The sequence below is a fragment of the Capricornis sumatraensis genome, chromosome 2 (genome assembly GCF_032405125.1).
Source record: "Capricornis sumatraensis isolate serow.1 chromosome 2, serow.2, whole genome shotgun sequence".
Lineage (NCBI taxonomy): Eukaryota > Metazoa > Chordata > Mammalia > Artiodactyla > Bovidae > Capricornis > Capricornis sumatraensis.
Window position 1 is genome coordinate 109,456,956 of NC_091070.1, and position 272,692 is coordinate 109,729,647.

A 272,692-nucleotide genomic window follows, 5' to 3' on the forward strand; every position below is an offset into this window, starting at 1 on the left:
GGCTACTCTATTTCTTCTAAGGGATTCCTGCCCACAGTAGTAGATAAAATGGTCATCTGAGTTGAATTCACCCATTCCAGTCCATCTTAGTTCAGTGATTCCTAGAATGTCAACATTCACTCTTGCCATCTCCTGTTTGACCACTTCCAATTTGCCTTGATTCATGGACCTAACATTCCAGGGTCCTATGCAATATTGCTCTTTACAGCATCGGACCTTGCTTCTATCACCAGTCACATCCACAATTGGATGTGAGTCAAGTGGGCCTTAGAAAGCATCACTATGAACAAAGCTAGTGGAGGTGATGGAATTCCAGTTGAGCTATTTCAAATCCTGAAAGATGATACTGTGAAGGTGCTACACTCAATATGCCAGCAAATTTGGGAAGCTAGACTGGAAGAGGTCAGTTTTCATTCCAATCTCAAAGAAAGGCAATGCCAAAGAATGCTCGAACTACCACACAATTACACTCATCTCACAAGCTAGTAAAGTAATGCTCCAAATTCTCCAAGCCAGCCTTCAGCAATACATGAACCGTGAACTTCCATATGTTCAAGCTGGTTTTAGAAAAGGCAGAGGAACCAGAGATCAAATTGCCAACATCCGCTGGATCATCAAAAAAGCAAGAGAGTTCCAGAAAAACATCTATTTCTGCTTTATTGACTATGCCAAAGCCTTTGACTGTGTGGACCACAATAAACGGTGGAAAATCCTGAGAGAAATGGGAACACCAGACTATCTGACCTGTCTCTTGAGAAACCTGTATGCTGGTCAGGAAGCAACAGTTAGAACTGGACGTGGAACAACAGTCCGGGTCCAAATAGGAAAAGGAATACGCCAAGGCTGTATATTGTCACCCTGCTTATTTAACTTATATGCAGTGTACATCATGAGAAACACTGGGCTGGAAGAAGCACAAGCTGGAATCAAGATTGCAGGGAGAAATATCAATAACCTCAGATATGTAGATGACATCACCCTTAAGGCAGAAAGTGAAGAGGAACTAAAAAGCCTCTTGATGAAAGTGAAAGAGGAGAGTGAAAACGTTGGCTTAAAGCTCAACATTCAGAAAACGAAGATCATGGCATCTGGTCACATCACTTCATGGGAAATAGGTGGGGAAACAATGGAAACAGTGACAGACTTTATTTTTGGGGACTCCAAAATCACTGCAGATGGTAATTGCAGCCATGAAATTAAAAGACGCTTACTCTTTGGAAAGAAAGTTATGACCAACCTAGATAGCATATTGAAAAGCAGAGACATTACTATGCCAACAAAGGTCCGTCTAGTCAAGGCTATGGTTTTTCCAGTGGTCATGTATGGATGTGAGAGTTGGACGATGAAGAAAGCTGAGAGCCGAAGAATTGATGCTTTTGAACTATGGTGTTGGAGAAGACTCTTGAGAGTCCCTTGGACTGCAAGGAGATCCAACCAGTCCATCCTAAAGGAGATCAGTCCTGGGTGTTCATTGGAAGGACTGATGTTGAAGCTGAAACTCCAATACTTTGGCCACCTCATGTGAAGAGTTGACCCGTTGGAAAAGACCCTGATGCTGGGAGGGATTGGGGGCAGGAGGAGAAATGGACAACAGAGGATGAGATGGGTGGATGGCATCACTGACTCAATGGACATGGGTTTGGGTGAACTCCGGGAGTTGGTGATGGACAGGGAGGCCTAGTGTGCTGCAATTCATGGGGTCCCAAAGAGTCAGACACAACTGAGCGATTGAATTAAACTGAAACCAGGGTTCAGGTAGAAGCATCATTTGTCTAGTGACAGCTGTATAAAATAGAGCCAACAGTTATTAAAAATCAACTAATTTGGAGATGAATAGAAAGATTTAACATAGTATTTGCCCTGACATTACCCAGAGAGCAGTTTTATAAGGTACAAAAACACTTTTATTTACATACATAAAGAATAATTGAGAATTTTTTAAATACATACTCTTATAAATGTTTTAAATCTTCAGAATATTCCTAGCTAAACACATTCCTAGCTCTGTGTTTCAACATAAATGAATCCCATAAAACTAATATTTAATGGAAAAAATGCTAGTTGCAAAAGAATACATGCCACCTGATGCCAGTTATGTAAATTTTAAATTCCTGTATATCAATACTCTGCTTAAGAATGAAACAGAAGAAGACTCCAATGTTCCTCTATTTTTCTTCTTCCCAGTAAGGAGTCTTATTTTGGATTTTATATTTATTATTCCTTTGGTTTTTATAAGCTTCACTACTTGTGTGTGTGCATGTGTGCTGAGTCATTTCTGTCATTTCTTTGCAACCTTTATGCAATTATTTGTGACCTTATGGACCGTAGCCTACCCTGCTCCTCTGTCCATGGGATTCTCCAGGCAAGAATTCTGGCGTACCTGGGTTGCCATGCCCTCCTCCAGGGTCATTATTTGTGTGTATATTATCAAATATCTGAAGAGCAATTAAATTAGATAGAAAATAAAGAGGATTCAAGCCTTGGAAGAAGGAACAACAATGTGTAATATCTTCATTCTGAGAGCACTCACCAGTCAGACAGAGTTAGGCATATGAACATGCTGAAAACCAGCCTTAAACCTCATGCATCAAGGTACAGTTTAGAGCTGCCAGACGGGCTGGAAACTGAAGGAATAAATTTCAGAAAGCAGGGAGCATCATCAATGGAAAACAATTTGCAAATGAATCACATTTCATATCTTTGGTTCACCCTAGTACCTGCTACGGAGAAGGCAATGGCAACCCACTCCAGTACTCTTGCCTGGAAAATCCCATGGATGGAGGAGCCTAGAAGGCTGCAGTCCATGGGGTCGCCAAGGGTTGGACACGACTGAGCGACTTCACTTTCACTTTTCACTTTCATGCATTGGAGAAGGAAATGGCAGCCCACTCCAGTGTTCTTGCCTGGAGAATCCCAGGGACGGGGGAGCCTGGTGGGCTGCCATCTATGGGGTCGCACAGAGTTGGACACGACTGAAGCGACTTAGCAGCAGCAGCAGCAGCAGCAGCAGCAGTACCTGCTATGTACTGATTCGAGGGAGGCCAGGGGAAAAATAACAGCTGAAAGTCTAAAAGAATACTGAGCAGAGATTTTAAGAGCTGTCCTACTAGAGGAGGAAAAGACACTGGAAATGACATAAATATTCAAAAATAGGAGACTTGCTAAAGACATTATGATGTAGCCATATAGTATAACAATGAGGTCATTAAACTAATGTTTTAGACTAGTACTTAAATCAATTTAGAAATATTCACGTTTAAGTAAACATTCAAGTAGCTTTAAAAATGTGTGCAGTATGATTCTAACCTTGCAATTAAAAATGCCAAAGAGATAAAACATACAGCAAAATAGTAATAGAGATCTTCTGGATGATGGAAATATGCGTCCCTTTTATTTCTTTGTGAGTGGCTTATTTTCTGCATTTTCTGTAAGGACTCTATATTACCCTTATATTCAGGAAAAATATTATCCTTTGGGGAAAAATGAGCACATACTATCTACCAGGTGCTTACACAAGGCACTACTTCAAAGGACTCTAGCCTTGCAAAGTGTCTAAAAACTGTATTTTAGTTCCTCTCCCTTATAAAGAAACTGCAGCCCAGAAAAGTTAAACGACTTGCAAACACGCCAACCATTTTTAGTGATAAGTAAGCAAACAATAGGCCTTCTGACTGTCAAACCAGTGACTCATTTCTTTGTAAACCAGTTTAGACATAAGATCTTGGTTTATTCTTCATCATCCCTTGTAGAGAAGAGGTTTGTTTCATAAATTGCATTTTTTCCTGTAGTATGGCAGTGCAGAGAGTGTGGGCTTGAGAACGTAGGTCGGCCCCTACTGAAAAGCAATATGAAGGAAGGGAGCAAATGAGAGCTTAGTGAATCGCCGAGGCAGGAGAAAATAAGAAGGAAAAAAGGTGGAAATCTGGAGTACAAGGTTTAAGGCAGAGCCTGAATGCTGGGATGGGATTCAAGTATGCCGCAGGAAAACAACAGGGATGGCCCACTTAGCTGCAGAGCAGGTGGAAACTTGATTGCAGGATTCATGATTCGATGCATTTAACGCAGAACCGGGGGTCAAAATAACCGCAGCAACTACCGCTCTTGACCAGGATCCAAGAAATTTGCATGCAAGAGAAGTACTCTTGGAAAGTGCCTTAAGTTGTTTGCTGCTGCTGCTGCTGCTGCTGCTAAGTCGCTTCAGTCGTGTCCGACTCTTTGTGACCTCATGGACTGCAGCCTGCAAGGCTCCTCCGTCCATGGGATTTTCCAGGCAAGAGTACTGGAGTGGGGTGCCATTGCCTTCTCCGAAAGTTGTTCAGTCTTTGTTTTGGCAGTGGGAGGACAAAATAAAACCAGTCCTTTCGCCTCCCCGTCGGGGAATCGAACCCCGGTCTCCCGCGTGACAGGCGGGGATACTCACCACTATACTAACGAGGAAAATGACAACCACTTACGTAAAATTGTTCGTTAGGAAGATACTTCTAAACTGCCATAGTCATTCCTTGAAAAATGGCTGTCATTTTACTGTATCTAGTCTGTCACGTTGCAATTGAAACATAATAGGAGCTCCACGTGTAATTTAAACTTTCTAATAGCCACCTTAAAAAGTAAGAAACAGGTGATATTTTTAATAATGTGATTTAACCTAAAATTCCGAAATAAGAACTAGATTTTTTTAACATAATTTTCAAGCTGGTAAGCATTTTTACATTTACAGATACCACATTTCAACTCAGACGTTAAATTTTCATTGGAAAAAAAGACTAATATTTAGATTTCATGACATTCACAACTGAAATTCAAGTGGATTCATAACGTACCAAGTCGTTCGTAAAGTACTTTAACGTTCTGCAATAGGTAAATGGAGTATCTGTTTAACTTTTTACATCAATTTACTTCAATTAATTAATGTATTAATTACAATTAACTAGACTTTGACATGCAGTTGCTCAGACACATTCGCCAGTTTCAAGTGCCCAACAGCTTGTAGCTATCGTACCAGCCTCGAAGGTATAAAACCATGGCCCCTTTCTGAAGCTCAGTTTCAGACAGGACATCCGGAAGATCCCAAAGATTTCTCAAGAGCTGAAAGTTTGAAATGGAAGGCAGGAGGGAAGGTAAGAGAGAAAAGAAACGCTTCAGATTCGAATCCCTCCAAAATGTAGCTGGGCAGAGAATGAGGTCGAGGGAGAAAGTGAGGTATGGCTGCAGTTCTAGTTTCAGTTCTGAGTTTCGCTCAGGCTTTAAACTGCAAAAAACGTCGCACGCTCTGCTTCTCTCTTCATTTAGTTAGCGTGAAAGAAGGAAAAGAAAACCACCTGCGTTGGCCGGGAATCGAACCCGGGTCAACTGCTTGGAAGGCAGCTATGCTCACCACTATACCACCAACGCTTGCTTAGTAAGCTCCTCGAATTACATGTATAAGAGGAATAGAGGCTATGACTCCGCAAATGTTTTTCAGTACTGTTTTGTGTCTGAAACCCCAAAATACACAGAGCCTTTTCTAGGCAAGGATGGACCCCGTCCTTACTCTTCTTAGTCGGTCCCGCCAACGAAGGACGAGGGCCTGAAACCCAGAGATCTCCAGGGGCCCGGAGCTGGAAGGACGGAACAGCGGGAAGCCAGGAGGGAAAGCCAATGCCTCGCTCGGCAGAGCATTTTCTTACCCATGCCCCCGCCTTCTGTCATCCGAACTCCCTGCTCCGCCCCTTGGCGCCGCCCCAGGACTAGATCCACAGGGTGTTGCATTCGGTAAGGGCGATTTGAAGCGAAGGGAGCAAGGGCGAGCAGCCAACAAACGAGTCCGCTCTGGTGTGGCTATGTCTCCCAAGAGAAGGAGCGAGAGGAACGTTCGAAGGGGCACTGGAGAAATGGATCTTTGCAGTTTAGGATGGTGATGACGTAGGAAATAAGAGTCAGAAACAGTTTTATTTTCCCTATTTTGCGAAGAAGTCCAGGGAGGAATTGTAGCTTTATTTAAAATGAGAAACTAACATCATGCTACAGCACTTTTTGACAGTCTTAGAAGGAAATAAGAAAGCAGGTCTTCCGTGTGTCAGGATGGCCGAGCGGTCTAAGGCGCTGCGTTCAGGTCGCAGTCTCCCCTGGAGGCGTGGGTTCGAATCCCACTTCTGACAACATTAAACTGTTTTTTTCGGGCTTTTCTTATTTATTTCCAATCAACAAGTAGGATTGAATTCGTGGAGAAACGACTATTGATTAATCAACCCTTTATTTTTTAATCAAAGCTTTTTTTAATCAACACTTGTTAATGCTCCCTATCTACATATGAAGTGTGCTTCGCTTTGAATATAAAACTGAATCTATTTAGATCTATGTATGTGTTGTGTGTTAGTCGCTCAGTCGTGTCTGCCTCTTTGTGATCCCATAGACTGTAGTCCACCAGGCTCCTGTGTCCATGAAATTTTCCAGGCGAGAATACTGGAATGGGTTGCCAATTCCTTCTCCAATTTAGATCTATCCCTAGTTACAATTTTTTTTTTCTTTCCTTTAGACTCCAGTTCCTCAGTGCTTATTCACCTCATGGAGAAAAGCCCTCAGTCCAGATCTTAATTTGCAATTAACCCGAGTCTTTTTGTGCTCAAGACTGTAGCGTCAAGCTTTGGTGAGACTGATTCCCCACCATCTTGCCAAACTGCTCCCACCACCAGTTTTTATTCAGTAGGCTTGCTGTACCACCAAAAAAACAGGGAAAGAAATCAACATACTAAACCCAGGGAAAAGTAATAGAGAGGGAAAATAAACTCATGGCGTTATTTCAAGAACTTTTTCTTCAAGACCTAAAAAAGCCACTTTCTCATTTGAGAGGAACTGGTTATAGAAAAATGTTGTCCTTTGCAGAAGAGAGAACTGTCCATCCGAAGAGGCTGAATGTGTGAGGTTCATAAGCATGAAGATGGAAGGATCTTTAGGTTGGTTAGTGAAAGTTCACATTCTTTGTTATTTACTAGACTATAACCTTGCGAAATGTATTTGACTTTTCTTAGCCTTAGTTTGCTTGTTGTAAAATGGAGACAGAATTGTTGTGAGGATTGAGTGAGATGACCTAGGAGCTTATTAGAAACAAAAATCTCAAGCTGTACCTCTGATTTACTGAATCCACATTTTATAAGATTCTCAAATGATTCTCACCCATATTAAAGTTTGAAAGCACTGGTCTATCTGATTTAGATCTTTAACGTGGAATATCCTTTCCCTTTCGAACTTTTACTCTGTCTCATTTGAGCACTTACAGTATACCAGTGGCTGCTCAAAACAGAGGGTAAAAAGTTAAATTAGATACTGTATCTAAACTAAAGAAAATAAGAGTGTATCCATAAGAGAGACACGGAAAAAATAACAAAGCTGAACCTTAACCAAATGATCAAGATTAAGATCACCAGAGTTTAGTCACATTGGTATCACATACCTCCTGATATAATGCAATAAGATGGGCACTTCACCCTGTGATATACTGCCCCCAAACCCCCACTCTAATCATGAGAAGTCTGACAAACCCAAATTGGGGGACAATCTGCTTCCCTGGTAGCTCAGCTGGTAAAGAATCCACCTGCAACCCAGGAGACCTGGGTTGGATCTCTGGGTTGGGAAGATCCGCTGGAGAAGGGAAAAGCTACCCACTCCAGTATTCTGGCCTGGAGAATTTCACGGACTGTATAGTCCATGGGGTTGCAAAGAGCCGGACACGACTGAGCAACTTTCACTTTCCTTCTGCCAAATACCTAACCAGTACTCATCAAAATGTGAAAAAATTTTTTGACACTGCTTTATTTATTTCTTTGTTTATTCATTCATTCATTTTTGGCCATACTGAGACTGCACTGCTGCATGGGGGCTTTCTGTAGTTGCAGAGAGTGGCAGACTATTCTCTAGTTGGGCTTCTCACTGCAGAGCAGAGGATCTATGTGCTCCAGCTTCAACAGCTGCAGCACAGGGACTCATTAGTTGTTTGTGGCTCAAGGGCCCTAGAGCGTGCAGGCGTCAGTAATTGTGGCATGTGGGCTCAGTAGTTGCGGAGCTTGGGCTTAATTGCTCCAAGGCTCCATGTAAGACCTTTACATTTAGAGAAGGTGGATGAAGGATATACAGCGACTTTCTATAGTATCTTTACAACTCTCTGTCCATCTAAAACTATTGCAAAATAAAAAGGTCTTAACCACCACAACAACAAAAAAACAGTGGTTACCTGTTAGGAATAGTAGCAGTTGGGAGTGGGGCAAGGAACTGCTATTATTCTTGTTCTGCCCTCACCACCACCACGAGGCTTGTGGGATCTTAACTCCCCCTACCACGGACAGAAACCCAGCCAAGGCAGTGGAAGTATAGAGTCCTAACCACTGGACCACCAGGGAGTTCCCAAAACTGCTGATTTTTCACTGGAAGGGTTGTAGGAAGTTTTGACTTTTTAATAATGGAATGTATTTTGTTTCAATATTTTGGGAAACAAATTAATATTTTAATCACAATAGTTGTGATTACAGGACTCAAACTAAGACTATATATACACAATACAAAGACACTTAAATACCATGCTGTCCTCCAACCCAGGGATCAAACTGCATCTCCTGCACTGCAGGGGGATTCTTTAACTCTGAGCCACCAGGGAAGCACATTAACAGGAAACAATCCCCAAAGTATCTAAAGCATCAGCAATAGTCATTCAGAAGTAGATGAAGTGGTTCCGTTCAGTTCAGTCGCTCAGTCGTGTCCGGCTCTTTGCGACCCCATGAATCTCAGCACGCCAGGCCTCCCTGTCTATCACTAGCTCCCAGAGTTCACCCAAACTCATGTCCATCGAGTAGGTGATGCCATCCAGCTGTCTCATCCTCTGTCGTCCCCTTCTCCTCCTGCCCCCAATCCCTCCCAGCATCAGGGGCTTTTCCAATGAGTCAACTCTTTGCATGGCCAAAGTATTGGAGTTTCAGCTTTAGCATCACTCCTTTCAATGAACACCCAGGACTGATCTCCTTTAGGATGGACTGGTTGCATCTCCTTGCAGTCCACGGGACTCTCAAGAGTCTTCTCCAACACCATAGTTCAAAAGCATCAATTCTTTGGCATTCAGCTTTCTTCACACTCCAACTCTCACATCCATACATGACCACAGGAAAAACCACAGCCTTGACTAGACAGACCTTTGTTGGCAAAGTAATGTCTCTGCTTTTGAATATGCTATCTAGGTTGGTCATAACTTTCCTTCCAAGGAGTAAGCATCTTTTAATTTCATGGCTGCAATCACCATCTGCAGTGATTTTGGGGCCCAAAAAAATAAAGTCTGACACTGTTTCCACTGTTTCCCCATCTATTTCCCATGAAGTGATGGGACTGGATGCCATGATCTTCGTTTTCTGAATGTTGAGCTTTAAGTCAACTTTTTCACTCTCCTCCTTCACTTTCATCAAGAGGCTTTTTAGTTCCTCTTCACTTTCTGCCTTAAGGGTGGTGTCATCTGGATATCTGAGGTTATTGATATTTCTCCCGGCAATCTTGATTCCAGCTTGTGCTTCTTCCAGCACAGCATTTCTCATGATGTACTCTGCATATAAGTTAAATAAGCAAGGTGACAATATACAGCCTTGACGTACTCCTTTTCCTATTTGGAACCAGTCTGTTGTTTCATGTCCAGTTCTAACTGTTGCTTCCTGACCTGCATACAGGTTTCTCAAGAGGCAGGTCAGGTGGTCTGGTATTCTCATCTCTTTCAGAATTTTCCATAGTTTACTGTGATCCACACAGTCGAAGGCTTTGGCATAGTCAATAAAGCAGAAATAGATGTTTTTCTGGAACTCTCTTGCTTTTTCCATGATCCAGCAGATGTTGGCAGTTTAATCTCTGGTTCCTCTGCCTTTTCTAAAACCAGCTTGAACGTCTGGAAATTCACAGTTCACATATTGCTGAAGGCTGGCTTGGAGAATTTTGAGCATTACTTTACTAGCGTGTGAGATGAGTGCAATTGTGCGGTAGTTTGAGCACTCTTTGGGATTGCCTTTCTTTGGCAATGAAGTGGTTAGTTTTGTTTAAATCTCTCTGTAGAAAAATAGATACCATCCAAATGAGATCGGAAGTGTTTTCACAACTAAGCATGATGAAATTCTCCTTCTTATAACCTGTGTCTGCTTAGAGAGAGAGATTGTTGAAATGTGAGGAAACTCCAAACCTTGTAGCTGCCATCATTCTGCTTGAGAAGTTACAAACAGGTTGCGGTGGTCAATGTTGGAAGCTGGAAAGACATTCAGGGAAGGGGGAGTATAATACAGAATATGTGTGTGATATCATCTCTTTTTTGCAAGTTCTTTCAGTGTGAAGCCAAGTCACAAAAGACTTGGGCCAGGTGCAGGAAAAAGCAGTTAAAAATGAGAGCTGACAACCAGACTACAAGTGGGTGGTTACTGCAGTCTCCTCTCAACCTGCAGGAGATAACCCTCAGCTAAATATAATGTAGCATTCTGCTAACCAATGCCACTTTCATTTCTGAGATAAAAAAGAGTCTTTGGGCTGATTGGGAACTAACTTACACAAACTTACCCTTCTCTTATGTCATTTAACTGGTAGTAAAGTTGAGCCTGTGGATATTCCCCAGGTTCAGTCACTTGCTATAAAAAGCACATACTCACTTAATGAATAATGCAAAGATACAATAAAATATACTTTTTCTCTCAGGGCTCAGCATCCAACTGTGTTCTAAAGGAATAATATGTACAATTTCACAACATCTGAGGAAAAATCTTTTTTCTTTTTTTTAATGGTCTGTTTGTGAGGTAAGAGTGCACAGAATGCAGAAGTAGGCAGGACATAGTTCTTAATTCCAACTCTCCCCACTACCCACGTTCCCTGACTTAATAGATATGGATACTGAGTAAATTGTTTAACCTCTTTTAACCTCTGGATCCTCACTTTCAAAAGAGATAATACACTGTTATGCTGCTGTGATGATTAAATTCGATTGTACACAGTCAACAATCAATTAGTAATGATTAGTAATAGTGAATATTTGTTGCTCAATACTAGATGCCTAGCCTAACATTCTTCTTCACTTCTCACATACTTAATTGTACCCTCATAGCAAATCTGAGATACTATTTGATCATCATCCCCATTAAATAGAAGGGAAACTGAAGCTCAGAGTTTTCCTTGCAGAGCAGATAAAGTAACACCCGTCCGGTTCCAGCACAGCCGTTTTACTACACAGTTGCCACTGTCGTCATCATCGCTGTCATCCTGGGGCCCATCAGCACAAAGCACGTGGGACCATGCAATTTCTTTCACACAGATGAGATCAATAATAACTTTAATTACACCACTAGACTTACTCTCTTAATCTAACAAATACTATTCCCCAGAATCCAGGACTTGGGGTCTGTTCGCTAAAAGAACAATAAGGTCACATTATGAGAGGCAAATAATTAGCATATAAACTTTTTGTCCGTGTTATCAGGACACACAGACTGGCAAACTAAACTAAGCTTCCAATACAGAATTTTTACCTTAGGGTCCTGCCAAAATTGTTTCTCTTCATTCTCTGCTTTTCCAACTCCACCTCCCTCCCTCTTTCAACACAATATCACAATTCTCTCTCCTCACACTTCTATACGATTTCAGTGTGCCTTCCTCAAACTCTTCCTCTTGCTTTTCCCTTATAGAAATTATGCACATAGCCTCATGAATTTTCTTCCCATCCCTCCTTCAAAACCCACCCCAACATTTCTGCTTCTGAAAGCCCTGCCCCTTCGTCTACTTAATTGGATAGAAAGAAAACTAAGAAATTCTAAGTTTATTTAGCTGTATTATTTCATATAACAAATCCATGCATGCAAGTAACAAAATACATTAAATGTAGGTAAAAGCAATATTTAAGTGCCATACAAATGTTCATAATGATTACTTCTGCTTGTCTGATGTAGGAGAAGATTTTTTATAAGTCAAATGACAAATACCTCAGTAATAAAATATACTGACAAAAAAAAAAGTCTCTGTTGAGGGTAAGATTCTCCTCCACTCCCACCCCTGAAGGTAGGCAGGATCACAGTAGAAAGTCTAGAAAGTCCACAAACCCAGCCCTTACAGTCTTAGCTGACCCGTCCAGAGGGGCCATTTAATCGACCTCCTCAATGACAGGGCCAGTACTAGGGGCTCCATGTCGGGCTTGAGCTCCACAACTGTTGCCCACAGGGACACCAGGCCCCCCATAGAGCCTGGAGAAGATGGGGCAACAGATCTGCTCCAGCTCCCTCTTTTGATGCTCATATTCCTCTTTCTCTGCTAACTGGTTGTGCTCCAGCCAAGCAAGGACTTCCTGACACTTGTCTTGTACTTTGCACCTGTCCTCTTCAGGAATCTTATCTCTAAGCCTCTCCTCTTGCAAGGAGCTCTTCACATGGAAGACATAGGCCTCCAGAGAGTTTTTGGCAGCCACCCTGTCTCTCTGGGCCTCATCCTCAGCCTTGTACTGCTCAGCCTCACGAACCATCCTCTCCACCTCCTCCTTGCTCAGCCGGCCCTTGTCATTGGTGATGGTGATCTTGTTAGCTTTGCCTGTGCTCCTGTCAGTGGCTGTCACACTCAGGATGCCATTGGCGTCAATGTCGAAGGTCACCTCGATCTGGGGGACTCCACGTGGGGCAGGAGGGATGCCACTGAGCTCAAAGCGCCCTAGCAGGTTGTTGTCCCTGGTCATGGCCCTCTCACCCTCATACACCTGAATCAGGACCCCAGGCTGGTTGTCTGAATAGGTGGTGAAAGTCTGGGTCTGCTTGGTTGGGATAGTGGCATTCCTCTGGATCAGTGTAGTCATCACCCCACCAGCTGTCTCCAGCCCCAGGGACAGGGGAGCCACATCCAGCAGCAAGAGATCTTGCACCTTCTCACACGTGTCCCCCATCAACACTGCTGCCTGCACGGCAGCCCCATAAGCCACAGCTTCATCCGGGTTGATGCTTTTGTTCAGCTCCCTGCCATTGAAAAAGTCCTGCAGGAGCTTCTGTACCTTGGGGATTCGGGTAGAGCCACCCACCAGGACAACGTCATGGATCTGGGCCTTGCCCAGCTTGGCATCCCTCAAGGCCTTCTCCACCGGCTCCAGGGTACTGCGGAAGAGGTCCGAGCACAGTTCTTCAAAGCGGGCTCGAGTGATAGAAGTGTAGAAGTCCACACCCTCAAACAGGGAATCGATCTCCAGAGTGGCCTGGGTACTGGACGACAGGGTGCGCTTGGCGCGCTCACAGGCTGTGCGGAGCCTGCGCAGGGCCCGCTTGTTCCTGCTCAAATCCTTCCCGTGCTTCCGCCGGAACTCCTCCATGAAGTGGTTCACCAGCCGGTTGTCAAAGTCCTCTCCACCCAGGTGAGTGTCTCCAGCCGTGGCCTTCACCTCAAAGACACCAGCGTCGATGGTGAGGACCGACACGTCGAAGGTGCCCCCACCCAGGTCGAAAATGAGCACGTTGCGCTCTCCCGCGCCCAGCCGGTCCAGGCCGTAGGCGATGGCAGCTGCCGTGGGCTCGTTGATGATCCTCAGGACGTTGAGCCCCGCAATGGCACCCGCGTCCTTAGTGGCCTGACGCTGCGAGTCGTTGAAGTAGGCGGGCACCGTGATTACAGCGTGCTTCACGGGCTGGCCCAGGTAAGCCTCCGCCGTCTCCTTCATCTTGCTCAGCACCATGGACGAGATCTCCTCGGGGTAGAACGCCTTGTCCTCCCCGCGGTAGGACACGCGCACCTTGGGCTTGCCGCCCTCGCTCACCACCTGGAAGGGCCAGTGCTTCATGTCCGACTGCACAGTGGGGTCTGCGAACCTGCGCCCGATCAGTCGCTTGACGTCGAACACGGTGTTGTGCGGATTCAGGGCCGCCTGGCTCTTGGCCGCGTCGCCCACCAGCCGTTCGGTGTCTGAGAAGGCCACGTAGCTGGGGGTGGTGCGGTTGCCCTGGTCGTTGGCAAGGATCTCCACCCGGCCGTGCTGGAACACGCCCACGCACGAGTACGTGGTGCCCAGGTCGATGCCTATGGCCAGCTCCCTCGCGGCGGACATGGTTGTGGTATCTCCCAATCCCGGCGACGAGTGCGATACAGAGTCGGATGCACGAACCTGCGGGAGTTGGTGCTGCTCAGCCGTGGAGGTGCGCTCCGCGGCGCCACTCTCCTGCCTGCTCAGCTCGGATCTGCTCGGCTCCGGCTCCACGAGCTTTTTATCCAGTTGCGGGAGACCCGCCTCCTCCCCCTGCCGCCGCCGCCGCGAAACTTCCAGTGCCTTCGCGGCGAGCCCAGAGCCACCCAGCCCGCCCGCTCCGGCTGACTCAGCCCAGGAGGCGCTGCGCTGACTCTGGGAGAAGGTTCGAGCGGATCCGGCCGTGCAGGGAGCGGCGGCCCCACCAGCGTCTGACTCAGAGTTTCAGAGAAAGTTCCAGCTTCTCCCGGCTTGTTCTAAGGGCGAGCGGTTGGGGCAGAAGAGTGGTAAGGTGAAAACTTGTTCTCCCTCTGGTTGGTTGAAGAGGGCGGTTTTGAGTCCAGCGGCTCGAGAAAAACCGAAAGCATTAGAGCCATGGCTTCAAGGACAGAGGTTTAAAGTTTTATTTTAGTCTTGAAACATGAAGGCAGTGTTTTCAAAATTGTGACTAAAAGGTCAGATTTCTGTTATGGGGTGGGACTTAGGGTCGAGATGATGATAAGGGAGAGTGTTGCGAATGTGCTTCAAGGCAGTAGCATTGGTGGTTCAGTGGTAGAATTCTCGCCTGCCACGCGGGAGGCCCGGGTTCGATTCCCGGCCAATGCAATCTCCGTTTTTCTTTCACGGTACCCTCATTTTAACTTTTGTTGTTGTTGTTGTTGTTGTTTTCTTTAATTCAACTTCTAAAGTGGATCTTCATAAAAAAAAAAATTCTATTTGAGTGTACTTGTTTTAAAATGTTTCTGTTGCTGTACGGCAAAGTGAATCACTTATACATGTACATATATCCATTCTTTTTTTTAGATTCTTTTTCCATAAAGGTTGTTATAGAGTAACTATACATCCTCAAAAAGAAGGAACCTATTTTATAACCCAAGAGGGAGAGAAGCTGTCAGGTTTAAATTCATTCTCTCTCAGTGTTTAGCTGGCCAGGCCTGTGTGTCAAAGTCAGGATATTTTAGGCAAGGCCCCGCAAAAAAGGGTCCTCCAAGGGTGTTTCCAAGCTTCTAAAACAAGCTGTAGAACAAAATATACAGTACAGTCCAATTACGGTATGTACAGATCTGTGACACCAACTACTTGTACATCCTTGAACAAATCATTTCAACCATCTGGTTCATTGCTCTCTCAGTTTTAAAATGAGGAGATTGAACTTCATCTTTTCTAAGACGTTCTAGCTGTAGAAGTCTCTGATTTCATCCAGGAGCAAAAGAGGATTCCTGTTTCCCCTAAACTATGTACTTACTCTATACCTGAAAAAATCAAGCTTGTGTTGATAAGAAAAAGAGGAGTGATCTGCTATGTCTATCATACGGTGCCATATATACTTTATTCATTTTAACCCTTAACAACAGTACAGTAAGGAACCTTAGTGTGCTAGATATTAATGATGCTTAAAAACATGTATGAGTCGCCTCTTTTCAGCCTCAAAAAAGGATTGCAATTTCATGCCTCTTCAGGTCAGGTTGTACAACTTGTTTTGCTTAATGAAATTCAAGTATGCGTGATATGTTACTTTTGGACAGAGACAGAGTGCATTTAATTACTGTCCTAATTGTTACTGTTCTCTTTGCCTTCCTTGGCAATGAGTGGTAGTTGGTGTTAAAATGAAAGTATAGTATAAACCTGAGCCATCCCAAGAGAGGTAGCTTCCTTAGGAAGTCTTCCACATATATAGCAGAAAATGAGTGAGAAAGAAACCTTTGATGATTTATGCCACTAAGATTGTATTTTTACAGCATATGAGCTTAATATACTGGCTAGAGCTAGTCAAACAGTGTTATCCCCATTTTTTTTTCCAATGTGACTAGCCGCAGAAACATAACTCACCTACGGTTCTACCTTTGATTTCGTCCCTACTCCAACTTAGACCTTCTTTTTTTTTTTTTTTTTCAGTTACTATAGTGAAAGCAATATTATCTATTTAAAGGGAAAGTGCCAGCCAAATAGTGTGCTCTGAAGACATCAGATTCCATAAGCATTTATTAAACATCTACTACGTTCCAAAGACATTATGCTTCCATGTATGTTGTTACACTTTAACCTCACATGGTATCCCTGGGGAGGGAGATAAAGATATTACTATTTCACAGAAGAAGAATCTAATTCATAGAGTAGTTAAATGAATTCTTCAAGACAAAGCACCTCGCAAATGGTAGAAATGAAACACAGATCCAAGTTGTTTGACTCTCTTTGTAGTATGCTTTTCACGGCTACTGTACAGGCTTAGAGAGTCAATTCAATCAGAGGGAAGTAGATCCAACTAATACACTACTTTACAAGATGTGACGGGTGAAAGTAAAACATTAGTTTAGACAGATAACATTCAAAGCTGAAATGCATGTACTAGTGGGATATTTTGGGTAGTATCTAACAGGGTGTTCAGTAGTACTGAATTGGACTTCTGCTTCTGGTAAGATGGAGTAGATGTACTTTTTTAAAAAGTGTCTGATTTTGAATGCTGAAGAACTTACTCATTCCATAAGTATGTATTGAGGGCCTTATCATGTGCCAGACACTGACCTTGACTCTTAAGTATATAGTAGTGAACAAAACAGACAAAGGCCCAGATCTCCTGGAGCATGTTTTAATGAGAGAGGGAGTAGTCAGTTGGTGATATATACATGGGGGCGGGGGGGAATACAGCAATAAACAACTGAACAACTGAACATATTCAGTTGGAGATGAGAACAATGGGGAAAAATAAAGCAGGAGAGCAGGATTAGGAGATGGTGGAGAAGTGAGGTTAGGTTGAATGACCAAGGAGACCTCACTGATGAGGTGATATTTGAGTAAAGACCATGAAGAAGCATGATGTGGATATCTATAAGAACATTTCAGGAACAGTAAATAACATAAACCTGTAGCAGAAATATAATTGAAGTGTCCAAGGAAGCAAAACAGAGCAGTAAATGAGGTCAGAGAGGCATTGAGGAGCAAGATCATGTAGTACCTTGTAGAACATGGCAAAGGCTTTAGCTATTACTCTAAATGCAAGGGGGAAGCTATTACATAGCTTCCAGAAAAGAAGTGACAGATACAACACACACTGGCTGTTGTGAGAATAGACTGTTGGGTGACATGGTTGAGTGCAGGAAGACCAGCCAGGAGGCTGTTGCAATAATCCAAGTAAGAGAGGATGGTGGCTTGGATCAAGATGCTGCCATGTCTACCCACCTCCTGGGGCTGCGCCATCCCTCCAGGCAGCCCCGGCCCCCACGAGCCCATCTGCAGCCTGTGAGAAGTGGGAAGATTGTTGGATTTACTTTGCAAGAAGCACCAGGATTTACTGAGGTTTCATGTATTTGAGGAGCCTCTGGTGAGGAGCTGGGAGAACACATTTGCTGTGAGTCCATGAAGAGCTGGATGGGCTGGGACTGTGCCTTAGCCTTTGGGAGATCAGTGAAGGTAGGGCCTGTTACCTTCTACTTGATCTGGAGATCACAGGTTTTTTCTTTCCCTGGAGCCTCCTTAGCCCAGGTTGTTGTCAAGGTGAGGCCAGGGAAGAGGAAAGTTATGGACTGAAGAGTTGCTGCCACTACTGCTGTTACATCATGGAATGAAGAGTCATTTGTTCTGAGGGTCTTGGCTCCATCTGACTTTGTAATTCTTCCAGTCTCCCATGGAGCTTTGAAGGTCTCTCTGCACTGAAAAATACAGGCCTGTATCCACTGCCAAAAGGAGCCCCATCACCAGGCAGAAAGTGATTTGATACCAAGGTGGAAAGATGAGTGGAACTGCTGGACCTAATCAGAGAGGCAGAGGAATGGGAAAAATGACAGTTGTTAAGACAGAAATTTGGAACAAACAGTCATGTCCCTAGTGAGGCGTCTTTGCAAAGCAACCCAAGCCAAGGCCAGGAGCAGACAGCTACCCCAGGAAGTCTTCAGTGGATTGCTTCATCTCTCTGCCTTCCCAAATAAAGTGCTGGATCGGCATTTCCCAAAGGATGACCTCAAACACATCTGTTCTGCAGGACATTAAGAGAAGTTATAGAAGAAGAAGGATTCTGTGGTTACCTGAGTTTAGCAAATGCCTTACCAGACATAATTTAAAAGTTTTCTTTGAGACAGGGCTTCTTGAAGCCTTTGGTATGCATTATGAATATAAAAGGAGATGAAAAGAATACGTAGTGTGTTCTGCATTAATTTGACCACAGAACCCTTCATTCTGAAAGGGCTCTCAAAGAGTTATGTGATTGGGGAACAGCTTTTGGGGAACATTGAACTTGGGAATACACAGATGACATCAACACGTTTTCACTCACCACCTCCTCTGAACCCAGGGCTAGGTACTCGCTAATGAACATCAGGCTGGCATAAATAGTCTGTGATACCGTCTGAAAGGACATAATATGGATTCCACAATGTACGGTTTCTCAAGAACAGGCAGAAGTCTTGTTCTTTGTGTGTAGAGAGAGGTTCTCCTGCCAACATGGATGCAGCAAGCTAAGAGTCGATCCTAGGCTGAGAGGCTCAGTAGGGAAACGCAGTAAGCGTTAGATGCCAGGAGAGACAAGTGATAGAGTGGTTTGAATGAGATGCAAAAGAGGGAGAGTGGCAATGTCTGGGAGTTGGATACGGAGGATGAAAAAATAGATTTTGTCCCCTGAGAGTTAAAACACCAAATGAATGACACCCATTTCTATAATCCCTGAGAAATGACCTGGAACAAAGCTTCACATTCACAGAACCATCAGGCCAAAGTAGGACTTTCAGGGTTCCTGTTTATGTTAAGCAGGCGCTCCCAGGAAAACAAACATTCTGGAGTCCAGAAAAGATTAGTAATCCCCTCACTACCCATCTTTCCAAGGTGTACCTCTCCTTGAACAACCTTCATTCCCATCTTGGACAGTGATGTTCACGGGCTGTGACGAGTGTGGCGTCTTCCCGAGAAATGCTGTGCAGTGGTACTGGCCGCTGTGACTGAGGTTGGCGCGTGGGATAGAGAAGTTGGAGCACAGATAGGAAAATGTCTTGGATTTCCCATCCTGGTAGAACGTGATCTTACTCAGAGGGTGGTTTCTCCAGCTGTGGCACCTCAGCATGATGGGCTCCCCTTCCTGGAACACAAGGCTGGGGGTCTGGAGCAGCAGCCAGTCTGAAAGACACAAAGGGACCGCAGGACCCAGAAGGTCTTGACTCAGATCTGAAACCCAGACCATCCCTCCGGGGGCCAGTATGTGTAGGGGAGTTTAAATGAGGAATCACACCCCCCTGGTCTCTAACTCTGGCTCCTTCATGCATGCACCCTGTGATCCGGGGTAAATAATGAATTCTTCTGGGGCTCAGTTTCCTCGTATGTGGAACTAGTCACAATAGCACCATTAGCTGTACTATCTACAGTAGTTGTTGGCGCACAATAGGTGTTCAGATATGCTTGTCTTCTCGTCCCGTCCTGGGAGACACAGCTGCAGCCCTGTCTGGCCCAAGAGGCCTCTGCAGAAGGATACAGGGGACCTGGAGTGAAATCCCTTCCCTAAGGGAAGGAGGGAGATGAGGGAGAAGCCAGTCTGAGAGAGAAGACAGCATGTGAGGGGGACACAGCAGAGACCTGTGTCCTTGGGGAAAGTCATGGGCATCCAACAAATATTGGTTTACTTGGTGCATATTAGTAAATGTGGAATTCAGCGGGGACTTTGTCTCAAGGCAGCAGTGACATGAGTGGGCCATTAGCCGGCTGTGTATTTTTCCCCCAAATTTCATTTTTTTACTGAGGAAAAATATTTAATTTCTTTGTTGTGTAGGGAATAGAGGCTTAGGTAGCTACTTCTAATCCTGATCTCAGCCCACACCGACCTTTTTCCTGAAGTTATAGGACAGAGGAGAGTCGAAATTGGAAAAAAAAAAGGGCAGGAAACAACAGATACCTCGGAAGGGAGCAGGGAGATAAGAAAAAATGACCACAGTCACATGTGTGCTGGTCAACCACACTTAGATCCTTCAGCAAATCATAACGCCAACCAAATTGTATTTATGGAAGCCACCTCAGTAAGAAGCCCATGCACCTCAACTAGACACTAGCCCACACACAGTAACGAAGACACAGAGCAGCCGTAGACGAATAAATAAAAATGTAAAAGACACGCGTTTCACCTCAGTTACACAGAGAGAGGGCAGGGATTAGGGAGATGCAGATTCTCACCAGAACCTCGTGGGGGAGGCAGTGGTATCTCCACTAGCAGGAGAGGAAACTGAGGCTCAAAGGTGAATGAAATCATCATGCCCAGATGGCTAGTAATTCCCTGTGCATTTGACTCTGCCACAAAAATGGGAAGATTTCTATGAATTAGAGATTTTCTGCTGCTGCTCTCACACCCAGATGCCTGTTGGTGGCCTGGTCACCTTCTTGCTCAGTCGGCATGAAGACAAAGGAGCCCAGCATATTCTGAGAAATCTCTTAGGAACTTCCACCTCGCCACTCATACTAAGCCGAGGAGGTGGGTTGAAAAGGGAAATGAGTGGACCAAAACCACTTCAAACAACTCACAGCCGTGCTCTCCAGTAAGTCGGCAACTGCCCTTTCCTAAAAACCTCTGCCGTGGAAGCAGATTTCATCTCTCCTTGTTCTCCCAGACTCTCCAGAGCCTTCCTCCACTGACCAGAAATCACATCCAGATGCACGGGGTCGCTGAGGCTGGACTGCTCCCTCTGGCACCTGTAGGATCCACTGTCAATGCTTTTGGCCCTAAAGCTGTAGCTGGGCTGGTTCTGGGTGTGGATGGAGCTCCCGTTATGGAACCACGTGGTGAGGTTGCCTGCATAGAAGCTGGTCCCCTGGCACATCAGCGTCACGTGATCCTCCCTGAGCACATTGATCCACGCAGGCTGGATGCTCACCACAGCTTTTGGGAGATCTGCTGAGGGGCAGAGACAGGAGGCAGCATGAGGAAAAGGGACCCCAAGGGCCTGGAAGTGAAGTTGCTCAGTCGTGTCCGACTCCTTACGACCGCATGGGCAGTAGCCTGCATCAGACTCCTTCGTCCATGGGATTTTCTAGGCAAGAGGACTGGAGTGGGTTGCCATTTCCTTCTCCAGGGAATCTTCCCGACCCAGGGATCGAACCCAGGTCTCCCGCATTGTAGACAGACGCTTTACCATCTGAGCCACCAGGGAAGTCCCCAAGGGCCTAAGCAGACCCCCAAATCTCAGATGATGGAAGACTGTGGCCATGCTGCGGAGATCAGGAGAAGAACCCAACCCAGAACAGTTCTGCACCTGAAGGCGATGCCGGTGGCAGTTCTGCAGCCACACAGGGGCCCCCAGGAGCCCAGACTCTCTCAGGGAGGAGAGGATGGGGGTAGGGAAATGGGAGGGGGGCAAGCAAACAGTCCAGAAACACAAGTATACCTCACCCGAGGAGCTCTACCCAGTTCCTCCTCTCTGTCTCTATTTCTCTTTCTCTCTCGAACTCACACTCAGACACACACACACACACACACACTACACATACATCCTTTGGGGAATCACTTCCCCCACCTCCATAACCTGAGGCACTTGGACACTAGTGGATAAACTGTCTTCCCAGCTGGATGAAGACAAGGGGGCCACCTGGTGGAGGTGCCAGGCTGGGAGTCAGAGGTCACATTTCTCTTCTGACCCGTTTCATTCTTTGTCCTTTAGAAGAGACCTGTCCTGACACCAAAGCACAGAGGAGTCTCTATGGCCTCAGGAGAATAAGAAAGAGTGAGAAAGGCCAGAAGGCCAGTCTAGGAGCCCTGGATTCAGTGACCCAGGAGAGCCCCACCCCCTACCAGTCCTGGGTGGCGGAGAGGTTAGTGGTGCTGAGAAAGCAGTGCCCAGCAGTGTTCACCCCACCCAGCTGCAGCCAGTAATACGGCCTCCTCTTCCTGTCCAAGGGAACAGGCCCTGAAGCCTTCAGATACATGAAAAATGGACAGTTTATCAACCCATGGGGATAACCTAAGCATGTCATGTGATTCTGCATAGCCTGAGCTCGTGGTTTAGTTTGGAAAGAGGAAGCAATTGAGACAAAGGACAGTTATTTTCTGTGACAGAATCTGTGAGGTCTCATCATAACAGAAGCAGGAGGGCTGAGGCATCTGTGTCCCTTGGCTGCCCACCCCTGGCTTCAGTGGAAGGGAAGCAGGAAGGAGAAGGGGGTGCAGGGCTTCTTGTGGGCACAACTCCTCTTTCCTGGCTCTACCTCAGTCCTGGGTGCCTCCAGAGTTCCTCCAGACAGGGTGCAGGGAGCAGAGAGAGAGGGTGGCTGGGGGACAGAGGAGATGTGGTGAAGTACTTACCAGGTTTCCCAGGAACAGGAGCTGTAAGAGAGAAAGCAAAGGTCAGCCTGGTGTTTGGATATGATGATTCATCATTACAGATAATCACACTGTGAAAGGTTGTTGCTGAGCCGTGAAAAATGCCAGGACTCTTGGCCTCTGGAGAAGAGGAATTCAATCTAGGCCAGTGATGAGGCATGATTGCTCAAAGCTTTTGTGTAATAAAGTTTTATTAAAGTATAAAAGAGATAGAGAAGGCCACTCCTTAGACTGGTCTTCTGACATAGACATCAGAAGGGGGCAGAAAGAGTGCTGCCTTGCTAGTTTTTAACAAGAAGTTATATTCCTACCAACAGGCTGCTAATTAGAGGAAGGAAATGTCTCAAAACTCAGAGAGTGGTACCAGGCCCCTTATCACAACATACATTTTGAGGTAGCATTGGCACAAGGTGAGTCATCCCAGGCCATCAAATGATTTACATGAATCTTGAGGAAAGGGAGATTTCCAAACAAATACATAGTCTCATTAACATAGTTTAAGAGAACATTTCCATTGGTAAAACATACTGGTCTGTTGAGCTCTTATGGGTTCGGAGTATTAGGCAAAACCGACTTAAAGACAGAATCTAAGGTAAATACATAGTTCATTAACATAGCTTAAGAAAAACATGTCCATAAGAAAAACACATTGGTTAGCTCAAGGTTTGAGAAAAGTTAAGTTTAGGTGGAACCAGGTGTTGTCCTGGCCACACAGCTTTTTAAGGGAAACCTCCTTTTAATTTTGTATAGAGAAGGGGAATAAAATCTGACACTTGTAGTTTCCTCCTGCTGTTTAAGAGAGAAATTTAGAAAATGTCTGATACTTGCAGCCAATCCTCCATTTGGGGGCCCCTCGCCTTCCTGCCTGGAGAATCCCAGGGACGGCAGAGCCTGGTGGGCTGCCGTCTATGGGTTGGCACAGAGTCGGACACGACTGATGCGACTTAGCAGCAGCAGCAGCAGCAGCAGCAGCAGCAGCAGCCTTCCTGCCTGTTACCCTCTCACTTGCAAATCCCCTTACCTTTCTCGTGAGTCTCTTGTGGTCCTTTAACGTCATGTCTGCGTTTCGTTCACCTGTGTTGTTCATGCCTTAACTTGTTCAGCTGCGTTAACAAAATTACCACACAGGGGCCAGACTGATATCTTCATAAATTTACTGTCACCATATTCAGAAAGACACTAAACTGCAGTTCTGACACTTGAGTACATTTGCTCTGATTCTCTTGGTAGTGATACTGATCTTTTCCTCTCTTCATGCCTGCAGTGCAAGGAGGCATTCCTGGTGTCTCTGGTCCCACAGCTGATGCTGTTGGAGTTGCCGGGCTAACATATTCTCTGATCTCCATTCCTGAATAACCCAGACTCTCGTGCACTTTTCTCCAGGGGACTCTCCTTTCACAGAAAGAGAAAAGGCCCTGCTGCCTAAAGTGGCAGGCACAGAGGATGGCCTCTGCTCCCCAAGGCAGTTTTATCGCTCCCTCACACCTCTTATTGCTTAAGACAGCATTGGCCCTCTGGCCTAAGATTAGTCCCAGTGAAACATACATTTCTAAGGAAGGTGAACACCTTGGCCATCATCAGTCCTTCAAGTCTAGGTCACTGGACATTCCTCAAGGCTGGCTCAGCTGTGGGAGATGGCAGATTACCAGGGCCCTTGGTGCCCAGTGTCATTGGGCAAAATGTTTAAAAAGCCCTACTTCTGCCAATTTCATAATTTCCCAAGGCCAGCAAGGTCGTCAGAATGTGATTTTCATCAGCCTGCCTTCACCCTCCTGACTTTCCTGATGTGCTTCCCACTGAAGCCCTCATCCTTGCCTCTGGCGGTAGAGAGGTTAGTGGTGCAGAGAAAGCAGTGCCCAGCAGTGTTCACCCCACCCAGCTGCAACCAGTGATACCACCTCCTATTTCTGCAACAACCCAGGTGGCAGCAGCTGACTTGGAGAATCCCACCTGCCCATGGTCCTGCTCCACTGTCCCTGCCAGGCCCCCGACTCACCCAGGAAGAGCAGAGCTGTCCACAGTAGCATGTGGCTCCAAGGATGCCAGGGCATGCAGTGAGCTCGGTTCCTCCAGGCAGCAGGGAAGGCTAGGAATGAGGGGTTCCCCATCACCTCCTGGAGTGAGCAGGTTGCTCTGACAGCCTGGCACGGCAGGCACTGGCTTCTCTCAAGGCTTGATAATCCACCCAGAGGGCAAATTCTGCAGTCCAAAAGAGGAAGTGAAAAGAAGTGTTGCTCTATCACTGGCTCCTCCCCTTCCACCCTCTTTCATCTAGAGAGTTCCCTCCCAGAAGATTCAGGGCTTCCCAGAATGAATCTGGCTCCATCCCACTCCAAATTCACAGAAAATGTAGGAACTGGGAAACAAATTCTCCTCGTCCTCCGGGGCCACAGCTGGGCTCAGCCCCAGGGAGGAAGAGGGGAATGGTCACCCCTACTCAGCTCAGAACTCCCTGTCTGTCTCTTTGGAAAAGGCGATGGAGGAGAATGTGCCAGGGAACTCCCCATCTTCTAGATCCATGTAGAGGTGCGGACACTGGCGTCAGACTCCTCCTGAGACTGAGCAGAGGGGCTTGAGGCCACCTTTCCCCATCATTCGATTGCCTTTATTATCATAATCCAGACTCCATTTTGGATTGTGGAACCAGGACAGAGAAGTGTGTCAGGGTGGCAATAGAATGATCATGCTCATCTTTTATCACCCTTTGTTTTTCTTTCTTTTTTTTTTTTTGTTTTTTTTGTTTTGTTTTGTTTTGTTTTTGTTTCTTGTGCTCATCCCTCCAACAAATATCTTCTGAGCAGCAACTAGTGCCCTGGTTCTTTATCTTTCTCACCCTCATTCCCATCACTGTTCCCATCATTAGGGCATGGTGAAAGAGCAGGGCTTTGGAGCTGTATTAGTCTAATTTTGAATGACAGGTAGCTTCTCAGAACTACAGATTCCTCATCTGTATAAATGAAGATTAATATGTCTATCCTTCAAGCAGGATTTCTCAGCCTCAGTACTATTGACATTTGGGGCCAAATTATTCTCAATGTTAGGACCTGTCCCACACATTATAGGGTGTTTAGTAGAGTCGGACCGAACTGAGTGACTTCCCTTTCACTTTTCACTTTCATGCATCGGAGAAGGAAATGGCAACCCACTCCAGTGTTCTTGCCTGGAGAATCCCAGGAACGGGGGAGCCTGGTGGGCTGCCGTCTATGGGGTCACACAGAGTCGGACACGACTGAAGTGACTTAGCAGCACCAGCAGCAACATCCCTGACCTCTACCCACTAGATGCCAAGTGGCATCCCCTAATTGTGAAAATAGAAATGTCTCTAGACATTGACAAGTCTGCTTTTGGGGGCAACGTTGCCCCTGGCTGAGAACCACTGCACTCAAGGTTTGTGAAAATTAAAAGATAATTTGTATGCTAGCACCATCCTTGGGTGCATTGTGGGTATCCAGTCAGCACTAGTTCCCCTTTTTTGCTTTCTGTCATCATCCTTGTCACCGTTTGCTCACCCTCAACATCCCCAGAACAGAAGATGCTCTGGGATCTCTCTCGGGGCCCTCTGCTGGGGCCTCTCTTCTGAATGCTTTCTCAGGAAACAAGCTGTAATATTCAAGAACATGATATTGTAAAACCTGTTTTTACGCTCTGTGGTCTTCAGAAACCTCAACCACCCCTTGGCCCCATTGGCTGACGCTTTACTACTGGCCCCATTCCACCCCACCTCCCACTCCCAATCTACCTCCAGCCTTTATCTGATTCTGAGGTGAAAAACTTTCCTTAACCAGTCACAAGGCTCCAGTGAGCTGACATCAACACTTTAAAAGCTAAACATGTATACTATCATGTAAGAATCGAATCACCAGTCTATGTCCGATGCAGGATACAGCATGCTTGGGGCTGGTGCACGGGGATGACCCAGAGGGATATTATGGGGAGGGAAGAGGGAGGGGGGTTCATGTTTGGGATCGCATGTACACCCGTGGTGGATTCATGTCAATGTATGGCAAAACCAATACAGTATTATAAAGTAAAATAAAGTAAAAATAAAATGTTAAAAAAAGCTAATTTAGGAACAACTTGGTGGTCCAGTGCATAAGAATCCGCCTGCTAATGGAGTAAACACAGGCTGGATTCCTGGTTCGGGAAGATTCCACATTCTGTAGAGCAAAGCCTGTGCACCACAACTACTGAAGCTCACGTGCCCTCGTGCCCATGCTTTGCAACTGGAGAAGGCACTGCAGCGAGAAGCCCACGCACTGCCATTAGAGAGTAGCCCCCGCTCTCAGTAACCAGAGAAAGCCCAGGCACAGCAAGGAAGACCCAGAGCAGTCAGAAAAAAACAAGGAAAGAAACTAAAAATAGAGTTATCCTATGATCCTGCAGTCCCATCCCTAGGCTTATATATATCCAGAGAAAACCATAATTCCAAAAGATATATGCACCCCAGCGTTGATTGCAGCACTATTGACAGTAGCCAGAACATGAAAAGAAACTAAATGTCTATTATCAGAGGAATGGATAAAGAAATGGTACATATATACATTCGAGTATTATTCAGCCATGAAAAGGGATGAAATAATGCCATTTGTAGCAACATGGATGGTCCTAGAAATTGTCATATTGAGTGAAGTAAGTCAGACAAGGACACATATCATATGATATCACTTATATGCAGAATCTAAAAAAGAAATGATCTTATTTACAAAACAGAAACAGACTCACAGACTAGAGAACTTATAGTTATGGGGTTAGTGGGGAAAGGGTGGATGGGAGGGATAGCTGTGGAGTTTGCAGATTGATGTGTACTCACGGCTATTTTTGGAATGAATGGCCAACAGGGACCTGCTGTGTAGCACAATGAATTCGGCTCAATATTTTGTGGCAGCCTACACGGGAGGGAAGTTTGAGAAAGAATGGATGCATGTATGTGTGTGGCTGGATCACTTTGCTGTATACCTGCGGCTAGCACAGCATTGTTAATCATCTATAGTCCAGTATAAAATAAAAAGTTTAAAAAAGACATAACCCTTGAGAATACGACAAAATGGTTAGAACCAACTAGGTCCAGGATGGTGGAAGTTTCGACTTCCAGTAGACATTGAGCTGCATTATACACTCATTGTAATACATTAGCATATGCTTAATGACACACCGTCAAGTACCAAGAGAGTTCTGAGGCCAACCATAAAAGGTCAAAAGGTCATCAGTGGCCCAATTCTTAGAAATCTCTGCTCCTTCCCTGAAATAGATGGAACAATCCTCCCACTCAGTAGCTTAGACAATGACCCAGCCCTTGAAAACTAACCACCAACCATATATGGGGGCCTTTAGCCTTCTGAGATAGCCCACACTCTGTCTCTGAAGTGTGTTTCTCCCAAGGCTGCTCTCTCATTTTGACATGGACTGCATTGGGAGAAATTGGAATGTATTGTTAGTCTCTCAATCATGTTCAACTCTTTGTGACCCCATAGACTATAGCCCGCCAGGACTCCTTTGTCCATGGAATTCTGCAGATAGGGATACTGGAGTGGATTGCCATTTTCTTCTCCAGGGGATCTTCCTGACCTAGGGATCAAACCTGGGTCTCCCACATTGCAGGCAGATTCCTTACGATCTGAGCCACCAGGGAAAGTGGTGGTACGTGGTCTCGATTAAAAGACCATGGGTTCAGGTCCCAGTCTTGAGTTGCACAGTTTCACTACTACTTGCTTCTCTCCTCCTTTACCAGTACTCAGTAAACCAGTTTGTTGCAGGGAAGGACACCCCTTCCAGGGTCCAAGAGTGGGCTCTTGACTAACACTTGAAAATGAATTGTCCAAGGATACACGCATTTTGACAAAGCAAGAGACTTTATTGGGAAGGGGCGCCTGGCTGGGCAGAGAGCAGCAGGGTAAGGGAACCCAGTGGCACACACATGGCTCAACCAAGATGAATTCCAGCAAGGAGGATTCTGGGAGGTTGGTAAGACATATGGACTGGTGTCTCCTCTTTCCTTTTGACCTTTCCAGAATTCTTCTGGTTGGTGGTAGCTTGTTAATTTTCTCTTCCTTACCAGGACTTCCTGTTGTTAAGAGAATTCATGCAAGTTGGCTACTTTTGGGCCCAGCCAGGGCAGGCAGTGTTGGTCAGTGTTTCTCCTATCAAATCCTGTATCTGAATTGCCCTTTCATTCTGAAAAGATCGTAAGACTGTAAACAAAAGTCTGCCAAGTTTGACCTTATTTGACACCCCTTATCTACTCTTAAAGGAAGGTTGCCAAATGGGCCCTTTATATGGTTGATGAGATGCTGATAAACTGCTATTATTTATTCCCCTAAACAGCCAAGGCAAACTAAAATGAAAATTAATGGACAACCTTACAAATTCTGATAGATACTGGAGCTACACTCTACTTTAAACCCCTCTTGCTTCAGAGCCTCCAGAAGGGATCCTGAATGAAGTGGCAGAAGACACTGAAGGGTGGGAATTCTTACCGGAGTCAGAATCTTCCAGATCTCTATCCTATAAAGTTGGAAGCAAAGAAGGGTTTACAACCCTTCGTGGATAAATTCCTAAGGCATAGCCTCTTGGTGCCCTGCCAGTCCCCACATGACAATCCTGTTCTTCTAGTTGTGAAGCCAAACGGGGAATAGAACATGGCACAAGGCCTTAGACTAGTAAACGGTGCAGTGGTTCCTATACATCCCCTCGTGGCCAACCCTTATTACATATTAACTGAAACCCCTGAGGACGCTAAATGGTCTATTGCATACCATCTCAAGGATGCCTTCTACATCCCACTTCATTCCTTACCACAATATCTGTTTGCCTTCGAGTGGACTAATTCTGACTCAGGCTGAACACAGTAATATACCTGAACAGTATTGCCTCCAGGGTTTCAGGACAGTCCACACCTGTTTCCCCAGGCCCTGGGAAAGGAACTAAGGGAAATACACCTAGAAGAAAGTGTTATTCTACAGTACATAGATGATTTTTTTTAACAGGTAATCCCTCCATGGAATCCACAGATCAAAATACCATTGAAGTATTAATTAATTTCCTTGGGGCCCCAGGTTACAGAGTCTCTCAGAAAAAGGCACAAATTGCAAAGCAACAAGGTAAGTATCTGGGATATATTATAAACCCTGAATATAGACAGTTATCTCCAGATAAAAAACCAGCTATATTAAGCCTAAGCACTTCAAAGACTAAGGAAACATCTCCATAGCTTTTGGAGCATGGCAGGATTTTGTACAGGTTGGATTCCAGGATTCAGGCTAATGGTTAAGCCCCTGTATGAAGCCACTAAAGGCCCAGATACAGAACCACTGGCCAACTGGAGGCCGCCTTATCAAGTACCAGGCTTTGCTCCTTGACTTCTCAGAGTTAACCCTCAAAACCTGCCATACTCTTAACCCCACTACCTTAATGCCTGTTGAAAGCCCAGAGCTAACACATTCTTGCCTCCAAACCCTTGACAAGGTCTATGCCCACAGGTCTGACCTAACAGACACAGGCCATAGAAAGTCCTAAAGAAGAATGGTTTACTGATGACAGAAGTTTTGTTAGAGATGGTCAGGAGAGCAGGGTATGCTTTTGTGAGGACTCATAGCATCACAGAAGCAAAACCCTTGCCACTTAACACCTTGGCCCAAAAGGCTGAACTGATAGCTCTAACCCAAGCCTTAATCCTAGGGGAAGGAAAGATTATAGATATATACCTAGTCTCAAAATAAACCTTCCTTGTTTTACATGCCCACACAGCCATCTGGAAAGAAAAAAAGACTTCCAAATGTAAGAAATTCCCCTGTAAAGTATGAAGCTGAGATTTTACATCTCATAGAAGTGGTCCAGAAACCAAAACAGGTAGCAGTCATCCACTGCCATGAGCACCAAAAGGGAAATTCTCAAATTTCCCTAGGAAACAAGAGCAGATCAGGAAGCAAAGTAAGCAGCCCTGATCCCCATAAATGAAATGGTTTTAATCTCATCCCTTACCCCTTCTAACGTTGTATCCAGTTACTCAACTTCCAAAGAGAACTGGACACGAGATAGAGGGGGAACTAAGAGAACAGATGGTTGGTGGCACATAGATCAGAAATGGCTCATACTTGTCTCCGAACAATGGAAAACTATTAAAGAAGGGCTACATGATTCTCTCCCTCTGGGGAGAGATGCAATGTCTATCATTGTTTTCTGACTTTTTACAGGGAAAGGGCTCCTGGAGGAAATGAAGAGTTACTCAAGCCTGTGTCCTTTGTGTCACCTATAATCCTGGAGGGAGCGTCAAGCCTCCCCCTTTTGTTAGCCCAGTCTAGTGTCATGGGACTTATCCAAGAGAGGACTGGCAAATAGGTTTCACTCAGATGCCCTCTTTCGAGGCCTTCAACTACTTACTAGTCTCTATAGATAACTTTACTGGATGGATAGAAGTCTTCTCCACTAGAACAGAAAGAGCAATTGAAGTGACTAAGACAATCCTAAAGGAAATTATTCCTAGATTTGATTGCCCCATCACTTTCAGAGTGGCAATGGACCTTTGCAGCAGAGGTGTAACATTCAGGCAGAAGGGCGGGGTCGCCTGAGGCAGGCCGTTATGTATGAATCATCTCTTGTGATCTTTCACAAGAATGATCCCTCAGTCTGCAACAGCTTGAAGTGGGGCTTCCATTCCCAGCCAGAGATCGAGGCCAGGTTGTGGGGGTGAGAGCCAGTAGACCAGTGGTCAGTGACAAGAGCCCTGGCCCTTCAGCTTTGCAGAAAAGAATCCCCACAAAGATGGAAAGTAGTGAAACGAGTAGAGTATTTATTAAGAGGGAAAAAATAAGGACAGTGTATGTGGGTAGATGCACGGGCAGGCTCAGAAGGAGACTCCCTGAGTCTCACTCTTGTTGTAGCCACACGTTCTGGGAAACAAGCTTACTCAGAAGGACAATGCAGATAGTGGAGTGCAGTTTATTACACCGGCGGGCCCAAGGCAGAGTCTCCTCTTAGCCAAGGACCCCGAGCAGCATTTGTGAAAATCTTTTATACCCCATGTGTACGTGTCTGAACCCACCACTCCAGATTCCTTGAGACTTACATAAACCAAGGAAAATACAATCCCAGTAACCCCATGATTCACGTGCTATGTGCTCATGTGCTCAAACAGTCAAACAATTAGCCAACAATCAATAAACCCGAGGTTACACTCCGATAGATACAGAAAAATTATGGCCTGTCTGGAGGAAGGGGTGATTAGTGTATGTTTTCTCTTAGGCGATGAGTAACCTAGATACGATCTCCAATGTTCCCCTGTCTGGAGGGGGTCTTATCCTTCTGTTGTTGTTTTCATAGGAACTAAACACAGAGTTCAGAGTCCATTGGAAAGGTGGCCGAGCATGATCAGCATGAACAGACCTCAGATGGAGTCCAGGTCCTATGAATTCCTTCTTCATCATAGTGGTTTGAATTAATTTTATAGGGCATTTCTTCTGGGTTTCTTTTGGCCAAGCATTTGAAGGCCTGGTTCACAGTCCATATTTGGTATATCTCAGGATCCTCCTATGTGCGTGCATGCATCTTTAAACCTAGATGGGTTTTACTGAAAAAGCATATTGGTAGCCTGGCATTAATTAGTATCACTCCCCTTTGACCTCCCAGGAGCTTTTCTGCACATGTGTGGTTGAGGGGATCTCTTGACCTCTGGAGCGAGAAATATTTTAAACCAAAATGTCTTTGTTCAGGATGTTAAATGTCTATGTCAAATGTCTCGTCCATCTGTGGATGACTACAAGGAGGAAGAAATTAACACATCCTTTCCCAGAGAAGCTCTATACAGTCAGCAAAACCAAGACCAGGTGCTGACTGTGGCTCAGATCATGAACTCCTTATTGCCAAATTCAGACTTAAATTGAAGAAAGTAGGGAAAACCACTAGACCATTCAGGTATGACCTAAATCAAATCCCTTATGATTATATAGTGGAAGTGAGAAATAGATTTAAGGGACTAGATCTGATAGACAGAGTGCCTGATGAACTATGGACAGAGGTTCGTGACATTGTACAGGAGACAGGAATCAAGATCATCCCCACGGAAAAGAAATGCAAAAAAGCAAAATGGCTGTCTGGGGAGGCCTTACAAATAGCTGTGAAAAGAAGAGAAGCAAAAAGCAAAGGAGAAAAGGAAAGATATAAGCAGAGTTTCAAAGAATAGCAAGAAGAGATAAGAAAGCCTTCCACAGCTATCAATGCAAAGAAATAGAGGAAAATAACAGAATGGGAAAGACTAGAGATCTCTTCAAGAAAATTAGAGCTACCAAGGGAATATTTCATGCAAAGATGGGCTCGATAAAGGACAGAAATGATATGGAACTAACAGAAGCAGAAGATAGTAAGAAGAGGTGGCAAGAATACACAGAAGAACTGGACAAAAAAGATCTTCATGACCAAGATAATCACGGTGTGATCACTCACCTAGAGCCAGACATCCTGGAATGTGAGTCAAGTGAGCCTTAGAAAGCATCATTACAAACAAAGCTAGTGGAGGTGATGGAATTCCAGTTGAGCTATTTCAAATCCTGAAAGATGATGCTGTGAAAGTGCTGCACTCAATATGCTAGCAAATTTGGAAAACTCAGCAGTGGCCACAGGACTGGAAAAGGTCAGTTTTCATTCCAATCCCAAAGAAAGGCAATGCCAAAGAATGCTCAAACTACCACACAATTGCACTCATCTCACACGCTAGTAAAGTAATGCTCAAAATTCTCCAAACCAGGCTTCAGCAATACGTGAACCGTGAACTTCCAGATGGTACAGCTGGTTTTAGAAAAGGCAGAGGAACCAAAGATCAAATTGCCAACATCCACTGGATCATCGAAAAAGCAAGGGAGTTCCAGAAAAACATCTATTTCTTCTTTATTGCCTATGCTAAAGCCTTTGACTGGGTGGACCACAATAAACGGTGGAAAATTCTGAAAGGGATATGAATACCAGACCACCTGACCTGCCTCTTGAGAAACCTATATGCAGGTCAGGAAGCAACAGTTAGAACTGGACATGGAACAACAGACTGGTTCCAAATAGGAAAAGGAGTATGTCAAGGCTGTATATTGTCACTCTGCTTAATTAACTTATATGCAGAGTACATCATGAGAAACGCTGGGCTGGAAGAAGCACAAGCTGGAATCAAGATTGCAAGGAGAAATATCAATAACCTCAGATATGCAGATGACACCACCCCTTATGGCAGAAAGTGAAGAGGAACTAAAAAGCCTCTTGATGAAAGTGAAGGAGGAAAGTGAAAAGTTGGCTTAAAGCTCAACATTCAGAAAACAAAGATCATGGCATCTGGTCCCATCACTTCATGGGAAATAGATGGGGAAACAGTGGAAACAGTGTCAGACTTCATTTTGGGGGCTCCAAAATCACTGCAGATGGTGATTGCAGCCATGAAATTAAAAGACGCTTACTGCTTGGAAGGGAAGTTATGACGAACCTAGATAGCATATTCTAAAGCAGAGACATTACTTTGCCAACAAAGGTCCGTCTATGGTTTTTCCAGTAGTTATGTATGGATGTGAGAGTTGGACAGCAAAGAAAGCTGAATGCCAAAGAATTGATGCTTTTGAACTGTGGTGTTGGAGAAGACTCTTGAGAGTACCTTGGACTGCAAGGAGATCCAGCCAGTCCATTCTGAAGGAGATCTGTCCTGGGTGTTCTTTGGAAGAACTGATGCTAAAGCTGAAACTCCAGTACTTTGGCCACCTCATGTGAAGAGTTGACTCATTGGAAAAGCCCCTGATGCTGGGAGGGATTGGGGGCAGGAGGAGAAGGGGAAGACTGAGGATGAGATGGCTGGATGGCATCACTGACTCGATGGACATGAATCTGAGTGAACTCCGGGAGTTGGTGATGGACAAGGAGGCCTGACATGCTGCGATTCATGGGGTTGCAAAGAGTCGGACACAACTGAGCAACTGAACTGACATCCCTGAGGCTGGCTATTCTAGGAGATATTTGCAAGACTGAAAGTGAAAGTGAAGTCAGTCAGTCATGTCCAAGTCTGCAACCCCATGGACTGTAGCCTACCAGGCTCCTCCATCCATGGAATTTTCCAGGCAAGAGTACTGAAGTAGGTTGCCATTTCCTTCTCCAGGGGATCTTCCTGACCCAGGGATCGAACCCAGGTCTCCCGCATAGCAGGCAGATGCTTTACCTTCTGAGCCACCAGGGAAGCCCCTTTGCAAGATTAACTGCCTTTTAACTACTTCCTCACCTCCCCATTTCTCTGGTCTATAAAAGAATCTGGCATCCAGACTGCATAAGGTGGCTATTTTGAGACATTAGTCTGTCATCTTAGTCAGTCAGCTTTCCAAATAAAGTTGCATTTCTTTCCTTAACACTGTCTCTCCGATTTATTGGCCTGTCTGGCGGTGCGCTGACTGAACTTGGACTTGGTAACACTTCATTTTAGAGATTCTGGTGGGTTTAAATAACTAATCGATTGGTCTACATGGTTTTTGTTTTTCTGCATCCCGCTCTTTAAATCCCTGCTCTTATATAGTAAATTCACAAATAAAAAGTGAGGCCCCAAACCCCTAGGCACTCACTCTCAACCCCAATAAATGTGTTAGGGGAAGCACACTGACTGAAACCGCCCACTCTGGCCAGGCACCATAGTAACTATTTGTGTGAGTTATTTTATGACAGGAGGTCCTAGTAAGGAAATGGAACTAATAAGCCACCACCAATCGGAAGAGTTCAGGAAAGGTCAAGAGGAGACACCACATGTCCCACCACCTCCCAGAATCCTTATTACTGGCATCCATCTTGGCTGAGCAAGGCATGCACCACCAGGAAGGACTCTGAGTCAGAATGATTGCCAAAAGACAACCAGGAAACTAATCCCATCACCATAAAACCCGAGACTTTGAGCCACATGGCAGAGCAGTTCTCCTGGGTTCCCTTACCCTGGTGCTCTTCCCAGGTGCCCTTTCCAATAAAGTCTCTTGCTTCGTTAGCTTGTGTGTCTCTTTGGGCAATTCTTTTCTGAGTGTTACACAAGAGCTCACTTTTGGGCCCTAGAAGGAATTTCCTTTCCGTGACAAAAGCAGAACTCCGGGCCTGTATGTGTCTCCCCATGACCTTGTTGTGTGGCCCTGTTGTAGCCACGTGTTCTGGGAAACAAACTCACTCAGAAGGACAATGCAGATAGTGGAGTGCAGTTTATTACACCGGCGGGCCCAAGCAGAGTCTCCTCTTAGCCAAGGACCCCGAGCAGCATTTGTGAAAATCTTTTATACCCCATGTGTACGTGTCTGAACCCACCACTCCAGATTCCTTGAGACTTACATAAACCAAGGAAAATACAATCCCAGTAACCCCATGATTCACGTGCTATGTGCTCATGTGCTCAAACAGTCAAACAATTAGCCAACAATCAATAAACCCGAGGTTACACTCCGATAGATACAGAAAAATTATGGCCTGTCTGGAGGAAGGGGTGATTAGTGTATGTTTTCTCCTAGGCGATGAGTAACCTAGATATGCTCTTCAAGGTTCCCCTGTATGCAGGGGTCTTATCCTTCTGTTGTTGTTTTCATAGGCACTAAACACAGAGTTCAGAGTCCATTGGAAAGGTGGCTGAACATGATCAGCATGAACAGGCCTAAGATGGAGTCCAGGCCCTATGAATTCCTTCTTCAGCCCCAGGTGTGCTGGGTAGTTCCTAGGTCTTGTAAATAGTAAGCGTCTATTTTTTCATTTTGCTGATAGTTATTGCTAAAGGGCATCTTGCAATTATGTTAGGGGAAGCACACTGATTGAAATCGCCCAGTCTGGCCAGGCACCATAGTAACCATTTGCATGAGTTGTTTTATGACAGGAGGTCCTGCTAAGGAGCACGGAACTAATAAGCCTCCACCAACCGGAAGAGTTCGGGAAAGGTCAAAAGAAGACACCACATGTCCCACCACCTCCCAGAATCCTTCTCTCTGGCATCTATCTTGGCTGAAGAAGGCGTGTACCTCCAGGAAGGACTCTGAGTCAGAATGATTGGCTAAGGACACCCAGAAACTAATCCCATGATCATAAAACCCAAGACTGCAAGCCACGTGGCAGAACTGTTCTGGGTTCCCTTACCCTACTGCTCTCCACCCAGGTGCCCTTTCCCAATAAAATCTCTTGCTTTGTCAGCATGTGTGTCTCCTGGGACAGTTCATTTCTGAGTGTTAGACAAGAGCCCAGTTTCGGGCCCTGGATGGGGTCCCCCTTCCTGCAACAATTATAAGAGCTAAAAAAGCTGGTCCAACTACATTAGTTGTTGGTAGCCTGAGACTAGCACAAAACAAGGTTGCACACCATTTATAGTTGAGGTCCTACTGTTGCCAGCTCTCAGGGGAATTAGCTAAGTGTCTTGGTGACTTTTGTGAGTGGCTCTGGATCTTGGGAGAGCTATTATGTTTTGCATCCTGTTTTTTAAGGCATTCTCCCGTAAGCCAAATGACACTATATACCCGGAGAGAAGAAAAACATTCTGAGGAGAAACAGCTATGATCTATGTATAGAACATAACATTCTTTTTTTTTTTTAAGTTGAGCAATTCCATTTATTTTTTTATTTTTTTTCCATTTATTTATTTGTTGTTATTGAAGTATAGTCAATTTAAAGATTTCTTTTCATTTCTGTCTCAGTTGAAGATTTTCTCCTGATTAAAAAAAAAAAGCAAACTGAAGATAATATAGTTGGACAGGTGGGTCAGTCAGCCTTTTGAAGTATTCAGATTGCAATGCATTTCTTTAAGGAATTAAAAACAACTGTTCTTGTAAGAACTGAATGCAGCTTAAGAAACAATTTCCCTTCATCTCAAAAGCTTGTAGGTCTCCTAGAATTCTGGATTTAGAAAATAAAATTCCTCCTTGGAGAACTTGCTTTCTTTCCTTGGTCTTTACGATGTAAATGTACACCCGGTCTTCTCCAGGAACTCTTATCTAGCCCATATCTTTGAAATGCAAATCTCAGTGAGGTAACTTTTATTAGAAAAAAGGAAAAGATACTTGGAAACTAGGTAGGTGAAAAATCTTTAGAGTTATCACAAACATTATTAAAAAGCATTGCCATCTGAGCAGGTAACTTTAACTTATTCCATCCACCAGAAACATAATTTTGATCCAACTGTCTTTTTTTAAAAAGTAAACTAAAACAGTGAGTTTTTATCAACTAAAAGTGAGTTTTGCCTTATCAAAGGGGTTAGGATTTTGATTTCTTCTTTTTGCATTGTTTCAAAGACAATTATAGGCTGGTGTCAGCAATCCAGTAATTGAGTCTGGCAGTTTGGTGGTTCTGGGGCCTCCTTTCTGATATCTAACTACAAGGGAAAGGATGTTGTAAGGGTAAACACCAGACACAGGATGTATTTAGCATAGCGTCAAAGGAAAATAGGTGTGAAGTGTAGCTCTTGCAGAGTTAGGGGGGAGAAAAGCAAACTTATTAGTTATAGACTTTCAGAGCTAGGAGCAGTCAAAGTAAAAAGAAAAAATAAAAAAACTAGGAATATTCCCCCCTGCTCACTCTTTTATCTTCTTTGTTCTCAGGAAAGGAACATTTAAAAACTCACTTTTTTTCCCCCCCTTTTCACTGCAACAGTGGCTACTATCTTGCCTAGCCAGGGCAGGCAGTTTCGGTCAGTGGTTCCCCTAACTAAACAATTCAGGAAATGTATATCAAATACTGTTATCTAAGTACTTCAGAGAGAGGTAAACCAGAGGATATGGAGGAAGGCCTGTCCCAGGAATGCCCCATAGGGTCCTGCTCGGTTATGATAAGGCAAAACTCACTTTTAGTTGATAAAAACTCACTGTTTTAGTTTACTTTTTAAAAAAAGACAGTTGGATCAAAATTATGTTTCTGGTGGATGGAATAAGTTAAAGTTACCTGCTCAGATGACAACGCTTTTTAATAATGTTTGTGATAACTCTAAAGATTTTTCATCTACCTAGTTTCCAAGTATCTTTTCCTTTTTTCTAATAAAAGTTACCTCACTGAGATTTGCATTTCAAAGATATGGGCTAGATAAGAGTTCCTGGAGAAGACCGGGTGTACACTGACATCGTAAAGACCAAGGAAAGAAAGCAAGTTCTCCAAGGAGGAATTTCATTTTCTAAATCCAGAATTCTAGGAGACCTACAAGCTTTTGAGATGAAGGGAAATTGTTTCTTAAGCTGCATTCAGTTCTTACAAGAACAGTTGTTTTTAATTCCTTAAAGAAATGCATTGCAATCTGAATACTTCAAAAGGCTGACTGACCCACCTGTCCAACTATATTATCTTCAGTTTGCTTTTTTTTTTTTAATCAGGAGAAAATCTTCAACTGAGACAGAAATGAAAAGAAATCTTTAAATTGACTATACTTCAATAACAACAAATAAATAAATGGAATTGCTCAACTTAAAAAAAAAAAAGAATCCTATGTTCTATACAAAGATCATAGCTGTTTCTCCTCAGAATGTTTTTCTTCTCTCTGGTTATATAGTGTCATTTGGCTTAGGGGAGAATGCCCTAAAAAACAGGATGCAAAACATAATAGCTCTCCCAAGATCCAGAGCCACTCACAAAAGTCACCAAGACACTTAGCTAATTCCCCTGAGAGCTTCTTCTTTGTTCCTAAATGCAAGCTCCCATCTTATATAAGCCCCTAGATCCCTCACGGAGGGGTGGGCACAGTTCTTGAGGCATGAGTCCACTGTGAAATAAAGGCCCCTTCTATTTCCTCCAAACTCTGTATGTGTATTCTTTATTCAGCTTTAGTGGGCAGAGAAAGCCTAGGTTTTGGTGAGCAACACCACTTTCATAAATAATCTTACAACAGGAAGTCCTGGTAAAGAACTCAGAACTACCAAGCTACCAGCAACTGGAAGAATTTGGGAAAGGTCAAAAGGAGAGAGGATACTCCAGTCTGACCAACCTTCTAAAATCCTTCTCTCTGAAACTGTTGCAGGAAGGGGGACCTGCTCCAGAGCCCCAGGAGTAGGCTTTTGTCTCACACTTGGAAAAGATTTGTCCGAGGAGACACATGCTGACAAAGTGTTAGGTAGTTAGAATAGGGGAAAGGAATCCAGAATGGTGGTGGCTAAAAGAAAAGGAAGAGAAAAGCCCGTGAAAATAGAACAAAGGAAGATCCGAGGACCAGAGTGAGGACCTCAGGTAGAAGGAACAACACTCCTGGCTGACCCAGTTTACATAGGGCAGGCCCAGGGGAAGGAGAAAACATATAAAAAGAGGAGCCAAAGCTCTCTCTCGCTCTCACTCTTCCTGCGCACTGGGGCGTTCTTCTCTTCACATTGAAGAAGGAATTCATAGGGCCTGGACTCCATCTTAGGCCTGTTCATGCTGATCATGCTTGGCCACCTTCCCAATGGACTCTGAACTCTGTGTTTAGACATATATGGTGCCATGACTCAGATTTAACCTGGCTGGAGCAACCTCAGCTCAGCCCCTGCAAGGTGGAAGCCAAGTGGAAGCTGAATGAGAGGAAAACCCAATGCAGAGGAAGTGACAAGAAGCCCAGCGTGCTGAAAACTGGGACAGCAAAAACAAACAGCAGAAAGCTCACGGGGCTCAGTCTCAGATTCCAGAAGACCTCCGGTTAAGGTAGGATGTCCTCACTCCTATGGATGGAAGGACATATGGCTAACAAATTTTAATTCCTTTACAATCTCTCGTTGCTTGTTTCCTTCAACACCCCGCAAATAGGCGCACTGCAGGGGGTGCAGTTGAGGGACTCTGGCACGGGCTACTTAGTAGCTATTGCCCAAGCTGGTGGAGGTTCTTCTGTCCTTAATCTTTGTGCCAAGGATTAGGCCAATGAAGACTGTGAGCACAGGCCAGGTATTTAGCAGATTTTCCAGCAGGTTATGAAGGGGATTACTCGGCACGTTTTTCCCACTGCTTTTTCCTCCTGTCCTTCAGCTCCTCTCTCCCGGGATTTGACCCTGGCCAAAACCCATGGTGCCTGGCTTCAGGACCTAATGAAGCTCAGGCTCTTGATGTCTCATTGCAAAAAAAATTCAGTGAGAGACACAGCGATAGGTAAGATAGGTGGATTTGTTTGGATTCAGAGAGAATCACTCTCCAAGAGTGTGGGCCATCACAGAGGGAAGCAGCCATGGAATATGGTGTGGTTAGTTTTCTAGGGCTGGGTGATTTCATATGCTAATGTGTGGGAGGATCATTCATTCCAACACCTGGGGAACCACCCACTCCTCGGTCTTTTGACAGTGCCTTGGAACTGTCCTGGAGAAGGCAATGGCACCCCACTCCAGTACTCTTGCCTGGAAAATCCCATGGATGGAGGAGCCTGGTAGGCTGCAGTCCATGGGGTCGTTAAGAGTCAGACACGACTGAGTGACTTCACTTTCACTTTTCACTTTCATGCATTGGAGAAGGAAATGGCAACCCACTCCAGTGTTCTTGCCTGGAGAATCCCAGGGACGGGGGAGCCTGATGGGCTGCCATCTATGGGGTCGCACAGAGTCGGACACAACTGAAGCGACTTAGCAGCAGTAGCAGCAGTGGAACTGTCCTGGCACCTCTGGATGCGTCATTTAGCTTGCAGATTGAGGATCAAGGTTTAGTTGAATTTGACTTGTCATCTTGGGCCCATTTGATTTTAATCGGTTTACATTTTGCCCTTGGGTTATGTCATTTTTTCAAAAGCTGAGCCCTGCCCCCTTCCCTCCTGTTTCATGCTTGACGGTAAAAGCGTCTGTCTACAATGCGGGAGACCTGGGTTCTATCCCTGGGTCAGGAAGATTCCCTGGAGAAGGAAATGGCAACCCACTCCAGTACTCTTGCCTGGAAAATCCCATGAACGGCAGAGCTTGGTGCAGGCCACTGTCCATGGGGTCACAAAAAGTCAGGCACGACTGAGCAACTTCACTTTCACTTTCACTTTCACTTTCCTGAGCCGTGCCCGGGCCCACAATGTTGCCTCTACAGTCTTCTGGTGGGACAACCAGAAAATAGCTGGCCTTTGGGAGACAAATGCTGTATAACATCCAATCTCTCTAGATATTCAGGCCTTCATCTTCCATGTTTCCTGCAACATCTGCAACAACAGCATCTCTCAGTGAACCCGCTAGGCTCAGTGACTCAATACCTACTGGAGGTTTATCTGTTGGTGGCATCCCTTCAAGGGTAATTGGGCATCCAGGGATAATATTTGGGCCCAAACCCTTACCACCCTTCTCCTAAAGTTACAAACATACCCCTGGATCAAATCTCCACTCCACTTTTATGGAACATCGGGTCTGTTGCCTCTTATCAATTTGCTCTTAGTTCAGTTCAGTTCAGTTGTTCAGTCATGTCCAACTCTTTGCAGTCCCATGGACTGCAGCACGCCAGGCCTCCCTGACCACCACCAACTCCCAGAGTTTACTCAAACTCATGCCAATTGAGTCGGTGATGCCATCCAACCATCTCATCCTCTGTCGTCCCCTTCTCCTCCTGCCTTCAATCTTTCCCAGTCTCAGGGTCTTTTCCAATGAGTCAGCTCTTCTCATCAGGTGGCCAAAGTATTGAGTTTCACCTTCAGCATCAGTCCTTTCAATGAATATTCAGGACTGATTTCCTTTAGTATGGACTGGTTGGATCTCCTTGCAATCCAAGGGACTCTCAAGAGCCTTCTCCAACCCCACATTTCAAAAGCATCAATTCTTCGGCACTCAGCTTTCTTTATAGTCCAACTCACATCCATCCATGACCACTGGAAACCATAGCCTTGACTAGATGGACCTTTGTTGGTGCTGTCTAGGTTGGTCATAACTTTTCTTCCAAGGAGTAAGTGTCTTAATTTCATGGCTGCTGTCACCATCTGCAGTAGTTTTGGAGGCCCCCCAAAATAAAGTCTGACACTGTTTCCACTGTTTCTCCATCTATTTGCCATGAAGTGATGGGACCAGATGCCATGATCTGTTTTCTGAATGTTGAGCTTTAAGCCAACATTTTCACTCTCCTCTTTCACTTTCATCAATTTGTTCTTAAGCCACTTACCAACTCCTACAACCAGGACCCTGCCTCTTTGTAGGCAACATTACTCTACCCTGTTTATTATTATTAAAATACTCCTAACACCCCTAACAGGACCAGATAACCTGTTGCTTTGTCATTACTTCTGTTATTACCTAAAGTGGGTCTATGACAATGAGATGTTTACCACTGGAAACACCCTAAACTGCTCTTGTGGAGGACTAAGGGAAGAAATCAGTGACTTACATTCCCACAGAGTAATAAGAGGATAAGGCTTATGACTATTTCTCCAGGTTCCCAGTCTCAGGGCACAGAATTAGATTGCTTTACATCATATTTATTCCCATCCATGGAAGACAAACCAGCAATGAGTTAAGATTACAACCCCTTAGAAAAAAGAAAAAAACAAAAAACTAATAGGCCTCCTTCTATTTCCATGGGTGGACTTTCTTAAGGGTGAGTCTTTTTGAAGCTTATCCTACCCAGTACTGTTGCAACCTGAGAGTCAGGCATCCCCGGGTCAGGGTGCAGATCCCCAGGCAGGCTGAGGCGTGACAGCCTCCTGGAGATCAAATCCCCAGGCAGGTCGAGGCACGTCAGCCTCCTGAGAATTGGGTCCCTGGGCAGGTCTAGGTATGCTACCTCCTGGGACCCCTGGACTGGTGGATCCCCAAGCAGGTTGAGGTGTGACAACCTTTCGAGGACCAGATTCCTAGGCAGGTTGAGGCAGGTTGACCTCCTGGACTGAAGGAGGCACCGGACTGGAGCTGGGCACCCCCAAGATCTCCAGTGTGACAACTGGGGTTACCTACCACTCCCAGAGGCAGATCCCCCTCGCTCGCCTTCGGCTGTGGCCACCGCCCCTGCCGCTGCTGGCCCCCAGCTGGCGACCACCACAGCCCACGCCCCTACCCCCAGCCCTACCGCCGCCCGCCCTACCCAAGCCCACCTCCTCACCACCACCGACAGCAGGAGCACCGGCACGAGCCCAGGAGCATCACCGCCACCACCAGGGGCAGCAGCCGCAGGCCCTCAGGAGGGAGGGAGGCGGGGGGTGGATGGGAGGCCTCAGGCGCGTCGAGGTGGAAGCGGCGCGAGGTTGCCACTGCGGCCAAAACCTTTGCCCCGCGGGACGGCGGAGGTGGCCTGAATCGTGCTTGGGCTGGACGGGCAGGGTCCCGGGGGCCTCTGGCGCAGCGCTGAGCAAGCGTAGGCTAATAAAAGGGTGGCAGGGTGTCCGGCGAGGACATGGGCACGTGGCAGGTGGAGAGGAAGAAGAAAGGCTTCCCTGACCGGGAATCGAACCCGGGCCGCGGCGGTGAGAGCGCCGAATCCTAACCACTAGACCACCAGGGAGCGTCGGGGCTCAGCCCTCGCCTGCTCCTGGTGAACCCCGCGCCTCCATGCCACCCGCCCGTGCCACCTTGCTGCCTACACCCGGCCTTTGCAAGTCCAGCCGCCTGCCCCGGCGTGCCGTCTTGCTTTCAGCACCCTCAAAACACTGCGCGCGCCGCCGGCTTCTCGCACACACGCCAAAAGCCGCGGGCCAGCGGGCTGGCTCCCTGCTCCCACCTCTCTGTCCCCCGAACGCCCCTGCCCGGAGGGCGCTGGAACTCAGCAAAAGGTCGGCCCGCTGCGTTGGCCGGGAATCGAACCCGGGTCAACTGCTTGGAAGGCAGCTATGCTCACCACTATACCACCAACGCTCCACAGCCCGGGCGGCCGCCAGACGCCGGCCCCGGGCTCGCCCCAGCATGCTCTCGCCGCCGCCTCCGCATCCCTGCCCCGACGCCCCGTCAGCCGGAGGCTCTGCGCCGCCGCCGGCGCCCCCAGCAGCCACGCGGCGCCCCAAGCGCGCCAGCGCTACGCAGTGGCCGGGATCCACCCGCCCGACCGCCCCAGGGCGGCGCCCCCGCGGCCTTGCGGCCCTCGGGCCCATCGCTCCACGCCGCGGCCCGCCAACGCCTCCGCCCTCGCCCCCGGCGGGCAACGCGGGGCACGCAGCTTCCAGCACCCAGCTGGCCACAGCCCTACTCCACCGGGCGCTGGGCGAGGCCACTTCCCACGACGACAAGGGGACACGGGACCCACCTGCCTGCACGCGTCGGGGCGCCGTGCCGAGCCGCGCGGCGGGGCCGTCGCGAGCCTAGGAGCCCACTCAGGCAGCCACTGTGGGTCGGCGCGTGGGCGGCCGGCCGGCCGCCAGATCCGGCTGTGGTCGGGCAAGGCCGTGGGGTCGCCAAGGAGGCCCTCGCTCCGCCGTGGCGACCGTGCGCCCGCCGACGACAAAGGGCTCAGGCTGGAGCGCTGCACGCGCAGAGGGGGTCGCCGGGAGCTAGGCCGGGCGCCGCCGTTGGCGGCCCTGGCGCCTCGCCCGAAGACGGCGGGAGGGGACGAAGGGCCCTTGGGGGCCTGGCGGCAGGACAGAGAGCGACCGCGGCCACCAAAAAGGGTGTGTTGCCTCCCCGTCGGGGAATCGAACCCCGGTCTCCCGCGTGACAGGCGGGGATACTCACCACTATACTAACGAGGACGGCGGCGACCGTCCTGCCGCCCGGCCGCTCTCGGGCTCTCGGGCTGCCTGCCGACGCCTCCCCTTGCCCAGCACGGGCCCCCGGCCACCACGGGTCCCGGCCCAACCGCGCACCAAACCAACCGCCTCGGTCACAGCGGCAGCCCGCCACCCCGACGGGGACCCGGACCCCCGGGGCACTGGAGCCTCCCCAGCGCGCGCCGCCTCTTGCCTCCAACGCGGGCGTTCCGCCGGGAGAAGGGGGCGCGAGAAGGCAAGCGGGGCTGCGAGGACACGGTGGGCGCGCGCCGGCCGGCGTCGGGCCGGGAGAGGCGCGGGTGGGGAGGGGCCGGCCCGCCGAGGGCCCGGCTGGGTCCGCGGCGCGCGCGGCGGCGGAGCCCGGCGCCTCGGCCGGCCGCCGCGCGCCGGCTCCGTCGGCCCCCACTCCGAACGGCCGCCTGCCTGCCTGCCTGCCTGGCGTGGCGCCCCGCGCGGCCCGCCGAGGGCGCCGGTGCTCGCGCCGCGTCGGGTCGCAGCCAGGCCAGCGGCCACGCGCCCAGCCAGGCCCGCCGTCAGGATGGCCGAGCGGTCTAAGGCGCTGCGTTCAGGTCGCAGTCTCCCCTGGAGGCGTGGGTTCGAATCCCACTCCTGACAGGCCAGCCTTTTGGCCCGCCGGACAAACGCACCCGTCCTCCCCGCGCCACTGCCTTTCTCCACACACGCCCTCCCGCCGCCACCTGCACCCCCACACCAGGAACCTTCAGTCCTTCTCAGCGCATCTTTGCTCGCCAGCTGGCTGCAGCTGCAGCTGCTGCTTTTCCTGCCTCCCTGCCTCCCCCTTGCCCACCCTCGCCCACCCTCCCACTTCCGCTCCCACGGCCCCGCCGCGCCCCGCCCCCGGCCGCGCCGAACCACGCAGCCCCGCGGCGGGTGCAAGCCCTCCTCCCTTCGCCGGCGCTCCGACTTCTGCCCGGGGAACGGCCTACTCGCCCTCGCAGCCTTGCTTCCACGGCCGCCCCCGCCAGCTCTCCCGCCAGGCCGGCACCCCGTCCTCCGCGCCCGCCCCGCCGGCCCGCCTGCGCTCCCCAGCCACAGCGAGGCGGCCGAGCCCCCGCCTTGCCCGCCGGCGGGGTGCCGCGTGCCCTCGACCCTTCTCCGCCTTGCGTTCTTGGCCGGGCCGCACCTGCCTGCCGCCCGCCCGGGACGCGTGCCATCCAGCCTTCCTGCTGGCCAGCGCACACCGGCCTTCCTGGCACGAGTCCGTCCCGGGAAGGGTGCTCCGCTGGGGAGGGAGCGGAAGCCCTGCGTGCCCGTCCAGCCCACCCACCGGCGCCCTGCCCGCGCCCCTGTCCTCGGCGCCACCGGGCACGTTCCCGTGGGAAGCCGCTGCCCCGGCCGGAGCCAAGCCCGCCCTGGCGCGCTCCCTGCCTCTCAGCCGGCAGTCCCCGAGCCAGGAGCCGCTCTGCCAAAGGGCCCCTGCTCACCACCACCACCCTGTCAGAGCCGGACCCCGGGAGCGCAGTCGGCCAGAGCGCAGGAGCCAGGCTCACACGCCTTTGGGTCCTTGGGCCTGAGCGCCGTTCTGGGGTGGGGGTGGGGGTGGGGGTGGGGTGGGGGTGGGGGTGGGGGTGGGGGTGGGGCCGGTGGCGGAGGCGCTCGGAGGCGTTGCCCTCCCGCGCTCGCGCTTCCCGCACAGCCCGAGCCCGGCGTCCCGGCCCGCGCCCGCTCTCGCACGCCCCACCCCGGCCCGGCCGGAAAGCCAGCCCGCCAGGGGGACTTCGGGTCGGGACCCGGCGGTCGCTGAGAGGCACGTCGGCGCGCGGCCGCAGTGACCACGCAGCGCCTGCCCCTGACAGGGATCCCGGCGCCGGCTCCCGGCCCCCGCGCGCGACACCGACAGGGTCGCGGCGGCCGTGGTCGGCGCATTAGGCGCGGGAGGGGCCGCGTGGGCCCGCGTCCCGCCGCTCCGGGCTCCCTCCGAGAGCGCCGCGCCCCGGGGTCCTGCACGTGCCCGGATCCTGGCTTTCAGGTCGCCCGCCCGTCGTCTCCTGCTCCAACGGAGCAGAGAGATGCCCACGGGCGAGCAGTGAGCAGCGGCGGGCGGGTGGCGGCCAGCGCCTCAGGGGCAGCGACGGGCGGCGCTGGCCACCGGTGCATGGGTGGTTCAGTGGTAGAATTCTCGCCTGCCACGCGGGAGGCCCGGGTTCGATTCCCGGCCCATGCAGCCACAGCGTCCCCTTTTGGTCCCACGGTGCGGCCCCAGAGCCGCACTAGGTCTGCGCGCTGAAACGCGCTCGAGGCAGCGCTCCTGCAAACGCTGGCTTGCTACCTGCCGCCCGCTGCCTCTCCCACGCAGACGCCCAGGACCCCTCCCCACCTCACCCACAAAAGGCCCTGCTGCCAAGCCTTCGTGGCCCCAAACCCTGCGGGCTCAGCCGCCCGTGCGTCCAGGCACCTTTCTTGTGTTGGCTCGCGTCCTCACCCGGACCCAGCCGAGGGCTCGGGGATAGCACTGGCAGGAATACCCCACCGCTGGCAGCCGCCCGCACCACACTTTCATCTTCCACAACGTCCGTCTCCAAGCTCCCTGCCTCACTCTCCCCACACTCCGAGAGAAATCAATCACACTACGTTTGCACAGCCAGGAGCAAGGGAGCTGCCACATCTGGCAAGCATACCTCCCTTTGGCCTGGAGGGTCCCTGGACCATGTCTTGCAGGACGAGTTCCAAAGAAGTCCACCAGCTGCCGGCCCTGGCAGAAATAGGTTTCCAACAGCAACGCCCTCACCACCTCAAACACCACCCCTTCCCCCTGAAACCCTCTTGCGCGCCTCACCTCAGCATCAGCCCTGCCCCAAGGGCACCCCCACCTCAGCCTGCAGCCTCACCGTCCCCCTACGCCCCCACATGCACCCATCCCACCCCCAGCTCCCCGCCTCCCCCATCTCCACACACCCCCTCCCCCACGCCCCGTTCCTCCCTGAGCCGTTCCAAATCCCACTCTTGTCAAGGAACCTGCCTTTGCATCTGTCCCACTGGCCTGCCTCCCCCCACCCCCCACTTCAAGCCACGGCCTGCTCCTTCTTCTGCTTCTTCGAACACAGGTAGAACGGATTCACATTCCTGGGTGAGTCTCAGGTGCCCGGCAAAGTGCTTCAGTCCCCTGTTCTTTGCCAGGTGGTCTCCCAGTGTAGGTGAAGGCGAGAGCCGAATACGCTTCTCCTGCTCCAGAGGAAAGCTCTGTTGCTCATGTCCTGCAGGCACAGTCTTTCCTATCTCTTGATCCGCCTCCAACTTCGTCCCTCCCTGCCTTTCCCCTTGGGTAGCCCTATGTACGTTTTCGACGTCTCAAGGTCGCTTTCCCCTTTGCACATAGATTCGTCTGTATTCGTCGTTAGAGTCCACAGAGCTTTCTCCCTGTCCAAGCGACTCACTTCACCGAGCGGACCCTTCTGTGGGTCTGTCTGACCTTGCGGCCCATGGCTATTGCGGCTCCTTCTTGAGGGCTGCGTCATAATCCACGGTACAGATATCCCTCACCTTCTTGTGCCGGCCACGTGCCGACGGGCACTTGGGCGCTTCCCGCGGGTCTCAGCTCCGGCACAGAGGGCTGCGGTGACCCTGGGGGATGCCTGCATCTCTCCCCATTAGGGGTGTTTGTCGTCTTTTCCCGATGCATGCCCAGGGGTGGCTTTCCTGGATCATAATGTAAGCTCTTCTTTTTCCTATTGCTGGACTGATCCTCGACTGACTGACTTCGACGGAGTAGCACTCGTTCTGGAAGTGTAGTTGATCTACACCCTGGTGTCCGTTTCTGCTGTACAGCGTTGGGGTTCAGTCCTGTCTGTGGGGGGGGGCTTATGTTTTCAGCTCGGTTTCCATTACGGGTGATGACAGGATATGGGACCTCATTCCCTGCGCTATCCCGCGTGTCCTTGTTCTTCCTCCCCTTCCTACGCAGTACTGGTCCGGTTGATCCGTTGAGCCCGGCTCCTCATTCATCCCTCCATCCCTGACTGCACCCTTGGGAAGCCCCAAGCGGCTTTCCTGTGTCTGAGAGTCTGTGGCTGGTTGGCCCAGGGATTAATTTGTACAACACTTTAGAGTCCACCCATCCGTGACCTTGTCTGTTTGACTTCCCTCACCAAGGGTAATATTCTGCAGCTCCAGCCGCCGTTGCTGCCAGTGAAACTTTCTGCCTCTTGTGGACGGCTCGGTGACATCCCACTCTCTCCCTTTCTCTGATACTGCATCTTGGTGGCTGAGCCTTTGGGGATGGGCACTAGGGTTTTCTCCACGTCTCGGCTATGGAAAACGGTGCTGCTGTGACCGTGGGGGTTGCGTGTGTCTTTCCGAATGAAGAGTTGCGTCTTTCGTGGATATGAACCCAGGGTGGGGTTGGCATAGCTCGCCTGTTTTCCGCTGACTTCGCTGCCTGCTGAGTTAGTTTTCTTTTGAAAGCTTACTCCGACGTCGCAGTCAGCGTTGTTGCGCGAGTACAGTGGATTCCCAATATTGCGCTGGTTTCCGGTGGACTGCAGAGTGATCCTGTTTCGCGTGTGCGGATCTCGGATGTCATATATGTCTTCAGATTCTTTTCCACTTGAGGTTACTCCAGGGCACTGACGCTTATTCCCTGTGTTGAACTGGATAACCTTGGCGCTTCTGCCTTTACACAGGGTCCTGCGTATCTGTGCGTTGCAGCTCCGCAGTCATCCCTCCACCGCTGCCTTTGCGCTTGCGTTACCCTAAGGTGGGTTTCTGCGTGAGTCGGTTTCTCCTGGCAAATAGCTTCGTTTTGTATTATTTTCCATGCTCCACATGCCTCTGCCCAACGCGGTCTGACTTTCTCCGCCGAGTGTAAGAGTCTCCAGCTGCATCATTGCTTGTGACAAATGGCAATACTTGACGTTTTTCTTATGACTGAGTGATGGCTCCATGCTGCATCCGTGCCACCCCTACTTGGGCCCGCCGTGTGTGGATGGGCGCTGGGGTTTGCTCCGTGTCCGCGCCATGGCAGACGGTGCTGCCGTGTCCGTGGCGGTGTCCGGACCCTCAGACCTCCCCGAGGTTTGCCCTCTGCGGGTGTGTACCCTGGAGGGATGACTGCGCTCGGTCACATGGGAGCTCTCCTTGGCACTCATGAAATCACAGCCACCCTACTCCCAACACCCCCCCATCCCACCCTGAGCCCCCAGCAGTGTCATCGCTCTCCCGCCATCTTCCTCACGCCACACCCCCCTCACCGTCATGGCCTGCCCTCTGCCTTTCCCGCCAGACTCCAGGCTCGGCCCACCTCCCCGCCACCAGCCCCCTGGAGCTCGGGCTATCCCTCACACGTCCTGCCCTGGCCAGTCTTGCCCTGGCATTCACCACTGCGGGCCTCCTTCTGTCTCCACAGACCCAGCCCTACCCCCACGCCCACCCCTACCTACCGCAGATCCGTCCCAGCCTCTCACATGTGCCTGGCACGGCTTCGCCGCCGTGCCCATGCTTCTGTAGAGGCCCTGCTCCAGTGGCCTGTCGATCTTTCGGCCAGGTCCCCGCGAGCCCGACGCCGCCCCTTCCCGCCGCCCATCCACACAGACGCCCCGACTAAGCACCCCGGGGCCTGCCTCCCAGCTCCCAGCTCGCCACCGCCCCCACTGCTCGCGATCGTTCTGCCTGGGTTCCAGATCCACGTGGGGTGCCCATCAGCCATGGCCCCAAGCACCTTTGGCCCATACTCTCCCCTCGCACTCTGACGCCCACGGCCCCGGCAGGGGCCTCAAGGAAACCTGCTTTGGCGATGGCAAGCACACGTCAGGCCACAGGGGCTCCTTGCCCACAGGGGACTCGCCTTTGTGCCATCGCACCCGAGTGTGCCGCCCTCGCCGCACCTTGGTGCCCTTCGTCTGCCGTCCACTTCCCCTCCGAAGGACACAGTCCTTGAACAGACGTGCAACCCTTTGGGATAGGCGAGCCCGAGACGGGGCCAACAGGAGACTGTGGTGGAGGATCGCCCTCGCGGAGAGTTCCTCGGGGAAGACGATGACAGGGTGGGTAGAGGGATGGAGCGGATCCTGGATGGACAGTTTGGAGAGAATGGGAAACTATTCGATGTCATCACTAGGGGAGGGGTGCGCGGAACAGGGCGCTCTGTGTGTGTGTGTGTGTGTGTGTGTGTGTGTGTGTGTGTGTGTGCACCCGGGTGCCCGCCTTTGGTTACGAGTCAGGGAGGGAGGCCTGTGTAAATCTTGCCTCAGTCCGGGAGGATTGAGAGCTGTGGTCAGGCAAGGGAAACAGCATGATGGTCGGGTTGTCCTCCCTGGCAGGCATCACTGCCTCTGAGTGACTGAACTGCTACCGATGCCTCCCGGGCGCCGCGGTCCGCCTCCCAGAGCCCACTCGAGACCAGAACCCTCTTGGAGTCGCCAGCGGCATACGGGAGTCACAGCCAGCCCGGGACCTGGCACGCACTGGCCAAGCCGCCCAGAGAGGTGGCTGGCGTGAGGGACACGGCAAGGCAGGCGGTCCGTGGCCACGGCCCCCACTCCCAGAGGCAGATCCCCCTCGCTCGCCTTCGGCTGTGGCCACCGCCCCTGCCGCTGTTGGCCCCCAGCTGGCGACCACCACAGCCCCCAGCCCTACCCCCAGCCCTCCCGCCGCCCGCCCTTTCTAAGCCCACCTCCTCACCGCCACCGACAGCAGGAGCACCGGCACGAGCCCAGGAGCATCACCGCCACCACCAGGGACAGCAGCCGCAGGCCCTCAGGAGGGAGGGAGGCGGGGGGTGGATGGGAGGCCTCAGGCGCGTCGAGGTGGAAGCGGCGCGAGGTTGCCACGGCGGCCAAAACCTCTGCCCCGCGGGACGGCGGAGGTGGCCTGAATCGTGCTTGGGCTGGACGGGCAGGGTCCCGGGGGCCTCTGGCGCAGCGCTGAGCAAGCGTAGGCTAATAAAAGGGTGGCAGGGTGTCCGGCGAGGACATGGGCACGTGGCAGGCGGAGAGGAAGAAGAAAGGCTTCCCTGACCGGGAATCGAACCCGGGCCGCGGCGGTGAGAGCGCCGAATCCTAACCACTAGACCACCAGGGAGCATCGGGGTTCAGCCCTCGCCTGCTCCTGGTGAACCCTGCGCCTCCATGCCACCCGCCCGTGCCACCTTGCTGCCTACACCCGGCCTTTGCAAGTCCAGCCGCCTGCCCCGGCGTGCCGTCTTGCTTTCAGCACCCTCAAAACACTGCGCGCGCCGCCGGCTTCTCGCACACACGCCAAAAGCCGCGGGCCAGCGGGCTGGCTCCCTGCTCCCACCTCTCTGTCCCCCGAACGCCCCTGCCCGGAGGGCGCTGGAACTCAGCAAAAGGTCGGCCCGCTGCGTTGGCCGGGAATCGAACCCGGGTCAACTGCTTGGAAGGCAGCTATGCTCACCACTATACCACCAACGCTCCACAGCCCGGGCGGCCGCCAGACGCCGGCCCCGGGCTCGCCCCAGCATGCTCTCGCCGCCGCCTCCGCATCCCTGCCCCGACGCCCCGTCAGCCGGAGGCTCTGCGCCGCCGCCGGCGCCCCCAACAGCCACGCGGCGCCCCAAGCGCGCCAGCGCTACGCAGTGGCCGGGATCCACCCGCCCGACCGCCCCAGGGCGGCGCCCCCGCGGCCTTGCGGCCCTCCGGCCCTTCGCTCCCCGCCGCGGCCAGCCAAAGCCTCCGCCCTCGCCCCCGGCGGGCAACGCGGGGCACGCAGCTTCCAGCACCCAGCTGGCCACAGCCCTACTCCACTGGGCGCTGGGCGAGGCCACTTCCCACGACGACAAGGGGACACGGGACCCACCTGCCTGCACGCGTCGGGGCGCCGTGCCGAGCCCCGCGGCGGGGCCGTCGCGAGCCTAGGAGCCCACTCAGGCAGCCACTGTGGGTCGGCGCGTGGGCGGCCGGCCGGCCGCCAGATCCGGCTGTGGTCGGGCAAGGCCGTGGGGTCGCCAAGGAGGCCCTCGCTCCGCCGTGGCGACCGTGCGCCCGCCGACGACAAAGGGCTCAGGCTGGAGCGCTGCACGCGCGGAGGGGGTCGCCGGGAGCTAGGCCGGGCACCGCCGTTGGCGGCCCTGGCGCCTCGCCCGAAGACGGCGGGAGGGGACGAAGGGCCCTTGGGGGCCTGGCGGCAGGACAGAGAGCGACCGCGGCCACCAAAAAGGGTGTGTTGCCTCCCCGTCGGGGAATCGAACCCCGGTCTCCCGCGTGACAGGCGGGGATACTCACCACTATACTAACGAGGACGGCGGCGACCGTCCTGCCGCCCGGCCGCTCTCGGGCTCTCGGGCTGCCTGCCGACGCCTCCCCTTGCCCAGCACGGGCCCCCGGCCACCACGGGTCCCGGCCCAACCGCGCACCAAACCACCTGCCTCGGTCACAGCGTCATCCCTCGACCTTGGCAGGGATTCGTTCCTTGAACTGCAAAGTGACTCCCTCCACGATTCTTTTCAATGTGATTTTCCTGTGTAGGTTAAGGCGAGATACGAATACTTCTCATTTTACAGAGGAAAGCTTTGTTGCTTATCTACGCTATAGTATTTCTTGTCTCGATCTGAGTCCCAGTGCGATCGTAGTCTGCCTTTCCATAGGGTAGCCCTACTGACGTATTCTACGTCTCACAATTCGTATGCGTTGTAGAGGACTGGTGAGGGTGTATGCTGATGTGGTGATTCTCTTGGGCCGGCATGATGCTGCGATGAGGCACAAGGGCGGCTGAGCCCGCTGTTTTTCGTGCCACGGAGGCTTGGCAGCAGGGCCTTTTGTGGGTGAGGTGGGTAGGGGTCCTGATTGACTGCGTGGGAAAGCCAGTGGGCGGCAGGTAGCAGCCTCCGTTTGTAGCAGCGCTGTCTCGAGCGGGTTTCAGCGAGCAAAACTAGCTCGGCTATGGGACTCCACTTCGGGACCAAAAGGAGATGCTGTGGCTGCATGGGCCGGGAATCGAACCCGGGCCTCCCGCGTGGCAGGCGAGAATTCTACCACTGAACCACCCATGCACCGGTGGCCAGCGCCGCCCGTCGCTGCCCCTGAGGCGCTGTCCACCACCCGCCCGCCGCTGCTCACTGCTCGCCCGTGGGCATCTCTCTGCTCCGTTGGAGCAGGAGACGACGGGCGGGCGACCTGAAAGCCAGGATCCGGGCACGTGCAGGACCTCGGAGGGAGCCCGGAGCGGCGGGACGCGGGCCCACGCGGCCCCTCCCGCGCCTTCTGCGCCGACCACGGCCGCCGCGACCCTGTCGGTGTCGCGCGCGGGGGCCGGGAGCCGGCGCCGGGATCCCTGTCAGGGGCAGGCGCTGCGTGGTCGCTGCGGCCGCGCGCCGACTTTCCTCTCAGCGACTCCGGGTCCCGACCCGAAGTCCCCCTGGCGGGCTGGCTTTCCGGCCGGGGCGGGGTAGGGCGTGCGAGAGCGGGCGCGGGCCGGCACGCCGGGCTCGGGCTGTGCGGGAAGCGCGAGCGCGGGAAGGCGACGCCTCCGAGCGCCCCGCCGCCGCCCCCATCCCATCCTTAGAACCGCGCTCAGGCCCAAGGACCCAAAGGCGTGTGAGCCTGGCTCCTGCGCTCTGGCCGACCGCGCTCCCGGGGTCCGGCTCTGACGGGCTGGTGGTGGTGAGCAGGGGCCCTTTGGCAGAGCGGCTCCTGGCTCGGGGACTGCCGGCTGAGAGGCAGGGAGCGCGCCAGGGCGGGCTTGGCTCCGGCCGGGGCAGCGGCTTCCCACGGGAACGTGCCCGGTGGCGCCGAGGACAGGGGCGCGGGCAGGGCGCCGGTGGGTGGGCTGGACGGGCAGGCAGGGCTTCCGCTCCCTCCCCAGCGGAGCACCCTTCCCGGGACGGACTCGTGCCAGGAAGGCCGGTGTGCGCTGGCCAGCAGGAAGGCTGGATGGCACGCGTCCCGGGCGGGCGGCAGGCAGGCAGGTGCGGCCCGGCCAAGAACGCAAGGCGGAGAAGGGTCGAGGGCACGCGGCACCCCGCCGGCGGGCAAGGCGGGGGCTCGGCCGCCTCGCTGTGGCTGGGGAGCGCAGGCGGGCCGGCGGGGCGGGCGCGGAGGACGGGGTGCCGGCCTGGCGGGAGAGCTGGCGGGGGCGGCCGTGGAAGCAAGGCTGCGAGGGCGAGTAGGCCGTTCCCCGTGCAGAAGTCGGAGCGCCGGCGAAGGGAGGAGGGCTTGCCACCCGCCGCGGGGCTGCGTGGTTCGGCGCGGCCGTGGGCGGGGCGCGGCGGGGCCGTGGGAGCGGAAGTGGAAGGGTGGGCGAGTGTGGGCGAGGGTGGGCAAGGGGGAGGCAGGGAGGCAGGAAAAGCAGCAGCTGCAGCTGCAGCCAGCTGGCGAGCAAAGATGCGCTGAGAAGGACTGAAGGTTCCTGGTGTGGGGGTGCCGGTGGCGGCGGGAGGGCGTGTGTGGAGAAAGGCAGTGGCGCGGGGAGGACGGGTGCGTTTGTCCGGCGGGCCAAAAGGCTGGCTTGTCAGGAGTGGGATTCGAACCCACGCCTCCAGGGGAGACTGCGACCTGAACGCAGCGCCTTAGACCGCTCGGCCATCCTGACGGCGGGCCTGGCTGGGCGCGTGGCCGCTGGCCTGGCTGGGACCCGACGCGGCGCGAGCACCGGCGCCCTCGGCGGGCCGCGCGGGGCGCCACGCCAGGCAGGCAGGCAGGCAGGCGGCCGTCCGGAGTGGGGGTCGACGGAGCCGGCGCGCGGCGGCCGGCCGAGGCGCCGGGCTCCGCCGCCGCGCGCGCCGCGGACCCAGCCGGGCCCTCGGCGGGCCGGCCCCTCCCCACCCGCGCCTCTCCCGGCCCGACGCCGGCCGGCGCGCGCCCACCGTGTCCTCGCAGCCCCGCTTGCCTTCTCGCGCCCCCTTCTCCCGGCGGAACGCCCGCGTTGGAGGCAAGAGGCGGCGCGCGCTGGGGAGGCTCCAGTGCCCCGGGGGTCCGGGTCCCCATCGTGGTGGCGGGCTGCCGCTGTGACCGAGGCGGTTGGTTTGGTGCGCGGTTGGGCCGGGACCCGTGGTGGCCGGGGGCCCGTGCTGGGCAAGGGGAGGCGTCGGCAGGCAGCCCGAGAGCCCGAGAGCGGCCGGGCGGCAGGACGGTCGCCGCCGTCCTCGTTAGTATAGTGGTGAGTATCCCCGCCTGTCACGCGGGAGACCGGGGTTCGATTCCCCGACGGGGAGGCAACACACCCTTTTTGGTGGCCGCGGTCGCTCTCTGTCCTGCCGCCAGGCCCCCAAGGGCCCTTCGTCCCCTCCCGCCGTCTTCGGGCGAGGCGCCAGGGCCGCCAACGGCGGTGCCCGGCCTAGCTCCCGGCGACCCCCTCCGCGCGTGCAGCGCTCCAGCCTGAGCCCTTTGTCGTCGGCGGGCGCACGGTCGCCACGGCGGAGCGAGGGCCTCCTTGGCGACCCCACGGCCTTGCCCGACCACAGCCGGATCTGGCGGCCGGCCGGCCGCCCACGCGCCGACCCACAGTGGCTGCCTGAGTGGGCTCCTAGGCTCGCGACGGCCCCGCCGCGCGGCTCGGCACGGCGCCCCGACGCGTGCAGGCAGGTGGGTCCCGTGTCCCCTTGTCGTCGTGGGAAGTGGCCTCGCCCAGCGCCCGGTGGAGTAGGGCTGTGGCCAGCTGGGTGCTGGAAGCTGCGTGCCCCGCGTTGCCCGCCGGGGGCGAGGGCGGAGGCTTTGGCTGGCCGCGGCGGGGAGCGAAGGGCCGGAGGGCCGCAAGGCCGCGGGGGCGCCGCCCTGGGGCGGTCGGGCGGGTGGATCCCGGCCACTGCGTAGCGCTGGCGCGCTTGGGGCGCCGCGTGGCTGTTGGGGGCGCCGGCGGCGGCGCAGAGCCTCCGGCTGACGGGGCGTCGGGGCAGGGATGCGGAGGCGGCGGCGAGAGCATGCTGGGGCGAGCCCGGGGCCGGCGTCTGGCGGCCGCCCGGGCTGTGGAGCGTTGGTGGTATAGTGGTGAGCATAGCTGCCTTCCAAGCAGTTGACCCGGGTTCGATTCCCGGCCAACGCAGCGGGCCGACCTTTTGCTGAGTTCCAGCGCCCTCCGGGCAGGGGCGTTCGGGGGACAGAGAGGTGGGAGCAGGGAGCCAGCCCGCTGGCCCGCGGCTTTTGGCGTGTGTGCGAGAAGCCGGCGGCGCGCGCAGTGTTTTGAGGGTGCTGAAAGCAAGACGGCACGCCGGGGCAGGCGGCTGGACTTGCAAAGGCCGGGTGTAGGCAGCAAGGTGGCACGGGCGGGTGGCATGGAGGCGCGGGGTTCACCAGGAGCAGGCGAGGGCTGAACCCCGACGCTCCCTGGTGGTCTAGTGGTTAGGATTCGGCGCTCTCACCGCCGCGGCCCGGGTTCGATTCCCGGTCAGGGAAGCCTTTCTTCTTCCTCTCCGCCTGCCACGTGCCCATGTCCTCGCCGGACACCCTGCCACCCTTTTATTAGCCTACGCTTGCTCAGCGCTGCGCCAGAGGCCCCCGGGACCCTGCCCGTCCAGCCCAAGCACGATTCAGGCCACCTCCGCCGTCCCGCGGGGCAGAGGTTTTGGCCGCAGTGGCAACCTCGCGCCGCTTCCACCTCGACGCGCCTGAGGCCTCCCATCCACCCCCCGCCTCCCTCCCTCCTGAGGGCCTGCGGCTGCTGCCCCTGGTGGTGGCGGTGATGCTCCTGGGCTCGTGCCGGTGCTCCTGCTGTCGGTGGCGGTGAGGAGGTGGGCTTGGAAAGGGCGGGCGGCGGGAGGGCTGGGGGTAGGGCTGGGGGCTGTGGTGGTCGCCAGCTGGGGGCCAGCAGCGGCAGGGGCGGTGGCCACAGCCGAAGGCGAGCGAGGGGGATCTGCCTCTGGGAGTGGGGGCCGTGGCCACGGACCGCCTGCCTTGCCGTGTCCCTCACGCCAGCCACCTCTCTGGGCGGCTTGGCCAGTGCGTGCCAGGTCCCGGGCTGGCTGTGACTCCCGTATGCCGCTGGCGACTCCAAGAGGGTTCTGGTCTCGAGTGGGCTCTGGGAGGCGGACCGCGGCGCCCGGGAGGCATCGGTAGCAGTTCAGTCACTCAGAGGCAGTGATGCCTGCCAGGGAGGACAACCCGACCATCATGCTGTTTCCCTTGCCTGACCACAGCTCTCAATCCTCCCGGACTGAGGCAAGATTTACACAGGCCTCCCTCCCTGACTCGTAACCAAAGGCGGGCACCCGGGTGCACACACACACACACACACACACACACACACACAGAGCGCCCTGTTCCGCGCACCCCTCCCCTAGTGATGACATCGAATAGTTTCCCATTCTCTCCAAACTGTCTATCCAGCATCCGCTCCATCCCTCTGCCCACCCTGTCATCGTCTTCCCCGAGGAACTCTCCGCGAGGGCGATCCTCCACCACAGTCTCCTGTTGGCCCCGTCTCGGGCTCGCCTATCCCAAAGGGTTGCACGTCTGTTCAAGGACTGTGTCCTTCGGAGGGGAAGTGGACGGCAGACGAAGGGCACCAAGGTGCGGCGAGGGCGGCACACTCGGGTGCGATGGCACAAAGGCGAGTCCCCTGTGGGCAAGGAGCCCCTGTGGCCTGACGTGTGCTTGCCATCGCCAAAGGAGGTATCCTCGAGGCCCCTGCCGGGGCCGTGGGCGTCAGAGTGCGAGGGGAGAGTATGGGCCAAAGGTGCTTGGGGCCATGGCTGGTGGGCGCCCCACGTGGATCAGGAACCCAGGCAGAACGATCGCGAGCAATGGGGGCGGCAGCGAGCTGGGAGCTGGGAGGCAAGCCCCGGGGTGCTTGGTCGGGGCGTCTGAGTGGATGGCCGGCGGGAAGGGGCGGCGTGGGGCTCGCGGGGACCTGGCCGAAAGATCGGCAGGCCACTGGAGCAGGGCCTCTACAGAAGCATGGACGCGGTGGCGACGCCGTGCCAGGCACATGTGAGAGGCTGGGACGGATCTGCAGTAGGTAGGGGTGGGCGTGGGGGTAGGGCTGGGACTGCGGAGCCAGAAGGAGGCCCGCAGTGGTGAATGCCAGGGCAAGGCTGGCCAGCGCAAGACGTGTGAGGGATAGCCCGAGCCCCAGGGGGCTGGTGGCGTGGAGGTGGGGCCGAGCCTGGAGTCTGGCGGGAAAGGCAGAGGGCAGGCCATGACAGTGAGGGGGCTGTGGCGTGAGGAAGATGGCGGGAGAGCGATGACACTGCTGGGGGCTCAGGGTGGGATTGGGGGGGTGTTGGGAGTAGGGTGGCTGTGATTTCATGAGTGCCAAGGAGAGCTCCCATGTGACCGAGCACAGTCATCCCTCCAGGGTACACACCCGCAGAGGGCAAACCTCGGGGAGGTCTGAGGGTCCGGACACCGCCACGGACACGGCAGCACCGTCTGCCATGGCGCGGACACGGAGCAAACCCCAGCGCCCATCCACACACGGCAGGCCCAAGTAGGGGTTGCATGGATGCAGCATGGAACCATCACTCAGTCATAAGAAAAACGTCAAGTATTGCCATTTGTCACAAGCAATGATGCAGCTTACACTCGGCGGAGAATGTCCGACCGCGTTGGACAGAGGCATGTGGAGCATGGAAAATAATACAAAACGAAGCTATTTGCCGGGAGAAACCGACTCACGCAGAAACCCACCTTAGGGTAACGCAAGTGCAAAGGCAGCGGTGGAGGGATGACTGCGGAGCTGCAACGCACAGATACGCAGGACCCTGTGTAAAGGGAGAAGCGCCAAGGTTATCCAGTTCAACACAGGGAATAAGCGTCAGTGCCCTGGAGTAACCTCAAGGGGAAAAGAATCTGAAGACATATATGACATCCGAGATCCGCACACGCGAAACAGGATCACTCCGGGGTCCACCGGAAACCAGCACAGTTTTGGGAATCCACTGTACTTGCGCAACAACGCTGACTACGACGTCGGAGTAAGCTTTCAAAAGAAAACTAACTCAGCAGGCAGCGAAGTCAGCGGGAAACAGGCGAGCTATGCCAACCCCACCCTGGGTACATATCCACGAAAGACGCAACTCTTCATTCGGAAAGACACACGCAACCCCCACGGTCACAGCAGCACCGTTTGCCATAGCCGAGACGTGGAGAAAACGCTAGTGCCCATCCCCAAAGGCTCAGCCACCAAGATGCAGTATCAGAGAAAGGGAGAGAATGGGATGTCACCGAGCCGTCCACAAGAGGCAGAAAGTTTCACTGGCAGCAACGGCGGCTGGAGCTGCAGAATATTACCCTTGGTGAGGGAAGTCAAACAGACAAGGTCACGGATGGGTGGACTCTAAAGTGTTGTACAAATTAATCCCTGGGCCAACCAGCCACAGACTCTCAGACACAGGAAAGCCGCTTGGGGCTTCCCAAGGGCGCAGTCAGGGACGGAGGGATGAATGAGGAGCCGGGCTCAACGGATCAACCGGACCAGTACTGCGTAGGAAGGGGAGGAGGAACAAGGACACGCGGGATAGCGCAGGGAATGAGGTCCCATATCCTGTCATCACCCGTAATGGAAACCGAGCTGAAAACATAAGCCCCCCCCCCACAGACAGGACTGAACCCCAACGCTGTACAGCGGAAACGGACACCAGGGTGTAGATCAACTACACTTCCAGAACGAGTGCTACTCCGTCGAAGTCAGTCAGTCGAGGATCAGTCCAGCAATAGGAAAGAGAAGAGCTTACATTATGATCCAGGAAAGCCACCCCTGGGCACGCATCGGGAAAAGACGACAAACACCCCTAATGGGGAGAGATGCAGGCATCCCCCAGGGTCACCGCAGCCCTCTGTGCCGGAGCCGAGACCCGCGGGAAGCGCCCAAGTGCCCGTCGGCACGTGGCCGGCACAAGAACGTGAGGGATATCTGTACCGTGGATTATGACGCAGCCCTCAAGAAGGAGCCGCCATCGCCATGGGCCTCGAGGTCAGACGGACCCACAGAAGGGTCCGCTCAGTGAAGTGAGTCGCTTGGATAGGGAGAAAGCTCTGTGGACTCTAACGACGAATACAGACGAATCTATGCGCAAAGGGGAAAGCGACCTTGAGACGTCGAAAACGTACATAGGGCTACCCAAGGGGAAAGGCAGGGAGGGACGAAGTTGGAGGCGGATCAAGAGATAGGAAAGACTGTGCCTGCAGGACATGAGCAACAGAGCTTTCCTCTGGAGCAGGAGAAGCGTATTTGGATCTCGCCTTCACCTACACTGGGAGACCACCTGGCAAAGAACAGGGGACTGAAGCACTTTGCCGGGCACCTGAGACTCACCCAGGAATGTGAATCCGTTCTACCTGTGTTCGAAGAAGCAGAAGAAGGAGCAGGCCGTGGCTTGAAGTGGGGGGTGGGGGGAGGCAGGCCAGTGGGACAGATGCAAAGGCAGGTTCCTTGACAAGAGTGGGATTTGGAACGGCTCAGGGAGGAACGGGGCGTGGTGGGGGGGGTGTGTGGAGATGGGGGAGGCGCGGAGCTGGGGGGTGGGATGGGTGCATGTGGGGGCGTAGGGGGACGGTGAGGCTGCAGGCTGAGGTGGGGTGCTCTTGGGGCAGGGCTGATGCTGAGGTGAGGCGCGCAAGAGGGTTTCAGGGGGAAGGGGTGGTGTTTGAGGTGGTGAGGGCATTGCTGTTGGAAACCTATTTCTGCCAGGGCCGGCAGCTGGTGGACTTCTTTGGAACTCGTTCTGCAAGACATGGTCCAGGGGCCCTCCAGGCCAAAGGGAGGTATGCTTGCCAGATGTGGCAGCTCCCTTGCTCCTGGCTGTGCAAACGTAGTGTGATTGATTTCTCTCGGAGTGTGGGGAGAGTGAGGCAGGGAACTGGGAGACGGACGTTGTGGAAGATGAAAGTGTGGTGCGGGCGGCTGCCAGCGGTGGGGTATTCCTGCCAGTGCTATCCCCGAGCCCTCGGTTGAGGACGGGTCCGGTTGAGGACGGGAGCCAACACAAGAAAGGTGCCTGGACGCACGGGCGGCTGAGCCCGCAGGGTCTGGGGCCACGAAGGCTTGGCAGCAGGGCCTTTTGTGGGTGAGGTGGGGAGGGGTCCTGGGCGTCTGCGTGGGAGAGGCAGCGGGCGGCAGGTAACAAGCCAGCGTTTGCAGGAGCGCTGCCTCGAGCGCGTTTCAGCGCGCAGACCTAGTTCGGCTCTGGGGCCGCACCGTGGGACCAAAAGGGGACGCTGTGGCTGCATGGGCCGGGAATCGAACCCGGGCCTCCCGCGTGGCAGGCGAGAATTCTACCACTGAACCACCCATGCACCGGTGGCCAGCGCCGCCCGTCGCTGCCCCTGAGGCGCTGGCCGCCACCCGCCCGCTGCTGCTCACTGCTCGCCCGTGGGCATCTCTCTGCTCCGTTGGAGCAGGAGACGACGGGCGGGCGACCTGAAAGCCAGGATCCGGGCACGTGCAGGACCCCGGGGCGCGGCGCTCTCGGAGGGAGCCCGGAGCGGCGGGACGCGGGCCCACGCGGCCCCTCCCGCGCCTTCTGCGCCGACCACGGCCGCCGCGACCCTGTCGGTGTCGCGCGCGGGGGCCGGGAGCCGGCGCCGGGATCCCTGTCAGGTGCAGGCGCTGCGTGTTCGCTGCGGCCGCGCGCCGACCTTCCTCTCAGCGACCGCCGGGTCCCGACCCGAAGTCCCCCTGGCGGGCTGGCTTTCCGGCCGGGCCGGGGTGGGGCGTGCGATAGCGGGCGCGGGCCGGGACGCCGGGCTCGGGCTGTGCGGGAAGCGCGAGCGCGGGAGGGCGACGCCTCCGAGCGCCTCCGCCACCGGCCCCACCCCCACCCCCACCCCAGAACGGCGCTCAGGCCCAAGGACCCAAAGGCGTGTGAGCCTGGCTCCTGCGATCTGGCCGACCGCGCTCCCGGGGTCCGGCTCTGACGGGCTGGTGGTGGTGAGCAGGGGCCCTTTGGCAGAGCGGCTCCTGGCTCGGGGACTGCCGGCTGAGAGGCAGGGAGCGCGCCAGGGCGGGCTTGGCTCCGGCCGGGGCAGCGGCTTCCCACGGGAACGTGCCCGGTGGCGCCGAGGACAGGGGCGCGGGCAGGGCGCCGGTGGGTGGGCTGGACGGGCAGGCAGGGCTTCCGCTCCCTCCCCAGCGGAGCACCCTTCCCGGGACGGACTCGTGCCAGGAAGGCCGGTGTGCGCTGGCCAGCAGGAAGGCTGGATGGCACGCGTCCCGGGCGGGCGGCAGGCAGGCAGGTGCGGCCCGGCCAAGAACGCAAGGCGGAGAAGGGTCGAGGGCACGCGGCACCCCGCCGGCGGGCAAGGCGGGGGCTCGGCCGCCTCGCTGTGGCTGGGGAGCGCAGGCGGGCCGGCGGGGCGGGCGCGGAGGACGGGGTGCCGGCCTGGCGGGAGAGCTGGCGGGGGCGGCCGTGGAAGCAAGGCTGCGAGGGCGAGTAGGCCGTTCCCCGTGCAGAAGTCGGAGCGCCGGCGAAGGGAGGAGGGCTTGCCACCCGCCGCGGGGCTGCGTGGTTCGGCGCGGCCGTGGGCGGGGCGCGGCGGGGCCGTGGGAGCGGAAGTGGAAGGGTGGGCGAGTGTGGGCGAGGGTGGGCAAGGGGGAGGCAGGGAGGCAGGAAAAGCAGCAGCTGCAGCTGCAGCCAGCTGGCGAGCAAAGATGCGCTGAGAAGGACTGAAGGTTCCTGGTGTGGGGGTGCCGGTGGCGGCGGGAGGGCGTGTGTGGAGAAAGGCAGTGGCGCGGGGAGGACGGGTGCGTTTGTCCGGCGGGCCAAAAGGCTGGCTTGTCAGGAGTGGGATTCGAACCCACGCCTCCAGGGGAGACTGCGACCTGAACGCAGCGCCTTAGACCGCTCGGCCATCCTGACGGCGGGCCTGGCTGGGCGCGTGGCCGCTGGCCTGGCTGGGACCCGACGCGGCGCGAGCACCGGCGCCCTCGGCGGGCCGCGCGGGGCGCCACGCCAGGCAGGCAGGCAGGCAGGCGGCCGTCCGGAGTGGGGGTCGACGGAGCCGGCGCGCGGCGGCCGGCCGAGGCGCCGGGCTCCGCCGCCGCTCGCGCCGCGGACCCAGCCGGGCCCTCGGCGGGCCGGCCCCTCCCCACCCGCGCCTCTCCCGGCCCGACGCCGGCCGGCGCGCGCCCACCGTGTCCTCGCAGCCCCGCTTGCCTTCTCGCGCCCCCTTCTCCCGGCGGAACGCCCGCGTTGGAGGCAAGAGGCGGCGCGCGCTGGGGAGGCTCCAGTGCCCCGGGGGTCCGGGTCCCCATCGTGGTGGCGGGCTGCCGCTGTGACCGAGGCGGTTGGTTTGGTGCGCGGTTGGGCCGGGACCCGTGGTGGCCGGGGGCCCGTGCTGGGCAAGGGGAGGCGTCGGCAGGCAGCCCGAGAGCCCGAGAGCGGCCGGGCGGCAGGACGGTCGCCGCCGTCCTCGTTAGTATAGTGGTGAGTATCCCCGCCTGTCACGCGGGAGACCGGGGTTCGATTCCCCGACGGGGAGGCAACACACCCTTTTTGGTGGCCGCGGTCGCTCTCTGTCCTGCCGCCAGGCCCCCAAGGGCCCTTCGTCCCCTCCCGCCGTCTTCGGGCGAGGCGCCAGGGCCGCCAACGGCGGTGCCCGGCCTAGCTCCCGGCGACCCCCTCCGCGCGTGCAGCGCTCCAGCCTGAGCCCTTTGTCGTCGGCGGGCGCACGGTCGCCACGGCGGAGCGAGGGCCTCCTTGGCGACCCCACGGCCTTGCCCGACCACAGCCGGATCTGGCGGCCGGCCGGCCGCCCACGCGCCGACCCACAGTGGCTGCCTGAGTGGGCTCCTAGGCTCGCGACGGCCCCGCCGCGCGGCTCGGCACGGCGCCCCGACGCGTGCAGGCAGGTGGGTCCCGTGTCCCCTTGTCGTCGTGGGAAGTGGCCTCGCCCAGCGCCCGGTGGAGTAGGGCTGTGGCCAGCTGGGTGCTGGAAGCTGCGTGCCCCGCGTTGCCCGCCGGGGGCGAGGGCGGAGGCTTTGGCTGGCCGCGGCGGGGAGCGAAGGGCCGGAGGGCCGCAAGGCCGCGGGGGCGCCGCCCTGGGGCGGTCGGGCGGGTGGATCCCGGCCACTGCGTAGCGCTGGCGCGCTTGGGGCGCCGCGTGGCTGTTGGGGGCGCCGGCGGCGGCGCAGAGCCTCCGGCTGACGGGGCGTCGGGGCAGGGATGCGGAGGCGGCGGCGAGAGCATGCTGGGGCGAGCCCGGGGCCGGCGTCTGGCGGCCGCCCGGGCTGTGGAGCGTTGGTGGTATAGTGGTGAGCATAGCTGCCTTCCAAGCAGTTGACCCGGGTTCGATTCCCGGCCAACGCAGCGGGCCGACCTTTTGCTGAGTTCCAGCGCCCTCCGGGCAGGGGCGTTCGGGGGACAGAGAGGTGGGAGCAGGGAGCCAGCCCGCTGGCCCGCGGCTTTTGGCGTGTGTGCGAGAAGCCGGCGGCGCGCGCAGTGTTTTGAGGGTGCTGAAAGCAAGACGGCACGCCGGGGCAGGCGGCTGGACTTGCAAAGGCCGGGTGTAGGCAGCAAGGTGGCACGGGCGGGTGGCATGGAGGCGCGGGGTTCACCAGGAGCAGGCGAGGGCTGAACCCCGACGCTCCCTGGTGGTCTAGTGGTTAGGATTCGGCGCTCTCACCGCCGCGGCCCGGGTTCGATTCCCGGTCAGGGAAGCCTTTCTTCTTCCTCTCCGCCTGCCACGTGCCCATGTCCTCGCCGGACACCCTGCCACCCTTTTATTAGCCTACGCTTGCTCAGCGCTGCGCCAGAGGCCCCCGGGACCCTGCCCGTCCAGCCCAAGCACGATTCAGGCCACCTCCGCCGTCCCGCGGGGCAGAGGTTTTGGCCGCAGTGGCAACCTCGCGCCGCTTCCACCTCGACGCGCCTGAGGCCTCCCATCCACCCCCCGCCTCCCTCCCTCCTGAGGGCCTGCGGCTGCTGCCCCTGGTGGTGGCGGTGATGCTCCTGGGCTCGTGCCGGTGCTCCTGCTGTCGGTGGCGGTGAGGAGGTGGGCTTGGAAAGGGCGGGCGGCGGGAGGGCTGGGGGTAGGGCTGGGGGCTGTGGTGGTCGCCAGCTGGGGGCCAGCAGCGGCAGGGGCGGTGGCCACAGCCGAAGGCGAGCGAGGGGGATCTGCCTCTGGGAGTGGGGGCCGTGGCCACGGACCGCCTGCCTTGCCGTGTCCCTCACGCCAGCCACCTCTCTGGGCGGCTTGGCCAGTGCGTGCCAGGTCCCGGGCTGGCTGTGACTCCCGTATGCCGCTGGCGACTCCAAGAGGGTTCTGGTCTCGAGTGGGCTCTGGGAGGCGGACCGCGGCGCCCGGGAGGCATCGGTAGCAGTTCAGTCACTCAGAGGCAGTGATGCCTGCCAGGGAGGACAACCCGACCATCATGCTGTTTCCCTTGCCTGACCACAGCTCTCAATCCTCCCGGACTGAGGCAAGATTTACACAGGCCTCCCTCCCTGACTCGTAACCAAAGGCGGGCACCCGGGTGCACACACACACACACACACACACACACACACAGAGCGCCCTGTTCCGCGCACCCCTCCCCTAGTGATGACATCGAATAGTTTCCCATTCTCTCCAAACTGTCTATCCAGCATCCGCTCCATCCCTCTGCCCACCCTGTCATCGTCTTCCCCGAGGAACTCTCCGCGAGGGCGATCCTCCACCACAGTCTCCTGTTGGCCCCGTCTCGGGCTCGCCTATCCCAAAGGGTTGCACGTCTGTTCAAGGACTGTGTCCTTCGGAGGGGAAGTGGACGGCAGACGAAGGGCACCAAGGTGCGGCGAGGGCGGCACACTCGGGTGCGATGGCACAAAGGCGAGTCCCCTGTGGGCAAGGAGCCCCTGTGGCCTGACGTGTGCTTGCCATCGCCAAAGGAGGTATCCTCGAGGCCCCTGCCGGGGCCGTGGGCGTCAGAGTGCGAGGGGAGAGTATGGGCCAAAGGTGCTTGGGGCCATGGCTGGTGGGCGCCCCACGTGGATCAGGAACCCAGGCAGAACGATCGCGAGCAATGGGGGCGGCAGCGAGCTGGGAGCTGGGAGGCAAGCCCCGGGGTGCTTGGTCGGGGCGTCTGTGTGGATGGCCGGCGGGAAGGGGCGGCGTGGGGCTCGCGGGGACCTGGCCGAAAGATCGGCAGGCCACTGGAGCAGGGCCTCTACAGAAGCATGGACGCGGTGGCGACGCCGTGCCAGGCACATGTGAGAGGCTGGGACGGATCTGCAGTAGGTAGGGGTGGGCGTGGGGGTAGGGCTGGGACTGCGGAGCCAGAAGGAGGCCCGCAGTGGTGAATGCCAGGGCAAGGCTGGCCAGCGCAAGACGTGTGAGGGATAGCCCGAGCCCCAGGGGGCTGGTGGCGTGGAGGTGGGGCCGAGCCTGGAGTCTGGCGGGAAAGGCAGAGGGCAGGCCATGACAGTGAGGGGGCTGTGGCGTGAGGAAGATGGCGGGAGAGCGATGACACTGCTGGGGGCTCAGGGTGGGATTGGGGGGGTGTTGGGAGTAGGGTGGCTGTGATTTCATGAGTGCCAAGGAGAGCTCCCATGTGACCGAGCACAGTCATCCCTCCAGGGTACACACCCGCAGAGGGCAAACCTCGGGGAGGTCTGAGGGTCCGGACACCGCCACGGACACGGCAGCACCGTCTGCCATGGCGCGGACACGGAGCAAACCCCAGCGCCCATCCACACACGGCAGGCCCAAGTAGGGGTTGCATGGATGCAGCATGGAACCATCACTCAGTCATAAGAAAAACGTCAAGTATTGCCATTTGTCACAAGCAATGATGCAGCTTACACTCGGCGGAGAATGTCCGACCGCGTTGGACAGAGGCATGTGGAGCATGGAAAATAATACAAAACGAAGCTATTTGCCGGGAGAAACCGACTCACGCAGAAACCCACCTTAGGGTAACGCAAGTGCAAAGGCAGCGGTGGAGGGATGACTGCGGAGCTGCAACGCACAGATACGCAGGACCCTGTGTAAAGGGAGAAGCGCCAAGGTTATCCAGTTCAACACAGGGAATAAGCGTCAGTGCCCTGGAGTAACCTCAAGGGGAAAAGAATCTGAAGACATATATGACATCCGAGATCCGCACACGCGAAACAGGATCACTCCGGGGTCCACCGGAAACCAGCACAGTTTTGGGAATCCACTGTACTTGCGCAACAACGCTGACTACGACGTCGGAGTAAGCTTTCAAAAGAAAACTAACTCAGCAGGCAGCGAAGTCAGCGGGAAACAGGCGAGCTATGCCAACCCCACCCTGGGTACATATCCACGAAAGACGCAACTCTTCATTCGGAAAGACACACGCAACCCCCACGGTCACAGCAGCACCGTTTGCCATAGCCGAGACGTGGAGAAAACGCTAGTGCCCATCCCCAAAGGCTCAGCCACCAAGATGCAGTATCAGAGAAAGGGAGAGAATGGGATGTCACCGAGCCGTCCACAAGAGGCAGAAAGTTTCACTGGCAGCAACGGCGGCTGGAGCTGCAGAATATTACCCTTGGTGAGGGAAGTCAAACAGACAAGGTCACGGATGGGTGGACTCTAAAGTGTTGTACAAATTAATCCCTGGGCCAACCAGCCACAGACTCTCAGACACAGGAAAGCCGCTTGGGGCTTCCCAAGGGCGCAGTCAGGGACGGAGGGATGAATGAGGAGCCGGGCTCAACGGATCAACCGGACCAGTACTGCGTAGGAAGGGGAGGAGGAACAAGGACACGCGGGATAGCGCAGGGAATGAGGTCCCATATCCTGTCATCACCCGTAATGGAAACCGAGCTGAAAACATAAGCCCCCCCCCCACAGACAGGACTGAACCCCAACGCTGTACAGCGGAAACGGACACCAGGGTGTAGATCAACTACACTTCCAGAACGAGTGCTACTCCGTCGAAGTCAGTCAGTCGAGGATCAGTCCAGCAATAGGAAAGAGAAGAGCTTACATTATGATCCAGGAAAGCCACCCCTGGGCACGCATCGGGAAAAGACGACAAACACCCCTAATGGGGAGAGATGCAGGCATCCCCCAGGGTCACCGCAGCCCTCTGTGCCGGAGCCGAGACCCGCGGGAAGCGCCCAAGTGCCCGTCGGCACGTGGCCGGCACAAGAACGTGAGGGATATCTGTACCGTGGATTATGACGCAGCCCTCAAGAAGGAGCCGCCATCGCCATGGGCCTCGAGGTCAGACGGACCCACAGAAGGGTCCGCTCAGTGAAGTGAGTCGCTTGGATAGGGAGAAAGCTCTGTGGACTCTAACGACGAATACAGACGAATCTATGCGCAAAGGGGAAAGCGACCTTGAGACGTCGAAAACGTACATAGGGCTACCCAAGGGGAAAGGCAGGGAGGGACGAAGTTGGAGGCGGATCAAGAGATAGGAAAGACTGTGCCTGCAGGACATGAGCAACAGAGCTTTCCTCTGGAGCAGGAGAAGCGTATTTGGATCTCGCCTTCACCTACACTGGGAGACCACCTGGCAAAGAACAGGGGACTGAAGCACTTTGCCGGGCACCTGAGACTCACCCAGGAATGTGAATCCGTTCTACCTGTGTTCGAAGAAGCAGAAGAAGGAGCAGGCCGTGGCTTGAAGTGGGGGGTGGGGGGAGGCAGGCCAGTGGGACAGATGCAAAGGCAGGTTCCTTGACAAGAGTGGGATTTGGAACGGCTCAGGGAGGAACGGGGCGTGGTGGGGGGGGTGTGTGGAGATGGGGGAGGCGCGGAGCTGGGGGGTGGGATGGGTGCATGTGGGGGCGTAGGGGGACGGTGAGGCTGCAGGCTGAGGTGGGGTGCTCTTGGGGCAGGGCTGATGCTGAGGTGAGGCGCGCAAGAGGGTTTCAGGGGGAAGGGGTGGTGTTTGAGGTGGTGAGGGCATTGCTGTTGGAAACCTATTTCTGCCAGGGCCGGCAGCTGGTGGACTTCTTTGGAACTCGTTCTGCAAGACATGGTCCAGGGGCCCTCCAGGCCAAAGGGAGGTATGCTTGCCAGATGTGGCAGCTCCCTTGCTCCTGGCTGTGCAAACGTAGTGTGATTGATTTCTCTCGGAGTGTGGGGAGAGTGAGGCAGGGAACTGGGAGACGGACGTTGTGGAAGATGAAAGTGTGGTGCGGGCGGCTGCCAGCGGTGGGGTATTCCTGCCAGTGCTATCCCCGAGCCCTCGGTTGAGGACGGGTCCGGTTGAGGACGGGAGCCAACACAAGAAAGGTGCCTGGACGCACGGGCGGCTGAGCCCGCAGGGTCTGGGGCCACGAAGGCTTGGCAGCAGGGCCTTTTGTGGGTGAGGTGGGGAGGGGTCCTGGGCGTCTGCGTGGGAGAGGCAGCGGGCGGCAGGTAACAAGCCAGCGTTTGCAGGAGCGCTGCCTCGAGCGCGTTTCAGCGCGCAGACCTAGTTCGGCTCTGGGGCCGCACCGTGGGACCAAAAGGGGACGCTGTGGCTGCATGGGCCGGGAATCGAACCCGGGCCTCCCGCGTGGCAGGCGAGAATTCTACCACTGAACCACCCATGCACCGGTGGCCAGCGCCGCCCGTCGCTGCCCCTGAGGCGCTGGCCGCCACCCGCCCGCTGCTGCTCACTGCTCGCCCGTGGGCATCTCTCTGCTCCGTTGGAGCAGGAGACGACGGGCGGGCGACCTGAAAGCCAGGATCCGGGCACGTGCAGGACCCCGGGGCGCGGCGCTCTCGGAGGGAGCCCGGAGCGGCGGGACGCGGGCCCACGCGGCCCCTCCCGCGCCTTCTGCGCCGACCACGGCCGCCGCGACCCTGTCGGTGTCGCGCGCGGGGGCCGGGAGCCGGCGCCGGGATCCCTGTCAGGTGCAGGCGCTGCGTGTTCGCTGCGGCCGCGCGCCGACCTTCCTCTCAGCGACCGCCGGGTCCCGACCCGAAGTCCCCCTGGCGGGCTGGCTTTCCGGCCGGGCCGGGGTGGGGCGTGCGATAGCGGGCGCGGGCCGGGACGCCGGGCTCGGGCTGTGCGGGAAGCGCGAGCGCGGGAGGGCGACGCCTCCGAGCGCCTCCGCCACCGGCCCCACCCCCACCCCCACCCCAGAACGGCGCTCAGGCCCAAGGACCCAAAGGCGTGTGAGCCTGGCTCCTGCGATCTGGCCGACCGCGCTCCCGGGGTCCGGCTCTGACGGGCTGGTGGTGGTGAGCAGGGGCCCTTTGGCAGAGCGGCTCCTGGCTCGGGGACTGCCGGCTGAGAGGCAGGGAGCGCGCCAGGGCGGGCTTGGCTCCGGCCGGGGCAGCGGCTTCCCACGGGAACGTGCCCGGTGGCGCCGAGGACAGGGGCGCGGGCAGGGCGCCGGTGGGTGGGCTGGACGGGCAGGCAGGGCTTCCGCTCCCTCCCCAGCGGAGCACCCTTCCCGGGACGGACTCGTGCCAGGAAGGCCGGTGTGCGCTGGCCAGCAGGAAGGCTGGATGGCACGCGTCCCGGGCGGGCGGCAGGCAGGCAGGTGCGGCCCGGCCAAGAACGCAAGGCGGAGAAGGGTCGAGGGCACGCGGCACCCCGCCGGCGGGCAAGGCGGGGGCTCGGCCGCCTCGCTGTGGCTGGGGAGCGCAGGCGGGCCGGCGGGGCGGGCGCGGAGGACGGGGTGCCGGCCTGGCGGGAGAGCTGGCGGGGGCGGCCGTGGAAGCAAGGCTGCGAGGGCGAGTAGGCCGTTCCTCGTGCAGAAGTCGGAGCGCCGGCGAAGGGAGGAGGGCTTGCCACCCGCCGCGGGGCTGCGTGGTTCGGCGCGGCCGTGGGCGGGGCGCGGCGGGGCCGTGGGAGCGGAAGTGGAAGGGTGGGCGAGTGTGGGCGAGGGTGGGCAAGGGGGAGGCAGGGAGGCAGGAAAAGCAGCAGCTGCAGCTGCAGCCAGCTGGCGAGCAAAGATGCGCTGAGAAGGACTGAAGGTTCCTGGTGTGGGGGTGCCGGTGGCGGCGGGAGGGCGTGTGTGGAGAAAGGCAGTGGCGCGGGGAGGACGGGTGCGTTTGTCCGGCGGGCCAAAAGGCTGGCTTGTCAGGAGTGGGATTCGAACCCACGCCTCCAGGGGAGACTGCGACCTGAACGCAGCGCCTTAGACCGCTCGGCCATCCTGACGGCGGGCCTGGCTGGGCGCGTGGCCGCTGGCCTGGCTGGGACCCGACGCGGCGCGAGCACCGGCGCCCTCGGCGGGCCGCGCGGGGCGCCACGCCAGGCAGGCAGGCAGGCAGGCGGCCGTCCGGAGTGGGGGTCGACGGAGCCGGCGCGCGGCGGCCGGCCGAGGCGCCGGGCTCCGCCGCCGCTCGCGCCGCGGACCCAGCCGGGCCCTCGGCGGGCCGGCCCCTCCCCACCCGCGCCTCTCCCGGCCCGACGCCGGCCGGCGCGCGCCCACCGTGTCCTCGCAGCCCCGCTTGCCTTCTCGCGCCCCCTTCTCCCGGCGGAACGCCCGCGTTGGAGGCAAGAGGCGGCGCGCGCTGGGGAGGCTCCAGTGCCCCGGGGGTCCGGGTCCCCGTCGTGGTGGCGGGCTGCCGCTGTGACCGAGGCGGTTGGTTTGGTGCGCGGTTGGGCCGGGACCCGTGGTGGCCGGGGGCCCGTGCTGGGCAAGGGGAGGCGTCGGCAGGCAGCCCGAGAGCCCGAGAGCGGCCGGGCGGCAGGACGGTCGCCGCCGTCCTCGTTAGTATAGTGGTGAGTATCCCCGCCTGTCACGCGGGAGACCGGGGTTCGATTCCCCGACGGGGAGGCAACACACCCTTTTTGGTGGCCGCGGTCGCTCTCTGTCCTGCCGCCAGGCCCCCAAGGGCCCTTCGTCCCCTCCCGCCGTCTTCGGGCGAGGCGCCAGGGCCGCCAACGGCGGTGCCCGGCCTAGCTCCCGGCGACCCCCTCCGCGCGTGCAGCGCTCCAGCCTGAGCCCTTTGTCGTCGGCGGGCGCACGGTCGCCACGGCGGAGCGAGGGCCTCCTTGGCGACCCCACGGCCTTGCCCGACCACAGCCGGATCTGGCGGCCGGCCGGCCGCCCACGCGCCGACCCACAGTGGCTGCCTGAGTGGGCTCCTAGGCTCGCGACGGCCCCGCCGCGCGGCTCGGCACGGCGCCCCGACGCGTGCAGGCAGGTGGGTCCCGTGTCCCCTTGTCGTCGTGGGAAGTGGCCTCGCCCAGCGCCCGGTGGAGTAGGGCTGTGGCCAGCTGGGTGCTGGAAGCTGCGTGCCCCGCGTTGCCCGCCGGGGGCGAGGGCGGAGGCTTTGGCTGGCCGCGGCGGGGAGCGAAGGGCCGGAGGGCCGCAAGGCCGCGGGGGCGCCGCCCTGGGGCGGTCGGGCGGGTGGATCCCGGCCACTGCGTAGCGCTGGCGCGCTTGGGGCGCCGCGTGGCTGTTGGGGGCGCCGGCGGCGGCGCAGAGCCTCCGGCTGACGGGGCGTCGGGGCAGGGATGCGGAGGCGGCGGCGAGAGCATGCTGGGGCGAGCCCGGGGCCGGCGTCTGGCGGCCGCCCGGGCTGTGGAGCGTTGGTGGTATAGTGGTGAGCATAGCTGCCTTCCAAGCAGTTGACCCGGGTTCGATTCCCGGCCAACGCAGCGGGCCGACCTTTTGCTGAGTTCCAGCGCCCTCCGGGCAGGGGCGTTCGGGGGACAGAGAGGTGGGAGCAGGGAGCCAGCCCGCTGGCCCGCGGCTTTTGGCGTGTGTGCGAGAAGCCGGCGGCGCGCGCAGTGTTTTGAGGGTGCTGAAAGCAAGACGGCACGCCGGGGCAGGCGGCTGGACTTGCAAAGGCCGGGTGTAGGCAGCAAGGTGGCACGGGCGGGTGGCATGGAGGCGCGGGGTTCACCAGGAGCAGGCGAGGGCTGAACCCCGACGCTCCCTGGTGGTCTAGTGGTTAGGATTCGGCGCTCTCACCGCCGCGGCCCGGGTTCGATTCCCGGTCAGGGAAGCCTTTCTTCTTCCTCTCCGCCTGCCACGTGCCCATGTCCTCGCCGGACACCCTGCCACCCTTTTATTAGCCTACGCTTGCTCAGCGCTGCGCCAGAGGCCCCCGGGACCCTGCCCGTCCAGCCCAAGCACGATTCAGGCCACCTCCGCCGTCCCGCGGGGCAGAGGTTTTGGCCGCAGTGGCAACCTCGCGCCGCTTCCACCTCGACGCGCCTGAGGCCTCCCATCCACCCCCCGCCTCCCTCCCTCCTGAGGGCCTGCGGCTGCTGTCCCTGGTGGTGGCGGTGATGCTCCTGGGCTCGTGCCGGTGCTCCTGCTGTCGGTGGCGGTGAGGAGGTGGGCTTGGAAAGGGCGGGCGGCGGGAGGGCTGGGGGTAGGGCTGGGGGCTGTGGTGGTCGCCAGCTGGGGGCCAACAGCGGCAGGGGCGGTGGCCACAGCCGAAGGCGAGCGAGGGGGATCTGCCTCTGGCAGTGGGGGCCGTGGCCACGGACCGCCTGCCTTGCCGTGTCCCTCACGCCAGCCACCTCTCTGGGCGGCTTGGCCAGTGCGTGCCAGGTCCCGGGCTGGCTGTGACTCCCGTATGCCGCTGGCGACTCCAAGAGGGTTCTGGTCTCGAGTGGGCTCTGGGAGGCGGACCGCGGCGCCCGGGAGGCATCGGTAGCAGTTCAGTCACTCAGAGGCAGTGATGCCTGCCAGGGAGGACAACCCGACCATCATGCTGTTTCCCTTGCCTGACCACAGCTCTCAATCCTCCCGGACTGAGGCAAGATTTACACAGGCCTCCCTCCCTGACTCGTAACCAAAGGCGGGCACCCGGGTGCACACACACACACACACACACACACACACACACAGAGCGCCCTGTTCCGCGCACCCCTCCCCTAGTGATGACATCGAATAGTTTCCCATTCTCTCCAAACTGTCTATCCAGCATCCGCTCCATCCCTCTGCCCACCCTGTCATCGTCTTCCCCGAGGAACTCTCCGCGAGGGCGATCCTCCACCACAGTCTCCTGTTGGCCCCGTCTCGGGCTCGCCTATCCCAAAGGGTTGCACGTCTGTTCAAGGACTGTGTCCTTCGGAGGGGAAGTGGACGGCAGACGAAGGGCACCAAGGTGCGGCGAGGGCGGCACACTCGGGTGCGATGGCACAAAGGCGAGTCCCCTGTGGGCAAGGAGCCCCTGTGGCCTGACGTGTGCTTGCCATCGCCAAAGGAGGTATCCTCGAGGCCCCTGCCGGGGCCGTGGGCGTCAGAGTGCGAGGGGAGAGTATGGGCCAAAGGTGCTTGGGGCCATGGCTGGTGGGCGCCCCACGTGGATCAGGAACCCAGGCAGAACGATCGCGAGCAATGGGGGCGGCAGCGAGCTGGGAGCTGGGAGGCAGGCCCCGGGGTGCTTGGTCGGGGCGTCTGTGTGGATGGCCGGCGGGAAGGGGCGGCGTGGGGCTCGCGGGGACCTGGCCGAAAGATCGGCAGGCCACTGGAGCAGGGCCTCTACAGAAGCATGGACGCGGTGGCGACGCCGTGCCAGGCACATGTGAGAGGCTGGGACGGATCTGCAGTAGGTAGGGGTGGGCGTGGGGGTAGGGCTGGGACTGATGGAGCCAGAAGGAGGCCCGCAGTGGTGAATGCCAGGGCAAGGCTGGCCAGCGCAAGACGTGTGAGGGATAGCCCGAGCCCCAGGGGGCTGGTGGCGTGGAGGTGGGGCCGAGCCTGGAGTCTGGCGGGAAAGGCAGAGGGCAGGCCATGACAGTGAGGGGGCTGTGGCGTGAGGAAGATGGCGGGAGAGCGATGACACTGCTGGGGGCTCAGGGTGGGATTGGGGGGGGGTGTTGGGAGTAGGGTGGCTGTGATTTCATGAGTGCCAAGGAGAGCTCCCATGTGACCGAGCACAGTCATCCCTCCAGGGTACACACCCGCAGAGGGCAAACCTCGGGGAGGTCTGAGGGTCCGGACACCGCCACGGACACGGCAGCACCGTCTGCCATGGCGCGGACACGGAGCAAACCCCAGCGCCCATCCACACACGGCAGGCCCAAGTAGGGGTTGCATGGATGCAGCATGGAGCCATCACTCAGTCATAAGAAAAACGTCAAGTATTGCCATTTGTCACAAGCAATGATGCAGCTTACACTCGGCGGAGAATGTCCGACCGCGTTGGACAGAGGCATGTGGAGCATGGAAAATAATACAAAACGAAGCTATTTGCCGGGAGAAACCGACTCACGCAGAAACCCACCTTAGGGTAACGCAAGTGCAAAGGCAGCGGTGGAGGGATGACTGCGGAGCTGCAACGCACAGATACGCAGGACCCTGTGTAAAGGGAGAAGCGCCAAGGTTATCCAGTTCAACACAGGGAATAAGCGTCAGTGCCCTGGAGTAACCTCAAGGGGAAAAGAATCTGAAGACATATATGACATCCGAGATCCGCACACGCGAAACAGGATCACTCCGGGGTCCACCGGAAACCAGCACAGTTTTGGGAATCCACTGTACTTGCGCAACAACGCTGACTACGACGTCGGAGTAAGCTTTCAAAAGAAAACTAACTCAGCAGGCAGCGAAGTCAGCGGGAAACAGGCGAGCTATGCCAACCCCACCCTGGGTACATATCCACGAAAGACGCAACTCTTCATTCGGAAAGACACACGCAACCCCCACGGTCACAGCAGCACCGTTTGCCATAGCCGAGACGTGGAGAAAACGCTAGTGCCCATCCCCAAAGGCTCAGCCACCAAGATGCAGTATCAGAGAAAGGGAGAGAATGGGATGTCACCGAGCCGTCCACAAGAGGCAGAAAGTTTCTCTGGCAGCAACGGCAGCTGGAGCTGCAGAATATTACCCTTGGTGAGGGAAGTCAAACAGACAAGGTCACGGATGGGTGGACTCTAAAGTGTTGTACAAATTAATCCCTGGGCCAACCAGCCACAGACTCTCAGACACAGGAAAGCCGCTTGGGGCTTCCCAAGGGCGCAGTCAGGGACGGAGGGATGAATGAGGAGCCGGGCTCAACGGATCAACCGGACCAGTACTGCGTAGGAAGGGGAGGAGGAACAAGGACACGCGGGATAGCGCAGGGAATGAGGTCCCATATCCTGTCATCACCCGTAATGGAAACCGAGCTGAAAACATAAGCCCCCCCCCACAGACAGGACTGAACCCCAACGCTGTACAGCGGAAACGGACACCAGGGTGTAGATCAACTACACTTCCAGAACGAGTGCTACTCCGTCGAAGTCAGTCAGTCGAGGATCAGTCCAGCAATAGGAAAGAGAAGAGCTTACATTATGATCCAGGAAAGCCACCCCTGGGCACGCATCGGGAAAAGACGACAAACACCCCTAATGGGGAGAGATGCAGGCATCCCCCAGGGTCACCGCAGCCCTCTGTGCCGGAGCCGAGACCCGCGGGAAGCGCCCAAGTGCCCGTCGGCACGTGGCCGGCACAAGAACGTGAGGGATATCTGTACCGTGGATTATGACGCAGCCCTCAAGAAGGAGCCGCCATCGCCATGGGCCTCGAGGTCAGACGGACCCACAGAAGGGTCCGCTCAGTGAAGTGAGTCGCTTGGATAGGGAGAAAGCTCTGTGGACTCTAACGACGAATACAGACGAATCTATGCGCAAAGGGGAAAGCGACCTTGAGACGTCGAAAACGTACATAGGGCTACCCAAGGGGAAAGGCAGGGAGGGACGAAGTTGGAGGCGGATCAAGAGATAGGAAAGACTGTGCCTGCAGGACATGAGCAACAGAGCTTTCCTCTGGAGCAGGAGAAGCGTATTTGGATCTCGCCTTCACCTACACTGGGAGACCACCTGGCAAAGAACAGGGGACTGAAGCACTTTGCCGGGCACCTGAGACTCACCCAGGAATGTGAATCCGTTCTACCTGTGTTCGAAGAAGCAGAAGAAGGAGCAGGCCGTGGCTTGAAGTGGGGGGTGGGGGGAGGCAGGCCAGTGGGACAGATGCAAAGGCAGGTTCCTTGACAAGAGTGGGATTTGGAACGGCTCAGGGAGGAACGGGGCGTGGTGGGGGGGGTGTGTGGAGATGGGGGAGGCGGGGAGCTGGGGGTGGGATGGGTGCATGTGGGGGAGTAGGGGGACGGTGAGGCTGCATGCTGAGGTGGGGGTGCCCTTGGGGTAGGGCTGATGCTGAGGTGAGGCGCGCAAGAGGGTTTCAGGGGGAAGGGGTGGTGTTTGAGGTGGTGAGGGCATTGCTGTTGGAAACCTATTTCTGCCAGGGCCGGCAGCTGGTGGACTTCTTTGGAACTCGTTCTGCAAGACATGGTCCAGGGGCCCTCCAGGCCAAAGGGAGGTATGCTTGCCAGATGTGGCAGCTCCCTTGCTCCTGGCTGTGCAAACGTAGTGTGATTGATTTCTCTCGGAGTGTGGGGAGAGTGAGGCAGGGAACTGGGAGACGGACGTTGTGGAAGATGAAAGTGTGGTGCGGGCGGCTGCCAGCGGTGGGGTATTCCTGCCAGTGCTATCCCCGAGCCCTCGGTTGAGGACGGGTCCGGTTGAGGACGGGAGCCAACACAAGAAAGGTGCCTGGACGCACGGGCGGCTGAGCCCGCAGGGTCTGGGGCCACGAAGGCTTGGCAGCAGGGCCTTTTGTGGGTGAGGTGGGGAGGGGTCCTGGGCGTCTGCGTGGGAGAGGCAGCGGGCGGCAGGTAACAAGCCAGCGTTTGCAGGAGCGCTGCCTCGAGCGCGTTTCAGCGCGCAGACCTAGTTCGGCTCTGGGGCCGCACCGTGGGACCAAAAGGGGACGCTGTGGCTGCATGGGCCGGGAATCGAACCCGGGCCTCCCGCGTGGCAGGCGAGAATTCTACCACTGAACCACCCATGCACCGGTGGCCAGCGCCGCCCGTCGCTGCCCCTGAGGCGCTGGCCGCCACCCGCCCGCTGCTGCTCACTGCTCGCCCGTGGGCATCTCTCTGCTCCGTTGGAGCAGGAGACGACGGGCGGGCGACCTGAAAGCCAGGATCCGGGCACGTGCAGGACCCCGGGGCGCGGCGCTCTCGGAGGGAGCCCGGAGCGGCGGGACGCGGGCCCACGCGGCCCCTCCCGCGCCTTCTGCGCCGACCACGGCCGCCGCGACCCTGTCGGTGTCGCGCGCGGGGGCCGGGAGCCGGCGCCGGGATCCCTGTCAGGTGCAGGCGCTGCGTGTTCGCTGCGGCCGCGCGCCGACCTTCCTCTCAGCGACCGCCGGGTCCCGACCCGAAGTCCCCCTGGCGGGCTGGCTTTCCGGCCGGGCCGGGGTGGGGCGTGCGATAGCGGGCGCGGGCCGGGACGCCGGGCTCGGGCTGTGCGGGAAGCGCGAGCGCGGGAGGGCGACGCCTCCGAGCGCCTCCGCCACCGGCCCCACCCCCACCCCCACCCCAGAACGGCGCTCAGGCCCAAGGACCCAAAGGCGTGTGAGCCTGGCTCCTGCGCTCTGGCCGACCGCGCTTCCGGGGTCCGGCTCTGACGGGCTGGTGGTGGTGAGCAGGGGCCCTTTGGCAGAGCGGCTCCTGGCTCGGGGACTGCCGGCTGAGAGGCAGGGAGCGCGCCAGGGCGGGCTTGGCTCCGGCCGGGGCAGCGGCTTCCCACGGGAACGTGCCCGGTGGCGCCGAGGACAGGGGCGCGGGCAGGGCGCCGGTGGGTGGGCTGGACGGGCAGGCAGGGCTTCCGCTCCCTCCCCAGCGGAGCACCCTTCCCGGGACGGACTCGTGCCAGGAAGGCCGGTGTGCGCTGGCCAGCAGGAAGGCTGGATGGCACGCGTCCCGGGCGGGCGGCAGGCAGGCAGGTGCGGCCCGGCCAAGAACGCAAGGCGGAGAAGGGTCGAGGGCACGCGGCACCCCGCCGGCGGGCAAGGCGGGGGCTCGGCCGCCTCGCTGTGGCTGGGGAGCGCAGGCGGGCCGGCGGGGCGGGCGCGGAGGACGGGGTGCCGGCCTGGCGGGAGAGCTGGCGGGGGCGGCCGTGGAAGCAAGGCTGCGAGGGCGAGGAGGCCGTTCCCCGTGCAGAAGTCGGAGCGCCGGCGAAGGGAGGAGGGCTTGCCACCCGCCGCGGGGCTGCGTGGTTCGGCGCGGCCGTGGGCGGGGCGCGGCGGGGCCGTGGGAGCGGAAGTGGAAGGGTGGGCGAGTGTGGGCGAGGGTGGGCAAGGGGGAGGCAGGGAGGCAGGAAAAGCAGCAGCTGCAGCTGCAGCCAGCTGGCGAGCAAAGATGCGCTGAGAAGGACTGAAGGTTCCTGGTGTGGGGGTGCCGGTGGCGGCGGGAGGGCGTGTGTGGAGAAAGGCAGTGGCGCGGGGAGGACGGGTGCGTTTGTCCGGCGGGCCAAAAGGCTGGCTTGTCAGGAGTGGGATTCGAACCCACGCCTCCAGGGGAGACTGCGACCTGAACGCAGCGCCTTAGACCGCTCGGCCATCCTGACGGCGGGCCTGGCTGGGCGCGTGGCCGCTGGCCTGGCTGGGACCCGACGCGGCGCGAGCACCGGCGCCCTCGGCGGGCCGCGCGGGGCGCCACGCCAGGCAGGCAGGCAGGCAGGCGGCCGTCCGGAGTGGGGGTCGACGGAGCCGGCGCGCGGCGGCCGGCCGAGGCGCCGGGCTCCGCCGCCGCTCGCGCCGCGGACCCAGCCGGGCCCTCGGCGGGCCGGCCCCTCCCCACCCGCGCCTCTCCCGGCCCGACGCCGGCCGGCGCGCGCCCACCGTGTCCTCGCAGCCCCGCTTGCCTTCTCGCGCCCCCTTCTCCCGGCGGAACGCCCGCGTTGGAGGCAAGAGGCGGCGCGCGCTGGGGAGGCTCCAGTGCCCCGGGGGTCCGGGTCCCCGTCGTGGTGGCGGGCTGCCGCTGTGACCGAGGCGGTTGGTTTGGTGCGCGGTTGGGCCGGGACCCGTGGTGGCCGGGGGCCCGTGCTGGGCAAGGGGAGGCGTCGGCAGGCAGCCCGAGAGCCCGAGAGCGGCCGGGCGGCAGGACGGTCGCCGCCGTCCTCGTTAGTATAGTGGTGAGTATCCCCGCCTGTCACGCGGGAGACCGGGGTTCGATTCCCCGACGGGGAGGCAACACACCCTTTTTGGTGGCCGCGGTCGCTCTCTGTCCTGCCGCCAGGCCCCCAAGGGCCCTTCGTCCCCTCCCGCCGTCTTCGGGCGAGGCGCCAGGGCCGCCAACGGCGGTGCCCGGCCTAGCTCCCGGCGACCCCCTCCGCGCGTGCAGCGCTCCAGCCTGAGCCCTTTGTCGTCGGCGGGCGCACGGTCGCCACGGCGGAGCGAGGGCCTCCTTGGCGACCCCACGGCCTTGCCCGACCACAGCCGGATCTGGCGGCCGGCCGGCCGCCCACGCGCCGACCCACAGTGGCTGCCTGAGTGGGCTCCTAGGCTCGCGACGGCCCCGCCGCGCGGCTCGGCACGGCGCCCCGACGCGTGCAGGCAGGTGGGTCCCGTGTCCCCTTGTCGTCGTGGGAAGTGGCCTCGCCCAGCGCCCGGTGGAGTAGGGCTGTGGCCAGCTGGGTGCTGGAAGCTGCGTGCCCCGCGTTGCCCGCCGGGGGCGAGGGCGGAGGCTTTGGCTGGCCGCGGCGGGGAGCGAAGGGCCGGAGGGCCGCAAGGCCGCGGGGGCGCCGCCCTGGGGCGGTCGGGCGGGTGGATCCCGGCCACTGCGTAGCGCTGGCGCGCTTGGGGCGCCGCGTGGCTGTTGGGGGCGCCGGCGGCGGCGCAGAGCCTCCGGCTGACGGGGCGTCGGGGCAGGGATGCGGAGGCGGCGGCGAGAGCATGCTGGGGCGAGCCCGGGGCCGGCGTCTGGCGGCCGCCCAGGCTGTGGAGCGTTGGTGGTATAGTGGTGAGCATAGCTGCCTTCCAAGCAGTTGACCCGGGTTCGATTCCCGGCCAACGCAGCGGGCCGACCTTTTGCTGAGTTCCAGCGCCCTCCGGGCAGGGGCGTTCGGGGGACAGAGAGGTGGGAGCAGGGAGCCAGCCCGCTGGCCCGCGGCTTTTGGCGTGTGTGCGAGAAGCCGGCGGCGCGCGCAGTGTTTTGAGGGTGCTGAAAGCAAGACGGCACGCCGGGGCAGGCGGCTGGACTTGCAAAGGCCGGGTGTAGGCAGCAAGGTGGCACGGGCGGGTGGCATGGAGGCGCGGGGTTCACCAGGAGCAGGCGAGGGCTGAACCCCGACGCTCCCTGGTGGTCTAGTGGTTAGGATTCGGCGCTCTCACCGCCGCGGCCCGGGTTCGATTCCCGGTCAGGGAAGCCTTTCTTCTTCCTCTCCGCCTGCCACGTGCCCATGTCCTCGCCGGACACCCTGCCACCCTTTTATTAGCCTACGCTTGCTCAGCGCTGCGCCAGAGGCCCCCGGGACCCTGCCCGTCCAGCCCAAGCACGATTCAGGCCACCTCCGCCGTCCCGCGGGGCAGAGGTTTTGGCCGCAGTGGCAACCTCGCGCCGCTTCCACCTCGACGCGCCTGAGGCCTCCCATCCACCCCCCGCCTCCCTCCCTCCTGAGGGCCTGCGGCTGCTGTCCCTGGTGGTGGCGGTGATGCTCCTGGGCTCGTGCCGGTGCTCCTGCTGTCGGTGGCGGTGAGGAGGTGGGCTTGGAAAGGGCGGGCGGCGGGAGGGCTGGGGGTAGGGCTGGGGGCTGTGGTGGTCGCCAGCTGGGGGCCAACAGCGGCAGGGGCGGTGGCCACAGCCGAAGGCGAGCGAGGGGGATCTGCCTCTGGCAGTGGGGGCCGTGGCCACGGACCGCCTGCCTTGCCGTGTCCCTCACGCCAGCCACCTCTCTGGGCGGCTTGGCCAGTGCGTGCCAGGTCCCGGGCTGGCTGTGACTCCCGTATGCCGCTGGCGACTCCAAGAGGGTTCTGGTCTCGAGTGGGCTCTGGGAGGCGGACCGCGGCGCCCGGGAGGCATCGGTAGCAGTTCAGTCACTCAGAGGCAGTGATGCCTGCCAGGGAGGACAACCCGACCATCATGCTGTTTCCCTTGCCTGACCACAGCTCTCAATCCTCCCGGACTGAGGCAAGATTTACACAGGCCTCTCTCCCTGACTCGTAACCAAAGGCGGGCACCCGGGTGCACACACACACACAGAGCGCCCTGTTCCGCGCACCCCTCCCCTAGTGATGACATCGAATAGTTTCCCATTCTCTCCAAACTGTCTATCCAGCATCCGCTCCATCCCTCTGCCCACCCTGTCATCGTCTTCCCCGAGGAACTCTCCGCGAGGGCGATCCTCCACCACAGTCTCCTGTTGGCCCCGTCTCGGGCTCGCCTATCCCAAAGGGTTGCACGTCTGTTCAAGGACTGTGTCCTTCGGAGGGGAAGTGGACGGCAGACGAAGGGCACCAAGGTGCGGCGAGGGCGGCACACTCGGGTGCGATGGCACAAAGGCGAGTCCCCTGTGGGCAAGGAGCCCCTGTGGCCTGACGTGTGCTTGCCATCGCCAAAGGAGGTATCCTCGAGGCCCCTGCCGGGGCCGTGGGCGTCAGAGTGCGAGGGGAGAGTATGGGCCAAAGGTGCTTGGGGCCATGGCTGGTGGGCGCCCCACGTGGATCAGGAACCCAGGCAGAACGATCGCGAGCAATGGGGGCGGCAGCGAGCTGGGAGCTGGGAGGCAGGCCCCGGGGTGCTTGGTCGGGGCGTCTGTGTGGATGGCCGGCGGGAAGGGGCGGCGTGGGGCTCGCGGGGACCTGGCCGAAAGATCGGCAGGCCACTGGAGCAGGGCCTCTACAGAAGCATGGACGCGGTGGCGACGCCGTGCCAGGCACATGTGAGAGGCTGGGACGGATCTGCAGTAGGTAGGGGTGGGCGTGGGGGTAGGGCTGGGACTGCGGAGCCAGAAGGAGGCCCGCAGTGGTGAATGCCAGGGCAAGGCTGGCCAGCGCAAGACGTGTGAGGGATAGCCCGAGCCCCAGGGGGCTGGTGGCGTGGAGGTGGGGCCGAGCCTGGAGTCTGGCGGGAAAGGCAGAGGGCAGGCCATGACAGTGAGGGGGCTGTGGCGTGAGGAAGATGGCGGGAGAGCGATGACACTGCTGGGGGCTCAGGGTGGGATTGGGGGGGTGTTGGGAGTAGGGTGGCTGTGATTTCATGAGTGCCAAGGAGAGCTCCCATGTGACCGAGCACAGTCATCCCTCCAGGGTACACACCCGCAGAGGGCAAACCTCGGGGAGGTCTGAGGGTCCGGACACCGCCACGGACACGGCAGCACCGTCTGCCATGGCGCGGACACGGAGCAAACCCCAGCGCCCATCCACACACGGCAGGCCCAAGTAGGGGTTGCATGGATGCAGCATGGAGCCATCACTCAGTCATAAGAAAAACGTCAAGTATTGCCATTTGTCACAAGCAATGATGCAGCTTACACTCGGCGGAGAATGTCCGACCGCGTTGGACAGAGGCATGTGGAGCATGGAAAATAATACAAAACGAAGCTATTTGCCGGGAGAAACCGACTCACGCAGAAACCCACCTTAGGGTAACGCAAGTGCAAAGGCAGCGGTGGAGGGATGACTGCGGAGCTGCAACGCACAGATACGCAGGACCCTGTGTAAAGGGAGAAGCGCCAAGGTTATCCAGTTCAACACAGGGAATAAGCGTCAGTGCCCTGGAGTAACCTCAAGGGGAAAAGAATCTGAAGACATATATGACATCCGAGATCCGCACACGCGAAACAGGATCACTCCGGGGTCCACCGGAAACCAGCACAGTTTTGGGAATCCACTGTACTTGCGCAACAACGCTGACTACGACGTCGGAGTAAGCTTTCAAAAGAAAACTAACTCAGCAGGCAGCGAAGTCAGCGGGAAACAGGCGAGCTATGCCAACCCCACCCTGGGTACATATCCACGAAAGACGCAACTCTTCATTCGGAAAGACACACGCAACCCCCACGGTCACAGCAGCACCGTTTGCCATAGCCGAGACGTGGAGAAAACGCTAGTGCCCATCCCCAAAGGCTCAGCCACCAAGATGCAGTATCAGAGAAAGGGAGAGAATGGGATGTCACCGAGCCGTCCACAAGAGGCAGAAAGTTTCACTGGCAGCAACGGCGGCTGGAGCTGCAGAATATTACCCTTGGTGAGGGAAGTCAAACAGACAAGGTCACGGATGGGTGGACTCTAAAGTGTTGTACAAATTAATCCCTGGGCCAACCAGCCACAGACTCTCAGACACAGGAAAGCCGCTTGGGGCTTCCCAAGGGCGCAGTCAGGGACGGAGGGATGAATGAGGAGCCGGGCTCAACGGATCAACCGGACCAGTACTGCGTAGGAAGGGGAGGAGGAACAAGGACACGCGGGATAGCGCAGGGAATGAGGTCCCATATCCTGTCATCACCCGTAATGGAAACCGAGCTGAAAACATAAGCCCCCCCCCACAGACAGGACTGAACCCCAACGCTGTACAGCGGAAACGGACACCAGGGTGTAGATCAACTACACTTCCAGAACGAGTGCTACTCCGTCGAAGTCAGTCAGTCGAGGATCAGTCCAGCAATAGGAAAGAGAAGAGCTTACATTATGATCCAGGAAAGCCACCCCTGGGCACGCATCGGGAAAAGACGACAAACACCCCTAATGGGGAGAGATGCAGGCATCCCCCAGGGTCACCGCAGCCCTCTGTGCCGGAGCCGAGACCCGCGGGAAGCGCCCAAGTGCCCGTCGGCACGTGGCCGGCACAAGAACGTGAGGGATATCTGTACCGTGGATTATGACGCAGCCCTCAAGAAGGAGCCGCCATCGCCATGGGCCTCGAGGTCAGACGGACCCACAGAAGGGTCCGCTCAGTGAAGTGAGTCGCTTGGATAGGGAGAAAGCTCTGTGGACTCTAACGACGAATACAGACGAATCTATGCGCAAAGGGGAAAGCGACCTTGAGACGTCGAAAACGTACATAGGGCTACCCAAGGGGAAAGGCAGGGAGGGACGAAGTTGGAGGCGGATCAAGAGATAGGAAAGACTGTGCCTGCAGGACATGAGCAACAGAGCTTTCCTCTGGAGCAGGAGAAGCGTATTTGGATCTCGCCTTCACCTACACTGGGAGACCACCTGGCAAAGAACAGGGGACTGAAGCACTTTGCCGGGCACCTGAGACTCACCCAGGAATGTGAATCCGTTCTACCTGTGTTCGAAGAAGCAGAAGAAGGAGCAGGCCGTGGCTTGAAGTGGGGGGTGGGGGGAGGCAGGCCAGTGGGACAGATGCAAAGGCAGGTTCCTTGACAAGAGTGGGATTTGGAACGGCTCAGGGAGGAACGGGGCGTGGTGGGGGGGGTGTGTGGAGATGGGGGAGGCGCGGAGCTGGGGGGTGGGATGGGTGCATGTGGGGGCGTAGGGGGACGGTGAGGCTGCAGGCTGAGGTGGGGTGCTCTTGGGGCAGGGCTGATGCTGAGGTGAGGCGCGCAAGAGGGTTTCAGGGGGAAGGGGTGGTGTTTGAGGTGGTGAGGGCGTTGCTGTTGGAAACCTATTTCTGCCAGGGCCGGCAGCTGGTGGACTTCTTTGGAACTCGTTCTGCAAGACATGGTCCAGGGGCCCTCCAGGCCAAAGGGAGGTATGCTTGCCAGATGTGGCAGCTCCCTTGCTCCTGGCTGTGCAAACGTAGTGTGATTGATTTCTCTCGGAGTGTGGGGAGAGTGAGGCAGGGAACTGGGAGACGGACGTTGTGGAAGATGAAAGTGTGGTGCGGGCGGCTGCCAGCGGTGGGGTATTCCTGCCAGTGCTATCCCCGAGCCCTCGGTTGAGGACGGGTCCGGTTGAGGACGGGAGCCAACACAAGAAAGGTGCCTGGACGCACGGGCGGCTGAGCCCGCAGGGTCTGGGGCCACGAAGGCTTGGCAGCAGGGCCTTTTGTGGGTGAGGTGGGGAGGGGTCCTGGGCGTCTGCGTGGGAGAGGCAGCGGGCGGCAGGTAACAAGCCAGCGTTTGCAGGAGCGCTGCCTCGAGCGCGTTTCAGCGCGCAGACCTAGTTCGGCTCTGGGGCCGCACCGTGGGACCAAAAGGGGACGCTGTGGCTGCATGGGCCGGGAATCGAACCCGGGCCTCCCGCGTGGCAGGCGAGAATTCTACCACTGAACCACCCATGCACCGGTGGCCAGCGCCGCCCGTCGCTGCCCCTGAGGCGCTGGCCGCCACCCGCCCGCTGCTGCTCACTGCTCGCCCGTGGGCATCTCTCTGCTCCGTTGGAGCAGGAGACGACGGGCGGGCGACCTGAAAGCCAGGATCCGGGCACGTGCAGGACCCCGGGGCGCGGCGCTCTCGGAGGGAGCCCGGAGCGGCGGGACGCGGGCCCACGCGGCCCCTCCCGCGCCTTCTGCGCCGACCACGGCCGCCGCGACCCTGTCGGTGTCGCGCGCGGGGGCCGGGAGCCGGCGCCGGGATCCCTGTCAGGTGCAGGCGCTGCGTGTTCGCTGCGGCCGCGCGCCGACCTTCCTCTCAGCGACCGCCGGGTCCCGACCCGAAGTCCCCCTGGCGGGCTGGCTTTCCGGCCGGGCCGGGGTGGGGCGTGCGATAGCGGGCGCGGGCCGGGACGCCGGGCTCGGGCTGTGCGGGAAGCGCGAGCGCGGGAGGGCGACGCCTCCGAGCGCCTCCGCCACCGGCCCCACCCCCACCCCCACCCCAGAACGGCGCTCAGGCCCAAGGACCCAAAGGCGTGTGAGCCTGGCTCCTGCGATCTGGCCGACCGCGCTCCCGGGGTCCGGCTCTGACGGGCTGGTGGTGGTGAGCAGGGGCCCTTTGGCAGAGCGGCTCCTGGCTCGGGGACTGCCGGCTGAGAGGCAGGGAGCGCGCCAGGGCGGGCTTGGCTCCGGCCGGGGCAGCGGCTTCCCACGGGAACGTGCCCGGTGGCGCCGAGGACAGGGGCGCGGGCAGGGCGCCGGTGGATGGGCTGGACGGGCAGGCAGGGCTTCCGCTCCCTCCCCAGCGGAGCACCCTTCCCGGGACGGACTCGTGCCAGGAAGGCCGGTGTGCGCTGGCCAGCAGGAAGGCTGGATGGCACGCGTCCCGGGCGGGCGGCAGGCAGGCAGGTGCGGCCCGGCCAAGAACGCAAGGCGGAGAAGGGTCGAGGGCACGCGGCACCCCGCCGGCGGGCAAGGCGGGGGCTCGGCCGCCTCGCTGTGGCTGGGGAGCGCAGGCGGGCCGGCGGGGCGGGCGCGGAGGACGGGGTGCCGGCCTGGCGGGAGAGCTGGCGGGGGCGGCCGTGGAAGCAAGGCTGCGAGGGCGAGTAGGCCGTTCCCCGTGCAGAAGTCGGAGCGCCGGCGAAGGGAGGAGGGCTTGCCACCCGCCGCGGGGCTGCGTGGTTCGGCGCGGCCGTGGGCGGGGCGCGGCGGGGCCGTGGGAGCGGAAGTGGAAGGGTGGGCGAGTGTGGGCGAGGGTGGGCAAGGGGGAGGCAGGGAGGCAGGAAAAGCAGCAGCTGCAGCTGCAGCCAGCTGGCGAGCAAAGATGCGCTGAGAAGGACTGAAGGTTCCTGGTGTGGGGGTGCCGGTGGCGGCGGGAGGGCGTGCGTGGAGAAAGGCAGTGGCGCGGGGAGGACGGGTGCGTTTGTCCGGCGGGCCAAAAGGCTGGCTTGTCAGGAGTGGGATTCGAACCCACGCCTCCAGGGGAGACTGCGACCTGAACGCAGCGCCTTAGACCGCTCGGCCATCCTGACGGCGGGCCTGGCTGGGCGCGTGGCCGCTGGCCTGGCTGGGACCCGACGCGGCGCGAGCACCGGCGCCCTCGGCGGGCCGCGCGGGGCGCCACGCCAGGCAGGCAGGCAGGCAGGCGGCCGTCCGGAGTGGGGGTCGACGGAGCCGGCGCGCGGCGGCCGGCCGAGGCGCCGGGCTCCGCCGCCGCTCGCGCCGCGGACCCAGCCGGGCCCTCGGCGGGCCGGCCCCTCCCCACCCGCGCCTCTCCCGGCCCGACGCCGGCCGGCGCGCGCCCACCGTGTCCTCGCAGCCCCGCTTGCCTTCTCGCGCCCCCTTCTCCCGGCGGAACGCCCGCGTTGGAGGCAAGAGGCGGCGCGCGCTGGGGAGGCTCCAGTGCCCCGGGGGTCCGGGTCCCCGTCGTGGTGGCGGGCTGCCGCTGTGACCGAGGCGGTTGGTTTGGTGCGCGGTTGGGCCGGGACCCGTGGTGGCCGGGGGCCCGTGCTGGGCAAGGGGAGGCGTCGGCAGGCAGCCCGAGAGCCCGAGAGCGGCCGGGCGGCAGGACGGTCGCCGCCGTCCTCGTTAGTATAGTGGTGAGTATCCCCGCCTGTCACGCGGGAGACCGGGGTTCGATTCCCCGACGGGGAGGCAACACACCCTTTTTGGTGGCCGCGGTCGCTCTCTGTCCTGCCGCCAGGCCCCCAAGGGCCCTTCGTCCCCTCCCGCCGTCTTCGGGCGAGGCGCCAGGGCCGCCAACGGCGGTGCCCGGCCTAGCTCCCGGCGACCCCCTCCGCGCGTGCAGCGCTCCAGCCTGAGCCCTTTGTCGTCGGCGGGCGCACGGTCGCCACGGCGGAGCGAGGGCCTCCTTGGCGACCCCACGGCCTTGCCCGACCACAGCCGGATCTGGCGGCCGGCCGGCCGCCCACGCGCCGACCCACAGTGGCTGCCTGAGTGGGCTCCTAGGCTCGCGACGGCCCCGCCGCGCGGCTCGGCACGGCGCCCCGACGCGTGCAGGCAGGTGGGTCCCGTGTCCCCTTGTCGTCGTGGGAAGTGGCCTCGCCCAGCGCCCGGTGGAGTAGGGCTGTGGCCAGCTGGGTGCTGGAAGCTGCGTGCCCCGCGTTGCCCGCCGGGGGCGAGGGCGGAGGCTTTGGCTGGCCGCGGCGGGGAGCGAAGGGCCGGAGGGCCGCAAGGCCGCGGGGGCGCCGCCCTGGGGCGGTCGGGCGGGTGGATCCCGGCCACTGCGTAGCGCTGGCGCGCTTGGGGCGCCGCGTGGCTGTTGGGGGCGCCGGCGGCGGCGCAGAGCCTCCGGCTGACGGGGCGTCGGGGCAGGGATGCGGAGGCGGCGGCGAGAGCATGCTGGGGCGAGCCCGGGGCCGGCGTCTGGCGGCCGCCCGGGCTGTGGAGCGTTGGTGGTATAGTGGTGAGCATAGCTGCCTTCCAAGCAGTTGACCCGGGTTCGATTCCCGGCCAACGCAGCGGGCCGACCTTTTGCTGAGTTCCAGCGCCCTCCGGGCAGGGGCGTTCGGGGGACAGAGAGGTGGGAGCAGGGAGCCAGCCCGCTGGCCCGCGGCTTTTGGCGTGTGTGCGAGAAGCCGGCGGCGCGCGCAGTGTTTTGAGGGTGCTGAAAGCAAGACGGCACGCCGGGGCAGGCGGCTGGACTTGCAAAGGCCGGGTGTAGGCAGCAAGGTGGCACGGGCGGGTGGCATGGAGGCGCGGGGTTCACCAGGAGCAGGCGAGGGCTGAACCCCGACGCTCCCTGGTGGTCTAGTGGTTAGGATTCGGCGCTCTCACCGCCGCGGCCCGGGTTCGATTCCCGGTCAGGGAAGCCTTTCTTCTTCCTCTCCGCCTGCCACGTGCCCATGTCCTCGCCGGACACCCTGCCACCCTTTTATTAGCCTACGCTTGCTCAGCGCTGCGCCAGAGGCCCCCGGGACCCTGCCCGTCCAGCCCAAGCACGATTCAGGCCACCTCCGCCGTCCCGCGGGGCAGAGGTTTTGGCCGCAGTGGCAACCTCGCGCCGCTTCCACCTCGACGCGCCTGAGGCCTCCCATCCACCCCCCGCCTCCCTCCCTCCTGAGGGCCTGCGGCTGCTGCCCCTGGTGGTGGCGGTGATGCTCCTGGGCTCGTGCCGGTGCTCCTGCTGTCGGTGGCGGTGAGGAGGTGGGCTTGGAAAGGGCGGGCGGCGGGAGGGCTGGGGGTAGGGCTGGGGGCTGTGGTGGTCGCCAGCTGGGGGCCAGCAGCGGCAGGGGCGGTGGCCACAGCCAAAGGCGAGCGAGGGGGATCTGCCTCTGGCAGTGGGGGCCGTGGCCACGGACCGCCTGCCTTGCCGTGTCCCTCACGCCAGCCACCTCTCTGGGCGGCTTGGCCAGTGCGTGCCAGGTCCCGGGCTGGCTGTGACTCCCGTATGCCGCTGGCGACTCCAAGAGGGTTCTGGTCTCGAGTGGGCTCTGGGAGGCGGACCGCGGCGCCCGGGAGGCATCGGTAGCAGTTCAGTCACTCAGAGGCAGTGATGCCTGCCAGGGAGGACAACCCGACCATCATGCTGTTTCCCTTGCCTGACCACAGCTCTCAATCCTCCCGGACTGAGGCAAGATTTACACAGGCCTCTCTCCCTGACTCGTAACCAAAGGCGGGCACCCGGGTGCACACACACACACAGAGCGCCCTGTTCCGCGCACCCCTCCCCTAGTGATGACATCGAATAGTTTCCCATTCTCTCCAAACTGTCTATCCAGCATCCGCTCCATCCCTCTGCCCACCCTGTCATCGTCTTCCCCGAGGAACTCTCCGCGAGGGCGATCCTCCACCACAGTCTCCTGTTGGCCCCGTCTCGGGCTCGCCTATCCCAAAGGGTTGCACGTCTGTTCAAGGACTGTGTCCTTCGGAGGGGAAGTGGACGGCAGACGAAGGGCACCAAGGTGCGGCGAGGGCGGCACACTCGGGTGCGATGGCACAAAGGCGAGTCCCCTGTGGGCAAGGAGCCCCTGTGGCCTGACGTGTGCTTGCCATCGCCAAAGGAGGTATCCTCGAGGCCCCTGCCGGGGCCGTGGGCGTCAGAGTGCGAGGGGAGAGTATGGGCCAAAGGTGCTTGGGGCCATGGCTGGTGGGCGCCCCACGTGGATCAGGAACCCAGGCAGAACGATCGCGAGCAATGGGGGCGGCAGCGAGCTGGGAGCTGGGAGGCAGGCCCCGGGGTGCTTGGTCGGGGCGTCTGTGTGGATGGCCGGCGGGAAGGGGCGGCGTGGGGCTCGCGGGGACCTGGCCGAAAGATCGGCAGGCCACTGGAGCAGGGCCTCTACAGAAGCATGGACGCGGTGGCGACGCCGTGCCAGGCACATGTGAGAGGCTGGGACGGATCTGCAGTAGGTAGGGGTGGGCGTGGGGGTAGGGCTGGGACTGCGGAGCCAGAAGGAGGCCCGCAGTGGTGAATGCCAGGGCAAGGCTGGCCAGCGCAAGACGTGTGAGGGATAGCCCGAGCCCCAGGGGGCTGGTGGCGTGGAGGTGGGGCCGAGCCTGGAGTCTGGCGGGAAAGGCAGAGGGCAGGCCATGACAGTGAGGGGGCTGTGGCGTGAGGAAGATGGCGGGAGAGCAATGACACTGCTGGGGGCTCAGGGTGGGATTGGGGGGGGTGTTGGGAGTAGGGTGGCTGTGATTTCATGAGTGCCAAGGAGAGCTCCCATGTGACCGAGCACAGTCATCCCTCCAGGGTACACACCCGCAGAGGGCAAACCTCGGGGAGGTCTGAGGGTCCGGACACCGCCACGGACACGGCAGCACCGTCTGCCATGGCGCGGACACGGAGCAAACCCCAGCGCCCATCCACACACGGCAGGCCCAAGTAGGGGTTGCATGGATGCAGCATGGAGCCATCACTCAGTCATAAGAAAAACGTCAAGTATTGCCATTTGTCACAAGCAATGATGCAGCTTACACTCGGCGGAGAATGTCCGACCGCGTTGGACAGAGGCATGTGGAGCATGGAAAATAATACAAAACGAAGCTATTTGCCGGGAGAAACCGACTCACGCAGAAACCCACCTTAGGGTAACGCAAGTGCAAAGGCAGCGGTGGAGGGATGACTGCGGAGCTGCAACGCACAGATACGCAGGACCCTGTGTAAAGGGAGAAGCGCCAAGGTTATCCAGTTCAACACAGGGAATAAGCGTCAGTGCCCTGGAGTAACCTCAAGGGGAAAAGAATCTGAAGACATATATGACATCCGAGATCCGCACACGCGAAACAGGATCACTCCGGGGTCCACCGGAAACCAGCACAGTTTTGGGAATCCACTGTACTTGCGCAACAACGCTGACTACGACGTCGGAGTAAGCTTTCAAAAGAAAACTAACTCAGCAGGCAGCGAAGTCAGCGGGAAACAGGCGAGCTATGCCAACCCCACCCTGGGTACATATCCACGAAAGACGCAACTCTTCATTCGGAAAGACACACGCAACCCCCACGGTCACAGCAGCACCGTTTGCCATAGCCGAGACGTGGAGAAAACGCTAGTGCCCATCCCCAAAGGCTCAGCCACCAAGATGCAGTATCAGAGAAAGGGAGAGAATGGGATGTCACCGAGCCGTCCACAAGAGGCAGAAAGTTTCTCTGGCAGCAACGGCAGCTGGAGCTGCAGAATATTACCCTTGGTGAGGGAAGTCAAACAGACAAGGTCACGGATGGGTGGACTCTAAAGTGTTGTACAAATTAATCCCTGGGCCAACCAGCCACAGACTCTCAGACACAGGAAAGCCGCTTGGGGCTTCCCAAGGGCGCAGTCAGGGACGGAGGGATGAATGAGGAGCCGGGCTCAACGGATCAACCGGACCAGTACTGCGTAGGAAGGGGAGGAGGAACAAGGACACGCGGGATAGCGCAGGGAATGAGGTCCCATATCCTGTCATCACCCGTAATGGAAACCGAGCTGAAAACATAAGCCCCCCCCCACAGACAGGACTGAACCCCAACGCTGTACAGCGGAAACGGACACCAGGGTGTAGATCAACTACACTTCCAGAACGAGTGCTACTCCGTCGAAGTCAGTCAGTCGAGAATCAGTCCAGCAATAGGAAAGAGAAGAGCTTACATTATGATCCAGGAAAGCCACCCCTGGGCACGCATCGGGAAAAGACGACAAACACCCCTAATGGGGAGAGATGCAGGCATCCCCCAGGGTCACCGCAGCCCTCTGTCCCGGAGCCGAGACCCGCGGGAAGCGCCCAAGTGCCCGTCGGCACGTGGCCGGCACAAGAACGTGAGGGATATCTGTACCGTGGATTATGACGCAGCCCTCAAGAAGGAGCCGCCATCGCCATGGGCCTCGAGGTCAGACGGACCCACAGAAGGGTCCGCTCAGTGAAGTGAGTCGCTTGGATAGGGAGAAAGCTCTGTGGACTCTAACGACGAATACAGACGAATCTATGCGCAAAGGGGAAAGCGACCTTGAGACGTCGAAAACGTACATAGGGCTACCCAAGGGGAAAGGCAGGGAGGGACGAAGTTGGAGGCGGATCAAGAGATAGGAAAGACTGTGCCTGCAGGACATGAGCAACAGAGCTTTCCTCTGGAGCAGGAGAAGCGTATTTGGATCTCGCCTTCACCTACACTGGGAGACCACCTGGCAAAGAACAGGGGACTGAAGCACTTTGCCGGGCACCTGAGACTCACCCAGGAATGTGAATCCGTTCTACCTGTGTTCGAAGAAGCAGAAGAAGGAGCAGGCCGTGGCTTGAAGTGGGGGGTGGGGGGAGGCAGGCCAGTGGGACAGATGCAAAGGCAGGTTCCTTGACAAGAGTGGGATTTGGAACGGCTCAGGGAGGAACGGGGCGTGGTGGGGGGTTGTGTGGAGATGGGGGAGGCGGGGAGCTGGGGGTGGGATGGGTGCATGTGGGGGAGTAGGGGGACGGTGAGGCTGCATGCTGAGGTGGGGGTGCCCTTGGGGTAGGGCTGATGCTGAGGTGAGGCGCGCAAGAGGGTTTCAGGGGGAAGGGGTGGTGTTTGAGGTGGTGAGGGCATTGCTGTTGGAAACCTATTTCTGCCAGGGCCGGCAGCTGGTGGACTTCTTTGGAACTCGTTCTGCAAGACATGGTCCAGGGGCCCTCCAGGCCAAAGGGAGGTATGCTTGCCAGATGTGGCAGCTCCCTTGCTCCTGGCTGTGCAAACGTAGTGTGATTGATTTCTCTCGGAGTGTGGGGAGAGTGAGGCAGGGAACTGGGAGACGGACGTTGTGGAAGATGAAAGTGTGGTGCGGGCGGCTGCCAGCGGTGGGGTATTCCTGCCAGTGCTATCCCCGAGCCCTCGGTTGAGGACGGGTCCGGTTGAGGACGGGAGCCAACACAAGAAAGGTGCCTGGACGCACGGGCGGCTGAGCCCGCAGGGTCTGGGGCCACGAAGGCTTGGCAGCAGGGCCTTTTGTGGGTGAGGTGGGGAGGGGTCCTGGGCGTCTGCGTGGGAGAGGCAGCGGGCGGCAGGTAACAAGCCAGCGTTTGCAGGAGCGCTGCCTCGAGCGCGTTTCAGCGCGCAGACCTAGTTCGGCTCTGGGGCCGCACCGTGGGACCAAAAGGGGACGCTGTGGCTGCATGGGCCGGGAATCGAACCCGGGCCTCCCGCGTGGCAGGCGAGAATTCTACCACTGAACCACCCATGCACCGGTGGCCAGCGCCGCCCGTCGCTGCCCCTGAGGCGCTGGCCGCCACCCGCCCGCTGCTGCTCACTGCTCGCCCGTGGGCATCTCTCTGCTCCGTTGGAGCAGGAGACGACGGGCGGGCGACCTGAAAGCCAGGATCCGGGCACGTGCAGGACCCCGGGGCGCGGCGCTCTCGGAGGGAGCCCGGAGCGGCGGGACGCGGGCCCACGCGGCCCCTCCCGCGCCTTCTGCGCCGACCACGGCCGCCGCGACCCTGTCGGTGTCGCGCGCGGGGGCCGGGAGCCGGCGCCGGGATCCCTGTCAGGTGCAGGCGCTGCGTGTTCGCTGCGGCCGCGCGCCGACCTTCCTCTCAGCGACCGCCGGGTCCCGACCCGAAGTCCCCCTGGCGGGCTGGCTTTCCGGCCGGGCCGGGGTGGGGCGTGCGATAGCGGGCGCGGGCCGGGACGCCGGGCTCGGGCTGTGCGGGAAGCGCGAGCGCGGGAGGGCGACGCCTCCGAGCGCCTCCGCCACCGGCCCCACCCCCACCCCCACCCCAGAACGGCGCTCAGGCCCAAGGACCCAAAGGCGTGTGAGCCTGGCTCCTGCGATCTGGCCGACCGCGCTTCCGGGGTCCGGCTCTGACGGGCTGGTGGTGGTGAGCAGGGGCCTTTTGGCAGAGCGGCTCCTGGCTCGGGGACTGCCGGCTGAGAGGCAGGGAGCGCGCCAGGGCGGGCTTGGCTCCGGCCGGGGCAGCGGCTTCCCACGGGAACGTGCCCGGTGGCGCCGAGGACAGGGGCGCGGGCAGGGCGCCGGTGGGTGGGCTGGACGGGCAGGCAGGGCTTCCGCTCCCTCCCCAGCGGAGCACCCTTCCCGGGACGGACTCGTGCCAGGAAGGCCGGTGTGCGCTGGCCAGCAGGAAGGCTGGATGGCACGCGTCCCGGGCGGGCGGCAGGCAGGCAGGTGCGGCCCGGCCAAGAACGCAAGGCGGAGAAGGGTCGAGGGCACGCGGCACCCCGCCGGCGGGCAAGGCGGGGGCTCGGCCGCCTCGCTGTGGCTGGGGAGCGCAGGCGGGCCGGCGGGGCGGGCGCGGAGGACGGGGTGCCGGCCTGGCGGGAGAGCTGGCGGGGGCGGCCGTGGAAGCAAGGCTGCGAGGGCGAGTAGGCCGTTCCCCGTGCAGAAGTCGGAGCGCCGGCGAAGGGAGGAGGGCTTGCCACCCGCCGCGGGGCTGCGTGGTTCGGCGCGGCCGTGGGCGGGGCGCGGCGGGGCCGTGGGAGCGGAAGTGGAAGGGTGGGCGAGTGTGGGCGAGGGTGGGCAAGGGGGAGGCAGGGAGGCAGGAAAAGCAGCAGCTGCAGCTGCAGCCAGCTGGCGAGCAAAGATGCGCTGAGAAGGACTGAAGGTTCCTGGTGTGGGGGTGCCGGTGGCGGCGGGAGGGCGTGTGTGGAGAAAGGCAGTGGCGCGGGGAGGACGGGTGCGTTTGTCCGGCGGGCCAAAAGGCTGGCTTGTCAGGAGTGGGATTCGAACCCACGCCTCCAGGGGAGACTGCGACCTGAACGCAGCGCCTTAGACCGCTCGGCCATCCTGACGGCGGGCCTGGCTGGGCGCGTGGCCGCTGGCCTGGCTGGGACCCGACGCGGCGCGAGCACCGGCGCCCTCGGCGGGCCGCGCGGGGCGCCACGCCAGGCAGGCAGGCAGGCAGGCGGCCGTCCGGAGTGGGGGTCGACGGAGCCGGCGCGCGGCGGCCGGCCGAGGCGCCGGGCTCCGCCGCCGCGCGCGCCGCGGACCCAGCCGGGCCCTCGGCGGGCCGGCCCCTCCCCACCCGCGCCTCTCCCGGCCCGACGCCGGCCGGCGCGCGCCCACCGTGTCCTCGCAGCCCCGCTTGCCTTCTCGCGCCCCCTTCTCCCGGCGGAACGCCCGCGTTGGAGGCAAGAGGCGGCGCGCGCTGGGGAGGCTCCAGTGCCCCGGGGGTCCGGGTCCCCGTCGTGGTGGCGGGCTGCCGCTGTGACCGAGGCGGTTGGTTTGGTGCGCGGTTGGGCCGGGACCCGTGGTGGCCGGGGGCCCGTGCTGGGCAAGGGGAGGCGTCGGCAGGCAGCCCGAGAGCCCGAGAGCGGCCGGGCGGCAGGACGGTCGCCGCCGTCCTCGTTAGTATAGTGGTGAGTATCCCCGCCTGTCACGCGGGAGACCGGGGTTCGATTCCCCGACGGGGAGGCAACACACCCTTTTTGGTGGCCGCGGTCGCTCTCTGTCCTGCCGCCAGGCCCCCAAGGGCCCTTCGTCCCCTCCCGCCGTCTTCGGGCGAGGCGCCAGGGCCGCCAACGGCGGTGCCCGGCCTAGCTCCCGGCGACCCCCTCCGCGCGTGCAGCGCTCCAGCCTGAGCCCTTTGTCGTCGGCGGGCGCACGGTCGCCACGGCGGAGCGAGGGCCTCCTTGGCGACCCCACGGCCTTGCCCGACCACAGCCGGATCTGGCGGCCGGCCGGCCGCCCACGCGCCGACCCACAGTGGCTGCCTGAGTGGGCTCCTAGGCTCGCGACGGCCCCGCCGCGCGGCTCGGCACGGCGCCCCGACGCGTGCAGGCAGGTGGGTCCCGTGTCCCCTTGTCGTCGTGGGAAGTGGCCTCGCCCAGCGCCCGGTGGAGTAGGGCTGTGGCCAGCTGGGTGCTGGAAGCTGCGTGCCCCGCGTTGCCCGCCGGTGGCGAGGGCGGAGGCTTTGGCTGGCCGCGGCGGGGAGCGAAGGGCCGGAGGGCCGCAAGGCCGCGGGGGCGCCGCCCTGGGGCGGTCGGGCGGGTGGATCCCGGCCACTGCGTAGCGCTGGCGCGCTTGGGGCGCCGCGTGGCTGTTGGGGGCGCCGGCGGCGGCGCAGAGCCTCCGGCTGACGGGGCGTCGGGGCAGGGATGCGGAGGCGGCGGCGAGAGCATGCTGGGGCGAGCCCGGGGCCGGCGTCTGGCGGCCGCCCGGGCTGTGGAGCGTTGGTGGTATAGTGGTGAGCATAGCTGCCTTCCAAGCAGTTGACCCGGGTTCGATTCCCGGCCAACGCAGCGGGCCGACCTTTTGCTGAGTTCCAGCGCCCTCCGGGCAGGGGCGTTCGGGGGACAGAGAGGTGGGAGCAGGGAGCCAGCCCGCTGGCCCGCGGCTTTTGGCGTGTGTGCGAGAAGCCGGCGGCGCGCGCAGTGTTTTGAGGGTGCTGAAAGCAAGACGGCACGCCGGGGCAGGCGGCTGGACTTGCAAAGGCCGGGTGTAGGCAGCAAGGTGGCACGGGCGGGTGGCATGGAGGCGCGGGGTTCACCAGGAGCAGGCGAGGGCTGAACCCCGACGCTCCCTGGTGGTCTAGTGGTTAGGATTCGGCGCTCTCACCGCCGCGGCCCGGGTTCGATTCCCGGTCAGGGAAGCCTTTCTTCTTCCTCTCCGCCTGCCACGTGCCCATGTCCTCGCCGGACACCCTGCCACCCTTTTATTAGCCTACGCTTGCTCAGCGCTGCGCCAGAGGCCCCCGGGACCCTGCCCGTCCAGCCCAAGCACGATTCAGGCCACCTCCGCCGTCCCGCGGGGCAGAGGTTTTGGCCGCAGTGGCAACCTCGCGCCGCTTCCACCTCGACGCGCCTGAGGCCTCCCATCCACCCCCCGCCTCCCTCCCTCCTGAGGGCCTGCGGCTGCTGCCCCTGGTGGTGGCGGTGATGCTCCTGGGCTCGTGCCGGTGCTCCTGCTGTCGGTGGCGGTGAGGAGGTGGGCTTGGAAAGGGCGGGCGGCGGGAGGGCTGGGGGTAGGGCTGGGGGCTGTGGTGGTCGCCAGCTGGGGGCCAGCAGCGGCAGGGGCGGTGGCCACAGCCAAAGGCGAGCGAGGGGGATCTGCCTCTGGCAGTGGGGGCCGTGGCCACGGACCGCCTGCCTTGCCGTGTCCCTCACGCCAGCCACCTCTCTGGGCGGCTTGGCCAGTGCGTGCCAGGTCCCGGGCTGGCTGTGACTCCCGTATGCCGCTGGCGACTCCAAGAGGGTTCTGGTCTCGAGTGGGCTCTGGGAGGCGGACCGCGGCGCCCGGGAGGCATCGGTAGCAGTTCAGTCACTCAGAGGCAGTGATGCCTGCCAGGGAGGACAACCCGACCATCATGCTGTTTCCCTTGCCTGACCACAGCTCTCAATCCTCCCGGACTGAGGCAAGATTTACACAGGCCTCTCTCCCTGACTCGTAACCAAAGGCGGGCACCCGGGTGCACACACACACACAGAGCGCCCTGTTCCGCGCACCCCTCCCCTAGTGATGACATCGAATAGTTTCCCATTCTCTCCAAACTGTCTATCCAGCATCCGCTCCATCCCTCTGCCCACCCTGTCATCGTCTTCCCCGAGGAACTCTCCGCGAGGGCGATCCTCCACCACAGTCTCCTGTTGGCCCCGTCTCGGGCTCGCCTATCCCAAAGGGTTGCACGTCTGTTCAAGGACTGTGTCCTTCGGAGGGGAAGTGGACGGCAGACGAAGGGCACCAAGGTGCGGCGAGGGCGGCACACTCGGGTGCGATGGCACAAAGGCGAGTCCCCTGTGGGCAAGGAGCCCCTGTGGCCTGACGTGTGCTTGCCATCGCCAAAGGAGGTATCCTCGAGGCCCCTGCCGGGGCCGTGGGCGTCAGAGTGCGAGGGGAGAGTATGGGCCAAAGGTGCTTGGGGCCATGGCTGGTGGGCGCCCCACGTGGATCAGGAACCCAGGCAGAACGATCGCGAGCAATGGGGGCGGCAGCGAGCTGGGAGCTGGGAGGCAGGCCCCGGGGTGCTTGGTCGGGGCGTCTGTGTGGATGGCCGGCGGGAAGGGGCGGCGTGGGGCTCGCGGGGACCTGGCCGAAAGATCGGCAGGCCACTGGAGCAGGGCCTCTACAGAAGCATGGACGCGGTGGCGACGCCGTGCCAGGCACATGTGAGAGGCTGGGACGGATCTGCAGTAGGTAGGGGTGGGCGTGGGGGTAGGGCTGGGACTGCGGAGCCAGAAGGAGGCCCGCAGTGGTGAATGCCAGGGCAAGGCTGGCCAGCGCAAGACGTGTGAGGGATAGCCCGAGCCCCAGGGGGCTGGTGGCGTGGAGGTGGGGCCGAGCCTGGAGTCTGGCGGGAAAGGCAGAGGGCAGGCCATGACAGTGAGGGGGCTGTGGCGTGAGGAAGATGGCGGGAGAGCGATGACACTGCTGGGGGCTCAGGGTGGGATTGGGGGGGTGTTGGGAGTAGGGTGGCTGTGATTTCATGAGTGCCAAGGAGAGCTCCCATGTGACCGAGCACAGTCATCCCTCCAGGGTACACACCCGCAGAGGGCAAACCTCGGGGAGGTCTGAGGGTCCGGACACCGCCACGGACACGGCAGCACCGTCTGCCATGGCGCGGACACGGAGCAAACCCCAGCGCCCATCCACACACGGCAGGCCCAAGTAGGGGTTGCATGGATGCAGCATGGAGCCATCACTCAGTCATAAGAAAAACGTCAAGTATTGCCATTTGTCACAAGCAATGATGCAGCTTACACTCGGCGGAGAATGTCCGACCGCGTTGGACAGAGGCATGTGGAGCATGGAAAATAATACAAAACGAAGCTATTTGCCGGGAGAAACCGACTCACGCAGAAACCCACCTTAGGGTAACGCAAGTGCAAAGGCAGCGGTGGAGGGATGACTGCGGAGCTGCAACGCACAGATACGCAGGACCCTGTGTAAAGGGAGAAGCGCCAAGGTTATCCAGTTCAACACAGGGAATAAGCGTCAGTGCCCTGGAGTAACCTCAAGGGGAAAAGAATCTGAAGACATATATGACATCCGAGATCCGCACACGCGAAACAGGATCACTCCGGGGTCCACCGGAAACCAGCACAGTTTTGGGAATCCACTGTACTTGCGCAACAACGCTGACTACGACGTCGGAGTAAGCTTTCAAAAGAAAACTAACTCAGCAGGCAGCGAAGTCAGCGGGAAACAGGCGAGCTATGCCAACCCCACCCTGGGTACATATCCACGAAAGACGCAACTCTTCATTCGGAAAGACACACGCAACCCCCACGGTCACAGCAGCACCGTTTGCCATAGCCGAGACGTGGAGAAAACGCTAGTGCCCATCCCCAAAGGCTCAGCCACCAAGATGCAGTATCAGAGAAAGGGAGAGAATGGGATGTCACCGAGCCGTCCACAAGAGGCAGAAAGTTTCACTGGCAGCAACGGCGGCTGGAGCTGCAGAATATTACCCTTGGTGAGGGAAGTCAAACAGACAAGGTCACGGATGGGTGGACTCTAAAGTGTTGTACAAATTAATCCCTGGGCCAACCAGCCACAGACTCTCAGACACAGGAAAGCCGCTTGGGGCTTCCCAAGGGCGCAGTCAGGGACGGAGGGATGAATGAGGAGCCGGGCTCAACGGATCAACCGGACCAGTACTGCGTAGGAAGGGGAGGAGGAACAAGGACACGCGGGATAGCGCAGGGAATGAGGTCCCATATCCTGTCATCACCCGTAATGGAAACCGAGCTGAAAACATAAGCCCCCCCCCACAGACAGGACTGAACCCCAACGCTGTACAGCGGAAACGGACACCAGGGTGTAGATCAACTACACTTCCAGAACGAGTGCTACTCCGTCGAAGTCAGTCAGTCGAGGATCAGTCCAGCAATAGGAAAGAGAAGAGCTTACATTATGATCCAGGAAAGCCACCCCTGGGCACGCATCGGGAAAAGACGACAAACACCCCTAATGGGGAGAGATGCAGGCATCCCCCAGGGTCACCGCAGCCCTCTGTGCCGGAGCCGAGACCCGCGGGAAGCGCCCAAGTGCCCGTCGGCACGTGGCCGGCACAAGAACGTGAGGGATATCTGTACCGTGGATTATGACGCAGCCCTCAAGAAGGAGCCGCCATCGCCATGGGCCTCGAGGTCAGACGGACCCACAGAAGGGTCCGCTCAGTGAAGTGAGTCGCTTGGATAGGGAGAAAGCTCTGTGGACTCTAACGACGAATACAGACGAATCTATGCGCAAAGGGGAAAGCGACCTTGAGACGTCGAAAACGTACATAGGGCTACCCAAGGGGAAAGGCAGGGAGGGACGAAGTTGGAGGCGGATCAAGAGATAGGAAAGACTGTGCCTGCAGGACATGAGCAACAGAGCTTTCCTCTGGAGCAGGAGAAGCGTATTTGGATCTCGCCTTCACCTACACTGGGAGACCACCTGGCAAAGAACAGGGGACTGAAGCACTTTGCCGGGCACCTGAGACTCACCCAGGAATGTGAATCCGTTCTACCTGTGTTCGAAGAAGCAGAAGAAGGAGCAGGCCGTGGCTTGAAGTGGGGGGTGGGGGGAGGCAGGCCAGTGGGACAGATGCAAAGGCAGGTTCCTTGACAAGAGTGGGATTTGGAACGGCTCAGGGAGGAACGGGGCGTGGTGGGGGGGGTGTGTGGAGATGGGGGAGGCGCGGAGCTGGGGGGTGGGATGGGTGCATGTGGGGGCGTAGGGGGACGGTGAGGCTGCAGGCTGAGGTGGGGTGCTCTTGGGGCAGGGCTGATGCTGAGGTGAGGCGCGCAAGAGGGTTTCAGGGGGAAGGGGTGGTGTTTGAGGTGGTGAGGGCATTGCTGTTGGAAACCTATTTCTGCCAGGGCCGGCAGCTGGTGGACTTCTTTGGAACTCGTTCTGCAAGACATGGTCCAGGGGCCCTCCAGGCCAAAGGGAGGTATGCTTGCCAGATGTGGCAGCTCCCTTGCTCCTGGCTGTGCAAACGTAGTGTGATTGATTTCTCTCGGAGTGTGGGGAGAGTGAGGCAGGGAACTGGGAGACGGACGTTGTGGAAGATGAAAGTGTGGTGCGGGCGGCTGCCAGCGGTGGGGTATTCCTGCCAGTGCTATCCCCGAGCCCTCGGTTGAGGACGGGTCCGGTTGAGGACGGGAGCCAACACAAGAAAGGTGCCTGGACGCACGGGCGGCTGAGCCCGCAGGGTCTGGGGCCACGAAGGCTTGGCAGCAGGGCCTTTTGTGGGTGAGGTGGGGAGGGGTCCTGGGCGTCTGCGTGGGAGAGGCAGCGGGCGGCAGGTAACAAGCCAGCGTTTGCAGGAGCGCTGCCTCGAGCGCGTTTCAGCGCGCAGACCTAGTTCGGCTCTGGGGCCGCACCGTGGGACCAAAAGGGGACGCTGTGGCTGCATGGGCCGGGAATCGAACCCGGGCCTCCCGCGTGGCAGGCGAGAATTCTACCACTGAACCACCCATGCACCGGTGGCCAGCGCCGCCCGTCGCTGCCCCTGAGGCGCTGGCCGCCACCCGCCCGCTGCTGCTCACTGCTCGCCCGTGGGCATCTCTCTGCTCCGTTGGAGCAGGAGACGACGGGCGGGCGACCTGAAAGCCAGGATCCGGGCACGTGCAGGACCCCGGAGCGCGGCGCTCTCGGAGGGAGCCCGGAGCGGCGGGACGCGGGCCCACGCGGCCCCTCCCGCGCCTTCTGCGCCGACCACGGCCGCCGCGACCCTGTCGGTGTCGCGCGCGGGGGCCGGGAGCCGGCGCCGGGATCCCTGTCAGGTGCAGGCGCTGCGTGTTCGCTGCGGCCGCCCGCCGACCTTCCTCTCAGCGACCGCCGGGTCCCGACCCGAAGTCCCCCTGGCGGGCTGGCTTTCCGGCCGGGCCGGGGTGGGGCGTGCGATAGCGGGCGCGGGCCGGGACGCCGGGCTCGGGCTGTGCGGGAAGCGCGAGCGCGGGAGGGCGACGCCTCCGAGCGCCTCCGCCACCGGCCCCACCCCCACCCCCACCCCAGAACGGCGCTCAGGCCCAAGGACCCAAAGGCGTGTGAGCCTGGCTCCTGCGCTCTGGCCGACCGCGCTCCCGGGGTCCGGCTCTGACGGGCTGGTGGTGGTGAGCAGGGGCCCTTTGGCAGAGCGGCTCCTGGCTCGGGGACTGCCGGCTGAGAGGCAGGGAGCGCGCCAGGGCGGGCTTGGCTCCGGCCGGGGCAGCGGCTTCCCACGGGAACGTGCCCGGTGGCGCCGAGGACAGGGGCGCGGGCAGGGCGCCGGTGGGTGGGCTGGACGGGCAGGCAGGGCTTCCGCTCCCTCCCCAGCGGAGCACCCTTCCCGGGACGGACTCGTGCCAGGAAGGCCGGTGTGCGCTGGCCAGCAGGAAGGCTGGATGGCACGCGTCCCGGGCGGGCGGCAGGCAGGCAGGTGCGGCCCGGCCAAGAACGCAAGGCGGAGAAGGGTCGAGGGCACGCGGCACCCCGCCGGCGGGCAAGGCGGGGGCTCGGCCGCCTCGCTGTGGCTGGGGAGCGCAGGCGGGCCGGCGGGGCGGGCGCGGAGGACGGGGTGCCGGCCTGGCGGGAGAGCTGGCGGGGGCGGCCGTGGAAGCAAGGCTGCGAGGGCGAGTAGGCCGTTCCCCGTGCAGAAGTCGGAGCGCCGGCGAAGGGAGGAGGGCTTGCCACCCGCCGCGGGGCTGCGTGGTTCGGCGCGGCCGTGGGCGGGGCGCGGCGGGGCCGTGGGAGCGGAAGTGGAAGGGTGGGCGAGTGTGGGCGAGGGTGGGCAAGGGGGAGGCAGGGAGGCAGGAAAAGCAGCAGCTGCAGCTGCAGCCAGCTGGCGAGCAAAGATGCGCTGAGAAGGACTGAAGGTTCCTGGTGTGGGGGTGCCGGTGGCGGCGGGAGGGCGTGTGTGGAGAAAGGCAGTGGCGCGGGGGGGACGGGTGCGTTTGTCCGGCGGGCCAAAAGGCTGGCTTGTCAGGAGTGGGATTCGAACCCACGCCTCCAGGGGAGACTGCGACCTGAACGCAGCGCCTTAGACCGCTCGGCCATCCTGACGGCGGGCCTGGCTGGGCGCGTGGCCGCTGGCCTGGCTGGGACCCGACGCGGCGCGAGCACCGGCGCCCTCGGCGGGCCGCGCGGGGCGCCACGCCAGGCAGGCAGGCAGGCAGGCGGCCGTCCGGAGTGGGGGTCGACGGAGCCGGCGCGCGGCGGCCGGCCGAGGCGCCGGGCTCCGCCGCCGCTCGCGCCGCGGACCCAGCCGGGCCCTCGGCGGGCCGGCCCCTCCCCACCCGCGCCTCTCCCGGCCCGACGCCGGCCGGCGCGCGCCCACCGTGTCCTCGCAGCCCCGCTTGCCTTCTCGCGCCCCCTTCTCCCGGCGGAACGCCCGCGTTGGAGGCAAGAGGCGGCGCGCGCTGGGGAGGCTCCAGTGCCCCGGGGGTCCGGGTCCCCGTCGTGGTGGCGGGCTGCCGCTGTGACCGAGGCGGTTGGTTTGGTGCGCGGTTGGGCCGGGACCCGTGGTGGCCGGGGGCCCGTGCTGGGCAAGGGGAGGCGTCGGCAGGCAGCCCGAGAGCCCGAGAGCGGCCGGGCGGCAGGACGGTCGCCGCCGTCCTCGTTAGTATAGTGGTGAGTATCCCCGCCTGTCACGCGGGAGACCGGGGTTCGATTCCCCGACGGGGAGGCAACACACCCTTTTTGGTGGCCGCGGTCGCTCTCTGTCCTGCCGCCAGGCCCCCAAGGGCCCTTCGTCCCCTCCCGCCGTCTTCGGGCGAGGCGCCAGGGCCGCCAACGGCGGTGCCCGGCCTAGCTCCCGGCGACCCCCTCCGCGCGTGCAGCGCTCCAGCCTGAGCCCTTTGTCGTCGGCGGGCGCACGGTCGCCACGGCGGAGCGAGGGCCTCCTTGGCGACCCCACGGCCTTGCCCGACCACAGCCGGATCTGGCGGCCGGCCGGCCGCCCACGCGCCGACCCACAGTGGCTGCCTGAGTGGGCTCCTAGGCTCGCGACGGCCCCGCCGCGCGGCTCGGCACGGCGCCCCGACGCGTGCAGGCAGGTGGGTCCCGTGTCCCCTTGTCGTCGTGGGAAGTGGCCTCGCCCAGCGCCCGGTGGAGTAGGGCTGTGGCCAGCTGGGTGCTGGAAGCTGCGTGCCCCGCGTTGCCCGCCGGGGGCGAGGGCGGAGGCTTTGGCTGGCCGCGGCGGGGAGCGAAGGGCCGGAGGGCCGCAAGGCCGCGGGGGCGCCGCCCTGGGGCGGTCGGGCGGGTGGATCCCGGCCACTGCGTAGCGCTGGCGCGCTTGGGGCGCCGCGTGGCTGTTGGGGGCGCCGGCGGCGGCGCAGAGCCTCCGGCTGACGGGGCGTCGGGGCAGGGATGCGGAGGCGGCGGCGAGAGCATGCTGGGGCGAGCCCGGGGCCGGCGTCTGGCGGCCGCCCGGGCTGTGGAGCGTTGGTGGTATAGTGGTGAGCATAGCTGCCTTCCAAGCAGTTGACCCGGGTTCGATTCCCGGCCAACGCAGCGGGCCGACCTTTTGCTGAGTTCCAGCGCCCTCCGGGCAGGGGCGTTCGGGGGACAGAGAGGTGGGAGCAGGGAGCCAGCCCGCTGGCCCGCGGCTTTTGGCGTGTGTGCGAGAAGCCGGCGGCGCGCGCAGTGTTTTGAGGGTGCTGAAAGCAAGACGGCACGCCGGGGCAGGCGGCTGGACTTGCAAAGGCCGGGTGTAGGCAGCAAGGTGGCACGGGCGGGTGGCATGGAGGCGCGGGGTTCACCAGGAGCAGGCGAGGGCTGAACCCCGACGCTCCCTGGTGGTCTAGTGGTTAGGATTCGGCGCTCTCACCGCCGCGGCCCGGGTTCGATTCCCGGTCAGGGAAGCCTTTCTTCTTCCTCTCCGCCTGCCACGTGCCCATGTCCTCGCCGGACACCCTGCCACCCTTTTATTAGCCTACGCTTGCTCAGCGCTGCGCCAGAGGCCCCCGGGACCCTGCCCGTCCAGCCCAAGCACGATTCAGGCCACCTCCGCCGTCCCGCGGGGCAGAGGTTTTGGCCGCCGTGGCAACCTCGCGCCGCTTCCACCTCGACGCGCCTGAGGCCTCCCATCCACCCCCCGCCTCCCTCCCTCCTGAGGGCCTGCGGCTGCTGCCCCTGGTGGTGGCGGTGATGCTCCTGGGCTCGTGCCGGTGCTCCTGCTGTCGGTGGCGGTGAGGAGGTGGGCTTGGAAAGGGCGGGCGGCGGGAGGGCTGGGGGTAGGGCTGGGGGCTGTGGTGGTCGCCAGCTGGGGGCCAGCAGCGGCAGGGGCGGTGGCCACAGCCAAAGGCGAGCGAGGGGGATCTGCCTCTGGGAGTGGGGGCCGTGGCCACGGACCGCCTGCCTTGCCGTGTCCCTCACGCCAGCCACCTCTCTGGGCGGCTTGGCCAGTGCGTGCCAGGTCCCGGGCTGGCTGTGACTCCCGTATGCCGCTGGCGACTCCAAGAGGGTTCTGGTCTCGAGTGGGCTCTGGGAGGCGGACCGCGGCGCCCGGGAGGCATCGGTAGCAGTTCAGTCACTCAGAGGCAGTGATGCCTGCCAGGGAGGACAACCCGACCATCATGCTGTTTCCCTTGCCTGACCACAGCTCTCAATCCTCCCGGACTGAGGCAAGATTTACACAGGCCTCCCTCCCTGACTCGTAACCAAAGGCGGGCACCCGGGTGCACACACACACACACACACACACACACACACAGAGCGCCCTGTTCCGCGCACCCCTCCCCTAGTGATGACATCGAATAGTTTCCCATTCTCTCCAAACTGTCTATCCAGCATCCGCTCCATCCCTCTGCCCACCCTGTCATCGTCTTCCCCGAGGAACTCTCCGCGAGGGCGATCCTCCACCACAGTCTCCTGTTGGCCCCGTCTCGGGCTCGCCTATCCCAAAGGGTTGCACGTCTGTTCAAGGACTGTGTCCTTCGGAGGGGAAGTGGACGGCAGACGAAGGGCACCAAGGTGCGGCGAGGGCGGCACACTCGGGTGCGATGGCACAAAGGCGAGTCCCCTGTGGGCAAGGAGCCCCTGTGGCCTGACGTGTGCTTGCCATCGCCAAAGGAGGTATCCTCGAGGCCCCTGCCGGGGCCGTGGGCGTCAGAGTGCGAGGGGAGAGTATGGGCCAAAGGTGCTTGGGGCCATGGCTGGTGGGCGCCCCACGTGGATCAGGAACCCAGGCAGAACGATCGCGAGCAATGGGGGCGGCAGCGAGCTGGGAGCTGGGAGGCAGGCCCCGGGGTGCTTGGTCGGGGCGTCTGTGTGGATGGCCGGCGGGAAGGGGCGGCGTGGGGCTCGCGGGGACCTGGCCGAAAGATCGGCAGGCCACTGGAGCAGGGCCTCTACAGAAGCATGGACGCGGTGGCGACGCCGTGCCAGGCACACGTGAGAGGCTGGGACGGATCTGCAGTAGGTAGGGGTGGGCGTGGGGGTAGGGCTGGGACTGCGGAGCCAGAAGGAGGCCCGCAGTGGTGAATGCCAGGGCAAGGCTGGCCAGCGCAAGACGTGTGAGGGATAGCCCGAGCCCCAGGGGGCTGGTGGTGTGGAGGTGGGGCCGAGCCTGGAGTCTGGCGGGAAAGGCAGAGGGCAGGCCATGACAGTGAGGGGGCTGTGGCGTGAGGAAGATGGCGGGAGAGCGATGACACTGCTGGGGGCTCAGGGTGGGATTGGGGGGGGGTGTTGGGAGTAGGGTGGCTGTGATTTCATGAGTGCCAAGGAGAGCTCCCATGTGACCGAGCACAGTCATCCCTCCAGGGTACACACCCGCAGAGGGCAAACCTCGGGGAGGTCTGAGGGTCCGGACACCGCCACGGACACGGCAGCACCGTCTGCCATGGCGCGGACACGGAGCAAACCCCAGCGCCCATCCACACATGGCAGGCCCAAGTAGGGGTTGCATGGATGCAGCATGGAGCCATCACTCAGTCATAAGAAAAACGTCAAGTATTGCCATTTGTCACAAGCAATGATGCAGCTTACACTCGGCGGAGAATGTCCGACCGCGTTGGACAGAGGCATGTGGAGCATGGAAAATAATACAAAACGAAGCTATTTGCCGGGAGAAACCGACTCACGCAGAAACCCACCTTAGGGTAACGCAAGTGCAAAGGCAGCGGTGGAGGGATGACTGCGGAGCTGCAACGCACAGATACGCAGGACCCTGTGTAAAGGGAGAAGCGCCAAGGTTATCCAGTTCAACACAGGGAATAAGCGTCAGTGCCCTGGAGTAACCTCAAGGGGAAAAGAATCTGAAGACATATATGACATCCGAGATCCGCACACGCGAAACAGGATCACTCCGGGGTCCACCGGAAACCAGCACAGTTTTGGGAATCCACTGTACTTGCGCAACAACGCTGACTACGACATCGGAGTAAGCTTTCAAAAGAAAACTAACTCAGCAGGCAGCGAAGTCAGCGGGAAACAGGCGAGCTATGCCAACCCCACCCTGGGTACATATCCACGAAAGACGCAACTCTTCATTCGGAAAGACACACGCAACCCCCACGGTCACAGCAGCACCGTTTGCCATAGCCGAGACGTGGAGAAAACGCTAGTGCCCATCCCCAAAGGCTCAGCCACCAAGATGCAGTATCAGAGAAAGGGAGAGAATGGGATGTCACCGAGCCGTCCACAAGAGGCAGAAAGTTTCACTGGCAGCAACGGCGGCTGGAGCTGCAGAATATTACCCTTGGTGAGGGAAGTCAAACAGACAAGGTCACGGATGGGTGGACTCTAAAGTGTTGTACAAATTAATCCCTGGGCCAACCAGCCACAGACTCTCAGACACAGGAAAGCCGCTTGGGGCTTCCCAAGGGCGCAGTCAGGGACGGAGGGATGAATGAGGAGCCGGGCTCAACGGATCAACCGGACCAGTACTGCGTAGGAAGGGGAGGAGGAACAAGGACACGCGGGATAGCGCAGGGAATGAGGTCCCATATCCTGTCATCACCCGTAATGGAAACCGAGCTGAAAACATAAGCCCCCCCCCACAGACAGGACTGAACCCCAACGCTGTACAGCGGAAACGGACACCAGGGTGTAGATCAACTACACTTCCAGAACGAGTGCTACTCCGTCGAAGTCAGTCAGTCGAGGATCAGTCCAGCAATAGGAAAGAGAAGAGCTTACATTATGATCCAGGAAAGCCACCCCTGGGCACGCATCGGGAAAAGACGACAAACACCCCTAATGGGGAGAGATGCAGGCATCCCCCAGGGTCACCGCAGCCCTCTGTGCCGGAGCCGAGACCCGCGGGAAGCGCCCAAGTGCCCGTCGGCACGTGGCCGGCACAAGAACGTGAGGGATATCTGTACCGTGGATTATGACGCAGCCCTCAAGAAGGAGCCGCCATCGCCATGGGCCTCGAGGTCAGACGGACCCACAGAAGGGTCCGCTCAGTGAAGTGAGTCGCTTGGATAGGGAGAAAGCTCTGTGGACTCTAACGACGAATACAGACGAATCTATGCGCAAAGGGGAAAGCGACCTTGAGACGTCGAAAACGTACATAGGGCTACCCAAGGGGAAAGGCAGGGAGGGACGAAGTTGGAGGCGGATCAAGAGATAGGAAAGACTGTGCCTGCAGGACATGAGCAACAGAGCTTTCCTCTGGAGCAGGAGAAGCGTATTTGGATCTCGCCTTCACCTACACTGGGAGACCACCTGGCAAAGAACAGGGGACTGAAGCACTTTGCCGGGCACCTGAGACTCACCCAGGAATGTGAATCCGTTCTACCTGTGTTCGAAGAAGCAGAAGAAGGAGCAGGCCGTGGCTTGAAGTGGGGGGTGGGGGGAGGCAGGCCAGTGGGACAGATGCAAAGGCAGGTTCCTTGACAAGAGTGGGATTTGGAACGGCTCAGGGAGGAACGGGGCGTGGTGGGGGGGGTGTGTGGAGATGGGGGAGGCGGGGAGCTGGGGGTGGGATGGGTGCATGTGGGGGAGTAGGGGGACGGTGAGGCTGCATGCTGAGGTGGGGGTGCCCTTGGGGTAGGGCTGATGCTGAGGTGAGGCGCGCAAGAGGGTTTCAGGGGGAAGGGGTGGTGTTTGAGGTGGTGAGGGCATTGCTGTTGGAAACCTATTTCTGCCAGGGCCGGCAGCTGGTGGACTTCTTTGGAACTCGTTCTGCAAGACATGGTCCAGGGGCCCTCCAGGCCAAAGGGAGGTATGCTTGCCAGATGTGGCAGCTCCCTTGCTCCTGGCTGTGCAAACGTAGTGTGATTGATTTCTCTCGGAGTGTGGGGAGAGTGAGGCAGGGAACTGGGAGACGGACGTTGTGGAAGATGAAAGTGTGGTGCGGGCGGCTGCCAGCGGTGGGGTATTCCTGCCAGTGCTATCCCCGAGCCCTCGGTTGAGGACGGGTCCGGTTGAGGACGGGAGCCAACACAAGAAAGGTGCCTGGACGCACGGGCGGCTGAGCCCGCAGGGTCTGGGGCCACGAAGGCTTGGCAGCAGGGCCTTTTGTGGGTGAGGTGGGGAGGGGTCCTGGGCGTCTGCGTGGGAGAGGCAGCGGGCGGCAGGTAACAAGCCAGCGTTTGCAGGAGCGCTGCCTCGAGCGCGTTTCAGCGCGCAGACCTAGTTCGGCTCTGGGGCCGCACCGTGGGACCAAAAGGGGACGCTGTGGCTGCATGGGCCGGGAATCGAACCCGGGCCTCCCGCGTGGCAGGCGAGAATTCTACCACTGAACCACCCATGCACCGGTGGCCAGCGCCGCCCGTCGCTGCCCCTGAGGCGCTGGCCGCCACCCGCCCGCTGCTGCTCACTGCTCGCCCGTGGGCATCTCTCTGCTCCGTTGGAGCAGGAGACGACGGGCGGGCGACCTGAAAGCCAGGATCCGGGCACGTGCAGGACCCCGGGGCGCGGCGCTCTCGGAGGGAGCCCGGAGCGGCGGGACGCGGGCCCACGCGGCCCCTCCCGCGCCTTCTGCGCCGACCACGGCCGCCGCGACCCTGTCGGTGTCGCGCGCGGGGGCCGGGAGCCGGCGCCGGGATCCCTGTCAGGTGCAGGCGCTGCGTGTTCGCTGCGGCCGCGCGCCGACCTTCCTCTCAGCGACCGCCGGGTCCCGACCCGAAGTCCCCCTGGCGGGCTGGCTTTCCGGCCGGGCCGGGGTGGGGCGTGCGATAGCGGGCGCGGGCCGGGACGCCGGGCTCGGGCTGTGCGGGAAGCGCGAGCGCGGGAGGGCGACGCCTCCGAGCGCCTCCGCCACCGGCCCCACCCCCACCCCCACCCCAGAACGGCGCTCAGGCCCAAGGACCCAAAGGCGTGTGAGCCTGGCTCCTGCGCTCTGGCCGACCGCGCTTCCGGGGTCCGGCTCTGACGGGCTGGTGGTGGTGAGCAGGGGCCCTTTGGCAGAGCGGCTCCTGGCTCGGGGACTGCCGGCTGAGAGGCAGGGAGCGCGCCAGGGCGGGCTTGGCTCCGGCCGGGGCAGCGGCTTCCCACGGGAACGTGCCCGGTGGCGCCGAGGACAGGGGCGCGGGCAGGGCGCCGGTGGGTGGGCTGGACGGGCAGGCAGGGCTTCCGCTCCCTCCCCAGCGGAGCACCCTTCCCGGGACGGACTCGTGCCAGGAAGGCCGGTGTGCGCTGGCCAGCAGGAAGGCTGGATGGCACGCGTCCCGGGCGGGCGGCAGGCAGGCAGGTGCGGCCCGGCCAAGAACGCAAGGCGGAGAAGGGTCGAGGGCACGCGGCACCCCGCCGGCGGGCAAGGCGGGGGCTCGGCCGCCTCGCTGTGGCTGGGGAGCGCAGGCGGGCCGGCGGGGCGGGCGCGGAGGACGGGGTGCCGGCCTGGCGGGAGAGCTGGCGGGGGCGGCCGTGGAAGCAAGGCTGCGAGGGCGAGTAGGCCGTTCCCCGTGCAGAAGTCGGAGCGCCGGCGAAGGGAGGAGGGCTTGCCACCCGCCGCGGGGCTGCGTGGTTCGGCGCGGCCGTGGGCGGGGCGCGGCGGGGCCGTGGGAGCGGAAGTGGAAGGGTGGGCGAGTGTGGGCGAGGGTGGGCAAGGGGGAGGCAGGGAGGCAGGAAAAGCAGCAGCTGCAGCTGCAGCCAGCTGGCGAGCAAAGATGCGCTGAGAAGGACTGAAGGTTCCTGGTGTGGGGGTGCCGGTGGCGGCGGGAGGGCGTGCGTGGAGAAAGGCAGTGGCGCGGGGAGGACGGGTGCGTTTGTCCGGCGGGCCAAAAGGCTGGCTTGTCAGGAGTGGGATTCGAACCCACGCCTCCAGGGGAGACTGCGACCTGAACGCAGCGCCTTAGACCGCTCGGCCATCCTGACGGCGGGCCTGGCTGGGCGCGTGGCCGCTGGCCTGGCTGGGACCCGACGCGGCGCGAGCACCGGCGCCCTCGGCGGGCCGCGCGGGGCGCCACGCCAGGCAGGCAGGCAGGCAGGCGGCCGTCCGGAGTGGGGGTCGACGGAGCCGGCGCGCGGCGGCCGGCCGAGGCGCCGGGCTCCGCCGCCGCTCGCGCCGCGGACCCAGCCGGGCCCTCGGCGGGCCGGCCCCTCCCCACCCGCGCCTCTCCCGGCCCGACGCCGGCCGGCGCGCGCCCACCGTGTCCTCGCAGCCCCGCTTGCCTTCTCGCGCCCCCTTCTCCCGGCGGAACGCCCGCGTTGGAGGCAAGAGGCGGCGCGCGCTGGGGAGGCTCCAGTGCCCCGGGGGTCCGGGTCCCCGTCGTGGTGGCGGGCTGCCGCTGTGACCGAGGCGGTTGGTTTGGTGCGCGGTTGGGCCGGGACCCCGTGGTGGCCGGGGGCCCGTGCTGGGCAAGGGGAGGCGTCGGCAGGCAGCCGAGAGCCCGAGAGCGGCCGGGCGGCAGGACGGTCGCCGCCGTCCTCGTTAGTATAGTGGTGAGTATCCCCGCCTGTCACGCGGGAGACCGGGGTTCGATTCCCCGACGGGGAGGCAACACACCCTTTTTGGTGGCCGCGGTCGCTCTCTGTCCTGCCGCCAGGCCCCCAAGGGCCCTTCGTCCCCTCCCGCCGTCTTCGGGCGAGGCGCCAGGGCCGCCAACGGCGGTGCCCGGCCTAGCTCCCGGCGACCCCCTCCGCGCGTGCAGCGCTCCAGCCTGAGCCCTTTGTCGTCGGCGGGCGCACGGTCGCCACGGCGGAGCGAGGGCCTCCTTGGCGACCCCACGGCCTTGCCCGACCACAGCCGGATCTGGCGGCCGGCCGGCCGCCCACGCGCCGACCCACAGTGGCTGCCTGAGTGGGCTCCTAGGCTCGCGACGGCCCCGCCGCGCGGCTCGGCACGGCGCCCCGACGCGTGCAGGCAGGTGGGTCCCGTGTCCCCTTGTCGTCGTGGGAAGTGGCCTCGCCCAGCGCCCGGTGGAGTAGGGCTGTGGCCAGCTGGGTGCTGGAAGCTGCGTGCCCCGCGTTGCCCGCCGGGGGCGAGGGCGGAGGCTTTGGCTGGCCGCGGCGGGGAGCGAAGGGCCGGAGGGCCGCAAGGCCGCGGGGGCGCCGCCCTGGGGCGGTCGGGCGGGTGGATCCCGGCCACTGCGTAGCGCTGGCGCGCTTGGGGCGCCGCGTGGCTGTTGGGGGCGCCGGCGGCGGCGCAGAGCCTCCGGCTGACGGGGCGTCGGGGCAGGGATGCGGAGGCGGCGGCGAGAGCATGCTGGGGCGAGCCCGGGGCCGGCGTCTGGCGGCCGCCCGGGCTGTGGAGCGTTGGTGGTATAGTGGTGAGCATAGCTGCCTTCCAAGCAGTTGACCCGGGTTCGATTCCCGGCCAACGCAGCGGGCCGACCTTTTGCTGAGTTCCAGCGCCCTCCGGGCAGGGGCGTTCGGGGGACAGAGAGGTGGGAGCAGGGAGCCAGCCCGCTGGCCCGCGGCTTTTGGCGTGTGTGCGAGAAGCCGGCGGCGCGCGCAGTGTTTTGAGGGTGCTGAAAGCAAGACGGCACGCCGGGGCAGGCGGCTGGACTTGCAAAGGCCGGGTGTAGGCAGCAAGGTGGCACGGGCGGGTGGCATGGAGGCGCGGGGTTCACCAGGAGCAGGCGAGGGCTGAACCCCGACGCTCCCTGGTGGTCTAGTGGTTAGGATTCGGCGCTCTCACCGCCGCGGCCCGGGTTCGATTCCCGGTCAGGGAAGCCTTTCTTCTTCCTCTCCGCCTGCCACGTGCCCATGTCCTCGCCGGACACCCTGCCACCCTTTTATTAGCCTACGCTTGCTCAGCGCTGCGCCAGAGGCCCCCGGGACCCTGCCCGTCCAGCCCAAGCACGATTCAGGCCACCTCCGCCGTCCCGCGGGGCAGAGGTTTTGGCCGCAGTGGCAACCTCGCGCCGCTTCCACCTCGACGCGCCTGAGGCCTCCCATCCACCCCCCGCCTCCCTCCCTCCTGAGGGCCTGCGGCTGCTGCCCCTGGTGGTGGCGGTGATGCTCCTGGGCTCGTGCCGGTGCTCCTGCTGTCGGTGGCGGTGAGGAGGTGGGCTTGGAAAGGGCGGGCGGCGGGAGGGCTGGGGGTAGGGCTGGGGGCTGTGGTGGTCGCCAGCTGGGGGCCAGCAGCGGCAGGGGCGGTGGCCACAGCCAAAGGCGAGCGAGGGGGATCTGCCTCTGGCAGTGGGGGCCGTGGCCACGGACCGCCTGCCTTGCCGTGTCCCTCACGCCAGCCACCTCTCTGGGCGGCTTGGCCAGTGCGTGCCAGGTCCCGGGCTGGCTGTGACTCCCGTATGCCGCTGGCGACTCCAAGAGGGTTCTGGTCTCGAGTGGGCTCTGGGAGGCGGACCGCGGCGCCCGGGAGGCATCGGTAGCAGTTCAGTCACTCAGAGGCAGTGATGCCTGCCAGGGAGGACAACCCGACCATCATGCTGTTTCCCTTGCCTGACCACAGCTCTCAATCCTCCCGGACTGAGGCAAGATTTACACAGGCCTCTCTCCCTGACTCGTAACCAAAGGCGGGCACCCGGGTGCACACACACACACAGAGCGCCCTGTTCCGCGCACCCCTCCCCTAGTGATGACATCGAATAGTTTCCCATTCTCTCCAAACTGTCTATCCAGCATCCGCTCCATCCCTCTGCCCACCCTGTCATCGTCTTCCCCGAGGAACTCTCCGCGAGGGCGATCCTCCACCACAGTCTCCTGTTGGCCCCGTCTCGGGCTCGCCTATCCCAAAGGGTTGCACGTCTGTTCAAGGACTGTGTCCTTCGGAGGGGAAGTGGACGGCAGACGAAGGGCACCAAGGTGCGGCGAGGGCGGCACACTCGGGTGCGATGGCACAAAGGCGAGTCCCCTGTGGGCAAGGAGCCCCTGTGGCCTGACGTGTGCTTGCCATCGCCAAAGGAGGTATCCTCGAGGCCCCTGCCGGGGCCGTGGGCGTCAGAGTGCGAGGGGAGAGTATGGGCCAAAGGTGCTTGGGGCCATGGCTGGTGGGCGCCCCACGTGGATCAGGAACCCAGGCAGAACGATCGCGAGCAATGGGGGCGGCAGCGAGCTGGGAGCTGGGAGGCAGGCCCCGGGGTGCTTGGTCGGGGCGTCTGTGTGGATGGCCGGCGGGAAGGGGCGGCGTGGGGCTCGCGGGGACCTGGCCGAAAGATCGGCAGGCCACTGGAGCAGGGCCTCTACAGAAGCATGGACGCGGTGGCGACGCCGTGCCAGGCACATGTGAGAGGCTGGGACGGATCTGCAGTAGGTAGGGGTGGGCGTGGGGGTAGGGCTGGGACTGCGGAGCCAGAAGGAGGCCCGCAGTGGTGAATGCCAGGGCAAGGCTGGCCAGCGCAAGACGTGTGAGGGATAGCCCGAGCCCCAGGGGGCTGGTGGCGTGGAGGTGGGGCCGAGCCTGGAGTCTGGCGGGAAAGGCAGAGGGCAGGCCATGACAGTGAGGGGGCTGTGGCGTGAGGAAGATGGCGGGAGAGCGATGACACTGCTGGGGGCTCAGGGTGGGATTGGGGGGGGTGTTGGGAGTAGGGTGGCTGTGATTTCATGAGTGCCAAGGAGAGCTCCCATGTGACCGAGCACAGTCATCCCTCCAGGGTACACACCCGCAGAGGGCAAACCTCGGGGAGGTCTGAGGGTCCGGACACCGCCACGGACACGGCAGCACCGTCTGCCATGGCGCGGACACGGAGCAAACCCCAGCGCCCATCCACACACGGCAGGCCCAAGTAGGGGTTGCATGGATGCAGCATGGAGCCATCACTCAGTCATAAGAAAAACGTCAAGTATTGCCATTTGTCACAAGCAATGATGCAGCTTACACTCGGCGGAGAATGTCCGACCGCGTTGGACAGAGGCATGTGGAGCATGGAAAATAATACAAAACGAAGCTATTTGCCGGGAGAAACCGACTCACGCAGAAACCCACCTTAGGGTAACGCAAGTGCAAAGGCAGCGGTGGAGGGATGACTGCGGAGCTGCAACGCACAGATACGCAGGACCCTGTGTAAAGGGAGAAGCGCCAAGGTTATCCAGTTCAACACAGGGAATAAGCGTCAGTGCCCTGGAGTAACCTCAAGGGGAAAAGAATCTGAAGACATATATGACATCCGAGATCTGCACACGCGAAACAGGATCACTCCGGGGTCCACCGGAAACCAGCACAGTTTTGGGAATCCACTGTACTTGCGCAACAACGCTGACTACGACGTCGGAGTAAGCTTTCAAAAGAAAACTAACTCAGCAGGCAGCGAAGTCAGCGGGAAACAGGCGAGCTATGCCAACCCCACCCTGGGTACATATCCACGAAAGACGCAACTCTTCATTCGGAAAGACACACGCAACCCCCACGGTCACAGCAGCACCGTTTGCCATAGCCGAGACGTGGAGAAAACGCTAGTGCCCATCCCCAAAGGCTCAGCCACCAAGATGCAGTATCAGAGAAAGGGAGAGAATGGGATGTCACCGAGCCGTCCACAAGAGGCAGAAAGTTTCTCTGGCAGCAACGGCAGCTGGAGCTGCAGAATATTACCCTTGGTGAGGGAAGTCAAACAGACAAGGTCACGGATGGGTGGACTCTAAAGTGTTGTACAAATTAATCCCTGGGCCAACCAGCCACAGACTCTCAGACACAGGAAAGCCGCTTGGGGCTTCCCAAGGGCGCAGTCAGGGACGGAGGGATGAATGAGGAGCCGGGCTCAACGGATCAACCGGACCAGTACTGCGTAGGAAGGGGAGGAGGAACAAGGACACGCGGGATAGCGCAGGGAATGAGGTCCCATATCCTGTCATCACCCGTAATGGAAACCGAGCTGAAAACATAAGCCCCCCCCCACAGACAGGACTGAACCCCAACGCTGTACAGCGGAAACGGACACCAGGGTGTAGATCAACTACACTTCCAGAACGAGTGCTACTCCGTCGAAGTCAGTCAGTCGAGAATCAGTCCAGCAATAGGAAAGAGAAGAGCTTACATTATGATCCAGGAAAGCCACCCCTGGGCACGCATCGGGAAAAGACGACAAACACCCCTAATGGGGAGAGATGCAGGCATCCCCCAGGGTCACCGCAGCCCTCTGTCCCGGAGCCGAGACCCGCGGGAAGCGCCCAAGTGCCCGTCGGCACGTGGCCGGCACAAGAACGTGAGGGATATCTGTACCGTGGATTATGACGCAGCCCTCAAGAAGGAGCCGCCATCGCCATGGGCCTCGAGGTCAGACGGACCCACAGAAGGGTCCGCTCAGTGAAGTGAGTCGCTTGGATAGGGAGAAAGCTCTGTGGACTCTAACGACGAATACAGACGAATCTATGCGCAAAGGGGAAAGCGACCTTGAGACGTCGAAAACGTACATAGGGCTACCCAAGGGGAAAGGCAGGGAGGGACGAAGTTGGAGGCGGATCAAGAGATAGGAAAGACTGTGCCTGCAGGACATGAGCAACAGAGCTTTCCTCTGGAGCAGGAGAAGCGTATTTGGATCTCGCCTTCACCTACACTGGGAGACCACCTGGCAAAGAACAGGGGACTGAAGCACTTTGCCGGGCACCTGAGACTCACCCAGGAATGTGAATCCGTTCTACCTGTGTTCGAAGAAGCAGAAGAAGGAGCAGGCCGTGGCTTGAAGTGGGGGGTGGGGGGAGGCAGGCCAGTGGGACAGATGCAAAGGCAGGTTCCTTGACAAGAGTGGGATTTGGAACGGCTCAGGGAGGAACGGGGCGTGGTGGGGGGGGTGTGTGGAGATGGGGGAGGCGGGGAGCTGGGGGTGGGATGGGTGCATGTGGGGGAGTAGGGGGACGGTGAGGCTGCATGCTGAGGTGGGGGTGCCCTTGGGGTAGGGCTGATGCTGAGGTGAGGCGCGCAAGAGGGTTTCAGGGGGAAGGGGTGGTGTTTGAGGTGGTGAGGGCATTGCTGTTGGAAACCTATTTCTGCCAGGGCCGGCAGCTGGTGGACTTCTTTGGAACTCGTTCTGCAAGACATGGTCCAGGGGCCCTCCAGGCCAAAGGGAGGTATGCTTGCCAGATGTGGCAGCTCCCTTGCTCCTGGCTGTGCAAACGTAGTGTGATTGATTTCTCTCGGAGTGTGGGGAGAGTGAGGCAGGGAACTGGGAGACGGACGTTGTGGAAGATGAAAGTGTGGTGCGGGCGGCTGCCAGCGGTGGGGTATTCCTGCCAGTGCTATCCCCGAGCCCTCGGTTGAGGACGGGTCCGGTTGAGGACGGGAGCCAACACAAGAAAGGTGCCTGGACGCACGGGCGGCTGAGCCCGCAGGGTCTGGGGCCACGAAGGCTTGGCAGCAGGGCCTTTTGTGGGTGAGGTGGGGAGGGGTCCTGGGCGTCTGCGTGGGAGAGGCAGCGGGCGGCAGGTAACAAGCCAGCGTTTGCAGGAGCGCTGCCTCGAGCGCGTTTCAGCGCGCAGACCTAGTTCGGCTCTGGGGCCGCACCGTGGGACCAAAAGGGGACGCTGTGGCTGCATGGGCCGGGAATCGAACCCGGGCCTCCCGCGTGGCAGGCGAGAATTCTACCACTGAACCACCCATGCACCGGTGGCCAGCGCCGCCCGTCGCTGCCCCTGAGGCGCTGGCCGCCACCCGCCCGCTGCTGCTCACTGCTCGCCCGTGGGCATCTCTCTGCTCCGTTGGAGCAGGAGACGACGGGCGGGCGACCTGAAAGCCAGGATCCGGGCACGTGCAGGACCCCGGGGCGCGGCGCTCTCGGAGGGAGCCCGGAGCGGCGGGACGCGGGCCCACGCGGCCCCTCCCGCGCCTTCTGCGCCGACCACGGCCGCCGCGACCCTGTCGGTGTCGCGCGCGGGGGCCGGGAGCCGGCGCCGGGATCCCTGTCAGGTGCAGGCGCTGCGTGTTCGCTGCGGCCGCGCGCCGACCTTCCTCTCAGCGACCGCCGGGTCCCGACCCGAAGTCCCCCTGGCGGGCTGGCTTTCCGGCCGGGCCGGGGTGGGGCGTGCGATAGCGGGCGCGGGCCGGGACGCCGGGCTCGGGCTGTGCGGGAAGCGCGAGCGCGGGAGGGCGACGCCTCCGAGCGCCTCCGCCACCGGCCCCACCCCCACCCCCACCCCAGAACGGCGCTCAGGCCCAAGGACCCAAAGGCGTGTGAGCCTGGCTCCTGCGATCTGGCCGACCGCGCTTCCGGGGTCCGGCTCTGACGGGCTGGTGGTGGTGAGCAGGGGCCTTTTGGCAGAGCGGCTCCTGGCTCGGGGACTGCCGGCTGAGAGGCAGGGAGCGCGCCAGGGCGGGCTTGGCTCCGGCCGGGGCAGCGGCTTCCCACGGGAACGTGCCCGGTGGCGCCGAGGACAGGGGCGCGGGCAGGGCGCCGGTGGGTGGGCTGGACGGGCAGGCAGGGCTTCCGCTCCCTCCCCAGCGGAGCACCCTTCCCGGGACGGACTCGTGCCAGGAAGGCCGGTGTGCGCTGGCCAGCAGGAAGGCTGGATGGCACGCGTCCCGGGCGGGCGGCAGGCAGGCAGGTGCGGCCCGGCCAAGAACGCAAGGCGGAGAAGGGTCGAGGGCACGCGGCACCCCGCCGGCGGGCAAGGCGGGGGCTCGGCCGCCTCGCTGTGGCTGGGGAGCGCAGGCGGGCCGGCGGGGCGGGCGCGGAGGACGGGGTGCCGGCCTGGCGGGAGAGCTGGCGGGGGCGGCCGTGGAAGCAAGGCTGCGAGGGCGAGTAGGCCGTTCCCCGTGCAGAAGTCGGAGCGCCGGCGAAGGGAGGAGGGCTTGCCACCCGCCGCGGGGCTGCGTGGTTCGGCGCGGCCGTGGGCGGGGCGCGGCGGGGCCGTGGGAGCGGAAGTGGAAGGGTGGGCGAGTGTGGGCGAGGGTGGGCAAGGGGGAGGCAGGGAGGCAGGAAAAGCAGCAGCTGCAGCTGCAGCCAGCTGGCGAGCAAAGATGCGCTGAGAAGGACTGAAGGTTCCTGGTGTGGGGGTGCCGGTGGCGGCGGGAGGGCGTGTGTGGAGAAAGGCAGTGGCGCGGGGAGGACGGGTGCGTTTGTCCGGCGGGCCAAAAGGCTGGCTTGTCAGGAGTGGGATTCGAACCCACGCCTCCAGGGGAGACTGCGACCTGAACGCAGCGCCTTAGACCGCTCGGCCATCCTGACGGCGGGCCTGGCTGGGCGCGTGGCCGCTGGCCTGGCTGGGACCCGACGCGGCGCGAGCACCGGCGCCCTCGGCGGGCCGCGCGGGGCGCCACGCCAGGCAGGCAGGCAGGCAGGCGGCCGTCCGGAGTGGGGGTCGACGGAGCCGGCGCGCGGCGGCCGGCCGAGGCGCCGGGCTCCGCCGCCGCTCGCGCCGCGGACCCAGCCGGGCCCTCGGCGGGCCGGCCCCTCCCCACCCGCGCCTCTCCCGGCCCGACGCCGGCCGGCGCGCGCCCACCGTGTCCTCGCAGCCCCGCTTGCCTTCTCGCGCCCCCTTCTCCCGGCGGAACGCCCGCGTTGGAGGCAAGAGGCGGCGCGCGCTGGGGAGGCTCCAGTGCCCCGGGGGTCCGGGTCCCCGTCGTGGTGGCGGGCTGCCGCTGTGACCGAGGCGGTTGGTTTGGTGCGCGGTTGGGCCGGGACCCGTGGTGGCCGGGGGCCCGTGCTGGGCAAGGGGAGGCGTCGGCAGGCAGCCCGAGAGCCCGAGAGCGGCCGGGCGGCAGGACGGTCGCCGCCGTCCTCGTTAGTATAGTGGTGAGTATCCCCGCCTGTCACGCGGGAGACCGGGGTTCGATTCCCCGACGGGGAGGCAACACACCCTTTTTGGTGGCCGCGGTCGCTCTCTGTCCTGCCGCCAGGCCCCCAAGGGCCCTTCGTCCCCTCCCGCCGTCTTCGGGCGAGGCGCCAGGGCCGCCAACGGCGGTGCCCGGCCTAGCTCCCGGCGACCCCCTCCGCGCGTGCAGCGCTCCAGCCTGAGCCCTTTGTCGTCGGCGGGCGCACGGTCGCCACGGCGGAGCGAGGGCCTCCTTGGCGACCCCACGGCCTTGCCCGACCACAGCCGGATCTGGCGGCCGGCCGGCCGCCCACGCGCCGACCCACAGTGGCTGCCTGAGTGGGCTCCTAGGCTCGCGACGGCCCCGCCGCGCGGCTCGGCACGGCGCCCCGACGCGTGCAGGCAGGTGGGTCCCGTGTCCCCTTGTCGTCGTGGGAAGTGGCCTCGCCCAGCGCCCGGTGGAGTAGGGCTGTGGCCAGCTGGGTGCTGGAAGCTGCGTGCCCCGCGTTGCCCGCCGGGGGCGAGGGCGGAGGCTTTGGCTGGCCGCGGCGGGGAGCGAAGGGCCGGAGGGCCGCAAGGCCGCGGGGGCGCCGCCCTGGGGCGGTCGGGCGGGTGGATCCCGGCCACTGCGTAGCGCTGGCGCGCTTGGGGCGCCGCGTGGCTGTTGGGGGCGCCGGCGGCGGCGCAGAGCCTCCGGCTGACGGGGCGTCGGGGCAGGGATGCGGAGGCGGCGGCGAGAGCATGCTGGGGCGAGCCCGGGGCCGGCGTCTGGCGGCCGCCCGGGCTGTGGAGCGTTGGTGGTATAGTGGTGAGCATAGCTGCCTTCCAAGCAGTTGACCCGGGTTCGATTCCCGGCCAACGCAGCGGGCCGACCTTTTGCTGAGTTCCAGCGCCCTCCGGGCAGGGGCGTTCGGGGGACAGAGAGGTGGGAGCAGGGAGCCAGCCCGCTGGCCCGCGGCTTTTGGCGTGTGTGCGAGAAGCCGGCGGCGCGCGCAGTGTTTTGAGGGTGCTGAAAGCAAGACGGCACGCCGGGGCAGGCGGCTGGACTTGCAAAGGCCGGGTGTAGGCAGCAAGGTGGCACGGGCGGGTGGCATGGAGGCGCGGGGTTCACCAGGAGCAGGCGAGGGCTGAACCCCGACGCTCCCTGGTGGTCTAGTGGTTAGGATTCGGCGCTCTCACCGCCGCGGCCCGGGTTCGATTCCCGGTCAGGGAAGCCTTTCTTCTTCCTCTCCGCCTGCCACGTGCCCATGTCCTCGCCGGACACCCTGCCACCCTTTTATTAGCCTACGCTTGCTCAGCGCTGCGCCAGAGGCCCCCGGGACCCTGCCCGTCCAGCCCAAGCACGATTCAGGCCACCTCCGCCGTCCCGCGGGGCAGAGGTTTTGGCCGCAGTGGCAACCTCGCGCCGCTTCCACCTCGACGCGCCTGAGGCCTCCCATCCACCCCCCGCCTCCCTCCCTCCTGAGGGCCTGCGGCTGCTGCCCCTGGTGGTGGCGGTGATGCTCCTGGGCTCGTGCCGGTGCTCCTGCTGTCGGTGGCGGTGAGGAGGTGGGCTTGGAAAGGGCGGGCGGCGGGAGGGCTGGGGGTAGGGCTGGGGGCTGTGGTGGTCGCCAGCTGGGGGCCAGCAGCGGCAGGGGCGGTGGCCACAGCCAAAGGCGAGCGAGGGGGATCTGCCTCTGGCAGTGGGGGCCGTGGCCACGGACCGCCTGCCTTGCCGTGTCCCTCACGCCAGCCACCTCTCTGGGCGGCTTGGCCAGTGCGTGCCAGGTCCCGGGCTGGCTGTGACTCCCGTATGCCGCTGGCGACTCCAAGAGGGTTCTGGTCTCGAGTGGGCTCTGGGAGGCGGACCGCGGCGCCCGGGAGGCATCGGTAGCAGTTCAGTCACTCAGAGGCAGTGATGCCTGCCAGGGAGGACAACCCGACCATCATGCTGTTTCCCTTGCCTGACCACAGCTCTCAATCCTCCCGGACTGAGGCAAGATTTACACAGGCCTCTCTCCCTGACTCGTAACCAAAGGCGGGCACCCGGGTGCACACACACACACAGAGCGCCCTGTTCCGCGCACCCCTCCCCTAGTGATGACATCGAATAGTTTCCCATTCTCTCCAAACTGTCTATCCAGCATCCGCTCCATCCCTCTGCCCACCCTGTCATCGTCTTCCCCGAGGAACTCTCCGCGAGGGCGATCCTCCACCACAGTCTCCTGTTGGCCCCGTCTCGGGCTCGCCTATCCCAAAGGGTTGCACGTCTGTTCAAGGACTGTGTCCTTCGGAGGGGAAGTGGACGGCAGACGAAGGGCACCAAGGTGCGGCGAGGGCGGCACACTCGGGTGCGATGGCACAAAGGCGAGTCCCCTGTGGGCAAGGAGCCCCTGTGGCCTGACGTGTGCTTGCCATCGCCAAAGGAGGTATCCTCGAGGCCCCTGCCGGGGCCGTGGGCGTCAGAGTGCGAGGGGAGAGTATGGGCCAAAGGTGCTTGGGGCCATGGCTGGTGGGCGCCCCACGTGGATCAGGAACCCAGGCAGAACGATCGCGAGCAATGGGGGCGGCAGCGAGCTGGGAGCTGGGAGGCAGGCCCCGGGGTGCTTGGTCGGGGCGTCTGTGTGGATGGCCGGCGGGAAGGGGCGGCGTGGGGCTCGCGGGGACCTGGCCGAAAGATCGGCAGGCCACTGGAGCAGGGCCTCTACAGAAGCATGGACGCGGTGGCGACGCCGTGCCAGGCACACGTGAGAGGCTGGGACGGATCTGCAGTAGGTAGGGGTGGGCGTGGGGGTAGGGCTGGGACTGCGGAGCCAGAAGGAGGCCCGCAGTGGTGAATGCCAGGGCAAGGCTGGCCAGCGCAAGACGTGTGAGGGATAGCCCGAGCCCCAGGGGGCTGGTGGCGTGGAGGTGGGGCCGAGCCTGGAGTCTGGCGGGAAAGGCAGAGGGCAGGCCATGACAGTGAGGGGGCTGTGGCGTGAGGAAGATGGCGGGAGAGCGATGACACTGCTGGGGGCTCAGGGTGGGATTGGGGGGGGGTGTTGGGAGTAGGGTGGCTGTGATTTCATGAGTGCCAAGGAGAGCTCCCATGTGACCGAGCACAGTCATCCCTCCAGGGTACACACCCGCAGAGGGCAAACCTCGGGGAGGTCTGAGGGTCCGGACACCGCCACGGACACGGCAGCACCGTCTGCCATGGCGCGGACACGGAGCAAACCCCAGCGCCCATCCACACATGGCAGGCCCAAGTAGGGGTTGCATGGATGCAGCATGGAGCCATCACTCAGTCATAAGAAAAACGTCAAGTATTGCCATTTGTCACAAGCAATGATGCAGCTTACACTCGGCGGAGAATGTCCGACCGCGTTGGACAGAGGCATGTGGAGCATGGAAAATAATACAAAACGAAGCTATTTGCCGGGAGAAACCGACTCACGCAGAAACCCACCTTAGGGTAACGCAAGTGCAAAGGCAGCGGTGGAGGGATGACTGCGGAGCTGCAACGCACAGATACGCAGGACCCTGTGTAAAGGGAGAAGCGCCAAGGTTATCCAGTTCAACACAGGGAATAAGCGTCAGTGCCCTGGAGTAACCTCAAGGGGAAAAGAATCTGAAGACATATATGACATCCGAGATCCGCACACGCGAAACAGGATCACTCCGGGGTCCACCGGAAACCAGCACAGTTTTGGGAATCCACTGTACTTGCGCAACAACGCTGACTACGACGTCGGAGTAAGCTTTCAAAAGAAAACTAACTCAGCAGGCAGCGAAGTCAGCGGGAAACAGGCGAGCTATGCCAACCCCACCCTGGGTACATATCCACGAAAGACGCAACTCTTCATTCGGAAAGACACACGCAACCCCCACGGTCACAGCAGCACCGTTTGCCATAGCCGAGACGTGGAGAAAACGCTAGTGCCCATCCCCAAAGGCTCAGCCACCAAGATGCAGTATCAGAGAAAGGGAGAGAATGGGATGTCACCGAGCCGTCCACAAGAGGCAGAAAGTTTCACTGGCAGCAACGGCGGCTGGAGCTGCAGAATATTACCCTTGGTGAGGGAAGTCAAACAGACAAGGTCACGGATGGGTGGACTCTAAAGTGTTGTACAAATTAATCCCTGGGCCAACCAGCCACAGACTCTCAGACACAGGAAAGCCGCTTGGGGCTTCCCAAGGGCGCAGTCAGGGACGGAGGGATGAATGAGGAGCCGGGCTCAACGGATCAACCGGACCAGTACTGCGTAGGAAGGGGAGGAGGAACAAGGACACGCGGGATAGCGCAGGGAATGAGGTCCCATATCCTGTCATCACCCGTAATGGAAACCGAGCTGAAAACATAAGCCCCCCCCCACAGACAGGACTGAACCCCAACGCTGTACAGCGGAAACGGACACCAGGGTGTAGATCAACTACACTTCCAGAACGAGTGCTACTCCGTCGAAGTCAGTCAGTCGAGGATCAGTCCAGCAATAGGAAAGAGAAGAGCTTACATTATGATCCAGGAAAGCCACCCCTGGGCACGCATCGGGAAAAGACGACAAACACCCCTAATGGGGAGAGATGCAGGCATCCCCCAGGGTCACCGCAGCCCTCTGTGCCGGAGCCGAGACCCGCGGGAAGCGCCCAAGTGCCCGTCGGCACGTGGCCGGCACAAGAACGTGAGGGATATCTGTACCGTGGATTATGACGCAGCCCTCAAGAAGGAGCCGCCATCGCCATGGGCCTCGAGGTCAGACGGACCCACAGAAGGGTCCGCTCAGTGAAGTGAGTCGCTTGGATAGGGAGAAAGCTCTGTGGACTCTAACGACGAATACAGACGAATCTATGCGCAAAGGGGAAAGCGACCTTGAGACGTCGAAAACGTACATAGGGCTACCCAAGGGGAAAGGCAGGGAGGGACGAAGTTGGAGGCGGATCAAGAGATAGGAAAGACTGTGCCTGCAGGACATGAGCAACAGAGCTTTCCTCTGGAGCAGGAGAAGCGTATTTGGATCTCGCCTTCACCTACACTGGGAGACCACCTGGCAAAGAACAGGGGACTGAAGCACTTTGCCGGGCACCTGAGACTCACCCAGGAATGTGAATCCGTTCTACCTGTGTTCGAAGAAGCAGAAGAAGGAGCAGGCCGTGGCTTGAAGTGGGGGGTGGGGGGAGGCAGGCCAGTGGGACAGATGCAAAGGCAGGTTCCTTGACAAGAGTGGGATTTGGAACGGCTCAGGGAGGAACGGGGCGTGGTGGGGGGGGTGTGTGGAGATGGGGGAGGCGGGGAGCTGGGGGTGGGATGGGTGCATGTGGGGGAGTAGGGGGACGGTGAGGCTGCATGCTGAGGTGGGGGTGCCCTTGGGGTAGGGCTGATGCTGAGGTGAGGCGCGCAAGAGGGTTTCAGGGGGAAGGGGTGGTGTTTGAGGTGGTGAGGGCATTGCTGTTGGAAACCTATTTCTGCCAGGGCCGGCAGCTGGTGGACTTCTTTGGAACTCGTTCTGCAAGACATGGTCCAGGGGCCCTCCAGGCCAAAGGGAGGTATGCTTGCCAGATGTGGCAGCTCCCTTGCTCCTGGCTGTGCAAACGTAGTGTGATTGATTTCTCTCGGAGTGTGGGGAGAGTGAGGCAGGGAACTGGGAGACGGACGTTGTGGAAGATGAAAGTGTGGTGCGGGCGGCTGCCAGCGGTGGGGTATTCCTGCCAGTGCTATCCCCGAGCCCTCGGTTGAGGACGGGTCCGGTTGAGGACGGGAGCCAACACAAGAAAGGTGCCTGGACGCACGGGCGGCTGAGCCCGCAGGGTCTGGGGCCACGAAGGCTTGGCAGCAGGGCCTTTTGTGGGTGAGGTGGGGAGGGGTCCTGGGCGTCTGCGTGGGAGAGGCAGCGGGCGGCAGGTAACAAGCCAGCGTTTGCAGGAGCGCTGCCTCGAGCGCGTTTCAGCGCGCAGACCTAGTTCGGCTCTGGGGCCGCACCGTGGGACCAAAAGGGGACGCTGTGGCTGCATGGGCCGGGAATCGAACCCGGGCCTCCCGCGTGGCAGGCGAGAATTCTACCACTGAACCACCCATGCACCGGTGGCCAGCGCCGCCCGTCGCTGCCCCTGAGGCGCTGGCCGCCACCCGCCCGCTGCTGCTCACTGCTCGCCCGTGGGCATCTCTCTGCTCCGTTGGAGCAGGAGACGACGGGCGGGCGACCTGAAAGCCAGGATCCGGGCACGTGCAGGACCCCGGGGCGCGGCGCTCTCGGAGGGAGCCCGGAGCGGCGGGACGCGGGCCCACGCGGCCCCTCCCGCGCCTTCTGCGCCGACCACGGCCGCCGCGACCCTGTCGGTGTCGCGCGCGGGGGCCGGGAGCCGGCGCCGGGATCCCTGTCAGGTGCAGGCGCTGCGTGTTCGCTGCGGCCGCGCGCCGACCTTCCTCTCAGCGACCGCCGGGTCCCGACCCGAAGTCCCCCTGGCGGGCTGGCTTTCCGGCCGGGCCGGGGTGGGGCGTGCGATAGCGGGCGCGGGCCGGGACGCCGGGCTCGGGCTGTGCGGGAAGCGCGAGCGCGGGAGGGCGACGCCTCCGAGCGCCTCCGCCACCGGCCCCACCCCCACCCCCACCCCAGAACGGCGCTCAGGCCCAAGGACCCAAAGGCGTGTGAGCCTGGCTCCTGCGCTCTGGCCGACCGCGCTTCCGGGGTCCGGCTCTGACGGGCTGGTGGTGGTGAGCAGGGGCCCTTTGGCAGAGCGGCTCCTGGCTCGGGGACTGCCGGCTGAGAGGCAGGGAGCGCGCCAGGGCGGGCTTGGCTCCGGCCGGGGCAGCGGCTTCCCACGGGAACGTGCCCGGTGGCGCCGAGGACAGGGGCGCGGGCAGGGCGCCGGTGGGTGGGCTGGACGGGCAGGCAGGGCTTCCGCTCCCTCCCCAGCGGAGCACCCTTCCCGGGACGGACTCGTGCCAGGAAGGCCGGTGTGCGCTGGCCAGCAGGAAGGCTGGATGGCACGCGTCCCGGGCGGGCGGCAGGCAGGCAGGTGCGGCCCGGCCAAGAACGCAAGGCGGAGAAGGGTCGAGGGCACGCGGCACCCCGCCGGCGGGCAAGGCGGGGGCTCGGCCGCCTCGCTGTGGCTGGGGAGCGCAGGCGGGCCGGCGGGGCGGGCGCGGAGGACGGGGTGCCGGCCTGGCGGGAGAGCTGGCGGGGGCGGCCGTGGAAGCAAGGCTGCGAGGGCGAGTAGGCCGTTCCCCGTGCAGAAGTCGGAGCGCCGGCGAAGGGAGGAGGGCTTGCCACCCGCCGCGGGGCTGCGTGGTTCGGCGCGGCCGTGGGCGGGGCGCGGCGGGGCCGTGGGAGCGGAAGTGGAAGGGTGGGCGAGTGTGGGCGAGGGTGGGCAAGGGGGAGGCAGGGAGGCAGGAAAAGCAGCAGCTGCAGCTGCAGCCAGCTGGCGAGCAAAGATGCGCTGAGAAGGACTGAAGGTTCCTGGTGTGGGGGTGCCGGTGGCGGCGGGAGGGCGTGCGTGGAGAAAGGCAGTGGCGCGGGGAGGACGGGTGCGTTTGTCCGGCGGGCCAAAAGGCTGGCTTGTCAGGAGTGGGATTCGAACCCACGCCTCCAGGGGAGACTGCGACCTGAACGCAGCGCCTTAGACCGCTCGGCCATCCTGACGGCGGGCCTGGCTGGGCGCGTGGCCGCTGGCCTGGCTGGGACCCGACGCGGCGCGAGCACCGGCGCCCTCGGCGGGCCGCGCGGGGCGCCACGCCAGGCAGGCAGGCAGGCAGGCGGCCGTCCGGAGTGGGGGTCGACGGAGCCGGCGCGCGGCGGCCGGCCGAGGCGCCGGGCTCCGCCGCCGCTCGCGCCGCGGACCCAGCCGGGCCCTCGGCGGGCCGGCCCCTCCCCACCCGCGCCTCTCCCGGCCCGACGCCGGCCGGCGCGCGCCCACCGTGTCCTCGCAGCCCCGCTTGCCTTCTCGCGCCCCCTTCTCCCGGCGGAACGCCCGCGTTGGAGGCAAGAGGCGGCGCGCGCTGGGGAGGCTCCAGTGCCCCGGGGGTCCGGGTCCCCGTCGTGGTGGCGGGCTGCCGCTGTGACCGAGGCGGTTGGTTTGGTGCGCGGTTGGGCCGGGACCCGTGGTGGCCGGGGGCCCGTGCTGGGCAAGGGGAGGCGTCGGCAGGCAGCCCGAGAGCCCGAGAGCGGCCGGGCGGCAGGACGGTCGCCGCCGTCCTCGTTAGTATAGTGGTGAGTATCCCCGCCTGTCACGCGGGAGACCGGGGTTCGATTCCCCGACGGGGAGGCAACACACCCTTTTTGGTGGCCGCGGTCGCTCTCTGTCCTGCCGCCAGGCCCCCAAGGGCCCTTCGTCCCCTCCCGCCGTCTTCGGGCGAGGCGCCAGGGCCGCCAACGGCGGTGCCCGGCCTAGCTCCCGGCGACCCCCTCCGCGCGTGCAGCGCTCCAGCCTGAGCCCTTTGTCGTCGGCGGGCGCACGGTCGCCACGGCGGAGCGAGGGCCTCCTTGGCGACCCCACGGCCTTGCCCGACCACAGCCGGATCTGGCGGCCGGCCGGCCGCCCACGCGCCGACCCACAGTGGCTGCCTGAGTGGGCTCCTAGGCTCGCGACGGCCCCGCCGCGCGGCTCGGCACGGCGCCCCGACGCGTGCAGGCAGGTGGGTCCCGTGTCCCCTTGTCGTCGTGGGAAGTGGCCTCGCCCAGCGCCCGGTGGAGTAGGGCTGTGGCCAGCTGGGTGCTGGAAGCTGCGTGCCCCGCGTTGCCCGCCGGGGGCGAGGGCGGAGGCTTTGGCTGGCCGCGGCGGGGAGCGAAGGGCCGGAGGGCCGCAAGGCCGCGGGGGCGCCGCCCTGGGGCGGTCGGGCGGGTGGATCCCGGCCACTGCGTAGCGCTGGCGCGCTTGGGGCGCCGCGTGGCTGTTGGGGGCGCCGGCGGCGGCGCAGAGCCTCCGGCTGACGGGGCGTCGGGGCAGGGATGCGGAGGCGGCGGCGAGAGCATGCTGGGGCGAGCCCGGGGCCGGCGTCTGGCGGCCGCCCGGGCTGTGGAGCGTTGGTGGTATAGTGGTGAGCATAGCTGCCTTCCAAGCAGTTGACCCGGGTTCGATTCCCGGCCAACGCAGCGGGCCGACCTTTTGCTGAGTTCCAGCGCCCTCCGGGCAGGGGCGTTCGGGGGACAGAGAGGTGGGAGCAGGGAGCCAGCCCGCTGGCCCGCGGCTTTTGGCGTGTGTGCGAGAAGCCGGCGGCGCGCGCAGTGTTTTGAGGGTGCTGAAAGCAAGACGGCACGCCGGGGCAGGCGGCTGGACTTGCAAAGGCCGGGTGTAGGCAGCAAGGTGGCACGGGCGGGTGGCATGGAGGCGCGGGGTTCACCAGGAGCAGGCGAGGGCTGAACCCCGACGCTCCCTGGTGGTCTAGTGGTTAGGATTCGGCGCTCTCACCGCCGCGGCCCGGGTTCGATTCCCGGTCAGGGAAGCCTTTCTTCTTCCTCTCCGCCTGCCACGTGCCCATGTCCTCGCCGGACACCCTGCCACCCTTTTATTAGCCTACGCTTGCTCAGCGCTGCGCCAGAGGCCCCCGGGACCCTGCCCGTCCAGCCCAAGCACGATTCAGGCCACCTCCGCCGTCCCGCGGGGCAGAGGTTTTGGCCGCCGTGGCAACCTCGCGCCGCTTCCACCTCGACGCGCCTGAGGCCTCCCATCCACCCCCCGCCTCCCTCCCTCCTGAGGGCCTGCGGCTGCTGCCCCTGGTGGTGGCGGTGATGCTCCTGGGCTCGTGCCGGTGCTCCTGCTGTCGGTGGCGGTGAGGAGGTGGGCTTGGAAAGGGCGGGCGGCGGGAGGGCTGGGGGTAGGGCTGGGGGCTGTGGTGGTCGCCAGCTGGGGGCCAGCAGCGGCAGGGGCGGTGGCCACAGCCAAAGGCGAGCGAGGGGGATCTGCCTCTGGCAGTGGGGGCCGTGGCCACGGACCGCCTGCCTTGCCGTGTCCCTCACGCCAGCCACCTCTCTGGGCGGCTTGGCCAGTGCGTGCCAGGTCCCGGGCTGGCTGTGACTCCCGTATGCCGCTGGCGACTCCAAGAGGGTTCTGGTCTCGAGTGGGCTCTGGGAGGCGGACCGCGGCGCCCGGGAGGCATCGGTAGCAGTTCAGTCACTCAGAGGCAGTGATGCCTGCCAGGGAGGACAACCCGACCATCATGCTGTTTCCCTTGCCTGACCACAGCTCTCAATCCTCCCGGACTGAGGCAAGATTTACACAGGCCTCTCTCCCTGACTCGTAACCAAAGGCGGGCACCCGGGTGCACACACACACACAGAGCGCCCTGTTCCGCGCACCCCTCCCCTAGTGATGACATCGAATAGTTTCCCATTCTCTCCAAACTGTCTATCCAGCATCCGCTCCATCCCTCTGCCCACCCTGTCATCGTCTTCCCCGAGGAACTCTCCGCGAGGGCGATCCTCCACCACAGTCTCCTGTTGGCCCCGTCTCGGGCTCGCCTATCCCAAAGGGTTGCACGTCTGTTCAAGGACTGTGTCCTTCGGAGGGGAAGTGGACGGCAGACGAAGGGCACCAAGGTGCGGCGAGGGCGGCACACTCGGGTGCGATGGCACAAAGGCGAGTCCCCTGTGGGCAAGGAGCCCCTGTGGCCTGACGTGTGCTTGCCATCGCCAAAGGAGGTATCCTCGAGGCCCCTGCCGGGGCCGTGGGCGTCAGAGTGCGAGGGGAGAGTATGGGCCAAAGGTGCTTGGGGCCATGGCTGGTGGGCGCCCCACGTGGATCAGGAACCCAGGCAGAACGATCGCGAGCAATGGGGGCGGCAGCGAGCTGGGAGCTGGGAGGCAGGCCCCGGGGTGCTTGGTCGGGGCGTCTGTGTGGATGGCCGGCGGGAAGGGGCGGCGTGGGGCTCGCGGGGACCTGGCCGAAAGATCGGCAGGCCACTGGAGCAGGGCCTCTACAGAAGCATGGACGCGGTGGCGACGCCGTGCCAGGCACATGTGAGAGGCTGGGACGGATCTGCAGTAGGTAGGGGTGGGCGTGGGGGTAGGGCTGGGACTGCGGAGCCAGAAGGAGGCCCGCAGTGGTGAATGCCAGGGCAAGGCTGGCCAGCGCAAGACGTGTGAGGGATAGCCCGAGCCCCAGGGGGCTGGTGGCGTGGAGGTGGGGCCGAGCCTGGAGTCTGGCGGGAAAGGCAGAGGGCAGGCCATGACAGTGAGGGGGCTGTGGCGTGAGGAAGATGGCGGGAGAGCGATGACACTGCTGGGGGCTCAGGGTGGGATTGGGGGGGGTGTTGGGAGTAGGGTGGCTGTGATTTCATGAGTGCCAAGGAGAGCTCCCATGTGACCGAGCACAGTCATCCCTCCAGGGTACACACCCGCAGAGGGCAAACCTCGGGGAGGTCTGAGGGTCCGGACACCGCCACGGACACGGCAGCACCGTCTGCCATGGCGCGGACACGGAGCAAACCCCAGCGCCCATCCACACACGGCAGGCCCAAGTAGGGGTTGCATGGATGCAGCATGGAGCCATCACTCAGTCATAAGAAAAACGTCAAGTATTGCCATTTGTCACAAGCAATGATGCAGCTTACACTCGGCGGAGAATGTCCGACCGCGTTGGACAGAGGCATGTGGAGCATGGAAAATAATACAAAACGAAGCTATTTGCCGGGAGAAACCGACTCACGCAGAAACCCACCTTAGGGTAACGCAAGTGCAAAGGCAGCGGTGGAGGGATGACTGCGGAGCTGCAACGCACAGATACGCAGGACCCTGTGTAAAGGGAGAAGCGCCAAGGTTATCCAGTTCAACACAGGGAATAAGCATCAGTGCCCTGGAGTAACCTCAAGGGGAAAAGAATCTGAAGACATATATGACATCCAAGATCTGCACACGCGAAACAGGATCACTCCGGGGTCCACCGGAAACCAGCACAGTTTTGGGAATCCACTGTACTTGCGCAACAACGCTGACTACGACGTCGGAGTAAGCTTTCAAAAGAAAACTAACTCAGCAGGCAGCGAAGTCAGCGGGAAACAGGCGAGCTATGCCAACCCCACCCTGGGTACATATCCACGAAAGACGCAACTCTTCATTCGGAAAGACACACGCAACCCCCACGGTCACAGCAGCACCGTTTGCCATAGCCGAGACGTGGAGAAAACGCTAGTGCCCATCCCCAAAGGCTCAGCCACCAAGATGCAGTATCAGAGAAAGGGAGAGAATGGGATGTCACCGAGCCGTCCACAAGAGGCAGAAAGTTTCTCTGGCAGCAACGGCAGCTGGAGCTGCAGAATATTACCCTTGGTGAGGGAAGTCAAACAGACAAGGTCACGGATGGGTGGACTCTAAAGTGTTGTACAAATTAATCCCTGGGCCAACCAGCCACAGACTCTCAGACACAGGAAAGCCGCTTGGGGCTTCCCAAGGGCGCAGTCAGGGACGGAGGGATGAATGAGGAGCCGGGCTCAACGGATCAACCGGACCAGTACTGCGTAGGAAGGGGAGGAGGAACAAGGACACGCGGGATAGCGCAGGGAATGAGGTCCCATATCCTGTCATCACCCGTAATGGAAACCGAGCTGAAAACATAAGCCCCCCCCCCCACAGACAGGACTGAACCCCAACGCTGTACAGCGGAAACGGACACCAGGGTGTAGATCAACTACACTTCCAGAACGAGTGCTACTCCGTCGAAGTCAGTCAGTCGAGGATCAGTCCCGCAATAGGAAAGAGAAGAGCTTACATTATGATCCAGGAAAGCCACCCCTGGGCACGCATCGGGAAAAGACGACAAACACCCCTAATGGGGAGAGATGCAGGCATCCCCCAGGGTCACCGCAGCCCTCTGTGCCGGAGCCGAGACCCGCGGGAAGCGCCCAAGTGCCCGTCGGCACGTGGCCGGCACAAGAACGTGAGGGATATCTGTACCGTGGATTATGACGCAGCCCTCAAGAAGGAGCCGCCATCGCCATGGGCCTCGAGGTCAGACGGACCCACAGAAGGGTCCGCTCAGTGAAGTGAGTCGCTTGGATAGGGAGAAAGCTCTGTGGACTCTAACGACGAATACAGACGAATCTATGCGCAAAGGGGAAAGCGACCTTGAGACGTTGAAAACGTACATAGGGCTACCCAAGGGGAAAGGCAGGGAGGGACGAAGTTGGAGGCGGATCAAGAGATAGGAAAGACTGTGCCTGCAGGACATGAGCAACAGAGCTTTCCTCTGGAGCAGGAGAAGCGTATTTGGATCTCGCCTTCACCTACACTGGGAGACCACCTGGCAAAGAACAGGGGACTGAAGCACTTTGCCGGGCACCTGAGACTCACCCAGGAATGTGAATCCGTTCTACCTGTGTTCGAAGAAGCAGAAGAAGGAGCAGGCCGTGGCTTGAAGTGGGGGGTGGGGGGAGGCAGGCCAGTGGGACAGATGCAAAGGCAGGTTCCTTGACAAGAGTGGGATTTGGAACGGCTCAGGGAGGAACGGGGCGTGGTGGGGGGGGTGTGTGGAGATGGGGGAGGCGGGGAGCTGGGGGTGGGATGGGTGCATGTGGGGGAGTAGGGGGACGGTGAGGCTGCATGCTGAGGTGGGGGTGCCCTTGGGGTAGGGCTGATGCTGAGGTGAGGCGCGCAAGAGGGTTTCAGGGGGAAGGGGTGGTGTTTGAGGTGGTGAGGGCATTGCTGTTGGAAACCTATTTCTGCCAGGGCCGGCAGCTGGTGGACTTCTTTGGAACTCGTTCTGCAAGACATGGTCCAGGGGCCCTCCAGGCCAAAGGGAGGTATGCTTGCCAGATGTGGCAGCTCCCTTGCTCCTGGCTGTGCAAACGTAGTGTGATTGATTTCTCTCGGAGTGTGGGGAGAGTGAGGCAGGGAACTGGGAGACGGACGTTGTGGAAGATGAAAGTGTGGTGCGGGCGGCTGCCAGCGGTGGGGTATTCCTGCCAGTGCTATCCCCGAGCCCTCGGTTGAGGACGGGTCCGGTTGAGGACGGGAGCCAACACAAGAAAGGTGCCTGGACGCACGGGCGGCTGAGCCCGCAGGGTCTGGGGCCACGAAGGCTTGGCAGCAGGGCCTTTTGTGGGTGAGGTGGGGAGGGGTCCTGGGCGTCTGCGTGGGAGAGGCAGCGGGCGGCAGGTAACAAGCCAGCGTTTGCAGGAGCGCTGCCTCGAGCGCGTTTCAGCGCGCAGACCTAGTTCGGCTCTGGGGCCGCACCGTGGGACCAAAAGGGGACGCTGTGGCTGCATGGGCCGGGAATCGAACCCGGGCCTCCCGCGTGGCAGGCGAGAATTCTACCACTGAACCACCCATGCACCGGTGGCCAGCGCCGCCCGTCGCTGCCCCTGAGGCGCTGGCCGCCACCCGCCCGCTGCTGCTCACTGCTCGCCCGTGGGCATCTCTCTGCTCCGTTGGAGCAGGAGACGACGGGCGGGCGACCTGAAAGCCAGGATCCGGGCACGTGCAGGACCCCGGGGCGCGGCGCTCTCGGAGGGAGCCCGGAGCGGCGGGACGCGGGCCCACGCGGCCCCTCCCGCGCCTTCTGCGCCGACCACGGCCGCCGCGACCCTGTCGGTGTCGCGCGCGGGGGCCGGGAGCCGGCGCCGGGATCCCTGTCAGGTGCAGGCGCTGCGTGTTCGCTGCGGCCGCGCGCCGACCTTCCTCTCAGCGACCGCCGGGTCCCGACCCGAAGTCCCCCTGGCGGGCTGGCTTTCCGGCCGGGCCGGGGTGGGGCGTGCGATAGCGGGCGCGGGCCGGGACGCCGGGCTCGGGCTGTGCGGGAAGCGCGAGCGCGGGAGGGCGACGCCTCCGAGCGCCTCCGCCACCGGCCCCACCCCCACCCCCACCCCAGAACGGCGCTCAGGCCCAAGGACCCAAAGGCGTGTGAGCCTGGCTCCTGCGATCTGGCCGACCGCGCTCCCGGGGTCCGGCTCTGACGGGCTGGTGGTGGTGAGCAGGGGCCCTTTGGCAGAGCGGCTCCTGGCTCGGGGACTGCCGGCTGAGAGGCAGGGAGCGCGCCAGGGCGGGCTTGGCTCCGGCCGGGGCAGCGGCTTCCCACGGGAACGTGCCCGGTGGCGCCGAGGACAGGGGCGCGGGCAGGGCGCCGGTGGGTGGGCTGGACGGGCAGGCAGGGCTTCCGCTCCCTCCCCAGCGGAGCACCCTTCCCGGGACGGACTCGTGCCAGGAAGGCCGGTGTGCGCTGGCCAGCAGGAAGGCTGGATGGCACGCGTCCCGGGCGGGCGGCAGGCAGGCAGGTGCGGCCCGGCCAAGAACGCAAGGCGGAGAAGGGTCGAGGGCACGCGGCACCCCGCCGGCGGGCAAGGCGGGGGCTCGGCCGCCTCGCTGTGGCTGGGGAGCGCAGGCGGGCCGGCGGGGCGGGCGCGGAGGACGGGGTGCCGGCCTGGCGGGAGAGCTGGCGGGGGCGGCCGTGGAAGCAAGGCTGCGAGGGCGAGTAGGCCGTTCCCCGTGCAGAAGTCGGAGCGCCGGCGAAGGGAGGAGGGCTTGCCACCCGCCGCGGGGCTGCGTGGTTCGGCGCGGCCGTGGGCGGGGCGCGGCGGGGCCGTGGGAGCGGAAGTGGAAGGGTGGGCGAGTGTGGGCGAGGGTGGGCAAGGGGGAGGCAGGGAGGCAGGAAAAGCAGCAGCTGCAGCTGCAGCCAGCTGGCGAGCAAAGATGCGCTGAGAAGGACTGAAGGTTCCTGGTGTGGGGGTGCCGGTGGCGGCGGGAGGGCGTGTGTGGAGAAAGGCAGTGGCGCGGGGAGGACGGGTGCGTTTGTCCGGCGGGCCAAAAGGCTGGCTTGTCAGGAGTGGGATTCGAACCCACGCCTCCAGGGGAGACTGCGACCTGAACGCAGCGCCTTAGACCGCTCGGCCATCCTGACGGCGGGCCTGGCTGGGCGCGTGGCCGCTGGCCTGGCTGGGACCCGACGCGGCGCGAGCACCGGCGCCCTCGGCGGGCCGCGCGGGGCGCCACGCCAGGCAGGCAGGCAGGCAGGCGGCCGTCCGGAGTGGGGGTCGACGGAGCCGGCGCGCGGCGGCCGGCCGAGGCGCCGGGCTCCGCCGCCGCTCGCGCCGCGGACCCAGCCGTGCCCTCGGCGGGCCGGCCCCTCCCCACCCGCGCCTCTCCCGGCCCGACGCCGGCCGGCGCGCGCCCACCGTGTCCTCGCAGCCCCGCTTGCCTTCTCGCGCCCCCTTCTCCCGGCGGAACGCCCGCGTTGGAGGCAAGAGGCGGCGCGCGCTGGGGAGGCTCCAGTGCCCCGGGGGTCCGGGTCCCCGTCGTGGTGGCGGGCTGCCGCTGTGACCGAGGCGGTTGGTTTGGTGCGCGGTTGGGCCGGGACCCGTGGTGGCCGGGGGCCCGTGCTGGGCAAGGGGAGGCGTCGGCAGGCAGCCCGAGAGCCCGAGAGCGGCCGGGCGGCAGGACGGTCGCCGCCGTCCTCGTTAGTATAGTGGTGAGTATCCCCGCCTGTCACGCGGGAGACCGGGGTTCGATTCCCCGACGGGGAGGCAACACACCCTTTTTGGTGGCCGCGGTCGCTCTCTGTCCTGCCGCCAGGCCCCCAAGGGCCCTTCGTCCCCTCCCGCCGTCTTCGGGCGAGGCGCCAGGGCCGCCAACGGCGGTGCCCGGCCTAGCTCCCGGCGACCCCCTCCGCGCGTGCAGCGCTCCAGCCTGAGCCCTTTGTCGTCGGCGGGCGCACGGTCGCCACGGCGGAGCGAGGGCCTCCTTGGCGACCCCACGGCCTTGCCCGACCACAGCCGGATCTGGCGGCCGGCCGGCCGCCCACGCGCCGACCCACAGTGGCTGCCTGAGTGGGCTCCTAGGCTCGCGACGGCCCCGCCGCGCGGCTCGGCACGGCGCCCCGACGCGTGCAGGCAGGTGGGTCCCGTGTCCCCTTGTCGTCGTGGGAAGTGGCCTCGCCCAGCGCCCGGTGGAGTAGGGCTGTGGCCAGCTGGGTGCTGGAAGCTGCGTGCCCCGCGTTGCCCGCCGGGGGCGAGGGCGGAGGCTTTGGCTGGCCGCGGCGGGGAGCGAAGGGCCGGAGGGCCGCAAGGCCGCGGGGGCGCCGCCCTGGGGCGGTCGGGCGGGTGGATCCCGGCCACTGCGTAGCGCTGGCGCGCTTGGGGCGCCGCGTGGCTGTTGGGGGCGCCGGCGGCGGCGCAGAGCCTCCGGCTGACGGGGCGTCGGGGCAGGGATGCGGAGGCGGCGGCGAGAGCATGCTGGGGCGAGCCCGGGGCCGGCGTCTGGCGGCCGCCCGGGCTGTGGAGCGTTGGTGGTATAGTGGTGAGCATAGCTGCCTTCCAAGCAGTTGACCCGGGTTCGATTCCCGGCCAACGCAGCGGGCCGACCTTTTGCTGAGTTCCAGCGCCCTCCGGGCAGGGGCGTTCGGGGGACAGAGAGGTGGGAGCAGGGAGCCAGCCCGCTGGCCCGCGGCTTTTGGCGTGTGTGCGAGAAGCCGGCGGCGCGCGCAGTGTTTTGAGGGTGCTGAAAGCAAGACGGCACGCCGGGGCAGGCGGCTGGACTTGCAAAGGCCGGGTGTAGGCAGCAAGGTGGCACGGGCGGGTGGCATGGAGGCGCGGGGTTCACCAGGAGCAGGCGAGGGCTGAACCCCGACGCTCCCTGGTGGTCTAGTGGTTAGGATTCGGCGCTCTCACCGCCGCGGCCCGGGTTCGATTCCCGGTCAGGGAAGCCTTTCTTCTTCCTCTCCGCCTGCCACGTGCCCATGTCCTCGCCGGACACCCTGCCACCCTTTTATTAGCCTACGCTTGCTCAGCGCTGCGCCAGAGGCCCCCGGGACCCTGCCCGTCCAGCCCAAGCACGATTCAGGCCACCTCCGCCGTCCCGCGGGGCAGAGGTTTTGGCCGCAGTGGCAACCTCGCGCCGCTTCCACCTCGACGCGCCTGAGGCCTCCCATCCACCCCCCGCCTCCCTCCCTCCTGAGGGCCTGCGGCTGCTGTCCCTGGTGGTGGCGGTGATGCTCCTGGGCTCGTGCCGGTGCTCCTGCTGTCGGTGGCGGTGAGGAGGTGGGCTTGGAAAGGGCGGGCGGCGGGAGGGCTGGGGGTAGGGCTGGGGGCTGTGGTGGTCGCCAGCTGGGGGCCAACAGCGGCAGGGGCGGTGGCCACAGCCGAAGGCGAGCGAGGGGGATCTGCCTCTGGCAGTGGGGGCCGTGGCCACGGACCGCCTGCCTTGCCGTGTCCCTCACGCCAGCCACCTCTCTGGGCGGCTTGGCCAGTGCGTGCCAGGTCCCGGGCTGGCTGTGACTCCCGTATGCCGCTGGCGACTCCAAGAGGGTTCTGGTCTCGAGTGGGCTCTGGGAGGCGGACCGCGGCGCCCGGGAGGCATCGGTAGCAGTTCAGTCACTCAGAGGCAGTGATGCCTGCCAGGGAGGACAACCCGACCATCATGCTGTTTCCCTTGCCTGACCACAGCTCTCAATCCTCCCGGACTGAGGCAAGATTTACACAGGCCTCCCTCCCTGACTCGTAACCAAAGGCGGGCACCCGGGTGCACACACACACACACACACACACACACACACACACACACAGAGCGCCCTGTTCCGCGCACCCCTCCCCTAGTGATGACATCGAATAGTTTCCCATTCTCTCCAAACTGTCTATCCAGCATCCGCTCCATCCCTCTGCCCACCCTGTCATCGTCTTCCCCGAGGAACTCTCCGCGAGGGCGATCCTCCACCACAGTCTCCTGTTGGCCCCGTCTCGGGCTCGCCTATCCCAAAGGGTTGCACGTCTGTTCAAGGACTGTGTCCTTCGGAGGGGAAGTGGACGGCAGACGAAGGGCACCAAGGTGCGGCGAGGGCGGCACACTCGGGTGCGATGGCACAAAGGCGAGTCCCCTGTGGGCAAGGAGCCCCTGTGGCCTGACGTGTGCTTGCCATCGCCAAAGGAGGTATCCTCGAGGCCCCTGCCGGGGCCGTGGGCGTCAGAGTGCGAGGGGAGAGTATGGGCCAAAGGTGCTTGGGGCCATGGCTGGTGGGCGCCCCACGTGGATCAGGAACCCAGGCAGAACGATCGCGAGCAATGGGGGCGGCAGCGAGCTGGGAGCTGGGAGGCAGGCCCCGGGGTGCTTGGTCGGGGCGTCTGTGTGGATGGCCGGCGGGAAGGGGCGGCGTGGGGCTCGCGGGGACCTGGCCGAAAGATCGGCAGGCCACTGGAGCAGGGCCTCTACAGAAGCATGGACGCGGTGGCGACGCCGTGCCAGGCACATGTGAGAGGCTGGGACGGATCTGCAGTAGGTAGGGGTGGGCGTGGGGGTAGGGCTGGGACTGCGGAGCCAGAAGGAGGCCCGCAGTGGTGAATGCCAGGGCAAGGCTGGCCAGCGCAAGACGTGTGAGGGATAGCCCGAGCCCCAGGGGGCTGGTGGCGTGGAGGTGGGGCCGAGCCTGGAGTCTGGCGGGAAAGGCAGAGGGCAGGCCATGACAGTGAGGGGGCTGTGGCGTGAGGAAGATGGCGGGAGAGCGATGACACTGCTGGGGGCTCAGGGTGGGATTGGGGGGGGGTGTTGGGAGTAGGGTGGCTGTGATTTCATGAGTGCCAAGGAGAGCTCCCATGTGACCGAGCACAGTCATCCCTCCAGGGTACACACCCGCAGAGGGCAAACCTCGGGGAGGTCTGAGGGTCCGGACACCGCCACGGACACGGCAGCACCGTCTGCCATGGCGCGGACACGGAGCAAACCCCAGCGCCCATCCACACACGGCAGGCCCAAGTAGGGGTTGCATGGATGCAGCATGGAGCCATCACTCAGTCATAAGAAAAACGTCAAGTATTGCCATTTGTCACAAGCAATGATGCAGCTTACACTCGGCGGAGAATGTCCGACCGCGTTGGACAGAGGCATGTGGAGCATGGAAAATAATACAAAACGAAGCTATTTGCCGGGAGAAACCGACTCACGCAGAAACCCACCTTAGGGTAACGCAAGTGCAAAGGCAGCGGTGGAGGGATGACTGCGGAGCTGCAACGCACAGATACGCAGGACCCTGTGTAAAGGGAGAAGCGCCAAGGTTATCCAGTTCAACACAGGGAATAAGCGTCAGTGCCCTGGAGTAACCTCAAGGGGAAAAGAATCTGAAGACATATATGACATCCGAGATCCGCACACGCGAAACAGGATCACTCCGGGGTCCACCGGAAACCAGCACAGTTTTGGGAATCCACTGTACTTGCGCAACAACGCTGACTACGACGTCGGAGTAAGCTTTCAAAAGAAAACTAACTCAGCAGGCAGCGAAGTCAGCGGGAAACAGGCGAGCTATGCCAACCCCACCCTGGGTACATATCCACGAAAGACGCAACTCTTCATTCGGAAAGACACACGCAACCCCCACGGTCACAGCAGCACCGTTTGCCATAGCCGAGACGTGGAGAAAACGCTAGTGCCCATCCCCAAAGGCTCAGCCACCAAGATGCAGTATCAGAGAAAGGGAGAGAATGGGATGTCACCGAGCCGTCCACAAGAGGCAGAAAGTTTCTCTGGCAGCAACGGCAGCTGGAGCTGCAGAATATTACCCTTGGTGAGGGAAGTCAAACAGACAAGGTCACGGATGGGTGGACTCTAAAGTGTTGTACAAATTAATCCCTGGGCCAACCAGCCACAGACTCTCAGACACAGGAAAGCCGCTTGGGGCTTCCCAAGGGCGCAGTCAGGGACGGAGGGATGAATGAGGAGCCGGGCTCAACGGATCAACCGGACCAGTACTGCGTAGGAAGGGGAGGAGGAACAAGGACACGCGGGATAGCGCAGGGAATGAGGTCCCATATCCTGTCATCACCCGTAATGGAAACCGAGCTGAAAACATAAGCCCCCCCCCACAGACAGGACTGAACCCCAACGCTGTACAGCGGAAACGGACACCAGGGTGTAGATCAACTACACTTCCAGAACGAGTGCTACTCCGTCGAAGTCAGTCAGTCGAGGATCAGTCCAGCAATAGGAAAGAGAAGAGCTTACATTATGATCCAGGAAAGCCACCCCTGGGCACGCATCGGGAAAAGACGACAAACACCCCTAATGGGGAGAGATGCAGGCATCCCCCAGGGTCACCGCAGCCCTCTGTGCCGGAGCCGAGACCCGCGGGAAGCGCCCAAGTGCCCGTCGGCACGTGGCCGGCACAAGAACGTGAGGGATATCTGTACCGTGGATTATGACGCAGCCCTCAAGAAGGAGCCGCCATCGCCATGGGCCTCGAGGTCAGACGGACCCACAGAAGGGTCCGCTCAGTGAAGTGAGTCGCTTGGATAGGGAGAAAGCTCTGTGGACTCTAACGACGAATACAGACGAATCTATGCGCAAAGGGGAAAGCGACCTTGAGACGTCGAAAACGTACATAGGGCTACCCAAGGGGAAAGGCAGGGAGGGACGAAGTTGGAGGCGGATCAAGAGATAGGAAAGACTGTGCCTGCAGGACATGAGCAACAGAGCTTTCCTCTGGAGCAGGAGAAGCGTATTTGGATCTCGCCTTCACCTACACTGGGAGACCACCTGGCAAAGAACAGGGGACTGAAGCACTTTGCCGGGCACCTGAGACTCACCCAGGAATGTGAATCCGTTCTACCTGTGTTCGAAGAAGCAGAAGAAGGAGCAGGCCGTGGCTTGAAGTGGGGGGTGGGGGGAGGCAGGCCAGTGGGACAGATGCAAAGGCAGGTTCCTTGACAAGAGTGGGATTTGGAACGGCTCAGGGAGGAACGGGGCGTGGTGGGGGGGGTGTGTGGAGATGGGGGAGGCGGGGAGCTGGGGGTGGGATGGGTGCATGTGGGGGAGTAGGGGGACGGTGAGGCTGCATGCTGAGGTGGGGGTGCCCTTGGGGTAGGGCTGATGCTGAGGTGAGGCGCGCAAGAGGGTTTCAGGGGGAAGGGGTGGTGTTTGAGGTGGTGAGGGCATTGCTGTTGGAAACCTATTTCTGCCAGGGCCGGCAGCTGGTGGACTTCTTTGGAACTCGTTCTGCAAGACATGGTCCAGGGGCCCTCCAGGCCAAAGGGAGGTATGCTTGCCAGATGTGGCAGCTCCCTTGCTCCTGGCTGTGCAAACGTAGTGTGATTGATTTCTCTCGGAGTGTGGGGAGAGTGAGGCAGGGAACTGGGAGACGGACGTTGTGGAAGATGAAAGTGTGGTGCGGGCGGCTGCCAGCGGTGGGGTATTCCTGCCAGTGCTATCCCCGAGCCCTCGGTTGAGGACGGGTCCGGTTGAGGACGGGAGCCAACACAAGAAAGGTGCCTGGACGCACGGGCGGCTGAGCCCGCAGGGTCTGGGGCCACGAAGGCTTGGCAGCAGGGCCTTTTGTGGGTGAGGTGGGGAGGGGTCCTGGGCGTCTGCGTGGGAGAGGCAGCGGGCGGCAGGTAACAAGCCAGCGTTTGCAGGAGCGCTGCCTCGAGCGCGTTTCAGCGCGCAGACCTAGTTCGGCTCTGGGGCCGCACCGTGGGACCAAAAGGGGACGCTGTGGCTGCATGGGCCGGGAATCGAACCCGGGCCTCCCGCGTGGCAGGCGAGAATTCTACCACTGAACCACCCATGCACCGGTGGCCAGCGCCGCCCGTCGCTGCCCCTGAGGCGCTGGCCGCCACCCGCCCGCTGCTGCTCACTGCTCGCCCGTGGGCATCTCTCTGCTCCGTTGGAGCAGGAGACGACGGGCGGGCGACCTGAAAGCCAGGATCCGGGCACGTGCAGGACCCCGGGGCGCGGCGCTCTCGGAGGGAGCCCGGAGCGGCGGGACGCGGGCCCACGCGGCCCCTCCCGCGCCTTCTGCGCCGACCACGGCCGCCGCGACCCTGTCGGTGTCGCGCGCGGGGGCCGGGAGCCGGCGCCGGGATCCCTGTCAGGTGCAGGCGCTGCGTGTTCGCTGCGGCCGCGCGCCGACCTTCCTCTCAGCGACCGCCGGGTCCCGACCCGAAGTCCCCCTGGCGGGCTGGCTTTCCGGCCGGGCCGGGGTGGGGCGTGCGATAGCGGGCGCGGGCCGGGACGCCGGGCTCGGGCTGTGCGGGAAGCGCGAGCGCGGGAGGGCGACGCCTCCGAGCGCCTCCGCCACCGGCCCCACCCCCACCCCCACCCCAGAACGGCGCTCAGGCCCAAGGACCCAAAGGCGTGTGAGCCTGGCTCCTGCGCTCTGGCCGACCGCGCTTCCGGGGTCCGGCTCTGACGGGCTGGTGGTGGTGAGCAGGGGCCCTTTGGCAGAGCGGCTCCTGGCTCGGGGACTGCCGGCTGAGAGGCAGGGAGCGCGCCAGGGCGGGCTTGGCTCCGGCCGGGGCAGCGGCTTCCCACGGGAACGTGCCCGGTGGCGCCGAGGACAGGGGCGCGGGCAGGGCGCCGGTGGGTGGGCTGGACGGGCAGGCAGGGCTTCCGCTCCCTCCCCAGCGGAGCACCCTTCCCGGGACGGACTCGTGCCAGGAAGGCCGGTGTGCGCTGGCCAGCAGGAAGGCTGGATGGCACGCGTCCCGGGCGGGCGGCAGGCAGGCAGGTGCGGCCCGGCCAAGAACGCAAGGCGGAGAAGGGTCGAGGGCACGCGGCACCCCGCCGGCGGGCAAGGCGGGGGCTCGGCCGCCTCGCTGTGGCTGGGGAGCGCAGGCGGGCCGGCGGGGCGGGCGCGGAGGACGGGGTGCCGGCCTGGCGGGAGAGCTGGCGGGGGCGGCCGTGGAAGCAAGGCTGCGAGGGCGAGTAGGCCGTTCCCCGTGCAGAAGTCGGAGCGCCGGCGAAGGGAGGAGGGCTTGCCACCCGCCGCGGGGCTGCGTGGTTCGGCGCGGCCGTGGGCGGGGCGCGGCGGGGCCGTGGGAGCGGAAGTGGAAGGGTGGGCGAGTGTGGGCGAGGGTGGGCAAGGGGGAGGCAGAGAGGCAGGAAAAGCAGCAGCTGCAGCTGCAGCCAGCTGGCGAGCAAAGATGCGCTGAGAAGGACTGAAGGTTCCTGGTGTGGGGGTGCCGGTGGCGGCGGGAGGGCGTGCGTGGAGAAAGGCAGTGGCCCGGGCAGGACGGGTGCGTTTGTCCGGCGGGCCAAAAGGCTGGCTTGTCAGGAGTGGGATTCGAACCCACGCCTCCAGGGGAGACTGCGACCTGAACGCAGCGCCTTAGACCGCTCGGCCATCCTGACGGCGGGCCTGGCTGGGCGCGTGGCCGCTGGCCTGGCTGGGACCCGACGCGGCGCGAGCACCGGCGCCCTCGGCGGGCCGCGCGGGGCGCCACGCCAGGCAGGCAGGCAGGCAGGCGGCCGTCCGGAGTGGGGGTCGACGGAGCCGGCGCGCGGCGGCCGGCCGAGGCGCCGGGCTCCGCCGCCGCTCGCGCCGCGGACCCAGCCGGGCCCTCGGCGGGCCGGCCCCTCCCCACCCGCGCCTCTCCCGGCCCGACGCCGGCCGGCGCGCGCCCACCGTGTCCTCGCAGCCCCGCTTGCCTTCTCGCGCCCCCTTCTCCCGGCGGAACGCCCGCGTTGGAGGCAAGAGGCGGCGCGCGCTGGGGAGGCTCCAGTGCCCCGGGGGTCCGGGTCCCCGTCGTGGTGGCGGGCTGCCGCTGTGACCGAGGCGGTTGGTTTGGTGCGCGGTTGGGCCGGGACCCGTGGTGGCCGGGGGCCCGTGCTGGGCAAGGGGAGGCGTCGGCAGGCAGCCCGAGAGCCCGAGAGCGGCCGGGCGGCAGGACGGTCGCCGCCGTCCTCGTTAGTATAGTGGTGAGTATCCCCGCCTGTCACGCGGGAGACCGGGGTTCGATTCCCCGACGGGGAGGCAACACACCCTTTTTGGTGGCCGCGGTCGCTCTCTGTCCTGCCGCCAGGCCCCCAAGGGCCCTTCGTCCCCTCCCGCCGTCTTCGGGCGAGGCGCCAGGGCCGCCAACGGCGGTGCCCGGCCTAGCTCCCGGCGACCCCCTCCGCGCGTGCAGCGCTCCAGCCTGAGCCCTTTGTCGTCGGCGGGCGCACGGTCGCCACGGCGGAGCGAGGGCCTCCTTGGCGACCCCACGGCCTTGCCCGACCACAGCCGGATCTGGCGGCCGGCCGGCCGCCCACGCGCCGACCCACAGTGGCTGCCTGAGTGGGCTCCTAGGCTCGCGACGGCCCCGCCGCGCGGCTCGGCACGGCGCCCCGACGCGTGCAGGCAGGTGGGTCCCGTGTCCCCTTGTCGTCGTGGGAAGTGGCCTCGCCCAGCGCCCGGTGGAGTAGGGCTGTGGCCAGCTGGGTGCTGGAAGCTGCGTGCCCCGCGTTGCCCGCCGGGGGCGAGGGCGGAGGCTTTGGCTGGCCGCGGCGGGGAGCGAAGGGCCGGAGGGCCGCAAGGCCGCGGGGGCGCCGCCCTGGGGCGGTCGGGCGGGTGGATCCCGGCCACTGCGTAGCGCTGGCGCGCTTGGGGCGCCGCGTGGCTGTTGGGGGCGCCGGCGGCGGCGCAGAGCCTCCGGCTGACGGGGCGTCGGGGCAGGGATGCGGAGGCGGCGGCGAGAGCATGCTGGGGCGAGCCCGGGGCCGGCGTCTGGCGGCCGCCCGGGCTGTGGAGCGTTGGTGGTATAGTGGTGAGCATAGCTGCCTTCCAAGCAGTTGACCCGGGTTCGATTCCCGGCCAACGCAGCGGGCCGACCTTTTGCTGAGTTCCAGCGCCCTCCGGGCAGGGGCGTTCGGGGGACAGAGAGGTGGGAGCAGGGAGCCAGCCCGCTGGCCCGCGGCTTTTGGCGTGTGTGCGAGAAGCCGGCGGCGCGCGCAGTGTTTTGAGGGTGCTGAAAGCAAGACGGCACGCCGGGGCAGGCGGCTGGACTTGCAAAGGCCGGGTGTAGGCAGCAAGGTGGCACGGGCGGGTGGCATGGAGGCGCGGGGTTCACCAGGAGCAGGCGAGGGCTGAACCCCGACGCTCCCTGGTGGTCTAGTGGTTAGGATTCGGCGCTCTCACCGCCGCGGCCCGGGTTCGATTCCCGGTCAGGGAAGCCTTTCTTCTTCCTCTCCGCCTGCCACGTGCCCATGTCCTCGCCGGACACCCTGCCACCCTTTTATTAGCCTACGCTTGCTCAGCGCTGCGCCAGAGGCCCCCGGGACCCTGCCCGTCCAGCCCAAGCACGATTCAGGCCACCTCCGCCGTCCCGCGGGGCAGAGGTTTTGGCCGCAGTGGCAACCTCGCGCCGCTTCCACCTCGACGCGCCTGAGGCCTCCCATCCACCCCCCGCCTCCCTCCCTCCTGAGGGCCTGCGGCTGCTGCCCCTGGTGGTGGCGGTGATGCTCCTGGGCTCGTGCCGGTGCTCCTGCTGTCGGTGGCGGTGAGGAGGTGGGCTTGGAAAGGGCGGGCGGCGGGAGGGCTGGGGGTAGGGCTGGGGGCTGTGGTGGTCGCCAGCTGGGGGCCAGCAGCGGCAGGGGCGGTGGCCACAGCCAAAGGCGAGCGAGGGGGATCTGCCTCTGGCAGTGGGGGCCGTGGCCACGGACCGCCTGCCTTGCCGTGTCCCTCACGCCAGCCACCTCTCTGGGCGGCTTGGCCAGTGCGTGCCAGGTCCCGGGCTGGCTGTGACTCCCGTATGCCGCTGGCGACTCCAAGAGGGTTCTGGTCTCGAGTGGGCTCTGGGAGGCGGACCGCGGCGCCCGGGAGGCATCGGTAGCAGTTCAGTCACTCAGAGGCAGTGATGCCTGCCAGGGAGGACAACCCGACCATCATGCTGTTTCCCTTGCCTGACCACAGCTCTCAATCCTCCCGGACTGAGGCAAGATTTACACAGGCCTCTCTCCCTGACTCGTAACCAAAGGCGGGCACCCGGGTGCACACACACACACAGAGCGCCCTGTTCCGCGCACCCCTCCCCTAGTGATGACATCGAATAGTTTCCCATTCTCTCCAAACTGTCTATCCAGCATCCGCTCCATCCCTCTGCCCACCCTGTCATCGTCTTCCCCGAGGAACTCTCCGCGAGGGCGATCCTCCACCACAGTCTCCTGTTGGCCCCGTCTCGGGCTCGCCTATCCCAAAGGGTTGCACGTCTGTTCAAGGACTGTGTCCTTCGGAGGGGAAGTGGACGGCAGACGAAGGGCACCAAGGTGCGGCGAGGGCGGCACACTCGGGTGCGATGGCACAAAGGCGAGTCCCCTGTGGGCAAGGAGCCCCTGTGGCCTGACGTGTGCTTGCCATCGCCAAAGGAGGTATCCTCGAGGCCCCTGCCGGGGCCGTGGGCGTCAGAGTGCGAGGGGAGAGTATGGGCCAAAGGTGCTTGGGGCCATGGCTGGTGGGCGCCCCACGTGGATCAGGAACCCAGGCAGAACGATCGCGAGCAATGGGGGCGGCAGCGAGCTGGGAGCTGGGAGGCAGGCCCCGGGGTGCTTGGTCGGGGCGTCTGTGTGGATGGCCGGCGGGAAGGGGCGGCGTGGGGCTCGCGGGGACCTGGCCGAAAGATCGGCAGGCCACTGGAGCAGGGCCTCTACAGAAGCATGGACGCGGTGGCGACGCCGTGCCAGGCACATGTGAGAGGCTGGGACGGATCTGCAGTAGGTAGGGGTGGGCGTGGGGGTAGGGCTGGGACTGCGGAGCCAGAAGGAGGCCCGCAGTGGTGAATGCCAGGGCAAGGCTGGCCAGCGCAAGACGTGTGAGGGATAGCCCGAGCCCCAGGGGGCTGGTGGCGTGGAGGTGGGGCCGAGCCTGGAGTCTGGCGGGAAAGGCAGAGGGCAGGCCATGACAGTGAGGGGGCTGTGGCGTGAGGAAGATGGCGGGAGAGCGATGACACTGCTGGGGGCTCAGGGTGGGATTGGGGGGGGTGTTGGGAGTAGGGTGGCTGTGATTTCATGAGTGCCAAGGAGAGCTCCCATGTGACCGAGCACAGTCATCCCTCCAGGGTACACACCCGCAGAGGGCAAACCTCGGGGAGGTCTGAGGGTCCGGACACCGCCACGGACACGGCAGCACCGTCTGCCATGGCGCGGACACGGAGCAAACCCCAGCGCCCATCCACACACGGCAGGCCCAAGTAGGGGTTGCATGGATGCAGCATGGAGCCATCACTCAGTCATAAGAAAAACGTCAAGTATTGCCATTTGTCACAAGCAATGATGCAGCTTACACTCGGCGGAGAATGTCCGACCGCGTTGGACAGAGGCATGTGGAGCATGGAAAATAATACAAAACGAAGCTATTTGCCGGGAGAAACCGACTCACGCAGAAACCCACCTTAGGGTAACGCAAGTGCAAAGGCAGCGGTGGAGGGATGACTGCGGAGCTGCAACGCACAGATACGCAGGACCCTGTGTAAAGGGAGAAGCGCCAAGGTTATCCAGTTCAACACAGGGAATAAGCGTCAGTGCCCTGGAGTAACCTCAAGGGGAAAAGAATCTGAAGACATATATGACATCCGAGATCCGCACACGCGAAACAGGATCACTCCGGGGTCCACCGGAAACCAGCACAGTTTTGGGAATCCACTGTACTTGCGCAACAACGCTGACTACGACGTCGGAGTAAGCTTTCAAAAGAAAACTAACTCAGCAGGCAGCGAAGTCAGCGGGAAACAGGCGAGCTATGCCAACCCCACCCTGGGTACATATCCACGAAAGACGCAACTCTTCATTCGGAAAGACACACGCAACCCCCACGGTCACAGCAGCACCGTTTGCCATAGCCGAGACGTGGAGAAAACGCTAGTGCCCATCCCCAAAGGCTCAGCCACCAAGATGCAGTATCAGAGAAAGGGAGAGAATGGGATGTCACCGAGCCGTCCACAAGAGGCAGAAAGTTTCACTGGCAGCAACGGCGGCTGGAGCTGCAGAATATTACCCTTGGTGAGGGAAGTCAAACAGACAAGGTCACGGATGGGTGGACTCTAAAGTGTTGTACAAATTAATCCCTGGGCCAACCAGCCACAGACTCTCAGACACAGGAAAGCCGCTTGGGGCTTCCCAAGGGCGCAGTCAGGGACGGAGGGATGAATGAGGAGCCGGGCTCAACGGATCAACCGGACCAGTACTGCGTAGGAAGGGGAGGAGGAACAAGGACACGCGGGATAGCGCAGGGAATGAGGTCCCATATCCTGTCATCACCCGTAATGGAAACCGAGCTGAAAACATAAGCCCCCCCCCACAGACAGGACTGAACCCCAACGCTGTACAGCGGAAACGGACACCAGGGTGTAGATCAACTACACTTCCAGAACGAGTGCTACTCCGTCGAAGTCAGTCAGTCGAGGATCAGTCCAGCAATAGGAAAGAGAAGAGCTTACATTATGATCCAGGAAAGCCACCCCTGGGCACGCATCGGGAAAAGACGACAAACACCCCTAATGGGGAGAGATGCAGGCATCCCCCAGGGTCACCGCAGCCCTCTGTGCCGGAGCCGAGACCCGCGGGAAGCGCCCAAGTGCCCGTCGGCACGTGGCCGGCACAAGAACGTGAGGGATATCTGTACCGTGGATTATGACGCAGCCCTCAAGAAGGAGCCGCCATCGCCATGGGCCTCGAGGTCAGACGGACCCACAGAAGGGTCCGCTCAGTGAAGTGAGTCGCTTGGATAGGGAGAAAGCTCTGTGGACTCTAACGACGAATACAGACGAATCTATGCGCAAAGGGGAAAGCGACCTTGAGACGTCGAAAACGTACATAGGGCTACCCAAGGGGAAAGGCAGGGAGGGACGAAGTTGGAGGCGGATCAAGAGATAGGAAAGACTGTGCCTGCAGGACATGAGCAACAGAGCTTTCCTCTGGAGCAGGAGAAGCGTATTTGGATCTCGCCTTCACCTACACTGGGAGACCACCTGGCAAAGAACAGGGGACTGAAGCACTTTGCCGGGCACCTGAGACTCACCCAGGAATGTGAATCCGTTCTACCTGTGTTCGAAGAAGCAGAAGAAGGAGCAGGCCGTGGCTTGAAGTGGGGGGTGGGGGGAGGCAGGCCAGTGGGACAGATGCAAAGGCAGGTTCCTTGACAAGAGTGGGATTTGGAACGGCTCAGGGAGGAACGGGGCGTGGTGGGGGGGGTGTGTGGAGATGGGGGAGGCGGGGAGCTGGGGGTGGGATGGGTGCATGTGGGGGCGTAGGGGGACGGTGAGGCTGCATGCTGAGGTGGGGGTGCCCTTGGGGTAGGGCTGATGCTGAGGTGAGGCGCGCAAGAGGGTTTCAGGGGGAAGGGGTGGTGTTTGAGGTGGTGAGGGCATTGCTGTTGGAAACCTATTTCTGCCAGGGCCGGCAGCTGGTGGACTTCTTTGGAACTCGTTCTGCAAGACATGGTCCAGGGGCCCTCCAGGCCAAAGGGAGGTATGCTTGCCAGATGTGGCAGCTCCCTTGCTCCTGGCTGTGCAAACGTAGTGTGATTGATTTCTCTCGGAGTGTGGGGAGAGTGAGGCAGGGAACTGGGAGACGGACGTTGTGGAAGATGAAAGTGTGGTGCGGGCGGCTGCCAGCGGTGGGGTATTCCTGCCAGTGCTATCCCCGAGCCCTCGGTTGAGGACGGGTCCGGTTGAGGACGGGAGCCAACACAAGAAAGGTGCCTGGACGCACGGGCGGCTGAGCCCGCAGGGTCTGGGGCCACGAAGGCTTGGCAGCAGGGCCTTTTGTGGGTGAGGTGGGGAGGGGTCCTGGGCGTCTGCGTGGGAGAGGCAGCGGGCGGCAGGTAACAAGCCAGCGTTTGCAGGAGCGCTGCCTCGAGCGCGTTTCAGCGCGCAGACCTAGTTCGGCTCTGGGGCCGCACCGTGGGACCAAAAGGGGACGCTGTGGCTGCATGGGCCGGGAATCGAACCCGGGCCTCCCGCGTGGCAGGCGAGAATTCTACCACTGAACCACCCATGCACCGGTGGCCAGCGCCGCCCGTCGCTGCCCCTGAGGCGCTGGCCGCCACCCGCCCGCTGCTGCTCACTGCTCGCCCGTGGGCATCTCTCTGCTCCGTTGGAGCAGGAGACGACGGGCGGGCGACCTGAAAGCCAGGATCCGGGCACGTGCAGGACCCCGGGGCGCGGCGCTCTCGGAGGGAGCCCGGAGCGGCGGGACGCGGGCCCACGCGGCCCCTCCCGCGCCTTCTGCGCCGACCACGGCCGCCGCGACCCTGTCGGTGTCGCGCGCGGGGGCCGGGAGCCGGCGCCGGGATCCCTGTCAGGTGCAGGCGCTGCGTGTTCGCTGCGGCCGCGCGCCGACCTTCCTCTCAGCGACCGCCGGGTCCCGACCCGAAGTCCCCCTGGCGGGCTGGCTTTCCGGCCGGGCCGGGGTGGGGCGTGCGATAGCGGGCGCGGGCCGGGACGCCGGGCTCGGGCTGTGCGGGAAGCGCGAGCGCGGGAGGGCGACGCCTCCGAGCGCCTCCGCCACCGGCCCCACCCCCACCCCCACCCCAGAACGGCGCTCAGGCCCAAGGACCCAAAGGCGTGTGAGCCTGGCTCCTGCGATCTGGCCGACCGCGCTTCCGGGGTCCGGCTCTGACGGGCTGGTGGTGGTGAGCAGGGGCCTTTTGGCAGAGCGGCTCCTGGCTCGGGGACTGCCGGCTGAGAGGCAGGGAGCGCGCCAGGGCGGGCTTGGCTCCGGCCGGGGCAGCGGCTTCCCACGGGAACGTGCCCGGTGGCGCCGAGGACAGGGGCGCGGGCAGGGCGCCGGTGGGTGGGCTGGACGGGCAGGCAGGGCTTCCGCTCCCTCCCCAGCGGAGCACCCTTCCCGGGACGGACTCGTGCCAGGAAGGCCGGTGTGCGCTGGCCAGCAGGAAGGCTGGATGGCACGCGTCCCGGGCGGGCGGCAGGCAGGCAGGTGCGGCCCGGCCAAGAACGCAAGGCGGAGAAGGGTCGAGGGCACGCGGCACCCCGCCGGCGGGCAAGGCGGGGGCTCGGCCGCCTCGCTGTGGCTGGGGAGCGCAGGCGGGCCGGCGGGGCGGGCGCGGAGGACGGGGTGCCGGCCTGGCGGGAGAGCTGGCGGGGGCGGCCGTGGAAGCAAGGCTGCGAGGGCGAGTAGGCCGTTCCCCGTGCAGAAGTCGGAGCGCCGGCGAAGGGAGGAGGGCTTGCCACCCGCCGCGGGGCTGCGTGGTTCGGCGCGGCCGTGGGCGGGGCGCGGCGGGGCCGTGGGAGCGGAAGTGGAAGGGTGGGCGAGTGTGGGCGAGGGTGGGCAAGGGGGAGGCAGGGAGGCAGGAAAAGCAGCAGCTGCAGCTGCAGCCAGCTGGCGAGCAAAGATGCGCTGAGAAGGACTGAAGGTTCCTGGTGTGGGGGTGCCGGTGGCGGCGGGAGGGCGTGCGTGGAGAAAGGCAGTGGCGCGGGGAGGACGGGTGCGTTTGTCCGGCGGGCCAAAAGGCTGGCTTGTCAGGAGTGGGATTCGAACCCACGCCTCCAGGGGAGACTGCGACCTGAACGCAGCGCCTTAGACCGCTCGGCCATCCTGACGGCGGGCCTGGCTGGGCGCGTGGCCGCTGGCCTGGCTGGGACCCGACGCGGCGCGAGCACCGGCGCCCTCGGCGGGCCGCGCGGGGCGCCACGCCAGGCAGGCAGGCAGGCAGGCGGCCGTCCGGAGTGGGGGTCGACGGAGCCGGCGCGCGGCGGCCGGCCGAGGCGCCGGGCTCCGCCGCCGCTCGCGCCGCGGACCCAGCCGGGCCCTCGGCGGGCCGGCCCCTCCCCACCCGCGCCTCTCCCGGCCCGACGCCGGCCGGCGCGCGCCCACCGTGTCCTCGCAGCCCCGCTTGCCTTCTCGCGCCCCCTTCTCCCGGCGGAACGCCCGCGTTGGAGGCAAGAGGCGGCGCGCGCTGGGGAGGCTCCAGTGCCCCGGGGGTCCGGGTCCCCGTCGTGGTGGCGGGCTGCCGCTGTGACCGAGGCGGTTGGTTTGGTGCGCGGTTGGGCCGGGACCCGTGGTGGCCGGGGGCCCGTGCTGGGCAAGGGGAGGCGTCGGCAGGCAGCCCGAGAGCCCGAGAGCGGCCGGGCGGCAGGACGGTCGCCGCCGTCCTCGTTAGTATAGTGGTGAGTATCCCCGCCTGTCACGCGGGAGACCGGGGTTCGATTCCCCGACGGGGAGGCAACACACCCTTTTTGGTGGCCGCGGTCGCTCTCTGTCCTGCCGCCAGGCCCCCAAGGGCCCTTCGTCCCCTCCCGCCGTCTTCGGGCGAGGCGCCAGGGCCGCCAACGGCGGTGCCCGGCCTAGCTCCCGGCGACCCCCTCCGCGCGTGCAGCGCTCCAGCCTGAGCCCTTTGTCGTCGGCGGGCGCACGGTCGCCACGGCGGAGCGAGGGCCTCCTTGGCGACCCCACGGCCTTGCCCGACCACAGCCGGATCTGGCGGCCGGCCGGCCGCCCACGCGCCGACCCACAGTGGCTGCCTGAGTGGGCTCCTAGGCTCGCGACGGCCCCGCCGCGCGGCTCGGCACGGCGCCCCGACGCGTGCAGGCAGGTGGGTCCCGTGTCCCCTTGTCGTCGTGGGAAGTGGCCTCGCCCAGCGCCCGGTGGAGTAGGGCTGTGGCCAGCTGGGTGCTGGAAGCTGCGTGCCCCGCGTTGCCCGCCGGGGGCGAGGGCGGAGGCTTTGGCTGGCCGCGGCGGGGAGCGAAGGGCCGGAGGGCCGCAAGGCCGCGGGGGCGCCGCCCTGGGGCGGTCGGGCGGGTGGATCCCGGCCACTGCGTAGCGCTGGCGCGCTTGGGGCGCCGCGTGGCTGTTGGGGGCGCCGGCGGCGGCGCAGAGCCTCCGGCTGACGGGGCGTCGGGGCAGGGATGCGGAGGCGGCGGCGAGAGCATGCTGGGGCGAGCCCGGGGCCGGCGTCTGGCGGCCGCCCGGGCTGTGGAGCGTTGGTGGTATGGTGGTGAGCATAGCTGCCTTCCAAGCAGTTGACCCGGGTTCGATTCCCGGCCAACGCAGCGGGCCGACCTTTTGCTGAGTTCCAGCGCCCTCCGGGCAGGGGCGTTCGGGGGACAGAGAGGTGGGAGCAGGGAGCCAGCCCGCTGGCCCGCGGCTTTTGGCGTGTGTGCGAGAAGCCGGCGGCGCGCGCAGTGTTTTGAGGGTGCTGAAAGCAAGACGGCACGCCGGGGCAGGCGGCTGGACTTGCAAAGGCCGGGTGTAGGCAGCAAGGTGGCACGGGCGGGTGGCATGGAGGCGCGGGGTTCACCAGGAGCAGGCGAGGGCTGAACCCCGACGCTCCCTGGTGGTCTAGTGGTTAGGATTCGGCGCTCTCACCGCCGCGGCCCGGGTTCGATTCCCGGTCAGGGAAGCCTTTCTTCTTCCTCTCCGCCTGCCACGTGCCCATGTCCTCGCCGGACACCCTGCCACCCTTTTATTAGCCTACGCTTGCTCAGCGCTGCGCCAGAGGCCCCCGGGACCCTGCCCGTCCAGCCCAAGCACGATTCAGGCCACCTCCGCCGTCCCGCGGGGCAGAGGTTTTGGCCGCAGTGGCAACCTCGCGCCGCTTCCACCTCGACGCGCCTGAGGCCTCCCATCCACCCCCCGCCTCCCTCCCTCCTGAGGGCCTGCGGCTGCTGCCCCTGGTGGTGGCGGTGATGCTCCTGGGCTCGTGCCGGTGCTCCTGCTGTCGGTGGCGGTGAGGAGGTGGGCTTGGAAAGGGCGGGCGGCGGGAGGGCTGGGGGTAGGGCTGGGGGCTGTGGTGGTCGCCAGCTGGGGGCCAGCAGCGGCAGGGGCGGTGGCCACAGCCAAAGGCGAGCGAGGGGGATCTGCCTCTGGCAGTGGGGGCCGTGGCCACGGACCGCCTGCCTTGCCGTGTCCCTCACGCCAGCCACCTCTCTGGGCGGCTTGGCCAGTGCGTGCCAGGTCCCGGGCTGGCTGTGACTCCCGTATGCCGCTGGCGACTCCAAGAGGGTTCTGGTCTCGAGTGGGCTCTGGGAGGCGGACCGCGGCGCCCGGGAGGCATCGGTAGCAGTTCAGTCACTCAGAGGCAGTGATGCCTGCCAGGGAGGACAACCCGACCATCATGCTGTTTCCCTTGCCTGACCACAGCTCTCAATCCTCCCGGACTGAGGCAAGATTTACACAGGCCTCCCTCCCTGACTCGTAACCAAAGGCGGGCACCCGGGTGCACACACACACACACACACACACACACACACACAGAGCGCCCTGTTCCGCGCACCCCTCCCCTAGTGATGACATCGAATAGTTTCCCATTCTCTCCAAACTGTCTATCCAGCATCCGCTCCATCCCTCTGCCCACCCTGTCATCGTCTTCCCCGAGGAACTCTCCGCGAGGGCGATCCTCCACCACAGTCTCCTGTTGGCCCCGTCTCGGGCTCGCCTATCCCAAAGGGTTGCACGTCTGTTCAAGGACTGTGTCCTTCGGAGGGGAAGTGGACGGCAGACGAAGGGCACCAAGGTGCGGCGAGGGCGGCACACTCGGGTGCGATGGCACAAAGGCGAGTCCCCTGTGGGCAAGGAGCCCCTGTGGCCTGACGTGTGCTTGCCATCGCCAAAGGAGGTATCCTCGAGGCCCCTGCCGGGGCCGTGGGCGTCAGAGTGCGAGGGGAGAGTATGGGCCAAAGGTGCTTGGGGCCATGGCTGGTGGGCGCCCCACGTGGATCAGGAACCCAGGCAGAACGATCGCGAGCAATGGGGGCGGCAGCGAGCTGGGAGCTGGGAGGCAGGCCCCGGGGTGCTTGGTCGGGGCGTCTGTGTGGATGGCCGGCGGGAAGGGGCGGCGTGGGGCTCGCGGGGACCTGGCCGAAAGATCGGCAGGCCACTGGAGCAGGGCCTCTACAGAAGCATGGACGCGGTGGCGACGCCGTGCCAGGCACACGTGAGAGGCTGGGACGGATCTGCAGTAGGTAGGGGTGGGCGTGGGGGTAGGGCTGGGACTGCGGAGCCAGAAGGAGGCCCGCAGTGGTGAATGCCAGGGCAAGGCTGGCCAGCGCAAGACGTGTGAGGGATAGCCCGAGCCCCAGGGGGCTGGTGGCGTGGAGGTGGGGCCGAGCCTGGAGTCTGGCGGGAAAGGCAGAGGGCAGGCCATGACAGTGAGGGGGCTGTGGCGTGAGGAAGATGGCGGGAGAGCGATGACACTGCTGGGGGCTCAGGGTGGGATTGGGGGGGTGTTGGGAGTAGGGTGGCTGTGATTTCATGAGTGCCAAGGAGAGCTCCCATGTGACCGAGCACAGTCATCCCTCCAGGGTACACACCCGCAGAGGGCAAACCTCGGGGAGGTCTGAGGGTCCGGACACCGCCACGGACACGGCAGCACCGTCTGCCATGGCGCGGACACGGAGCAAACCCCAGCGCCCATCCACACACGGCAGGCCCAAGTAGGGGTTGCATGGATGCAGCATGGAGCCATCACTCAGTCATAAGAAAAACGTCAAGTATTGCCATTTGTCACAAGCAATGATGCAGCTTACACTCGGCGGAGAATGTCCGACCGCGTTGGACAGAGGCATGTGGAGCATGGAAAATAATACAAAACGAAGCTATTTGCCGGGAGAAACCGACTCACGCAGAAACCCACCTTAGGGTAACGCAAGTGCAAAGGCAGCGGTGGAGGGATGACTGCGGAGCTGCAACGCACAGATACGCAGGACCCTGTGTAAAGGGAGAAGCGCCAAGGTTATCCAGTTCAACACAGGGAATAAGCGTCAGTGCCCTGGAGTAACCTCAAGGGGAAAAGAATCTGAAGACATATATGACATCCGAGATCCGCACACGCGAAACAGGATCACTCCGGGGTCCACCGGAAACCAGCACAGTTTTGGGAATCCACTGTACTTGCGCAACAACGCTGACTACGACGTCGGAGTAAGCTTTCAAAAGAAAACTAACTCAGCAGGCAGCGAAGTCAGCGGGAAACAGGCGAGCTATGCCAACCCCACCCTGGGTACATATCCACGAAAGACGCAACTCTTCATTCGGAAAGACACACGCAACCCCCACGGTCACAGCAGCACCGTTTGCCATAGCCGAGACGTGGAGAAAACGCTAGTGCCCATCCCCAAAGGCTCAGCCACCAAGATGCAGTATCAGAGAAAGGGAGAGAATGGGATGTCACCGAGCCGTCCACAAGAGGCAGAAAGTTTCACTGGCAGCAACGGCGGCTGGAGCTGCAGAATATTACCCTTGGTGAGGGAAGTCAAACAGACAAGGTCACGGATGGGTGGACTCTAAAGTGTTGTACAAATTAATCCCTGGGCCAACCAGCCACAGACTCTCAGACACAGGAAAGCCGCTTGGGGCTTCCCAAGGGCGCAGTCAGGGACGGAGGGATGAATGAGGAGCCGGGCTCAACGGATCAACCGGACCAGTACTGCGTAGGAAGGGGAGGAGGAACAAGGACACGCGGGATAGCGCAGGGAATGAGGTCCCATATCCTGTCATCACCCGTAATGGAAACCGAGCTGAAAACATAAGCCCCCCCCCACAGACAGGACTGAACCCCAACGCTGTACAGCGGAAACGGACACCAGGGTGTAGATCAACTACACTTCCAGAACGAGTGCTACTCCGTCGAAGTCAGTCAGTCGAGGATCAGTCCAGCAATAGGAAAGAGAAGAGCTTACATTATGATCCAGGAAAGCCACCCCTGGGCACGCATCGGGAAAAGACGACAAACACCCCTAATGGGGAGAGATGCAGGCATCCCCCAGGGTCACCGCAGCCCTCTGTGCCGGAGCCGAGACCCGCGGGAAGCGCCCAAGTGCCCGTCGGCACGTGGCCGGCACAAGAACGTGAGGGATATCTGTACCGTGGATTATGACGCAGCCCTCAAGAAGGAGCCGCCATCGCCATGGGCCTCGAGGTCAGACGGACCCACAGAAGGGTCCGCTCAGTGAAGTGAGTCGCTTGGATAGGGAGAAAGCTCTGTGGACTCTAACGACGAATACAGACGAATCTATGCGCAAAGGGGAAAGCGACCTTGAGACGTCGAAAACGTACATAGGGCTACCCAAGGGGAAAGGCAGGGAGGGACGAAGTTGGAGGCGGATCAAGAGATAGGAAAGACTGTGCCTGCAGGACATGAGCAACAGAGCTTTCCTCTGGAGCAGGAGAAGCGTATTTGGATCTCGCCTTCACCTACACTGGGAGACCACCTGGCAAAGAACAGGGGACTGAAGCACTTTGCCGGGCACCTGAGACTCACCCAGGAATGTGAATCCGTTCTACCTGTGTTCGAAGAAGCAGAAGAAGGAGCAGGCCGTGGCTTGAAGTGGGGGGTGGGGGGAGGCAGGCCAGTGGGACAGATGCAAAGGCAGGTTCCTTGACAAGAGTGGGATTTGGAACGGCTCAGGGAGGAACGGGGCGTGGTGGGGGGGGTGTGTGGAGATGGGGGAGGCGGGGAGCTGGGGGTGGGATGGGTGCATGTGGGGGCGTAGGGGGACGGTGAGGCTGCATGCTGAGGTGGGGGTGCCCTTGGGGTAGGGCTGATGCTGAGGTGAGGCGCGCAAGAGGGTTTCAGGGGGAAGGGGTGGTGTTTGAGGTGGTGAGGGCATTGCTGTTGGAAACCTATTTCTGCCAGGGCCGGCAGCTGGTGGACTTCTTTGGAACTCGTTCTGCAAGACATGGTCCAGGGGCCCTCCAGGCCAAAGGGAGGTATGCTTGCCAGATGTGGCAGCTCCCTTGCTCCTGGCTGTGCAAACGTAGTGTGATTGATTTCTCTCGGAGTGTGGGGAGAGTGAGGCAGGGAACTGGGAGACGGACGTTGTGGAAGATGAAAGTGTGGTGCGGGCGGCTGCCAGCGGTGGGGTATTCCTGCCAGTGCTATCCCCGAGCCCTCGGTTGAGGACGGGTCCGGTTGAGGACGGGAGCCAACACAAGAAAGGTGCCTGGACGCACGGGCGGCTGAGCCCGCAGGGTCTGGGGCCACGAAGGCTTGGCAGCAGGGCCTTTTGTGGGTGAGGTGGGGAGGGGTCCTGGGCGTCTGCGTGGGAGAGGCAGCGGGCGGCAGGTAACAAGCCAGCGTTTGCAGGAGCGCTGCCTCGAGCGCGTTTCAGCGCGCAGACCTAGTTCGGCTCTGGGGCCGCACCGTGGGACCAAAAGGGGACGCTGTGGCTGCATGGGCCGGGAATCGAACCCGGGCCTCCCGCGTGGCAGGCGAGAATTCTACCACTGAACCACCCATGCACCGGTGGCCAGCGCCGCCCGTCGCTGCCCCTGAGGCGCTGGCCGCCACCCGCCCGCTGCTGCTCACTGCTCGCCCGTGGGCATCTCTCTGCTCCGTTGGAGCAGGAGACGACGGGCGGGCGACCTGAAAGCCAGGATCCGGGCACGTGCAGGACCCCGGGGCGCGGCGCTCTCGGAGGGAGCCCGGAGCGGCGGGACGCGGGCCCACGCGGCCCCTCCCGCGCCTTCTGCGCCGACCACGGCCGCCGCGACCCTGTCGGTGTCGCGCGCGGGGGCCGGGAGCCGGCGCCGGGATCCCTGTCAGGTGCAGGCGCTGCGTGTTCGCTGCGGCCGCGCGCCGACCTTCCTCTCAGCGACCGCCGGGTCCCGACCCGAAGTCCCCCTGGCGGGCTGGCTTTCCGGCCGGGCCGGGGTGGGGCGTGCGATAGCGGGCGCGGGCCGGGACGCCGGGCTCGGGCTGTGCGGGAAGCGCGAGCGCGGGAGGGCGACGCCTCCGAGCGCCTCCGCCACCGGCCCCACCCCCACCCCCACCCCAGAACGGCGCTCAGGCCCAAGGACCCAAAGGCGTGTGAGCCTGGCTCCTGCGATCTGGCCGACCGCGCTCCCGGGGTCCGGCTCTGACGGGCTGGTGGTGGTGAGCAGGGGCCCTTTGGCAGAGCGGCTCCTGGCTCGGGGACTGCCGGCTGAGAGGCAGGGAGCGCGCCAGGGCGGGCTTGGCTCCGGCCGGGGCAGCGGCTTCCCACGGGAACGTGCCCGGTGGCGCCGAGGACAGGGGCGCGGGCAGGGCGCCGGTGGGTGGGCTGGACGGGCAGGCAGGGCTTCCGCTCCCTCCCCAGCGGAGCACCCTTCCCGGGACGGACTCGTGCCAGGAAGGCCGGTGTGCGCTGGCCAGCAGGAAGGCTGGATGGCACGCGTCCCGGGCGGGCGGCAGGCAGGCAGGTGCGGCCCGGCCAAGAACGCAAGGCGGAGAAGGGTCGAGGGCACGCGGCACCCCGCCGGCGGGCAAGGCGGGGGCTCGGCCGCCTCGCTGTGGCTGGGGAGCACAGGCGGGCCGGCGGGGCGGGCGCGGAGGACGGGGTGCCGGCCTGGCGGGAGAGCTGGCGGGGGCGGCCGTGGAAGCAAGGCTGCGAGGGCGAGGAGGCCGTTCCCCGTGCAGAAGTCGGAGCGCCGGCGAAGGGAGGAGGGCTTGCCACCCGCCGCGGGGCTGCGTGGTTCGGCGCGGCCGTGGGCGGGGCGCGGCGGGGCCGTGGGAGCGGAAGTGGAAGGGTGGGCGAGTGTGGGCGAGGGTGGGCAAGGGGGAGGCAGGGAGGCAGGAAAAGCAGCAGCTGCAGCTGCAGCCAGCTGGCGAGCAAAGATGCGCTGAGAAGGACTGAAGGTTCCTGGTGTGGGGGTGCCGGTGGCGGCGGGAGGGCGTGTGTGGAGAAAGGCAGTGGCGCGGGGAGGACGGGTGCGTTTGTCCGGCGGGCCAAAAGGCTGGCTTGTCAGGAGTGGGATTCGAACCCACGCCTCCAGGGGAGACTGCGACCTGAACGCAGCGCCTTAGACCGCTCGGCCATCCTGACGGCGGGCCTGGCTGGGCGCGTGGCCGCTGGCCTGGCTGGGACCCGACGCGGCGCGAGCACCGGCGCCCTCGGCGGGCCGCGCGGGGCGCCACGCCAGGCAGGCAGGCAGGCAGGCGGCCGTCCGGAGTGGGGGTCGACGGAGCCGGCGCGCGGCGGCCGGCCGAGGCGCCGGGCTCCGCCGCCGCTCGCGCCGCGGACCCAGCCGGGCCCTCGGCGGGCCGGCCCCTCCCCACCCGCGCCTCTCCCGGCCCGACGCCGGCCGGCGCGCGCCCACCGTGTCCTCGCAGCCCCGCTTGCCTTCTCGCGCCCCCTTCTCCCGGCGGAACGCCCGCGTTGGAGGCAAGAGGCGGCGCGCGCTGGGGAGGCTCCAGTGCCCCGGGGGTCCGGGTCCCCGTCGTGGTGGCGGGCTGCCGCTGTGACCGAGGCGGTTGGTTTGGTGCGCGGTTGGGCCGGGACCCGTGGTGGCCGGGGGCCCGTGCTGGGCAAGGGGAGGCGTCGGCAGGCAGCCCGAGAGCCCGAGAGCGGCCGGGCGGCAGGACGGTCGCCGCCGTCCTCGTTAGTATAGTGGTGAGTATCCCCGCCTGTCACGCGGGAGACCGGGGTTCGATTCCCCGACGGGGAGGCAACACACCCTTTTTGGTGGCCGCGGTCGCTCTCTGTCCTGCCGCCAGGCCCCCAAGGGCCTGTCGCCCCTCCCGCCATCCCCGTCGACCTCCTCTGCCCGTGCAGCGCTCCAGACTGAGCCCTTTGTCGTCGGCGGGCGCACGGTCGCCACGGCGGAGCGAGGGCCTCCTTGGCGACCCCACGGCCTTGCCCGACCACAGCCGGATCTGGCGGCCGGCCGGCCGCCCACGCGCCGACCCACAGTGGCTGCCTGAGTGGGCTCCTAGGCTCGCGACGGCGCCTTCGTACGGTCGCCACAGCGTTGGGACGCGTGTAGGCGGGTGGGTCCTGGTCCCCCTATTGTCGTGGATGTGGCCTCGCCCAGCGCCCGGTGGAGACGGGCTTTGGCCAGCTGCGTGCCCTGCATTGCCCCTCGGTGATGATGGCGTTCGCGGGCCGCGGCGGGGAAAGATGGCCCGGAGGGCCGCAAGGCCGCCGTAGCCCTTCGCGGTGGCGTTCGTTCCAGTGTATCCCGGCAGCCGCGTAGCGCTGGGGCGAACGGGGAGCCGCACGGCTGCTTGTGGCGGCGGCGGCGGCGTCGCAGAGCCCTGAATGACGTTGAGTTCTGGCAAGGATGCGGCAGTGGCGGCGAAAGTGTCCTGGGCTGAGCCCGGTGCCGGCTTCTCCCCCGTCTTTGTAGCGGTCGTGGTTAGTAGTGAGCATATCTACCTTCTAAGCAGTTGACTCGAGTTCGATCCCTGACAACGCAGCGGGCCGACATTTTGCTGAGTTCCTCCCGTCATGGGGCATTCGGGGGAGAGAGAGCTGGGAGCAGGGAGCCCGCGGCTTTTGGGGTGCGTGCGAGAAGCCGCCGGCGCGCGCAGTGTTTTGAGAGTGCTGAAAGCAAGACGGCACGCCAGAGCAGACGGACTGCAGGATGGTCGGGCGGCTGGACTTGCAAAGGCCGGATGTGGGCAGCAAGGTGGCAAGGGGCGTGTAGCATGGAGGCGCTGGGTTCGGCAGGAGGAGGCGAGGGCCGAACCCCCACGCTCCCTGGTGGTCTGTGGTTAGGGTTCGGCGGTATCTTTGCCTCGGTCTGGGGTCGATTCCCAGGCAGGGAATGGTTTATTTTTCCTCTCCTTAAACCACTCATCTCCCCGGCACGACCCTAGTGCCCTTGTAGCCCAGGGTTGCTCCGAGATCAGAAAGTAGGGCGACTAGTGTATTCTGGGTTAACTTTTTTACTTAAATTATTACAATCACCTGGGTGAGACATACTTGCAATTTGAAATCTAGGAGACAGGTGTCTTAGCGGAGCAATGTAGTGTTTGTGAAAAGATCTCTGCATAAAATCTGCAGTAATGAGCTTGCCTCCTCGGTTTCTATTTTGTAACCCGTTGGTGTGTTTGGCTCTTTAGTGAGAGGTTGTAGGTTCACTCCTGCTCATGGATGTTTATCAAGTGAATATTTTGAGGCAACATCGCTTTCTAACATTCGGTAAGCTTCGTTTGTAGGATAATATATTTCTGCTTCTGTATACACTAGTAGATGCTCCACACTGGAAGTTTAGTTTTCACACCTCACCAAACTGATCCATTTATCCATTTTCCCCTCCCCACAAGGCCTTTACAATTTTGAGTCAGGAGAAGGCAATGGCAACCCACTCCAGTACTCTTGCCTGGAAAATCCCATGGATGAAGGAGCCTGGAAGGCTGCAGTCCATGGGGTCGAGGAGGGTTGGACACGACTGAGCGACTTCACTTTCACTTTTAACTTTCATGTATTGGAGAAGGAAATGGCAATCCACTCCAGTGTTCTTGCCTGGAGAATCCCAGGGACGGGGGAGCCTGGTGGGCTGCCGTCTATGGGGTCGCACAGAGTCGGACACGACTGAAGTGACTTAGCAGCAGCAGCAATTGACGTCGCAGTCTTCCTTTTTCTCCACCTTACTTTTAGACATCATTCTAATCCAGAATGCTATGAATCAATTTTCTAGTAAGAGACGTTTCTTAGTTTTCCACATCCTAATCAGACTGGAGTTATCTGCAGTGAAACAAACATTCCTGTCCTTTTTTTCCCAGAAGGAAATCCTTTGAGAGTGGCTTTCCTACAGAATCTCACAGCCAGTAGGCTGTTACAAGTGGGGGCTGCTATCACACAAAATAGCTGCAGCTCTCTACTACCATTTAGCCACAAAACACCCTTCTTTTGCCACCATGGTAACTTCACATACAGTGTTGGGAAGGTCTTGGTTTAATGTCCATTCCCGTTCAAAAGGGGGAAATTGGAGGCACAGAGCAATCACTGGTTCACATTACTTTTAACATCCAGCCTGACACACGCTGCCAGTTCTGTAAGGCACACTGCTACTCACTGGGAATGATTCTCTGCCTCTCAGAATCATCCACTGAGTTATCCTTACTCTTCCATAAGAATAGTATTTGCAGCTGATCCTTTTTCTTCCCCCTAGCCTGCTTTCTGCCCATCAGAAATTGGAGATCCAAAGGCTTCTTTTAATTTTGTCTTTATCCCTTTCAGTTCAAGCTGATGTACTCCCTTTAAATACTTGAAGAGTTTCTTCTATGCCAATATATATTTCACTTATTGGACAAAAATCACACTCACAAATCTCTTTGAGATAAGCCTTTTTTTTTACTTTGGGCTCTTGGTGAGGCTAGTGGAGGCCAAGGCCCTTAATATTCTTTAAAAAGCCTCATTAAGGCAAAGTCTTTGAGGCATGCCCTTAAGACGGAGTGTCTTCTTTCTGTCTGAAAGAGTCTATGAGGCCTTGTTTCAGTTTTCCTTTTGTCTTAATAAAGAGTCCTGTAGGTGCAGCCTTCGTTTTCTCTTTCCCCTGGGACCATGTTTTTTGACCGTGCTTGGGTTTGATCTTTGTGTGGAGTCTCTTTCTTTCTCTGAAAAATATTGCCGAGTTGAAACTGTCTCAAGTTGAAAATGGAGCAGTTAGTTGTTTGGTTCACCTCTGTTTTCTAATATTTTGTGACAGGCAGGGAATGTACCCTCTTAGGGTTTTCAGCTGGCACACTATAAAATTACTCCAATAGAAGACTGCCAAGAGGAAGACAGTTTGTGAATGCATGTAGCGCACATCACACAGGAAGAAACCTCATGATGGGTAATTCAAAGGAGTGGTTACAACTTGGGCCAATATAATGTCTTAACAAAAGAAAATAAATTTATAGAGAAATGACATGACAGGAAATGTGGAAAGGTAAAGAAGGGACGGAATTAATTGAGTAAAAAAAGATGTTCAAACAAATATTTGTATAGGAATGTTCATAGTAGAACTATTCACAGCAGCCAAAAAGTGACAACAACCCAAATATCCATCAGTGGATGAATATATAAACAAAATGTGGTAAATACGTATGATGGCATTTTATTCAGTCATAAAATAGAATGAAGTACTGATACATACTACAATATGAATGAACTCCCAAAAGAAGTGAAAGAAGCCAGACACAAAATGTCACATAATGTGTGGTTCCACTTATATGAAATATCTAAAATAGATAACTGCAAAGGAATAGAAAGTAAATTGATGGTTTCCAAGGACTGGAAGGAGAGAGTATTGGGGAATAATTGCTTAATGGATATGGGGTTTTATTTGGGGATGATAAAAATGTTTCAGACTAGATGGAGGTGGTGGTTACCTAACTTTCAGAACGCATTAAATGCCAATGAATTGTTCACTTAAAAATGCTTGATTTTATGTTATGTGAATTTCACTTAAAAACAAAATTCAGTGTGGTCTCTGAAGTCCAATTGTCAGTAGGTTTAACTGTAAATCAGTATATTGATGTGTTTAGCCTACCATTAATATTACTCAGCCCTGATGTTTCTCTGCCAGAAGGGACTTTTTCTTTTTTAATTCATTCCTCTTATGTAACCAGATGAAAGCATGTTTGCACTACATCCAGATAGGGCAGAAGCAAAAATGCTCTGAAAAAGCAGTTATCCTAAACTATAGCCCAACCAAGGGAATTCTTTTTCTTCAGTGTGCTTAGTATAATGGTGTCACCATCTGTGATGGTTAATTTTATGTGTCAACTTGACTGGGCCATGGGGTACCCAGATATTTGGTCAGACCTTAAGTCTTTCTGTGAGACTGTTTTTGCATGGGATTAACATTTAAATCAGAAGACTGAGTAAAGCAGACTTCTCTCCCTGTTGTGGATGGGCCTCATCCAATCTGTTGGATGACCAGATAGAACAAAAAGATTGCCATCCCTCTAGGAAGAAAGAACTCATCCTGCCTAACTGCTGTCAAACTGGGAATTGTGATTTTCCTGCCTTCAGATTTGGACTGGAACATCAGCTTTTCCCCAGCTAGAGCCTGTTGGCCTTGAACTAGCTCTCCTGGTTCTCAAGCCTTCAAACTCCAACTGGAACCAAACCATCAGCTCTCAGCGTCTTGCTTGCCAACTCATGCTGTGGATCCATAATCATATGAGTCAATTCTTTATAATCTCCTTCTGTCTCTCTAGATACAGATGTATAGATAGGTACGAGTCTCCAATACTTTGGTCACCTGATGTGAACAACTGACTTACTGGAAAAGATCCTGATGCTGGGAAAGATTGAAGGCAAAAGGAGAAGAGGGCAGCAGAGGATGAGATGTTTGAATGGTATCACCAATTCAATGGACATGAACTTGGACAAACTCTGGGAGATGATGAGGGACGGGGAGACCTGGCATGCTGCAGTCCATGGGGTCACAAAGAGTAGGATACAACTTCAGCGACAGCAACAACAACAGATCTCCTCATGGTTCTGTTTCTAGGAGAACCTGACTAATGTGCCATCCATCCAGTCCAGCATCCAAGAAGCTTTACAGGCCCCCTTTTCTCTCTCCTATGATTAACTTCTAGTAGGAATACTGAGTGTTCCTCAAGTTAAAGGGATCTTTCTAAAAATTGGAAACAGGATCCTGAATACAATTTTAAGAGGAAAATGTATATTTGTTAGCCCTGTACCTTCAAACTACATGGCAACTACTTGAGCTACAGAAGTGAAAATACTCACCGAAGAACTTGGCAGTGTTCTCACTGGAGGGGAAGCCAAAGGGATAAAAGAGAAAGGACTTGATCCCTAATGGATATGGTGAGTAGGAAAGGTTCTGAACTTATTTCCAAGGGTGCTGTAATTTACTTGGAGTAGAACCTGGGAAAAAGTTCCTGGTTGGAAGAGTGGAGAAAGGTGACTCAGTTTGGGAAAGAAGCACCTTAGATCCAAGGGGTTGGGCGAGGAACTGACAGCCTGATACATGGGTGAGCCTGGAAAGTCACAGACTTCAGCATGCCCTAATATCTGCAGCTGTGTGAATGAGTACAGATGGAGGCCCACATACTTACACCTAAATGTTTTAAACTTATAAATTAAGCTAGTAAACTGTGAAATAAAATAAGATCTTTCTTCCTACTTTGACAAAAGTACTCTCCTAAGGATCTATGAGGCCAGTGTTGCATTTAGAATTATGGAACTCCTCATAGTTCTGTGCCTGAGCATGGTGATACAGGGGGGACTCTCTATCCACTCTAGCTCCTTTCTGCACTGAAAGGGTAAACATCACTTCCACGTCCAAGCTCTTCTCAAACCCCTGCAAACAGCCTTCCTTTGGCCATCTGTGCATCTCTGCCTGCGCACACTGGAGGCCTAGTCCACCTCAGCAGTCCTGATGGGAAAAGAGGCCTAATCAGAACTCAGGCATTTGTGCAGGTTATTCCCAGGCCTAGGGGAGGGTGTAACTGGAGGAGAGCATGTCCCGTTGACCCTCTGCATTGGGGAAGGGTAAATTTGGCAAACTCAGACTTAAATTGAAAGTAGGAAAAGCCACTAGACCATTCAGGTATGACCTAAGTCAAATCTGTTCTGATTGCTTATACAGTGGAAGTGACAAATAGATTCAAGGGATTAGATCTGATAGACAGAGTGCCTGATGAACTATGGACAGAAGTTCCTGACATGGTACAGGGGGCAGTGATTAAGACCATCCCCAAGAAAAATAAATGCAAAAAGGCAAAATGGTTGTCTGAGGAGGCCTTACAAATAGCTGAGAAAAGAAGAGAAGCTAAAGACAAGGAAGAAAAGGAAAAATATACCCATTTGAATGCAGAGTTCCATAGAAGAGCAAGGAGAAATAAGAAAGCCTTCCTCAGTGATCAATGCAAAGAAATAGAGGAAAACAATAGAATGGGGAAGACTAGAGATCTCTTCGAGAAAATTAGAGATACCAAGGGAACATTTTATGCAAAGATGGGCTCGATAAAGGACAGAAATGGTATGGACCTAACAGAAGCAGAAGATATTAAGAAGAGGTAGCAAGAATACACAGAAGAACTGTACAAAAAAGATCTTTAGGACCCAGATAACCATGATGGTGTAATCACTCACCTAGAGCCAGACATCCTGAAGTGGGCCTTAGGAAACATCACTACGAACAAAACTAGTGGAAGGGATGGAATTCCACTTGAGCTATTTGAAGTCCTAAAAGACGATGCTTTGAAAGTGCTACACTCAATATGCCAGCAAATTCGGAAAACTCAGCAGTGGCCACAGGACTGGAAACGGCCAATTTTCATTCCAGTCCCCAAGAAAGGCAATGCCAAAGAATGTTCAAACTACCGCACAATTGCACTCATCTCACATGCTAGCAAAGTAGTGCTCAACATTCTTCAAGCCAGGCTTCAACAGTACTTGAACCGTAAACTTCCAGATGTTCAAGCTGGATTTAGAAAAGGCAGAGGAACCAGAGATCAAACGCCAACATCTGCTGGATCATTGAAAAAGCAGGAGAGTTCCAGAAAAACATCTACTTTTGTTTTACTGACTATGCCAAAGCCTTTGACTGTGTGGATCACAACAAACTGTGGAAAGTTTTTCAAGAGATGGGAATACCAGTTCCCCTGACCTGCCTCCTGAGAAATCTGTATGCAGGTCAGGAAGCAACAGTTAGAACTGGACATGGAACAACAGACTGGTTCCAAATCAGGAAAGGAGTATGTCAAGGCTGTATATTGTCACCCTGCTTCTTTAAGTTATATGCAGAACACACCATGTGAAATGCTGGGCTGGTTAAAGCACAAGCTGGAATCAAGATTGCCAGGAGAAATATCAATAACCTCAGATATACAGATGACAGCACCCTTATAGCAGAAAGCAAAGAGGAACTAAAGAGTTTCTTTAGGAAAGTGAAAGAGGAGAGAGAAAAAGTTGACTTGAAACTCAATATTCAGAAAACCAAGATCATGGCATCTGGTCCCATCACTTCATGGGAAATAAATGGGGAAACAATGGAAACGGTGACAGACTTTTTTTGGGGGGGCTCCAAAATCACTGCAGATGGTGACTGCAGCCATAAAATTAAAAGACGCTCGCTCCTTGGAAGAAAAGCTGTGACCGAACCAGACAGCATATTAAAAAGCAGAGACATTACTTTACCAACAAAGGTCCATCTAGTCAAAACTATGGTTTTTCCAGTAGTCATGTATGGATGTGAGAGTTAGAGTATAAAGAAAGCTGAGCACCAAAGAATTGATGCTTTTGAACTGTGCTGTAGATTCTTGAGAGTCCCTTGGACTGCCAAGAGATCCAACCAGTCAATCCTAAAGAAAATCAGTCTTGAATATTCATTAGAAGGATTGATGCTAAAGTTGAAACTCCAGTACTTTGGCCCCCTTACATGAAGAACTGACTCATTGGAAAAAACCCTGATGCTGGGAAAGATTGAAGGCAGGAAGAGAAGGGGATGACAGAGGATAAGACGGTTGGATGACATTACCAACTTGATGGATGTGAATTTGAGTAAGCTCCAGGAATCAGTGATGGACAGGGAAGCCTGGCGTGCTGCAGTCCATGGGGTCACAAAGAGTTGAACATGACTGAGCAACTGAACCGAACCGACTGAAATTTGGAGAAGACCAGGAATATCATCCCTGTAGGGGGAGAGTACGGAAAAAAGGACATGTTTTCCTCAGTCAAACATGGGGAAACTACAGAAGCAAGAGAGACATACAGATTTTAGGAATGTAAGGGAGGAAGAAAGGGAAGGAAGGAAAGAAGAAATAGAGAGAGAGAAACCTCTGTGGTCAGCATGTCAGTGATAAAAGTGTTGTAAGAAAAATTATCCTTTTCTTGTTTGGCTTGACTGATCACAATCTTTCTTCCAGCTTTTCTGCCACTGAAGTTCCCTTCCATCCTTTGACCCAGATGGTGGTCACTGCAGTACCACCACACATACCACTTCAAAGCATTCTTCAGACATCCTTCAAAATTTTCTAATATGTGTCTGAATCATTTGTAAGATCTTTTCCCACAAAGTGCTGCCTTCAGCCTCTTGACCAAGATCTCTGATAGTCTAGTGGCTAGGACCTGGGGCTTTCACCATCAAAGCCTGGGTTCAATTCCCCTTTAGTGGAAGCTGGATTTCCTTTCTGGCCACCAATATTTTATTGCTGTTGAGGCTTCCACCACCTCTTTAATAGCCAAGGCTTGCTTGCACACAATCTTTGGGGTCTGCAAGTGATCACATGGCTCTTGATTTTTGCTTGCCAATGCTGAACTCCAGGATTTTCAGATTATCGAGTGGCATGTGAAATCTTCAAGCCTCTCAAACTTCTTTCAGGTGATTCTGAAGTCAACTTTGACAATTGTGGACGACGTCTCTTGTGAGCTAAGGACTGCTGTCATGCAACTTGCCATTTTAATAGACCATCTTTGATCTTTTTATTATAATTCCTGTCTTACAGGTTAAGTTAACTAGCCAATTACCATATAGAAATGTGTTCTTTTTACAAAAGACCCAATGTGTAAAGTGTGGTTTTCTAGTCCTAAAATACATACAGAAGCGTAATAGATGGCTTCAACTTCCTAGTGGGGCAATCTGGAACACCCAGCTGCTGCCGCCAGTGCATCTGGTAAAATGACCTGGGATCGCTACATCTCTGAATGGAACTGCTCTTAGGATTTTAATGAACTAGAGGGAAAATTACATTTGTTACTAAAACGGTGCCTATGTCAATCAAACCTTAACACAGTTGTAAGTCATTTGAAGTAACTCACTTGTTTTATGTAGAAATTACTTATATTGTGCACTGAGGGTGGGGGACAAGAAGCCACAGAAATTAGTAATTCCCAGTGGGGTGAGGCCCACGTAAAGGGAGTCTGTATCTGCAGAGAGGGATTTTTCACTCTTCACTGTCGCCTTGTCCCCTTCAGAAGCATAGACCCCAGGACAGGATGACTTGGGGTGTGGGCAAGCAAGCCTCCTAAAGACTCAGCTGCGGAAGCTGCAGCAGCCATGGCAACAGTGGAATGCGAGTGGTCAGAAAGAACACTAACTTCCCTGACAGGCCCAGTCAGTGAAAATGCTGAATCCTAACCACAGAGAACCAGCAAAGCATACTAGGACAGACAGCACCTTCTAGAAAACAATCTTGGGAATCACTCAAACAAATATTAGGAACTTTTAGGGATCCTGAAAAATGTTCCTGAAATTTTAAATAATTCTATCTTTGAGTGGGTGTTTTATAACGAGTCCAATGGAACAGTGAAGCCTGCTCAATGAGCTGATATCAGCAAAATTCTTATCACCTGCCTTGTCACCCATCTGTATATGTTAATAGCATTTACTTTGCTTGATGAACACAGAATTCTGGATGGATCCGCTATGCAGTGGGAGTTCGAAGACCTAAGATGAGTAACATAACGTAGGCACATTCCTTCTATGACTGAATAAGCTGACCTGCTTGGCCCAGAGGCCACACTTGCCCTTCAAAGCAGAACTTGCTTCAAATGCAAAAAGGCAGCAACATAGTAAGAAAAACAAATGACCAGTGAATCCTATCATATCTTTTCTGATATCACTTCGCTCAAAGCTCAACATTCAGAAAACTAAGATCATGGCATCCAGTCCCATCACTTAATGGCAAATAGATGGGGAAACAGTGGAAACTGTGGCTGACTTTATTTTGGGGGGGCTTGAAAATCACTGCAGACGGTGATTGCAGCCATGAAATTAAAAGACTAAGTGTCTTTTACTCCTTGGAAGGAAAGTTATGACCAACCTAGACAGCATATTAAAAAGCAAAGACATTACTTTGTCAACAAAAGTTGATGGTAGTCATGTATGGATGTGAGAGTTGGACTATAAAGAAAGCTGAGCGCAGAAGAACTGTGGTGTTGGAGAAGACTCTTGAGAGTCCCTTGGACTGGAAGGAGATCCAACCAGTCCACCCTAAAGGGAATCAGTCCTGGGTGTTCATTGGAAGGACTGATGTTGAAGCTGAAACTCCAATACTTTGGCCACCTGATGCGGAGAGCTGACTCATTTGAAAAGACCCTGATGCTGGGAAAGATTGAGGGCAGGAGGAGAAGGGGATGACAGAGGATGAGATGGTTGGATGGCATCACCAACTCAACGGACATGGGTCTGGGTGGACTCTGGGCGTTGGTGATGGACAGGGAGGCCTGGCGTGCTGCGCTTCATGGGGTCGCAAAGAGTCGGACACGACTGAGCGACTGAACTGACTGAACTATGCTGAAAACAATGACAGAAAAAAAAAAAAAAAGAACAACTCATAGTTCCTTTTCCTTTCAGTCGTTACTTATCAGCAAGCCAAAGAAAATGTTGGTAGTTTGTATCAGGACTTCTCAGGTGCCACTAGTGGCAAAGAACCGACCTGCCAATACAGGAGACTTAAGAGGCATGGATTCAATCCCTGGGTCAGGAAGATCCCATGGAAAAGGAAATGGCAACCCACTCTAGTATTCCTGCCCGGTGAATCCCATGGACAGAGGAGCCTGAGGGGGCCATAGTCATAGGGTCGCAGAGAGTAAGACATGACTGAAGTGACAGCATACACACGTGTGTGTATCAAGAAAGAAAACAAATACAGCTGAGTTAGTTTTGTGCAGCATTTCCACTATTCCAGTAGAGACAAAAGTTTATGTGCCCATAGAAGCTATCAAATATGCAGTGGGGGTCTCAGTGATCAGCATATGAATGATGCTGAATTCATATGCATATGGATTTTATATTTGTATTGTCAAATAAAAACAAATCCAGACTTAGATAAGCAAAGACTTTTCAAAGAGAAAAGGGAGAATGTTCCAATCTCAGAAATCTACAAGCATCTCAAAATTAAATAGAAAAAAAGAGTGTTTCTTTCAGAGGGAGGAGTAAGCAGAGCTTAGCAGAAACTTTTAAGGGGAAGTTGAGGAATCAAGGGAATATAAATAGATGGCAGGATCAGAGCAGTTTCCCAGGAAATGTGTCTCCCTGTCTACCCTGATTCTCAGGATAAGTTGGTGAAGGAACATACTCTGTATGCTCATCAGGGGCAGTCCAAAGTTTAAGGGCCTGTTGGGAGTAGAGAAACCTGATTAAAGTTAGGTCAAGATAAAGAGGAGGATAAGGAATGGACGACAGTGAGAACTTGGTCAGTATATAAAACTGGCATTGCACGATATAAAGTTAGTAAATAAAATTCATGCTATTTAAATTCTTAATATTTCTTCACATAGACATTCAATAGCAAGTAAAAAACACCATAACAAGTCACGAGAGAGACCACAGCCAAAAAGGAAAAGGTGTTACGCTTCACTACCTCAAACAGCATTTTCACATTTTCATTTTGCCCTGGGCCCCATAATTTTGTACCTGATCCTGGTATAAGAGGTTAAGTTGGGTTTCCTGGGATATACTTGTGCGTTAATTATTAAGACCTCTTTCTCAAACTTCCCAGCTAGAGTAGTTTGTCTTGCTTTTGTTATCCATTTCTCTTCTTTATTACTACTAAGCTCCTGAGACTGCGCCATCAACATTTCCAGCGTTCTGGGCCTTGGCCAAGCAGCCACAGAACTGTGGAACACCTCTGCTGTACCTCCCTTCAGGTGGCCGGCTGGCTCCTATGCCCATTGATTGCTTTTCTTCCCTTTCCCAGTCGGGCAGAAGTCGACTGTTTCTTCCCAATCTGTTCTTTGCAGGCAGGAGCTGAGTAGGGCATGCATCTCGCCGGAGCATCCTGTTGAATTTTCCTGCCACTTGGCCAAACCTAATCTCTGATCCTCCCAGGCTACTGCAGGGCAACCTCTTCAGCCTATGGCCATCTGCTTCAACGCTGCAGCGTGAAATGGGTTTGGGTGGGGGAGAGATGGAGAGCCAACAGTGTTTCTGGCATTTCCACCAAGTCCCACTCCTATGCTGGGGTCTTACTCTGCCACAGGTAGGGGACTGGCTGCTGGTGGTACCTGGGAACTAATGGGGCCAGAGTGTAGAGGGAAAGACCAGAGCATCAGAGTCTTTAGCTAGTTGTACACAGGGTAGAACCAGGCAGTTGAAGGAGATAACCAACCTTGATGAAATGCTCTGTCTCCTTCCTTATTAGCATAGTAGAGATTATTATCATCTGTCACAGAGGTTAGGATTTGATTTCCCAAACATTTAATTAATTTGTTACCACATCACGTTTGTTTGTTCATTTTATTTGTTGGCTTACAAGTAAAATTAACCAGTTATTATACAGAAATACATTCGTATTTTACAAGAAATACAAATGAATAACAGCCCTGATTTTGCAAGCTGGGTAAGTATATTGAGTGGTTCTGGACTTCCCTATGAAGCAGCTGGTGACAGCCACCAGTGGAAAGACCAAAAATGGTAAAATTACTGGATTTCCTAGAACTCTAATTTTAACTATTTCAAAATGGGGGAAATTTTCATAATTATTAATGCTGTGCCTGTGCTAATATAACCTTTCAAGATTTAGAAGATATCTAAAATATTGTGTGTGTTTCAGTGCAAAAATTAATTTTTTTAATATAAGTCAGGAAACTCCCTGGAGGCCCAGGGGCTGGTACTCAGGACTTTCACTGCCAGGCCTGGGTTTGTTCCCTGCTCAGCAAACTAAGCTCCTGCAGGCCAGGAGGTGTGCCCCACTCCCCCCAAAAGCATGAATCAATGATTCTCAATGTGGGTGGCATTTTGAAATTACTTGAAGGTCATCTTTAACCTTCACAGCCCTCCCTCAGGTGCTGATCAACCTAGAAGCTGGGTGTTAGACTTTGCCCTGTTCCTCTTGAGAACTGTGGCTGTGTAGACCCCTTCTCCTCCCTTCCTCCAAAACTGGGAGAAGAGGCTGGTGTCTGTCTGGCTTAATAACTAGTGCTAAGACTTGTAAAATAAAGATTCCCAGTCTCCTTACACTAAGTGTCTGAGAGACTCCATATAGTTTCTGAAATATTGTGTTATAATAAGAAAGACATATTTTGGTCTTCATTCCAGGATACTGGCCAAAGCGCCTAAAAACCTTTCTAATTTCCTGGGAGCATCTTTTGTTCTTGTATTTGGCCTTTGACCTGGTTCCTGTCACAGAACTCCTAAATCCCTTGGAATTTCCTGGATAATAGGAGCATCTTATGTTCTGTTGAGGCAACTTTTGGTGGGCTCCTGGATAGCTTCAGGATGGGGCCTGGTCATTAGAAAGAACACTGTGATTAGAAGAAGCCTGGACATTTCAGCTCCCCCCCCCCCGCCCACCATTTCCCCACTGGCATCTTTTGGAGAGGATTGGAAGCTGAGTTGATAATCAAGCATGCCCATCTGTTTACGATAGCCAATACATGGAAGCAACCTAAACCTCCATCGACAGCTGAATGAGTTTGGAAGATGCGGTATGTACTCATAGTGGAATACCACTCAGCCATTAAAAAGAGGGAACTAATACCATTGACAGCAACATGGATGATTGGAGATTATCATGCCAAGGGAAGTAAGTTAGAAAGAGACAGATGAATACCACATGATGTATCTTACCAGACTGAGCAACTAACACTTTTGGGGTGGCGCTAGTGGTAAGGAACCCGCCTGCCAATGCAGGAGACTTAGATGTGGATTCGATCCCCGGGTCAGGGAGATTCCCTGGAGAAAGATATGGCAGTCCGCTCCAGTGTTGTTGCCTGGAGAACCACAAGCACAGAGGACCATGGCAGGCTGCAGCCCAGAGGGTCGCAAAGAGTTGGACACGGCTGAAGCGACTTAGCGTGCAGCACATCTTTTATGTATGGAACCTAAAATACGGCACAAATGAACCTATTTCTGAAACAGAAATAGATGCACAGACACAGAGAACAAACTCAATGGCTACCAGAGGGGAAAGGGAGTGGAGAAGGGGTAAATCAGGAGTTTGGGATTAGCAGATACAAACTACAACATATGCAATAATACACAGGGAACTATTCTCAATGTCCTGTAATAAATCATAATGGAAAACAGTATGAGAAAGAATATGTACATATATAAATGTATAACTCAATTACTTTGCTGTATACCAGAAACCAATTCAACATTGTAAATCAACTATACCTCAAATCAAAAAAATCAAGCTACAGTCAAGCTTATTAGATGAGCTTAACTAGAGAAGTTCAGAAAGCCTTTCAAGTTGGTGAACACATGGAGGGTGCTAGGAAGGTGGCGTGCCTGGAGAGAGTGTCAAACTGCAAGCCCATTCCTCCATATCTTGCCATATGTACTTCTTCCACCTGGCTGCTTCTGAGTTGCATCCTTTAGTAATAAATCCATAATCCAGTAAGCAACCGGTTTCCCTGAATTCACTGAGTGATTCTAGCAAGTTCTCAAACTTGAGAAAGGAGTTATGAGAACTTTTAATTCATAACTGGTTGATCAGATCCACACCTGGATTTGCAATAGGTATATGAACGAAGGATGGCAGTCTTGTGGGACTGAACCCTTAACCTGTCTGGGCTAACCCCAGGTTGATAGTGTCAGAATTCAGTTGAATTTAGGACACCCAGCTGGTGTCAGAGAACTGGTCAGCGTTGGGAGAACAAACCACACATCTCTGTCAGAAATACTCACTGTGTAGAAGAATAGAGTCTTGTGTGTGTGTTCAAATATTCTTATCCCAGCAGCTCAGAAACTATGCTTGTACACTTTAAAAATTGATGACCAACTTGCATAACATATTACCTTTCATCCTGGGCTATTTTAATGTCCCATTCTGTAAACTTGTCATCCTGGATTAACTGATTATATGGTGCCAGACAAGATAGTTCATTTCAGTTAGAGTCAAGCTAAAATAATCTACAAACATATGCAGTTCCCATTTGATTCAGCCCTTTGGGTCTGTATAAGATATGTTATGAAAACAAACAAAAAGGACAAATATTGCATCGTATTAGACTTTTCGAGAAATTAAGCAATGATGAATCATTCTATTTCTGTTGCAGACGAAAGATAAATCTTAAGTCATTCATATACATACTAAGGTTAATCAACCTCTCAAATGGCTTGAATAAAGTCTGCCTGTTAAGAAAAAGTTATAGGAGATCCTGTACCAGTATCTGATACAATTGTTTCAAACATCCCACTCTTGCAGAGAGGCTGCCACATGTTCAGACTTTCCCACAGAGTGCCTCAGAGGGTCATGGATACACACACTGAAGATTTTGTGGCTTCCCACATGAGGAGTCAGGTGCCATGATAAGAAGTGAGGGATAATGAGAACCAACCAGGAACAGCCTAAACACGTCTGTTTACCTAATGTCTATACTCCCCTTTTATACAAATGGTACTATACTATACATATTTTTTCCTATACATGCCTTATTAATTTAAATAGTCTTCATTCCTTTTTGTAGCTGCATAGTATTTGACCACATAGATGTTTATAATTTATTTCACCAATACTCTATGAATGAATATTTAGGTTATTTCCAATCTGTTACTATTATGCTACTTGAATAACCTGTACAAGTATCACTTTGAAAATGTGCAGCTATATCCAGAGAATAAATTCATGGAAGAATTGCTAAGTGAAGAGAAACATGAATTTGTAATTTTTAAGGAATTTCATTTTGTTCATTTTTCCTTCTCATTGAGATGTAAGGTGCACTAAACTAATAGTAAACTTACGGCTTGGTGAGTTTGTATATATTCAGACAGCTGTGCAATCACCACTCAAGTTAAGATATAGAATATTTCCAGCATTCTAGGTGGTTCTCTCCTGCTCCTTTTCAATCTGTACTCCCCACCAGAGGGAGACACTGTTCTGATATTTATCACAGTTCTTGAAATTTCATATACATGAAAGCACAGGGTAAGTTCTCTTTTGTGTATAGCATCTCTCACTCACATAATAATTATTAAAAACAATCATATTGTTGAGGATATCAGTATATAGTTATTTTGTTGCTATGAATATTCCATTATATATCACATTTTTAAAATCCAGTCTCCTAATGTCTAGTCAAGGCTATGGTTTTTCCAGTGGTCATATATGGATGTGAGAGTTGGACTGTGAAGAAGGCTGAGCGCCAAAGAATTGATGCTTTTGAACTGTGGTGTTGGAGAAGACTCCTGAGAGCCCCTTGGACTGCAAGGAGATCCAACCAGTCCATCCTAAAGGAGATCAGTCCTGGGTGTTCTTTGGAAGGACTGATGCTAAAGCTGAAACTCCAATACTTTGGCCACCTCATGCGAAGAGTTGACTCATTGGAAAAGACTCTGATGCTGGGAGAGATTGGGGGCAGGAGGAGAAGGGGACGAAAGAGGATGAGATGACTGGATGGCACCACTGACTCGATGGACATGAGTTTGAGTGAACTCTGGGTGTTGGTGATGGACAGGGAGGCCTGGTGTGCTGTGACTCATGGGGTCGCAAAAAGTTGGACACGACTGAGCGAATGAACTGACTGAATAATGGATATACGGATATTTTTCCCAGTTTTAGATGATATTGGCACACCAGTCTTCTTTCGGTTAATGTCTGCATGGTGTATCATTTTCTGTCCTTTTATTTTCAACCAATCTGTGTCTTAATACCTGAGGTTTATTTTGTGTATTGTAAAGAGCACATAGTTGAGTCTTAGGTTTGTTTATCGATCCAGTCTGACAACTTCTGTTCTCTAACTGGGGTATACTGTCTATCTACATTTATTGCAGTTACTCATACAGTTAAGTTTATCTTTTTGTTTTCTACTTGCTCCATATGTTATTTATTTCCTTATTATTCTTTCCTGTCTTCGCTTATGTTGATTGTATGTTTTGTTATTCAAGTTTATCTCCTCTATTAACTTTGTAGTTATTGCTTTTTGGAGTATTCTTTTAGGGGTTATCCTAGAGATTACAATAGGCATCCTTGGTTTCTTTTAGCTTAACTTAACTTAGTGTATTTACAACTACTTTATGCCACACAGGAATCTTAGCAGTTCAGCTCTACTTACCTTCCTGCCATTTGTGTTATTTTTGTCATATATTTCACTTCATCATAGGTTATAACCACCACAAAACATGGCTATCACTGTCACTTAAAACAGGCAATGCTATTTCATATTTACATGCGTCAGTTTGCTGGTTGTCATTTTTTCCCTTATACATACCTGTTTCTATGTGCAGACGTTTTCCTTTATCCAAAAAACTCCTCTTAGTCAGCTGGAAATGTACAGCTTTTGTTTTGTCTGAAAATGTCTTTATTTTGCTTTCGTATTAAGGATGTTTTCACTGATCATATAACTCTTGGATGGTAGGTGTTTCCTCTACTTTTCAGCATTTTAAACATGCTATTACATGTCTTCCATGGTTTCTGTTGGAAAACCAGACATCATTCACATTGATAGCTAACAACGGTATCGGAATCATGATTTCTGAAGAAGACTTAGCTTTGGGACCAAGGACCAGGCCTGATCACTCAGAGCTTTTGTGTGGCAGACGTTTTATTACAGTGAAAAAGGGCAGAGAAAGCTTCTGACACAGACATCAGGAGGGGGACGGAGAGTGCCCCCCTTGATAGTCTTATCAAGGCCTTTTATTTACTTTTACCAGACCCGCTCCCATAACATACATCTTAAATTAGCAAGGTTAGAACTAACAATAGAAAGATCTCACCAGACCAGCTTCCACAATATACATCTTAAAGTAGCAAGATTAGTCAGAAGGTTCTTGTTCAGAAGGAGAAACATGTCCTCCAGAGAGACACATTGTTGTCATATAATCTTTAGTACAGAGCTTATAAGGAAAAACATACCCTTGAGGAAGATGAGTTGTTTTGTTGTGTAATCTTTAGCTCTGGGCTTAAAGGAAAAAAAGTCTTATGTGACTAAGACAAACCAATGGAAAACAAACAACAAAAAAATGCTGTCCTTTTCTCTTCCTTGAGGGATTCAGACTCCTTATCAACCCACCTAAGAATTAACTCTCTCAATATGGTACTCTTTTAAAAGTAACATCTTTTTTTTTCCTATCTATTTTTATGACTTTTATGTTTAACTTGTATTCTTAGTAATTGAACTTTGATTTTTTCAGAAACTTAGTAATTTAAAGAAAAACCAAGATGTGATTTTCTTTGTATTTGTCCTGCTTGGGGTTTGCTGCATTCCTTGAGTCTGGAAATAGAGTCATTCATCAGTTTTGGAAAGTTCTCAGTCACTGTCTCCTCAAAATCACTTCTGTCCATTACCTTTCTTCTCTCCTGCTGGAACAAAATGCAATGCTTCTGGTATAGTCTCTTTTCCCCATGGTTTGCACATGCTGCTGCTGCTGCTGCTAAGTCCCATCAATCGTGTCTGACCCTGTGCGACCCCGTAGATGGCAGCCCACCAGGCTCCCCTGTCCCTGGGATTCTCCAGGCAAGAACACTGGAGTGGGTTACCATTTCCTTCTCCAGTGCATGAAAGTGAAAAGTGAAAGTGAAGTCGTTCAGTAGTGTCCGACTCTTCGAGACCTCATGGACTGTAGTCCACCAGGCTTCTCCGTCCACGGGATTTTCCAGGCAAGAGTACTGGAGTGGGGTGCCATTGCCTTCTCAATTTGCATATGTGTGTGCTTCAATTTGGATATTTGCGATTGACCTGTCTTTGAGTTCACTAATCCTATCTTCTGTTGTGTCCAGTTTGATGTTAAAGCCATCCAGAGAGTTCAGTTCTAGAAGTCCATTTGCATCTCTATATGGATTCTTACATATCTACTGAAATGCTCCATCTTTTCATCTATTTTTCATGTTTCTCTGTATTTTCTTTAAATAATAACCATAGTTATTTTAAAGTTCTTGTCTATAACTTTAAGCAATTGGCTTACCTTTGTTTCTGCTTCTACAGTTTGCTTTTTCTCCTGATTAATGGTCGCATTTTACTTTTTCTCACGTCTTATAATTTTTATTGTATGATGGACATTGAATAAAATAACTATAGAGACTGAAGTAGATGTTTTCTCCCAAAGGGTTTTTTTCCCTTTTATTTTTTTCTGTCAGGCAGAGAGGATAAGAGTTGTTCACTTTAATCCAATTGTGCATTAATCTGGGTCATGGATAGGTACATCCCCTGGATCACTGAAAAAGCAAGAGAGTTCCAGAAAAACATCTATTTCTGCTTTATTGGCTATGCCAAAGCCTTTGACTGTGTGGATCACAATAAACTGTGGAAAATTCTGAAAGAGATAGGAATACCAGACCACTTGACCTGCCTCTTGAGAAACCTGTATGCAGGTCAGGAAGCAACAGTTAGAACTGGACATGGGACAACAGACTTGTTCCAAATAGGAAAAGGAGTACGTCAAGGCTGTATATTGTCACCCTGCTTATTTAACTTAAATGCAGAATACATTATGAAAAACGCTGGACTGGAAGAAGCACAAGCTGGAATCAAGATTGCAGGGAAAATATCAATAACCTCAGATATGCAGATGACACCACCCTTATGGAAGAAAGTGAAGAGGAATAAAAGAGCCTCTTGATGAAACTGAAAGAGGAGAGTGAAAAAGTTGGCTTAAAGCTCAACATTCAGAAAACTAAGATCATGGCATCTGGTCCCATCACTTAATGGCAAATAGATGTGGAAACAGTGGCTGACTTTATTTTGGGGGGCTCCAAAATCACTGCAGATGGTGATTGCAGCCATGAAATTAAAAGATGCTTACTCCTTGGAAGGAAAGTTATGACCAACCTAGATAGCACATTAAAACCCAGAGACATTCCTTTGCCAACAAAGGTCTGTCTAGTCAAGGCTATGGTTTTTCCAGTGGTCATGGATAGATGTGAGAGTTGGACTGTGAAGAAAGGTGAGCACTGAAGAATTGATGCTTTTGAACTGTGGTGTTGGAAAAGACTCTTGAGAGTCCTTTGGACTGCAAGGAGATCCAAACAGTCCATTCTAAAGGAGATCAGTCCTGGGTGTTCATTGGAAGGACTGAAGCTGAGGCTGAAACTCCAATACTTTGGCCACCTGATGTGAAGAGCTGACTCATTTGAAAAGACCCTGATGCTGGGAAAGATTGAGGGCAGGAGGAGAAGGGGAAGGGGATGACAGAGGATGAGATGTTTGAATGGCATCACTGACTCAATGAACATGAGTTTAGGTGAACTCCGGGAGTTGGTGATGGACAGGGAGGCCTGGCATGCTGCGATTCATTGGATCACAAAGAGTCAGACATGACTGAGCAACTGAACTGAACTAAACTGAACTGATGGATAGGTACAATTTTAGTCAGAATTAGACCAACTCTGATATCAATGATCTCAAGAGTGAAATCTGATATATATATATATGTACTTCCTGCAGGCCACTCTCTCTGGCACCCTGTCTCCCAAGCACTGAGACACTGCAGGAGACCTCACTCTGCCTTTTCATCTCAGCACTCAGCCTCCCATGCTAACCCAGTTTTCAACAAATGTCGTGGAGGGGGGAAATAGCCATTTGTTTGATGTTCCATTGAGTTTTATGTATCAACAAACCAGTATGGCCATCAAAAGTGCCACCAGTTTTTCTTTCCTTTAGTAGGGTTCCTCTGCCTTTGTGGTTATTGTTCAGTCGCCAAGTCATGTCTGACTCTTTGCAGCCCCATGGACTACAGTGCACCAGGCCTCCCTGTCCCTCACCATCTCCCAGAATTTGCCCAAGTTCATGGACAAACTGTCACCCTTTTCTCCTTCTGACTTCAATCTTTCTCAGCATCAGGGTATTTTCCAATATGTTGGCTCTTCACATCAGGTGGCCAAATATTGGAGCTTCAGCATCAGTCCTTCTAATGAGTATTCACGGTTGATTTTCTTTAGGGTTGATTGGTTTGATTTCCTTGCAGTCCAAGGGACTCTCAAGAGTCTTCTCCAGCACCACAGTTCAAAAGCATCAATTCTTTGGCACTCTACCTTCTTAATGGTCCAAGTCTCACATCAGTACCTGACTACTGGAAAGAACATAGCTTTGACTGTCTATATGGACCTTTGTTGGCAAAGTGCTGTCTTTGCTGCTTAATGCTCTGCCTAGATGATATCTAATTCTCACCTTGGTCTCAGACTCAGAAAATTCTCAGAGGGAAGAGAACAACTAACAATCTCAGCTTACCTGGGGCTATTTCTCTATATAATTTTAGTTCATCTAGTCCTCTTTGCTTCACAGCCCTCTGATAACTTTTTAAAGTATTACGTTTACAGTTTACTACATAAACTACATACAGTTTATATATTATATTTATATTAAAATACTGTATGTATTGGGCTTTCCAGTTGGCTCTAGTGGTAAAGAACTCACCTGCCAATGCAGGAAATGTAAGAGATGGAGGTTTGATCCCTGGGTCGGGAAAATCCCCTGGAGGAGAGCATGTCAACCCACTCCAGTGTTCTTCCCTGGAGAATCCCATGGACAGAGGAGCCTGGTGGGTTGGGTTGCACATGAAGCAGCTTTGCACACACGGTATGTATTATATATAAAACTGCAATATATCATATCATATATATTTTTAAAGTATTCTATTTTTTCAGTTGCTGTAGTGAGCAAGATGGCCTGCCCTTTGCCTACTACAATAAACTCTGAAGCAGAGGAATTTTTTTCATTTTTTAAATAAATAATATGTACACATTGCAAAGTTTGAAAGGGCAAAGAGTAAACTCTAAGTTTAAAAACCTTTCAGCCATGTAGTTATCCCCAGAAGCAGTAGATACTAGCATATTCTGTATCTTTTCAGATATATGTAGATATGGATGCATATATGAAATAATTCCTCTTTTGAGGGAATGTTTGTGTTTTCCTCTGCATTAGAAAATCAATATTTAATTTTCTTCCCTTGTGTCAAAGGATCTTTGCCAAGATATGTTAAAATAATGACAGTTGGCTTCAGTGTAATAATCCACGTTAGAACATGCATCTCTGCGGTTTCATTTACTCTCCAGAATGGTAAGCGATGCATTTCTGCTGTTTACAAACCGTGTCTTTGGTGTTGTGTTAATAGGAGCCTGAATGGACTAAAGACAAGCAGCAAGAAGAGGTTACACATGAAGATGGGAGACTGCATATGCGTATCTAATTTCACCCTCTTCCACCCTCAGTAAAACAATAGCATGAGATTTTAAACAGATAGAAAACACAGAGACGGGGAGAGCAAAGGAATAGCAGCTAGCAGTTTACAGAAACCAGTCAACAACAGTGCAGAGTAGCTTACCTGTACATACCGTTTTCTCCAGAGTGAATAAAGTAACTTAAAAAGTCAGTGGCACCATCACTTCCTTGACAAGATCCATGTTGCCTAAGCATAAGTCAGTCAAGCACTAATTAATCTGTACTTTAGCATAGACATCCGGATCGCATCCAGTTCTCACTGTCACACACAATCCTATCCTGAGTATCCTGGCACACGTTTCCTACTAGACTTACGTGTTCGTGTCTCTGTCATATAGCTAGGAAGACTGCTGAGTCGGAGTACACAGTTACGTAAGGACTTCCGGGTTGCTTCCACTATGCTGACCTAACAAGACATGAGTATGCCCATTTCTCTATATTTTAGTTAAACTTACTACCTTTCTAATGATTCCCACTCAAAAATGTGAAGTGATATCTCAGTTTTATTTTTACTTTTCTAATTACTAGTAAGATTCACCCTGTCTCTTCAAATTTTTAGCCATCTAGTTTTCTCCCTCTGTGAATTGACTAATCACATTCTTTGCCCATTTTTTTTTTTTTCCTATTGGGTTTCCAGTTGGCTTTCTTACTTATTTTTTGGGGGGAGAGGTTATGGTTGAGGAAGTTCCTCACATGTCAATTATATCTCCGTTTTTTAAGAAAGGTCTTTGTATATTCTAGAATCTAAATATTAGTCCCTCATTTGTTTTAGATGCTGCAATATCTCGTCCCTATCTGTTGCTGTTGACTCTGTCCATGCGGTGCTGTGTCGAAGTCTTCCTTTTCGTTTGCTCAGATTTATGTTTCTCTCCATGCTTGTGCTTTTAGGATCTCATATTTAAAAAATCCCCTCACACCCCAAGGTAGCAAAAGCACTGTTCTGCCTGTTCTCCTACTCGGCCTGTAGTTCAATCTTTCACTTTTTGATATTCATTCTGTTGGAAATTTGTAATTATGTGAGTTACAATCCAAATTTCTTTTTGTAATATACAGTAAGTCACTTTACCCAAGATTATCTATTAAGCAACTCATTAATTTATGCTGCTATTTTTATCCTATACCAGTGATAGAATAATACCATTTTATTACTACGGCTTTCTATTATCTTTTGATATCATGTATAGCAAGTCTCTACTCAGTCTCCTTTTCCAAAATTCCCTCAATTATCCACAGATTTATGTACTCATGTAAGTTTAAAAATCAGTTGTCAAGTTATAAAGCCACCCTGTTGGTATATTGATGCTGCCTGGACTTTGTAGGAGGATTTGGGGGGAAATGTCATCTTTATACTATCAAATTACTTCATTTGTGACTAATGTAGACGTCTTCATTAAATAGTTCTCCTCTTGTCCTTCAGTAATTTAAAATATTTCTCCATACAAAGATGACGTGAATTTGTTCTATGGTTTGTTGTAGGTACTTTAGGCTTTTATTCTATTGTAAGTAGTAGGTTATGTCCTCTTAAGTTTCCTAGGGGATTACTGCTGATGTGGTAGATGATATCGATTTTTGTGTGTTCATTTTGTAGCCAACAGCCTTGTTGAATTCTCTTAGTCTAATAGTTTATTTACCCTGCTTCATTTTCTATGCAGTTAATCAAAACAACTGTGCCTCTTGGAGACACTGTCTAGCATCAGGGTTATGAGAGTGAAATCTGGAAGCCATTAAAGTTCATTTCAAAACTCTGCTTCCCCTCCAGATTGCAAATTTAATGTGTCATTTTCTTCCCGGAGAGTGTGCCTCCTCTACGGGAAGCTAGTTCTAGAACATCCTTTGCCTCCTCCTCACCACCACCTGTGTCCACGCCACAAAGAAGCCTTTGCCCATTGTCCCTTGCCAAGTCCTGAAATTACATAAGTATTAGAGTCCTGAGGACAAGGGTGTGATGGAAGACGTTAAGCAATGGGATCGCAAAGAGTCAGGGACAGAGTCAAGTTTTAAAAGGAAGTGGGATAGGGTGGGGCAGGGGTGAGATGCAGGAGGAGTGACATGACTTTTCAGAGCCAAGAATATTTTGTTATGCAACCCAGAAAGGGAACTTCAACTTCTTGTTGGAGGATTGCCACCACCTCTGCCCAGAATGATGTGATTAAATATGTCAGTGTTGCTGTGTACTCAGGGAAATAGCTCCCCTCAAGGAGTTGCTTTAGGGGAAAATCCGGGTGGGAAGTAGCGAGAAGTAGATGAAGAGAGATTCTCCTGAGCCAGAGAAGGTGTGATGAAGATGAAGCCCAGCAGCCCTCGCAGAGACCCACTGACCCTGGGGTCAGATGTGTGAAAGCCCTGCCTCCTCAGAGGCTGCTCATGGGGAAAGGTGCAGGCGCGGTCTCTTCCGGTCCCAGCAGGGGAGGAGAATCAGAGACGAGCCCACACTGACAGTGGTCTGTGGGGATACGGGGGAAGGGTCCTGTGTTCTGGGCTGTCCTGGGTCTCATCTGACCTCACAGAGTGGGAACTACTCAGAGGAAAACTCCTTTAGAGTAGAAATTCTCCTAACATCTGCTCCAGTTGCTGAAAGTGTATGCCATCCTTCCCCCCAGTTTTTGTCATTTTTTGCCATCTTATCCTCTGTAAGAACGTTTGAGGGTTGCCACCTCAGCATTCCCATCTCCTTTGGCATACCTCACAAAACCTTGAATTTGTCAGCCGTCGAGTCCAGGTAGGATTAATCCTACCTCTAACTTCAGGAGTAGCCCTGATTGGCTCAAACTAAGAAGCACATCCCATCCTGTTCATCTATAGTGCAATTACTGTTCAGTAATGAGTTTTGTGAGAAATAAACACTTTTCCTGCTAGAGTGGACAACGGAGCCTATAATCTAAGTTGCTGATGGTGCCATTTTGAGGATAGGTAAGCCAATTTATCAGAGAAGGCAATGGCACCCCACTCCAGTACTCTTGCCTGGAAAATCCCATGGACAGAGGAGCCTGGTGGGCTGAGTCCGTGGGGTCGCTGAGAGTCGGACACGACTGAGTGACTTCCATTTCACTTTCACTTTCATGCATTGGAGAAGGAAATGGCAACCCACTCGTGTTCTTGCCTGGAGAATCCCAGGGACGAGGGAGCCTGGTGAGCTTCTGTCTATGGGGTCACACAGAGTCAGACATGACTGAAGCAACTTAGCAGCAGCAGCAAGCCAATTTATGCCATTTTCTGTTAATATGACTTCATCTGATAGACTTCTGACTCTCCACTGAGAATTCAGTCCATTAGCCATTTCTTATGTCTTTTCACACTCAGCACATTCTCAGCCCACAAACATCTACTCCCCTGGTGCCCTCACATTGCTAGTCATAGCTCCTTAAACCTCCTTAATCTTTGCTTATTTATCCGATATCCACTTTCTCCTCTAGGCTCTTGCCAGATTAGAGCTCCTGGAGTAGTCAGCCAATGTGGTGCCATTCTTGGTTCAGTTCAGTTCAGTTGTTCAGTCATGTCCAACTCTTTGCAACCCCATGAATTGCAGCACGCCAGGCCTCCCTGTCCATCACCAACTCCTGGAGTTCACTCAAACTCACGTCCATCGAGTCGGTGATGCCATCCAGCCATCTCATCCTCTGTCATCCCCTTCCCCTCCTGCCCTCAATCCCTCCCAGCATCAGAGTCTTTTCCAATGAGCCAACTCTTCACATGAGATGGCCAAAGTATTGGAATTTCAGCCTCAGCCTCGGTCCTTCCAATGAACACCCAGGACTGGTCTCCTTTAGGATGGACTGGTTGGATCTCCTTGCAGTCCAAGGGACTCTCAAGAGTCTTCTCCAACACCACAGTTCAAAAGCATCAATTCTTCGGCACTCAGCTTTCTTCAAAGTCCAACTCTCACATCCATACATGACCACTGGAAAAACCATAGCCTTGACTAGACAGACCTTTGTTGACAAAGTAATGTCTCTGCTTTGTAATATGCTGTCTAGGTTGGTCATAACTTTCCTTCCAAGGAGTAAGCGTCTTTTAATTTCATGGCTGCAATCACCATCTGCAGTGATTTTGGAGCCCCCAAAAATAAATTCTGACACTGTTGCCACTGTTTCCCATCTATTTCCCATGAAGTGATGGGACCAGATGCCATGATCTTAGTTTTCTGAATCTTGAGGTTTAAACCAACTTTTTCACTCTCCTCTTTCACTTTCATCGAGAGGCTTTTTAGGTCCTCTTCACTTTCTGCCATCAGGGTAATGTCATCTGCATATCTGAGGTTATTGATATTTCTCCTGGCAATCTTGATTCCAGCTTGTGCTTCATCCAGCCCAGCGTTTCTCATGATGTACTCTGCATATAAGTTAAATAAGCAGGGTGACAATATACAGCCTTGATGTACTCCTTTTCCTACTTGGAGCCAGTCTGTTGTTCCATGTCTAGTCCCCCAGAAACGCATATCATCCAACCACAAGTAAGTCTCCACTGCTATTTTGGAAATATTCTCACCTTTCTCTTAAGTTCCCAATGTTTTCCTCACATGGTATACCCAAACTGTGCCAGGAGCCAGCCCGAGGAGTCCCGCCCCGGCAAAGGTCATGAGGTTAAGGGGCCCGACAGGCAAAGGTGAGTCAGGCCTTAAGGGAGCCTCGCTGGATCTGCTCGTGCATCCGCCCCAAAACCAGAGTCTGCCTGCCTTACTGCATTATGCTTTTCGCTTATGCTTCTGACATTAACAGGGGCTGTCCCCCACCACTTTCCTCTAAAAGGAATTAACTTAGAGCTCCAGTTAATAAGTCTCCTGGACTTAAAAAGAATATCTCGGCTTAAACCCCTCTGATAGCTTTCTAACTTACCTGACTGGTCTGTCCGGATTTTTACAACTGCGCATGTGAATTGTTTATAGCCTCCCAACCAGAGAAGCACTGAAAGCTTAAGAAATTCTAGGGAAAATCATTAGAATAAAACTGATTAAGGGTTTCATTGTTGAGCAATACTTGCTGCCAAATTTTCATATCTTTTATTTGTTGATATAGTTGGTATATATTAAAAACAAATAGCAACATAGATCTTTTGAGTTAAGTACCTTCTTTGTTATAACCCACTGCACCTTTGTTCTACAAGGATGTAGCTTTATTTAGTACTTTGAAGGTGATGCAGATTAAAGAAAAACACTACAGGGAAAATGAGATTAACATTCATTAAGGAAGAGAGCCATAAAATGTTAACATGCCTTTTGGCCAGAAGATAATGTAAATCACCTGAGACCTTTTGTATACGGAAAGATATGCAGAAAAAAAGCCTGGTATCGATAAGGGTCAGGACTGCTGCCCCTGCATGACTCTGTATCTTCCATTATGTAAAACTTAGGGTATATAAGCTCCTTTTGAAAATAAAGTTATGGGGTTTTTACACAAGCTTGGCCTCCCCTCTGTCGAATCTTTCTCTCTCTTTCTCCCTCTCCCTCCCTCTCTTTTTCAGACTGATCCCTTGAAACACAGAGGCTCTCCATGTCTACCTATTTGCCCATGTGTCTACTTCTAAGACCCATGCGAGAGGGAGCCCAAGGCAGGGCACCCTCTGCTATTCAAGCGGGCGCCTGTGGCCTAACGTAGACGGTGCAAGTTTCTTGTCTTGAGACTTTATTAGCTTTCCGTGTAAACCAAAAAATATCAGTCTCTCTTCTCCTCTATGTTTTCACTACATTATTCTTCTCTAATCTCTCTTTACATTTCTAATTAATCTCTCTTTAATCGCCGACTCCATCCCCATTTCAAATTACCCTGGATCCACCGGGGCTGGACCCGACAAAACTGTCTCTACCTCTTACCTCCTCAGATAACTTCACCCCTGACACCATTGAGAAGATGAGGTCATTTGACCTCAGCAATCATTTTACACAAAGCATTTTGGGGTTCTGCCTACCATCCACAGATGTTTCCTGAACCCCTCCAGGCATACTGTCACTCCAGTGTGTGTAGTCTTTAGGTCTCCACTCTTTCTTGCTTCCTCAGATTATGAGGTATAGTCCTGGTAAGACTAGATGCAGCCTGAGACTATCAGGCTCGTGCACTCTTTTTTGATGTTAATTGACTCTTCCATCTTAAGCAAGTCAAATTTGCTTAGCTCACTCTCTTCATCTCTATACGCTTTAAAACATCTTTAACACATCTTATCTCAGGTGGCCTCGGCCTGTAGTGGCTTGAAGCAGAGTTTTGGTTCCCAGCCAGAGACTGAAGTCAGGCCTTGTCAGTGAGTGTACTGAATCCTAGCCACTAGACCGCCAGGGACCTGTGGCCAGTGACAAGGCCCTGGCCCATCAGCTGTGCAGAAGTGAATTCCCGCAAGAGACAGAAAGTAATGAAACAGGAGAAGTGTTTACTAGGAGGGAAACAAGTACAGTTCATGTGGACAGACCCATGGGCGGGCTCAGGGAGAAAGTCACACCCTTGCGGTAGTCTGAGCCACCTTTATGGGGCGTTTCTTCCAAGTTTCTATGGGCCAATCATTTTGCTTTGCCTGGTTCTGAATCCGTATTTGGTATATGACAGGGTCCTCCCTTGTGTGCGTGCACACGCCTTGGCCAAGATGAATTCCAGTGAAGAGGCTGATGGGTGATAGGCATCACATCACTTACTATGGAGTGGCGACCCTCCCTTTTTGACTTCCAAGGAGCCTTTCTGCACAGGTATAGTTGGGGAGGTTCTCTGACTTCAAAAATGAGGAATAATAAAAAAAAAGAAAAATGAGGAATATGTGGTCTTTTATCTCTTATCTGGGCAAGGCCCAGCTCCTCTCTCACTCCTGGTATTTTGGAGTATCTGTCTACAGCAGAGAAACTATTTAGCCTGGGACCCATCTATCTCCTGCCTCCCTTCCTTCATAGCAGTGCTATGAAAACTCTCATTAAATGTGAGACAGCATGAAAGTGCTAAGAAGGGAAAACTTTAGTTCGCCTCCTTCTATGTAGGGAAAATCCCAGTGTTTCCCCCTGTATGTTTCCTTTCTTATGAGTCTCCTTTACTTACACAGCACATCACTCTGGTCACCAAACGTGTGGAGGTTTTCCCCCACACCAAGTAATTCTCTGTTTGACACTATGTAGTGTCTGCAGTGAGTTACACTGTAGGACATCCAGCTGGTGTCACAGACTGGGAATTAGTACAGAGAAAACCTTCCACATATTTGGTGACAGGATGAAGTGTTGTGTGAGTAATAAAGGAGACTCACAGGAAAGAAAAACATAAGAAGGGGAAAACTGAGGTTTTTCCAAAGTATAGTTCATGTCAGTGAAGTGGGATTTGCTAGAACCACCCTGGCTCATGGAAACATGTGGTCTGGGGAGAGAAAGGATAAGAGGGTAGTGTCTGATGAACCTTTGACCCCTAGATGTCTACCTGGTCACCCATGGTGTTAAACTTCAAGTCTCTACTAATGGAATTTAGAGATGGGAATAAATCTGACTCCTGAAGAGCTGACTCATTTAATAAGAAGGAACTGCATATAATAAAAAGCACACTAAACATATAATCTCTTGGTCATCGTTATCTGTAATAGCTAAAATAAAGAAAGTGCTGGGTCAGAACTTGATGTTCATCCAACCTCAGACTTGGGTTGGTCTGAACTTCAGCCACTAACCTCAAGGCTGCCCACAGTGGGAAAAATTATGCCAGGACAACATAAAGTACCTCTAAGGCCTCTGGTTAGCAAGAAGGTCATCAGTGTGGGGGGAGGGGAAAGCCAACAAACCACTGAAACAGGGAGTATAGTGTGAAGGGTTGTCTCCCAGCAGCATCAGCTTCCTGAAGCACCTTCATTACAATGGATGCTGAGAATGGCTAATTTAGGGGCTATGTCTTTCGTTTTAAATGCTGCTGAGTGGAAGGGCACATTTACATTAAGACAGGACCCACAGTTCACTATTGAACAATCACAGATGGTGTTATATATATACACATAGAGGTGATATAGGATTCCTCATGCACTATGGTACCAAAACCTATTGATGAAACCATGACATCTTCAGTTAGATTGCATGCTAAATTGCTTCAGTTGTGTCTGAATCTATGGGACCCTATCTCTGTCCATGGGATTCTCCCTGCAAGAGCACTGGAGTGGGTTGCCATGCCCTCCTCCAGGGGATCTTCCTGACTCAGGGACTGAACATGTGAGCACACCAGTAAGAGTATAGAAGATTCATGTAAAGCTGTGTCTCCTTTATGTGAATGTTTCCTGGAAATGGATATTATGTCTGGCTGGGGAACACTTTCCTTACCTAGTATTGAAAATTCAAAATCTGTTGATGAACTCCTAGTGGAGGCTACAGTTAGGAGTGTAAATGTTTATGGAATCACAGTACTAGTTGGCAGGAGAATTGGCACATTTGAACAGGTTTTATGTGAAGTGGTTATGTATCTTCTACCTGATTGTATTATGGGGATGGACACCGGATCCGACTGGAGAATATTTTCCCTCTCTAATATTGTAAAACATGGTATGTACATGGTTCATGTACATTCACCCTTCAAGCAACGTTAATTAGACATGCTAAGTAGAATCAATAGAATGAGAAAGACTAGAGATCTCTTCAAGAAAATTAGAGATTCCAAGGGAACATTTCATGCAAAGATGGGCACAATAAAGGACAGAAATGGTATGGACCTAACAGAAGCAGAAGATATTTAGAAGAGGTGGCAAGAATACACAGAACTATACAAAAAAGATCTTCATAACCCAGATAACCACAATCACTCACCTAGAGCCAGATACCCTGGAGTGCAAAGTCAAGTGGGCCTTAGGAAGCATCACTGCAAACAAAGCTAGTGGCTGCTAAGTCACTTCAGTCGTGTCCAACTCTGTATGACCCCGTAGACGGCAGCCCACCAGGCTCCCCCGTCCCTGGGATTCTCTAGGCAAGAACACTGGAGTGGGTTGCCATTTCTTTCTCCAATGCATGAAAGTGAAAAGTGAAAGGGAAGTCGCTCAGTCGTGTCTGACCCTTAGCATGGACTACAGCCTACCAGGCTCCTCCATCCATGGGATTTTCCAGGCAAGAGTACTGGAGTGGGGTGCCACTGCCTTCTCTGAGGGGATGGAATTCCAGCTGAGCTATTTAAAATCCTAAAAGATGATGCTTTGAAAGGGCTGAACTCAATATGCCAGCAAATTTGGAAAACTCAGCAGTGGCCACAGGACTGGAAAAGACCAGTTTTCCTTCCAATCCCAAAGAAGGGCAATCCCAAAGAATGTTCAAACTACCACACAATTGTACTCATCTCACATATTAGCAATGTAATGCTCAAAATTCTCCAAGCAAGTCTTCAACAGTACATGAACTGAGAACTTTCAGATGTTCAAGATGGGTTTAGAAAAGGCAGAGGAATCAGAAATCAAATTGCCAACATCCCTTGGGCCATAGAAAAAGCAAGAGAATTCCAGAAAAAACTTCTGTTTCATTGACTATACTAAAGCCTTCAACTGTGTGGATCACAACAAACTCTGGAAAATTCTTCAAGAGATGGAAATACTAGACCACCTTACCTGTCTCCTGAGAAATCTGTATGCAGGTCAAGAAGCAACAGTTAGAGCTGAACCTGGAACAACAGACTGGTTCAAAATTGGGAAAGGAGTATGTTAAGGCTATATGTTGTCACCCTGCTTATTTAACTTATATGCAGAGTATATCATGCAAAATGCCGAGCTGGATGAAGCACAAGCTAGAATCAAGATTGCCAGGAAAAATATCAACAACCTCAGATATGCAGATGACACCAGCTTTATGGCAGAAAGCAAAGAAGGACTAAAGAGCCTCTTAATGAAAGTGAAAGAGGAGAGTGAAAAAGTTGGCTTAAAACTCAACATTCAAAAAACTAAGATCATAGCATCCAGTCCCATGACTTCATGGCAAATAGATGGGAAAACAATGGAAACAGTGAGAGACTTTATTTTCTTGGGCTCCAAAATCACTGCAGATGGTGACTGCTGCCATGAAAAAGACACTTGCTCCTTGGAAGAAAAGCTATGACCAACCTAGACAGCATATTAAAAAGCAGAGATTACTTCGCCAACAAAGGGCCATCTAGTCAAAGCTATGGTTTTTCCAGTAGTCATGTGTGGATGTGAGAGTAGGACCATAAAGAAAGCTGAGAATTGAAGAATTGATGCTTTCAAACTGTGGTGTTGGAGAAGGCTCTTGAGATTCCCTTGGACTGCAAGGAGATCCAACCAGTCAATCCTAAAGGAAATCAGTCCTGAATATTCACTGGAAGGACAGATGCTGAAGCTGAAACTCTAATACTTTGGCCAACTGATGTGAAGAACTGACTCATTGGAAAAGACCCTGATGCTGGGAAAGTTTGAAGGCAGGAGGAGAAGGGGACGACAGAGGATGAGATGGTTGGATGGCATCATTGCCTCGATGGCCATGAGTTTGAACAAGCTCTGGGAGTTAGTGATGGACAGGGAAGCCTGGCATGCTGCAGTCCATGGGGTCGCAAAGAGTCATTCATGACTGAGCGACTGAACAGAACTGAAATGAGTCAGAGGGTGCTTACACTCAAAATATGAGGGACTAAAGGAGTCTCCCTGCTCAATGTATCTCTGTTTTACTGGTGGGTCTGGGGGACTGGGGTGTGGAAGGATGCTAGTCATTCTTTCTTCCCCACATCATCTCGATTTTTTTTTTTTTTTGTCTCCTTTACCGATGCAGTGGTCACAGGACCAGGGCTACAGCTAGAGCTGAAAATAGGCAGAATCTTAACCAAAAAGTACAACTGTGTTTCTGATCTTTATGGCATAATTACTAATAGCCTATTGGGGCAGGATTCAACCCACTGACAAAATTGGGGCTAACAGGGAAGACAGTTATATGGCTTGGTGGCTAAGATAGCCCACTGGTTCTGCACTATGCAAACTTAGCTCACCTGAACAGACGTGGACTGATGGGGAGGCACAGCCCACACTAGTACTACTGCCTGCAGGACACCCCAGCATAGTCCAATATCCCTTCCAAAGGCAAAAGAGTGGGTATAAACAGAGAGAAGGAGGACTAATAGCAGTTAACAGTAAAGAATAAATGAATTGTAAGGAAAAATTCCCATGTTGCATCAACACCTTGAAAGAGGCTCAGAGCAAGACACGATATTGCCTCAGCTCAATTATGTAAGATGCCTGAAAGGGTGAAGCCATATGTTTGCCGAGAGCATGCCTGCTTTTGGACCTTGACAAGATGAAATGAAAGCCTGCAAACCGGAGTGGTCTTGCCCCAGGAGACAGTCTCATAGAATATGATGATGGACAGGAATGATCTTTAATGACCACTTTGGATTCCAGTAATGTGAACTTGTACTTTTAAACTTGTGTATCATTTTGATGGATTACGGGTCAGTGGCCAAAGACCAGGGTGAGTGGGCTGTGAGAAAAGAGAAAATATACATATTGGTCTCTGTCCCTGACTCCTGGCACAGAACTCCTAAAACCCTTTTAATTCCCTAAGTGATAAGAGCACTCGGAGAATCTTCTGTTCTAAGGAAGTGATGCTGAATGGGCTCCTGCTTGACTACTAGATTTGAGGCTGGTCACAAGAAAGACCAAGCCATGATTAAAAACTTGGAATTTTCAGCTCCATCCATCAGAAAGGGAAGTCTCCATAAAATCCCAAAAGCATGGGGTCTAGAAAGCTTCCAGATTGGAAGCTGGAACACCAAGAGGAGGATGCACATTAACTCTACGGGGACAGAAGTTTCTGCACTAGAGAGCCTCCCAGATCTTGCCTGATGTATTTCTGTATATGGTTGTCCATCTGTATCCTGTATCATATTCTTTAATACACTGACGCAGTTGATGCAAGTAGTTCTAGCAAATGCAATCTGATGAAGGGATCACTGGAACCCCCAATCTATCATCTACAGCAGATCAGAAGATAGGACATCACAAAACTCCTAGAAGAGAACACAGCGAAACATTCTCTGACATGAATCAAGCAATGTTTTCTTAGTTTAGAATTCCAAAGCAATAGAAATAAAAGCAAAAATAAACAAATGAGATCTAATCAAACTTATAAACGTTTGCACAGCAAAGGAAACCGTAAACAAAATGAAAAGAACCTACAGACTGGGAGTAAACGCATGCAGACGATGCAACCGATAAGGGCGTAATTTCCAACATATACAAACAACTCAGACAACTCAACAGCAACAACAAACATCTCACCGTGGCGCGCTCCTGAAGCGTAGCGGTCGCTATGGAGCTGTTGGGCGAGTACATCGGACTGGAAGGGCAGCGACAGCAGCTGCGGGTGCCTTGTGAGGCGCCGGGCATCACCGACCCTTTCCAGAGCTTGCTGTCCGGTGTGGCTCAGATGAGGGAGCTGGTGACTGAGCTCTTCGGCTCTCACGTACAGCCGGACGCACAGGACCGGGGGACAGCGGCTCCCGACGAGGCCTTGGACGGTGGATTCTTTACCAACAGAGCCACAAGGAAATCCCAGGAATACTGGAGTGGGTAGCCTAACCCTTCTTCAGCGGATCTTCCCGACCCAGGAAGGGGAAGTGACTGCTAATTGGTGATGATGAAGATGATTCAGAAGATGAAAATGACACTGATAACAGAACTAATTCAGATGGACCATCTGCAAAACGGCAAAAACCATCTTAACTAGCTTTTACGAAATTTAAAAGACTGCTACCATATTTTATTTTACCACACACTGACATTTAAGGAAGACTTGTGCTCTAATTTGGAAAACGTTTGTTTTTTGCCCTGGGACAGTTTTGTCAAAGAGGAAACTTTTCTGTGTTCATCAAAGAAAGACATAAGTGCATAGAAATGAATCCCTTTTCTTGGGTGAAAAGTCAGTTTCAGATCATGGCAATAAAATAGACATTTAATAATGTGTGACATCCAGTAAGTTGGCAACTGAATTCTTACTTTATACTTTTAAAATACCCATTGGATTAAATTGTGTGGTGTCCACATGTTTTAGCTTCTGCTTCTGTTATGAAAATACATGCCAAGGTTTATGGACAATAGCATTTCAAGGAACTGACATGAGCAAGTGATGAAAATGAGGTGTTAAATTTAAAAATGGCAGGTGCGTCCTTGGTGGTCAAGGGGCTAAGACTCTGCATTCCCAATGCAGGGGCCTAGGTTCCTTCCCTGGTCGGGGAACTAGATCCTGCACGCTGCAGCTAGAGTTTGCATGCCACAACTAAAGACCCAGCATGACGAAATGAAGACTGAAGATTCTGCACATGCCACAACTAAGACCTGGTGCAGCCAAATAAATTTATTAGTTAATTTAAATTTAAGAATGGCAATTCCATGTAAGTAGAAGGAAAATGGGAATAGTGAGAAATATTGAAGGGAAGGCGAGCCCTTGAGAGAGACCCAAGAAAATCTTGAATCCACACCTGAACTCAATATACAGACTTCTGGAGATGATACCACTCAACAGATAGATGTTTAACTTGTACCTTAAGAGAGTTAAATTGGGGTGTGCTTTTATGCTGGTGATACGCTGTTTATGTTAACACAGGTATAAGTCTTTAGGTAAGCAACCTGTGTTGACTATAACTTAAGATATTTCATGTCATTCTGCAGTCAGACTTTGATTTTGCTTAACAAGGAACTGTCAGATCCTTTAAATACATATATGTATATATTCCTAAAAACAACAACAACAACAACAACAACAACCTCAACAACAAACAAACAACGCAATCAATAGATGGGCAGAAGACCTTAATAGATAGTTCTCCAAGGAAAACATACAGATGGCCAATAGGTACATGAAAAGACGCTCAGTATCACTAATTATTAGAGAAATGCAAATAAAACAGGAGACATCACCCCACACAAGTCAGAATGGCCACCATCAAAAAGTTTATAAATAATAAATGCTAAAAAAAAATAATAATAAATGCTAGAGGTGTGGAGAAAAAGCAACCCACCCTCCTACAATGTTGGTAGGAATGTAAACTGGCGAAGCCACTATGAAAACAGTATGGAATTTCTTTAAAACACTAATAATAGAGTTACTATATGATTCAGCAATCTCACTCCTAAGCACATACTGGGAAAAAATGAAAGGTCTAATTTGAAAAGATACATGCACCTCCACGTTCATAGCAGCATAACTGGTAATAGTCAAGACATTTGGGACTATTGGAAAAAACCCGTGTCCACTGACAGATGATTGACTTAAGATGTGGTGTATATATACTATGGAATATTACTCAGCCTTGAAAGAATGAAGTAACATCATTTGCAGCAACATGAATAGACCTAGAGATTATCATAGTAAGCGAAGTAACTCAAAGACAAATATGCTATCACTTGTATGTCGAATCTAAAAAAAAGTACAAATGAACTTATTTACAAAACAGAAACAAACTTACAGATATAGAAAACAAACTAACAGTTACCAAGAGAAAAGGATATATTCGGAGTGTCAGATTAACATATGCATACTACCGTATGTAAAATAAACGACTAGGATTTACCTATAGCATAAGTACTATATGTAATATCTTGTAATGAACTATAATGGAAAAGAATCGGAAAAAATTAATATATACATATAAATGTACAATCACATGTAGACTACTTTGCTATACACCTGAAACTAACACAATATTGCAAATAGACTAAACTTCAATTTTAAAAAGAAGTGCAGGTAATAACTCGGGCTTGAGACTGGCATCTGAAGGAAGTGGACGCATTCTTGTAAGGAAGGACTGGGCCTTTAACCTGTGGACTTGACACTATCTCTAAGTAGTCAGTGTCAAAACTGAGTGAAATTGTAGGACACCTAGTTGGTGTCAGACAGATTTGCCTGGGGGGGGGGGGGGGGGCTCCCGCCTGGTAACCACAAGTGAAGTCCTGGTGCGAGTAGCAAAAGGAAGAAAGACATGGGAAGGGAAGAACTGAGTCTTCCCGTTACAGCTGCCTTCACAACAAGTAAGCACGGGGCAAACGTTAAGGTGCATATTTGTTTCACGCATGAGCTGGTTTTCCTTATCGTGACCGAATCTGTCACCCAAGTCTCTTCCTACTGTAGCTACTGCGCCATTTTCTCTCCAGTTTCGGAGCAGGGGACGTGAGCTAAGCGCCGGCGGGTGACCTGGCCCCAGGGCGGGCCGGCTCCCCGCCATCGTTCCTCCGGGACCACCAGGATCGGGAAAATTGCCCGACAAACATTTGAGGAAGCCTGGAATTTTAGCCCGCAGACTCCGGCTTTCAACAGCAACAGCACTGGCTGGAGCTTCACTTGCGCCTGAAGTTCCAGATAAGGCACGATGGGGTTCCTCTGCGGCCATGAGGCAGGGCGCGCATCAGGGCCTTGCAGGCCACCTCCAGGCGCTGGGGTCCGGCAGGGCTGTGCTCGATGCCCCCCACGCTTGCCTCCTAGCCACGGACACAGTGACAAGCTGATGTCTCTCAAGATGAGCTTTTGAGGCGACTAGCCTTGCAGAGTTTCCGTAGTGTAGTGGTTATCACGTTCGCCTCACACGCGAAAGGTCCCCGGTTCGAAACCGGGCGGAAACAAGAGGGTTTCTTTTTTTCCCCCGCTGATTGATCCCTGGCTGGATCAGCGGTTCTTGACTCATTCCTGCCAGAACCCTAAGACTAGTTCAGCAGGTACCTTCGCAGACGTCGGCCCTTGCAGTTTTTCGTTATCTTTTCTGACACTGTAAGTCTAAAACAATTTTGGCCACTCAGATGAAGTCATAGATCCTATCTGGATCCCCTGGACCAAGTTCTGACTCAGGGCGGTGTCCTCTGCTCAGGCTCTGGACACTTCAGCGCGGACCGCTAGGGGCTGTCTCCTGCAGGGAATTTGCAAACCTGTATCAAAACCCAGCTATGTGCCTGATGTTATCTCGCTGTAAGCTGACAGCAGGTATGTTTACCCTGCAGTCCAGAGAAATGAACGGAACATAGTTGCAGAGCCAGTGTCCCAACTCACTCTGCTCTCTCACCACTACAAGACCCACCCTTCCTATTTCTATTCTCGTTTTAAGCTGTTCCCATGCATTCAGCACTAAAGTTCCCAGTCATGGAGATGCTTCCTCCTTCCCTCCTCTGAGTCTTTTCCCACAGGGAATCCTAAAGCCCTAAGGCCCATGGTTCTAAACCAGGGGAAAACAATATTTATTTTCTTTGAATTAAAAGTTATTTTCACGCACATTCCTCCCACCCCCATTGGGCAGTTGGCACAGACACTTCTCCAAAGATAGAGGGACAGCAAATAATCCTATCTAAAGATATTCTACTTCATTAATCATTAGGGAAATGCAAATTTAAAATACAATGAGATATCACTACACATCGCTTGCTCCTTGGAAGGAAAGCTATGACAAACCTAGCTAGACAGCATATAAAAAGGCAGAACATCACTTTTCCAACAAAAGTCTGTATAGTAAAAGTTATAGTTTTTCTAGTAGTCATGTATGGATATGAGAGTTGTACCATAAAGAAGGCTGAGCACGGAAGAACTGATGCCTTCGAATTGTGCTGTTGGGGAAGACTCTTGAGAGTCCCTTGGACAGCAAGGAGATCAAACCAGTCAATCCTAAAGGAAATCAACCCTGAATATTCGTTGAAAGGACTGTTGCTGAAGCTGAAACTCCAATACTTTGGCCACCTGATTCGAAGAGCTGACTCATTGGAAAAGACCCCAATGCTGGGGAAGATCAAAGACAAGAGGAGAAGAAGCCAGCAGAGGATGAGATGTTTGGATAGCATCACGGATTCAATGGACATGAACGCAAAGGATGGGAAGGACAGGAATGCCTGGCGTGCTGCAGTCCATGGCGTCACAAAGAGTCAGACAAGGCCTAGCAGCTGAACAAAACAACAAATCCCTACACATGTAAAACAGTGCATATGATACCAGATGTCCAGAATGTGGAGGGACTGAAACACGCATACACTGCTGAGGGGAATGTAAAATGTTACACCCACCTAGGAAAACAGTTAACAATTTCTTGGAAAGTTCAACTACAATGATATGATTCAGCCATTCTAATCCCAGGTATTTACAAGAGAAAATTAAGTGTATGTGCATTGAATTGTATATGAATATGCATAGTAGCTTTATTTATAACAGCCCAAAGCTGGAAACAATACAAATGTCACTCAACAGGTGAAGTTAAATTATGATTACATGCAGAAAATGGAATGCTACTCAGGAAACATTATTATTATTACTCTTATGCTGGGGGAAAATTTCAATCAAAAAAGTGTTGTATGATTCCATTTATATAAAATTGTAGAAAATTAAAACTATAATGACAGAAAGCCGATCAGTGATTGCTTGATGAGAGGAAAGACAACGGCAGGCAATAAGTATTAGAAAGGGAAAGTCAGGAAGGGGAAACCGTGGATATGTCCACCTTAACTGTGGCAGGGCTGTCATTGTGACTTTCACTGGCCCTAGACACTTTGATCTTCGTGGAACCTCTCATAAAAATAATGTTTAAGTATTAAAATATTAATGTTTAAATATTTCAGTTCAGTCGCTCGGTCGTGTCTCTTTGTGACCCCATGGAGTGCAGCACGCCTGGCTCCCCTGCCCGTCACCAATTCCCAGAGCTTGCTCAAACTCATCTCTATCGAGTCTGTGATGCCATCCCAACCATCTCATCCTCTGTCATCCCCTTCTCCTGCCTTCCATCTTTCCCCGCATCAGAGTCTTTACCAATGAGTCAGTTCTTTGCATCAGGTAGCCAAAGTATAAGAGCTTCAGCTTCAGCATCAGTCCTTCCAATGAATATTCCAGTGATTTCCTTTAGGATTGTCTGATATTTTTAATTTAAATTTTATTTATTAATATAGTTTATTTACATATACCACAGATAATTGACTATGGTATATGATTATATAATATATAATTTATTGATATAAGATATTATACAGCTGCTTTGATATAAGTGGGTAAAGAACCTGCCTGTAATGCAGGAGACACAGAACACGAAGCTTCCATCCTGGGTCGGGAAGATCCCCTGGAGAAGGACATGGCAGCCCACTCCAGTCTTCTTGCCTGGAGAATCCTGTGGCCACAGAAACCTGGAGGGCTACAGTCCATGGGGTGGCAAAGAGTCAGACATGCCTGAGTGACTGAGCATAGTACATTAATATTATATAAAAACGTTTGTAAAATTTTATTATGTTCTTTTGAATTTAAAGGAATTTTAAAAATTAACACATTTTGAATTAAACAGTTGACACATTTTTGAAGGTGTACGCCTCCTGTACCTAATGGGCAAGTCAGTCGCCTGTTGTAAACATGCATTCACAGATCTATACATTTTGTCAAAACTTAACAACTTGTACATTTTGAATATGTTCACTTTGTTGCATGTCAAGTATGCCCTAATACAGCTGTTAATGATTGTTTTAAAATTTCTCAGGAAAAAAAAACTCATGTATTTGAAGTCTGTTCTGTATGCTCATACAAATACCTATTTTTGTTTCTTATTAAAATTTTTGTATGACATTAAACTATGTATTCACAACATTGAATAACTTGGGGGTGGACCTTGGATACAGTGTTAATCTCAATTCATTGCCCTTAATTCACATGGATGGGTGCATGCCCTTGCTTTATTTATGTCAGTTTATTACTGTCTTTTATCCTAGTCCCTACTTCCACCCCCTCTCTAATGTGTTTGTTATGTATTATGAATTTGTATGTATCCTCACAGGCTGTGTAGTTGTTTTGTGTGTAATTGTTTCCTAATCTCGCATATGTTTTTCACTTAGCATGTGACTTTGGGGTCTACCCAGGTTGCTGTGTGCACATTCAGTCTTTGTTTCCAGCTGATGTAAATAATTTCACAGTGGGCACCCACTCATTTTACTTTTCTTCCCCCCGTTATAGATACTAGATGGTGACCCAGTCCAACGGATGACAGACAATGCCGTCATAGATTCTTTTTTTCTTTTTATTGTATGTATGTGAGTGCGTGTGTGTGTGTGTGTGTGTGTGTGTGTGTGTGAGTCATTCAGTCGTGTCCCGCTCTTCAAAACTCCATAGACTGTAGCCTTCCAGGCTGCTCTATCTGTGGAATTCTGGAGTGGGCTGCCATTCTCTTCTCCATGGGAATCTTTCCAATCCAGGGATCAAACCCAGGTCCCCTACATTGCAGGCAGATTCTTTACCACTGAGCCACCAGGGAAGCCCAAATGTTATGTGAATAGCTGTAAATACAATATAAATTCCATGTAAATAGTTGCTGGCTTGTAGGAAATTCAAGTTTTGTTTTTGGGAATTTTCTAGAATTTTTTTTTCCAACTATTTTTGATTCTTGGCTAGTTCACTCCAAGAATGTGGAATGCATAGGTAAGGAGAGCCAACTGTATTGTTATAAAATTGCTTGTATTAGTGAGGATGCAGAGACTGTTTATTCTTTATGGCATTGGTTACAGAATTAGAATTTTCTTAAATGATAAGGAATTGGTTAGTGGTTACCTCATATCAACATGGTAAAGAGTTTAAGATGTGCCTATGATTTCCAGAGGCATAAGCAAGAAGCGACCAAGTCAAGTTAGTCTGCCTTGTCTTGCAAAATAAGATAAATTAAGCTGCTCAGGAAATTTTCAAAGCCAGTCTTCATTTGTTCTTTAATTGAACAATTTCCCCCTTTCCAGTTTTATTGAGAAATAGTTGACATTCAGCACTGTATAAGTTTAAGGTGTACAGCACAATGATTCGACTTATATACATCATGAAATGATTACCATAATTAGTTTAATGAACATCCATTACCTCATATAGATACAAAATAAAATAACATTAAAATAATGTTTTTTTCCTTGTGATGAGAACTGTTAGAATTTACTATCTTAAGTAACTTTAATATGTAACATACAGTAGTATTAATTATATTTATCACATTGTACATTATGTCCCTTGTTGTTCAGTCACTCAGTTGTGTCCGACTCTTTGTGACCTCATGGACTGCAGCATGCCCCGACCTGTCCTTCACCGTCTCCTAGAGCTTGCTCAAACTCATGTCCATTGAGTCAGTGATGCCATCTAACCATCCTGTCCTCTGTCATATCCTTCTCCTCCTGCCTTCAATCCTTCCCAGCATCAGGATCTTTTCTAATGAGTCTGCTCTTCACATCAGGTGGCCAAAGTATTGGAGCTTCAGCTTTAGCATCAGTCCTTCTAACGAATACTCAGGATTGATTTCCTTCAGGATTGACTGGTTTGATCTTGCAGTCCAAGGCACTCTCGGAGTCTTCTTCAACAGCACAATTCAAAGGCATCAATTCTTCCATTCTCAGCCTTCTTTATGCTCCAACTCTCACATCCATACATGACTACTGGAAAAACCATAGTTTTGAATAGACAGCTCTGTTGGCAAAGTAATGTCTCTGCCTTTTAATACACTGTCTAGGTTTGTCATAGCTTTTCTTCCAAGGAGCAAGCGTCTTTTAATTTCATGGCAGCAGTCACCATCTGCAGTGATTTTGGAGCCCAAGAAAATAAAGTCTCTCACTGTTTCCATTGTTTCCCCATCTATTTGCCATGAAGTGATGGGACCTGATGCCATGATCTTAGTTTCCTGAATGGTGAGTTTTAAGCCAGCTTTTTTTATTCTCTTCCTTCTCCTTCATCAAGGAGCTGTTTAGTTCCTCATCGCTTTCTGCCATAAGGCTGGTGTCATTTGCGTATCTGAGGTTATTGATATTTCTCCCAGAACTCTTGATTCTAGCTTGTGCTTCATCCAGCTCAGCGTTTCTTATGATGTACTCTGAGTTAAATAAGCAGGGTGACAATATACAGCCTTGACATACTCCTTTCCCAATTTGGAACCAGTCTGTTATTCCATGTCTGGTTCTAACTGTTGCTTCCTGACCTGCATATTGGTTTCTCAGGAGGCAGGTAAGGTGGTCTGGTATTCCCATCTCTTTCAGAATTTTCCACAGTTTGCTGTGATCCACACAGTCAAAGGCTTTAGTGTAGTCAATGAAGCAGAAGTAGATGTTTTTCTGGAACTCTCTTGTTCTTTCCATGATTCAAAAGATGTTGGCAATTTGATCTCTGGTTCTTCTGCCTTTTCTTAATCCAGCTTTCACATGTGAAAGTTCTCAGTTCATGTACTGTTGAAGACTTGCTTGGAGAATTTTGAGCATTACATTGCTAATATGTGAGATGAGTGCAACATTCTTTGGGATTGGAAGGAAAACTTATATTTTCCATTCCTGTGGCCACTGCTGAGTTTTCCAAATTTGCTGGCATATTGAGTGCAGCATTTTAAGCATCATCTTTTAGGATTTTAAATAGCTCAGCTGGAATTCCATCCCCTCCAATAGCTTTGTTCATAAGTGATGCTTCCTAAGGCCCACTTGACTTTGCACTCCAGGATGTCTGGCACTAGGTGAGTGATCACACCATCGTGGTTATCTGGGTCATGTTGATCTTTTTCGTACAGTTCTGTGTATTCTTGCCACCTCTTCTTAATATCTTCTGCTTCTGTTAGGTCCATACAATTTCTGTCCTTTATCGAGCCCATCTTTGCATGAAATGTTCCCTTGGTATCTTTAATTTTCTTGAAGAGAGCTCTAGTCTTTCCCATTCTATTGTCTTCCTCTATTTCTTTGCTTTGATCACTGAGGAAGGCTTTCTTATCTCTTCTTGCTATTCTTTGGAGCTCTGCATTCAGATGGGTGTATCTTGCCTTTTCTCCTTTGCCTTTTGCTTCTCTTCCCTTCTCATCTATTTGTAAGGCCTCCTCAGACAACCATTTTGCCTTTTTGCATTTATTTTTCTTGGGGATGGTTTTGATCCATCCATAGTTCTTCAGGCACTCTGTCTATCAGATCTAATCCCTTGAATCTATTTGTCACTTTCACTGTATAATTGTAAGGGATTTGATTTAGGTCATACCTGAAAGGCCTAGTGGTTTTCCCTACTTTCTTCAATTTAAGTCTGAATTTTGCAATAAGGAGTTCATGATCTGAGCCATAGTCATTTCCCAGTCTTGTTTTTGCTGACTGTATAGAGTTTCTCAATCTTCTATTGCAAAGAATATAATCAATCTGATTTCAATATTGACCATCTGGTGATGTCCATGTGTATCAACTATATGTATCATATTGCACATTATGTCCCTAGTACTTATTTAACTTATAACTGGAAGTTTGTACCCTTTGACAATCTTCATCCAATTCTGCCTCTCCCCAGACTGCAAATCTAATATTTTTCTTTCTCTTTAAGTTACTTTAAAAAAAAAATGTTATTTATAGTTTTTTTTTTATGCCAGGAGGCGTGGCACGTGGGATGTTAGTTTACCAATCAGGGATGGAACGTGTGGGCTCTGTATTGGAAGCGTGGAGTCTTAACCACTGACCCACCAGGGAAGTCCCTGATCTTTTTTTCTATTAGTTTGCTTGTTTTTGAGGTATGTTTGATATAGAATACTATGTTAGTTCCTGATGCACAACACATTCAGTATTTCTATACACTTCAAAGTGATTACCATCTGTCACTATACAAAGATACTACATTGTCATTGACTATATTCCCCACACCTAGCATACACAAGCACCACGCTATTTATTTACACTCCTAATTCATTTACTTTGTAATTGGAAGTTTGTACCACTTAACCACCCTCACCTATTCCTCTCCCCTTTGGTCTCAGTATCAACTTTCTTAGGGTATGAATTTATTTTTATTACTTTTATACCTTGTCATCACCGACTCGATGGACGTGAGTCTGAGTGAACTCCGGGAGCTGCTGATGGACAGGGAGGCCTGGCGTGCTGCGATTCATGGGGTCGCAAAGAGTCGGACACGACTGAGCGACTGAACTGAACTGATACATTACCTATTCAATAATTATCAAATGTTTTTAAAATTTAAAAATACCATTAAGACTAAATAGAAAGAAGTGTATGCGACCTAACTTTAAGTGAAAATGTCAGTGGATATTTTCTGGAATGGGTAGCCGAATTCAAGCAGGCTAAAAAGACACACGATATCATGAGAAGAGAGTAATGTAGTTACGTAAAGGCGAAGTTATAAACTTTTACTACACAGACAAAGAAGATATGGACGCGTTAACAAAGTTACAAAATCGCGAATTTCTCCAAAAATTAATTGGTAGCGTGATTTCGCCTTCGTACTCCTGGGGGCGTCCAAGCTCCACCTAACCCCTCCTTCCTCGTTTTTTTCCCGAAGGCTCCGAGGACCAGCAGCTGGGCAGCGCGCGAGTCAACCGAGACGCCGCGGGCTGCGGGGACAGCCCCGAAACCTGGGCCCCTGGGCCAGGCGCGCCGAGGAGGAAGAGGGCCGACTCCGAGGCAGGGACCGTGCACAAAAGCCACTTTCGTCGCCTTAACTGTTCAATCCTAGAACCCTAACCCAGGACGAGAAGCCTGAGACTTGGGGAAAAAGCGGTCCAGGTTTCCGGGAAGTCTGAGAGGTCCCGCAGCCGCAGCCCGCGCAGGGCCCCGCCCGCACTCCCGCCGGCTCGACTCGGCCCGCGCAGGGCCCCGCCCCGCTCCTGCCCAGGCCTGCGGCGGTCGGCCTTCCGGCTAGTCAGGCCTGAGTCAGGACTGGAAGGCTGGGAAGGAGCGACACTTCCCGGCAACGGGATCAGCATGACACGGTACCAGCCACGCCACACATCGGTGGGAGGGACATAGAGTACAGCGCAGGCAGCCTCCTGCTGGTGTCCCCAGCTAGGCCCCAGGAGCTGGAAATGACTCGGCCTTGTCCTTGCTCCCAGGCGAGTGGTAAGCCCATAGGTCTGAACGCTTCTCACTCCAGCCGGGTGCAGTTTACTCCAGCTCCTCCAGCTCCACCCTAATCCCAGTGTTAACTACAGGTTGGCACTTGCCGTGGGCACTTGGCATCTACCTCTGTAAGGACTAAATCATGTGCTGTTGCAGCTGCTGACCACCAACACCCCCTGATGTTGAGAGCAGGAAAGGAGAGCGGGAATGAGGCCCTCTGTGCTGCGGTGGGGTGGGGTGGGGAGGGGAGGGGTAGGGTGGGTGGAGAAAGGAAACTGGCAGGACAGTTCTTTAAATAGATATTTTCAGGAGCCGCCTTTATGAACCCAGTTCTTTTTTTTTTATTTACTTTTGGCTGTGCTAGGTCTTTGTTGCTGCACATGGACTTTCTCTAGTTGTGGAGAGCAAGGGCTACTGCTGCTCTTCACTGAGGAGCACCGGCTTCAGTAGCTGCCGTGTGGGTTCAGTAGTTGTGGTCCTTGGCATGAGATCCTCCCAGACAAGGGATTGAACCCAGGTTCCCTTCATTGGCAAGTGGATTCTTATCCAGTGTACCAGGCTCGTGAACCCAGTTCTTGAATCTCCTCATATCTAGAAAATCACTGAAATCCTTCAGGGTGATGACTTTTTCCTGATTAGCGGAAAGTTTCATGAGACTAGCAGAAACCTGGAAAAAAATATGCACTCAATTGCATGTATTCGCCTTTCACCAAAATCACGTATATACTGACATTCCTCTTCGCTTCTTCAGAGCAGTTTCTCAGCAGTGTCTGCGGTGTTGTTTACAGGCTGCAGTCATTTTGCTATCACAGTAACTTACAGTGTCGTTTAACCATTTTAACGATCCTAGGAGATAATCATAAGGGTAGTTTTCCAGGTCACACGTCACAATGTTACAGGTGTGGAAATAAGTTGTAAAGCGACATGCCTGAGTTTCCGTTCTAGTGATGGAGCTAGACCCAGACCCAGGTCATTTATACTGATTGTCCACAAGTCCCTTTTTTAATCAGAGCATCACTTGAGACCAGGCCTACAAAAAATGTACTTTGTCTTGGAGCCGTTGGAGGAGGCGACTGTGAGGTTCCAGTTAAACAAGGGAATGCGAGTGCCAGCCCTACCACGGGAGAGGCGGATTGCCTGGCTTCTGACAACAAACTGCTGCGGCGGCGGGGAGAGTGAGGCTGGGCGCCAGCAGTGCTTCTTGCTGCCTTACTCAGCGCTCTGGCTTTAGCCCTAGTAGAACACTCCCAGATATTCTAATGAAACCCTGAAGGTGGGGCTAGTGCTGGAAGGGCATCTGGGCTTCCCATTTCTCAGGAATGGATTAAAAACCAAACCAAACCAAAAAACCCCTAAGAGTAGGACGTGAGAACGTGACCTGGTTGAATCCAGTCACACTGGGAGTTGTTGGGGGCAGGGTGGATGGAGAGAGGAATGGTTTCTGAATAGATTTAATTCCCATCTCCTCCCAAGGAAAGACTCCTGGACAAGAACAAATACCTTTCGTAGAAGTCTGGGAATGGGACAAGGCAGAGATTTTGCAGCTAAAGGCAAATGAATGGGGTGGGTCCCTGGACTTGAGCAATTACTATCAGGTTGGCTAAAGACCCAACAGAATCAGCTGCAAATTAGCACATAGTACCTAGGGACAAGGCCACCCCAAGACATCTAGAGCAGTAAGGTCCCAGATGCCAGCCACAGGGACCTGAGGTTGCCTCCTTTTTCTGCTGCCTCTAGGCCATGGTAGCACCAGCTTCACCTAGATGCCACCTCGAGGGGGATAAGAGACTGTTCAGGTTGTCTATTGCTGTGTAACAAACTATTCCAGAGTCGAGAATTTGTAAAGAGTACTAGGGGAGAGGCAGTTTATCTCTGCTTCTGAATTTCAGCTGAGAAGACTTGGAGACCAGAGGTGACTTGATGACTGGGGACTGGAATCATCTGAAAAATTATCTATTTCTGCATAATCACTTTAAAATTTAGTGCCTTAAAATAACAATTTATTATTTCTCATGGTTCAGATGTGAATTCGGCTGGAGCCAGAATGATCAGTTTAGCCTTAAGCCTTTCTCCACGTGGCCTTTATCTCTGGCAGAGTAACTGGTCTTCTTACATGGCATGGAGTAGCAAGAGGGAATGCCTAAACCAAGGCAAGCAGAAGCTGCAGATCTGTTAAAGCTCTCCTCTAAAAGTTACATATCAGTACTTCCATTCCATTCTGTTGGTCAAAACAGGTCACGGGGCCAACTTGGATTTAAAGAGAGGGGAAATAGACTCTACCTCTTGAAGGGTCGTTTTCCAGGTCACATTTCAAAAGAGTTTATGGGGTGAGAGATATTGTTGTCATCTTTACAAACACAGTCACCGCTACTACTTAAACAAGAACAGAGATTTTTAACTGGACGGTTACATTTTCCCCGTTTCTCCACATCTTGTAGGCTACAGGTTTAAGAACAGGGTAGGTCAATTATAACATAGGCTACATTTTTTCCTGTGCATTGTTGTTGTTCAGTCACTAAGTCATGTCTGACTCTTCAAGCCTGTGAACTGCAGCATGACAGGCTTCCCTGTCCTTCACTGTCTCTGGGAGTTTGCTCAAACTCATGACCATTGAGTCAGCGATACCATCCAACCATCTCATCCTCTGTTGCCCGCTTCTCCTTGTGCCCTCTCTGAATGTAATGAGTAAATTGTGAGCCACTACACGTGTACAAGCTAGCTGCAAAAAAGGCAGAGGAACCAGAGATCAAATTGCCAACACTCGTTGGCTCATAGAAAGAGCAAGAGAATTCCTGAAAAACATCTATTTCTGCTTCATTGACTCCACTAAAGCCTTTGAATGTGTGGATCACAACAAACTGTGGAAAATTCTTAAAGAGATGGGAATACTAGATCACCTGACCTGCCTCCTGAGAAAGCTGTATGCAGGTCAAGATGCAACAATTAGAAAGACATGGAGAATGGACTGGTTCCAAATTGGGAAAGGAGTATGTCAAAGCTGTATATTGCCACTCTGTTTTTTTTAACTTACATACAGAATACATCATGCGAAATGCCAGGCCAGATTAATCACAAGCTGGAATCAAGATTGCCAGGAGAAATATCAATAACCTCAGAAATGCAGATGACACCCTAATGGCAGAAAACAAAGAGAAACTAAAGAGCTTCTTAATGAAGGTGAAAAAGGAGAGTGAAAACCTGGCTTAAAACTCAACATTTAAAAATCTAAGATCATAGCATCCGGTCCCATCACTTCATGGCAAATAGATGTAGAAAAAATGGAAATAGTCACTTTCTTGGGCTCCAAAATCACTGCAGATGGTGACTGTAGCCATGAAATTAAAAGACGCTTACTCCCTGGAAGGAAAGCTATGACAAACACAGACAGGAAAGCAATGACAAACATAGAGACAGGAAAGCGATGACAAACACAGAGACATCACTTTGTCAACAAAGGTCTGTCTCGTTGAAGCTATGGTTTTTCCAGTGGTCATGTAGTAGTGAGAGCTGGACCATAAAGAAGACTGAACACTGAAGAATTTACAGAGTTCTCAAGAGGCAGGTCAGGTGGTCTCTATTCCCATCTCTTTCAGAATTTTCCCCAGTTTATTGTGATACATGCAGTCAAAGGCTTTGGCATAGTCAATAAACAGAAATAAATGTTTTTCTGGAACTCTCTTGCTTTTTCCATGATCCAGCGGATGTTGGCAATTTGATCTCTGGTTCCTCTGCCTTTTCTAAAACCACTTGAACATCTGGAAGTTCACAGTTCACATATTGCTGAAGCCTGGCTTGGAGAATTTTGAGCATTACTTTACTAGCGTGTGAGATGAGTGCAATTGTGCGGTAGTTTGAGCATTCTTTGGCATTTCCTTTCTTTGGGATTGGAATGAAAACTGACCTTTTCCAGTCCTGTGGCTGAGTTTTCCAAATTTGCTGGCATTCTTCAACTTACTGGCTGTATATCTTGGACATATTGTTTAAGCTTCCTATGTTTCAATGTTCACATATACAAAATGTACTAATATTATTCTCACTTTACATGGGGCTTGCAAAACTTAAGTTTAAAAACTTTGGCTTTAATAGCTCAAAAATTTTGATAATTGTGAGAGTGAAAACTTTGATCTAGACATTTTAGGAAATCAGTGACTTGGCCTGATTTCTGACAAAAGAAGAAGGAGAGGATAAAATTTGGGAGTGGTCTGAGGCAGTATGTTCTTGGAGAAGAGGACATTTGAGTGATTCATGCATGTGAAAAGGAGGGACACAGAACTCTGGAGAGGTGTGTTCCTGCTGGTACTTAAAATTAGACCTGAGATCTAATCCTAGCATCATTCATTAGTACCTAGTCTCATTATTTCTTGGCAGTCTCGAGTAGAGTTCACTTTACACATTACTTTAAAAAAATTTTCTTATTATAAAATACATATAAAATTTATCATCTTAGATGAACCGCTTTAAGTGTACAGTTCATATTGTTGTGTGACCATCACCCTTATCCATTTCCAGAATTCTTTTCATCTTGCAAAACTGAAACTCTGTACCTATTAAACATTAACTCCCCATGCCCACTACCTACCCTCCCAGCCCCCATCTGGAGAATTCTACTTTCTGCTTCTGCGATGTTTGATCATTAACTACCTCATATAAACGGAATCGGTATTTTCAGTATTTTTCTTTTTGTGAGAGGCTTATTTCATTTAGCATCATGTCTTCAAGGTTCATTCATTGTTATAGCATATGTCAGAATTTCATGCTTTTTTAGGGCTAATAATATTTCATTGTATAAACTTCACATTATTTTTTGTTGTATCAAGAACTTTGTCCCTTTATAACGTGTTTCTTATATTTTGCACATAGGAAGGGTCACTGTACATAGTCAGGTCAGTGTTTTCCCTCTGGGATTTCAGTTCACCTTTTAAAGGGAGGAAGTTAAGGCAGAACAAAGACAGGAGTGGGAACGGACTAAAATAATCATCCAAATGACTAATTATTTCCTGGACAGTATTCCCGGCTAGATGTGTAAAACAGCAGGCCCCCAGAGCTAAATTAAGGAGTTAGATTTGGGGGAAGGGGGTTATCAACTCACATATTTATTGGTAACAGCTTTATTGAGATATAATTCATAGACCATACAATTCATTCATTTAATGTTATTTAATTCATTCGTTTAACTTCATGACTTTTCACATATTCAGACTTGTACAACTGTTATCACAAAATCTTAGAAAATTTTCATAGTCCCTGAAAGAAATCTTGTACCAATTTGCCATTATCCCCAGTTCCCTCCTTAGCCCTGTGCAACCGTTAATCTACTTTCTGTCCGTACAGAGATGCCTATTCTGGAAGTTTCATGTAAATGAAATCATAACATGTGGTTCTTTGTGACCGGCCTCTTTCACTTAGTTCAAGGTTCATCCATGTTACAGCGTGTATTGATAATTCATTTCTTTGTTAACCGGATGAGAGAAATAATAGCAGGAATTCATTTATTTTTATTACTCAATAATATTCCATTCTGTTGATTATACTGCATTTTATCATCAGTTTTTGGACATTAGAGTTGCTCGTACTTTTTAGCTATTATGAGTATTGCTGCTTTGAATATTCATGTATAAAGTATGTGGACCTATGTTTTAATTTCTCTTAGGTATATACCTAGAGGTGGATTTTTTTAATGTTTTTATTTTATATTGGAGTATAGTTGATTTATAATGTGTCAGTTTTAGACATACAGCTGAATGATTAGTTATACATATATCCCTTCTTTTTCAGATTCTTTTCCCATATATGTTGTTACAGAATACTGAGTACAGTTTCTGTGCTATACAGTAAGTCCTTGTTGATTATCGGTTTATATATGTATGTGTGTGTGTGTGTGTGTGTGTGTGTGTGTGTGTATAGTAGTGTGTACACGTTAATCCCAAACTCCTAATTTATCCTTCTCCTGCAAGGAGTTAGATTTTATAGGACCAGAAAATGAATTTAGGAAACTAAACTCACTGTTCACTTCTTTTTGCATTCTCATTTAAAACTGTGATGGAGATTGGAGATACATGCTGAGGTGGCAACCACTGAGCATTCTCTACAAGCCGCCATGTGACAGAGAGAGGAAGGATGGCATACACTTTCAGCAACTGGAGCAGATGTTAGGAGAATTTCTACTCTAAAGGAGTTTTCCTCTGAGTAGTTCCCACTCTGTGAGGTCAGATGAGACCTAGGACAGCCCAGAACACAGGACCCTCCCCCGTATCCCCACAGACCACTGTCAGTGTGGGCTCGGCTCTGATTCTCCTCCGCTGCCGGGACCGGAAGAGACCGCGCCTGCGCCTTTCCCCATGAGCAGCCTCTGAGGAGGCAGGGCTTTCACACATCTGACCCCAGGGTCAGTGGGTCTCTGCGAGAGCTGCCGGACTTCACCCTCATCACCTTATCTGGCTCAGGAGAATCTCTCTTCATCTACTCCTCGCTACTTCCCGCCCGGATTTTCCCCTAAAGCAACTCCTTGGGGGGAGCTATTTCGCTGAGTACACAGCGACCCTGACATATTAATCACGTCTTTCTGGGCAGAGGTGGTGGCAATCCTCCAACAGGAACTTGAAGTTCCTTCCCTGTTCTGGGTTGAACAACCAGATTTTCTTGGCTCTTAGAGTCGCTCATGTCTCTCCTCCCCACTCCACGCCCAACCCCATCCCGGCTTCCTTTTATTTATTTTTTTAAATTAATTAATGTATTTTAATTGGAGGCTAATTACTTTACAGTATTGTAGTGATTTTTGCCGTACATTGACGTGAATCACCAGCTTCCTTGTAAAACCTGACTTTGTCCCTGACTCTGGACTTTAATACTGACGTCATTTAAGGATTTGGAGACAATGGGCAGAACGTTTCTTCCTTTGTAGTGTCGGGGGACTAGCTGGAAACCTAATCTCCACTAGAGGGAGACTTCATCTTAAGAAAGAAAATGATATGAAGTTTGTGATGTTTAATGGAAGTAGATAAAATATAGAACATGTAGAGGAAATATATGACTCCTTTATATAGCTGTTGCATTTAGCCAACTATCTCTTCTTTCTTAAAATAAAGCTGTTATTTCCACATTGTTTTCACAGTGATAATTCATTTTATGTAGGAATTACTTTATGTTTTTAACTTAATTTTATAATTATGTAAAATATTTACATAATTTACTTCCCTGGTGGCTCAGATGGTAAAAGCCTCTGCCTACAATGCAGGAGACCTGGGTTCTATCCCTGGGTCAGGAAGATCCCTTGGAGAAGGAAATGGCAGCCCACTCCAGTATTCTTGCCTAGAAAATCCCACAGACAGAGAAGCCTGGTAGGCTACAGCCCATGAGCTTGCAAAGATCGGACACGACTGAGCGACTTCACTTTCTTTCACTTTTCTTTAGTTTTATAATTCTGTAAAATATTTACGTATTTTTCATATGTAACATTTGAGGGGCTTCCCTGGTGGCTCAGTTGGAAAAGAATCCGCCTGCAATGCGGGATACCTGGGTTTGATCCCTGGATTAGGAAGATCCTCTGGAGAAGGGAAAGGCTACCCACTCCAGTATTCGTGCCTGGAGAATTCCATGGGCAGAGAAGTCTAGTGGGCTAATGTCCATGGGGTCGCAGAGTCGGACACAACTGAGTGATTAAGCACACGCATAATATATTTACATGGATCTAAAATCAACTGTACAAGACACAGTATATTCAAAGAAGCTTACCTTCTGTCTTTTCTGCATTATTTCTTCTCTCTCTCTCTCTAAAGGTAATCTCTAATCATACCACTTATTTTCCCTATGTTATTTCTTCTATTAGAAACACACATGTTTATCAGTTCAGTTCAGTCAGGTAGCTCAGTCATGTCTGACCCTTTGCGACCCCATGGACTATAGCACGCCAGGCTTCCCTGTTCATCACCAACTCCTGGAGATTACTCAGACTCATGTCTATCGAGTAAGTGATGCCATCTAACCATCTCATCCTCTGTCGTCCCCTTCTCCCGCCTTCAGTTTTTCCCAGCATCAGAGTCTTTTCTAACGAGTAATTCTTCCCATCAGGTGGCCAAAGTATTGGAGTTTCAGCTTCAGCACCAGTCCTTCCAATGAATATTCAGGACTGATTTCCTTTAGGATGGACTGGTTGGATCTCCTTGCTGTCCAAGGGACTCTCAAGAGTCTCCTTCAACACCACAGTTCAAAAGCATCAATTCTTCGGCGCTAAGCTTTCTTTATAGTCCAACTCTCACATCTATACATGACCACTGGAAAAACCATAGCCTTGACTTTGTTGGCAAAGTAATGTCTCTGCTTTTTAATATGCTGTCTAGGTTGATCACAACTTTTCCAAGAAGCAAACGTCTTTTAATTTCATGGCTGCAGTGATTTTGGAGCCCAGAAAAATAAAGTCAGCCACTGTTTCCCCATCTGTTTGCCATGAAGTGATGGGACCAGATGGCATGATCTTAGTTTTCTGAATGGTGAGTATTAAGCCAACTTTTTCACTCTCCTCTTTCACTTTCTTTAAGAGGCTCTTTAGTTCCTCTTCGCTTTCTGCCCTAAATGTGGTATCATCTGCACATCTAAGGTTATTTATATTTCTCTGGCAGTCTTGATACCAGCTTGTCCTTCATCCAGTCCAGCATTTGTTATGATGTACTCTGCATATAAGTTAAAGCAGGGTGACAATATGCAGCCTTGATGTACTCCTTTCTGGATTTGGGACCAGTCTGTTGTTCCATGTCCAGTTCTAACTGTTGCTTCTTGACCTGCATACAAATTTCTCAGGAGGCAGAGCAGGTGGTCTGGTATTCCCCTCTCTTTAAGAATTTTCCACGGTTTGTTGTGATCCACACAGTCAAAGGCTTTGGCATAGTCACTAAAGCAGAAGTAGATGTTTTTCTGAAACTGTCTCGCTTTTTCAGTGATCCAACAGATGTTGGCAATTTGATCTCTGGTTCCTCTGCCTTTTTTTTATATCTCCTTTTAAATATAAACAATAGCGCACTATTCACATGCCCTCCACCTTTCTTTATTCACTTAAAAGTATTTCTTGGTGATCACTCCATAACAGCGTCTTCCCCACTGCTTTTTTACAGTAAAAAAAGTACTGTATAGTACTCCTTTTTGTGGAGGTACCATATTACTGGCAGACAGTTGGGTTGTTTCCAGTCTGTAGCTATTACAAATAAGGTTGTATATAATTGTGTACACTTTTCATACTTCTGTTGGAGTATCTTTGGGATAGATTTCTAAAAACGGATTGCTTAATCAAAAGGCACTGATAATCGTGCTAGTTAGATACTGTCAAAGTCTCCATTGTGGAGGCTGTACCATTTTACATTTCCGTACTCAGCATATGAGAATGCCTGTTTCCTCACAGACTCATCAACAGAGTATGATATCAAAGTTTTGGATGTACTCAGTCTCATGGGTAAGATGTACTATTTCTGTGTACTTTTAATTTCCATGTTTTTAAAATTATGAGCAATACTGAACATTTTTCATATGGTTACCAGAAATTTGTATGTCTTTCTCTGTGATAGGCTCATTTTATCAATTCATCTTTGGAGATGAGTATACTTTTTTTTTTTTTTACCTTGGATCCATTAATATGATTAACTACATTAATGAATTTCCTTTGACTCACCGTTTTTGCATCCATGGAGTATTACCCACTTGTTTATGATACAAATTTTTTAATGTACTATTGGCTTCTGTTTGCTAATATCTTATTTAAGGTTTTTATATCAGAATTAACAAGTGAAGCTGATCTATAGTGTTTTTGTTCAGCCTTTGTCATGATTCCAAAATTTAGGTTTGGGAATCAATATTACACTCACGTCGGAAAATGATTTTGAAAATGTTCCTCTTTTGCCATGTTCAAAAATAGCTTGAAAAGCTAAGGATTTTTTTTTTAAGTTTCATATTATCTTCTGTGAAACTATCTGGATCTGTTTTGTTTTGTGGAGTAACTCTAATCAGTTTCTCTAATTCTTTTAAGTTAAATGGTCTGTTTTCACTTTGTGTCCACATGAATCAATTCTATTAAATTGGGATTTTACACAAAATTATATACGTAATGTAGATTTTCAAACATATTTACAGAGACTGTTTTTAAAGTTCCTCTTCTATGTCTCTTTCTTTCTAGTTTTATGTATTTGTGCTGAAATTTCCCCCCTCCCTGTTTTTTGAGTGGTTCAGCTAAGAAGTTGTCAATTTAGTTTTTTCAAAGAAACATTTTTGGATTTATTTGTTAGTTCTACTTTTGTTGTTGTTTTCAAACCCATGAGTCACTGACTTTCTTAGGACTGATTTCTTCCTTTTGCTGTTATTTGGTTTGCTTTGCTTTTCCCCCTAGTTTTTGGAGTCATAATGTTTCTCATTTATTTTTGCTTTTAAACTTTTATTCATTTATTAGTATAAATCTTTCTCTGACAGCTGTTTTAACTATTTCCCATAATTCTTGTTTTCATTATTAATATTTTCAATTTGTTTTGCATTTCTCCTTTGACCCAGAAGTGGTTAACAGGAGGCTTTTAAATTTCCCACTTGGAAATTTAAATTGGACTTTATTGAGATTTTTTTTTCTGTGGCCAAAAATGTTTCCAGGTGGCACAGGTGGTAAAGAATCTGCCAGTGTAGGAGACTCAAGAGACATGGATCCCTGGGTCAGAAGGAAATGGCAGCCCACTCCAGCATTTCTTGCCTGGAAAATTCCAAGGACAGAGGAGCCTGGTGGGCTACAGTCTGTGGGGTCACAAAGAGTCGGACATGACTGAGCACACACATGCCAAGCTTTTGTGAATCCTTTATATGCATCTGTTGGTGTGTGTGGGGATCCATATTCTCTACTATCAAGTTTCAGAGTTTAATATATTTTAAATATGCCTTATTTATTGTGTTGTTTAGGTTGTCTCTATCTGTACTAATTTCTTGTCATTTTCTCTCCCTAGATCTGAAAGATTTGTTAAAGTTCTTCTTCTTATTATTGTTTCTGTTTCTCCCATTTTAAGTATAATTCTTCTGATTTTTTAATTGTGGTAAAAATTTCTTTATTTCTTTTAAACCTTTTAAGTCAGAATCCTACTTTCTTGGATAATTACAATTGCAACCCCCGCTTAAATTACAGAAAAAATTCTGGTACATTTTTAGTCATTTATTTTTAGGCTTCCTGCATCTCTTCAATTTAGATATATTTCTTTTATACAGCATAGTGTGGAATTCGCTTTTGTGGTCAATATGAAACTCATTTTAACAGGTGAGGTAAGCTTATTTATATATTTATTGATGTAGTCAATATGTCTGGCCTTAGATCCGCCTTACTTTTTTAAAAAAAGTTATTCATTTTTGGTTGCACTGAGTCTGTGTTGCTGTGTGCAGGCGTTCACTAGTAGCAGAAAGTGGGGGCCACTCTGATTGGCATCTGGGGGCCTCTCACTGCATTGGCGTTCCTTGTGGCGCATTTGCTCCAAGAGCACAGGCTTCACTGGCTGAGGCATGTGGGCTCAGCAGTTCTGGGGTAAAAACAGGCTTCGTTGCTGTGTGGCACGTGGAATCTTCCCCCACCAGGGATCGAACTCATGCCCCCTGCATTGCGTGGCAGGTTCTTATCCACTGTACTACCAGGGGAGTCCTGCCTTACGGGTTTATGTTACATACTTTTTGTATGTTTAGGTCTCTCACCATATGATCTCTTTCATTTGCTTCCTCCCTCCTTTTTAAACATATCTTCTGGTATTTAAAAGAGTTTATATTTTTGTTCTAATGGTTAACTTTATCCTAATACTTTTATTATATAATACATAAGTTCTGTCTCTTTTTGGCTATTGTCTATATGAGCATGTGAGATGATCAAAAATGTATATATTGGTCTCTGCCCACGTTTTTCCCACACAGCTCCTGACCCTGGTAAATACCTAAGTGATAAAGATTCTAGGAGCATCTTTTATGCTAACATTTGGTGTTTGATTCTGGTTCCGAACAGAGTGCTTGGAATTTCCTGGGTAATAGGGGTGCTTTTGTTCCCAGCAAGGTGATTCTTGGTGGGCTCCTGGATGAAAGCTGGTCGCAGAAAGACCAAATTGTGATTAGAGACTTAGAATTCAACCCCACCCCCATTCTCTGTATAAGGGAGAGGTGCTGGAAGTGGAGTTAAGGATGGATTAGGCCTGTGTGATAAAGCCTCCATGGAAACCCCAATAAGACAAGTGAGGTTTGGAGAGTTTCCAGGGAGAGTGGCAGGCCTGCAGAGGATATGCGAGCTTCACACTGCTTCCCACACGCCTTTCCTGAGCATCTCTTCCATCTGGAGGTTCATCAGTATCCTTTATATTATTCTTTAAAAAATTTTTATTTTGGCTGTTCTGGGTCCTTGTGGCAGCACACAGGCTCTTTGTCGCATCTTTGGACTTCTCTTTATGTGCCACGCAGACTTAGCTGCTCTGTGGCACATCGGATCTTAGTTGACCGACCAGGGATTGAGCCCAGGTCCCCTGCATTGCATGGTGGATTCTTAACCACTAGACTACCAGGGAAGTCCCCTCTCATTGCCTTTTATAAAAAGCAGTAAAGAGTACTTTCTTGAGTTCCATGAGCCATTCTAGAAAATTACCTAAACTCAAGGAGGGGATTATGGGAGCCTCTGACTTATAGCTGATTGATCAGAAGCACAAGTAGCAACCTGGACTTGCAGTTGGCATCTGAAGGGTAGGAGGGCAGGCAGTCTTATGGGACTGAGCCCTTAACCTGTGGGGTCTGATGCTGTCACCAGATATTATCTCCCTGAGCTTAATTGTAGGATACCCAGCTTGTGTCATGGAATTACTTGTATGAGTAAACCCCCCCACATCTGGTGTCAGAAGTGTTATTAATGAGATAGTAGCGTGACAGTAAAGGAGGACTGGAATTTTTCCTAATATAGAGACCAATATTGAAAACTGCCTAGGAATCTCTGAACCCCGCCCCTCCACCTGCTCACCTATTGCTTTCCTCTAGCATCTTCATATGTGGTACTTAGTATGTGTATACTCAGTCACGTCCAACTCTTTGCAACCCCATTACAGGAACGAAAATAGGGTCAGAAATTTGTAATCTATAGAGAATTTTTGAAATCGCTTCTATATTTGCAGCCATCCATTTCTTCAGTGTTTACTGTGTACAGAACCATGTCTTCAGTTCCTTTAAAGGAATATATAGAAAACAGGAAGTTTAAATAGTTCAAAGTTGGGCCAGTAGCTGGATGGATAAGATCCTGTTAGCTCAGGAAAACAGGTGAAAGCCAAGTCTCCACTCTAAGACCCACCATCACGTGCCCCAATGAAATAGCATGCAGGGCACTTTGGAGCCATCTGGAAGAAACCTTCAAAAGCTGTTTGCTAAACTATGTAATAGATGAGATGACACCACTCTAATGGTAGAAAGTGAAGAGGAACTAAAGAACCTCTTGATGAAGTGAAAGAAGAGAGTGAAAAGCTGGCTTGAAATTCAGTATTCAAAAAACTAAGATCATGTCATCTGGTCTCACCACTTCAAGAAAAAAATAGAAGGGGAAAAACTGGAAGCAGTGACAGATTTTATTTTCTTGGGTTCCAATATCACTGTGGAAAGTAACTGCAGCCATGAAATTAAAAGACGCTTGCTCCTTGGAAGAAAAGCTATGACAAACCTAGATAGCATGTTAAAAAGTAGAGACATCACTCTGCCAACAAAGATACATATAATCAAAGATATGGGTTTTCCAGTAATCATGTATAAATGTGAGAGTTGTTCCATAAAGAAAGCTGAGTGCCTAATAATTGATGCTTTAGGATTTGTGGTGCTGGAGAAAACTCTTGAGAAGCTGAAGCGCCAATCCTTTGGCTGCTTGATGCCAAGAGCTGACTCATTAGAAAAGAACCTGATGCTAGGAAAGACTGAGAGCAAAAGGAGAAGAGGGCGACAGAGGATGAGATGTTTAGATAGCATCTCAGACTCAATGCACATGAACCTGAGCAAACTCTGGGGGATGGGAAGGACAGGGATTCCTGGCATGCTGCAGTCCATGGGGTCTCAAATAGTCGGACATGACTTGGCGACTGAACAGCAACAACCAAGTTTTTACTATTGAGGCTACTAATGATTCTTCTGGTTTTAAAATTGCCATGGGGGGAATTCCCTGGCCATCCAGTGTTTAGGACTCCGAGATTTCACTGCCAAGGGCCTGGGTTCAATTCCTGGTTGGGGAACTAAGATCCTGCAAGCAGCATGACAAAAAAGGGGGGAAAAATTGCCATAGGAAGTAAAATACACTGAAAGTTCAAGTAGAAACTTTTGACTGTTACCAATTAGAAAGCACTAAATGAGATAGTTTACCTAACAATGCAAATTTTTCTTTAATGTCTGGAAAGAGATGCAGGATAAAAGCAAACTTGGAGATCTAACCTATCTGTCAAGGCTTCAAGATCTCTGATACATGGCTGGAGAGGATATGACCTCTAGAAGGCAATTTGGCACTATCTATCAAATTGCACATAACTTTTGACTTCACAATTTTATTTCTATAAATTTATCATACTCACACAATGAAAAACAACACATGTACAAAGTTAGTCATTGCTGCATTGTGATAGCAAAAGTTTAAAAACAAACTAAATGTTCAACAACAGAAAACTGGTTAGATAAATTATAATACATCATCAGTGTGATACTATGCAGCTGTGAAAAAGCAAGGAAGCTCTTTATGCACTAATATTTAATGATATTCAAAATATATCTTTGGATCTTACAAACGAAGTAGTATAGTACCCTTGCCTGGAAAATCTCATGGATGGAGGAGCTTAATGGGCTGCAGTCCATGGATCACTAAAAGTCGCACACGACTGAGCGACTTCCCTTTCACTTTTCACTTTCATGCATTGGAGAAGGAAATGGCAACCCACTCCAGTGTTCTTGCCTGGAGAATCCCAGGGATGGGGGAGCCCGTTGGGCTGCCATCTGTGAGGTCGCACAGAGTCGGACACGACTGAAATGACTTAGCAATATATGAAAAAGGTAATGAATAAAATATATTTTTCTATGTATTATTTCTATCCTTTAAAAAATTTCTGTTTTATTTTTGTTTCATTTTGTGAAGCATGTGGGATTTCAGTTCCCTGATCAAAGAACAACCGTGCCCCTTGCATTGGGAGCATGGAGTCTTAACCGCTAGACCGCCAGGAAATCCCTATTATTTCTATTCTGGAATCTGCACAGAAGCGTGGGAAACTACACAGAAAACTAACAACTGACTGTGGGAAAGTTATTACCTACTCGTTTAAAAGAAGATCCACTGCTTCAAAGCAGAAGTTTTACCTTCTATGGCCTCTCTCCACTCCAACTAACCAGCATTCTTTCTGTCCTTCCCATTCTCTCCTACTGTATTAGTTAAGACTCTTTCTTATAAGGTTACAAGAAAGGTATGAACCCAAGTTATCTCAGGATGGTGGCTGTCAGTGAGGAAGCAAATCAGTTGGCTGACTTGCAGAGAAAGAAGAGATGGAGGGAAAAAATCTCCCTTCCTGATCATGTTCTATCGTCCAGATTCTAATACCCTCTGAGGCCCAAACTATACTTTCTACTTTTGAAATCTGTTATAAATATCCTATAACTTTATATTAAATTCCCCCCTTTTCTGTTTCAGGTGTCCTGAATATGTACTTCTTTTTACTGGGCATTCTTGAGCCAATAATAATGCTAAAATTATTGAACACTCCCTATGCATCAAGCACCTACTAGGCATGTTATGTATGTTTAATGCTCAAAACTAAAATTATGCTCATTTCACACCATAAGGGTACTCAGATCCAGGAAGATCAACTAACTTATCCAAAGTCACACATTTAAGCAGAACTAGAATTTAATCCATGCAATCTGATTCCAGTGCTCAGCATGGTAGCTGCCCTCAATTACACAGTTCATACATTTCCTCTAGACACAGAGTAAATTTGTTGTTCAGTGGCAGATGATCCCAATCCAAATAAAAGATTTCCTAATGGTCTAAGGAACAGTATGAAAAGGCAAAAAGATAGGACACTGAAAAATGAACTCCCCAGGTTGGTAGGTGCCCAATATGCTAGTGGAGATGGGTGAAGAAATAACTCCAGAAAGAATGAAGAGACAGAGCCAAAGCAAAAACAACACCCAGTTGTGGATGTGACTGGTGATAGAAGCAAGATCCAATGCTGTAAAGAGCAACATTGCAGAGGAACCTGGAATGTCAGGTCCATGAATCAAGGTAAATTGGAAGTGGCCAAACAAGAGATGGCAAGAGTGAACATTGACATTTTAGGAATAAGCGAAATAAAGTGGACTGCAATGGGAGAATTTAACTCAGATGACCATTATATCTACTACTGCTGGCAGGAATCCCTCAGAAGAAATGGAATAGCCCTAATAGTCAACCAAAGAGTCCGAAATGCAGTATTTGGATGCAATCTCAAAAATGACAGAACGATCTCTATTCGTTTCCAGGACAAACCATTCAGTATCACAGTAATCCAAGTCTATGCCTCAATCGGTAATGCTGAAGAAGCTGAAGTTGAACGGTTCTATGAAGAAGACCTACAAGACCTTCACAAAACACTAAAAGACATCCTTTTCATTATAGGGGACTGGAATGCAAAAGTAGGAAGTCAAGAGATATCTGGAGTAACAGGAAAGTTTGGCCTTGGAGTACAAAATGAAGCAGGGCAAAGGCTGACAGAGTTTTGCCAAGAGAATGCACTGGTCATAGCAAACACTTTCTTCCAACAACATAAGCTACTACATATGGACCTCACCAGATGATCAACACCAAAATCAGATTGATTATATTCTTTGCAGCCAAAGATGGAGAAGCTGTATACAGTCAGCAAACACAAGACTGGGAGCTGACTGTGGCTCAGATTATGAACTCCTTATCGCCAAATTCAGACTTAAATTGAAGAAAGTGGGGAAAGCCACTAGACCATTCAGGTATGACCTAAATCAAATCCCTTATGATTCTACAGTGGAAGTGACAAATAGATTCAAGGGATTAGATCTGATAGAAAGAGTGCCTGATGAACTATGGATGGAGGTTCATGACACTGTACAGGAGACAGGGATCAGGACCATCCCCAAGAAAAAAAAAATGCAAAAAGGCAAAATGATTGTCTGAGGAGGCCTTACAAATAGCCGAGAAGGGAAGAAACACTAAAGGCAAAGGAGAAAAGGAAAGATAAGCATCTGAATGCAGAGCTCCAAAGAATAGCAAGGAGAGATAAGAAGCCTTCCTCAGTGATCAGTGCAAAGAAATAAGAAGAAAACAATAGAATGGGAAAGACTAGAGATCTAGTCAAGAAAATTAAAGATACCAAGGGAACATTTCATGCAAAGATGGGTACGATAAAGGACAGAAATGGTATGCACCTAACAGAAGCAGAAGATATTAAGAAGAGGTGGCAAGAATACACAGGAGAACTATACAAAAAAGATCTACATGACCCATATAACCACGATGGTGTGATCACTCACCTAGTGCCAGACATCCTGGAGTGCAAAGTCAAGTGGGCCTTAGGAAACATCACTACGAACAAAGCTAGTGGAGGTAATGGAATTCTAGTTGATCTATTTCAAATCCTAAAAGATGATGCTTTGAAAGTGCTGCACTCAATATGCCAGCAAATTTGGAAAACTCAGCACTGGCCACAGGACTAGAAAAGGTCAGTTTTCATTCCAGTCCCCAAAAAGGCAATGCCAAAGAATGTTCAAACTATTGCACAATTGCACTCATCTCACATGCTAGCAAAGTAATGCTCAACATTCTTCAAGCCAGGCTTCAATAGTACATGAACCAAGAAATCCAGTAGTTCAAACTGGATTTAGAAAAGGCAGAGGAACCAGAGATCAAATTGCCAACATCCGCTGGATCATCGAAAAAGTGAGAGAGTTCCAAAAAAACACCTACTTCTGCTTTATTGACTATGCCAAAGCCTTAGACTATGTGGATCACAACAAACTGTGGAAAGAGATGGGAATACTATCTTCTTAAAGAGATGGGAATACCAGACCACCTGACCTGCATCCTGAGAAATCTGTATGCAGGTCAAGAAGCAACAGTTAAAACTGGACATGGAACACAGACTGGTTCCAAATCTGGAAAGGAGTACGTCAAGGCTGCATATTGTCACCCTTCTTATTTAACTCATATGCAGAGTACATCATGCAAAATGCCGGGCTGGATGAAGCACAAGCTGGAATCAAGATTGCCAGGAGAAATATCAATAACCTCAGATATGCAGATGACACCACCCTCATGGCAGAAACTGAAGAACTAAAGAGCCTCTTAAAGAAAGTGAAAGAGGAGAGTGAAAAAGTTGGCTTAAAATGCAGCATTCAGAAAACTGAGATCATGACATCTGGTCCCATCACCTCATGGCAAATAGATGGGGCAACAATGGAAACAGTGACAGACTTTATTTTCTGGGCCCCCAAATCATTGCAGATGATGGTATCAGTAGCCAGGAAATCAAAAGATGCTTGCTCCTTGGAAGGAAAGCTATGACCAACCTAGTTCCAGTTCAGCCACTCAGTCGTGTCCGACTCTTTGCAACCTCATGAACTGCAGCACACCAGGCCTCCCTGTCCATCACCAACTCCTGGAGTTCACGCAAACCCATGTCCACTGAGTGTGTGATGCCATCCAACCATCTCATCCTCTGTCGTCCCCTTCTCCTCCTGCCCTCAATCTTTCCCAGCATCAGGGTCTTTTCAAATGAATCAGCTCTCTGCATCAGGTGGCCAAAGTATTGGAGTTTCAGCTTCAGCATCAGTCCCTCCAGTGAACACCCAGGACTGATCTCCTTTAGGATGGACTGGTTTGATCTCCTTGCAGTCCAAGGGGCTCTCAAGAGTCTTCTCCAACACCACAGTTCAAAAGCATCTATTCTTCGGCGCTCAGCATTCTTTATAGTCCAACTCTCACATCCATACATGACCGCTGGAAAAACAATAGGCTTGACTAGATGGACCTTTGTTGGTGAAGTAATGTCTCTGCTTTTTAATATGCTGTCTAGATTAGTCATAACTTTTCTTCCAAGGAGCAAGCGTCTTTTAATTTCATGGCTGCAATCACCATCTGCAGTGATTTTGGAGCCGAGAAAAATAAAGTCAGCACTATTTCCACTGTTTCCTCATTTGCCATGAAGTGATGGGACCAGATGCCATGATCTTCATTTTCTGAATGTGGAGTTTTAAGCCAACTTTTTCACTCTCCTCTTTCACTTTCATCAAGAGGCTCTTTAGCTTCTGTTCACTTTCTGCTATAAGGGTGGTATCATCTGAATATCTGAGGTTATTGATATTCTTACCATCAATCTTGATTCCAGTGTGCTTCATCCAGCCCAGCGTTTCTCATGATGTATTCTGCATATAAGTTAAATAAGCAGGGTGACAATATACAGCCTTGACATACTCCTTTTCCTATTTGGAACCAGTCTGTTGTTCCATGTCCAGTTCTAACTGTTGCTTCCTGACCTGCATACAGGTTTCTCAAGAGGCAGGTCTGGTGGTCTGGTATTCCCAGCTCTTTCAGAATTTTCCACAGTTTATTGTGATCCACACAGTCAAAGGCTTTGGCATAGTCAATAAAGCAGAAATAGATGTTTTTTTGAAACTCGCTTGCTTTTTCGATGATCCAGTGGATGTTGGCAATTTGATCTCTGGTTCCTCTGCCTTTTCTAAAACCAGCTTGAACTTCTGGAAGTTCACGGTTCACGTATTGCTGAAGCCTGGCTTGGAGAATTTTGAGCATTACTTTACTAGCGTGTGAGATGACTGCAATTGTGTGGTAGTTTGAGCATTCTGTGGCATTGCCTTTCTTTGGGACTGGAATGAAAACTGACCTTTTCCAGTCCTGTGGTCACTGCTGAGTTTTCCAAATTTGCTGACATACTGAGTACAGCACTTTCACAGCATCATCTTTCAGGATTTGAAATAGCTCAACTGAAATTCCATCACTTCCACTAGCTTTGTTCGTAGTGATTCTTCCTAAGGCCCACTTAACTTCACATTCCAGGATGTCTGGCTCTAGGTGAGTGTGAGTGATCACATCTTCGTGATTATCTGGGTCATGAAGATCCCTTTTGTACAGTTCTCCTGTGTATTCTTGCCATCTCTTCTTAATATCTTCTGCTTCTGCTAGGTCCATAGCATTTCTAGACAGCATATTAAAAAGCAGAGGTATTACTTTGCCAACAAAGTTCTGTCTAGTCAAAGCTATGGTTTTTCCAATAGTCATGTATGGATGTGAGAGTTGGACTATAAAGAAAGCTGAGCGCAGAAGAATCAATGCTTTTGAACTGTGGTGTTGGAGAAGACTCTTGAGAGTCCCTTGGACTGCAAGGAGATCCAACCAGTCCATCCTAAAGGAGATCAGTCCTGAATATTCTTTGGAAGGACTGAGGTTGAAGCTGAAACTCCGGTACTTTGGCCACATAATGCAAAGAACTGACTCGTTAGAAGACCCTGATGCAGGGAAAGACTGAAGGCGGGAGGAGAAGGGGATGACAGGGGATGAGACGGTTGGATGGCATCACTTACTCGATGGACATGAGTTTGAGTAAGCTCCGGGAATTGGTGACGGACAGGGAAGCCTGGCATGCTGCAGTCCGTGGGGTCACAAAGAGTCTGACATGATTGAGAGACTGAACTGAACTGAACTGAATGGTCTATTTCAGTCATTAGAGAACTGAATCAAATCATGAAAATATCGTGAGGCATATATTTTCAGTGGGGACTTTATGAGCCCTTCCAATTTTGAAAGAGTTGGTTTGATGAAAGAACAACAGCTGTACCTGAAGTCAAGCAGTCAATCAGAAGAATGGCTAAAATTTAATACAGTTTTATTAGAAGCTTGTAAATGTCTGTTACTAGTTACATTACAATTCCTGTACGTGTCTGTGAAATACTAAGTGGAGAATTCACACAGGACTCAGGCAGGATTGAACCATGGATTTTAAAGAGACACAAATAACCTAAAATGGTCACCTCTCCACACAGAAGAATGGGCTAGAGGATCCAGAAACAGACCCAAATATTAGGGAATACAATAAAGGTGGTATTTCAAGTCAGTAGGAAAAGACGGCTTATTCAGTAAATGATGCTGAGACAAATAGTTAGGTATTTACAGGCTGACCTCAGTTTAGTCACCAAAACAAATACCAACAGAACAAAAATTTAAATATAAAAACTAACCAGGGGTAAATACTGGAATTTACAAAAAGCTTTCAAAGCATAACATCTGGAAGCACAGAAAGAGTAATATATTTGACTACATAAATATTAAGAAGCCGTGTATGGCAAAAAAAAAAAAAAAAAAAGAAAAGAAAAGCCACAGACAAAAATTAAATGAAAACCTGGGGGAAAATGTTTGTAACATAGTTGACAAAGGGCTGATTTCCTCAATACATAAAGTTTCAAACAGTTAATATAAATGATCAATAGCCCAATAGCAAATGGCAAAAAACATGAAAGGCTATTTTCAGGGGAAAAAAAGAGAAATAAAACATATAAACACAAGGAGGGGAAAACCTCATAATTAAAGAAATGAAAATGTAAAAAATGAAACACCATGTTTCACCTACAGTTTAAGAAGTAATACATTGTAATAGTTAAAACGGATTGCTCTAGAGTCAGAATACTTGAGATTGAATCCTGGTTCTACTCCTTACTGTGCATTCTCTTGTCTCCTAGGTCTGGGTTCTTGTGAGAACAAAAGGAGAAAATATAGTAAAAAGCAATGAAGTCTGTGCATGCATATAGTAACCACATTAGTTCTTATTATCAGGTGGACAAAAACAGGGAAACCATTGGTATAGTGTTGAAAGGGAGTGGAGAACTAGGCATTCATGCACACCACTGGCAGATGTATAAACTGGCAGGGTCTCTGAGCAGCAATTTGACACTGTCTACTAGTGTTCTAAGTTCATAAACCCTGTGAGTTTGCAGTTCACTTTTAGAATTATCCTACTAATCACATACATTCATAAAGACATATGTTTTTCTCTCTCTATATATATATATCTTTATACTCATAAAGACATATACTTCTCTCTCTGTATATATATATATATATATATATATATACATATATATATCTTTATACTCATAATGATATATAGGTAGATATAGATTTTCATTGCAGCAATATATGTAACAGCAAAAGACTGGAGATGACCTAAATATCATCTAAATTAGACTAAAAAATACATGATGGTATACCCTAAAATGAAATAATATATTGTTATGAAAAAAATCCCCCAAATGGTCAAAAAAGCAAATCGCCAAACAATGTGGACAGCTTACTCCCATTAGTTTAAGAATGCCTATAATATTTCTGGAAGGAGACACAAAAAAATAATATTAGTTGCCTTTGAGGAGCCAGAATGGGAGCTGAAGTCAGATGGAGATTTGCTTTTCATTAAATACCTAAAATGAAACTTTTTTCCCCATGTACATTTTTTTTAATGAAACAAAACTAGTTAATTAAAAAAATGAGTGCAACCATCATATAACATTGCATCTCTATCAGAAAAGCATACCAGCTGAAGATAGAAGTTCTAAGAGAGATGATGCTTGCTTAAGTATAATCATGGCTTTAGGGACCAAAATATTATCACTCTAGAGAGTGATGAGAACCGCAGAAACTGAACACACGAGTCTTCTTTCCAAAGCTCATATTATCCATCTGTTAACTGCCTCTAAAATAAGAGCTGTTTCTCTAGAAGTGTATGAGTGTTCTTGTACTTGGTGTATTGACTGGGATAAGGACTTTGGGGGAAGAAGGAAGGGAGAAGGACTGACAAGCATCCACTAAAACGCTCTTCTGGTTCTCAATGATCTATTTTTTTTGGACAACTTATTTCTTAGGTTTTTTCCTTTCATCTTAACACCTTACACATAAACTTTATAATTCAGAAAGCACAATTCCACTTTCTCCCTAACAACCCAGTAGATGGGGCTGATAACGTCATTTTAAATGAGTCTCAGAGAGGTCGCCTAATCCAACAGATAATAGGTTTGTGTCCTAGCACCACCACTCCATCTTCTAAATCTGTACTTTCCACACTACAGCGTTCTTTCATCATCCCTGCTCAATCTCATGGCACCAACTCCGGATTCCACCTCAACCCAGCCGACACCAAGCACCTGTATTCTTAGGCTCTATGATTCTAGAGCAGAGAAGGTGATGGCACCCCACTCCAGTACTCTTGCCTAGAGAATCCCATGGATGGAGGAGCCTGGTAGGCTGCAGTCCATGGGGTCGCTGAGAGTCGGACACGACTGAGCAACTTCACTTTCACGTTTCACTTTCATGCATTGGAGAAGGACATGGCAACCCACTCCAGTATTCTTGCCTGGAGAATCCCAGGGACAGAGGAGACTGTTGGGCTGCCATCTATGGGGTCACACAGAGTCGGACACAACTGACGTGACTTAGCAGCAGCAGCATGATTCTAGAGAGTGATGGTAGAGACAGGAGTCAATTAAGGACAAAGGATAAGATATGTTTTTCTTTCTGGGGACAAATCTGAATCAACTGCTTTTTAAAACATCATTCCTTTGTTCTGAGAAAATGAAGTAGTGTATCCTGTAAACAGGGTCTTGGCAGTACTGAGCACATTATCTAGATACTTTATTCCCTTTACCTCGCTTCCCCGGTAAAGGCTCTAGTATATTATCTTCACAATACAAATGACTACAGAAATTCAGTGAAGGGATGTCAATTGCTTTATATCACACAGCTCCCATGCTGTGTTGAATAAGGACTCAAACCCCAGTGTCTGGCTCTAAAGCATGTTGTACATTATACCACTCCACCCAATGAACAAACACTGCTCTTAGGTGCCATGATTTGCTAGGGTGGTTGAAGAGCCCAGTCAAAGACAACCTGGAAGTTCTTAAGCATGCTAAGAACCTGGAAGTTACGCTAGAAAAGTCAGGGCCGCTATTCAACCAGTTTTCCCCCATTTATTTACTCTGTCCCTCACATCTCTAAAATGAAAATGCGCCTAAGTTTCAGGGCAGAATACTGGGGGCACTATCAGCCAGTAAAATGAATAACAAGAAGCAAAAGGCAGCCCCTGCTAATTGCGAGGCTGTCCTGCAAGGGCTGCCTTCTGTGGTTGCCAGGCAACAAAGGTAAACAGCAGGAAGTGGCAGGATCATGGCCACTAACTACAGTGCCAACCAGGTAAGCACTTTTTTTCCTTTTCTTTAACATTTAATTTTGCCTTCCAGAGTCCACCTTTTGCCTGACCCCTCCCATAGGATTCTGATTACTGAATAGACAAAAAAAAAAAAAAAAAAAGTGCTATGTGATAGTATTTTTTTTTTAACCTCCTTAGCTCTCAGGGGAGGGAGGGCCCAAAGTACAAGTAATAAGTATTTCTGGGTCAAGTTTGTAGGCTCTAACCTAGAAGTCAGCAAATTTTTTTCTGAAAAGGGCCAGAGAGGAAATATTTTAGCCTCTGTGGGCCAAGTGATAAAATCAAAGATACTATATAGGTATGAGAGAAAACATTTTCCATAAAATTTTTGACAAAATTCAAAATATAATAACAGTATAATTTTTTATATTAATGAAAAGAATGAAATTCTTATAGGATGAGAAAATATTTTTGCTTAATTGGGATACAAAGTTAGTGTTCCCTTTTATCAAATCAACTGCAAATTTTCATCTATTAAGAACAGTTCTTAGCTTTCTCAGGCCATCTCAAAACAGACAGGAGGATGGATTTGGCCCATGGGCCAGAGTTTGCTGACCCTGGTCTAGACCAGCACTATAATAAAAAGATAATGTGAATCACAGATGTAACTTCAAATTTTTAGTAGCTGCATGCTGCTGTTGCTGCTGTCACCTCAGTCGTGTCCGACTCTCTGTGACCCCAGAGATGGCAGCCCACCAGGCTCCGCCATCCCTGGGATTCTCCAGGCAAGAACACGGGAGTGGGTTGCCATTTCCTTCTCCAATGCATGAAAGTGAAAAGTGAAAGTGAAGTCACTCAGTCGTGTCTGACTCTTCGCAACCCCATGGACCGCAGCCTACCAGGCTCCTCCATCCATGGGATTTTCCAGACAAGAGTACTGGAGTGGGTTGGTAGCTACATGAGAAACATTTAAAAGAAAAAGTTAATTTTAATAATATATTTAATTTAGCCTGGTAAGTCCAAAATATTATTTCTAACATTTAATCAATATTTTAAATTATAATTAGTGTTTCACATTCCCTTTTTTTGGTACTAAGTCTTCAAAATCCAGTATTCTTTATATAGCTGACCCTTGAACAAGGCAGGGATTAGGGCACAGATCCCCACACAATTGAAAATCTGCATCTAACTTAACAGTCAGCCCTCCATATCCAGGGTTCCACATTCACAGATTCAACCAACTATTGATCATGTAGTAATATAGTACATATTTTTTGAAAAAAATCTGTAAGTTAACTTGCATAGTTCAAACCCATGATGTTCAAGGGCTGACTGTACATACAAAGCACCTCAATTTGGACTGGTCACATTTCCAGGGCTCAAGAGCCACACGTGGCTAGTGGCTTCATGTTGGACAGCACACAGACAAAACGACTTACATCCTCTCTGCAGTGAGTTGGAAGCTTACTTAGCATGGTTGTTCATGCCTTTGGTCTTCAAATCTAAAGAACTGTGTCTAGCTATCATTTCCTGGGCTTGGGACCTTTGAGTCTCAGGGATTCTTATCTTTCTCTCCACAGTACGAAAAACCTTTCTCACCCAAGTATCTGCAGAACTGGTCTCTTGCGAAGCCAACAAAAGAGGTATTCCAGCTTCAGTGCACCCTCTTTACGTCATACTCTGTGTAATTCTAAACTCTTTCAGCATTCTTTGCATTCCCATAGCCTCCTCTCCCTCAGCCCTTAATTCAAATTTAAGCCCTACAGATACTTTCTCCCACTTTTCCACTCCATCTTCACAAGCACTTTTCTCTCTACCTCTACCCCAGAGGATTTCTTCCCATGAAGGCTACACTCAGATTATTGCCAATGATCGTGGTCATCTGTTGCCTTCAGTGCCCCGTTCCAAGGTGAGACATTCATCTCCATTCTCATCTAGAAAGTTAAAGAACCAAGGCATAGACGTGGAGTAACAGAGGGAAGACCTGTAATCTCCTGCAGGCACTACTTGGAAGATTAAAGTGCAACCTAATTCACATTGTAACAAGAGTGCTCCCAAACTTCCAGCCAACAGGATAAGTTTAACACCCAGAACTCCTTAAGTTGATGAATGATTGGTATAAAATGAACACCTTCAGGTGATAATACTTATATAGTGGGTACCCGGCCAAACTTAGGCTAAGGATGTAGAATTTAAGCCAGTGGAGGTAAAGGGGATTAAAAAATTAGGGCAACCTAAATGAGAAAGGGGAAGAGATTGGGGAAGTTATGCTTTCAATCTTGTTTCGTGACAATCCCAAAGGTAAAAAGATGCAACTAACAAACAGAACAGACCTGCCAATAGGCCAGTTACTGTGAGTGAGAAGCCCTGTTGAGGAATCCCGTCTTTTTCCATTTAGGCAAATCCTTGGGGCTCCTTCATGGGCACCTGGCAAATGCCTCTGAAGGTACCCCCTGCTCGGGCGACCCTGACCTCCCGTACAGCTGCTGGTGCTGCCTCCCTCACCAAATGGATACAGAAAAATCCTGATTTACTTAAGGCCTCCAATGGGTTGCGTCCTGAAATCTTCGGCAAGGTATCTTATTTCTCCCACTTAACCTCAATCCTATTTGCTTTTCAACCTCAGAAATGTGTATTGTTATACTACCACAATCCCAGCAGGGGGAACCTTTAACCAATTCTGTCTTATCCTGTCTAGTCCTTAAGCAACCTCTGGGGCCTGAAGGGATAAGCTAAGGACATCTTATCCACCCCACCCATCTCCCCCTTCACACAGTACAAAATGATCTGATTTCAAAGGGGAGGTTAATGGTTACCAATTTAACTCGTATTTGAAACCTGACTTCTTGCCAATGGGATGGGGAGAAGGGGATTTAGAATTGAGATGGATTGAGAATGATCTAGGCCTAAGTGGAAACATAATTGTCTCTTCTGTTCTACCCCTGACAGCCCCATGATCCAGACAGTCAGAAGAAACTCAGGAAGTCTATCACAAAGACTGTACAACAAGCACCAAGTCCCACCATAATCCCAAGCTCCCCAGCCTCAAATCTCAATTCCCCAGATCAACTCCAAAGCTCACATCCCTCTGCAGGTCACACTCCAGGTCCCCAAAGCCCACTCAACTCTCCAAAGTGCCCACCTGGAAGCCCGTGTTTGCCCCATGCAGGCCGTAATCTAGCCGAGGTCCAGAAATGCAAACCTGCAACTCCGTAAGGGACTAAGGTACCGAGTGGCTTGAGGAAGACCCCCCCCAATCAGAGAAATTACAGATGGGAATAAAGGCAAATTTGTAAAATAAACTTTTTTTGTTATTGGAATATAGTTGCTTTACAATTTTGTGTTAGTAACACTGTATGTTGAATCTTTTACTGACTTCAAATTTTTCTCTTCAGCTCTTTAGGTAGGAGGTAGATGGGCACCCCCCACCTCACTCCCCCAAGGTAAAGCGATTGGAGATTCATTCCCTATAAACTGAAACTCCACTCCAAGACAATAGCAGGACAATTAAGGGAGGAGGCTGGGCCCTGTTCAAACCACTTATTTCTCACTCTGGGAGGCAGACCTCCCCAACCACACATGCGCAGAAAGGCTCCTTGCAGGCAGAAGCAGGGAGCAATGTCAAGGGACGCTCTACCCATAACGCCTCTTCAGTAGAATCCACCTTGGCTAAGAAATGTGTACACCCACCTGAGAGAATCCTGATATACCACATGTGGACTGTGAACCAGACAAATCAAAATGATTGGCTAAAGGACACCAACAAGAAATAACTCATAATTCAAACCGCTTCAAGGGCGCAAGTCTGGGACAGTCTGCCTGTGTGCCTATCCACATGTATTATACTCTTTTTCCTCTTAATAAATACCTTACTTGCTTCACTACTTTCTTTGTGGGAGTTCTTTTCTGCAAAGTCAAGGGGCCAGGGCCCTTGCCACTGACCACTGGTCTAGTAGCTAGGATTTGGTGCTTTCACTGCTGCGGCCCAGCCTCAATCTCTGGCTGGGATACCAAGCCCTGCTCTAAGCTGCTGCAGGCCAAGGCCGCCCCAGGTCACCCTGGCCGCCTCTCTTAACCCATAATTAGAAGGGTTGGAGGAAATAAATACCCCCCTCACTTTTCACCCCAAGCATGAACTACAACTTCAAAGTCAGAAGTACAACCATTTAGAGTAGAGCAGGTGTACGTGCACTTGGAGGTGGGGAAGAAAAGCAACAGGATGCCAGGTTAGGAGACATGACCCTTGTCTAACAGATCATATCTGATATGGGAGAACACACAGGGGAACTAAGAGTGGTGAAAGCAAAACTGAAGCAAAAATACAAATATAACTTGAAAACTGAAGCTACAGAAGTGATGAGACAGAGAAGAAAAGGGGCAACAGGCAAGTAAAGTTGAGGCAGAATTACATACCTGACCACTCTGCCCCTCCCCTGACCCAATGACCTGAATGATTAAGAAGCCACCAAAAAAGTCCCCTATTAATTTCCCAGCCTCTCATTTCTGTTATCTTTATCCCTGTTCTGCAACTTCCTGGCACTGGCTGTTACATTTAATGCACTTGCCAAACCTTTCCCAGTTCTGATACCCAGTTGTTCCCTTGTGAGCATGGATGCCTCACTCTGAGGACAAGTACAGAGGACACGTGGTGTGCACTGGAAAGCGTGTTAGTCGCTCAGTCCTGTCCAATTCTTTGCGACTCCGTGGACTGAAGCCCACCAGGCTCCTCTGTCCATGGGATTCTCCAGGCAAGAATACTGGAGTGGGTTAGCATGCCCTTCTCCAGGGGACCTTTCCGACCCATGGACTGAACGCAGGTCTCCTGCATGGCAGGCAGATTCTTTCCTGTTTAAGCCACAAGGGAAGCCCCCGGTGTGCGCTGGAGAAGGCTCCAAAGACTTCTCGGGGCCAGTATAGCAAAAAGGGAGATGTGATCATCACTTAAAGCCAAGGACTACTGGGAGCTGGGATGAAGACTGAGGAGGCAGCCAAGCAAGGTCTTCCTCTCTGACTGACACCAATCACAGGCACTGCTACTTCTCTCCAACCCAAAGCTTTAACTGGCTGGTGAGCAACTCAGAGTGACACACTAAGGAGATCAGTCACCCCAGCATTTCTAGAGACTACCAAAACAGCACTCCCGCCATAGGGAGCTAGGGACCCAAAAGCCTGGCCTATATGGATTAGGAAAGTAGCAAGTTTTCTCCTAACACCATAAATGTCTGCCAGGTTTCCAACAATCTCTTTCTACCCTCCACTCTCCCCTCCCCTGATTTACATACTTAGCTCATGGTCCCTTGGCCATCCCCTCCATTGTTCCACTGGATTCTAACTTGCTGAACTGTACCTTGCGGCTTATAATCCGTTCTCAGTGGGATTCTGGAGTTTATAACAAACTAAAAGCTCTCCACAGCTTAACTTCCTTTCTCCTGCTTTCTTCTCTGAGGTTTCTGCATATTAAATCCCTAGCTACTTTTATTTGATTCCCTGATAATTTTTCCAGCGCTCACTTAAACGGACAATTTGCTTCCCTCCTGAGGAAGGTAGGATTGGGAGACGCAAGCACCTGAGAGGAGGAGACCAGAGGGAGACCAGACAGGGCAGGGAGGAAACTGGCTCCTCCTCCCCAGTCGCCACTGTCTTGGTTTCTCAAAGTATCAACGAGAGTCAAAGGAAAAATAATAATTTTAATTCAATTTCAGAAAAAGATGTCACGTGATTCTGGATTAGAAAACATGACAGTAAGAAGTTTGATTTTTCTGGAAACACAAGGAAAAGAAATAACCCGTAATGGAGTCAACAATAATTTTCTGGATTTTCTTCTTGCATCAAAATCTATGTATCTTCTCCCCAAGACCTGCTCCAAGAGCCAACTTAACTCTTTTTATCTCCTGCTAGCTGGGACAGGCTAATTCTCCTCCACCCCCACCCCCTCTCCTTCCAGTCACATTGTGTGGGTGCTAAAGACCCTGGGCTCTGACCAATGGACAGAATTGTCCTTTGAGCCAGCAACCCACAGGCAGTGGCACCCGAATCCCCACTCCCAGTCCCCATGGCAGAGGCCACAGAGCTGGCATTGTTTCCACTGTCTCAGGAAGAAGGAGCCAAAGGCTGACCCTCAGCATAAATCAAGGCCTAACATGGAGAGAGAAGGAAGGCTCCCAAGCCCAGAGTAGGCTGCAAGCCGGGGGCAAGAAAAGGGAGTTTTTGCAGTCATTCCATCCTTAGAAACAAGGGGAAAACTGGACCCTTTCCCACCATTATGGTTCTGTAAGGTACTCTACTGCTGAGCTCCAAGGGGACCTGCAAGCAAAGAAGGGTCTAAACAAACGAGAATAACTTTGCCCTGGCCAAAGACAAGAGTAACAAACAGGAAGACAGGTCAATGTGATAATTTGTAGGATGACGACACTGGGAACTTCAGCTCTTCACATGGCTGCCAGCCCTACAGAGGACAACACAGTAAGAACCAGGACAGCCACTCCAGACTGGTGTAGCTGGGAAATCGTCAGGCCTTTTCCTAGGTCCCACATCTGTAAAAATAAGAAAAAAAAATTTCAGCAATCAGGGTCCTGGTCACTCTCATAATTCCTTTCTCAGAAAAGAACTCAACTTAGAAACAGGTAATTTCTCTCAGCGTGATTCTAGAGAAAAGCACTTCTCCCTTATTTGTGACCTTCGCCCTCCTTGAAACCCACAATACGGTACCTGCTACCCTGTTATCCCAGTGACAGTAAAGGGAATCGATCCTCAGTCCCTATATGTAAGAACTTTCAGACTAAATAGGTAAAACTTTCCCTTGTGACAACAAAACCAGATCAAGGTTTTCTGAAGTGTGTTTCTCCAAAAACTAGTTTCTCAGAATGTTAAAAGGCGTTACATGTGGGAAAAAAAGTTCTGAGGTCAAATAAATTTGGCAACTGTTTAAATATAAGACTTCTCAAACAATTTACTAATGCACACTATTAATCTCCAAAATGGGGATATAATACATGGTTTTTTAGATATAGCCAACCTCTGAATCCTCTTTGGGAAGCAACATTTGTCCATTGGAAAACTAGTATTTTTTTACAAAATACTCTTTGGGGAATTCCCTGGTGGTCCAGCGGTTAAGACTCCACATTTCGAATGCAGGCAGTTCAATCCCTGGTGGGGGAATAATCCCACATGACTCAAGGCATGGCCAAAAAAAACACTACTCTTGGGATCTAGACTCAATTTTGTTTTGACTGGTGACATGCCCCCACCACTAAGAAATATCTTTTTAGTTAGTACCCAATGTCTGTGGGTATATATTTTATATATAAAAGCTCATGAAACAATATGCAATATTTATCAACACCTTCTGTGTTTTATTCTGTATGGTATATTCTATTTAAAGTTCTTTTTTGTTGGTAGCAACCCACTAAATACATTTTCTACCCACTGAGTCAAAAAACACAGTTTAAAAAACACTGATTTAGACTCTCTTGTGCCCTAGGGATATCAATGTATCATATTCTAAAAGCTCTCCTAGGGCAAAAGCAGAGTCTTCATGTTTCACACTTTCCACACACGACTGCATCAACACAAATAAGCCCACACTTTAAGAATGCTTCAGAGAAAAATTAGAGCCTGGAAGAAACTCAAGATGAGAAGATGTCCTTACCTCAGGTGTCAAACAGCTTCTACCTAGATAAGATTAGGAGTCAAAAAGATAAACAGTTGCTTGCTTATAAAGGAACAGTGCAGTTCAGTTGCTCAGTCGAGTCCAGCTCTTTGCAGTCCCATGGCCTGCAGCACGCCAGGCCTCCCTGTCCATCACCAACTACCAAAGCTTGCTCAAACTCATATCCATCGAGTCAGTGATGCCACCCAACCATCTCATCCTCTGTCGTCCCCTTCTCCCACCTTCAATCTTTTTCAGCATCAGGGTGGGAAATGAGTCAGTTCTTCGCATCAGGTGGCCCAAAGTATTGGAGTTTCAGCTTCAGGATTACTCCTTTCAATGAATATTCAGGAATGACTTCCTTTACGATAGACTGGTTGGATCTCCTTCCAGTCCAAGGGACTCTCAAGAGTCTTCTCCAACACCACAGTTCAAAAGCATCAATTATTTAGTGCTCAGCTTTCTTTATGGTCCAACTCCCACATCTATACACGACTATTGGAAAAACCATAGCTTCGACTAGACAGACCTTTGTTGGTGAAGTAATGTCTCTGCTTTTTAATATGCTGTCTAGGTTGGTCACAGCTTTTCTTCCAAGAAGCAAGCGTCTTTTAATTTCATGGCAGCAGTCACCATCTGCAGTGATTCTGGAGCCCAAGAAAATAGCCTCTAACTGCTTCCACTGTTTCCCCGTCTATTTGTCATGAAGTGATGAGATCAGATGCCATGATCTTAGTTTTCTGAATGTTGAGTTTTAAGCCAGCTTCTTCACTCTTTTCTTTCACTTTCATCAAGAGGCTCTTTAGTTCCTCTTCACTTTCTGCCATAAGGGTGGTGTCATCTGCCTGTCTGAGGTTACTGATGTTTCTCCCAGAAATTCTGATTCCAGCTTGTGCTTCATCCAGCCCAGCATTTCTCATGATGTACTCTGCATATAAATTAAATAAACAGGGCAACAATATACAGCCGTGACATACTCCTTCTACAATTTGGAACCAGTCTATTGTTCATGTCTGATTCTAACTGTTGTTTCTTGACCTGCATGCAGATTTCTCAGGAGGCCGGTCAAGTGGTCTGGTATTCCCATCTCTTTCAGAATTTTCCACAGTTTGCTGTGATCCACACAAAGACTTTGACACAGTCAATGAAGCAGAAGTAGACGTTTTTCTGGAACTCTCTCGCTTTTTTGATGATCCAATGGATGTTGGCAATTTGATCTCTGGTTCCCCTGCCTTTCCTAAATCCAGTTTGAACATCTGGAAGTTCTTGGTTCATGTACTACTGAAGCCTGGCTTGGAGAATTTTGAGCATTACTTTGCTTGCATGTGAGATGAATGCAATTGTGCAGTAATTTGAACATTCTTTGGCATTGCCTTTCTTGTGGATTGGAATGAAAACTGACCTTTTCCAGTCCTGTGGCCACTGCTGAGTTTTCCAAATTTGCTGGCATATTGAGTACAGCCCTTTCACAGCATCATCTTTTAGGATTTTAAATAGCTCAACTATTCCATCACCTCTACTAGCTTTGTTGATAGTGATGCTTCCTAAGGCCCACTTGACTTTGCGTTCCAGGATGTCTGGCACTAGGTGAGTGATCACAGCATCGTGGTTATCTGGGTCATGAAGATCCCTTTTGTACACTTCTCCTGTGTATTCTTGCCACCTCTTCTTAATATCTTCTGCTTCTGTTAGGTCCACATGGTTTCTGTCCTTTATTGTGCTCATCTTTGCATGAATGTTCCCCTGGTATCTCCAATTTTCTTGAAGAGATCAAGATCTCTAGCCTTTCCCAGTCTATTGTTTTCCTCTTTATCTTTGCACTGATCATTTAGGCTTTCTTATCTCTTCTTGCTATTCTTTGGAGCTCTCCATTCAGATGGGTATATCTTTCCTTTTCTCCTTTGCCTTTAGCTTCTCTTCTTTTCTCAGGTATTTGTAAGGCCTCCCCAGACAGCCATTTTGCTTTTTTGCATTTCTTTTCCTTGGGGATGGTCTTGATCCCTGTCTCCTGTACAATGTCACGAATCTCCATCCATAGTTCATCAGGCACTCTGTCTTATCAGATCTAGTCCCTTAAATCTATTTCTCACTTCCACTGTATAATCATGGGGATTTGATTTAGGTCATACCTGAATGGTCTAGTGGTTTTCCCCACTTTCTTCAATTAAAGTCTGAATTTGGCGATAAGGAGTTCATAATCTGAGCCACAGTCAGCTCCCGGTCTTGTGTTTGCTGACTGTATAGAGCTTCTCCATCTTTGGCTGCAAAGAATAGAATCAATCTGATTTTGGTATTGACCATCTGGTGATGTCCATGTGTAGAGTCTTCTCTTAAGTTATTGGAACAAGGTGTTTGCTATGACCAGTGCGTTCTCTTGGCAAAACTGTTAGCCTTTGCCCTGCTTCATTTTGTACTCCAAGGCCAAATTTGCCTGTTACTCAAAGTATCTCTTGAATTCCTACTTTTGCATTCCAGTCCCCTATGATGAAATGGACATCTTTTTTGAGTGTTAATTCTAGAAGGTCTCGTAGGTCTTCATAGAACAGTTCAACTTCAGCTTCTTCAGCATTACTGGTTGGGGCATAGACTTGGATTACTGTGATACTGAATGGTTTACCTTGGAAATGAAGAGACCATTCTGTCATTTTTGAGACTGCATCCAAGTACCGCATTTCGGACTCTTTGGTTGACTATGAGGGCTATTCCATTTCTTCTAAGGGATTCTTGCCCACAGTAGGAAATATAATGGTCATTTTAATTAAATTCACCCATTCCAGTCCATTTTAGTTCACTGATTCCTGAAATGTCGATCTTTACTTTTGCCATCTCCTGTTTGACCACTTCTAATTTACCTTGATTCATGGACCTAACAGTCCAGTATTGTTCTTTACACCAACGGACTTTACTTCCATCACCAGTCTCACCTACAGCTGGGTGTTGTTTTTGCTTTGGCTCTGTCTCTTCATTCTTTCTGGAGTTATTTCTACCCTCTTCTCCAGTAGCGTATTGGGCACCTACCAACCTGGGGAGTTCATCTTTCAGTGTCATATCTTTTTGCCTTTTCATACTATTCATGAGGCACAGTGCTTTCAAAAAAATAAAGGTACAATGCTTTACAGAAAAGTTGAGTCCTACTGGGTGGTGGTGATAGGGGGATATTCTCTAGCATACCAGAGACCCTGTCACTTCCTACTCTCTTTCATCAATTCTACCCTCCACTCCATTAGATTTTTTTTTTTTCTTTTAATGTAAGGGTAGATATGCATTTACATGAATATGAATATACAGGGAAAGTTCTGGATGTGATCTTGGAGAGACAGCAGTGAGCAGTCCTAGAGAAAGATCTTAGCTCTCTTCCCAGGAACTGAACCTGGATAGCCTGGATGAAAACCAGGAATCCTAGCCACTAGACCACCAGGGGATAGAGCCTTGTTAGATCTTCTGGCAGCACAACTGTCAAGCTCAGACTGCAAGAACTATGGACTGTCACAGAGAACAAAATCCTGTCCCACACTCAGAGCCAGGACTTGCTAGAAGAACAAACCCAAGCAGATTTAAGGGCTTAAGAAAAGCCCTGACTGAGTTCTGACATTTTATAAAATCTCTTCCCCTTCCCTCCTCCCACTCTGAGACAAAAGCAAATATATGGCAAGTCCCTGCCTGAGCCAGGATGCCAACAGAGGAAGCTGATCAGCTGATTTTATTGGAGAGCTTTGTTCCGTGGAATAAGAAGTCATTAATGGAAATGCTCTCCCTCTCTCTCCCCTTCCCCTGAGGGAAGTGAAGTCATTTTGAATCAAACTGAACACTGCCCCAGGGAACAGTTATAGATACACTTAATTTAATAGGTCATTTAGTCTCTCACTTTTCTGATTCCATTAAACTGTCTATTGGACCAGACTAAAATTCACAAAGTGCTTGTCTCTAAGCTCTAATGTGGAAGTTACAAAAGGTCAAATTAAGGCAACAACATCCAACTAACAGATGGCTCAGGGTGAGAGAGAATGGAAAACCATAAAGAAGGAAGCTGTAATTATCTTCCTGACAAAGGAAGCAAGACCAGGGGTAGGGAGACCACAAAATATCAACCTTAAAGTGCTGTAGGAGAGATTGATCCCTGAGCTGGGGCAGGTTTGATTCCTTAAAAAAAAGAAGGGGACACCAGTTTGAACTGACCCCAAGCTCATGTAGGAGGCAACTTGGACAGAGTTTAGGCTGTCAAAAGATTTCTAAACCCAATACTGAGATCCTAGAGACTCGGTTTCTTGTTGAAGCTGGTCCTATTCTAATAGTTCAAAACAAATAAAAAACAAAAGCAGTTAACATAATCCAATATCAAGGTAATAATAATCAGTATACTTGACTCCAGATTTGTCACTCTGACTTGATGGGAAGATCAAGACTGAAAGCCGTAACTATGTTACCTAGTTCATAAATGAACCTCCAATGTCTACAACAGTGCCTGACACAACAGGTAACAATTTCTGTCTGATAAATATGCCTTCTATGCCAGATATGTGGCCTGGCTTCAGGGGTCTCTTTTAGTAATGACCCTATTAAAACTGGAAGAGTTCACGGAGACCCTGAAAGCATCTGCCAGGTCTATGTCCAGTGCACAGCTACATCACCAGCTGTGCTGCCTGGCAGGGCCCAGGCAATCTAGTTTAGCTTTGTCCAAGAGGCCCTTGAGCAAACATCCAGCACAACTAACTTTAAGAACAGTACTAAACCCAGACCAGGTACAAGAATCTGAGCCTCTCCATTCCTTTCACCTAGAAAATGTACAGGTCTACAATTAACTTACCAAGTGTCGGATCCCATTCCAGGTGTGATACATGAGAGGGAAGACAAGTGCAAATTTGGCTGTGTGGATCAGTGCTGGCCCCAAACACAGGGACTTCACAAATTCCAAATGAGACTCAAAGCTCCCAGGGACCAAGAGGGCCGACAAGCCAAAAAGAGAGACTCCTGAGGAGAAACAAAGTAAGCCCATCACAGCGGTCCATCAGCTACAACCAATAAAACACATAAAACTTGTTTCTATGACAGCCCCTACCACTTCACACAATTCTAAACCAATTTAAAATGGGGAAGATTTAAACTAATGTTCACATGTGTAGGAGAAAGGTTCCGTGGAATCTGACTCCAGTCTGTTAAATTTACAATATATATTTTAGCATCTTAATCCTCATCCAACATAGCTCTCTATAAAAACTTTACCCACCACTTTAGACGTCACCACTGCTGTATCTGTATCATCTCAGTAAGAAAAAATAAAAACACTATACTCAGTTCAAGGAAAAGACTGAAAAAAAATTTTTTTTAATCAATCAAATCTCTACCACACAAAAATTTTACTCAAAATGAATCAGAGACCTAAATGTAAGACTCAAAACCATAAAACCAAAAGAACACAGGAGTAAATCTTTAGGACTTTGGATCAGCAGTGGTTTCTTAGATACGACACCAAACCAGAAGCAACAAAATAATAAATTGGAGTTCATCAAAACTAAACACCTTTTGGGGCCATCCATTTCTCCATTAGTCTGGAAGAACGCTGATGCTGAGAATAATTACCGTGGCTAAACTTCAGATTGTTGGAGCATTCACCGTATTCCGGGGGGGGCAGCTCTCTATAAATTTGCTGTGGCTGAAGCAAGAAAGCAAGCATATACAGACTACTATAGAAATTATGATTCCATGAACGATTTTTGAGGAGATGAAGAAGGCTGGTATCTTTCAGAGTGCAAAGTGATTTCACAGTGTAAAGAATTTCTTTAGGTTGAGTTCCATGGAAGTTTTGTCACTGAACTGTAATCTGAACTATGAAACTATGACATAAGAATAATGGAATAAGGAATAATTTGTGTTGATAAATCAACAAATACTATGGAAAAAAATAAAAAACTTTTGTGCTACAAGCAATGCCAACAAGAAAGTAAAAAGACAACATATACAATGAGAGAAAATTTTTGCACATTGTTATGTCTGATAAGGGACTTGAATACAGAATATATTAAAGACCCTTACAGCTCAACAATAAAAAGGCAACCTAATTTAAAAACGGGCAGAGGATGTGAATAAGTCTCTCTCCAAAGAAGTAAAAGGTCCATAAGTATATGAAAAGATGCTCAATACCATTAGTCACTAGGGAAATGCAAATCAAAACTATGAGAAGCCACTTCACACCCACTAGAAGGCTATATACAGTTAGTGCTCCATACCCATGGGTTCTGCATCCAAATGAATTTAAATGGAAAATATTAGAAAAAAGATTCCAGGACTTTCCTGGTGATCCAGTGGTTAAGAATCTAGCTACCAATGCAAAGGACACAGGTTCAACCCCTGGCCCAGGAAGACCCTAGATACTAGAAAACACTTCTCAGAAATGTTTTGCTTTCCCTCAGGGCATGAATACTCCTGCCACCCCACCCCCTAGAGGCTGCAGGGGGGGCAGACAGGCAGAGTATATCATGAGATTAGTTTGACAACACTTTAGATAAAACAACAATCAGGTGCTGCCAACCTGAGTTTTAATCATCATTTGAACAGATTCACCAAGGCCCTTTTAGATATTTTCATTTTCTTTTGCAGTGATATCTACAGGGGTTTACTGGGAAGAAGTATCAAAGTTTACAATGGCTTCTGGAAGTGCCAATAGGATTTACTGACAATATGCACAGTTCTTTGTGCTGCAGCACTTAATTGCAGAGAAGTAGGCTGAAGTCAGTCTTGGCAGTCAATAGAAAGCACTATTTAATTTTTCTTAGTGATTAGATGGGACAGTCAATGTCTTTGTTTTCCCAATTTAAATTGTTTAGCTGTTAGAACAGGTTCTAGGAGGACAGTCTATTTTCTGCTTCCCAGTAAACTAAACATTAAGAAGAGGACTTGGGAAATTCCATACTTAGTTTCTTCTCACATACTTTTCATTTGTAAAGAGAGAGCTTTGGCCAACCTGTGACTGAATTAACTGACTGATATTCTGTGTTTGAAGCTGTGACACAATAAGAAATACACCTGTGGTCTTTTCCCCAAATCCTGGTACACAGCTCCAAAACTCTTGGAGTCAGAGTTTTTTGTATACTAATGAGATGGCTGGAAGCTGGGGGAGCCTAGACAGCTTCAGGATGGGGGCTAGCTGCCAGGAAGACCAAAGCATGATTTGAGGATTGGGACTTTTAGTCCCATACATCCCTCCCGTTCCCTGTCTACTCCCCACTTCCTCTCACTACATACACACGCCTGGGAGTGGCTGGTGATCGAGCTAATGACCAATGGCCAATGATTAATCAATCTTGCCTAGGCACTGAAGCCACCATAAACTATAGGATTTGGACAGCTTCTAGGTTACTGAACACAAGGATGTTCTAAGAGGGTGTTGTACCCAGAGAGGGCAGGGAAGCTTCACACACACTTTCCTCGCTGTTCCTGTATACCTTACCCTGTGTTATCTCCTCCATTGGTTTTTATTTTATTTTGAAAACCAGTATGTCTAAATAAAGTGTCTTCCTGAGTTATGGTGAGCTCTTCTAGTAAATTATCAAAACTGAGGAAGGGGTCATGGGAACCCTGGTTTACCGCTGCAACTTTATATATATATAATTCTCAAAGTCCTAGCTAGGCATTATAAGCAGAAAAGGAAGTGATGAGATAGTAGCTAGTTAGTGACAAAGTTGGAACTGAACTCAGAAATATCCAAAGTTTGTGCTTTTTCTCTACACTGTCTCAGTTGGGAATGGCCAGGGTGTAACACATCACATCTGAGAATCAGTAACTCATGCCCCATCTCAGAAAAGCCCAGAAAAACAAAACAGGGATCTCAGAGTTCCATTAGTCACTTTATAATCTGGCGGTTCTTTGGCTTTTCTAGAAAAGAGTGACTACCTGAGCAGGTTTGCCTACACAGTCAAGTGACCTCTCACTGAAGTTCTGGTTTTCAATCTGACCTATTTTTAAAGACTATCCAGAATACTCAGGACCATTCTTCTTCCCATTCAAGTTAACTGTACAATTTATTTACAGCTGTGTTCTTCTAACATATCTGTTGTTCGGCATTCATTCATTTCATTGCTGTACGTTGCATTTTGATTACCCTTTCCCAGTCTTATTCACATTGCAGCTTCAGCTACCTGCCATTTTCAAGGAATTTACAAGTATTTTAATCCCTTACAGAACCTAAGCAATGGAAAAGTGTTACTGGCTTCTTTTTCCATCTTGTAAAGAACTGCTTGTAAAGTTCTTCCTCAATAAATTCTATTTAAAGTCAAACTAGTATCATCATGCTTTTTTAGTTCAACATGCTCTTCAGAGTATCAGCCACAAAATCTCTACAGTATGAATAAACACCTAATCATGGATTTGTCTAGCCCAGTTTGTTCTGTTACTGAAACAAATGAGAATGTAAACCCTTTTTGATTTCTTATGGGATCAAGTTCCAACTTCTGGACACAGCGGTCAAAGTCCTTTACAGTCCAGGACACTTCCCAGCCTTATCTTTTGCCACTTTTTCCATAACACAACTCTTAAACAAGTGGATCTAGTTATCATTATCCAACCTTATCTTCTGCCACTTTCGTAACACAGCTCTTAAACAAGCAGATCTACTTATCATCATCCAAGATTCTGGATGCTTTGCAAACCCTGTGCCTTTGCATCCGGTGGCTTCTCTGTCGGAACACCCTTCTCTCCCTCCGTTTCATGAATTCTCCCACCCGTTCTTCTTTCAAGATCTCCAACTCCTGCAGAGTTGGTCTCATTTCTGGGACCTCGTATCTCTATTAAAAAATTATCCCAGTGCATTACAAATATTTATTTGTCTTATTCCTTAGACTCTTTTACCCTTGAGGGTAGACGCTTTTATCACTATCCAATTTCTAATGCATGACAGAAGATTAATTAGAAGTTAGGAGGAACTGGCTCCAAATAGGAAAAGGAGTACATCAAGGCTATATATTGTCACTCTGCTCATTTAACTTATATGCAGAGTACATCATGAAAAACGTTGGGCTGGAAGAAGCACAAACTGGAATTAAGATTGCCAGGAGAAATATCAATAACCTCAGATATGCAGATGACACCACTCTTATGGCAGAAAGTGAAGAAGAACTGAAGAGCCTCTTGATGAAAGTGAAAGAGGAGAGTCAAGAGTTGGCTTAAAGCGCAACATTCAGAAAACTAAGATCATGGCATCTGGTCCCATCACTTCATGGCAAACAGATGTGGAAACAGTGGAAACAGTGGCTGACTTTATTTTTCTGGGCTCCAAAATCACTGCAGATGGTGACTGCAGCCATGAAATTAAAAGACGCTTACTCCTTGGAAGGAAAGTTATGACCAACCTAGAAAGCATATTTAAAAGCAGACATTGTTTTGTCAACAAACATCCATCTAGTCAAGGCTATGGTTTTTCCAGTGGTCATGTATGGATATGAGAGTTGGATTATAAAGAAAGCTGAGTGCCGAAGAATTAATGCTTTTGAACTGTGGTGTTGGAGAAGACTCTTGAGAGTCCCAAGGAGACTGCAAGGAGATCCAACCTAGTCCATCCTAAAGGAGATCAGTCCTGGGTGTTCACTGGAAGGACTGATGTTGAAGCTGAAACTCCAAAACTTTGGCCACCTGATGCGGAAAGCTGACTCATTTGAAAAGACCCTGATGCTGGGAAAGATTGAGGGCAGGAGGAGAAAGGGACAACAGAGGATGAGATGGTTGGATCTCACCACCAACTCAATGGACATGGGTTTGGGTGGACTCTGGGAGTTGGTGATGGACAGGGAGGCCTGGAGTGTGCGGTTCATGGGGTCGCAAAGAGTCGGACATGACTGAGCGACTGAACTGACTGAGGAGGAGCAAACATTTCTGAACTGACCACCATAAGCAAAGTGACTGACATGGTTGCATTCATTTAGCCTAAAAATCATTGGAAGGACAAGAGCAGTTTGTTTATTAGGTTAATAGTTTCCATTACTGGGCTTCACTGGTGGCTGAGAAGGTAAAGAACCTGCCTGCAATTAAGGAGACCCAGGTTTGATCCCTGGGTTGGGAAGATTCCCTGGAAAAGGTAATGGCTACTCACGACAGTATTCTTACCATGGACAGAGGAGCCTGGCAGGCTATGGTCCATGGAGTTGCAGAGCTGGGCACGACTGAGTGACTAAGACACTCATAGAAGCACCCACTGAGTGCTAGAGGATATGAATGGTAAATAAGGTAGATGCAGGTCCTACTCTCTGAAGAGTTTACAGTCTAATAAAAGAGATTTATAAAAAGCTGTGAAGAAACAGTGCAATAAGAACTGTGAAGGAACAGTGTTGCAAAACTGAAAACTAATAACAGAACTAGAAACAAACCAGAGCTACTACTTTAGATATGGTGGTAAGTAAAGTATACTTTGAGCTGCCAATTTTGTGGAGATCGACGAAATAAGAAGGAACTAACCACACACTCTGTAGCAAGAGGTAGGAGTGGGCACTTCAGATCAAGGGAATAAAACATGCAATGACTCTGGTATGAGAAAGAGTTTTACCTGTTCCAAAGAATTCAAACACAAGTGTGGCCAGAACAGAGTAAGCAAGGGGAGAAATGGCAGGATGACTTAGGCAAGGGCCAGATCAGGTAGAGCATTTTAGGTCACGGTGGAGAGTTTTTAATCTAAGTGCAAAGGCAAATACTGTAATAGGAAGATCCTAAGTGTGACTTGATTCAGTTTATCTTCAAGAGATTTTTATTGTTCTTGCTGTTGTGTGAAAAATAGACTGGAGGAGTGCCACAAGATTGCAATGATCACAGCTGCTGGGACTGACTTCATTTCAGGTCAAATGATCCAATTCTTCTCGCCATTTGGTCCAGTACACGCCATCTTCCAAGAGACTACTGCTATCAAATTTATCGTGCTTCTCATCCCTGTTTTCCTAAGTCAACATCCAAAGTGTAGTTTCTTGAAATCCCATCAACTCTGGAATAGGCATTATTAATATTTTAAAGCAAGGAATTAACAGAGGCTTAGAGAGGTAACTAAGTTGCCTAAATCATCCACCTAGCAAAAATCTGTTCCAGTTTTGAAGTAGGGACTTTCTTTAAGGGAAACATGGTAACTACTATTTTACAGCAATCAGCTACTGTTACGGAATTAAGGGGAAAGGTTTGGGAAGAAGGGTATTCATGCTAAAAAATACAAGATCATTCAAAGGGGTAAAAACAGAAAAAAATAATTATTAAGTTCAGCTGTGAAAAAAATACATACAACTTTAGCCATAAGTAGTAAACTAATATTTCTTTACACTATAGTCTATGAAAGAGTCAATACCCTCTTTTTTCATTCAGTAGCGATAAATATACTGAGATAATAATGGAACTATGTGCACACTCAGTCCTGTCCTACTCTATGAATTTATAGTTAGAATAGGCTAATCCTAAAATTTATCCTATTATTTACATGCAAGCACGTTAAAAATCAGAAACTGTACAGATTCTCAGACAACACCAATCATCCTTATACCTGGATTCCGTTATTACTTTACCAACCAAAGAAAAGGTAACACAGGAATAATAACACTGGATCTTAAGATAGGAGTTCCTATCCTTACTTGATTACCAACAAAACTAATCTAATTTTGAATCACAGACTGAGTTTTAGATAATTTCTCCAATGTCTCAGCAGTAGCTTCCTAAATGCAGGATCCCTATACTTGAGCCACTAGTCCTGTTGATGACCACTTCAGTAAAAACATACTCTATGGAAGACTAGGAGGGACCCCAAAGGATATTACAAAAAACAAATGCTGCAGCTGTATTTCATATTATATAAATAAACAAACAGAAATTGTGGTTTGTTACCAGGGTCTTTTGAGAATGGAGAATGAGTTAGTATTTCTGTACTTGATCAATTCCAGGTGACGAAAAATGGGTGTTAAAACAGATTTTCTGAAAGAATAGGGTTGATGATTAACCTTGGACTGTGTTTGGTCAATGTTCAGTCAGCCAGGCTATCTCCATTATATTTTTGTTATCTGTTCTCTGTAATGTCAATAAATGTAATATCAGGACTTGCTAGGAATAGTTTAAAAACTGGATAAGAAAAAATAAGAAAAATTTTTTAAAAAGAAAAAAAAAAACTGGTTAAGAAAAGAACCTGAGCTTTGTGGGAACTCATAATTAACAGTTAAAGAAATGAATAAACAATAAGCTTCAATGGACTTATCGTTTTCTCTAAATCAAGCTGCTGAGTTGCAAAGGAGGCACTATCAAGAGCCACAGAAATAGCAAAGTTTTTCAAAGAAATAATGTGTGTATGTGTTTGTGTGTTCATATGCAGAAAAAACACACATACATACCTGCACTCAAGGCAATACCAGTGCCACGGTGGCAAATGGACATCGCCATGGGAAGAGACCAGCTGAAAAGAAACACACAAAGGCAATTTATAAGAGGAATAGAGGACACCATTGTAGAGAATCTATCTTGGAAAAGAAAATATAAACTACTTTGGAAATAGGCAACTATTTATCACAAAGCAAAACCAAACAGCTTTCATATTCCTGTGTTTCCACTCTCCAGTTTAAAAGTAAGAAAATGATTTATTTAAGAAGTCCCCCCCTTTCTAGACTGCATCACTAACAGAGATGAGAAATTAATTAAGACTCAAATTCCTTTCATAAAAGAAAGAACATGGGTCAAAAACATCAGTTAAAGTTGCATACAGTTAGAAAATAAACACTAGAATACAACCATCTGGGTCCTTCCTGTCCTCCAGTAGTAAGACAGAAGTAGAAGAAAACTTGATTTTTATTTATCTACTGTTTCATATAACATAGTCATCCATGAACTTTATTATCATATAACCAAAAATATCCAAATTGAGCATATCGTTCATTCCCTAGTAAATTACTTATCTCAAATTTAAAATCTAATTTTGCTGGATTTAGTATATATTTCTTATATCCACAGGTGTTTTGAAACACTCCATCATCAAACCCTTTTAAAAATCATGTTCTCGAATCTGTCTGTCTGCCAATGCTTTTCCTTAGAAGGATAACCAATACTTATATAATCTGGACCTAGTTCTCTTGCTCAAGAGAGAAATGGAAAGACCAGGCATCTTTGGATAAAGTTAACATTCATCCTGGAAAGTCAGCTTAGATAGAGAATGTTGAGCATAATCAGACTACATAATCCACACTCCAAAGGAAAGGAATTCCAGCAGATTGAAAAGATCATGAAAAGAAAGTCTATGTAATAAAAATGGTCACAATAATAAGTGTAATAAATAATGTCTATGTAATAAAAATGGTCTCAATAATAAGTGTAATAAATGTCTCTGTAAAAAAAACTATGGTAAAAAACGGTCACAGTATTAAAAAAAAAGAATGTCTAAAGAAATCAAGAAAACTGGCTAGACACCACTCTAGATCAACTCAGACTAACAAGATAAATATAAAAGGCAGAAGAAGAGCCTCATAACAAAGGACAATCAGAGAACAATGGCATAATTTGATCAGAAGAATCAGGAGACTAAAACCCAGAATGAGCTGAGGCTTGCAAAAATGTCAAGGACAACAAAAAGGGGCTTTTAAGATTGTACTCAGGGAAAGAAAGCCTCCTAACTGGGGTTGACAATTTATGTTAATGGATGACAGAATGCAAAGCAGATTGCTCAACTACTTTATTTGTCAAAGAGAATGATTATCAGACTATAAAAGACAGAACAAATATTGATTTGAGAGAACTGGGGGGAAAAAAGCAGGGAAATTATAAGACATTACTTTGCATTCCAAATGCACTTAGGACTCCCGGCCAGATGAATTAAATCCCAAGAGCTAACACATGAAATATAACCATTGATCTTGTAAGAAATACTGAAATGGAAAATGGGAGTGATATGAAGTCAAATGTTAACCTAACTTTAAAAAATGGTTAAAATCATAGACTGGTTAGCCTAGTACCAAGCTGCTAAAGGAAATTTTATTTTCTAAATAATCATGATAGTATTTCCAGTCCCATATGATCTAGCATCTTGTCACTCCTCATCACACCGTATTTATATTTAGCTCCTTGACTCTGGGCAGGACTTCATGACTGACTGCCTCAAGATACAGAGCACAGCAGATCTGGCACTGCATGACTTCCAAATCACTTGCACTCCTTCCATCCCTTTATCCTTCTCTCATGCTGTAAGGAAGCCTGAAATAAGTCTATGCAAAGAGACCAAGTAGAAAGATCCATGCAGAGAGAAAACGAAGGCTCCTCTAAAAGCCAGAATCAATCCAAAACATGTGAGTAAACGAATCTTCAAATTATTTCACCCCAGTTTGTGTTTTCTCGTTGAGGCCTCAGAAGTCATGGGGCAGAGACTAATAGGTCACCCCCACTATTTCCTTCTGAATATTATGTAAGAGTCTAGCACAGAAAATCAAGACTGATTTAACTCAGAGAAAAGTGACGACTAGAAGCCAGTAAGATTTTCTTTAGGAACATTTTTTTTTCTGGAAACACTGAGATCCTTTTCAACACAGGTTATATCTTATTCACCTTTGTATTTCAACTTCAAAAAAAATACTAGGCACACTGAGCAATTAACAAACATCTGATTTGAAGAGTGCTAATTTTTTTCCCTTTTTTTGACTGTTAGAATATTAACCAATAAAAAGCTAGAGACACAGGATATGTGAATTTCAGCAAGTGATCTAACAATCATACTGTAAACAATACTATCAAAAAAGCAAAAAGCAAAGAAGATATATAAATGCCCAGGTAAATATATGAAAAGATGTTCAACATCACCAATCATCAGAGAAACGCACATCGAAATCACAATGAAATACGTCTTCACATTCATTAGGATGGTTATTATTAAAACAACAATAGAAACAGGGAATCACAAGTGTTGGTGGGGATGTGGAACACCTGGAACCCTTGTGCACACTGCTGGTGGAAATGCAAACAGCACTACTGCCCCTATGGCCAATACACTGTTGTCTGAAAAAGCTAAGCACAGAATTTCCATAATCCAGCAATGCCACTTCTAGGAGATAGCCCCAAAGAATTCAAAGCAGAGGTTCAGAGAGATATCTGTGTGTCCATGTTCATAGCAGCATTATTCACAATAGCCAAAAGATAGAAACAATCCAAATGAATGGATAAGCAAAATGTGGTAAATATGTACAATGGGATATTATTCAGCCTTAAAAAGAAATGGAATTCTGATAGATTCTTCAACACAGGTTAACCTTGAGAACATTATGCCAGATGCAATAAGCCAGATACAAAAGGACAAACATCATGTGATTCTACTTTATGAGGTCCCTGGTGGCTCAGAGGGTAAAGAATCCACCTGCAATGTGGGAGACCTGGGTTCGATCCCCGAGTTGGGAAGATCCCCTGGAGAAGGAAACAGCAACACACTGCAATATTCTTGCCTGCAGAATCCCCGTGGACAGAGAACCCTGGTGGGCTACAGTCCATGGGGTCGCAAAGAGTCAGACACAACTGAGTAACTAAGCACAACATACAGCGTAGTCAAATTTATAAAGACGGAAGCTCAAACGGTGGTTGCCAGGGACCGGGGGAATGGGGATTATTGTACAGAGTTTTGGTTTAGGAAGATGAAAAGATTCTGGAGATGAACAGTAGGGATGGTTGCACAACGTGAATGTACTTAATGCCACTGAATTGTACACTTAAAAATCAATAAATCAATAAACTGGTAAATTTTGTTATGTATATTTTACCACAAATTTTAAACAAGGTTAAAAGGCAACCCAATATAAAAATGAACATAGGGCTTGAATATTCATTTCTCTAAAGAAGATACACAGGTGGCCAGTAAACACATGAAAAGACGTTCAACATCAAAAAAAGGTCATCAGAGGAAAAAAAAAAAAGGCTTAGATCTATTTTATATAGTTTATGGTAGAACTAGAACCACTGTGCAGAAGATACCAGTTACAGTAAGTTCAATAAAATAAGGGTCTTTCTGATAATAAGAGAAATTTCCAAACTGGAAAAGGGTGATGTGAGTTTCTTGTCACTGGAGGCATGCAAGCATAAGTAGACATTTGTTTATGAAAATATTGCAGAGGAAATTTACTCATTTGTGGCTTTTAAACGTTTTTCTTTTTTTGAGTAGCACCCTTCCTTCAAAAGCAAAATCCTTAAAGTCAAGCTGCTTTGGTTATAGCCAGGTCTAAGGGCCTACAGTACAATCTGCATGTTGGCCACCCCCACACAACCACCCACAGAAGTGGGTAGCTGTGATACTTAATGGAGTACCCCAAGCCCCAAGCAGCACTCTTAGAACCAATGTGGTTGAAAATTAAATTAAAATCTAAGAACTCTTCCAACTATAAATTTTTAAAATATTTTTCTAACATCTTTTAAAATGACTTGTTTTCCTGAAAATGTAATTCCCTATATATACTTTTGCTTTGATAATGACAATTTACTAAGAGATAAAGAATACTTCAGAAAGGCTAACTTAACCATATTATTTCCATGCTACCTCCAAAAATTTATAAAAGTTAGTAACAGAAAATATGACTCCAGATATCTCAGATAGACAGCCCCATGTTTTCTGCTATTTCTTTTTTTTTTCCATGAGTATGTCTAGAGTTTCATCATCAGAAGAGCAAAGTAGTTTAAGTCTCATCCCACTAGCTTATTATCATTTGTTAATATGACTTGTGAAAAAAGGCCAGAGCTTTAAATATAAACTCAAGATAATTTGACAAGTTCTTCTTCATTATAATCCTCTCCCAAATCTTTCATCTTAAAAAAAGTTTTACCATAAAGTAGCAAAGATTGAGATCACTTATTCATCTTCTGTTTTAGTAGACTGTCCAATTTCTACAATCAGAATTATTTCAGGAATCTAGTTTGGAAAAAATCTGAAGGGTTGTGGTATTTGTGGAGGTGGTTAAAAAATGACCAGCTTCCCTGGCAGGAACTCAAGAAAATACGGTAACAGAACTCAAGATGCTTTGCTGGGTTAGGAGTTTTTTTGGGAAGACACTAGCATAACAGCCATCAATGCTACTTCTGAGGACAACCAATTAACAGAAATAGATGTACATATACGTATATACTTATATATACACATGTACATGTATGTTTGTGTGTGTGTGTTTGTACATATATATCATAGCTCTGTTAGAAAAAGTCTAGAAGCAATGATATCCTGTTAGCAGTGAGCACATCTAGCACCCAGATCTTGATTTCACAGGAGTCATCTTGAAAAATTTCCACCAGCCAAGTCTGGGACAATCTGAACATCAAAATAAATCAGTGAAAATAAATCAGATGTAACTGATTTAACAGTGTAACTGATAAAACAGTGTACACTGTAACAGTGTAACTCTGGGCAAAGTAAGAATTGTGAAGTAATGTGGTGGTGGGGGAGAGTGTGTGTGTGTGTAAAACATATCTGTTTCTGAACCCTTATCAATCTCCTCACTGATACGAGTGCTAGGAGGATCTTTTTATTTGGTCTTTGACTCTGGTTCCCAACACCCAGTTCCTAAATCCCTTAGAATTTCCTGGGAAGTAAGAGTGATCTCTGTTCTAAGCAGGTAACTCTGGATGGGGGCTGGTTGCCAGAAAGACTAACCCGTGACCAGAAGCTTGGACCTTTCTGCCCCACCCACCTCCATCCAGGGAGGGAAGGGCTAGAGATTAAGTTAATAACTGATCATAGCTACATGATGAAGCCTCCATAAAAACTGCCAAAGTACAGGGTTTGGGAAGCTTTCAGATTGGTAAATACATCCACATATCAGAAGGATAAGCACCCCAATTCCATGGAGACAGAAGCTCCTGTGCTCAGGATCCTTCTAGACACAGAGGGACCTAAAAGGGCACCTGGCTATTCATCTGTATCATCTGTAATATCCTTTATAATCATAGTAAACTTAAGTAAATGTTTCCAAGTTTCTTGAGCCATTTAAACAAATTACTGAACCCAAGGAGGAGGTTGTGAGAACTACTGATTTATAGTTGGTTAGTTAGAAGTACCAGGTGGCGCTAGTGGTAAAAAACCTGCCTGCCAATGCAGCAGACATTAAGAGACACGCATTCGATCCCTGGGTCAGGAAGAACCCCTGGAGAAGGGAATGGCTCCCCACTCCAGTATTCTTGCCTAAAGAATCTCATGGACCGAGGAGCCTGGCAGGCTACAGTCCATGGGGTCGTGAACAGTCAGACACGACTGAGCAACTAACACTTTCAGTTAGAAGTACAAGTAAAAAGCTGGGGTTTGGGACTGGCATCTGAAGTGGGAGGCAGTCTTGTGGGACCGGACCCCTACCTGTGGAGTTTGTGCTAATTCTAAGTAGTTAAACAACTAAATGTAATACATGATCCTCAGTTGGATCCTGGACCTATAAAGGACATTTTTGGGACAACTGGTAAAATCTGAATGGGATCTGAGGATTAGGTGATTAACACAAGATCAATGTTAATTTTCTGACTGTGATGGCAATAGTACAGAGAGTTTCCTCAAATTTAAGAAACATACACTCAAGTATTAAGGGACTGCAGCAGGCAGAAAGATGTCCACATTCTAATTCCTGAAACTTGTGACTATTTTAAAAAGCAAAGGGAAATTAAGGTTACAAGTGAAATTAAAGTTGCTAATAACCTCACCTTAAGATAAGAAGGCTATCCTGGATTATCTGGATGGGCCCAATATAATTAAAACAAAAGGTCCTTAAAAGTGGAAGGAGCTGGCAGAAGGAGGGAGTCAGGGAAGAAATGTGACAATGAAGCAAGTTCAAAGTGATATGATGGGAGAACCTGACATACCACTGCTGGTTTTGAAGATGGAGGAAACAGGTTCCAAGCCAAGGAATTCAGAACAGCCTTCAGAAGGTGGAGAAAGTAACGAAACAGATTCTCTCCCAGAGCCTCCAGAAATGAATCCAGCCCTGCCAACACCTTAATTTTAGCCCTGTAAGACCTAAGCCAGACTCTGAACTACAGGACTGTAAGATAACAAATGTGTTATTTTCCGTTACCAAGTTTGTGATCGCTTATGACAGCAGCAACAGAAAACTAACACAGGAGTAATGAGTATCATCGTGGCTGCACTTTTTAAAACTCATTCAGACATGTTAACACACTGGGAGTCTGCATAAAGGTATACAGTAACACAGCACACTATTTCTGCAATATTTATGCAAATCTGAAATGATTTCAAAATAATCTTTTTTAATTACCAGGAATTACATTTTGACTTACCTCCAGAACTTTCCCCTGCTACTACTGGTCCCAGAGCCCTTACCTGTAGATGCTGATATGGGGAGACAAAGGGCGGTTTGAACTAGTGTTCTTCTTCCAGAACCTCTCCATTTCTTCTTTGGCTGTGGTTCCCAAAGGAACAGCACTAAAATAAAACCAAAAGGTTAAATGATTAAAAGTAAACTTGGTTTAAAATTTTACATAATAAAAAAGTTAAAGGTAAGCTGGGCTAGATGAACCCATATATTAAGAAAACATGTCTGTCCACTCTTTCTGCCAAGTATGACTCAGCTACTAATAACCTCAACCACCCAATGAGGTCATATTAGAGAGCAACTCTTCTTTTCAATCCCCCACCACCCAAGTACAGTAATGGAAGATTAATGTTCTTGTTGGGCAGCGGGGCAAATACAGTATTTCAAAACCATTTACATATCACCCAGGTCATGTGTGATATCTCATACATTACCACCTGCTCTCATCCAGCTCTTCAAGATTCCTTTCCAAGTTCTCAAAAATTGAGAACTAGATTCAGTTCAGTACCTCTAAACAGTTTCATGATTTTTCTTGTCACTAGGCTAGGCTGATGAAACTAAAAGAAGAGAATGAAACAGGTGGCTTAAAACTCAACATTCAGAAAACTAAGATCACGGCATCTGGTCCCATCACTTCATGGCAAACAGATGGGGAAACAATGGAAACAGTGAGAGACTTTATTTTGGGGGGCTCCAAAATCACTGCAGATGGTGACTGCAGCCATGAAATTCAAAGACACTTGCTCCTTGGAAGAAAAGTTATGATCAACCTAGACAGCATATTAAAAAGCAGAGACATTACTTTGCCAACAAAGGTCCATCTAGTCAAAGCTATGGTTTTTCCAGTAGTCATGTATGGATGTGAGAGGTTGACTATAAAGAAACCTGAGCACTGTAGAATTGATGCTTTTGAACTGTGGTGTTGGAGAAGACTCTTGAGAGTCCCTTGGACTGCAAGGAGACCCAACCAGTCCATCCTAAAGGAAATCAGTCCTGAATATTCATTGGAAGGACTGAGGCTGAAGCTGAAACTCCAATATTTTGGCCACCTGATGTGAAGAACTGACTGATTTGAAAAGATCCTAATGCTGGGAAAGACTGAAGGCAGGAGAAAAGGGGACGACAGAGGATTAGATGGTTGGATGGCATCACCAACTCCATGGACGTGAGTTTGAGTAAGCTCCAGGAGTTGGTGATGGACAGGGAAGCCTGGCGTACTGCAGTCCATGGGGTTGCAAACAGTTAGATATGACTGAGCGACTGAACTGAACTGAGGCTAGACTGAAGCCAATTCTTAGACAGCTATGTTCAACAATTTAATTTACTATGTATCTACATTAAACATGATCCATCCCGCTCAAGAAAAACATTTCCCTATATATTACTTATAAATTACAGAAGTTAAAAACAGTGACTCCATACTGGGAAAAAACTTAGCAAACATTTCTGTATTCAAATGGCCAAAGTTAAAATCACTGATAATGGGACAAATGACATCAGATGTCCCTGATGTAATATACTGAGGATAAAACATCATTAATATATTACTCCTGCCAAAAATGCATAACCTAAATCATTAGAAAACAATCAGACAAATCTAACTTGAGAGAAACTCTGAAAAATAACTGACCTGTATTTTTGAAAAAAGTCAATGATACAAAAGACAGAGAAGGCTACGAAACAGATTAAAGGATACTACAGAAATAAGACAACTAAATATAATATGTGAGCCTAATTAGATCCTGGATAGGGGACCGACAGACTGTTTGGCACAAATGAAAAATCTGAAAATTGACTGCGTATCAGGTAAGATCAGGTTAAAGTTAAATTTCCTGAGTTTGATAACTGCATTTGTATAATTATTCTGTGTTTTATAAAATAATGTTCTTGTTCTTAGGAGAAATTGGGGTTTATTTTGCTGTGCTGTGAGATATGTGAGATCTTATTTCCCTGAAAAGGGATCAAACCCATGCTCCTGCAGTGGAAGTGTAGAGTCCTGACTACTAGAACGCCAGGAATTCCCTTAGAAGTATTTAGAAGAGGTCATGATATCTGCAACTTAATCTCAAAGCATGCAGAGAAAATCACAGTAATTAAATTGTGCTGAACCACACTAAATTGTATTACACAAGTTTTGAGCTACAAAAATATAATTTCATATGGCACAACCAAAAATATAGTGATATGTAAACACAGCAAAACGTTAACAACTGAGAATATAGGTGAATGGTATGTAGAACTTCCTTGTACTATTTTTCCAACTTTTCTGAAAGCACCAATTATTTCTACTCTTTTTTTTTTTTCTCCCCCAGTTGCATTGCTCAGCATGCACAGAACAGGGATTGAATCCAGGCCACCACAGTGAAAGCCTGAAATCCTAACCACTAGGCAACCAAGGAACTCCCTAAAAGTACAAAATATTTCTAAAATTAAAAGTTAAAGTGGGATAAAAAAAATTAGTAAAAAAGTTATGCTACAACTACTGAAACCCTCATGCCCTAGAGCCTGTGCTCTGTGATGAGAGATGCCACTGCAGTCAGATGCGCCTGCACTGCAACCAGAGGAGCCCCTGCTTGCCACAACCAGCGAGCAGCCCTCACAGCAACGGAGATGCAGTACACACACAAATAAACTAAGTAAAAAAAAGTTAAGGGTACTTCCCTGGGGTTCCCTGGTGGCTCAGAGGTTAAAGTGTCTGCCTCCAATGCCAGAGACCCAGGTTCGATCCCTGGGTCGGGAAGATCCCTGGAAAAGGAAATGGTAACCCACTCTAGTTTTCCTGCCTGGAGAATCCCATGGATGGATTCCTGGTAGGCTACAGTCCACGGAGTCGCAAAGAGTCAGACACAACTGAGCAACTTCACCTTCACTTTCTTTCACTTTTCCCTGGTAGTCCAGTTAACACTCCGACCTTCCAATGCAGGTGCACGGGTTCAATCCCTGGTAAGGGAAGTTCCACATGCCGTGGGGTGTGGCCATAAATAAATAAATATTTTTAAGTTTTTTGTAACAAAAGAAAACCATACAGAGGCAACTGTTGAGGTCAACAGACTAGAAATGAATACTGTAAGAAGAAACAGATTTAACTCCTGGGAGCTGCCCAAAACTAAAGGTTACAAGAAAAAGGAAGTACAAAAGGAAGAAAGACTAGACAGAAGAGAATTAAATATCAAGAAAGGAACCAAAAAATTGAGCAAATAAGTGAAGTTAAAAATAGCAGAAAAGCTAAAAGTGAGGAAAATTAAGAAAAGACCAAAGATATATTCAAATTCCTTCTTTCTTCTACAACCAGATAAGAAAAATAGAGACCACGGTTATTAAATTTTCAGCCAACCATCTACAATTACCTGCTTCCATACATATCCCCAAAATCTCAGTCAAAAACCTACTGCTTTTCTCTGATGAGAAAAAGTTTAAATAATCATCTCCACAGATTTAGGAACTTACTTTCTGATACAGAGCTGAGGACTAAGGTGGGCACGGAGGCAGTGACGGCCAACATGTCTGCAAGATAAGAGAACCAACAGTCAATAAACATTTAGAGACCAACTTTAGTGTATCAACTTCTCTGTTTTTGTACTGTGTAAGACTTTAGGGTGGAGGGGAAAATTAAGAATAAGATGAAAACAATAATATTATCAGGATTTTGAGATTTTTCTTCTAGTTGGAAAACTACAACTTTAATAACCTGAGAATAATCCCAAACATTATTTTCAAATGCAAAGTAAGGTTTTAGTTAAACAAATAATACAAGGTAAAAGAATAACCAGAGCTGATTAATACTCAATAAAGAAATAGAGAAAGTGGGACTTCTCTGGTGGTGCAGTGGTTGAGACACCATGCTCCCAATGTAAGAGGCACAGGTTCAATCCCTGGTTAGGGAACCAGGATTCTACATGCCACAAGGGGCAGCCAAAAAAAGAAATATAGAAAGTAGTTTTTTTCAAGCTAGGTCTTAAAAGAGGTGATGGTTAAAAGACAGGGTTTTTTCTAGGGGCGGGGGGTGGGGGGGAAAGGCAGAGGGACAGAATAAGCTACTGCCAACACCAAGAACTACGTGCATGCTGTGTGCTAAGTCGCTTCAGTCATGTCTGACTCTTTGCGACCCTATGGACTGTAGCCCACCAGGTTCCTCTGCCCAAGGGATTCTCCAGGCAAGAATACTGGAGTGGGTTGCCATGCCCTCCTCCATGGGATCTTCCCCACCCAGAGATTGAACCCACATCTCTTTATATCTCCTGCATTCACAGGCAGGTTCTTTTAGCACTACCACCCCCTGGGAAGCCCCCCAAGTACTATACAGCTTAGCTAAAGCAGATACCTGTGCAAATGGATGAATTTAAAAGCTTTAAAGAACAGGGGGCTGAAGAGTGAGGGTCCTAAGTATTAAACTGTTATTTTAGGGAACTACCATCAGGTTCTAGACAACCCGGATGAACCTAAGTAAAAAAGGCCATCATACAATAATGCAAAATATATGAGAATGCAGATTTCTCTGCCATCCACATGAAAAGGTACTTGAAGAAGATGCACAAGCTTTCCACTAAAATGCTGCTATTTTTTAAATAGCAATCAATACCAGAACTGCTTTTCAAGTCCAAGACTGAAATGTGCCCAGCCATTCTACCTAAAGAGGCTCTGATCCAGTGTTTACATGGTATCATGAAAAATACATGATCACTACACCCCTTTAACTCACATTATATCAAATCTTTATTTAAGAAAGGTATCAGAGTGAAGCTCTGGGGCCAAAATTAAAAATACACTGAGATTCTACAAAAGTTTATTATATATCCACTATGTACCATGGGGGATACAAGATCACGTTAAGATCCAACACTTCTAAAAAAAGTGCGTGATGTCCCTCACACCATTGATATTAGAGGCATAAACATTTCCAGAACCTTATGTTTTACACTAGAAAACTAGAAGGGCCCACTACTGGAAGGAAAAAGAATGCAACCAACACTTCCTTCAGCTCTTCCCTCTTCCCAGCTTTGGAGGCAAGGGGTAAATACAGACATTGTGCACCCAAGACTCCCAGAAAGAAAGAAGTGGGAACAAATCTCTTTATATCAATTGAAGTAATTGTGACTCTGAAGTTGCAGGGCACGCATTCCTCACACCAGGCTAGGTCCAGTCACTCAGCTACCCAGCAAGAGTTTTCAGATGTGGGTTGGAATCTACAGCACTCTCTGTCTAGTGCTATTGTTTCCCAGACAAATACCAATGTAAACTTTCCACAAGGCCCTAACAGAATCTGGTTGCACAACTACATAACCTTATTTGAGATATGACAAGAGTAGATATCTAATCTATCCTTGCCTTTCATGTGAAACCAGAAACCCTGAAAAGATTTCTTTTCCAACCCAGGAATAGCACTTTATGCTACAGCTAGAAAGTAATAGTAGTTGCCTTGTTTTTAACAAACCAGAACTTATCCAGTTAGTGCTGTCCCTTTCTAAATGCACTATACATGTCTCCCCCTAAATGTAATCATTGCTCAAATTGTTTCTGAAGCTCTTCCCTGTATCGAGGCAACAACAGTAATGTAGAAAGAACACTAGACAAAGTAATAAAAGTCAGACTGGAGGTCTAGATTGCCCTAAGCTGTATATAGTGAGTAACTGAGCTTCAGCTTTTTCATTTGTAAAATGGGACTGATAAAACCTGCATTATTGATTACTAGGAGGATAACATGAGGAAATGTATAGGAAAGCACTCTGTAAACTGCACTATACCACATATATGTAATTTATTAATATTTTACTGGTTTCCCAAAGGTCCTTAGAATTCACATTACATTCTCTTTAAAATTCTTTGTGGTGTTAAAAATCTTCATCTGCTGAAAATGGATCTGACTTCTGGAAAAAAAAAATTTATTCAAAGCCAAGTTTATGTCATCAAATTAAATAAAAACCATTTTTAGTCCAAAACAAGATATGAGTATAATATAATGACTTTCTTTTGCACATCCTCTACACCTGATCTGATGGCACATGAAAACTTAGTTTCATAAATGTCTGAGGTTAACAACAACATTAAAATATATAATCTTGAAGGACACAATGAAGAGCAATCATTTATACACAAAAGTTCTGATTAACTGTATGAGCATCCAATCAACTCCAGCAAGAACTCCTGAACTGATCTCCTAGCACCACCAATCTCTTCCCTATCATTCAATATAACCAATTAAGTTACTGAAAAAGAAAGCTGACTTCATCAATCACCTGCCTAAAAGTCTTTAACAGTTCCCCACTGATTACAAGGTTCATACCACAGTCAAACAAGGTCCTTCTCAACATGACCCAATCCAATTCTCTAGAATTATTCCCCCACAAGTTCCCATCAGCCCCCTATACCACCAAACTCAAAGTTACATTACCCACAGAGAGAGCAATAGTTTCTTTTGACCACATGCCTTTGCTCAGGCTATTCTGAGTAGACCTCCCTTACAGTCTGATAAACTCATCCTTCAAGACCCAGCAACTCCCAAATGGCAACTTCACTCCTTCAGCCTTACCTGCTACACCTGCCATGCTCCCAAAGCAATTGTTCATATCTCTAAATCAAAATTAGGTTACTTATTAACCTGCTTTGCTAAACTTTGAGTTCCTCCAGCACAGAATGGAATACTTTACATCTACAGCACCTATAACAACATGACACATAGAACAGGCTCAAAAAAATGGTCTGTGAATGAGTATGTTTATTTTAAAAAGCAGTCTTAAGAATTCATACTTTAAATAAATTAAGCCTTGTTTTTAGAGGGGCTTCACATGTAGTATTTAATATGATGGACAATGCCCAGAGGGTTAATGACTATTGGTGGGTTTATGCTTAAGTTACATGAATATTACTAGACAGAAGCCTAGCTGTTCTTAGCTTAGTTCTCCATCTAGGTCTTCTTGGCTTTGGCAAATCATTCCCTGACTATCAGTGGAGCTTGTGCTACACTGCTTGCTTATTCATCCCTAGCTAGTTTGTGAACTGTTCGGGGACTATACAAAATATACAATACTATTCAAAATTCATAACATAGAGTACTGCCATACTAATAATTTTTAGTTAACCAAGCATTAAAAACATTTAGAAAATATTTATCCCGAGTTCAACTTATGACTATTTTCATTTGCAAAGAAATGGCAATCATGGAATCAATGACCCCAGACTTGTCTAAAATAAATGGAATTGGTGACACTACTAGAACTAGAAACCAGCTCCTAGAATTTCTTAAAGGTGTTTTCCTTTGAGGTGAAATCAGCACATTATAAACAAATCCCTCTAGTAAAATGGAATTAGACCCCAGACCTCTCATCAAGAAAAAAAAAAAAAAAACTTTTTTGAAATCTCCTGTTTCTCCTTTTAAAAAGCCCTTGTGAAAAATGAAGAGAGATGTCCCTCCCATAAGAGTTTTGTACTATCACTATGAATCCTAATGATGATGGTCCTACATAGCTCAAAATTAGTTTGGACATACTCAATGAAAACAGTGATCCTCACTTTCTAAGTATTAAACATGAAACTCCTAAAATGAACTGTTCAGACACAATATGATCATTACAAGCTATAAGATAATGCCACCAAAAAGCCTACGACATCTACTAACATGTATATACCAAGGAATTTTAAAGCATTCAATTATGGTCAAACTACCTGCAATAAAGGAGGCAATCTGGCAAGACAAGCCCTGACACATTTTAGAAAGAGACACAATTAGAAATAACAGACAGGGAGAAAAATGAAGGATCAAGATAAACCATTCCTGATCTCAACTCCCAAGAGGAATCATTTTGTCACAGAGAAAAACTAAATAAAGTCCGTCTATTTTTATGCGGGGTGACTGAAGTGGAAAGAGAACGAGAAGATATTTGGGGAAATCAGGAATTAAATCTCAACAGGGTTTAAGCTAACTTTCCATAACAAACAGTTTCCAAAAATAGTGCTGGCAAGAAACTGTGCTGGGATTTGTACCAAGAGCGTCTAAAGTCACTAAAGCGGCTACAGCTATTACGGCTCTGAGAACGAGGCCTCTGAAAAAGCGGACAATTCAGAATGGAAGAAAATCTACGATATTTCTCTGGACGAGTTGACATGCAAAGAAAAACTGAGACATCTACTCCCCTCGCCCACCAATAAAAAAATAAACTAAAATTGAATTTCCGGGCTGCATTGGCGCAGCAGAGCGACAGCTATAGGCGCTGTTACTAATCGTCAGCCCGGTGGGGTCCAGGCCTCCTGCACTTTCTACCAGGGGCCGGTTAGGACCTCGAACAGTGCCCACACATTGCCAGCAGCTGGTGTTTGCAGGAGTAAAATGCAGAAGTAAAGTACACCAAGATTCTTCTCCTCGAAGCCCAAGCCCTAAATAAAAAAGTTAGAGCTATTTTCTTGGAGCTCGGCTCTGGCCGTGGCCCAGGGAGCAAGCTAGGGAAGAACTATTAGAAGCGGGGAAAGCAAAAGAAGCGAGAGCCCTGCGACCCCTCCGTAAAACGGAGTAAGGAAAAGATAATCCGCCAGTGACCCCCGAAGCTCTCCACGATATACAGGAGCGGCTGGGCGTGGGGAAGGGGTCTCTAGGATTCTAGACTGCGTCGGCTCCACCCACGAGTCCTTTCCGGGCCCAAGCACCGGGTAAACAGCTATCAGCAAGACATGAGGGGACAATACAGGTCCCGTGAGGGCCGCCGGTACGGACTCCCAGCCCCAAACTAAAGTCACCTCAACAAGAGCGCAGCCATCTTGGGTTCCGGCCTGACGGAAGTGACGCCAGACTGCCCCACCACCCCTGGGCCGAAGGGGCGGGGCTTCTGTCACGTGACAACACCAACTGTTTTAGAGGATTGGTGCCCTGTCGGTTCAGTTGGCTGGTTTTATCTGCTCTTATGCTGTCTGCCTCTTTCTCTCTCAGCTGACTTCTATTTGAAAGTGAAAAGATTTCGGTAGAATTGCGGCTGGCTCAGAAGGCAGTGGCACCCCACTCCAGTACTCTTGCCTGGAAAATCCTATGAACGAAGGAGCCTGGTAGGCTGCAGTCCATGGGGTCGCTAAGAGTCGGATACGACTGAGCGACTTCCCTTTCACTTTTCACTTTCATGCATTGGAGAAGGAAATGGCAACCCGCTCCAGTGTTCTTGCCTGGAGAATCCCAGAGACGGGGGAGCCTGGTGGGCTGCCGTCTATGGGGTCGCACAGAGTTGGACACGACTGAAGTGACTTAGCAGTAGCAGCAGATTCTGCAGTGTGCATTTCACCGCTGTACGCACTCATTTGTTCAGCCCCACAAAACCGAGGACTTGCCTAGATTCTTCACTGAAGACGTCTTAGTCTAGTTTCACTCCTTCCCCCTCCCAGGTGAGACTGAAAACGCGTTATAGGATGATTGACACACCGAGGGAAAAGATACTTTGGGTTTACCCAACACGGGTGAACCAAGAGTTTAGCATACTAAGTGAAGTAAGTCAGAAAGACAAATAGGGTATCATTTATATGTGGAATCTAAAATATGACACAGATAAACTTATTTACAGAACAGAAACACATAGACAGCAAATGTTTAATTACCAAGTGGGGGTGGGGGTGGAATAAATTAGGAGTTTGGGACTAGCAGATATAAATTATATATAAAATAGATAACCAAGAAGATCCTACTGCATAGGAAACTACATTCAATATCCTGTAATAAACCATATGGAAAAGAATATATATATATATATTTATATACGACTAGATACGTGACTGAATCACTTTGCTGCATACTAGAAACTAGCACAATTTTGTAAATCAACTATACTTAAATTTAACAAGTTTATTAAAGATACTTGGGGCTCTTTGCCATTCTTATGTGAACCTTCTTCACCAGAAATAGTGCACACGCTAAGATCCATAGGGGAGAGACCCTCCCAGACCACTATTCGCCGAGGATGGGGAACATGCTCTAACCACCTCCGTGAGCTTTATGTCTCACAATTCCTGGGCTTGAGCTGCCGCATGAGCTAGATGCCCACTTAGAACAGCGCTGCCTTGTTCCTTGTTTCAGGGCTGTGTGGGCGACACCCACTGCCAGAATAACCTGGGGTGAGGGTGGGGGAGAACTCGCTTTGATTTCTATGCTGGAAAGCAGTTCTGAGGAAACCTAGCACAGCAGTCACTTCCAGAGAACTTACGACTTAAGGGAGAAGCAAACAAGTGGCAAGGAATGGAAGAGAGAAAAAGTTCTTGAGCCCTTTTTGAGGAGGTGGAGTGAGGAGAAGTGAAGGAGACAGCAGCCCAGGGCAACTCCTGTTCTACAATAAAAACATATTCATTACATTAATATTCAGATCTTATTTATATTTAGCACTCCTGTGCTTTTCCTTTCAGGGCTTACATAGTGGAGAGTCACTTCTTTCTGCATCAAATGAAAATACTATTTAACATTTCTATAATGCTGGCAAAGAAAGCACTTTAATAGGCTTCTGGTTTTGGAAGAGACCTTTGAGGCGCTCCAGCCTGCTTTCCTACCTAGTTCAGGAATCTCCTCTGCAACACTGCTGACAGCTGATCTTCAAGACTGTGCTTTAATGTATTCCTTAGTGGGTATCTCAAAAAAACAGGTTTCATTTAATAAGCAATTTAGTCTTTAGGAAGTTGTTATGTTAGAGTTTTCTGCTATTGATCTTCTAGCCATTGACCCTCTGAAGTTTCACACTAACAAATCCAATGAGTGTCTTTTTCATTTAGCTCTTTGAATAGTTTCACTTATCTGTCTTAAAACTCAGCTCTGACTATATAGACACTCCCATTCCTATCCCCAAATACAAACCCCAAACCTTCAGCAAATTCTTACGATGTACCAAATTAAATCCACCCCTTTAGGCTGTCATTTAAGGCCCTCCACAAACTGACTTCAGCTTTCCTGTGCAGCCTCCTTTCCTGTGATGCCTGTTCAAGATCCCCCATGTCAAGTCAAAATGGGGGATACCAGATCTGCCCTGAATATTCCCCAGACTTCACAAATCTAGCCAACGCCCCCCACACACACACACACATGTGCTTTCTTATCTCTTTGTCTTTGCTCTTGCTCTTCTACCTTCCCAGATATCTGCACTGCCAATTTCTCCTCTTCAAAATGCCATGCATCCTTAAAGGCTGGTCTGCATCTAATACTGACTTCTAGACATGACTCCCCCTTCCTCTGAACTTCATTTATTAAATGAAAGTTATTTTTGTGTTTAATATCTGTTACACAACTTAATCTTCCTAATGTAGCTCTGCATGCCCTCTTTATACTCTTGGCACTTTGTTCATCATGCTACTATACCAAGCATCATGGTTTATTACAGTTCATTGTTAATGGGTTTGTCCTCTGATTCTCCCCTCTCTGCTTCCCCAAACTAAATTTTGAACTTGAAGGAAGATCTTAATTTTTATTCCTCTCTCTATTACTCAACTACCCACACACTCACATACTCATCTCTGTAGCTGGCACTCAATCTGATTTTGCTGCCTTGCTCTTGACTGAAATGGACTTAAACTGCAGCGTGAGGCAGTGAAGAGCTTCCTGAAAAAGAGGGTAAGATCAGAGGATTACCCCCTGGATATTTTCCCATGGAGAAAAGGTTTTATCTGCAAAGAATCACCCAAGATGCAGAGAAATGAAAAAAACAAAATGAAGACTCCCAAAGGACCTGGTCATCTCAAGAAGCCTGTACTGAAGCCCATAGTAGTCAAGATAGTAGGGATATCCTGTTTTCAAATTTCTCTGGGGCTCACTAACTCCCAGGGCTCTAGAGGAGCCACTCTCAGGCAAGGAGACTATGGAAAAATCCCTTTTCATAGGTTTAAAATTCAGGTTCTCCTGCCCATTTGTCCCTCAGAGAAATGTGTTTGTGTCCCTTTTTCTGTCCCTCTCCTTCACCCCCCCCCCACCACATGACATTCCAGCCTAGGGCAGGGGGAGGCCAGCAGACACAAAGCCTTCAGTGTGTGGGGTGGTATGTGACCCCCAACCCCTCCTCCCAGAGGACACAATGCCACTTCTGCTCCCTGCACTCTGCCCCACTCCCCACCACCTCTCAACTGCACATGCCAGGCTGCAATTGGTTACTGGCTCGGGACAGCCCCCTCACACTGGGGTCCTGGGGGATTTTAAGCGGGTTCCAGGAACCCCCGCTCAGTTCCTTGTCCCCCACTCCCAACTGCGCAGGCGCCCTGGGCCCTAGCCCTGCCCCAGCGATGGCTCCTGGGGCTCCCTCATCCAGCCCCAGTCCTATCCTGGCTGCGCTACTCTTCTCCTCCTTGGGTAAGTTGAGCTGACCCAGTCTGGGAGCCCTGGGGCTCAGGTTGTCTCCCAGCAACCTTTCCACGGCCTTCGCCGCACTCCCCTCTACAACCAAAGAAAGAGTGAGCAAGAGCAGGAAGGTGATAGTCTCTGTAGAAAATATATATATATACATATAGTTTGGAGAGAGGCTGTTAAGATAAAGGTATTCTGTGAAGGGAGAATGGAGAAGAGAGTGTAGAGCGTTTCCCCAAGGTGGACTTGACTGGATAGGGGTTGGAAACTGGTCCTTCTCATTCCTCAGTAGTGTAGGAGGTAACTCAACCTTAGTCTCCCCAAAGGAAAGAGTCAGGGAACATGATCTAAGGGTGGAGCCCAAGGGTTGTAGTCCCAGCTTCTTGGATCTGCTGCCTCAGTTTCTAACTCTGCATCTGTTGTCCATTACGTGGGTAAACAGAGTACAAGGGAGGTTCCGTGAGATTCCAGGGTCTAAAGCTATCTTCCACAGAAGCTGGCCAGCCCCTCCCATGGCAGATGCTGACTGAGCAACAAAAACTCAAAGCAAAGTTATCTGAATGGATCCTTCCCCTCTCCAAACTGCCCTGAAGCCTGGTGCAATGGGTGAGAAGTAGGGCAAATGGGAGAGAGGGGGGAGGAAGAGCTGGTTAG

General features: G+C 53.7%; 6 protein-coding genes and 81 non-coding genes across 91 annotated transcripts in view; 48 read left to right on the forward strand and 39 right to left on the reverse strand.

Annotated features, from left to right (window-relative positions):
* Positions 1-4,365: 4,365 nt before the first annotated feature.
* On the reverse strand, positions 4,366-4,437 carry TRNAD-GUC (transfer RNA aspartic acid (anticodon GUC)). The gene has a single exon. It is a non-coding gene; the product is annotated as a tRNA-Asp (tRNA).
* Positions 4,438-5,319: 882 nt separating this feature from the next.
* On the reverse strand, positions 5,320-5,391 carry TRNAG-UCC (transfer RNA glycine (anticodon UCC)). The gene has a single exon. It is a non-coding gene; the product is annotated as a tRNA-Gly (tRNA).
* Positions 5,392-6,054: 663 nt separating this feature from the next.
* TRNAL-CAG (transfer RNA leucine (anticodon CAG)) lies at positions 6,055-6,137 on the forward strand. The gene has a single exon. It is a non-coding gene; the product is annotated as a tRNA-Leu (tRNA).
* A 5,791-nt stretch (positions 6,138-11,928) lies between these two features.
* Positions 11,929-14,235, reverse strand: HSPA6 (heat shock protein family A (Hsp70) member 6). Its single transcript, XM_068965262.1, has one exon. The coding sequence runs from the start codon at positions 14,042-14,044 to the stop codon at positions 12,113-12,115; it is 1,932 nt and encodes a 643-aa protein (XP_068821363.1). The 5' UTR covers positions 14,045-14,235; the 3' UTR covers positions 11,929-12,112.
* Positions 14,236-14,714: 479 nt separating this feature from the next.
* TRNAG-GCC (transfer RNA glycine (anticodon GCC)) lies at positions 14,715-14,785 on the forward strand. Its single transcript has one exon. It is a non-coding gene; the product is annotated as a tRNA-Gly (tRNA).
* A 2,303-nt stretch (positions 14,786-17,088) lies between these two features.
* LOC138072922 (low affinity immunoglobulin gamma Fc region receptor II-like) lies at positions 17,089-24,568 on the reverse strand. The gene is made up of 5 exons (XM_068964253.1): positions 24,457-24,568; positions 22,443-22,463; positions 20,781-21,038; positions 19,013-19,279; positions 17,089-17,925 (listed from the first exon to the last, which is right to left on the reverse strand). The coding sequence occupies exons 1-5, from the start codon at positions 24,566-24,568 to the stop codon at positions 17,747-17,749; spliced, it is 837 nt and encodes a 278-aa protein (XP_068820354.1). The 3' UTR covers positions 17,089-17,746.
* A 19,159-nt stretch (positions 24,569-43,727) lies between these two features.
* TRNAE-CUC (transfer RNA glutamic acid (anticodon CUC)) lies at positions 43,728-43,799 on the reverse strand. Its single transcript has one exon. It is a non-coding gene; the product is annotated as a tRNA-Glu (tRNA).
* Positions 43,800-44,077: 278 nt separating this feature from the next.
* Positions 44,078-44,149, reverse strand: TRNAG-UCC (transfer RNA glycine (anticodon UCC)). The gene has a single exon. It is a non-coding gene; the product is annotated as a tRNA-Gly (tRNA).
* A 755-nt stretch (positions 44,150-44,904) lies between these two features.
* TRNAD-GUC (transfer RNA aspartic acid (anticodon GUC)) lies at positions 44,905-44,976 on the reverse strand. Its single transcript has one exon. It is a non-coding gene; the product is annotated as a tRNA-Asp (tRNA).
* A 550-nt stretch (positions 44,977-45,526) lies between these two features.
* On the forward strand, positions 45,527-45,609 carry TRNAL-CAG (transfer RNA leucine (anticodon CAG)). The gene has a single exon. It is a non-coding gene; the product is annotated as a tRNA-Leu (tRNA).
* A 1,499-nt stretch (positions 45,610-47,108) lies between these two features.
* Positions 47,109-47,179, forward strand: TRNAG-GCC (transfer RNA glycine (anticodon GCC)). Its single transcript has one exon. It is a non-coding gene; the product is annotated as a tRNA-Gly (tRNA).
* A 4,778-nt stretch (positions 47,180-51,957) lies between these two features.
* On the reverse strand, positions 51,958-52,029 carry TRNAE-CUC (transfer RNA glutamic acid (anticodon CUC)). Its single transcript has one exon. It is a non-coding gene; the product is annotated as a tRNA-Glu (tRNA).
* Positions 52,030-52,307: 278 nt separating this feature from the next.
* On the reverse strand, positions 52,308-52,379 carry TRNAG-UCC (transfer RNA glycine (anticodon UCC)). The gene has a single exon. It is a non-coding gene; the product is annotated as a tRNA-Gly (tRNA).
* Positions 52,380-53,134: 755 nt separating this feature from the next.
* TRNAD-GUC (transfer RNA aspartic acid (anticodon GUC)) lies at positions 53,135-53,206 on the reverse strand. Its single transcript has one exon. It is a non-coding gene; the product is annotated as a tRNA-Asp (tRNA).
* A 679-nt stretch (positions 53,207-53,885) lies between these two features.
* TRNAG-GCC (transfer RNA glycine (anticodon GCC)) lies at positions 53,886-53,956 on the reverse strand. Its single transcript has one exon. It is a non-coding gene; the product is annotated as a tRNA-Gly (tRNA).
* A 1,455-nt stretch (positions 53,957-55,411) lies between these two features.
* TRNAL-CAG (transfer RNA leucine (anticodon CAG)) lies at positions 55,412-55,494 on the reverse strand. The gene has a single exon. It is a non-coding gene; the product is annotated as a tRNA-Leu (tRNA).
* Positions 55,495-56,044: 550 nt separating this feature from the next.
* On the forward strand, positions 56,045-56,116 carry TRNAD-GUC (transfer RNA aspartic acid (anticodon GUC)). The gene has a single exon. It is a non-coding gene; the product is annotated as a tRNA-Asp (tRNA).
* Positions 56,117-56,871: 755 nt separating this feature from the next.
* Positions 56,872-56,943, forward strand: TRNAG-UCC (transfer RNA glycine (anticodon UCC)). The gene has a single exon. It is a non-coding gene; the product is annotated as a tRNA-Gly (tRNA).
* Positions 56,944-57,221: 278 nt separating this feature from the next.
* On the forward strand, positions 57,222-57,293 carry TRNAE-CUC (transfer RNA glutamic acid (anticodon CUC)). Its single transcript has one exon. It is a non-coding gene; the product is annotated as a tRNA-Glu (tRNA).
* A 4,768-nt stretch (positions 57,294-62,061) lies between these two features.
* TRNAG-GCC (transfer RNA glycine (anticodon GCC)) lies at positions 62,062-62,132 on the reverse strand. Its single transcript has one exon. It is a non-coding gene; the product is annotated as a tRNA-Gly (tRNA).
* Positions 62,133-63,611: 1,479 nt separating this feature from the next.
* On the reverse strand, positions 63,612-63,694 carry TRNAL-CAG (transfer RNA leucine (anticodon CAG)). Its single transcript has one exon. It is a non-coding gene; the product is annotated as a tRNA-Leu (tRNA).
* A 550-nt stretch (positions 63,695-64,244) lies between these two features.
* TRNAD-GUC (transfer RNA aspartic acid (anticodon GUC)) lies at positions 64,245-64,316 on the forward strand. The gene has a single exon. It is a non-coding gene; the product is annotated as a tRNA-Asp (tRNA).
* A 755-nt stretch (positions 64,317-65,071) lies between these two features.
* TRNAG-UCC (transfer RNA glycine (anticodon UCC)) lies at positions 65,072-65,143 on the forward strand. Its single transcript has one exon. It is a non-coding gene; the product is annotated as a tRNA-Gly (tRNA).
* Positions 65,144-65,421: 278 nt separating this feature from the next.
* Positions 65,422-65,493, forward strand: TRNAE-CUC (transfer RNA glutamic acid (anticodon CUC)). Its single transcript has one exon. It is a non-coding gene; the product is annotated as a tRNA-Glu (tRNA).
* A 4,766-nt stretch (positions 65,494-70,259) lies between these two features.
* Positions 70,260-70,330, reverse strand: TRNAG-GCC (transfer RNA glycine (anticodon GCC)). The gene has a single exon. It is a non-coding gene; the product is annotated as a tRNA-Gly (tRNA).
* A 1,479-nt stretch (positions 70,331-71,809) lies between these two features.
* On the reverse strand, positions 71,810-71,892 carry TRNAL-CAG (transfer RNA leucine (anticodon CAG)). The gene has a single exon. It is a non-coding gene; the product is annotated as a tRNA-Leu (tRNA).
* Positions 71,893-72,442: 550 nt separating this feature from the next.
* On the forward strand, positions 72,443-72,514 carry TRNAD-GUC (transfer RNA aspartic acid (anticodon GUC)). Its single transcript has one exon. It is a non-coding gene; the product is annotated as a tRNA-Asp (tRNA).
* Positions 72,515-73,269: 755 nt separating this feature from the next.
* On the forward strand, positions 73,270-73,341 carry TRNAG-UCC (transfer RNA glycine (anticodon UCC)). Its single transcript has one exon. It is a non-coding gene; the product is annotated as a tRNA-Gly (tRNA).
* Positions 73,342-73,619: 278 nt separating this feature from the next.
* On the forward strand, positions 73,620-73,691 carry TRNAE-CUC (transfer RNA glutamic acid (anticodon CUC)). The gene has a single exon. It is a non-coding gene; the product is annotated as a tRNA-Glu (tRNA).
* Positions 73,692-78,461: 4,770 nt separating this feature from the next.
* On the reverse strand, positions 78,462-78,532 carry TRNAG-GCC (transfer RNA glycine (anticodon GCC)). The gene has a single exon. It is a non-coding gene; the product is annotated as a tRNA-Gly (tRNA).
* A 1,479-nt stretch (positions 78,533-80,011) lies between these two features.
* TRNAL-CAG (transfer RNA leucine (anticodon CAG)) lies at positions 80,012-80,094 on the reverse strand. The gene has a single exon. It is a non-coding gene; the product is annotated as a tRNA-Leu (tRNA).
* A 550-nt stretch (positions 80,095-80,644) lies between these two features.
* On the forward strand, positions 80,645-80,716 carry TRNAD-GUC (transfer RNA aspartic acid (anticodon GUC)). Its single transcript has one exon. It is a non-coding gene; the product is annotated as a tRNA-Asp (tRNA).
* A 755-nt stretch (positions 80,717-81,471) lies between these two features.
* TRNAG-UCC (transfer RNA glycine (anticodon UCC)) lies at positions 81,472-81,543 on the forward strand. Its single transcript has one exon. It is a non-coding gene; the product is annotated as a tRNA-Gly (tRNA).
* Positions 81,544-81,821: 278 nt separating this feature from the next.
* On the forward strand, positions 81,822-81,893 carry TRNAE-CUC (transfer RNA glutamic acid (anticodon CUC)). Its single transcript has one exon. It is a non-coding gene; the product is annotated as a tRNA-Glu (tRNA).
* Positions 81,894-86,640: 4,747 nt separating this feature from the next.
* Positions 86,641-86,711, reverse strand: TRNAG-GCC (transfer RNA glycine (anticodon GCC)). The gene has a single exon. It is a non-coding gene; the product is annotated as a tRNA-Gly (tRNA).
* A 1,479-nt stretch (positions 86,712-88,190) lies between these two features.
* TRNAL-CAG (transfer RNA leucine (anticodon CAG)) lies at positions 88,191-88,273 on the reverse strand. The gene has a single exon. It is a non-coding gene; the product is annotated as a tRNA-Leu (tRNA).
* Positions 88,274-88,823: 550 nt separating this feature from the next.
* TRNAD-GUC (transfer RNA aspartic acid (anticodon GUC)) lies at positions 88,824-88,895 on the forward strand. The gene has a single exon. It is a non-coding gene; the product is annotated as a tRNA-Asp (tRNA).
* A 755-nt stretch (positions 88,896-89,650) lies between these two features.
* On the forward strand, positions 89,651-89,722 carry TRNAG-UCC (transfer RNA glycine (anticodon UCC)). Its single transcript has one exon. It is a non-coding gene; the product is annotated as a tRNA-Gly (tRNA).
* A 278-nt stretch (positions 89,723-90,000) lies between these two features.
* Positions 90,001-90,072, forward strand: TRNAE-CUC (transfer RNA glutamic acid (anticodon CUC)). The gene has a single exon. It is a non-coding gene; the product is annotated as a tRNA-Glu (tRNA).
* A 4,747-nt stretch (positions 90,073-94,819) lies between these two features.
* On the reverse strand, positions 94,820-94,890 carry TRNAG-GCC (transfer RNA glycine (anticodon GCC)). The gene has a single exon. It is a non-coding gene; the product is annotated as a tRNA-Gly (tRNA).
* Positions 94,891-96,369: 1,479 nt separating this feature from the next.
* On the reverse strand, positions 96,370-96,452 carry TRNAL-CAG (transfer RNA leucine (anticodon CAG)). The gene has a single exon. It is a non-coding gene; the product is annotated as a tRNA-Leu (tRNA).
* A 550-nt stretch (positions 96,453-97,002) lies between these two features.
* TRNAD-GUC (transfer RNA aspartic acid (anticodon GUC)) lies at positions 97,003-97,074 on the forward strand. The gene has a single exon. It is a non-coding gene; the product is annotated as a tRNA-Asp (tRNA).
* Positions 97,075-97,829: 755 nt separating this feature from the next.
* Positions 97,830-97,901, forward strand: TRNAG-UCC (transfer RNA glycine (anticodon UCC)). Its single transcript has one exon. It is a non-coding gene; the product is annotated as a tRNA-Gly (tRNA).
* A 278-nt stretch (positions 97,902-98,179) lies between these two features.
* Positions 98,180-98,251, forward strand: TRNAE-CUC (transfer RNA glutamic acid (anticodon CUC)). The gene has a single exon. It is a non-coding gene; the product is annotated as a tRNA-Glu (tRNA).
* Positions 98,252-102,998: 4,747 nt separating this feature from the next.
* On the reverse strand, positions 102,999-103,069 carry TRNAG-GCC (transfer RNA glycine (anticodon GCC)). Its single transcript has one exon. It is a non-coding gene; the product is annotated as a tRNA-Gly (tRNA).
* A 1,479-nt stretch (positions 103,070-104,548) lies between these two features.
* Positions 104,549-104,631, reverse strand: TRNAL-CAG (transfer RNA leucine (anticodon CAG)). Its single transcript has one exon. It is a non-coding gene; the product is annotated as a tRNA-Leu (tRNA).
* A 550-nt stretch (positions 104,632-105,181) lies between these two features.
* Positions 105,182-105,253, forward strand: TRNAD-GUC (transfer RNA aspartic acid (anticodon GUC)). Its single transcript has one exon. It is a non-coding gene; the product is annotated as a tRNA-Asp (tRNA).
* Positions 105,254-106,008: 755 nt separating this feature from the next.
* On the forward strand, positions 106,009-106,080 carry TRNAG-UCC (transfer RNA glycine (anticodon UCC)). The gene has a single exon. It is a non-coding gene; the product is annotated as a tRNA-Gly (tRNA).
* A 278-nt stretch (positions 106,081-106,358) lies between these two features.
* On the forward strand, positions 106,359-106,430 carry TRNAE-CUC (transfer RNA glutamic acid (anticodon CUC)). The gene has a single exon. It is a non-coding gene; the product is annotated as a tRNA-Glu (tRNA).
* A 4,767-nt stretch (positions 106,431-111,197) lies between these two features.
* On the reverse strand, positions 111,198-111,268 carry TRNAG-GCC (transfer RNA glycine (anticodon GCC)). Its single transcript has one exon. It is a non-coding gene; the product is annotated as a tRNA-Gly (tRNA).
* Positions 111,269-112,747: 1,479 nt separating this feature from the next.
* Positions 112,748-112,830, reverse strand: TRNAL-CAG (transfer RNA leucine (anticodon CAG)). Its single transcript has one exon. It is a non-coding gene; the product is annotated as a tRNA-Leu (tRNA).
* A 550-nt stretch (positions 112,831-113,380) lies between these two features.
* Positions 113,381-113,452, forward strand: TRNAD-GUC (transfer RNA aspartic acid (anticodon GUC)). Its single transcript has one exon. It is a non-coding gene; the product is annotated as a tRNA-Asp (tRNA).
* A 755-nt stretch (positions 113,453-114,207) lies between these two features.
* On the forward strand, positions 114,208-114,279 carry TRNAG-UCC (transfer RNA glycine (anticodon UCC)). Its single transcript has one exon. It is a non-coding gene; the product is annotated as a tRNA-Gly (tRNA).
* A 278-nt stretch (positions 114,280-114,557) lies between these two features.
* On the forward strand, positions 114,558-114,629 carry TRNAE-CUC (transfer RNA glutamic acid (anticodon CUC)). Its single transcript has one exon. It is a non-coding gene; the product is annotated as a tRNA-Glu (tRNA).
* Positions 114,630-119,377: 4,748 nt separating this feature from the next.
* Positions 119,378-119,448, reverse strand: TRNAG-GCC (transfer RNA glycine (anticodon GCC)). Its single transcript has one exon. It is a non-coding gene; the product is annotated as a tRNA-Gly (tRNA).
* A 1,479-nt stretch (positions 119,449-120,927) lies between these two features.
* Positions 120,928-121,010, reverse strand: TRNAL-CAG (transfer RNA leucine (anticodon CAG)). The gene has a single exon. It is a non-coding gene; the product is annotated as a tRNA-Leu (tRNA).
* Positions 121,011-121,560: 550 nt separating this feature from the next.
* TRNAD-GUC (transfer RNA aspartic acid (anticodon GUC)) lies at positions 121,561-121,632 on the forward strand. Its single transcript has one exon. It is a non-coding gene; the product is annotated as a tRNA-Asp (tRNA).
* A 755-nt stretch (positions 121,633-122,387) lies between these two features.
* Positions 122,388-122,459, forward strand: TRNAG-UCC (transfer RNA glycine (anticodon UCC)). The gene has a single exon. It is a non-coding gene; the product is annotated as a tRNA-Gly (tRNA).
* A 278-nt stretch (positions 122,460-122,737) lies between these two features.
* On the forward strand, positions 122,738-122,809 carry TRNAE-CUC (transfer RNA glutamic acid (anticodon CUC)). Its single transcript has one exon. It is a non-coding gene; the product is annotated as a tRNA-Glu (tRNA).
* Positions 122,810-127,558: 4,749 nt separating this feature from the next.
* TRNAG-GCC (transfer RNA glycine (anticodon GCC)) lies at positions 127,559-127,629 on the reverse strand. The gene has a single exon. It is a non-coding gene; the product is annotated as a tRNA-Gly (tRNA).
* Positions 127,630-129,108: 1,479 nt separating this feature from the next.
* Positions 129,109-129,191, reverse strand: TRNAL-CAG (transfer RNA leucine (anticodon CAG)). The gene has a single exon. It is a non-coding gene; the product is annotated as a tRNA-Leu (tRNA).
* Positions 129,192-129,741: 550 nt separating this feature from the next.
* Positions 129,742-129,813, forward strand: TRNAD-GUC (transfer RNA aspartic acid (anticodon GUC)). The gene has a single exon. It is a non-coding gene; the product is annotated as a tRNA-Asp (tRNA).
* Positions 129,814-130,568: 755 nt separating this feature from the next.
* On the forward strand, positions 130,569-130,640 carry TRNAG-UCC (transfer RNA glycine (anticodon UCC)). The gene has a single exon. It is a non-coding gene; the product is annotated as a tRNA-Gly (tRNA).
* A 278-nt stretch (positions 130,641-130,918) lies between these two features.
* Positions 130,919-130,990, forward strand: TRNAE-CUC (transfer RNA glutamic acid (anticodon CUC)). Its single transcript has one exon. It is a non-coding gene; the product is annotated as a tRNA-Glu (tRNA).
* Positions 130,991-135,740: 4,750 nt separating this feature from the next.
* TRNAG-GCC (transfer RNA glycine (anticodon GCC)) lies at positions 135,741-135,811 on the reverse strand. The gene has a single exon. It is a non-coding gene; the product is annotated as a tRNA-Gly (tRNA).
* Positions 135,812-137,290: 1,479 nt separating this feature from the next.
* Positions 137,291-137,373, reverse strand: TRNAL-CAG (transfer RNA leucine (anticodon CAG)). The gene has a single exon. It is a non-coding gene; the product is annotated as a tRNA-Leu (tRNA).
* Positions 137,374-137,923: 550 nt separating this feature from the next.
* On the forward strand, positions 137,924-137,995 carry TRNAD-GUC (transfer RNA aspartic acid (anticodon GUC)). The gene has a single exon. It is a non-coding gene; the product is annotated as a tRNA-Asp (tRNA).
* Positions 137,996-138,750: 755 nt separating this feature from the next.
* Positions 138,751-138,822, forward strand: TRNAG-UCC (transfer RNA glycine (anticodon UCC)). Its single transcript has one exon. It is a non-coding gene; the product is annotated as a tRNA-Gly (tRNA).
* A 278-nt stretch (positions 138,823-139,100) lies between these two features.
* On the forward strand, positions 139,101-139,172 carry TRNAE-CUC (transfer RNA glutamic acid (anticodon CUC)). Its single transcript has one exon. It is a non-coding gene; the product is annotated as a tRNA-Glu (tRNA).
* A 4,775-nt stretch (positions 139,173-143,947) lies between these two features.
* Positions 143,948-144,018, reverse strand: TRNAG-GCC (transfer RNA glycine (anticodon GCC)). Its single transcript has one exon. It is a non-coding gene; the product is annotated as a tRNA-Gly (tRNA).
* A 1,479-nt stretch (positions 144,019-145,497) lies between these two features.
* On the reverse strand, positions 145,498-145,580 carry TRNAL-CAG (transfer RNA leucine (anticodon CAG)). The gene has a single exon. It is a non-coding gene; the product is annotated as a tRNA-Leu (tRNA).
* Positions 145,581-146,130: 550 nt separating this feature from the next.
* Positions 146,131-146,202, forward strand: TRNAD-GUC (transfer RNA aspartic acid (anticodon GUC)). Its single transcript has one exon. It is a non-coding gene; the product is annotated as a tRNA-Asp (tRNA).
* Positions 146,203-146,957: 755 nt separating this feature from the next.
* Positions 146,958-147,029, forward strand: TRNAG-UCC (transfer RNA glycine (anticodon UCC)). Its single transcript has one exon. It is a non-coding gene; the product is annotated as a tRNA-Gly (tRNA).
* Positions 147,030-147,307: 278 nt separating this feature from the next.
* On the forward strand, positions 147,308-147,379 carry TRNAE-CUC (transfer RNA glutamic acid (anticodon CUC)). The gene has a single exon. It is a non-coding gene; the product is annotated as a tRNA-Glu (tRNA).
* A 4,748-nt stretch (positions 147,380-152,127) lies between these two features.
* Positions 152,128-152,198, reverse strand: TRNAG-GCC (transfer RNA glycine (anticodon GCC)). The gene has a single exon. It is a non-coding gene; the product is annotated as a tRNA-Gly (tRNA).
* Positions 152,199-153,677: 1,479 nt separating this feature from the next.
* TRNAL-CAG (transfer RNA leucine (anticodon CAG)) lies at positions 153,678-153,760 on the reverse strand. The gene has a single exon. It is a non-coding gene; the product is annotated as a tRNA-Leu (tRNA).
* A 550-nt stretch (positions 153,761-154,310) lies between these two features.
* On the forward strand, positions 154,311-154,382 carry TRNAD-GUC (transfer RNA aspartic acid (anticodon GUC)). Its single transcript has one exon. It is a non-coding gene; the product is annotated as a tRNA-Asp (tRNA).
* A 755-nt stretch (positions 154,383-155,137) lies between these two features.
* On the forward strand, positions 155,138-155,209 carry TRNAG-UCC (transfer RNA glycine (anticodon UCC)). Its single transcript has one exon. It is a non-coding gene; the product is annotated as a tRNA-Gly (tRNA).
* Positions 155,210-155,487: 278 nt separating this feature from the next.
* Positions 155,488-155,559, forward strand: TRNAE-CUC (transfer RNA glutamic acid (anticodon CUC)). Its single transcript has one exon. It is a non-coding gene; the product is annotated as a tRNA-Glu (tRNA).
* A 4,767-nt stretch (positions 155,560-160,326) lies between these two features.
* On the reverse strand, positions 160,327-160,397 carry TRNAG-GCC (transfer RNA glycine (anticodon GCC)). The gene has a single exon. It is a non-coding gene; the product is annotated as a tRNA-Gly (tRNA).
* Positions 160,398-161,876: 1,479 nt separating this feature from the next.
* On the reverse strand, positions 161,877-161,959 carry TRNAL-CAG (transfer RNA leucine (anticodon CAG)). Its single transcript has one exon. It is a non-coding gene; the product is annotated as a tRNA-Leu (tRNA).
* A 550-nt stretch (positions 161,960-162,509) lies between these two features.
* Positions 162,510-162,581, forward strand: TRNAD-GUC (transfer RNA aspartic acid (anticodon GUC)). The gene has a single exon. It is a non-coding gene; the product is annotated as a tRNA-Asp (tRNA).
* A 34,560-nt stretch (positions 162,582-197,141) lies between these two features.
* LOC138071166 (EKC/KEOPS complex subunit GON7-like) lies at positions 197,142-197,554 on the forward strand. Its single transcript, XM_068962612.1, has 2 exons — positions 197,142-197,347; positions 197,461-197,554. Exons 1-2 carry the CDS (start codon positions 197,142-197,144, stop codon positions 197,552-197,554), a joined length of 300 nt encoding a protein of 99 aa, XP_068818713.1.
* Positions 197,555-200,373: 2,819 nt separating this feature from the next.
* TRNAV-CAC (transfer RNA valine (anticodon CAC)) lies at positions 200,374-200,446 on the forward strand. Its single transcript has one exon. It is a non-coding gene; the product is annotated as a tRNA-Val (tRNA).
* Positions 200,447-232,862: 32,416 nt separating this feature from the next.
* On the forward strand, positions 232,863-236,061 carry CFAP126 (cilia and flagella associated protein 126). The gene is made up of 5 exons (XM_068993755.1): positions 232,863-232,889; positions 234,426-234,488; positions 234,674-234,754; positions 235,244-235,420; positions 235,795-236,061. The coding sequence occupies exons 1-5, from the start codon at positions 232,863-232,865 to the stop codon at positions 236,059-236,061; spliced, it is 615 nt and encodes a 204-aa protein (XP_068849856.1).
* Positions 236,062-238,537: 2,476 nt separating this feature from the next.
* SDHC (succinate dehydrogenase complex subunit C) lies at positions 238,538-268,524 on the reverse strand. 5 transcript variants are annotated; one of them, XM_068964679.1, is made up of 6 exons: positions 268,483-268,524; positions 263,206-263,262; positions 259,767-259,868; positions 252,829-252,890; positions 245,298-245,461; positions 238,546-239,378 (listed from the first exon to the last, which is right to left on the reverse strand). In XM_068964679.1, exons 1-6 carry the CDS (start codon positions 268,500-268,502, stop codon positions 239,274-239,276), a joined length of 510 nt encoding a protein of 169 aa, XP_068820780.1. In that variant the 5' UTR covers positions 268,503-268,524; the 3' UTR covers positions 238,546-239,273. The 5 variants fall into 5 exon arrangements, with proteins under 5 accessions (XP_068820782.1, XP_068820785.1, XP_068820784.1 ...); XM_068964681.1 differs by lacking the exon at positions 263,206-263,262 and having other exon boundaries at positions 238,538-239,378; positions 252,835-252,890; positions 268,483-268,502; XM_068964684.1 differs by lacking the exon at positions 259,767-259,868 and having other exon boundaries at positions 238,539-239,378; positions 252,835-252,890; positions 268,483-268,502.
* Positions 268,525-271,977: 3,453 nt separating this feature from the next.
* The window catches only part of MPZ (myelin protein zero), a 4,136-nt gene continuing 3,421 nt past the window's right edge, over positions 271,978-272,692 (forward strand). The window contains 1 exon segment of the mRNA XM_068966547.1: positions 271,978-272,044. Coding sequence (XP_068822648.1) covers positions 271,978-272,044 — 67 coding nt within the window.

Coding starts and splice junctions, on each gene's coding strand:
- HSPA6 (XM_068965262.1), bottom strand. CDS start 14,044: ATGTCCGCCGCGAGGGAGCTGGCCATAGGCATCGACCTGGGCACCACG.
- LOC138072922 (XM_068964253.1), bottom strand. CDS start 24,568: ATGGGGAACCCCTCATTCCTAGCCTTCCCTGCTGCCTGGAGGAACCGA. Junction 22,464..24,456: donor GACAGCTCTGCTCTTCCTGG/GTGAGTCGGGGG, acceptor TCTCTCTTACAG/CTCCTGTTCCTGGGAAACCT. Junction 17,926..19,012: donor TGTCCAAGATGGGAATGAAG/GTTGTTCAAGGA, acceptor CTCTCTGATTAG/GTCCAGCAGTTCCACTCATC.
- LOC138071166 (XM_068962612.1), top strand. CDS start 197,142: ATGGAGCTGTTGGGCGAGTACATCGGACTGGAAGGGCAGCGACAGCAG. Junction 197,348..197,460: donor GCTCCCGACGAGGCCTTGGA/CGGTGGATTCTT, acceptor GTGACTGCTAAT/TGGTGATGATGAAGATGATT.
- CFAP126 (XM_068993755.1), top strand. CDS start 232,863: ATGGCCACTAACTACAGTGCCAACCAG. Junction 234,755..235,243: donor CTTCAGTGCCCCGTTCCAAG/GTGAGACATTCA, acceptor TTTTCCATTTAG/GCAAATCCTTGGGGCTCCTT. Junction 235,421..235,794: donor GTCCTGAAATCTTCGGCAAG/GTATCTTATTTC, acceptor TACCCCTGACAG/CCCCATGATCCAGACAGTCA.
- SDHC (XM_068964679.1), bottom strand. CDS start 268,502: ATGGCTGCGCTCTTGTTGAG. Junction 263,263..268,482: donor ATGGCTGCGCTCTTGTTGAG/GTGACTTTAGTT, acceptor CTTATCTTGCAG/ACATGTTGGCCGTCACTGCC. Junction 245,462..252,828: donor TGGTATTGCCTTGAGTGCAG/GTATGTATGTGT, acceptor GTTTCTCCTCAG/GAGTCTCTCTTTTTGGCTTG.